This window comes from Oncorhynchus mykiss, chromosome 3 (assembly GCF_013265735.2).
Source record: "Oncorhynchus mykiss isolate Arlee chromosome 3, USDA_OmykA_1.1, whole genome shotgun sequence".
Classification (NCBI taxonomy): domain Eukaryota; kingdom Metazoa; phylum Chordata; class Actinopteri; order Salmoniformes; family Salmonidae; genus Oncorhynchus; species Oncorhynchus mykiss.
This window is the reverse complement of record NC_048567.1, coordinates 60,700,805-60,971,667: the sequence shown is the minus strand read 5'-3', so window position 1 is coordinate 60,971,667 and position 270,863 is coordinate 60,700,805. Positions and strand designations below refer to the sequence as shown.

The 270,863-nt window shown below is 42.2% G+C and overlaps 3 protein-coding genes across 11 annotated transcripts; all 3 read left to right on the top strand.

The window, feature by feature from the left end:
* The first annotated feature begins 13,804 nt into the window (after positions 1-13,804).
* Positions 13,805-18,812, top strand: LOC110520310. Of its 2 annotated transcripts, XM_021597539.2 has the most exons (5): positions 13,806-13,966; positions 14,405-14,626; positions 15,389-15,443; positions 15,616-15,727; positions 16,329-18,812. In XM_021597539.2, the coding sequence occupies exons 1-5, from the start codon at positions 13,961-13,963 to the stop codon at positions 16,534-16,536; spliced, it is 603 nt and encodes a 200-aa protein (XP_021453214.2). In that variant the 5' UTR covers positions 13,806-13,960; the 3' UTR covers positions 16,537-18,812. The 2 variants fall into 2 exon arrangements, with proteins under 2 accessions (XP_021453213.2, XP_021453214.2); XM_021597538.2 differs by having other exon boundaries at positions 13,805-14,626.
* An 11,662-nt stretch (positions 18,813-30,474) lies between these two features.
* On the top strand, positions 30,475-78,859 carry LOC110520309 (coiled-coil domain-containing protein 141). The gene is made up of 26 exons (XM_021597535.2): positions 30,475-30,968; positions 37,682-37,804; positions 42,515-42,709; positions 43,835-43,943; positions 46,271-46,524; positions 47,286-47,405; positions 47,861-48,061; positions 57,334-57,506; positions 57,783-57,924; positions 59,978-60,097; positions 63,317-63,508; positions 63,713-63,889; positions 64,227-64,406; positions 64,614-64,739; positions 65,062-65,250; positions 67,617-67,778; positions 68,011-68,160; positions 71,779-71,919; positions 72,026-72,223; positions 72,448-72,631; positions 72,861-72,973; positions 73,066-73,197; positions 73,369-73,550; positions 73,852-74,197; positions 76,377-77,293; positions 77,979-78,859. Exons 1-26 carry the CDS (start codon positions 30,864-30,866, stop codon positions 78,262-78,264), a joined length of 5,217 nt encoding a protein of 1,738 aa, XP_021453210.2. The 5' UTR covers positions 30,475-30,863; the 3' UTR covers positions 78,265-78,859.
* A 4,546-nt stretch (positions 78,860-83,405) lies between these two features.
* Positions 83,406-261,714, top strand: LOC110520307 (titin). 8 transcript variants are annotated; one of them, XM_021597527.2, is made up of 240 exons: positions 83,406-83,629; positions 86,430-86,533; positions 86,953-87,156; positions 89,757-90,044; positions 90,377-90,474; positions 92,167-92,387; positions 92,666-93,002; positions 93,368-93,556; positions 93,918-94,037; positions 94,854-95,123; positions 95,238-95,354; positions 95,667-95,936; positions 96,284-96,349; positions 96,475-96,733; positions 96,864-96,945; positions 97,194-97,424; positions 97,529-97,671; positions 97,845-98,017; positions 98,266-98,493; positions 98,583-98,827; positions 98,944-99,176; positions 99,264-99,428; positions 99,554-99,722; positions 99,886-101,576; positions 103,746-104,027; positions 104,152-104,418; positions 104,538-104,810; positions 104,906-105,169; positions 105,255-105,515; positions 105,761-106,021; positions 106,144-106,407; positions 106,529-106,789; positions 106,894-107,154; positions 107,240-107,500; positions 107,591-107,732; positions 107,842-108,010; positions 108,101-108,332; positions 108,622-108,906; positions 109,180-109,305; positions 109,670-109,858; positions 110,410-110,799; positions 111,730-111,780; positions 122,741-126,577; positions 127,194-127,472; positions 127,670-128,236; positions 128,460-128,741; positions 128,818-129,099; positions 129,203-129,484; positions 129,595-129,873; positions 129,972-130,259; positions 130,385-130,663; positions 130,769-131,050; positions 131,146-131,424; positions 131,514-131,792; positions 131,894-132,172; positions 132,276-132,563; positions 132,675-132,953; positions 133,045-133,326; positions 133,420-133,698; positions 133,805-134,083; positions 134,194-134,472; positions 134,584-134,871; positions 134,978-135,256; positions 135,640-135,921; positions 136,096-136,374; positions 136,503-136,784; positions 136,916-137,194; positions 137,295-137,582; positions 137,707-137,985; positions 138,096-138,377; positions 138,481-138,759; positions 138,890-139,174; positions 139,330-139,620; positions 139,778-140,068; positions 140,233-140,520; positions 140,639-140,752; positions 140,873-141,158; positions 141,267-141,450; positions 141,628-141,708; positions 141,835-142,102; positions 142,199-142,459; positions 142,925-143,134; positions 143,243-143,320; positions 143,419-143,445; positions 143,576-143,632; positions 143,726-143,782; positions 145,244-145,297; positions 145,709-145,783; positions 146,256-146,321; positions 146,596-146,670; positions 146,924-146,995; positions 147,775-147,912; positions 148,120-148,344; positions 148,585-148,695; positions 149,023-149,115; positions 149,522-149,731; positions 149,937-151,796; positions 152,144-154,210; positions 154,453-154,986; positions 155,301-155,597; positions 155,809-155,880; positions 155,979-156,056; positions 156,712-156,747; positions 156,972-158,471; positions 158,973-159,029; positions 160,441-160,836; positions 161,198-161,467; positions 161,573-161,848; positions 161,947-162,086; positions 162,222-162,348; positions 162,440-162,709; positions 162,859-163,125; positions 163,273-163,536; positions 163,636-163,775; positions 163,967-164,093; positions 164,219-164,485; positions 164,609-164,875; positions 164,988-165,254; positions 165,346-165,485; positions 165,608-165,734; positions 166,454-166,596; positions 168,505-168,628; positions 169,457-169,723; positions 169,856-169,953; positions 170,271-170,439; positions 170,676-170,942; positions 171,131-171,397; positions 171,629-171,907; positions 172,021-172,429; positions 172,588-172,712; positions 172,825-173,091; positions 173,182-173,451; positions 173,570-173,872; positions 173,994-174,296; positions 174,391-174,578; positions 174,787-174,901; positions 174,997-175,281; positions 175,392-175,543; positions 175,731-175,878; positions 177,011-177,188; positions 177,261-177,382; positions 177,490-177,777; positions 177,872-178,168; positions 178,281-178,467; positions 178,602-178,717; positions 180,974-181,273; positions 181,463-181,762; positions 181,869-181,974; positions 182,073-182,269; positions 182,424-182,729; positions 182,819-183,097; positions 183,281-183,580; positions 183,722-184,024; positions 184,129-184,599; positions 184,704-185,006; positions 185,156-185,455; positions 185,647-185,943; positions 186,267-186,551; positions 186,941-187,234; positions 187,326-187,625; positions 187,785-188,093; positions 188,321-188,580; positions 189,123-189,552; positions 189,751-190,056; positions 190,340-190,521; positions 191,882-192,011; positions 192,198-192,497; positions 194,112-194,429; positions 194,607-194,903; positions 195,007-195,306; positions 195,405-195,719; positions 195,960-196,249; positions 196,396-196,546; positions 196,734-197,015; positions 197,234-197,536; positions 197,664-197,969; positions 198,111-198,392; positions 198,540-198,839; positions 199,031-199,336; positions 199,421-199,726; positions 199,826-200,107; positions 200,213-200,512; positions 200,638-200,931; positions 201,158-204,109; positions 204,218-204,745; positions 205,155-205,439; positions 205,625-205,924; positions 206,038-206,340; positions 206,474-206,749; positions 206,847-207,146; positions 207,309-207,611; positions 207,718-208,023; positions 208,201-208,488; positions 208,729-209,031; positions 209,207-209,509; positions 209,603-209,908; positions 210,075-210,362; positions 210,497-210,787; positions 210,871-211,158; positions 211,408-211,995; positions 212,151-212,255; positions 212,397-212,594; positions 212,704-213,000; positions 213,104-213,691; positions 213,785-214,087; positions 214,318-231,429; positions 231,527-231,823; positions 232,230-232,817; positions 232,928-233,230; positions 233,337-233,633; positions 233,737-234,030; positions 234,255-234,554; positions 234,646-234,948; positions 235,124-235,429; positions 235,538-237,304; positions 237,514-237,807; positions 237,941-238,222; positions 238,340-238,639; positions 238,749-240,815; positions 240,913-241,215; positions 241,328-241,639; positions 241,774-242,064; positions 245,721-246,020; positions 246,130-246,435; positions 246,581-246,883; positions 247,075-247,356; positions 247,492-248,085; positions 248,201-248,491; positions 248,577-248,876; positions 249,044-249,346; positions 249,559-249,861; positions 249,977-250,561; positions 250,679-250,984; positions 251,457-251,756; positions 251,879-252,454; positions 252,581-252,886; positions 252,996-253,592; positions 253,771-259,689; positions 259,805-260,212; positions 260,369-261,714. In XM_021597527.2, the coding sequence occupies exons 2-240, from the start codon at positions 86,443-86,445 to the stop codon at positions 260,668-260,670; spliced, it is 99,522 nt and encodes a 33,173-aa protein (XP_021453202.2). In that variant the 5' UTR covers positions 83,406-83,629; positions 86,430-86,442; the 3' UTR covers positions 260,671-261,714. The 8 variants fall into 8 exon arrangements, with proteins under 8 accessions (XP_021453202.2, XP_021453204.2, XP_021453205.2 ...); XM_021597529.2 differs by lacking the exon at positions 110,410-110,799 and having other exon boundaries at positions 260,369-260,674; XM_021597530.2 differs by lacking the exon at positions 156,972-158,471 and having other exon boundaries at positions 260,369-260,674.
* Positions 261,715-270,863: the final 9,149 nt, after the last annotated feature.

Genomic DNA, 270,863 nt, shown 5'->3' with positions numbered 1-270,863 from the left:
CCAAAGTTCGTAATCGCAGAGAACCCACAAGCCACCCTGTCCGCGGGTGCCGCCGACCCAGGGTGACCTGGCATCAAAGGAGAGGGGGCCGCAGGAGGCGTTAGACAGGCCGGGTAACCTACCTGGCCTAACCGCCCTTTTCCGCTTCTCCCTCACGATCGCAGTGTAGAGATGTCAAAGTCTGTTTGAATAAAAGATGGGCTTTTAACTAAAACTGTTACGACTTTGACTTTTTATTACTAGATGGTTTATAAGAGTTTTAGAGTAGAGTTAACAATAGATACATAGATAAAAAGAGCCTAATCTGTTAGGAATAGATACAATTAAAACATTGAATCATTGTATCTGTCCTTAACAAATAAATAAATAGTTAAAACACTATATTTATTTAAAACATTGAAGGCGAGGACTAGATAGTATACAGCTATTTTCGTAGCAGGTTAGGATAATTAACGTAGTAGGTTAGGAGAATTAGGTTAAGGTTAGGACAACGGTTAGGTTTAATGTTAGTTAAAATGCTCAAATTCTCCATTCAGTCATCAACATTCCAGTCAGATTCATTATACCATTATGGTTTAGTTTGCACTCATTTGCCTCATTGGCCTACAATTTCTTGAATCTTGAATCCAACTGTTGGTTTCCAAGTTCTAACCCTTATAGACGGCAAAGCATTAATTCATAAACATTTACTATAGGTATAACATTGTACAACATTGACAGATAACTAATGGAAGAGAATAGACAGGGGAATATACACTCTAGTACCAGGTCGGACCCCCTTTTGCCTCCAGAACAGCCTGAATTCGTTGGGGGATGGAAACGTTGCTCAATTGGTATCAAGGGACCTAACATGTGCCAGGAAAACATTCCCCACACCATTACACCACCGCCACCAGCCTGTACCGTTAACAACAGGCATGATGGGGCCATGGACTCATGCTGTTTACTCCAAATTCTGACTCTGCCATCAGCATGACGCAACACTAACCGGGATTTGTCGGACCAGGGGATGTCTTTCCACTCCTCAAATGTCCAGTGTTGGCGATCGCTTGCCCACCAGATGTTTTTTGGGGGTCAAGTTTAAGGAGCTCCTTTAGCACCTCAGACTCAGTGATTTCCTGCAGGGAGAACATTGTAGCGGGGCAGGGGAAAAAGAGCGAGAAGCATCGGGGATAGTTGCATTAGAAAGGGTTGGAGATGAGGAAATGTTGGACGGGCAAGGAGGCATTAGTCAAATAGGAATCCTGACTTAATGAAGTGGTGATTAAAGAGCTCAGTCATGTGCTTATTGTCAGTAACAACCACATCATCAACATTACAGGACGCGGGAAGTTGAGGAGGAGGTTTTCTTCTCCAGGTCTAACTGTTTTCCAGAACTTCTTGGGTTTAGAGCCACAGAGAGAGAACTGCTCCTTAAAGTAACTAACTTTGGCCTTCCGGATAGCCTGTGCACTTATTTCTCATTTGCCTGAACGAGAGCCTGACTGGAAAGAGGGGGAGAAAAGGTAACCTAATAACGACCAGCAGAGGGAGACAGGGTGAAGGGAAAGGACAGAAACAAGACACAACATGACAATACATGACAGTACCCCCCCACTCACCGAGCGCCTCCTGGCGCACTCGAGGAGGAAACCTGGCGGCAACGGAGGAAATCCTCGATCAGCGCACGGTCCAGCACGTCCCGAGAGGGAACCCAACTCCTCTCCTCAGGACCGTACCCCTCCCAATCTACTAGGTACTGATGACCACGGCCCCGAGGACGCATGTCCAAAATCCTACGGACCCTGTAGATGGGTGCGCCCTCGACAAGGATGGGGGGGGGGGGGGGAAGACGAGCGGGGGCGCGAAGAACGGGCTTGATACAGGAGACATGGAAGACCGGGTGGACGCGACGAAGATATCGCGGAAGAAGAAGTCGAACTGCGACAGGATTAATGATTTGAGAAATACGGAACGGACCAATGAACCGCGGGGTCAACTTGCGAGAAGCGGTCTTAAGGGGAAGGTTCTGAGTGGAGAGCCAAACTCTCTGACCGCGACAATATCTAGGACTCTTAGTTCTACGCTTATTAGCAGCCCTCACAGTCTGCGCCCTATAACGGCAAAGTGCAGACCTGACCCTCTTCCAGGTGCGCTCGCAACGTTGGACAAAAGCCTGAGCGGAGGGGACGCTGGACTCGGCGAACTGAGATGAGAACAGCGGAGGCTGGTACCCGAGGCTACTCTGAAAAGGAGATAGCCCGGTCGCAGACGAAGGAAGCGAGTTGTGGGCGTATTCTGCCCAGGGGAGCTGTTCTGACCAAGACGCAGGGTTGCGAAAAGAAAGACTGCGTAAGATGCGACCAATAGTCTGATTGGCCCGTTCTGCTTGACCGTTAGACTGGGGGTGAAAGCCGGAAGAGAGACTGACGGAAGCCCCAATCAAACGGCAAAACTCCCTCCAAAATTGAGACGTGAATTGCGGACCTCTGTCCGAAACGACGTCTGACGGAAGGCCATGAATTCTGAAAACATTCTCGATGATGATTTGTGCCGTCTCTTTAGCAGAAGGAAGCTTAGCAAGGGGAATAAAATGAGCCGCCTTAGAGAACCTGTCGACAACCGTAAGAATAACAGTCTTCCCCGCTGACGAAGGCAGTCCGGTGACAAAATCTAAGGCGATGTGAGACCACGGTCGAGAGGGAATGGGAAGCGGCCTGAGACGGCCGGCAGGAGGGGAGTTACCGGACTTAGTCTGCGCGCAGACTGAACAAGCAGCCACGAAGCGACGCGTGTCATGCTCCCGGGTGGGCCACCAAAAACGCTGGCGAATGGAAGCAAGCGTACCCCAAACGCCAGGGTGGCCGGCTAACTTGGCAGAGTGAGCCCACTGAAGAACGGCCAGACGAGTAGGAACGGGAACGAAAAGAATGTTCCTGGGACAAGCGCGCGGCGACGGAGTTTGAGTGAGTGCTTGCTTTACCTGCCTCTCAATTCCCCAGACAGTCAACCCGACAACACGCCCCTCAGGGAGAATCCCCTCGGGGTCAGTGGAGGCTACTGAAGAACTGAAGAGACGAGATAAAGCATCAGGCTTGGTGTTCTTAGAGCCCGGACGATAAGAAATCACGAACTCGAAACGAGCGAAAAACAGCGCCCAGCGCGCCTGACGCGCATTAAGTCGTTTGGCAGAACGGATGTACTCAAGGTTCCTATGGTCAGTCCAAACGACAAAAGGAACGGTCGCCCCCTCCAACCACTGTCGCCATTCGCCTAGGGCTAAGCGGATGGCGAGCAGTTCGCGGTTTCCCACATCATAGTTACGTTCCGACGGCGACAGGCGATGAGAAAAATACGCGCAAGGGTGGACCTTGTCGTCAGAGAGGGAGCGCTGAGAAAGAATGGCTCCCACGCCCACCTCTGACGCGTCAACCTCGACCACGAACTGTCTAGAGACGTCAGGTGTAACAAGGATAGGAGCGGATGTAAAACGATTCTTGAGGAGATCAAAAGCTCCCTGGGCGGAAACGGACCACTTAAAGCACGTCTTGACAGAAGTAAGGGCTGTGAGAGGAGCTGCCACCTGACCGAAATTACGGATGAAACGACGATAGAAGTTCGCGAAGCCGAGAAAGCGCTGCAGCTCGACGCGTGACTTAGGGACGGGCCAATCAATGACAGCCTGGACCTTAGCGGGATCCATCTTAATGCCTTCAGCGGAAATAACAGAACCGAGAAATGTGACGGAGGAGGCATGAAAAGTGCACTTCTCAGCCTTCACAAAAAGACAATTCTCTAAAATGCGCTGGAGGACACGTCGAACGTGCTGAACATGAATCTGGAGTGACGGTGAAAAAATCAGGATATTGTCAAGGTAAACGAAAACAAAGATGTTCAGCATGTCTCTCAGGACATCATTGACTAATGCCTGAAAGACAGCTGGAGCGTTAGCGAGGCCGAAAGGAAGAACCCGGTATTCAAAGTGCCCTAACGGAGTGTTAAACGCCGTCTTCCACTCGTCCCCCTCCCTGATGCGCACGAGATGGTAAGCGTTACGAAGGTCCAACTTAGTGAAAAACCTGGCTCCCTGCAGGATCTCGAAGGCTGAAGACATAAGAGGAAGCGGATAACGATTCTTCACTGTTATGTCATTCAGCCCTCGATAATCTATGCAGGGGCGCAGGGACCCGTCCTTCTTCTTAACAAAAAAAAACCCCGCTCCGGCGGGAGAGGAGGAGGGGACTATGGTACCGGCGGCAAGAGCTACAGACAAATAATCTTCGAGAGCCTTACGTTCGGGAGCCGACAGAGAGTATAGTCTACCCCGGGGGGGAGTGGTTCCCGGAAGGAGATCAATACTACAATCATACGACCGGTGTGGAGGAAGAGAGGTGGCCCTGGACCGACTGAACACCGTGCGCAGATCGTGATATTCCTCCGGCACCCCTGTCAAATCACCAGGCTCCTCCTGTGAAGAAGAGACAGAGGAAACAGGAGGGATAGCAGACATTAAACATTTCACATGACAAGAGACGTTCCAGGAGAGGATAGAATTACTAGACCAATTAATAGAAGGATTATGACAAACTAGCCAGGGATGGCCCAAAACAACAGGTGTAAAAGGTGAACGAAAAATTAAAAAAGAAATGGTTTCGCTATGATTACCAGAGACAGTGAGGGTTAAAGGTAGCGTCTCACGCTGAATCCTGGGGAGAGGACTACCATCCAAGGCGAACAAGGCCGTGGGCTCCCTTAACTGTCTGAGAGGAATGTCATGTTCCCGAGCCCAGGTCTCGTCCATAAAACAGCCCTCCGCCCCAGAGTCTATTAAGGCACTGCAGGAAGCTGACGAACCGGTCCAGCGTAGATGGACCGACAAGGTAGTGCAGGATCTTGAAGGAGAGACAGGAGTAGTAGCGCTCACCAGTAGCCCTCCGCTTACTGATGAGCTCTGGCTTTTACTGGACATGAAGTGACAAAATGACCAGCAGAACCGCAATAGAGACAGAGGCGGTTGGTGATTCTCCGTTCCCTCTCCTTAGTCGAGATGCGGATACCTCCCAGCTGCATAGGCTCAGCACCCGAGCCGGCAGAGGAAGATGGTAGTGATGCGGAGAGGGGGGCAACGGAGAACGCGAGCTCCTTTCCACGAGCTCGGTGACGAAGATCAACCCGTCGCTCAATGCGAATAGCGAGTTCAATCAAGGAATCCACGCTGGAAGGAACCTCCCGGGAGAGAATCTCATCCTTTACCTCTGCGCGGAGACCCTCCAGAAAACGAGCGAGCAAAGCCGTCTCGTTCCAGCCACTGGAGGCAGCAAGAGTGCGAAACTCAATAGAGTAGTCTGTTATGGATCGATTACCTTGACATAGGGAAGACAGGACCCTGGAAGCCTCCTCCCCAAAAACAGATTGATCAAAAACCCGTATCATCTCCTCCTTAAAGTCCTGATACTGGTTAGTACACTCAGCCCTTGCCTCCCAGATTGCCGTGCCCCACTCACGAGCCCGTCCAGTAAGGAGAGATATGACGTAGGCGACACGAGCAGTGCTCCTGGAGTAAGTGTTGGGCTGGAGAGAAAACACAATATCACACTGGGTGAGGAACGAGCGGCATTCAGTGGGCTCCCCAGAGTAACACGGCGGGTTATTGATTCTGGGCTCCGGAGATTCGAACGCCCTGGAAGTGGCCGGTGGATCGAGGCGGAGATGGTGAACCTGTTCTGTGAGGTTGGAGACTTGGGTGGCCAGGGTCTCAACGGCATGTCGAGCAGCAGACAATTCCTGCTCGTGTCTGCCTAGCATCGCTCCCTGGATCTCGACGGCTGAGTGGAGAGGATCCGAAGTCGCTGGGTCCATTCTTGGTCGGATTCTACTGTTACGGTGCGTGAATGAGGACCCAAAAGCGAATTAACGTAAACAGAGCTTCTTTAATAACAAAACAAACGTAGGCTCAGATGGACCGGCAGATTCCGACAGGACAGGACAAGGTTGCAGCAAACATGACGATAGTCTGGTTCAGGCATGAATAACACAAACAAGAATCCGACAAAGACAGAAACAAAAACAGAGAGAGATACAGAGGACTAATCAGAGGGAAAAAGGGAACAGGTGGGAAAAGGGGTGACGAGGTAGTTAGGAGGAGACAAGGAACAGCTGGGGGAAAGAGGGGGAGAAAAGGTAACCTAACAACGACCAGCAGAGGGAGACAGGGTGAAGGGAAAGGACAGAAACAAGACACAACATGACAATACATGACAACCTGTCTTTAAAATCGTATTTTCTTTATGTGGGCGTGTTTGTTAACAATACTACTGAAAATATCAAAAAGAAGAGGGGATCAAGCTGATTCTATACCATTTTACAGAGGCCAGTTCATGAAGGGAGGCTTGCTCATTAAAGTTTTTTAGCAAGCGTCTATGACAAATCAGGACAGGTCGTCTCACTGAGCAGCCATCACAAACACATGCTGCAAAACAGTGACCTCTAAAGTCATTACAGAAAACACCAGTCTGATACCTATCAGTATTATTTGTGAGGATAACATCAAGGAGAGTAGTCTTTTCTGGGTGTTTGGAGTCATACCTTGTACGATTGGTGATATTCTGAGAAAGATTTAGTCCCATTGCTTTTGTACTTGGTCAGGTGGTTTAAGCATGTCCCAGTTTAGGTCACCTAGCAGGACAAATTCAGATTTAGTGTAAGGGGCCAGGAGAGAGCTTAGGGCAGGTAGGGTACAGACCGGTGCTGATGGAAGACGATAGCACCCAGCAACAGTCAACAAAGAGCTTTTTGAAAGTGTAATGCCTAAAACCAGCAAATCAAATTGTTTGGGCACTGAAGGTGATCCTTGGTAAAGATTGCCACTCCCCCACCTTTGGAAGATCTGTTTTGCCGAAAAAGGTTATAACTAGAAAGGTTAACATCAGTATTCAAAACACTCTTTCTTAACCACATCTCCGTAATGACCAACACATCTGGATTGGAGCTGTGAACCCACACTTTAAATTGATCAATTTTAGGTAATAAGCTTCTAGTGTTAATGTGCAGAAAACCCAGGCTTTTACGAGAACAGAAATCAGTGAAGCAGATATCAGAGCACAAGTCAGAATTGGGGCTAGCAACAGTAGATGGGCCAGGGTCCAGAGTAACGCCGAGGTCCTTCACAGTTTTATTTGAGACGACTGTACAACCATCAAGATTAATTGTCAGATTCAACAGAAGATCTCTTTGTTTCTTGGGACCTAGAACAAGCATCTCTGTTTTGTTTAAAAGTAGAACGTTTGCAGCCTTCCACTTCCTTATGTCTGAAACACATGCTTCTAGCGAGGGCAATTTTGGGGCTTCACCATGTTTCATTGAAATGTACAGCTGTGTGTCATCCGCATAGCAGTGAAAGTTAACATTATGTTTTCGAATGACATCCCCAAGAGGTCAAATATATAGTGAAAGCAATAGTGGTCCAAAAACGGAACCTTGAGGAACACCGAAATTTACAGTTGATTTTGTCAGAGGACAAACCATTCACAGAAACAAACTGATATCTTTCCGACAGATAAGATCTAAACCAGGCCAGAACTTGTCCGTGTAGACCAATTTGGGTTTCCAATCTCTCCAAAAGAATGTGGTGATCGATAGTATCAAAAGCAGCACTAAGGTCTAGGAGCACGAGGACAGATGCAGAGCCTCGGTCCGATGCCATTAAAATGCCATTTACCACCTTCACAGTGCTATGATGGGGTCTAAAACCAGACTGAAGCATTTCGTATACATTGTTTGTCTTCAGGAATCAAATCAAATCAAATCAAATGTATTTATATAGCCCTTCGTACATCAGCTGATATCTCAAAGTGCTGTACAGAAACCTAGCCTAAAACCCCAAACAGCAAGCATTGCAGGTGTAGAAGCACGGTGGCTAGGAAAAACTCCCTAGAAAGGCCAAAACCTAGGAAGAAACCTAGAGAGGAACCAGGCTATGTGGGGTGGCCAGTCCTCTTCTGGCTGTGCCGGGTGAGATTATAACAGAACATGGCCAAGATGTTCAAATGTTCATAAATGACCAGCATGGTCGAATAATAATAAGGCAGAACAGTTGAAACTGGAGCAGCAGCACGGTCAGGTTGACTGGGGACAGCAAGGAGTCATCATGTCAGGTATTCCTGGGGCATGGTCCTAGGGCTCAGGTCAGTTGAAACTGGAGCAGCAGCACGGCCAGGTGGACTGGGGACAGCAAGGAGTCATCATGTCAGGTAGTCCTGGGGCATGGTCCTAGGGCTCAGGTCCTCTGAGAGAGAGAAAGAAAGAGAGAAGGAGAGAATTAGAGAACGCACACTTAGATTCACACAGGACACCGAATAGGACAGGAGAAGTCCTATTCGGAAGGCAGTGAGTTGCTACGCAACAGCCTTTTCTAAAATTTTTGAGAGGAATGGAAGATTCGATATAGGCCGATAGTTTTTTATATTTTCTGTGTCAAGGTTTGGCTTTTTCAAGAGAGGCTTTATTACTGCCACTTTTAGTGAGTTTGGTACACATCCGGTGGATAGAGAGACGTTTATTATGTTCAACATAGGATAGCCTAGCACAGGAACCAGCTCTTTCAGTAGTTTAGTTGAAATAGGGTCCAGTATGCAGCTTGAAGGTTTAGACCACATGATTATTTTCATCATTGTGTCAAGAGATATAGTACTAAAACACTTGAGCGTCTCTCTTGATCCTAGGTCCTGGCAGAGATGTGCAGACTCAGGACAACTGAGCTTGGAAGGAATACGCAGATTTAAAAAGGAGTCCGTAATTTGCTTTCTAATAATCATGACCTTTTCCTCAAAGAAGTTCATGAATTTATCACTGCTGAAGTCCATCCTCTCTTAGGGAATGCTGCTTTTTAGTTAGCTTTGCGACAGTATCAAAAAGGAATTTCAGATTGTTCTTATTTTCCTCAATTCAGTCGGTACTGCACGGTACTGTCTTTCCAAGCTAGTCGGAAGACTTCCAGTTTGGTGTGGTGCCATTTCCGTTCCAATTTTCTGGAAGCTTCCTTCAGTTCAGCTAGTTTCTTATGAGAAATGTTTTTAGTTTTTAGGGGTGCAAATGCATCTAGGGTATTGCGCAAGGTTAAATTGAGTTCCTCAGTTAGGTGGTTAACTGATTTTTGTCCTCTGGCGTCCTTGGGTAGACAGAGGGAGTCTGTAAGGACATCAAGGAATCTTTGTGTTGTCTGTGAATTTATAGCACGACTTTTGATGTTCCTTGGTTGGGGTCTGTGCAGATTATTTGTTGCAATTGCAATCATAATAAAATGGTGGTCTGATAGTCCAGGATTATGAGGAAAAACATTAAGATCATGGGACATTTATTCCATGGGACAAAACTAGGTCCAGAGTATGACTGTGACAGTGAGTGGGTCCAGAGATATGTTGAACTGGAAGGAAAGGCGGCCAAATGAGGTATACCTGCTGGAACGTGTTCTACGGGTGGGTCATCTGTGTCATCTATCATCTGTGTAGTGCTAGGGCAAAAAACAAAACATACACTCAGGGTGGGCCCCAGGACAGAGTTTGGGAAACCCTGAGCTAGGCGAACTGAACAAGTGCGCTCGCATACTCCCTTTAAAGACCTTCACTTGAAAAACGAAATTTAAAAAACACAATAGTACTGTTTGTCAATTTTGACACAGTAGCCAGAATACACTTCCTCAAAATAGTCTGAAATCGGTCATTGATTTTGATGTTTTTGCAGAGAAGATCTTAGTCATGCAATGTTACATCTAACTAAGATGTTTGAGGCAGTATTTTTTAAATAAAAAATTTGCATGAAAACGAGTCGTCTCTCGTTGAATGACAAAGACTTTATTGAAGTTGACCAATCATGGACGAAGGGGTGTGCCTGAACAGCCGAAAAAAACCTTACCAAAGTCCAAAACTAACAAAAACATCATAAAATGTCGTCATAATATATGCACAAACACTTCTGTGCACATAATTTACAGACAGCTGGGTGGCAAGCAAGTTCACGTCTATATTTAATATTTCAGTACACCTATTGTAATATAAATACGGTATCAAAGCAAGTACTGTGCAATGAGGTGTCATTTTCAGTGTTTAAAAAAAAACTGTGAAAATAATATTTTTTTGTGAACAAATGTTTCACTTTGTTATTATAAAGAGGTTGGTAGCAACATGTGAAAATCGTTGTAAATCCCACAATAAAACGCTATCTCTGGGCTTGCTACTAGCAAACGTAGCTACACACAATAATACCAGAGCCAATATCAGCAGGTGAAGTAGTTAGATAGCTGTAAAATCGGCAAAAAAAACCTGCACTATCAATTTAGGAGTACATCTCACGAGTTCAATTTTCAGTTAGCCTCTGCTCAGAGCTCGTATAGAGTCCTTTCCCACGTTTCCCATAGACACAGGGCGCATTACGAGATGGTACTTAAAGGATAAACTGTTGAATAATTTGGTACACTGTTTAGATTGAGCACATCTAAGCGAAATATACGTTGTCATGATGATATAAACGGATAGATGAGTTCTAGACAAGTATGACCATACCATCTGTTGGCGATCTGGAGTGCAGTTAATTGTTTTAAATGCGTTATGAAATGTGATAGTGTGTTATCCAAAGTGACAGAACCATGTATGATGCGTTCCTTTATGATTTCCTGATTTCACAGACTGATCACTTAGAAGTTAAATCATGGAGATGTTTTTTCCCACTGATAGAACATAGTCTTTCACCATATTGACAGGCGTTTCAGGATTTTTATTTCTGGGGGTGGATTATCCCATTAAGAGTAATGAAACAGGCAGGAAGCCTTCTGGCCAGAAGCCCAGCTAGCCATCTACTATGCCACACAAAAACATGCTCAAGTGGCGGAGTCGATATCCACCCTTATAAACCACGGTCGTTACAATATGAAAAGAGGGCAAAATTACATACCTTAATGACTTATTACTGTAACCATGTGGCCTATGTAAATACATAGACCAAATGGCAGGATAGAATACCCAATGGAATATTGAAGAACACTGGTTTGGAATAAGAAGATGTGTATTTGCAGTGGAGAACCACTCATGATTTATCTCCTTGCTGCTACTACTTTGTCTCACTGTTTAATAATATGTAAAGTTGTGAGAATGTGCAATACTTAGACCGAAATAGCTGCCGTTAATCATTTTGGGTGTAGGTACTGTAGGTGCAGGAGATCCACAATACTTTTAAGATAATATTTTATAAGAGGTGCAGGAACTCGAGCAGTAGCACATTTGACGCGCACATACTCAGCTCCGGTGAGCTCCTGCCCATGTCAAGCCCTCGTTTGGGACGGCAGGGTAGCCTAGTGGTTTGAGTGTTGGACTAGTAACCAAAAGGTTGCAACAGCTGACAAGGTACAAATCTGTCATTCTGCCCCTGAACAGGCAGTTAACCCACTGTTCCTAGGCTGTAATTGAAAATAAGAATTTGTTAAAGGTAAAAATTGTATACACTATATACAGTGAGGCAAAAAAGTTTTTAGTCAGCCACCAATTGTGCAAGTTCTCCCACTTAAGAAGATGAGAGAGGCCTGTAATTTTCATCATAGGTACACTTCAACTATGACAGACAAAATGAGAAAAAAAATCCAGAAAATCACATTATAGGATTTTTAATGAATTTATTTGCAAATTATGGTGGAAAATAAGTATTTGGTCACCTACAAACAAGCAAGATTTCTGGCTCTCACAGGCCTGTAACTTCTTCTTTAAGAGGCTCCTCTGTCCTCCACTCGTTACCTGGATTAATGGCACCTGTTTGAACTTGTTATCAGTATAAAATACACCTGTCCACAACCTCAAACAGTCACACTCCAAACTCCACTATGGCCAAGACCAAAGAGCTGTCAAAGGACACCAGAAACAAAATTGTAGACCAGCACCAGGCTGGGAAGACTGAATCTGCAATAGGTAAGCAGCTTGGTTTGAAGAAATGAACTGTGGGAGCAATTATTAGGAAATGGAAGACATACAAGACCACTGATAATCTCCCTCGATCTGGGGCTCCACGCAAGATCTCACCCCGTGGGGTCAAAATTATCACAAGAACAGTGAGCAAAAATCCCAGAACCACACGGGGGACCTAGTGAATGACCTGCAGAGAGCTGGGACCAAAGTAACATAGCCTACCATCAGTAACACACTACGCCGCCAGGGACTCAAATCCTGCAGTACCAGACGTGTCCCCCTGCTTAAGCCAGTACATGTCCAGGCCCGTCTGAATTTTGCTAGAGAGCATTTGGATGATCCAGAAGAAGATTGGGAGATTGTCATATGGTCAGATGAAACCAAAATATAACTTTTTGGTAAAAACTCAACTCGTCGTGTTTGGAGGACAAAGAATGGTGAGTTGAAGAACACCATACCTACTGTGAAGCATGAGGGTGGAAACATCATGCTTTGGGGCTGTTTTTCTGCAAAGGGACCAGGACGACTGAGCCGTGTAAAGGAAAGAATGAATGGGGCCATGTATCGTGAGATTTTGAGTGAAACCTCCTTCCATTAGCAAGGGCATTGAAGATGAAACATGGCTGGGACTTTCAGCATGACAATGATCCCAAACACACCGCCCGGGCAACGTAGGAGTGGCTTTGTAAGAAGCATTTCAAGGTCCTAGAGTGGCATAGCCAGTCTCCAGATCTCAGCCCCATAGAAAATCTTTGGAGGGAGTTGAAAGTCTGTGTTGCCCAGCAACAGCCCCAAAACATCACTGCTCTAGAGGAGATCTGCCAAGGAATTGGCCAAAATACCAGCAACAGTGTGTGAAAACCTTGTGAAAACTTACAGAAAACGTTTGACCTCTGTCATTGCCAACAAATGGAAGTATTGAGATAAACTTTTGTTACTGACAAAATACTTATTTTCCACCATAATTTGCAAATAAATTCATTAAAAATCCTACAATGTGATTTTCTGGATTTTTTTATCTCATTTTGTCTGTCATAGTTGAAGTGTACCTATTATGAAAATTACAGGCCACTCATCTTTTTAAGTGGGAGAACTTGCACAATTGGTGGCTGACTAAATATTTGTTGCCGCACTGTATATGCAAATACACATTTTTTTAAACTTTTTTTTTTACATTTCACCTTTATTTAACCAGGTAGGCCAGTTGAGAACAAGTTCTCCTTTGCAACTTCGACCTGGCCAAGCAAAGCAGTGCGACACCAACAACACACATGGAATAAACAAACATACAGTCAATAACACAACAGAGAAAAAGTCTATATACAGTGTGTGCAAATGAGGTGACAATTATTTTTGGAAGGGATGTATGTTTCCCCTTTTTTGTGATAAACACGATTTACAGTGTTCTATTTGTGACACTCGTTTGTGTAAGGGTTGATAGTCAATAGGCTCGGTGCTGTATGTTATGTATTAAACTAATAATGTAGTGATTGAAGCAAGACTGGATGTACAAGGATCGAGGATACTGATACTCTGTATGTTATTGTATTGATGACCTTTTCAACACTGTCATTCTGTAGCAGCTTGCAAAGTCACTGTCTTTTGTTGTAACTCCGTACAAACCTCCCAGGCTGATGTTGACGGAACATTGGTGCTGTGAGACTTGAATATTAGGGTCTACTTGGAGAAGGCGAGTTAGACATTATTCTTAGCTTCTGTGTGAGAGGTGTCTCCCTGTTTTGTTCACCTGAAATCCTCTCTTACACCTTAACCACTTGATTAGACCCATCCTACCTGTCGGAACTGTCAAACCGGTTATGCCATAATCATAACCAACCACACAACCAGATAAAGGGAGGTGGGGAGTGGTAGGAGGTGGTGCTAGAGAATTGGGCAAGACATCCTCTTCATTCTTTACACAGATTTTGAGGATTGAGGTGTTTTTTGTGTTCTTTAACAGTGCTTTCAATTTGGATTGCGAAGAATCTTTTGAACTAAAAAAAAGGCTACCCAGGAAGAAGAATACAGGACCAGGAATGACAGTAAGAATCAGATTTACTGTAGAGGAAAGGAAGAGGAACAAAATTATATACAAATAAGTTCATAGATTTGCTTCAGCCTTCATGCTGTAGGCTATGGGAGGACTATGGTAACTAACGAGTCATAGAAACTCACTCATACAACCACACATTATCATTGACTCAGTGAATAAGGTAAACCGTTTAATAGCCACTGTGCTCTCTGCCACACAAAATTAATATTGTAAAGACGTAGGTGATATATAGATATACATACAGTATATACACATAAAAGTCCAGCAGACACACATACATTCACACAGGGACAAATACATAGACTGAAAGAACATAAAGAACCAACACCCACACAAACTCCCAGAGGCAACCATGAGGGTTGTGTTGGTGCTAGGAGGCCTAACTATCCTGGTCTCTATGGGCCTGGCCCTGATCGTCTTTGGCCAGTCCCTGACAGAAGCCAAGCTGACCCTGCAGAACCTGCATCTGGATCAGATGCAGAGGGCGCGCGTCAACCAACTCAAGGAGAGGCAGTGGCTGGAAAACTTGCTGAAGGGGCAGTTAGACTGGAAGAAGAAGAATGTGGAGGAGATGGAGGCAGAGGTGAAGAAACTGACCGAAGAGGAGGGGAAGAAGAAGACTGAGGTTGAGGCCTGCCAGGCAGACAAGGTGAGAGACAGATCATTACTGTTCTATACATACTAAACAGACCTGGGTTAAATACTGAACATATAGACCATTGGTGTACTATAAAGACTAGACCAGGACTGCCCAACCCTCTTCATGGAGATCTACCATCCTGTTCATTTTCAGTCCAACCCTTACCTAACATACCTGATTCAGCTAGATAAGTTATTGGTGAGCAGCTAAAATTAAAATCAGGTGTGCTAAATTAGGTTTGGAGCAAAAATCTGGAGAACAGTAGCTCTCCAGGTACAGGGCTGCCCTTCACTAGACAGACCTGGGTCGAATACTGAACATACAGGTATGTCAAATAATGGAGCTGTTCTTGATTTCGTTTTCCTGGTACAATGGATCCAATGGAATAGTCCCAAAAGTGCTACCCCCAAGCATTGAACAGTGATGACAATGGCTTCGGGCTGTGTGGCTTGGAACAGGGTGCACTAAACCAGAGCAATCAAAAAAGCAATTGAAAGTATTTAACATTTGACCCAGGTTGGTGTATGGTGCTTGTCAACCCACTGGGCATACACTGACTGAATCAACATTTTTTCCACGTAATTTCAATGAAATGACGTTGAACAAATGTGGAATAAACGTTGAATTGACATCTGTGCGCAGTGGAATGTGCTGAGTAGAAGGATTTGAAGGACTCGGATAAGGATTTTTAGTATGTACAGCAAACAGTAGGCGTGAATGTTATTTTTCCCCTTTACCTATATTTGTGTTATCTCTCACTTTGGCACAAAGAAACAAAAGGAGGAAGTACTTGCACCCATACAGAAGGAGCAGAGTGATATTGAAGGTATGTGAGTCTTTTCTAGTAGAGTTGTTATTCTTGTAGCCACTTGTGCCACAAGGTGTGAAATTTGATAACGTAGTGCATATCTCTCTGGGTGCATTTCTGAAGAGGCTTCCCTTTGCTTCTCTTCTCTGCTCTTCTCTTCTGATCTCCTCTCCTTGTCTGTTCTCCTCAGCGACGTTCAATACTGAAAAGGAGGCTTGGACTGGGGAGATCACCACACTCAAACAGCAATTGGAGCAGAGGAGCAAAGTGTGTGGTTTTGTAAAGGACTCAACAGATACAGCGTAAGTAGCAGATTTGTATTACCTTGGGGGGGAATTTTATTTTATTTTTTTATTTAATCTTTTTTCAACCAGGTAGGCCAGTTGAGAACAAGTTCTCATTTACAACTGCGACTTGGCCAAGAAAAAGCAAAGCAGAGCGACACAAACAACAACCCAGAGTTACACATGGAATAAACAAGCGTACAGTCAATAACACAATAGAAAATATATATACAGTGTGTGCAAATGGCGTGAGGAGGTAAGGCAATGAATAGGCCGTAGTAGCGACATAATTACAATTTAGCAAATTAATACTGGAGTGATAGATGTGCAGATGATTATGTGCAAGTAGAAATACTGATGTGCAAAACAGCAGAAAAGTAAATAAAAACAATATGGGGATGAGGTAGGTAGATTGCATGGATTCTTTACAGATGGGCTATGTACAGCTGCAGCAGATCGGTTAGCTGATGTTTAAAGTTAGTGAGGGAAATATAAGTCTCCAGCTTCAGTGATTTTTGCAATTTGTTCCAGTCAAAAATAAAACTGGAAGTCTACTCACAGCACTGGTGAAACATCCAACAAAGTTCATGATGATAATAAAACCTCTTGTTTTCTCCAGGACATTATGTCCACCCAAAGAAGGAGCAGCAAAAGCTGAAACGGCCCCTGTACAAGGTCAACCTGCCTCGACAAAAGCTGAAGCGGCCCATGTACAAGGTGAACCTGCCTCTGCAAAAGCTGAAGCGGCCCCTGTTAAACCTGAAGTGGCCCCTGTTAAACCTGAAGCGGCCCTTGTTAAACCTGAAGTGGCCCCTGCTCCAAAGTAGTAAATGTCTCAAATTTCTCTCAGAATAACATTAATGGTGTGTAGTCATTCATTCATGATGCGCACTCATATTTATGTTTTTTTTTTTGTGGGTAATCTTGTGGGTAATCTTGGCAACCCCATGTAAATTACACCATTTATGTTATGTAGTCTGTACACAAGAGATTAGGCTGTGGGCATTGTCAATGTTTCAGTTTGGCACACTATGTAGCCTAAAGTAATTAGGTGCTGTTCGTTTTTAAAAACTATGGATATCTTATCAGTTTTTAAATAAATGTTTTTTGTTTTTCATTTACATTTTTATAAAGCCTTTTAGTTAGGCACAGAAAACATGGAAAGAGAAACCACTGCCTTTCCCTGTTGATGGTTCGTGTGATGAAGAGGGAGGAACTCCTATCAAACCTGCACAGTTCAATACCAATATAACTTAGACCATTAAAGCTTTAATACAGCTTACCTTATCATCACCATCATTGACTGCCAGGGTAAAACATAATATTGTAACGCTGTTGGGTGTAATCTGCCAGGGTAAAATGGAGCCGGCTAGTGGACGAGTAATATGTAAACGTAGGGTGACAGTGAGCCACCAGCAAAATAACCATAGATGAGATGTTGACAATGGCTAATTAATAGGCATAAATAAATAGTATTTCTATGATTGCAGTCTTCAAAGATTGAATTGCAATGAATCAGATTCAGGCGCAGTGTTTTGTGCTTTGGAATGTTCAGTATTCCTGGGATACCATGCTGTCACCATGTAAATTATATAAAAACATTTATAAAACAGGTTGTTTGGATCCTGGATGCAGACTGGTTGATAGAAGAGAGTTATAGCACAACAATCCCCGCATTCACCGGGTAATGCCTGTTAACAGTTCAATTAGATTTATTAATGCGCATCCACTATCCACTAGCCTGGCTGACGCGACTCACGGTACCACACAGCAATGAAGAGCTGTGACTCACTGGTCTGGAAAGGAGGCTGTTAATTAATGCAATATTCACTCAGAAATTGAGCAGATGGATTGATTGGATGAGACCTCTCATTGTTTGGATTTGAAAATCCAACATTTGTAATGGAAGGGGGCAGCACTCAGGGGCTTTGTGTGGCTGTGCCTGTAGGTGTTTGAGTGAGACAACATCAAAACAGCCTTTCCAGACTCTCAAGTCAGGAGGACTTCGAGTTTGGTATCAGCCAGACTACTGTCCCATAACCCAGCCAGTCAATTTATATTATAGCCTTAACATCATCTCCCCCATTAAAAAGTATCTAAACAATTTTCCCCCATGCTACTAGGTTAGCATTTAGTTTGCAACAGTTAGGGTTTGTCTAAACCTTGCTGTCTGCTTCTCTGACCTGTGGAAGGTTTATTGCGATCTCCTCCGTGCCATGCATATGAACGTGAAGTGACTGACAGTTTCTCTGAGCCAGACAAATTCATTTATCAGGATCATTATAATGGATATATCCAAAGAAATGGCAAAAGAAACAAACAAATGTAAAACCAAGGAAAGTACACATAGTTACTGTCATTTCAGCTGCTTTCTTTAGTTGGCTAGAGCAAAGGAGAAGTACAGTAGCTAGCCTGGAGCTACATGCCAATGATTTGTTTAGCATAGCAATCATTGCAAAAAATAATGGATAGAATGAACGACCAGCCCATTTAGCTAACAACTTAAGACCTCATAATTATTTTAAAAATGTTTGCATTTTATCGCACCTACAGTATAGTTTTTATGATCATAGGACATTTCCCACTAAATCCACCCACACTCCTATTCAAATAGTCATCTCTACTACTCAGCTGTCGTTGTCTTTTTACTTGCTTGAGGAAATGCAGTAGATATTTACTGAAGTGGGAATGAGATATTGGACTTTGATCCATCACTGACAACGATGTGCTTGAAGTATTTCCATCACAGTAATGATGATGCACTGGGTACTCTGATCATGATGTGTAATCAATTAATGTCGCGTTTTTTCAGTTTGCTTTACTTCTTTGTCCATAAGCTTCTGATTGAGGCTTATAGGACTTCAGAAAAATTTATACTTTTTAAAACTTTAAAAAAAACTTTTTGTTATTCTTACTTTTTCAAGAACTGTCCGTTCAAAACGATACTGAAAAATCGTTTTGAGTTTTGGAATGGCATCATATTTCATGGCCATTCTGTAGTACTTATCATGGAGATGGTCAAAAACAAACTACTGTCTCACAGGTTGATGGAATTTCACAATGCCATTACTAACAAAATAAAATCTAAGATGGTAAAAGAGAATTTCCATATTCTATTTCCTTAGAACGATAACCAGGAAGCTTTGTCTCAATCCGGTTTAGTATACCACACACACGGAGGTGTGCTCACACAAACAAAAACACACATTTGTACCATTTTTACCTGGCTCACATTTTTGCGCACCAGTTAAAAGCAAGGAATTGGAAGGATGTACAAAGAGCTATTAGAGTATTGATAGGGAGAGTAAACAGAGTACGTCAGTGGACATGGAAAAGTAATTTACAGTACACAGCAATCAGTATATATCATCTGTTAGTGAGAATCTAAATAATGACCATTATTTTAAGCATGGCATAAGATCACAGCCTTTAAGTGGAATGCTATTCTATGGAGTGTGACGTCACATGGGCCTACAGCTCTTGTTTCAGAGAGCCAGGCTGCCTTCCATTACTACTTAGTTTGTGTGACACAGAGTCACTGTAGAGGAGCCAAACACCTGGTCAACATGCCAGACTGAAGGCCCATTAATGATCAACCTGACACTTCGATTGGTCAATAGGGACCACACATAAATAGAGAGTTATAATTGATGAACAACTGTGTTCAGGTCAAATTCAATTGTGATATGTATTATTCATTTCCTTCATTATCTGTGTCATTGATATTCTTGTAATGGATTAATTTATTGAACAATGTTTGTTAAATATGATAAGATCATAGAAATGTAGTTTCTTGCTGTGAGGCTGATCACCACTCTCAAAGCGACTGTTGTACTCTATTTTTGATGGTCTAACATAGACATAGTATTCAACATAGACATAGTATTCAACATAGACATAGTATTTAACATAGACATTGTATTCAACATAGACATTGTATTCACCATAGGCATTGTGTTCAACATAGACATTGTATTCAACATAGACATTGTATTCACCATAGGCATTGTGTTCAACATAGACATTGTATTCAACATAGACATTGTATTCACCACAGGCATTGTGTTCAACATAGACATATTATTTAAGTATAATAACTAAGAATAGGGCCTTTCTCTTCCATGAAGTATCCATAATCTGGTTCTGGCAAGACCTCAAAGATGTGTGACTCATAAACCACAGTTGGAACTGCCGCTTGACATACTGTAGATGGGGCTAAACAATGCAGGATGAGGTGGTGCAAAGGGTTCACAGGGAAGTGAATACGGCTTGAGACAGACGAGGAAGCCAACAGTGTCCTTATAAACTAGGATTTTCTTTATAAAAGAAACACGTGTGATTGGTTTTGATATAGTGTAGGAGAATTTCAAAGACACTACTTTGGGACATACAGTGGGGAGAACAAGTATTTGATACACTGGTGATTTTCAGGTTTTCCTACTTACAAAGCATGTAGAGGTCTGTCATTTTTATCATAGGTACACTTCAACTGTGAGAGACGGAATCTAAAACAAAAATCCAGAAAATCACATTGTATGATTTTTAAGTAATTAATTTGCATTTTATTGCATGACATAAGTATTTGATCATCTACCAACCAGCAAGAATTCCGGCTCTCACAGACCTGTTCGTTTTTCTTTAAGAAGCCCTCCTGTTCTCCACTCATTACCTGTATTAACTGCACCTGTTTGAACTCGTTACCTGTATGAAAGACACCTGTCCACACACTCAATCAAACAGACTCCAACCTCTCCACAATGGTCAAGACCAGGGAGCTGTGTAAGGACATCAGGGATACAATTGTAGACCTGCACAAGACTGGGATGGGCTACAGGACAATAGGCAAGCAGCTTCGTGAGAAGGCAACAACTGTTGGCGCAATTATTAGAAAATGGAAGAAGTTCAGATGATGGTCAATCACCCTCGGTCTGGGGCTCCATGCGAGATCTCACCTTGTGGGGCATCAATGATCATGAGGAAGGTGAGGAATCAGCCCAGAACTACACTGCAGGACCTGGTCAATGACCTGAAGAGAGCTGGGACCACAGTCTCAAAGAAAACCATTAGTAACACACTACGCCGTCATGGATTAAAATCCTGCAGCGCACGTAAGGTCCCCCTGCTCAAGCCAGCGCATGTCCAGGCCCGTCTGAAGTTTGCCAATGACCATCTGGATGATCCAGAGGCGGAATGGGAGAAGGTCATGTGGTCTGATGAGACAAAAATTGAGCTTTTTGGTCTAAACTCCACTCGCCGTGTTTGGAGGAAGAAGAAGGATGAGTACAACCCCAAGAACACCATCCCAACCGTGAAGCATGGAGGTGGAAACATCATTCTTTGGGGATGCTTTTCTGCAAAGGGGACAGGACGACTGCACTGTATTGAGCGGCGGATGGATGGGGCCATGTATCACGAGATCTTGGCCAACAACCTCCTTCCCCCAGTAAGAGCATTGAAGATGGGTCGTGGCTGGGTCTTCCAGCATGACAACGACCTGAAACACACAGCCAGGGCAACTAAGGAGTGGCTCCGTAAGAAGCATTTCAAGGTCCTGGAGTGGCCTAGCCAGTCTCCAGACCTGAACCCAATAGAAAATCTTTGGAGGGAGCTGAAAGTCCGTATTTCCCAGCGACAGCCCCGGAACCTGAAGGATCTGGAGAAGGTCTGTATGGAGGAGTGGGCCAAAATCCCTGCTGCAGTGTGTGCAAACCTGGTCAAGAACTACAGGAAACGTATGATCTCTGTAATTGCAAACAAATGTTTCTGTACCAAATATTAAGTTCTGCTTTTCTGACAAATCAAATACTTATGTCATGCAATAAAATGCAAATGAATTACTTAGAAATCATACAATGTGATTTTCTGGATTTTTGTTATAGATTCCGTCTCTCACAGTTGAAGTGTACCTATGATAAAAATGACAGACCTCTACATGCTTTGTAAGTAGGAAAACCTGCAAAATCGGCAGTGTATCAAATACTTGTTCTCCCCACTGTACATATTCTTTGTATTAGATTAGAATAACATTGTTGTGGTGAATTTCTTTCCTTAAAGTGTTCACACAGTGAGAACAAGGGACAACCTGGTCTCAGAGCATCTGTACGCAAACCTGAGACACGCCACACCACACCTCGCATGGTATGTATTAATTTGTGGATGTCCATCACCTATTTCATATGATATGTTACAAATTACAATTTGTATTATATGTTATGGATTTGCAAAATGTCCAATATGTTACGAATTTGCAAAACGTCCAATATGTTATGAATTCTAGCTAGGTGGCTAACGTTAGCTAGGCTAGGCGTTAGGGTTAAGGTTAGGGTGAAGTTTAGGAGTTAGGTTAAGAGTTAAGGTTAGGGTTAGTTAAAACGGTTAACTCTTTCTGTATAGTGCATTTGTTTATCTTGGCTAGTTTAATGTTGCGCCAGGTAGCCTAGCGGTTAGGAATGTTGGGCCTGTAACTGAAAGGTTGCTGGTTTAAATCCCCAAGCTGACTACGTGAAACATCTGTTGATGCTCTTGAGCAAGGCACTTAACCCTAATTGCTTCAGGGTTGCTGTCAATAATCTCTGACCCCACTCTCTGAGCACGTGCCAGGGGGTGGGATGTGCAAAAAACACATTGTCAATTCACACATGCACTTGTACATTTTTCTAAATAGTGAGAACGCTTGGGAGCTGGCGATGTTGAAAAAGTTATCTTTAGACGTTGTACTTTTCTTAAATGTAGTTTTGTAATTGACTTAAATAGAACGTTAAGGCCCTCTCCGCCTTGGGGGAAACAAACCATGGTCACCTTGGTTACCCCATTGGCTCACAGCAAAACTTGTTCTTCTGATTGTTAACACAGACTGAGTCTATAGTAAGGAGGTCAATGAACTCGACCCAAACAATGGAAATGCCATGGAATCGCATGGGAGGGAAAGATGCCATGAGGGAAAGATCCACCTGTGGAAAGATCCCGAATCTCCTCATTGCACCCCAGCAAAATGTGCCTACATATACGCTATTGTTTATGTGTATTTCACACTATGTTGAGGTAAAGATCAGATGTATTGCAGTTAAAAAATACTTTGACTACCATCACCGATTTCCTTATGCTAGCTATACTACCAGCTAATACGAACAGGAGTTCGCATTTAGCAGTCACTTCTTCTAAACCTGAAAAGGAACAACTTCTAAATGTTATGCAGTGAAAACAGACAAATATATAAAATTGTACTCTAGTAACCACATTGTGGGACTGTTACAATACATCAATCATGACAGATTTGATAAATATCCACTTTATTAGATCAGATTTGTTGAATGTGAGCCAATACTGCTCTCCCCACGGTTTGCATTGACCTACTTCTTCTTCTTCTTTACAATGACGGGTAGGCCGTTAGCCGTCATTGTAAATAAGAATTTGTTCTTAACTGACTTGGCTAGTTAAATAAAGGTTAAATAAAAGTAAATAAATACAAATTCTTGTTTGTTTGGGTTTAACAGCAGTTGGCATCCAATATTGATGGTGCACTACCACCCCAACTGGACTGGAGTATAAATCCATTAGACTTTGTGAAACAAAAAGGGAAAAGGAAAAAAAAAATCCCTGCCAACTCATTAAGAACCCACCATCCCATTCCCCTATTTTGACTCTATCTGATTCTACACCAGGGAGACGACCTGGGAGCCCGGGACACTACCATTCAACACACCCTTGTAACTCTTCTGCAATAAAATCTGGTAAACCCAAGTACTTCTCTGCAGCTGCCACCACAACACCTATTTTCTATGATGGCAGGGAACACTAAAAAGCCAACCTTACTGAAGCACATTGCATTCGGCAGGTAGCCTAGTGGTTAGAGCATTTGGCCAGTAACCAATAGGTTGCTGGATTGAATCCCCAAGCTGTCAAGATAAAAATCTGTCGCTCTGCCCTTGAGCAAGGTAGTTAACCCACTGTTTCCTGGGCACCGAAGACATGGATGTTGATTAAGGCAGCCCCCCATACCTCTCTGATTCAGAGAGATTCAGGGTTAAATCCCCCTTTCCCAATTCACTCTGTACTTGTGAAAAGTCTACTACTCACCGGGAGCCTCTTAGGATCCCTCACCCATCTTCCTCTACTTTCTTCACTGCCTCGGCATACGACACCTTCTGTACAACTCTGACCCTGGCAACCTCAACTTGCTTCTCTCGCATTGGATACTTCTGATCCCCAGCAACATGGGCACCCCTTATTTTCAGTTGATCCACCTCCACCCACTCCTTTCCTTTCTCCACCCTGTTTCTGAAAGCAAAACAAGTAAGAGCTCCCTCTGGGCGGAAGAAACACAAAAAATCATCACAAGTCCACTTCTGGTTACCTTTACCGATTCAAAAATGTCACTGCTACTGGACCACATTTGTCTTTATCATGACCATTGGTGCGAGGCTAGAGCCTGCCACCTCAGGTAATTCATCCTCACTCTCTTCCAATTCACCTCCAGAGCTACTGGAGTGCAGCTCATTCTGTTTGTACTGGACGACAATCTTCCTTTCTAACTTTTAAATGATACGTTTCGAGAAGCATAGCCTGTTCAGTGTTGTATTTAACATCCTAAATCATGCAATTATATATATAAAATGTTTTTTTTTAAATATAAAAATAGGTTGCTCGTTTCAAAGCATAGATGGTATACACTGTAGTTTCTAAGTAACGTTACCACGTGACTTCATCACGCCAAAGATTGTCTATTGCATGTCTGGTTTATCTCTGAATATTAGGAAATGTGAATTAGGAAATGTGAATTATTTGCATTGTGAACCATTGACCGCAGGTAGCCTAGTGGTTGAGAGTGTTGAGCAGATAACTGAAAGGTTGCTGTTTCAAATCCCCAAGCCGACTAGGTGAACACTCTGTCGATGTGCCCTTGAGCAAACCTGAATTGCTCTGGATAAGAGTGTCTGCTAAATTATATGAGTCAATATGTAATATCCCTGTAAAGGATGTGATCACATATCTTGGTATCAGAAAGAAAGGGACCATTTACAATTCTCTCCTATTGTTGAGACATTTGGAAAGAGCTTTACACTACCTTCAGAATGTATTTACGCCCCTTTGGACTTTTTCCACATGTTGTTGTGTTACAGCCTGAATTTAAAATGAATTACATTTAGATTTTGTGTCACTGGCCTGCAAACAAGACCCCGTAATGTCAAAGTTTAATTTTGTTTTTATAAATGTTTACAAATTCATTTAAAAATTATAAGCTGAAAGGTCTTGAGTCAATAAGTATTCAACCTCTTTCTTATGGCTAGCCTAAATAAGTTCAGGAGTAAATATGTTCTTAACTAGTCACATAATAAGTTGCATGGACTCACTCTGTGTTTAACACGATTTTTGAATGACTACCTCATCTCTGTATCCCAGACATACAATTATAAGGTCCCTCGGTCAACCACAAAGACCAGGGAGGTTTTCCAACGCAAAGAAGGGCACCTATTGGTAGATGGGTTAAAAAGGAAAAAAAAAAAAGTTGAATATCCTTTTGAGCATGGTGAAGTTATTACTTATGCTTTGGATGATGTATCAATACACCCAGACACTACAAAGATACAGGCGTCCTTCCTAACTCAGTTGCCGAAGAGGAAGGATACCATTCAGGGATTTCACCATGAGGCCAATGGTGACCTTAATGTCTTAATGTCTTTGATAAGAGAAAACTGATGTATCAACAACATTGTATTTACTCCACAATTCAAACCTAAATAAGTGAAAAGAAGGAAGCCTATACAGAATACAATTATTCCAGGAAGTGTATCCTATTTGCAATAAGGCACTAAAGTAAAACTGCAAAAAATACAAAGCGTTATGTTTTAGGCAAATCCAATACAACATCACTGAATTACACTATTCATATAAAACGCATTGAGAAGGAAAGAAATTCCACAAATTAACTTTTAACAAGGCACACCTGTTAATTGAAATTCCAGGTGACTACCTCGTGAAGCTGGTTGAGAGAATGCCAAGAGCATGCAAAGCTGTCATCAAGGCAAAGGGTGGCTACTTTAAAGAATCTCAAATGTAAAATATATTTTGATTTGTTTAATACTTTTTTGGTTACTACATGATTCCATTTGTGTTATTTAACAGTTTTGATGTCTTCACTATTATTCTACAATGCAGAACTTAGTTAAAAATAAAGAAAAACCCTTGAATTAGTAGGTGTGTCCAAACTTTTGACTAGTACTGTATATAGATATGAGAAAGCTCTGTCAATGTCAATAGAATATACTGGAATGCAGTCCTGGGACAAGTGAACTGGAACAAAGTTTCATTGTTGTCTAGCAAATATTGTATATCTAACAAGGTGAAAGAAGCATCATGTGAACTCGTTCACAGAGTCTACCCCGTAAAGACATTTAATGTACACAGATACAACATTGCTATAGATGACAAATGTGTTTTGTGTTTGTGACCCAGAAACTCTTGACTATTGATTTTGGGACTGCTCTCATCAGAAGATTTAGGATTGAGTTAGAATACTTTATTTTAAGGTAAACTACTGTTAATGTTAATTTGGAAGACTCTGATATTACGTTTTATTCTGACCCAACTGATATGGACCCCGGTTAAATTTGTATTGTTAATTTGATTATTTTACTTGGAAGATTCTTTATTGATAAGATGAGGTGGCGGAGAACAAACCCCTCTTTCAATTATTTAACATAGAACTGAAACATTATTTCTGTTTTTGTATGTTGTGTTATTGTTTGTGGTTCCGGTGCCTTCTTCCAAGTTGCTTTCAAACACTGACCTCTACTGGACACCTTATTTACCAATTTATGAAAGTTAAAATGTTTCCAGTGTATTGCAATCAAGCAGTAGCTCAGCAGGTATCTGAGACTGGCATAGGCACAAGATCTGGCTATGTTTGGAAATGTATTTTGTGTGAAACCACACTATCTTTCCATTGTTGTTCAAATTATTTGTTTTTATTAAGTGTAGCCTATGATCATCTTTTGTCTTCAGCATCCTAAATAATACCACATATGCTCAATAAAATAAATAGTGAACCTCACATTCTAAGTAGGCTACATTTACTTTACCTAAGTTCGCACCTATTGATTGCGCCACAAAGTATGGGTGGAGTGACAGGGGGAAAAAAGTATATATTAACATGAAACATACTGATATTTATTCTTGACCAGCAGATGTCACTAATGTGCATTGCGTTAGAAGTTCTGAGTAATAAACCATTTTTTGGCACAATTTGGGAAAGCCCCATAGGGTTCAGAGAGCCCAGGTTTCCCATCACTAATTTCAGTATTTACTGAACAAATCTCAATTATTTTTGGAAGCGATACACAACATCCAAGATTAGTATTAAGCCAGTCTAGCATGGTGGTGAAAATGTGTATTTCATAAGGAAAGTATGCATATTTTCCCTGTTGTTTTCTGCCTTCACACCATTAAATAAAGTTAAGGAGGAAATCGAAGCCTATGCAGCCTGAATGGAGAATGTTTTTGGAACGAACCGGTCCACGAGCAACACACAAATGTTGCATTCAATGCGGTTGGACGGTAAAATGAAATGACTCATTATTGCCATCTGCTGGCCTTTGGGCTAGGGTCATGGCTAGAAAGATTACAGCTTGTGTAAAATGTATGTTTTTTGGGGCATTTTACCTAACCCTTACAATTTTCCTGACCTTAACCTAATTTCCCTAACCTGCTACGTTTGTTCTCCTAACCTGCTGTGTAAATTCTCCTAACCTGCTACGAAAAGTCAATTCTGGTGAATTCTGACATAAACTGTATACCATCTAGTCAAAACCATCTGTAGGGTGTTGTGGTGGCTTCTGGGTTTACTAGGTCTTCTCTTGTTAATGGTTATTTTTATTTGGTTGGGAGGTAATAGTAACTATAAACAAATAGACCAACATATTTATATTCACACATCAAACAACACAACACAAACAAATATTATATCCACATGGGGGGAAAATTCCAAAGCAAATGCTGTTTGTGGCCCAGTTTATTGAAAACGAGGGAACGTCTGCTCGGACACTTTTATCACCAAATATCACCAAACTTGATATTTTAATATAGCTTAAAGGTGATACTTTACAATGTTTGTATATATCTGACCCAGTAGCTTTTAATAGGCCTAAATCTTGAAGGTGATACTGTAGCTGTTGTTGATGCTTAATGACATGAGGCTGATGGTGATGCTATATTTAACGTTCTCTGAATTCTCTCAGCCAGGCCGGGGCCACTCAGAGGGTGCATTCTAAATGATCCCCTATTCTCTTTAGGGTACACAAGTTTTAACCAAAGCCCCAAGGGCCCTTGTCAAAAGTAGTGAACACTGCACTATATAGAGAATATGGTGCCATTTGGGATGTCGCTCAGAGAGGGACGCTAAGCAGGGATAGCTTTATCAGGGGACACCCACAGGTGGCTCTTTGGAGTGAGGGGGCCTTCCAGGTCCTCCCAAGCTATCCTGGGCTGTGTGTGTGTGAGCCCCCGACTCGTCTGATCTTTCAACACAGTCTTACTTTCTCAGCTGTTTCTCTGACTTCTCCAACAGCTGTCTCCAGCCTGCCTGCAGCACTAGTCCATGGCAGACCTTGGTAGCCTAGTGGTTAAAGTGTTTGACTAGGAACCGGAAGGTTGTAAGTTCAAACCCCTGAGCTGACAAGGTACAAATCTGTCATTTTACCCCTGAACAGGCCTCTGAACAGTCTTACTTTCTCAGCTGTTTCTCTGACTTCTCCAACAGCTGTCTCCAGCCTGCCTGCAGCACTAGTCCATGGCAGACCTTGGTAGCCTAGTGGTTAAAGTGTTTGACTAGGAACCGGAAGGTTGTAAGTTCAAACCCCTGAGCTGACAAGGTACAAATCTGTCATTTTACCCCTGAACAGGCCTCTGTTCCTAGGCCGTCATTGAAAATAAGAATTTGTTCTTAACTGACTTGCCTAGTTAAATAAAAATACTATTTCAAATATTTTAGCTGTGGTTGATTGAGCTTGCATGTTACATTGGAACCAACAGTAAACTCCAAAAAGTGAAAACCAGACCATCTGGCACTCCGGATTTCAAGTAGTATTTCAACCCAGGTCTGAGTGGCTGTAGTGTTATTGGGGAAGCATGACATGCAGAGTCAAGTTGTCCTGTTAGCGATCATAATATTTCTTTTGACAGTCAGGCTCCCTGGCATGCCTGTGAGTAGGCTACATGCCACACAAATGTCTTTCCTCAAGCATCTAAACTGTTGCTTCAACATTCATGATTGTTCATATTATTGTTTGGCAAGTCAGTAGCACACACAGTGAAGTCCCACAGCGTAAACCCCGAACAGTGGTACTATTCTCGAGATGGAGCATTTCTACTCAGTGTGAAGCCCAGTTTGATTATTCACATTCACCTCCTCCACAGTGCTACCCATTACAGACAGTCAGTTCTCTGTCTTTTAACCTTGGCATGCCCTCTAACTAAGCCCACTACAATTACGCCTCCTCTTATAAAACAATACAATTATTAGGCTATACTGCACTATCTATCTATCTATCTATCTATCTATCTATCTATCTATCTATCTATCTAGATATCTGTCTGTCTGTCTGTCTAAACTATGATCCCTTATTGATGTCACCTGTTAATTCCACTTCAATCAGTGTAGATGAAGGGGAGGAGCTAGATTAAAGAAGGACCCCCCCCCCCCCCCCCCCCCCCCCCTGAGACAACTGAGACATGGATTGTGTATGTGTGTCATTCAGAGGGTCAATGGGCAAGACAAAATATTTAAGTGCCTTTGAACGGTGTATTGTATTAAGTTCCAGGCACACCAGTCAAGAACTGCAATGCTGCTGGGTTTTTTACGCTCAACAGTTTCCTGTGCCTATCAAGAATGGTCCACCAGTGCCTATCAAGAATGGTCCACCACCCAAAGGACAACTTGACACAACTATGGGAAGCATTGGCGTCAACATGGGTCAGCATGTGGAACTCTTTCAACACCTTATAGAGTCCATGCACCAATGAATTGAGCCTGTTCTGAGGGCAAAAGGAGGAGGGTGCATGCAACTCAATATTAGGAAGGTGTTCCTAATGTTTGTACATACTGTATATCATTATCTTAGGAGAGTCAACGGCATACTTCGCTCTATTGGATCAAGTGTCAAAGACACTCAAAAATTGGGCCTGCAGGATGCTGGGGTCTGTTTGTGTTTCCCTGCTGTATCAGCATTTTCTCTCTGACTCTCTCTCTCTAACTGCCTTGCTCAAGAGCAGAATGGCAGATTTTTCCACCTTGAGGGCTCTGAACCAGTGACTGTTCGGTTATTGGCACAATGTGCTTAACCGGTAGGCTACCTGCTTAAAGGGGTATCTAGTCAGCCAGCCATGAGGGTGTGGACTTTTCTCTCTCTTAGAAGATACTTAAACACTCGTGCAGCATACCAGTGTTAAGTGTTCTTGGCTTTTGGCTGTAGAAAAACGTATTCACAGACCCAGAGGAGCAAGATAATAATCTGTCCGTGTTGACTCACAGGGTATTTTCCCTTCTATTGGAAGATACAGTAGATAGGCCAATTGATATGATATTCCATGGATGGACTGGTGCTTTTGTGGGGTTTGTCTGTGTGGGATGGGAGGCAGGAAAATATAAAGAGGGGCTGGGAGAGAGACAGGCAGGGAGAGGGGGCGGTTGTGAAAATAGACCAGAGTAGAGCGGAGCCAACGAACTAGGGGTGTGTCAAAATGGCTCCCAACGCAGCACAGTGTGATATTTCTATTTTTAACACAGTTGCCTGCCGTGTTCTGCCCTGTCAACTTCTCTCTGCTCTGTGTCTCCTGCCTGTTGAGTGTCAGTCAGTCCATTGACGCTAGTGGCTCTGCTGTGGGACTGGAGTGAGTGGAACTGGGCCAGAACACCACTGATGAAACATACACCTTTCAACGGAACTGGATTTTATAACACCTGTTGGACAAGGGGACCGAGGGGACTCTCTACTGTGGTTACTCTCTCCTCTCTACCTTCAAAGGAAATATTGAAGGACTGTTGCTGTTGAGTTTTGAAGTCCCCAGAGACTGAAGTGAGAGAATAGGATTTTCAGGATCCAGGAAGAAGAGAGGGGACAGTAGAGGCTGTAAAATTTCTTACGTTTGAACGGGGGAGACAATGTCTAACAAAGGTGACACTGGAGGTCAACCTGCTGCCACAACAACAATCAGCACTATTGCCGTGCAGGCTGGCGACACTCAGATTATTGTCACTGTGCTCAAGGTACCGACCTTCTAAAATATTATTTAGTTGTGTCTTTGGGTTGTCTTTAGCTGTCTTTAATTGCCTTTTTAAGAGTATTTTGGGTCCTTGAAAGCACTATATTAAACTAATTTATTCTCACGTTTGTAGATATCTCAGGTGAACAGAACTTGTTCTAAGAAATGTTTGGCTGTATGCCTCTCAGAACTCTACTTTGGTCAGAAATGGTTGATCAGGCCATCTAAAAAATATGAAAAAAATGATGGAGAAGATCAGTATTTACATGCAGTTTTAACAGAAAAGTTGTCCAACATTACCACAGTGTTATGGCGATATAACAACAACAACTGGCTGTAATTCAGTGTCAGGCTAGATTATTGATCTGTCTGAATCTGACAGACACTGACCTCACAGTGTTCAGCGATCTGAATCCATCGATCTTCTTTCCAAAGTGCTGCTACTAATAGAGGGTGTGTCCCAAAAGGCACCCTATTCCCTTTATGGTGCCTCGGTCTGGTCTGGTCAAAAGTAGTACACTAACCTATATAGGGAATAGGGTGCCATTTGGGACGCAACCAGAGAAAGGCATTTAATGTTGTCAGTGATGTCACAAGCTCACCTAGTCCTCATTGTTCAGCTGGTGTCCTGAGGTGTCAATAGCTCTCTCTGTTTGTCCATTAGGCTTATAGGAAATATTTCCTAGCCAAAACAGAAGGCTTATATCAATGCCTCACATACTAACGCCATGTACAGGGCTTTCCCACAGTAGTAATAAAACAACGGACATTAGATCTTAAGCATTTAAAAAAAAAGTTTACCTTTCAACGTTTTTATTTCCCCACATACCTGTGTGAAATACATTCTAAATGTGTTGGAAAGATATTAGATATGGTCAAACAGAAACAGAGGAGATGGTTTTCAAATATGACTAATTTTTTTTTGCCTGTTTTGTTTGAAAAGAGAGATGTTTGATGTCCTCTGTTGTATCCTCTGCTATCAATTTTGTTGACCACTTTTGGTTGTGAAGGTGATGGCGTTCCTCTGCGTTCCGAGGCCCCTTTAAACTGACTGCCACAGCCACAGCTGCAATCTAAGGCATGCAATGATTAAAGAGCAAAACATGCCTAGTAAGAAATAATCTCTACAGCCAGCACAGACATAGTTACATGCTCCCTTTGTGGCTGTAACCACATAACCACTGTGGTTATTGACAAATCAATTGTTGTGTAAGTGAAATTATTCCTTACATTTGAGACAACATAGGCTACTGTAATGCTTGAGACACCCATACAGTGAGGGAAAAAAGTATTTGATCCCCTGCTGATTTTGTATGTTTGCCCACTGACAAAGAAATGATCAGTCTATAATTTTAATGGTAGGTTTATTTGAACAGTGAGATACAGAATAACAACAACAAAAATCCAGAAAAACGCATGTCAAAAATGTTATGAATTGATTTGCATTTTAATGAGGGAAATAAGTATTTGACCCCTCTGCAAAACATGACTTAGTACTTGGTGGCAAAACCCTTGTTGGCAATCACAGAGGTCAGACGTTTCTTGTAGTTGGCCACCAGGTTTGCACACATCTCAGGAGGGATTTTGTCCCACTCCTCTTTGCAGATCTTCGAGGCTGACGTTTGGCAACTCGAACCTTCAGCTTCCTCCACAGATTTTCTATGGGATTAAGGTCTGGAGACTGGCTAGGCCACTCCAGGACCTTAATGTGCTTCTTCTTGAGCCACTCCTTTGTTGCCTTGGCCGTGTGTTTTGGGTCATTGTCATGCTGGAATACCCATCCATGACCCATTTTCAATGCCCTGGCTGAGGGAAGGAGGTTCTCACTCAAGATTTGACGGTGCATGGCCCCGTCCATCGTCCCTTTGATGCGGTGAAGTTGTCCTGTCCCCTTAGCAGAAAAACACCCCAAAAGCATAATGTTTCCACCTCCATGTTTGACGGTGGGGATAGTGTTTCTTGGGGTCATAGGCAGCATTCCTCCTCCTCCAAACACGGCGAGTTGAGTTGATGCCAAAGAGCTCCATTTTGGTCTCATCTGACCACAACACTTTCACCCAGTTGTCCTCTGAATCATTCAGATGTTCATTGGCAAAGTTCAGATGGGCATGTACAGTGCCTTGCGAAAGTATTCGGCCCCCTTGAACTTTGCGACCTTTTGCCACATTTCAGGCTTCAAACATAAAGATATAAAACTGTATTTTTTTGTGAAGAATCAACAACAAGTGGGACACAATCATGAAGTGGAACGACATTTATTGGATATTTCAAACTTTTTTAACAAATCAAAAACTGAAAAATTGGGCGTGCAAAATTATTCAGCCCCCTTAAGTTAATACTTTGTAGCGCCACCTTTTGCTGCGATTACAGCTGTAAGTCGCTTGGGGTATGTCTCTATAAGTTTTGCACATCGAGAGACTGAAATTTTTTCCCATTCCTCCTTGCAAAACAGCTCGAGCTCAGTGAGGTTGGATGGAGAGCATTTGTGAACAGCAGTTTTCAGTTCTTTCCACAGATTCTCGATTGGATTCAGGTCTGGACTTTGACTTGGCCATTCTAACACCTGGATATGTTTATTTTTGAACCATTCCATTGTAGATTTTGCTTTATGTTTTGGATCATTGTCTTGTTGGAAGACAAATCTCCGTCCCAGTCTCAGGTCTTTTGCAGACTCCATCAGGTTTTCTTCCAGAATGGTCCTGTATTTGGCTCCATCCATCTTCCCATCAGGCCGAATACTTTCGCAAGGCACTGTAACCCACCCACATTTTCACAGCACAGCCCCACACCATTAGAGGGATATCTTCAACCACCAACTTACCATCCTGAGACAAGGCTAAGTATAGCCCACAAAGATCTCCGCCACGGCACAACCCAAGGGGGGGCGCCAACCCGGACAGGAAGATCACATCAGTGACTCAACCCACTCAAGTGACGCACCCCTCCTAGGGACGGCATGGAAGAGCACCAGTAAGCCAGTGACTCAGGCCCTGTAATAGGGTTAGAGGCAGAGAATCCCAGTGGAGAGTGGGGAACCGGCCAGGCAGAGACAGCAAGGGCAGTTCGTTGCTCCAGTGCCTTTCCGTTCACCTTCATACTTCTGGGCCAGAATACACAAAATCATAGGACCTACTGAAGAGATGAGTATTCAATAAAGACTTAAAGGTTGAGACCGAGTCTGGGTCTCTCACATGGGTAGGCAGACCATTCCATAAAAATTGAGCTCTATAGGAGAAAGCCCTGCCTCCAGCTGTTTGCTTAGAAATTCTAGGGACAGTAAGGAAGCCTGCGTCTTGTGACCATAGCGTACGTGTAGGTATGTACGGCAGAATCAAATTGGAAAGATAGGTAGGAGCAATGTAATGCTTTGTAGGTTAGCAGTAAAACCTTGAAATCAGCCCTTAACAGGAAGCCAGTGTAGAGAGGCTAGCACTGGAGTAATATGATAAAAATTTTGGGTTCTAGTTCAAGATTAATTGTCAGATCCAACAGAAGATCTCTTTGTATCTTGGGACCTAGAACAAGCATCTCTGTTTTGTCCGAGTTTAAAAGTAGAACATCTGCAGCCGTCCACTTCCTTATGTCTGAAACACAGGCTTCCAGGGAGGGCAATTTTGGGGCTTCACCATGTTACATCAAAATGTACAGCTGTGTGTCATCCACATAGCACTGAAAGTTAACATTATGTTTCCGAATGACATCACCAAGAGGTGAAATATATAGTGAGAACAATAGTGGTCCTAAAAAGGAGCCTTGAGGTACACCGAAATGTACAGTTGATTTGTCAGAGGACAAACCATCCACAGAGACAAACTGATATATTTCCGACAGATAAGATCTAAACCAGGCCAGAACTTGTCCATGTAGACCAATTTGGGTTTCCAATCTCTCCAAAAGAATGTGGTGATCGATGAATTCAAAAGCAGCACTAAGGTCTAGGAGCACGAGGACAGATGCAGAGCCTCGGTCTGACGCCCTTTTAAGGTAATTTACCACCTTCACAAGTGCAGTCTCAGTGCTATGATGGGGTCTAAAACCAGACTGAAGCATTTCATATACATTGTTTGTCTTCAGGAAGGCAGTGAGTTGCCGTGCAACAGCTTTTTCTAAAGAACTTTGAGAGGAATGGAAGATTCGATATAGGCCGATAGTTTTTTATATTTTCTGGGTCAAGGTTTGGCTTTTTCAAGAGAGGCTTTATTACTGCCACTTTTAGTGAGTTTGGTACACATCCAGTGGATAGAGAGCCGTTTATTATGTTCAACATAGGAGGGCCAAGCACAGGAACCAGGTCTTTCAGTAGTTTAGATGGAATAGGGTCAAGTATGCAGTCCATGATTATTTTCATGAATGTGTCAAGAGATAGAATACTAAAAAACTTGAGTGTCTCCCTTGATCCTAGGTCCTGGCAGAATTGTGTAGACTCAGGACAACTGAGCTTTGGAGGAATACGCAGATTTAAAGAGGAGTCCATCATTTGCTTTCTAATGATCATGATCTTTTCCTCAAAGAAGTTCATGAATTTATCACTGCTGAAGTAAAAGCCATCCTCTCTTAGGGAATGCTGCTTTTTAGTTAGCTTTGCGACAGTATCAAACATTTATTTTGGATTGTTCTTATTTTCCTCAATTAAATTGGAAAAATAGGATGATTGAGCAGCAGTGAGGGCTCTTCGATACTGCACGGTACTGTCTTTCCAAGCTAGTCGGAAGACTTCCAGTTTGGTGTAGCGCCATTTCCATTCCAATTTTCTGGATGCTTGCTTCAGAGCTCGAGTATTTTCTGTATACCAGGGAGCTAGTTTCTTATGACAAACGTTTTTTGTTTATAGGGGTGCAACTGCATCTAGGGTATTGCGCAAGGTTAAACTGAGTTCCTCAGTTAGGTGGTAAACTGATTTTTGTACTCTGATGTCCTTGGGTAGGTGGAGGGAGTCTGGAAGGGAATCTAGGAATCTTTGGGTTGTCCGAGAATTTATAGCACGACTTTTGATGATCCTTGGTTGGGGTCTGAGCAGATTTTTTGTTGCGATTGCAAACATAATAAAATGGTGGTCCGATAGTCCAGGATTATGAGGAACACCATTAAGATCCACAACATTTATTCCACGGGACAAAACTAGGTCCAGAGTATGACTGTGGCAGTGAGCAGGTCCAGAGATATTTTGGACAAAACCCACTGAGTCGACGATGGCTCCGAAAGCATTTTGGAGTGGGTCTGTGGACTTTTCCATGTGAATTTTAAAGTCACCAAAAATTAGAATATTATCTGCCATGACTACAAGGTCCGATAGGAATTCAGGGAACTCAGTGAGGAACGCTGTATATGGCCCAGGAGGCCTGTAAACAGTAGCTATAAAAAGTGATTGAGTAGGCTGCATAGATTCATGACTAGAAGCTAAAAAGACGAAGACGTAGTTAAAAAAAAACAAGTTAGCAACACCTTCGCCTTTGCGCGATGCGCGGGGGACATGGTCACTATTGTAACCAGAAGGTGAGGCCTCATTTAACACAGTAAATTAATCAGGCTTAAGCCATTTTTCAGTCAGGCCAATTACATCAAGATTATGATCAGTGATTAGTTCATTGACTATAACTGCCTTGGAAGTGAGGGATTTAACATTAAGTAGCCCTATTTTGAGATGTGAGGTATCACAATCTCTTTCAATAATGTCAGGAATGGAGGAGGTCTTTATTCCAGTTTAGTTTTGCCCAACCTAGGTCGAGGCACAGACACGGTCTCAATGGGGATAGCTGAGCTGGCTACACTGACTGTGCTAGTGGCAGACTCCACTAAGCTGGTAGGCTGGCTAACAGCCTGCTACCTGGCCTGTTCCCTGTCTCATTGTGGAGAAAGGGGAGTTAGAGCCCTGTCTATGTTCGTAGATAAGATGAGAGCACCCCTCCAGCTAGGATGGAGTGCGTCACTTCTCAACAGGCCAGGCTTGGTCCGGTTTGTCCCAGAAGTCCCAGAAGAGGGCCAATTATCTACAAATTCTATCTTTTGGGAGGGGCAGAAAACAGTTTTCAACCAGCGATTGAGTTGTGAGACTCTGCTGTAGAGCTCATCACTCCCCCTAACTGGGAGGGGGCCAGAGACAATTACTCAATGCCGACACATCTTTCTAGCTGATTTACACGCTGAAGCTATGTTGCGCTTGGAGACCTCTGACTGTTTCATCCTAACATTGTTGGTGCCGATGTGGATAACAATATCCCTATACTCTCTACACTCACCATAGGGCTTTTGGTCAAAAGTAGTACACTATGTAGGGAATAGGGTGTCATTTGGGACGCAGACTCTGAAGGTGTTCCCGGGACACGACAGTATAGTGGAAAAGGAGCGCCAGGTTGCGGAAGACAGACCTATTTCCAAGCGGTGTTTACACACTGTGAAATTCACAGGGAGACCATGTGGATGTTCACAGGTATAATGTTACACCAACCTGCCCTGCTTACAGTCAGAACATAAACAACATGTAACATGGCCTTGGCAGGGCAACACAAACAGACCTTTCCATCCTGCTGGTTTAACTTGGACGAGTCTCTTTGATACACAGTAGTACATTCATTGATCCAATGGACGCAGACAGGCTATTTATTCCTAAACTATGAGTAGAAATATGTACTGAAAACATAAGGGAGAAAACAAACAACTCCTTCCGTAAAGTTGAGTGTGTGTTTTGTTGTGTGTGTGTGTCTGTGTTTTGTACTGTAGTGTGGGGAACTTGTAAAGCTGCAGTTGACTGAAGCCAATCCCAACCTGCTGGAGATCGGCAGCAACCAGGACGAAACAAAGAAACTGCTGGATGAACACCAGCAGCTCCTGATCAAACTCAAGGTAATAATCTCATTAGGAATACAGTAGAGCGACATACAACTAATGTGTCAGTTTAGGTGACATAAGTACACTATTCTGTTATTGATACTGTGTGTCACTATTTGGACATATTCGAATGAGACCATGCTGGGCCACGAGGATGAGCTGCCCATTGGGCATATTACACTGACCGAAAATATAAATGCAACATGCAACAATTGCAAAGATTTTACTGAGTTCATATAAGGAAATCAGTCAATTGAAATAAATAAATTATACCCTAATCTATGGATTTCACATAATTGGGAATACAGATATGCATCTGTTGGTCACAAAAGGTAGGGGCTTTGATTATAACACCAATCAGTATCTGGTATGACCACCATTTGCCTCATGCACCGCAACACAGGTCCTTCGCATAGAGTTGATCAGGCTGTTGATTGTGGCCTGCGGAATGTTGTTCCTCTCCTCTTCAATGGCTGTGCGAAGTTGCTGGATATTGACGTGAACTGGAACACGCTGTCGTACACGTCGATCCAGAGCATCCCAAACATGCTCAATGGGTGACATGTCTGGTGAGTATGCAGGAATTGTGTACAGGTCCATACGACATGGGTGATGGCGGCGGCTGAATGGCACGGCAATGCGCCTCTTGATCTCGTCACGGTATCTCTGTGCACTCAAATTGCCATCGATAAAATGCAATTGTGTTCGTTGTCTGTAGCTTATGCCTGCCCATACCATAACCCCACTGCCACCAGGGAGCACTCTGTTCACAATTTTGACGTCAGCAAACCGCTCGCCCACACAACGTCATACCACCATGTCTGCCATCTGCCCTGGACAGTTGAAACCGGGATTCATCTGTGAACAGCACACATCTCCAGCATGCCAGTGGCCATCAAAGGTGAGCATTTGCCCATTGAAGTCAGGTCAAGACCCTGGTGAGAACCACAAGCACGCAGATGAGGTTTCTGATAGTTTGTGCAAAAATGATTTAGCTGTCCAAACTCATAGTGTCATCAGCTGTCCAGGTGGCTGGTCTCAGACAATCTGCTGGATGTGGAGGTCCTGGGCTGGCGTGGTCACAAGTGGTCTGCGGTTGTGAGGCCAGTTGGACGTACTGCCAGATTCTCTAAAACTACATTGGAGGTGGCTTATGGTATAGAAATTAACATTAAATTATCTGGCAACAGCTTTGGGGGACATTCCTGCAGTCAGTATACCAATTGCATGCTCCCTCAACACGTTAAACATCTGTGGCATTGTGATGTGTGACAAATCGGCACATTTTAGAGTGGCCTTTCATTGTCCCCAGCACAAGGGATACCTGTGTAATGATCATGCTGTTTAATCAGCTTCTTGATATGCCACACCTGTCAGGTGGATGCATTATCTTGGCAAAGGAGAAATTATCACTAACAGGCATGTAGACAAATGTGAGCACAAGTAGAGAAATAAGCTTTGAGAGAAATAAGCTTTTTGTGCGCATGGAACATTTCTGGGATCTTTTATTTTGGCTCATGAAACATGGGACCAACACTTTAAATGTTGCGTTTATATTTTTGATGAGTATAGTTACAGTTGAAGTCAGAAGTTTACATACACTTAGGTTGGAGTCATTAAAACTTGTTTTTCAAACACTCCACAAATTTCTTGTTAACAAACTATACATTTGGCAAGTCAGTTAGGACATCTACTTTGTGCATGACATAAGTAATTTTTCCAACAATTGTTTACAGACAGATTATTTCACTTATAATTCACTGTATCAATTCCAGTGGGTCAGAAGTTTACATACACCAAGTTGACTGTGCCTTTAAACAGCTTGGGCAATTCCAGAAAATTATGTCATGGCTTTAGAAGCTTCTGATAGGCTACTTGACATCATTTGAGTCAATTGGGGGTGTACCTGTGGATGTATTTCAAGGCCTACCTTTAAACTCAATGCCTCTTTGCTTGACATCATGGGAAAATCAAAATAAATCAGCCAAGACCCCAGAAAGCAAATTGGAGACCTCCACAAGTCTGGTTCATTCTTGGGAGTAATTTCCAAATGCCTGAAGGTACCACATTCATCTGTACAAACAATAGTACGCAAGTATAAACACCATGGGACCACGCAGTCGTCATACCGCTCAGGAAGGAGACGTGTTCTGTCTCCTGGAGATGAACGTACTTTGGTGCAAAAAGTGCAAATCAATCACAGAACAAAGAGCAAAGGACCTTGTGAAGATGCTGGAGGAAACAGGTACAAAAGTATCCATATCCACAGTAAAACAAGTCCTATATCGACATAACCTGAAAGGCCGCTCAGCAAGGAAGAAGCCACTGCTCCAAAACCGCCATATGAAAAGCCAGACTACAGTTTGCAACTGTACATGGGGACAAAGATCATACTTTTTGGCCATGACGACCATCGTTATGTTTGGAGGAAAAAGGGGGAGGCTTGCAAGCTGAGGAACACCATCCCAACTGTGAATCCCGGGGGTGGCAGCATCATCTTGTGGGGGTGCTTTGCTGCAGGAGGGACTGGTGCACTTCACAAAATAGATGGCATCACAAAGCAGGAAAATTATGTGGATAATTTGAAGCAATAACTCAAGAAATAAGTCAGGAAGTTAAAGCTTGGTTGCAAATGGGTCTTCCAAATGAACAATGACTCCAAGCATACTTCCAAAGTTGTGGCAAAATGGCTTAAGGACAACAAAGTCAAGGTATTGGGAGTGGCCATCACAAAGCCCTGACCTCAATCCTATAGAAAATTTGTGGGCAGAACTGAAAAAGTATGTGCGAGCAAGGAGGCCTTCAAACCTGACTCAGTTACACCAGTTCTGTCAGCAGGAATGTGCCAAAATTCACCCAATTTATTTTGGGAAGCTTGTGGAAGGCTACCCGAAACGTATGACCCAAGTTAAACAATTTAAAGGCAATGCTACCAAATACTAATTGAGTGTAACTTCTAACCCACTGGGAATGTGATGAAATAAATAAAAGCTGAAATAAATAATTCTCTCAACTATTATTCTGACATTTCACATTCTTAAAATAAAGTGGTGATCCTAACTGACTCAAGACGAGGAATTTTTACTAGGATTTACCATCAGGAATTGTGAAAAACAGAGTTTAAATGCATTTGGCTAAGGTGTATGTAAACTTCCAAATGTATATGTCACTTGTGGTGACATTTAGGCTGTGATTAAAGCTTCTTCAGTCCCGGCCTTGTTTGACTATAGCTCATTGAGACAACATGAATGCTTTTCTTCTCTCGGAGATACCTCAGAGAACTATTTCAGTCACTTTCATTTCCCCAGCCTGGGTGGAAGTTTAAATGTTCACAGCAGCCCTCTCAGTGTTGATTTATATTATTTCCAGTCAAAGCTTTTTTTCCCCCTGGCCTTGTTATAGACTCCTGCACAATGGTTATTTTGATCCAGGCCATTCTTTCCTTGTGCCAAGCACTCATTCACTTTTTCCACCTACTGTCAGGTGTTTGAGTTATGCCTGATGGCTGAGCATGTTCAATCTTATTTTATACAAGTATGACAATATTGGCATAAGCATGTGAACAATTGATCTTATACATTTAAATCTTATGGTCAGATGGTTCCTGACATATTTTGCTGTTGCTGCCCTTAGATATGCATTTGCAAAAAATAACTGCTATTCGGTGCCAGCTCTCACAAAAAGAGGGACTAGTTGTTCACATGGGAATATTATTAATTCACAATCAGATGTATGATTTTAGCCCTCATATTGTCCCAATGCCACAGAGAGACTTCGTTCAGTAATAAGAAGGAGATTCAGCTCCTTATTGTGATTATGCACAAGTGAAAATGTCATAGTGATTTGAATGTACAGTTGCATGACTCAATGTCCTTGACCATAAGGATTCCAAAATAGAAGGTTAGGAATTAGTTTAATTATCACCTATGTGTTCCATTGTGGAGGCAGAATATCTCTAGTCATCTTCAGTAAGACATCAGAGTTACTACAGATTTAGACCTATGAACAACCCCTCTAATTAAAGGGGTTTTACCAGAAAACAATCCAAAACAGATTTACATTTGGGATGGAATATGTTGTTGGTTCATCCACTGCTTTTAATTCAGCAAGGCTTTGAACTTCTACAAATATAATTTCAAATGTGTAGTTTACAATAGTGCAATTGAACAAAGTGTAAATGAATCTGTCACGACTCCTACCGAAGGTGGCTCCTCTTCCTGTTCGGGTGGCGCTCGGCGGTCGTCGTCACCAGCCTACTAGCTGCCACTGATTCCTTTTCCCTTTTCTGTTGTTTTTGTCTGATTAGTAACACCTGTTTCTTGTTTGGGTTTTAGTTGGGCTATTTAAGCCGGTAGGCCCGCCTGCTCTTTGTGCGGGCTTATTTGATTTTCCACTGTGTTATTGTGTGGTAGTGCGTGTTGTTTTTGGGTTTTCCCTCCGGACTGGTTAGGTCCTGGTTTTGGGCATTTGTGTATGTGCGCCCAGTATCTTGGCAAGTATTATTTGTCCTGGGCGTAATAAAGCACTGTACCTCCTGCCTCCTGCGCCTGACTCCGCCTAGTGCGTTACAGAATCGCTCCATTAACAGTGTTGATTTAAATGCAAGTAGAAAAATTTTAATTTTATGTTTTTTTTTATTAATGCAGAGAAGATACTTCAATGAACCAGGTATATCTATCTTATTGTCTTCTGTCTTTTTTTGTATTATCCTTTCTCTCTTGCCAGAAACATGAGGCAGGCGTGTGGGCTCTGCTGGAAGAGGCAGACAGGATGGCAAAGGAGAAGAAGGAGAATGAAGGGGAGGTGTACGAGGCCATGGCTAACTCGCTGAGCGATGCCTGGAGGACCCTGATCTTAATGCTAGAGAAGCGCAGGTCGCTGTTACACCTGGCCTCAGAGTTCTTCGACAGGGCCCTGGAGGTAGGAGGGCTAACAGAAAGGAGATGTTATAGCTACATAGAGAATGCATAGAGCTACATAGACCATACATATACCCAGATCTCACTTCTAGAGAAGTGCTGGTTTCTGCTACACCTGGCCTCAGAGTTCTTTGACAGAGCACTTGAGTTAGGAGCCAGGCAAACAGAAACAGAGCCATTATAGGTACATTATAGCTACATAGAACACACATAGAGCTGACATAGACCATAACCCTAACAGATCAGAGCTGATTTTGAGTTAATGTACATGTATGCCTCAGGTGTTTTCACTGCACTAATAAGCATGTAACAAAGTGACCTTTCAACCAGTTCTGTGGTTCTGAAATGGAAAGTTCATTTTTTATGTTGTTTGTTGGAGGAAATGTAACATTTCATGATATCAACACAGCATCCAGTGTTGTGTTCTTGTTATTACTGCTGTTCTAGAGTTAGTACATCTGTTTCCTCCTCTCCAGTTTGCTTAAAAAAAACATAAAAGAAAATGGCACATTGTTTTATCAGTTTTGTTAGCATTACGTTATTGAAAAATATTTTCCTAAATAGCAGTGTAAATGACGAGGAGCTGTAATGTAATCCTGTTTTTACTGCAATATAAACACACAGGTCATAGACACTGTATCACGGAGCCCTGTAAAATATGGCACAATGGGGCAGTTTCATTGTTATTAGTCCAATGACAGTGGCTCCAACCAAGAGGATTGAGTTGTGTGATACTGTACAGCCACTGTAACTTACCCAGGCACTAAATGATGGCCACCCTAAATGCTGCCACACAAAACAGACACATTATTGTGATGATTATGAAACATGATGAGTGGTTGTGTGACAGATACAGGAATCAGGTGGTTCTGTAGATGTGACTGAAAAGTGGTTGTTTTTTAATAGCAGAACTGTTTGTACTGTCTGCCCTTTACATGTTTCATCCCTGACCAAACAGTGCTTCTTGTTTCCTTTGTTTACTTCTCTATCAAATCTACTGTGAGTGAATTAAGCCTTTCGAGATCTCCATGAATAAATGTGTAAAGACAGAGCCCATGCTAGTATAAATTACTCTGTTGTCTAACTATACAGATAGATTTACTATATCTTCCTCCACCTCTTGCAGTTTGCTATCAGAATAGATGAGGGAGAAGAGTTCCAGAGCAGAGAACAGGAGCTGGCAGATGCTGAGTGTCTGAAAGAACTGCTCCTGAAACACAGTGTTATGAAGAGAGGTGAGTATATGCTGATACACCTACAGTAATGCCCCCCATTAGAGAAATGATGTGTTTCTTCCCATTGAGTAATGACATCCTGGTCACTGCTCCAGATGTCTGATACATGATACACAACCTCAATCTGGTCCTGACAGTCATTCAGTCACCTCTGCCCTCCCTTGAGAGAATCATTCTCCTCTTAAAGTTCCTGAAATGTGATGGATTTTACCCTGCCTTTCAGTCTCCAAGGCACTGAGAGCTAATGGAGAGATAGATATATGCTAGATGTGAGAATGAGTGGCGTTCATGTCATATCAACAGCACGGGGCTAGGACTGAGACATGTCAGTAAACTAAAAGCTAGTTGTCGATCACATGAGCTGGTTGAGGCTGCTGAGGGCCACAGGGGCCATTATGTCATTATGTCATGCCATCGTAACGGTCTTAGAAACAACAGGCACTCTTTCTCATGACAGTATTTGATGAGAGATTACACTTTAGTGTGAGGTGCGTTATTTACTTTACAAATGGATCTATAACAGATGTATTTACGCGACCCAAAGCTGGATGAAACTTTTAATTTAGCTTTATACTACAGCATTTTGGATTTTAGATAACATGTGAGGCGGCAGTACAGAATGTCTCCTTTTATTTGAGGGTATTTTCATACATATCTGTTTTACCGTTGAGAAATGAAAGCACTTTATGTATCTAATCCACCCCATTTGAAGGTGTCTAAGTATTTGGACAAATTCATTAAATTTGGTAAAGAGTTTTGTATTTGGTCCCATATTCTTAGCACACAATGACTACATCAAGCTTGTGACTCGACAAACTTGTTGGATGCATTTGCAGTTTGTTTTGGTTGTGTTTCATATTATGTTGTGCCCAATAGAAATGAATGGTAAATAATGTATTGTGTCATTTTGGAGTCACTTTTATTGTAAATAAGAATAGAATAAAATATGTTTCTGAAACTTCTGCATTAGTGTGGATGCTACCATGATTACAGGTAATCCTGAATGAATCGTGAATGATGAGTGAGAAAGATACAGAGGCATAAACATTATGCCCACCAAAAAGTATAACCTCCCCTGTTATTGGTAATGGTGAGAGGTTAGCATGTTTTGTGGGCATGATCTTTGTGCATCTGTATATTTCTCACTCATCATTATTCAAGATTCATTCAGGTGTTTAGAAACATATTTTATTCTTATTTACAATAAAAGTGACTCCAAAATGACACAATACATTATTTACCATTCATTTCTATTGCGCACAACATAATCTGAAACGCAACCAAAACAAACTGCAAATGCATCCAACAAGTTTGTAGTCACAAGCATGATGTAGTCATTGTGTCCTAGGAATATGGGACCAAATCCAAACATTTTGACTGAATTGAATGAATTAGTCCAAATACTTATGACACTTTCAAATTGTTGGATACATAAAGTGAATTAATTTCTAAACGGTAAAACAGATATGTACAAACATCACCTATCTGAGCAGCTAACCGATTGCTGCAGCCCATCTGTAAATAACCCATCCAATCTACCTACCTCATCCCCATATTGTTTTTGTTTACTTTTCTGCTCTTTTGCACACCAGTATCTCTACTTGCACATCATCATCTGCACATCTATCACTCCAGTGTTCATTTGCTAAATTGTAATTATTTCGCTACTATGGCCTATTTATTGCCTCACCTCCTCATGCCATTTGCACACACTGTAAATAGACTTTCTTTTTTTCTATTGTGTTATTGACTGTACACTTGTTTATTCCATGTGTAACTTTGTGTTGTTTGTGTCGCACTGCTTTGCTTTATCTTGGCCAGGTCGCAGTTGTAAATGAGAACTTGTTCTCAACTAGCCTACCTGGTTAAATAAAGATGAAATATTTTTTTTAATGAAAATACCCTAAAATAAAAGGTGACATTCTGTACTGTCGCCTCATATAAAATGTTTGATCTCAAATCCAAAATGCTGGAGTATAGAGACAAATTAAACTTTTTAGCTTCACTATCCAAATAAATACGTGGAGGTGTATACATATTGTTACACATGACCAGCGTCTGCTCAAAGATGTTGTATGTGCAAATGAAATCATATTTCCCTATTCTGACCCATATCTGTCCCTCGGGTCTACTGGAGAAGTCAATGCTGGTTATAAACAAGAGTGTCTTTCTAATGAGAAAATTGTAAATGTTACAGTATGAAGTAATTCAGCTCTTTGCAGCTATTGGTACTATGAAATGCTTTCAAGTAATAGTAAATAAACCATTCTTTCCTCTCTCTCTCTCTCCTCTCTCTTTCCCTCCCTCTGTCCCTCCCTCCCCCCCAGGTCTCCTGGAGAAGTCCATGCTGGTTCTGAATAAGAGCCGTGATCTTCTAGACTTCCTGAGAGAGTTCCAGACAGAGGAGGCTCTACAGAGGAGCGAGGCTTTGCAGGGGGCTCACAGCAGCTGTGGCCGGGTGGAGAGTCTTATGGAGATACTGCAGGACAGGAGGAGACAGGTAGACCAGCACATGAAGCAGCAGCTCCTTGACCTGGAAGTCATCCTCAGCATCTACCAATGGGATCGGCAGGAACAGGAAGTGAGTCACAAAATGTCAATATCCAAGATCAATCCATGTTAGAAATTGACTTTTTAATTAAAACCTTTACCTACCTTATATGCAAGTAGACATACATGTTCTGTGGCATGACCTTTGGATAATAAGTATGGTATTAGAAAGTGTATCTGATATTGAACTGAGAATACTTACCTAGGAAAATATGATACCATCAGTCTTGTTGAGCCATAAGGGGTCGTGTTAAGATGATGAAAGCACAGATGTCTCTGGCTGTGCTTCATAAAGGCTTGCTACTCTATCACGTGTGATTCAGTTGGTAGAGCATTTTATTTTATTTATTTAACTAGGAAAGTCCGTTAAGAACAAATTCTTATTTACAATGATGGCCTACCCTGGCCAAACCCTAACACAGATGACGCTGGTTCAACTGTGCTCAGCCCTATGGGACTCCCAATCAAGGCCGGTTGTAATACAGCCTGGATTCAAACCAGGGTCTGTAGTGGCGCCTTTAGCACAGAGATGCTGTGCCTTGGAACGCTGCGCCACTCAGGAGCATGCACCGCCAGGGTTGTGGTTTCAATCCCTGTATGCACTCACTATTGGCAGTAGCTCTGGCTAAGAACGTCTGTAAACATGCATCCACTGCTTAGTGTCAGGGAGAGCAGTCATGAAGCATATAACTCTTCATTTGTAGTAACATGTTACCTGATCTATTGAACCTTTATCCAAGTATGAGTTCATGAATAACTGATTGTAGTGATAATACATTGTATTCTTTTCAGGTAACCCACTGGTTCAAGAGCAATGCTGACTTGTACTTTCAAAGAGATCATTTGGGCTCAACTCTCACTGAAAATGAAGAGCTCCTTCGGGAATACAAGAAGTTTGAAGAGAAAGCCAAGGTATGATACTTTAAATATGAGTATATTATGGGGTACAAATTCTCTAAGGGTTTGACTGTTATTTTCATTTGATTCGTTGTATCACACAACTGACATAAAAAATGTGTAGAATTGCAAGAAATGTCCGTTAAAACGGCTAAATGTTCCTATCGCTCCATGGCACAATGTGTAGAATTGCAGGAAATGTGCTTTAAAACTGCAATTTATTTGATCTCAAGAGGGGTGTAAACAGTTTGAACAGTTTGGGGTTGCATGGGTTGAGAGGTGAGGGTTTGTTACTATGCCGATAAATGACAATATCCATACGGCGTTTTGCCACCTAGGGAATTTGTGTGACTGGACCTTCTCAAAAAGTATGTTAGTTCTTCTGATATCAGTCATACTGTGCTCTTATAATAATGCATGTTGTGTCTGTGTGTTTGTGTGTTTGCGTGTGCCTGCATCCTGTCCTGCAGGACTGGAGTGAGTTGGTGGAGAAGTTGCTGGCCAAGGCCTCAGAGCTGCTAGCGGGGGAAGCAGAGGGCCGGGCTGAGACGGGACATGTCTCTGAGAGGAGTCTGGCTCTCAGAGCCCTGCACGAGCACTTCTGGAACCTGATGATGGGCCGCCTCGCACACTTACAGGAGAGCAATGCGTTCTTTAGCAGCGCCAACAAGGTACGGTAACTGAGAACGAAAAGGAAAAATGATAACCTAAAATGAACCCACTTGCGTGGGTTTGAAAGTTAAACTTAGTTGAACTTATAAATTAATGATATGTACCCATTGATTCTTTTTTTTTGTAACAATATTTTTTATTTTCACCCATATTAAGAGATACAACAACAGAGACAAAGCACACCAAAAAAAACACAAAAGAAAACAGCACTCACTTACACAGACCTACGCATATATATATAAACATATATATATACACATACACACATGCATATACACATATATATGCATACACACATACATAGACACACATACATACATACATATCACACACACCCATACATACGTACACCATTTTCCTCTTCCCGCTCGGTGCTTCTCTCACCCCATCCCCATCATTGCGTCTCTCAATACATACATTTCAAACAAACTTACAAACATAAATTAAACAAAAAAGCTCCGTTTAAACCAAGAAGTTAGGTTCCACACATGGAACGTACAGTGTAGTTCTGAAATACATAGATCCCCGCCATTCTAAGAGAATCCTTGCAGCATAATAGCTGATACCTCAGGTTCTAGGTAATTTAGATAAGGTTCCCATACTTTGTAGAACTGGTCTGTTTTAGAATGCAATGTACATGTCAGATATTTCAGAGGCACCCATTCAAATAGTATCTTATGCCAATCTTTAATAGAAGGAACCTTATCACTAATCCACTGTAAAAGGATGTTTTTCCTCGCTGCGAAGGTAAGGATGTTGTAAAGCCTCCTTCTACCCACCGAAGTAACCTGCCTACTAGGGAGACCTAACAGTAAAGAAACTGGGTCCAATTCTAGATCAACCCCTAGGATCCTTTAAATTTCTTGCAGAACACCAGACCAGTATCTTTGTATTTTGGTACATGACCATAAACAATGTGTTAGAGTGCCTGTAGCAGTTTTGCATTTAAGACACTGAGGGGAAGAGGAAGTAGGGCTAAAAGCATGTCTGCGATTTGGGGATATATGCAATCTGTGTATTATTCTTAATTGGATTGCTCTAGTACGATTACATATAGATATTGTTTTTGCATATCTCCAAATGTCCTCCCACATCTCTTCGTCAATAGTAACAGACAATTCTTTCTCCCACACTTGTTTCACCCTCTGTGTGTTGACAGCAGAAAAGGACCTTAAAGTATCATAAAACAGACTTACAGACATTTTCCTTTGTGGGAAAAAAAGCATTCTTTCAATGACAGACACATCAGGGTTACCAATTAAGGTGGTGCTCTTCAGAATATAATGTCTTACTTGTAGGAAGCGGAAAAAGTCCTGCTTTGGGAGTTGATATTTCTCGACCATCTGCTCAAATGACAATAAAATCTTATCAGCAAATAAGTCATTTAGTCTGCATATGCCCTTATTAAGCCAAAAGTTAAAGCCAGCATCCAGCAATCCTGGACTGAAATCTGGGTTGTTAAGAATTGGGGTAAGAGCAGAGGTTAGTTTGGACCTTCCCAGGAAGCGTTGAACTGACCTCCTTACATTGAGTGTGTTAAGTGTAACGGGATTATTGCAGTGATCTTCTACAGACTTGAAACTTCTGAAAAATAAAAGATCCTGTAAGGGGTATTTTGAAAGAGAAGTCTCAATGTCTAACCAAATAGAGGAGTCATCATTTGTGATCCAGTCAGAAATATAACAAATGTGGATGTAAATGATGTAAATGATGAGAAAAACACTTGACCAAACCCCCCTTGTTGTAATTTCAGGTGCTCCTTATCATCCAAATGAGTTTCTTGCAACAGGGCAAAATCAATATTTTATTTTTTCAAAAAAGACAGTACCTTCTTCCTTTTAATGGGGTTATGGCTCCCTCTAATGTTCCATGTACATACACGCAGTCTGTTACCTGCCATTGTGCCTTGACCATTCAATATCCAGACTGGATCCTACTGTAAAAGTGGGGTGGTACCTTTTTCCATATGTTGAACTCTCCTCTATCTCACCGAGTATAAACAAACGATATGAACCCTGAACTCGAACTATACTAAACCCAAAAATTAAACATGTAAAGATCCAAAAGGGGGTTTTCCCACTAGCTAACATGCAGGGGATTTCAACTTTCCAATGTAGACTCTTAAGTCCGCATTGCCGCTCAATAGCCTCATCCTTTATATGTATGGAAATGAAAATCAATAGAAGAAGATTGAGGCTCTTCCACCTAAAACCAAGCCTGGGCACCAATATGGATTCACACATATCTCAGCCTGAGCTATAGTGGCTATTACTTTAGCAAGAAAAATAATAAAGATACGAATATTACTGAGCCGGAGTACGTGAGAACTCACACCACTGTTTCATGATCAGATTCAACCAAAAATAAACAAAGTTATCCAATGCTGCGGAGGTGCAGCTTCAAGTTATTTACCCAAGAGAGTCAAACGCAGCAGCCTCTTCAGGTGTGTAGAGTTTTTTTAGGCGATCCGTTGACCATAATCTTCAATGTGGCTGGGTACAACAGTGCGTAGTCCAGCTTCACACAACCAGCCTTAGTGTCCATTTGTAGGTAGCCAGGGATCCATTCCTCAAAGAATTTTACTGAACGTGTCCCTTCAGAATTTTCCGGGAGTCCCACAACACGAATATTGCATCTGCATCCTCGATTATCCAAGTCGTCAATGTGCTCCGCCATTTCGCGCACCTGTTTCTCAAGTGCTTTTATCTTCAGTCATCTTTTGAATCACCAGGTCCATTGTGCCTGGATCCGCAATGGTGTTAGCTTCGCTAATGTTAGCTAGCTCCTCATGCACATCTACAGGGGTGGTGGTTTTGGTCGAGTTCGTAGTAGTTCTGTTGGGCATGTTGTCGGAGACTTTTGAGAAATAGCCGTCAAGACTCATTGTAGACTTATTTAGCCAATTCTACCACTTTTTCAAGCTAGGAGATTAATGTAAAAATATAAATTTACGAATGCCACGGGAGCTCGCTCAAACAGTGTTCTCTCTACGGCGCCATTTTGTCCCCCCCACCCATTGATTCTTAAAGAATATAACTTATAAATACCTCATTAGTTCAATTCAACTGTCGTACCCCATCAGAACTCAACATATACGCTTGTTATACTTCAATGTTTGTAAACAAAGTAAATGTAAACAAACACTATTTAGCCCCAGAACACGGTTAAAACCATAATTTGACTATCAGGGATGGTCAATCTGGACAGTCCTTGCATCCATAGCCTCATCCCTCAGCTTTTTACTGAAACAGTAGTGGGGAGTACACTTTGATATTGTTTCAACTGCTGATTGCCCTTTTAATGTATGAGCTCAGACATGATTCAAATACACCAATGCTTATGTACACTGAGGCATGCATGAGAGCATCAGCTGTTCCGGACGACTGTGTGATCACGCTCTCTGTAGCCGACTTGAGTAAGACCTTTAAACAGGTCAACATACACAAGGCTGCGGGGCCAGACGGATTACCAGGACGTGTGCTCCGGGCATGTGCTGACCAACAGGCAGGTGTCTTCACCGACATTTTCAACATGTCCCTGATTGAGTCTGTAATACCAACAGGCTTCAAGCAGACCACCATAGTCCCTGTGCCAAAGAACACAAAGGCAACCTGCCTAAATGACTACAGACCCGTAGCATTCACGTCTGTAGCCATGAAGTGCTTTGAAAGGCTGGTAATGGCTCACATCAACACCATTATGCCAGAAACCCTAGACCCACTTCAATTTGCATAGCACCCAAACAGATCCACAGATGATGCAATCTCTATTGCACTCCACACTGCCCTTTCCCACCTGGACAAAAGGAACACATCCCTCTGCAACTGGATCCTGGACTTCTTGACAGGCCGCCCCCAGGTGGTGAGGGTAGGTAGCAACACATCTGCCATTCTGATCCTCAACACTGGAGCTCCCCAGGGGTGCGTGCTCAGTCCCCTCCTGTACTCCCTGTTCACCCACGACTGCATGGCCAGGCACGACTCCAACACCATCATGAAGTTTACTGACGACACAACAGTGGTAGGCCTGATAACCGACAACGACGAGACAGCCAATAGGTAGGAGGTCAGAGACCTGGCCGTGTGGTGCCAGAATAACAACCTATCCTTCAACGTAACCAAGACTAAGGAGATGATTGTGGACTACAGGAAAAGGAGCACCGAGCACGTCCCCATTCTCATCGACGGGGCTGTAGTGGAGCAGGTTGAGAGCTTCAAATTGCTTGGTGTCCACATCAACAACAAACTAGATTGGTCCAAACCCACCAAGACAGTCGTGAAGAGGGCACGACAAAGCCTATTCCCTCTCAGAAACTAAAAAGATTTGGCTTGGGTCCTGAGATCCTCAAAAGTTTCTACAGCTGCAACATCGAGAGCATCCTGACCGGTTGCAGCACTGCCTGGTACGGCATTTGCTCGGCCTATGACCGCAAGGCACTTCAGAGGGTAGTGCGTACAGCCCAGTACTTCACTGGGGCAAAGCTGCCTGCAATCCAGGACCTATACACCAGGTGGTGTCAGAGGAAGGCCCTAAAAATTGTCAAAGACCCCAGCCACCCCAGTCATAGACTGTTCTCTCTACTACCGCATGGCAAGCGGTACCAGAGCGCCAAGTCTAGGACAAAAGGCTTCTCAACAGTTTTTTACCCCCAATCCATAAGACTCCTGAACAGGTAACCAAATGGTTACCCGGACTATTTCCATTGTGTGCCCCCCCAACCCCTCTTTTACGCTGCTGCTACTCTCTGTTTATCTTATATGCATAGTCACTTTAACTATACATTCATGTACATACTACCTAAATTTGCCCCTCCCGCACATTGGCTAACCGGTCTGCTGCATTGTGTCCCACCACCCACCAACCACCTTTTTTTCCCCTCACCATTGGTTAGAGCCTGTAAATAAGCATTTCACTCTAAGGTTTACACCTGTTGTATTCGGCGCACGTGACAAATAAACTTTGATTTGATTTCACATAACCCCTTTAGGAGAGTGTGGCACAGTAGTAGTAGAAGGTAGCTGGTGTAGCTATACATATCACCTACAGGAGAGCAACACCTTCTTTAAAAGTGTCAACAAGGTACAGTAACTTCTGTCTTGTGGCGACAAATAAGCAGGGTCAAGATAGTAGTTACTAATTTGTGAACATAGAGAGAGAACGGTTCTATATCTATACTAGTGTACATGTAACCTTCAGGAAATACATGCCTTCCGTACCAACAAGGTAGCTACTGAAACTGTACATATGACCTTCAGGAGAGCAATGCATTCTTTATTAGTGCCAACAAGATAGTAACTGTAGATACAGTATAATGTGCCACATATACTGTGCCAATAAGGTACTGTAGCATTAACAAAAAAATTAACAAAAAAAATTATGTGAGGACACTCTTGCCAGATAGCTATTAAAAATTATTTATTTAGTTGGAATGTCTATGTATTATCTTTCCTGCAGTCAAATGAACAAATTGCTCTCTCGTGGTGGAATGTTATTAATATTTTTCACAATTTCATAATTAGTCAACCTTACTTTAAAAAACCCGCTGAAAATCCAGTGTTTCTATGTCAAATGGTTTTGTTATATTTCAGTCTTCTGTGATTTACATAAAGTGGAATATTGGGATGCAAACTCAAAATGTAATACATTTCAAAGTACAGGTGTCTTCTTAAGCCCATAATCATGTACAGTACCAGTCAAAAGTTTTTATTTTACATTGTAAAAAAAAAGAAGATTATTCTACATTGTAGAAAAATAGTGAAGACATCAAAACTATGAAATAACACATACAGCGGGGCAAAAAAGTATTTAGTCAGCCACCAATTGTGCAAGTTCTCCCACTTAAAAAGATGAGAGGCCTATCATTTTTATCATAGGTACACTTCAACTATGACAGACAAAATTAGATTTTTCTTCTCCAGAAAATCACATTGTAAGATTTTTAATGAATTTATTTGCAAATGATGTTGGAAAATAAGTATTTGGTCAATAACAAAAGTTTATCTCAATACTTTGTTATACACCCTTTGTTGGCAATGACAGAGATCAAACGTTTTCTGTAAGTCTTCACAAGGTTTTCACACACTTTTGCTGGTATTTTGGCCCATTCCTCCATGCAGATCTCCTCTAAAGCAGTGATGTTTTGGGGCTGTTGCTGGGCAACACGGACTTTCAACTCCCTCCAAAGATTTTCTATGGGGTTGAGATCTGGAGACTGGCTAGGCCACTCCAGGACCTTGAAATGCTTCTTACGAAGCCACTCCTTCGTTGCCCGGGCGGTGTGTTTGGGATCATTGTCATGCTGAAAGACCCAGCCACATTTCACCGTCAATGCCCTTGCTGATGGAAGGAGGGTTTCACTCAAAATCTCACGATACATGGCCCCATTCATTCTTTCCTTTACACGGACTTTACTCAGTCGTCCTGGTCCCTTTGCAGAAAAACAGCCCCAAAGGATGATGTTTCCACCCCCATGCTTCACAGGAGGTATGGTGTTCTTTGGATGCAACTCAGCATTCTTTGTCCTCCAAACACGACGAGTTGAGTTTTTACCAAAAAGTTATATTTTGGTTTCATCTGACTATATGACATTCTCCCAATCTTCTTCTGGATCATCCAAATGCTCTCTAGCAAACTTCAGACGGGCCTGGACATGTACTGGCTTAAGCAGGTGGACACGTCTGGCACTGTAGGATTTGAGTCCCTGGCGGCGTAGTGTGTTACTGATGGTAGGCTTTGTTACTTTGGTCCCAGCTCTCTGCAGGTCATTCACTAGGTCCCCCCGTGTGGTTCTGGGATTTTTGCTCACCGTTCTTGTGATCATTTTGACCCCACGGGGTGAGATCTTGCGTGGAGCCCCAGATCGAGGGAGATTATCAGTGGTTTTGTATGTCTTCCATTTCCTAATAATTGCTCCCACAGTTGAGTTCTTCAAACCAAGCTGCTTACCTATTGCAGATCCAGTCTTCCCAGCTGGTGCAGGTCTACAATTTTGTTTCTGGTGTCCTTTGACAGCTCTTTGATCTTGGCCATAGTGGAGTTTGGAGTGTGACTGTTTGAGGTTGTGGACAGGTGTCTTTTATACTGATAACAAGTTCAAACAGGTGCCATTAATACGGGTAACAAGTGAAGGACAGAGGAGCCTCTGAAAGAAGAAGTTACAGGTCTGTGAGAGCCAGAAATCTTGCTTGTTTGTAGGTGACCAAATACCTATTTTCCACCATAATTAGCAAATAAATTCATTAAAAATCCTACAATGTGATTTTCTGGATTTTTTTTCTAATTTTGTCTGTCATAATTGAAGTGTACCTATGATAAAAATTACAGGCCTCTCTCATCTTTTTAAGTGGGAGAACTTGCACAATTGGTGGCTGACTAAATACTTTTTTGCCCCACTGTATGGAATCATGTAGTAACACCCTTGGCATTCCCTTGGCATTCTCTCGACCAGCTTCACCTGGAATGCTTTTCCAACCATCTTGAAGGAGTTCCCACATATGCTGAGCAATTGTTGGCAGGTGATTGTGGAGGCCTGGCCATCTGATGCAGCACTCCATCACTCTCCTTGATCAAATAGCTCTTACACATCCTGGAGGTGTGTTTTGGGTCATTGTCCTGTTGAAAAACAAATTATAGTCCCACTAAGCTCAAATCAGATGGAAAAGTTTATCGCTGCAGAATGATGTTGTAGCCATGATGGTTAAGTATGCCTTGAATTTTAAATAAATCACTGAGAGTGTCACCAGCAAAGCACCCCCAGACCATCGCACCTCCTCCTCCATGCTTCACGGTGTGAACCACACATGGGGAGATCATACGCTTACCTACTCTGCATCTCACAAAGACACGGCGGTTGGAACCAAAAATCTCAAATTTAGACTCATCAGCCCAAAGAACAGATTTCCACTGGTCTAATGTCCATTGCTCGTGTTTCATGGCCCAAGCAAGTTGTTTCTTCTTATTGGTGTCCTTTAGTAGTTTCTTTGCAGCAATTCGACCACGAAGGCCTTGATTCACACAGTCTCCTCTGTACAGTTGATGTTGAGACGTGTCTGTTACTTGAACTCTGTGAAGCATTTATTTGAGCTGAGAATTTCTGAGGCTGGTAACTCTAATGTACTTATCCTCTGCAGCAGAGGTAACTCTGGGTCTTCCTTTCCTGTGGCGGTCCTCATGAGGCAGTTTCAGCATGGCGCTTGATGGTTTTTGCGAATGCACTTGAAGGAACTTTCAAATTTCTTAAAATGTTTTAAAGTAATGATGGACTGATGTTTCTCTTTGCTTATTTGAGCAGTTCTTGCCATAATATGGATTTGGTCTTTTACCAAATAGGGCTATCTTCTGTATATCACTCCTACCTTGTCACAACACAGCTGATTGGCTCAAATGCATTAAAGAAGGAAAGAAATTCCACAAATTTACTTTTAACTTAGCACACCTGTTAATTGAAATGCATTCCAGGTGACTACCTCATGAAGCTGTTTGAGAGAATGCCAAGACCGTGCAAAGCTGTCATCATGGCAAAGGGTGGCTACTTTGAAGAATATTTAATATACAATATATTTGGATTTGTTTAACACATTTTTGGTTACTACATGATTCCATATGTGTTATTTCATAGTTTTGATGTCTTCACTCTTATTCTACAATGTAGAAAATAGTAAAAACAAAGAAAATCTTGAATGAGTAGGTGTGTCCAAACTTTTGCCTGGTACTGAATGTGAGGTGTATACTTTTGTTTCATGGTAGATTTGTTTAAGAACACCAAGAAACACTATTGATTTAACCCACCGCAGGAAAACGTTAAAACAAGGAAAACAGACCAGCTACTGCCAATGCGTTACGCTCTCACACAACCTGCTATACATATCATCATCATCATATCATATCACCTTCTATAGCAGTACCAATGAGGTAGCTATGTAACCGTAGATATCACATTCAGGAAAGCAACGAGTTCTTTAGCAGTGCCAACAAGGTATGTACTGTACCAATCATGTGCCCTACAAATATGTGAAGAGTAATTATTATTGAAGCACTAAGTCTTTGAGGTCCTTACACAGCATAGTGAACTAGTGACTTGACTTGTATTTGAATATGCTGCCCTCAAGTGGACATTAAGGGCACATTTGTGCCATCTACTACACCATAAATTGTTATTTTTATTATAATGAGAAACATTACATTTACGCAGGACTTCCGGTTAAATGAACTATCATGTTTACATGATTACTTTTATGTACAATGCCCTATCCTCTCATTTCTGTTTTTTCAGGCTTTTGGGGTCCTGGGAATTGTTGAGAGTAAACTAAAGGGGTTGAAGAGCCAGACACTACGGTTGCCTAAGTTGGCCAAAAAGCACGAGGAGCTGCTGCGAAGCATTAAAGAGTCAGCCACCGACCCTCTTCAGAGAGGACAGCTCATACTGCAGAAGGTTGACCCACAGAGGTAAAGTGCACGGCATCCATATTAGGACATCCTCAGTCCTCAGACTCAAAACTTTACTGCCACCCTAGTCAAGTTTAAAACCTGCGGTGGTCAAGTATCACCACAGCCTGCTTATTGCTGGTGAAGCAAAACAAAGATTTTAAATATGCTTGTTAAACTGTATGTGAGGCAAAATAGGCCTTTATTTTGATAGACGGATGATTGATCAAAATTGCAGATATTATTATTACTACATGGAGCATTTGACAGCATACATGGCTCTTACTGTATTTCTAGCACCCAAGTGGAAGGGGTGAAAAGGATGCTGGGATATGTGAGAGACCGGGTTGATACTCTGAGCCGGGAATGCCACGCCCACCGAGCACTGGCAGCCAAGAGACAGCAGCTGGTGTCCACATGTGAAGACCTCATAGACAAGGTACACACAAGTCTTAGGTTGTATCCCAAATGGTACAGCCTATTCCCTCTATAGTACACTACCTTTGACCAGGACCCATAGGGCTCTGGTCAAATGTAGTGCACAATACAGGGAATAGGGTGTCATTTGGGGATAAACTTTAGCTATCTTTTTTATCGTATTCCTATTGATGTGTAAGCCCACTGCTAGTCTCATTGGGCCTGATTCAGAGTTGAAATAAGCATGTGCAACTTAGACGATTGCATATAATTTACCGTCATTAGGAAAGGTACACAAAAGTTTTGAGTTAAGAAGATCTAAAGTCAGATTGGTCATTTTCAGCCGTATTGTGAGGCTAGTTGACAGCCTACAGTCAACTGCCAATGCTTTTATATGTGTGTACATTTCCATCTATTTCAGTTGACTGCATTTGACTGAATTGTTTTTGAATCCCACCGTACCTTCTCCGCTATGCAATCTGGTTTCCGAGTCGGTCATGGGTGCACCCCAACCACGCTCAAGGTCCTAAACAACATCATAACCGCCATCAATAAAAGACAATACTGTTCAGCCGTATTCATCGACTTGGCCAGGGCTTTTGACTCTGTCAATCACAGCATTCTTATTGGCAGACTCAACAGCCTTGGTTTCTCAAATGACTGCCTCGCCTGGTTCACCAACTACTTCTCACACAGAGTTCGGTGTGTCAAATCGGAGGGCCTGTTGTCCGGACCTCTGGCAGTCTCTATGGGGGTGCCACAGGGTTCAATTCTCGGGCTGACTCTTTTCTCTGTATACTTCAATGATGTCGCTCTTGCTGCTGGTGATTCTCTGATCCACCCCTACGCAGACGACACCATTTTGTATACTTCTAGACCTTCTTTGGACACTGTGTAAACTAACCTCCAGCTTCAATGCCATACAACACTCCATACAACACTCCGTGGCCTCCAACTGCTCTTAAATGCAAGTAAAACCAAATGCATACTCTTCAACCGATCGCTGCCAGCACCTGCCCGCCCGTCTAGCATCACTACTTTGGACGGTTCTGACTTAGAATATGTGGACAACTACAAATACCTAGGTGTCTGGTTAAACTGTAAACTCTCCTTCCAGACTCACAATAAGCATCTCCAATCCAAAATTAAATCTAGAATCGGCTTCCTATTTCACAACAAAGCATCCTTCACTCATGCTGCCAAACATACCCTCGTAAAACTGACTATCCTACCGATCCTTGACTTCGGCGATGTTGGATGCAGTCTATCACAGTGCCATCCGTTTTGTTACCAAAGCCCCATATACTACCCACCACTGCGACCTGTATGCTCTCGTTGGCTGGCCCTCGCTTCATATTTTATTTGCCAAAACCGCTGGCTCCAGGTCATCTAAGTCTTTTCTAGGTAAAGCCTTGCCTTATCTCAGCTCACTGGTCACCATAGCAGCACCCACCTGTAGCACGCGATCCAGCAGGTATATTTCACTGGTCAGCCCCAAAGCCAATTCCTACTTTGGTCGGTCTTTTGTTCCAGTTCTCTTCTGCCAATGACTGGAACGAACTACAAAAATCACTAAAGCTGGAGACTCATATCTCCCTCACTAACTTTAAGCATCAGCTGTCATAGCAGCTTACAAATCATTGCACCTATACATAGCCCATCTGTAAAACTACCTCATCCCCATATTGTTATTTATTTTTATGCTCCTTTGCACCCCAGTATCTCTACTTGCACATTCATCTTCTGCACATCTCTCACTCCAGTGTTTAATTGCTAAATTGTAATTTATGTCGCCACTACGGCCTATTTGTTGCCTTACCTCCCTAATCTTACTTAATTTGCACACACTGTAAATTAACTTCTATTGTGTTATTGACTGTACCTTTGTTTATTCCATGTGTAACTCTGTGTTGTTGTTTGTTGCACTGCTTTGCTTTATCTTGGCCAGGTCGCAGTTGTAAATGAGAACTTGTTCTCAACTGGCCTACCTGGTTAAAAAAAGGTGGAATAAAAAAATATATATATATTTTTTAGAACTAATAAAGTTAAGTAAAAGTAATGTTTTTCTGTCCCAGATCTCGGTGTGGCTAAAGAGCAGCAACTGTTTCTTCTCCAGCAACACTGAGCCAGGCTTCCTGCTCTCCCAGTCTGAAGACATGCTCAACAAACACCTGGAACTCTCCTCACAAACACAGGTAGTCAGGGATAACACCTGTGCATATACTCAACCTAATTTAAATGTATGTCCCCTTTGTTCATTTACATATATTGTACCAAGTTTGGGGTCAATTCCATTTAAATTCAGGAACTTCAGTTAACTTTCTGAATTGAACGAATTCAAATGGACCTAACTCTGTCTTGTACTGTACTGAAGTACAGTACCAGTACAACTTTTGGACACACCTACTCATTCAAGGGTTTTTCTTTATTTTTTTACTATTTTCTACATTGTAGAATAATAGTGAAGACATCAAAACTGTGAAACAACACATATGGAATAATGTAGTAACCAAAAAAGTGTTAAACAAATCGAAATATATTTTATATTAAAGATTCTTCAAAGTAGCCACCCTTTGCCTTGATGACAGCTTTGCACAATCTTGGCATTCTCTCAACCAGCTTCATGAGGTAGTCACCTGGAATGCATTTCCATTAACAGGTGTGCCTTGTTAAAAGTTAATTTGGGGAATTTCTGTCCTTCTTAAAACCTCTTTCGGCTGAGATCCCGCTAACGGGATCGATATGACAACAGCCAGTGAAAGTGCAGGGCGCCAAATTCAAAACAACAGAAATCCCATAATTAACATTCCTCAAACATACAAGTATTTTACACCATTTTAAAGATACGCTTCTTGATAATCCCACCACAGTCTCCGATTTCAAAAAGGCTTTCCGACGAAAGCAAACCAAACGATTATGTTAGGTCAGAGCCAAGTCACAGAGAAACACGGCCATTTTTCCAGCCAAAGAGAGGAGTCACAAAAAGCAGAAATAGAGATAAATTAATCACTAACCTTTGATCTTCATCAGATGACACTCATAGCACTTCATTGTTACACAATACATGTATGTTTTGTTCGATAAAGTTCATATTTATATAAAAAAAATCTCAGTATACATTGTAGCGTTACGTTCAGTAGTTCTAAAACATCGGTGATTTTGCAGAGAGCCACATCAATTTACAGAAATACTCATAATAAACATTGATGAAAGATACAACTATTATGCACGGAATTATAGATACACTTCTCCTTAATGAAATGCTGTGTCAGATTTCAAAAAAGCTTTACCGAAAAAGCATACCATGCTATAATCTGAGTACAGCGCTCAGAGACCAAAACAACCCAAACAGATATCCGCCATGTTGTGTAGTCAACAGAAGTCAGAAATAGCATTATAAATATTCACTTACCTTTGATGATCCTCATCAGAATGCACTCCCAGGAATCCCAGTTCCACAATAAATGTTTGTTTTGTTCGATGATGTCCATCATTTATGTCCAAACACCTCCTTTTGTTTGCACGTTTATCCCAGTAATCCAAATTCATGACGCGCGATCACTAGGAGCAGACGAAAAGTCCAAAAGTTCCGTTACAGTCCGTAGAAACATGTCAAACGCTGTATAGAATCAATCTTTACGGTTGTTTTTAACATAAATCTTCAATAATGTTCCAACCGGAGAATTCCTTTGTCTGTAGAATTGCAATGGAACTCAAGCTAACTATCACATGAACGTGCGTGGCCAGCTCGTGGCTCTCTGCCAGACCTCTGACTCAATCCCCTCTCATTCGCCCCCACTTCACAGTAGAAGCATCAAACAAGGTTCTAAACACTGTTGACATCTAGTGGAAGCCGTAGGACCCCATAGACACTGTGCATTCGATCGGGAATGAGTTGAAAAACTACAAACCTCAGATTTCCCACTTCCTGGTTGGATTTTTTTCTCAGGTTTTTGCCTGCCATATGAGGTCTGTTATACTCACAGACATAATTCAAACAGTTTTAGAAACTCCAGAGTGTTTTCTATCCAAATCTACTAATACTATGCATATTAGCAACTGGGTCTGAGTAGCAGACAGTTTACTCTGGGAACCTTATTCATCCAAGCTACTCAATACTGCCCCCTGCCATAAAAAGTTAATGAGTTTGAGCCAATCAGCTGTGTTGTGACAAGGTAGGGGTGATATACAGAAGATAGCCCATAAGTCCATATTATGGCAAGAACAGCTCAAATAAGCAAAGAGAAATGACAGTCCATCATTACTTTGAGACATGAAGGTCAGTCAATGAGGAACATTTCAAGACCTTTGAAAATGTCTTAAGGTGCAGTCACAAAAACCATCAAGTGCTATGATGAACCTGGCTGTCATGACGACCGCCACAGGAAAGGTCCCAGAGTTACCTCTGCTGCAGAGGACAAGTTCATTAGAGTTACCAGCCTTAGAAAATGCAGCCCAAATAAATGCTTCAGAGTTCAAGTAACAGACACATCTCAACATCAACTGTTCAGAGGAGACTGTGTGAATCAGGCCTTCATGGTTGAATTGCTGCAAAGAAACCACTACTAAAGGACACCAATAAGAAGAAGAGACTTCCTTGGGCCATGAAACACGAGCAATGGACATTAGACCAGTGGAAATCTGTCCTTTGGTCTGATGAGTCTAAATTTGAGATTTTTGGTTCCAACCACCGTGTCTTTGTGAGACGCAGAGTAGGTGAACAGATCTCCGCATGTGTGGTTCCCACCGTGAAGCATGGAGAAGGAGGTGTGATGGTGTGGAGTTGCTTTGCTGGTGACACTGTCAGTGATTTATTTAGAATTCAAGGCACACTTAACCATCATGTCTACCACAGCATTCTGCAGCGATACACCATCCTGTCTGGTTTGCGCTTAGTGGGACTATTATCTGTTTTTCAACAGGACAATGACCCAACACACCTCCAGGCTGTGTAAGGGCTATTTGACCGAGAAGGAGAGTGATGAAGTGCTGCATCTGATGATCTGGCCTCCACAATCACCCGACCTCAACCCAATTGATATGGTTTGGGATGAGTTTGACCGCAGAGTGAAGGAAAAGCAGCCAGCAAGTGCTCAGCATATGTGGGAACTCCTTCAAGATGGTTGGAAAAGCATTCCAGGTGAAGCTGGTTGAGAGAATGCCAAGAGTGTGCGAAGCAGTCATCAAGGAAAAGGGTTGCTGCTTTGAAGAATCTTAAATATAAAATATATTTAGATTTGTTTAACACTTTTTTGATAACTACATGATGTCTATATGTGTTATTTTATTCTACAATGTAGAAAATAGTACAAATAAAGAAAAACATTGAATGAGTAGGTGTGTCCAAACTTTTGACTGGTACTGTATATGTGTGATACTATAGAGCTTCTCAATCCTGGTCATTTGGTTCTCAGGAAACAGGCATTGAGGCAGATGCCATGGCAGAACAGATAACGGAACTGAAAACACTGGAGTGTCCTGAAGCCACTGAGTTCTCCAACAAAGCATCACTGTTAGAGGAGGAGCTGAAGACAGTCACCAGAAACATCACATCCCGCATTGACAATATCCGACCATACGTGGGCTTCTTGCGAATTGCTGAGGAGGTTATTTTGTCTTACATTATATTTTGTTGAAATGTAATTATGTTTTTTTGTTATGTGTATGTTAGTGTTTTACAGTGGTAGGTGACACAGTGGTATCTTGACTGACTGAACAACCTTGTTCTGTATGTATTTGAACTGAAATGTGAATAACAGAATAACAGTTACATTGTACTGAATAGAGTTGTAACTCCTATGCTGTTTCAGGTGGATGAGCAGATGCAGAGTCTACATGAGAGCTATAACTGGAAGCCAGAGGAGGAGGAGAACAAGGAGAGTGGCGTCACGTCGAAGGAGATCGCTGATGCTAAGTGGCAGTCCATGTTGGAACGCTTCCTTGCCATGCAGGACCTGGGAAACAACTACATCAATTCATCTAACATGGTTAGACATTATTACATGGTTAGAGAAATTGTTAGGACTTCTTCAAATGCTATTATTCATGCAACAGTTTTGGCAGCCTGACATTTGCCAGTTTTAGATGTATTGATTATACGTATCTAGTAGAAGTTGCTGTGTAATTATCTTTGGAATAAATTGTACTTGACAGGCCACTGTCTGCACGCATATAGAGAAACCTTAGAACCATTTATTACTGTAATTCAAACAAGAGGGAGAATGGTTAGACCAACATCCAGTGGTGCTTCGTATGTGAGGGCTGTAGGATACAGACAAGACCCAGTACCTGATAGCAATGGATTCTTTATGCTGGCATCATCAGGTGAGTGAGGACCTGAACCTGAATGTGAGGGCAGCCATCAGTGTGGTGGAAAAGACCATGGAGGAGCTGAACAAGAAGAAGATGGACCTGTCAGACCTCTGGACCTCCTGGCAGCTCCACGTCAATCAGGTGAAGTCCATCAAGAAACAGTGGAAGAAATACAAAGAACAATTGAAAAAGGTACAGTAAAAAGAAGTAGATAATGTATATCATTACAAACTCCTGAATCTCAACCAATCTATTCTTAATGTATCATCAAGTGCAATATCATGAATTACAGTAAGATTAGTAGTAAGACCCCCCCCCTGAATACAATGTCAGAACAGATGTTTCTTTTTAATTCAGTTTTTTTTCTTATTCCGTTTTTTCTAAATGTGTTTTTTACAGACTGTTCATGACCTGAAGAGTGTGGAGGAGGTTCTTGTCCCGACTTCTAAAGTAGATCTGGGAAGTGACCTTCAGACTGTGTCAAAGCTACTGGAGAACTTTAGCCTAGATAAACCCCAGTTCCTGGTAAGAACTATAGCCCATTGACCTGTCATATAGGTAGAATAAATCACAACATTATTATGTATATATTTTTTTACAGAACACAATGGTTTTATGAGTACCAATAGAATGATATCGTCTGTTTAGTGTTGGTCAGAACACATTTAGTCTGTATACACTGCTTGATAGTACAGTATCTATACGGTGGCTCTAAGTAGCTTGACACCATGCCTGAATCTTTTTACATTTGTGTCATCTCTCTTCATTCTTTGATCTGGCCCATCATGTGATGTCCTATAAGTAAATATGCATAATTATTCTCTATGTAATGTATGTCCCCCTGTAGCAACTGAATGCGGAGGTAGAATACATGGTGAAGACATCAGAACTGTTGGCACTGAAAGGAATTCCTATCAAAGAGAAGAGTGAGAAGGTCATAGAGATGCTTCACCTTCATCAGAGAGTGAAAGATAACATCAAAGAGTATGAGTCTGTCCTCAAGATGGCTGTGAAGTTCCACCAGCTTTATGAAGAGGTAACAACACATAGTCTAAGCGGGATGCGTCATGTTATCTTTGCTGTTGTCTCTTCAGAGCCATTGTGTCTGGGTCTGGCAGGGAAACTATCTTTGCTGTGTGTTTGAGAGAACACATGGGATCAGTTTAGATTAAAGTTCTCTGCCCTTCATAGGCATTTTCAGCTTTAAATGTCACATAAATACTGTAACTATCAGAGTTAGTTACCCATCTAGCTTTGCTGTATAAACCGAAGAACACAGGATATTAATTTAGAGATGTGCTGGAGATATAGTACCTCGCAGACCTTTTCAGCCTGAAATGTACCATAAGAGATTGATACTTTGCATGCTTCATCCACATTACACTACGCCGTTGAGTCAAATACTAGCGATAGCTTTATGGTTGGTACATTGATTCATATGAATGTGAAGATGTTGTTCTCAAAGCATATGCAGACCAGCTTTCAAGTGTCTTCACGGAAATCTTCAATCTCTTCTTGTCCCAGTCTGTAATCCCAACATGTTTCAATTTGACCACTATTGTCCCTGTTCCTCCCTAAATGACTATCGCCATGTGGCATTCACATCTGTAAATATTCAAAGGCTGTTCATGACCCACATCAACACTATCATCCCAGACACCCTGGACCCACTCCAATCTGCACACCACCCAAAAGATCCACAGATGACCTCTCCCACCTGGACAAGAGGGGAAATAACTATGTGAGAGTGCGGTTCATAGACCACTCCTCAGCATTTAACACCATAGTCCCTTCCATGCTCATTACCAAGCTGGGGACCCTGGGAGTGAACATCTCCCTCTGTAACTGGATCCTAGACTTCCTGACAGAACGGCCCCAGGTGGTGAGGGTAGGAAGCAACACGTCCACTATGCTGACCCTCAACATGGGGGATGCTCAAGGGTGTGTGCTTAGTCCCCTCTTGTACTCCCTGTTCACCCACAACTGTGTCCACCCACGACTCCAGTACCATTATCAGGTTTGCTAACGACACAACGGTGGTAGGCCTGATCACCGATGGCAATGTCACAGCCTACAGGGAGGAGGTCAGAGACTTGGCAGTGTGGTGCCATGACAATAACTTCTCCCCCAACATCTGTAAGACCAAAGAGCTGATCGTGGACTACAGGAGAAAGAGGTTATGAGTACGCCCCCATCACATCGACAGGGCTGTAGTAGAGCAGGTCAGCACAACAGCGCCTCTTCATGAGCTTTCGGATCCTCAAAGTTCTGAAGTCCACCATCGAGAGCATCTTGACTGGCTGCATCCCCACTTGCTATGCAAATGCACCACGCTCGACAGAAAAGTGCTACAGAGGGTGGTGCGGACAGCCCAGTACATCACTGGGGCCGATCCAGGACCTCTATATCAGGTGGTGTCAGAGGAATGCCCCAAAAATTGCCAAAGACTCCAGCCACCCAAAACTATTCACTCGGCTACCTTCCGGCAGTAACGGGACATCGGCTCTCAGACCAACACGCTCCGAGACAGCTTCTACCCCCAAGCCATAAGTAGTTAATTAATGTTTACCCAGACTATCTGCACTGACTAACTGTCTTGCACTGACTTTATGCACATTCACAAGACTATATACTGTATACACACTATATACACACTCACACACACACTACACTGACACTGACACTCTCACACAAAACCCATACGCATTCACATACACTACATAAGCACATTTGCACACACATGCATACCGACAACACAAACACAAATACACACACACACACGCATACAGACACAACACACTCATATGCTGTTGCTACTCTGTTCTTTATTTTACTCATATTGTTATCTACCGTGATGCCTAGTCACTTTACCTTTCATGTACATATCTACCTCAAATACCTTGTACCTTGGCACATTGACTAGGTACTCTATCTCCCTGAATATAGCTCCATTCTTGTGTATTCTATTCCTCTTGTGTTACTATTTTTGGGAAGAGCTAATAAGCAAGCATTCACTTCACGGTTAAGTCTACACCCGTTGTAGACTATTTCTATTTGATAAAATCTATTTCATTTGAGAAATTAAGTTAAATAAACACCTATTTAATGAATAACGGCATCATTACACAAGATGAGTCAAGATAGAATTCAAGAGAATAAATCAGCCTTCTATGAGCTCAGGGGGTTTCCTAGATAAGATATCCCAGAACACACTAATAGAACACTAATTGAATATAAGGCTGCATTACTTGGTTATTCGAAATTGAATCTTGACCACCTGGTGATATGCAAACATCATCAAACATTCACATAGATACTGATCATAGCAACAAATAAACAGCCACCTAATTGGAAAACCGTTCAATAAACAGCCTCCTAATTGGTTAATTGTGGTGTCCCCAGTTGGATAAGCTGTTAACGTCGGAGCCTGTGACAGGGTTCAGTGAGACGAGCCAGGCTAAGATCCAGCTGATCCAACACCAGGACAGACAGAGCCACATCAGACACCTGTACAAGCTGGCTATCTCTCTGGGAGGAGACATCAGCAACACTGTCCAGCAGTCGGTGAGACTGGAAGGCAACACCTCATCATTCCTCACTGTTTGTTTGTTCGTCTTGACCCTGAGTTTTTTTTTCATTGTGTTTGCACTCCCCTTGCTCCATGTGCTCTATTACTTTACTTATTTAAAAAAAACTTTGCATGCACACTAACAAATATTAGTATGCTTTTGAAAATCTAGTTACATTACATGGCCATTATCTTATGATACAGAACTTCACTCTCCTTCCGTCCCAGCATGCCTCAGGGTTTACAGTGCGGCGTCTGCAGGAGCGTCTGGAGAGACTGGAGAGAGGTTGTGTGAACTGGAGCACTGAGGCCAACAGGTGTGAAGAGAGCCTCACCAGCAACCTGCGCTACTGTGTCTTCAAGGAGGAGATCACTGAGGTGAATGAAACCCTCTCTCTAGCACGCGCGTACACACACACACACACACACACACACACACACACACACACACACACACACTGCTTCAAGGAGGAGATCATTGAGGTCAGACGGTGAAACAACATTTTGGCTTTATCTCAATAAGACTGTTACTCTTGGTTATTCATCCCAATGTATATAACCCAGGCCCCAGATCAAGAGCTCAAGTATTAATTTGTGTTAGGACTTTAGGCTTTTGTAGTTCCTGGGGCTTTTTATTGTCTGGCCTAGCAGCATAGCATAGCACAGCTGTCCCGTGTCTAAATTTAGCTCCGGGACTGTGATCTTTGTCTCTAGAGGGCCTCTATTCAAAGTTACATTTTCCCCCTCCCTCCCTCCCTCTCTGCCATTTGTCTCATGTCACTCCAGTCAGGAGGGCAGATTCCTCTCGTATCAGCTGTGGAAGGGTAACCCAAATAAAAGAGTCCTCAATACCAGGGCCCTCAGTCAGACAAGGGATCAGGAGGTCTCCCTTATTAATTAGAGATTAACTGGACATAATTATTATCTGCGTGCCATATGCAGGCCTAGAGGTATGCTTGGTACTAGTCTTAAGTTCACACACAAATCTAGATTTATTAGTGTTCTGTTCCAAATCTATTCATGCTACTCTATTTTTACTCAAACACACCCTTTATGCCCGAGACATGATTTGTTGGGCCTTTATGGCAATTTGAAACTTTCATAAAACATGCTTTTATCAATATATAACTGTACTTAAGATGGTTCGGAAATGAAACTTGTTTCTATTTGTGTTTTCTGTAGGGTTTCTATCTTTCACTGCTGGGTTGTACATACCATAAATATCTCTACTCTTAATACACATACTTGAGATACCAATACTTGCGAAGTTAGGTCTTTGGGGGGAATCCCACCTCTCAGCTCCTGAGTGGCGCAGCTGTCTCCTGAGTGGCGCAGCATCTCAGTGCAAGAGGCGTCACTACAGTTCCTGGTGCGAATCCATGCAATTGGCCCAATTTTGTCTGGGTTTGGTCGGGGTAGGCCGTTAAAGTTAAATAAATAAAATGTAAACTGGGGTGCATTTATTAGTTGGATTCCGTTGCAAAATGTTTCCATTTGAAACAGGAACTGTTTACTCTTGCTACCAAATGTAAGCAAACCAAGCAAACAGAATGAAACTTGTTTTCATTGCAAAACGCTTTCTATTTAGAGTAAACGGTTTCCGTTGCAGAACGTTTTGCAACAGAATCCGACTAATGAATACACCTCTGATGTCAATTATAATGTGTAGATTCCATTAAGATGTGATTATATCTGGCCAGCAGAGCACTGTTGCCTTCTGAGAGATGAGAGCTCCCCTAAAAATGTCTTGAATATACAGTATCACCTGGCTTGGACCATTACTTGGATTGCATCTGACAGTATTTCATACACTGACAACTAGCTGATACAGGTTGACATACTTCTTTTTAGCAAGGGACACCATACAGTTGGCTGAGCATACCTACAGTAGACATATCTAGACATTCACCAAACAGTGATGCACGTGTACACTCTTATTTCAGGGGTGGTGTCAATTCCATTTCAATTTAGTCAATTCAGGAAGTACAGTAAACTGAAATTTCAATTTCAATTGTCCTAGCATTGGAATTTTCAGTTTACTTAATGAATTGACTGAATTGAAATGGAATTATGCCCAATCCTGTTTTATGTCATTTTAGACCAATAAACAATAATTTATATCTGCATGAATAAACAACGAGAAGATAAATTCTGAAAAAAGATGACTTTCAATTGAATTACATTTTAAGTAGATTATATAATCAATATAATCTTAATAGTAACGACTCGCTAAGCATTTAATATTAATAATGACTTAAGTAAATATTAAGCCATTATGTGTTAAGTATTAAGTAGTAATATTTGTGATAAAAAATTGAGAGAAGGACTTTTTTCTCTCTTTGCTGTGTCATAGTGTCACAATGAAAAAAGACAGACCATGTGGCTGATGGTGTCAGTGACCGGCAGCGATGGTTATCTAGCCAACACCCTTTCATAAGTATGTATGAGTAAACATGATGGCATCTTAGCAGCAGGGGCAGTTGCTGCTGCTCATCAGCTGGGATGAGACCATTTAAATCAGACCGTGCTCTCAGATCCTTCTTCTACAGTAGCTAGCCCAAGCCTACTGCCATCAAGACTCAGACCATTCTGCTTCTCTGAACTACAGCAATCTCTTCTATTTTCAAATACTTGAAACAATACTTTGAAAGTAATCACCGCTGCTACTCTCTGTTGTTATCATCTATGCATAATCACTTTAATAACTCTACCTACATGTGCATATTTCCTGTGCATGTGCATATTTCGGTGCATGTGACTATTAAAATGTGATTTGATTTGAATGATTGACTATTTTGAATGAGAAGAAAGTTTTTTTATTTTATGTTTTGAACTCTGATAATTGTAGTACTCTCAAAATAACACAATGGTGTGGTCTTAATGTCTTTTTAGCAAACCAATAAAATGATTCTTCTGTATCTATTTTTATAGTTCCCTAAAGGTTATTTACTTTGGTTCTTTTAAGTTATCACTGAGTCAGAAGTCAGTCATGTAGTTCTCAGCAGCAGCTGGCTCAGTAGCTACACAGTAATTGCTTTGGCAAGCCCAACTCCAGCTACTTGGGGCTCCCGAGTGGCGCAGTGGTCTAAGGGACTGCATCTCAGAGCTAGAGGCATCACTACAGAGCCTGGTTTGATTCCAGGCTGTATCGCAACCGGCCGTGATTGGCCCAGCGTTGTCAGTTAGGGTTTGGCCAGGGTAGGCCGTCATTGGAAATAAGAATATGTTCTTAACTGACTTGCCTAGTTAAATAAAGGTTACATAAAGGTGAGATAGTACAGTCCTGTTTGACAACAAACAGCCTTTCCTTAAGATTTCCTTGAAACTCATGCTGTATTTTTGGCTTTTTGCTTCCCCCTGCTGTGATTTGACTCCCCAAACCCTCTCTCTATTTCTCTCTATTTCTCTCTGTCTCTCCGTCTCTACCTTCCTCCACTACCCCCTCTCTCTCTCTGGGCAGTAAAACTCCCCATGTACCCAAACCCATTCCAGGTCGGGAAAAAGCCAGGAAGATAGTTAGAGTTATATGCGGCTCCCAAAATGGGATGTGGAGGGCAGGGGGAGGTTGGTGAGGCTGCAGCTGTCCTGGTCTGACACATGAGCTGGCCATTCTACCATTGCGGATGCCTGTCGACCAGAACAGAAATGGCCCTGTAGAATAAATCACGTCCCCAGACTTAGCCATTAAGCTCACCAAAATAATCCCCCCAGTGACTGAATCTGAATCCAACCCTGCTCTGATGCACTGTTCTGTTTTCCTGGGATAGGATACCCAGCCCCCCTCCTCTCAACCATCTCTCTGGTGGTGCTGTTAGATGGTACACGTTCAATGTTCTGTAACCGTATCAAGGGGAGTGAATTACAATTGATTTAGCTGCCAACACAGATAAGAAACACGGGATGATGATATTGGATTTTAGGTCTTAACTGATTTAAATGTTTTGTATTCTGATTGAAAGCCTTTGTTATTAATATATATATATTTTTAAATTTCAGCTGAGAGAGTCATTCAAGGATCTCAAGAAGAAATTCAACAATGTGAAGTTCAATTATATGAAGAGAAACGACAAGTCAAGGAACCTCAAAGCAGTTAAAAACCAAATCCAGCAGATAGAGATTTATAATGAAAAGTTACAGGTGAGACACATTTCCTTCTTTCCCTGCTGTTCAATGGTTTACATGCATATTTATTTAGCCTCTTTCTCTGTTCATTCTTAATTAATTTATTTCTCTCTTCAACCAGGTATTGAAGAAGAGAATGCAGGCTTTCACAGTGAAAGTGACATCCAGCACAGAGAAGCATCTGAAAGGCAGTAGCCCCAGAGAGATAGAGGATGCTGTCAATGAGCTACAGAGACAGCTGGGGGACTTTGACAAGACTGTGGAGGAGTACAGAGGGAACCTGGACATGAGCGTGAAGCTGCAGCAAGCTATGGAGGAGGTGCATGGTTGGACAACACTTAAGAAGATACATCATTGACCCTATACTTGTCAATTATGGAAATTAACATCTTGTCAAAAATCCTCACAAATTTAAGGGAATTGGATGTAGTATATTTTGTGTTATGATTGTTATGATTTTTCTGAATGAAGTGGCTCAACACGCATTTTCTCCCCTTATCTCTGGTGCAAATGTCTCACAATTCTTCTGCTTTTGAATTTCAGTATCAGTTCTGGTGTGATGAAGCAAGTGCTACAATTGTGAGAGTAGGGAAGTACTCTTCCCAGTGTAAGACCAGGGAAGCAGTGTCTATTCTTTACAAGCAGTTTGAGAAGTTTGTTTGGCCCACTGTGCCCCAGCAAGAGGAGAGGATCAGCCAAATCACAGAATTGGCTGTCCGTCTGCATGGTAAGGGGCCAGATCACACACAACAAACCACCATCTTGATTTTAGAAATAATTTTTCGGGTCTGGGTCATCTTTTTTGGGAGGGGTAAGGAAATGGATGCTTACGTAGCTTACTGTACATATAGCTGAACAAAAATAATGTTTCAAGATGTAGGGGGGTTATGTCCTTAGTGGAAGTTACGCCCATGACACTGGCATTGAGGACTGTATGAATTGTCTTTAATGTACAGGTGCTGAGGAGGGAAAGAAGTATATGGAGAAAACTCTCACCAAACACAATGAGATAGTGGAATCGATAAAGGAACTTTGTAATGGATTAATGGATTTGGAGGCTAAACTACAGGTACGATGAATTTGTTGGGGGGGCCTAGTAATTTTCTTCAGTAATTTTAATAGGAAAGGACCTAAAAATATGTGACTTTCCTCTTATTTCAGAATGAGGCTTTGAAGGAGGAGCCTGAAATAAAAAAAATGCATAATGTCATACAAGAGGAAAACAAACAAGAACAAAAATCAAACCAAGAAACAGAGAAAGCTGAGATGTACCCCCAGGAGTCTCTTGATGTTGTAAGTTTATTGAGATGGAAACAGGACACTACTTTGTCTGCTTCAGTGGGTTTGAATCCCACTTCTGACGCCACCTGTAAACTGTAAAAAACAAACAAACAATAGTTTCAGTATCACAATTGCTTACTCATAGTATGTTAAATGAAATGTGGGTTCCCTGCATTTATTCAGTCTGAGCTGAAAGAAACTGGACACACTCCTGAACTAACCATGGGAGGGAACGGGAAAGAGGTACCCATCAAAACATTAGAAAATACAAGAAGCAAGAAACCTCGTGTCCGCAAAACAAGGAGCCAGGACCTTCCAGACAAACACCACCCAGAACATCACAACAAAGTGTTATCAGAGAGCAGGTACCTGCAACCATGCATCTCCGACACTATCCACACGTAGTTTAGTTTAGTTTATTTGCACAAATATAAAGACAGTTTGTAACAGTAACAAAACAAGAGTATGAGCAGAAAAAAGCCGAAAAGGGCTGGTCGAGTAACTTTGCGATCACACATACAACACACACATTCCTCTCCCCTTACTCCCCTTTTTCTGTTTTGTTGATATTTCATTATATATATATTTTTTTGCTATTGTAAAGAGACTTTGGTTTGATGAAAATGGCTATATACAACCCATGCATTATTATAATTATTATTATAGGTATCACACACAGAAGGCGTACTCAGAGATGAGCAGAGTGGAGACGATCACCAGCAGGTCAACACAGGAGAGTAAAGAGCAGCTGAGCACCTCTTTCTGCTGCACACACACCTTCAACCTGTCCTGTTCACCACTGGAGAGGGACAGGAAAGTCCATGTGCTCCAACAGGCAGGGATCAAGTCTCTGGTCACCTCTCCTACTCTTCCTCCTCCCCCAGCCTTCGCTTCAGCTCCCAGCTTCTCTGATATACAGAGAGAGTTCCAGAAGAAGGAGAGGCAGGGCCCTGCTCAGAGGAACTTCCCTGGGTTTCATACTTCTAATACTGATCAGATTGGTCCTCTTACAGTAAGTCCTCAGTAAGACTATTGGCTTTCCAATTATCATAGCCTATTATCATACTTTTTTTCTGGCCCAAAATCCCATGAATAAGGGATGTGCATGTCCAATTTCAATCAATCATATGTATTAAAAAGCCCTTTTTCATCAGCCGATGTCACAAAGTGCTATACAGAAACCCAGCCTAAAACCCCAAACAGCAAGCAATGCAGGTGTAGAAGCAGGGTGGCTCGGTAAAACTCCCTAGAAAGGCAGGAACCAAGGAAGAAACCTAGAGAGGAACCAGGCTCTGATGGGTGGCCAGTCCTCTTCTGGCTGTGCCGGATGGAGATTATAACAGAACATGGCCAAGATGTTCAAACGTTCATAGATGACCAGCAGGGTCAAATAATAATAATCACAGTAGTTGTAGAGGGTGCAACAGGTCAGCACCTCAGGAGTAAATGTCAGTTACCTTTTCATAGCCGATCATTCAGAGTTAAATACAGCAGGTGCTGTAGCGAGAGAGAAAGAGAGTTGAAAACAGCAGGTCTGGGACAAGGTAGCACATCAGATTTGTGAACAGGTCAGGGTTCCATAGCCACAGGCAGAACAGTTGAAACTGGAGCAGCAGCATGACCAGGTGGACTGGGGACAGCAAGGAGTCATCAGGCCAGGTAGTCCTGAGGCATGGTCCTAGGGCTCAGGTCCTCTGAGAGAAGAAAAAGAGAGAGAGAGAGAATTAGAGGGAGCATACTTAAATTCACACAGGACATTGGATAAGGCAGGATAAATACTCCAGATATCACAGACTGACCCTATTCCCCCGACACACAAACTATTGCAGCATAATTACTGGATGCTGAGACAGGAGGAGTCGGGAGACACTGTGGCCCCGTCCGACAATACCCCCGGACAGGGCCAACCATGCAGGATACAACCCCACCCACGTTGCCGAAGCACAGCCCCCACACCACTAGAGCGATATCTTCAACCACCAACTTACTACCCTGAGACAAGGCCAAGTATAGCCCACGAAGATCTCCCCCATGGCACGAACCTGAGGGGGGCGCCAACCCGGACAGGAAGATCATGTCAGTGACTCAACCCACTCAAGTGACGCACCCCTCCTAGGGATGGCATTGAAGAGCACCAGTAAGACAGTGGCTCAGCCCCCGTAATAGAGTTAGAAGCAGAGAATCCCAGTGGAGAGAGGGGAACCGGCCAGGCAGAGACAGCAAAGGTGGTTCGTCGCTCCAGTGCCTTTCCGTTCACCTTCGCACCCCTGGGCCAGACTACACTCAATCATAGGACTTACTGAAGAGATGAGTCTTCAATAAAGACTTAAAGGTTGAGACCGAGTCTGGGTCTCTCACATGGAGAGGTAGACCATTCCATAAAAATGTAGCTCTATAAGAGAAAGCCCTGCCTCCAGCTGTTTGCTTAGAAATTCTAGGGACGGTAAGGAGGCCTGCGTCTTGTGACAGTAGTGTACATATAGGTATGTACGACAGGACCAAATCGGAAAGATAGATAGGAGCAAGCCCATGTAATGCTTTGTAGGTTAGCAGTAAAACCTTGAAAGCCCTAGCCGTAACAGGAAGCCAATATATAGAGGCTAGAATTGGAGTAATATGATAAAAAAGGTTGGTTCTAGTCAAGATTGTAGCAGCTGTGTTTAGCACTAGCTGAAGTTTATTTAGTGCTTTATCCGGGTAGCCGGAATGTAGAGCATTGCAGTAGACTAATCTAGAAGTGATAAAAGCATGGATACATTTTTCTGCATCATTTTTGTACAGAAAGACTCTGATTTTTGCAATGTTACGTAGATGGAAAAAAGCTGTCTTGATAGGTTTGTCAAAAGAGAGATCAGGGTCCAGAGTAACGCCAAGGTCCTTTACAGTTTTATCTGAGACGACTGTACAACCATCAAGATTCATTGTCAGATCTTGGGACCTAGAACTAGCATCTCTGTTTTTCCCGAGTTTAAAAGTAAAACATTTGCCGCCATCCATTTCCTTATGTTTGAAACACAGGGAGGGCAATTTTGGGGCTTCACCATGTTTCATCGAAATGTACAGCTGTGTATCGTTCGCATATCAGTGAAAGTTAACATTGTTTCCGAATGACATCACCCAGAGGTAAAACATATAGTTAAGACAATACATGCTATTATTGTGTATTTGTTTATTTTTTCCAATCCTTGCAGGGCGAGCCTTTCTCCCAAGATGTATCACCCCTGCTGCCTCCCGCAGGTGGTCTGACAGAGGGGAACCTTCAGCGGCATAACCTCATGACAGAAGAGTCCCTGTCCAATGACGAATATGAGTGCACTTCCCCCGACGACATCTCTCTGCCCCCACTCTCCGAGACCCCAGAGTCCAACATCGTCCTATCTGAGAATGACCTGGACCTGGATGGTTTCTGTCTCAGCTCCCAGTCCCACACCATTCACATCAACCAGTACAGCCACCAGTTACGCTCCACACGTAATAATGAAAACAACAGCCAGAGCCAACAGAGGATCAGAGAGCAGACTGAAAGCTGCCACTCTCCTACATTCGGCCTCAACACCAAGTTCAGAGAGAAGTCCTCTTCTTTCGTCCAGAGCACCCTGACTGTCCCAGCACCGATCCTGGTCTCAAACACACTCTCCAGTATTCTGAAAAGCAAGGGTATCCCCAACCTCCCTAATCTCCCACCAGTCGGCCCCCTAGGCCTAAACGAGTGCCACCAGACCGTGTATTCCGTGCATGAGAGCTCTGTCACAGAGACGCAGGAGTGTGTGCATGACCCAAGCAGCGTGATGGTCCGAGGAGCTGCCGTGCCCTCTGCATTCCCCGCTGCTGCCACCACTCGTTCTCTTAACACGCATGCTACCCCCTCCCCATTAACCACCACAGCAGTCACACCCACAGACCCGGGCCAAGACCCAGACCTGTGCAATCCAACAGCCATCAAAGAAGAGATCAGGCTGCCTGGTACCAGCCAGTCCGTGGGGAGCACCCTAGCAGGCCAGGGCCCTCCTCACTTCTCCAAACTACTGTCTAGTCCCACAGTTATGGAGGGATCGCCTGTGACCCTGGAAGTGGAGGTCACTGGATTTCCAGAGCCTACTTTAACATGGTGGGTAGCTCATAGGCATTAGTTGTAGTAATAGACCAATATTTATCTAATAGTAACATAGTGGCTGCGTTTGAAATGGTATTCTATTCACTATAAAGTGCATTTACTATAAAGTAGTGGACTATTTATGGAATAGGGTGCCATTTTGGAGACAGAGTATTTGGTGCAAGTGATAAATAGTAGAATTTCATAATTTTTATCAAATATTTATATTCTTTTTATTCTTCATTAACATGACAAGTTATTAGCATAAACGGTCACTGCTTATTCTACAAGCAAACTGTACACCAATGTGTTTGGAGTATTCTATAAATCAATTCCAAAAGGATCGTTCAGGTGGAGAGGAGAAGACACATTGAGAAATGATAAGATCGATTTATATACTGCATGAATAGAGTTACATCTGAAACTCAAGTCATTTTTGGTGGAAAACATTTATTCCATTTCATTTTACTCAAATAATTTGTGTTTTTTTACTAATCTTACGTTTGTTTTTTTCTTACTTTTTAATAACATAACTTTTATATAACACAAGTTCAATCATTAGTCACTTTAATAGAACATCGAATTATCTAATTGCTTGGATTGATTGTGTTTCAGCTCACCCTCTGATAAATAGGAATGTGATTTGTGTCTTTCTTGTGTTGTGATTGTGTTTTGTGTTATAATTCACTTCTTGCTTCAGGTTCAAGAATGGAGAGAAACTGACCAATGATGAGCACATAGAGCTGTCACAAAAAAAAGGCAAACATGCATTGTTCGTACAGAAGGTCACTGAGACCGACGCAGGCCTCTATGCGTGCCGGGCCGTCAACCCAAGCGGCACCCTGTCCTCTAGTGCCGCTCTTCAGGTGAAAGCACGTAACAACAGCTGTCCCGAACCCGACTACGCTCTTCTCAAGCTGGACTGGCACACTTGTTTTGGTACTCTGTGTCTTCTCCTGTACCTCCTGTACTCATTGCTGTTATGAAGTAATACAAAATATTATATCAAGCTTTTCACTGCCAGACCCTTTTCCACTCTCACTGTAATGGAAAGTAGTGTTGATGTTGCACAGTAGTACACTGGATAACCCTCATTTTAACTGTGAAATCTGTAAGGCTGCCTGAGGTGTCACTTCTGAACCTGATCCCAATAACCACTTACATACTACACCCAAAACACCAACTGTGTGTATGAATGTGAGCTTAATTTATTTGTAGTTTAGACAATTGTTTAATTTGTGCATAAAACCAAATTATATCTCAACTTCAGTCAAAATATCCTTAATATTATACTTATATTTTATCTGCTTTTTATCTAAGTTAGCGCATTTGATTCTGTGCCTCTATGACCAAATGTCCTACAATTAATGAGAGAATACGGTATATTTATTAATAAATGCTAAAAACAGTAATTTAGCAATTTCTTCAGTTTCAATACTGTATTACAGTGCATTCGCAAACTATTAAGACCCCTTGACTTTATTTCACATTTAGTTTTTTTCATCATCATTGTACACACAATACCCCATAATGACAAAGCAAAAACAGGTTTTTAGACATTTTTGCACCCCCCAAAAAATTAAAAAACTGAATTATCACATTTACATAAGTATTCAGACCCTTTGTTCAGTACTTTGTTGAAGAACCTTTGGCAGCGATCACAGCCTGGAGTCTTCTTGGGTATGATGCTACAAGCTTGGCACATCTGTATTTGGGGAGTTTCTCCAATTCTTCTCTGCAGATCCTCTCATGCTCTGTCAGGTTGGATAGGGAGCGTCGCTGCACAGCTATTTTCAGGTCTCTCCAGAGATGTTTGATCGGGTTCAAGTCTGGGCTATGGCTGGGCCACTTAAGGACATTCAGCCACTTGTTCTGAAGCCACTCTTGCGTTGTCTTGTCTGTGTGCTTAGGGTCGTTGTTCTGTTGGATGGTGGACCTTCGCCCCAGTCCTTGCAGCTGAAAAACACCCCTACAGAACAATGCTGCCATGACCATTCTTCAACTTAGGGATGGTGCCAGGTTTCCTCCAGACGTGACGCTTGGCATTCAGGCCAAAGAGTTCAATCTTGGTTTCATCAGACCCAGAGAATCTTATTTCTCATGGTCTGACAGTCCTTTAGGTGCCTTTTGGCAAACTCCAAGCGGGCTGTCATGTGCCTTTTAATGAAGACTGGCTTCTGTCCGTCCACTCTACCATAAAGGCCTGATTGGTGCAGTGCTGCACCAAACTTCTTCCATTTAAGAATGATTGAGGCCACTGTGTTCAATGCTGCAGAAATGTTTTGGTACTCTTCCCCAAATCTGTGCCTCAAGCTAAACCTGTCTCAGAGCTCTACGGACAATTCCTTCAACCTCATAGCTTGGTTTTTGCTCTGACATTCACTGTCAACTGTGGGACCTTATGTAGTCAGGTGTGAGCCTTTCCAGATTATGTCCAATCAATTTAATTTTCCACAGGTGGACTCCAATCAAGTTGGAGAAACATCTCAAGGATGATCAATGGAAACTGGATGCACCAGAGCTCAATTTCGAGTCTCATAGCAAAGGGTTTGAATACTTATGTAAATAAGGTATTTCTGTTTTTAAATTGTATAAATGTGCAAAAATGTCTAAAAACCTGTTTTCGCTTTGTCATTATGGGGTATTGTGTGTAGATTGACGAGGGAAAACATGTTTAATCTATTTCAGAATAAGGCTGTAACGTAACAAATGTGGGAAATGGGAAAGGGTCTGAATACTTTCTGAAAGCACTGTATGCCCTTCCTATAAAAGTCTCAATCTTTGAGATATGATGGTAAATTGTGTTAGCCAAGTCCCCTTAAATATCAATGTCTTTCAAATAAAGTAATGCTTCTGATATCTAAAAGTTGTATGTATTGTTTGTGCTTTCTCTGCCACTACATTGTCATAGCTGTTTTATGGTTCTAGCTACAATTTAATGCACATTTATCAAACATTTCAGATTGAAAGATCTGTAGGAAGAGAACTGAGGTGTTCAGTTCTTGCATTTTACTAGTCTGCATTATGATTGGGAAACTGTCTACCTAACACTTCATCATTTTTATTTAACTAGGAAAGTCAGTTAAAAACAAATTCTTATTTACAATGACAGCCTACCCCGGCTAAAATGGACAAAGCTGAGTTAATTGTGCGCCGCCCTATGGGACTTCCAATCACATACAGCCTGGATTCGAACCAGGGACTGTAGTGACACCTCTTGCACTGAGATGCAGTGCCTTAGGCCACTGCACCACTCGGGAGCCCACACTAAAATCCTATAACCACATGCAACTACTCTCACCTATAACACAATTAAATAAGCAACGAAAATGATCACATGGCATTTTGACATACAAATAGCACTTGGTTTCAAAGATACAGTATATCTGTAGTGTTGAAGGAATACCTCGCATGACATTACTTGATTTGTAGCTTTAGTTCACGATTTGTTTTACAAAACAAAAATAAATGAAATGTTTTAGTTATTAGGTAAGACAGTTGAAAAAAATATACTAATAACTGGAAATCTCAGACTGTGCCTTTAAGGTTGTCTGTTTTGCTGTTGTACTGTATGTTGTGGGGTAACAAAATCTCTCAGGTCGAGCTGTGGTTCCCTTTTCTCAGGTTACACCTCTTCACTTCCATGTACCTCTCTCTCCATCTCCCCACTCTACTAACTACTACTTCACTCCGGAGATGATAAGGCTGGCTCCAGTCCTGTGGTAGAGGTAGCTTGAGGTTGGCCTGCCTGAACATTTATTTGCAGCAGATAGAGGAGTCAATGTGGCTATTCTTGATAAAATCACTAGTATTTGACATGCAAACACCCCATTTAATTCCTGCAGTTACTCAGCAGACATTGACGGTAATTAGACAATTTATTCGGAGACTTTATTTTGGTAAACATTTGTGTCTACTGATTGACTTACCTTCACCTTGAACAAAGCACAAGCTCATCTAATTTGAAGAATATATCCTGCTGGACCTACTTGACCTAATCAAACAATGTCATACATACAGTAAATAGTTAAACCTGGTCTCCACAGTCTAACAATGTCATACATACAGTACATAGTGTAACCTGGTCTCCCCAGCCTAACAATGTCATACATACAGTAAATAGTTAAACCTGGTCTCCACAGTCTAACAATGTCATACATACAGTACATAGTGTAACCTGGTCTCCCCAGCCTAACAATGTCATACATACAGTAAATAGTGTAACCTGGTCTCCCCAGTCTAACAATGTCATACATACAGTAAATAGTGTAACCTGGTCTCCCCAGTCTAACAATGTCATACATACAGTAAATAGTTAAGCCTGGTCTCCCCAGTCTAACAATGTCATACATACAGTAAATAGTGTAAGCTGGTATTCCTAGCCTGTGGATCTACTCATCAGTTCCTGTCAAAGCCAGAACATAAGGGTATCCTGGTGGGAAGAGATCTCTTCCTGGAGTGTGTCATCTCGGAAAGCCTGCTCCCCGTGTCATGTGGTTAGAAGATAGTGTGGTTGTAGCTTGTGGCGAAGGCGGGCAGGTGAACAATTAAACTTGAAAACATTATACACAAACGTACAACATACAGTACATACATCAGACAATTTAAAAACAGAAGAACAGGCTTGTAAAATTACATTATTGAACTTTACATGACAGTTTTAAAGAACGTTATGTGAATACCAATTTTCCACACAAAAAAAGGTCAGGACATACAGGCATGTTTCAAAACAGAAGTCGACATTACACATAAAAGTCATTGCTCATATTCCTGTTGGACCTGATAATATTTGAGTTGTAAAACACATAAGCACACAAGTCCAGGTGTCTGGGAAACTGTCCCTACATGTTTGCGGGGTGTATTTAGCCTACTTACAGCTAATCCAAAGAGGGTTTTCCTTGAACAGATGAAAATAACTTTATTACCCTACAATGTCCGATTTAAAGGCAAAGTAACACTCACGTTCTGCTAAAAAGGAGTGTTGTTGTGCCAGATTCTGGGAAATATGTGTGTGTTGCTAAGAATGAAAGGTGAAGTCTGGTGTTCTACAAACGTGGTAGTCAGTGGTAGTTGCAGGTAAACCCTTACATTTTTAAAACATCCTCTACGTGTTGGAAATAAGAAAAGTTTTTTATTTAACCTGAGTACATAACTGTCCACAAATGTGAATTTGGGACGTGTGATTTTAATATTTCAAGAAATGTGACTTCTCAACTTCTGTTGTCTGTGTTCCCCTGGCAAAGTGTTTCAAAGCCCTGTCAGTCGTCATGATCAACACACTGAAAATCCAGATAGGAAAACACTTCATTCATCCTCAACAAGTTTAATAAGATAAAAATGTAAGATGGTCAGGAGGGGAAATAGGGAGTCTGGGGACTTAAATAAAGACAATGTATTAATTGGAGTTTGAAAGACTGGCATGAAACACTTTTTTATTAATACTGTTCTAATGTATTTTCCAATACATTTCTGAATGTGTTATTGGAGTGCTGTCTATTTCAGTCTTTATGTTTTGAAGAATAATCTGTGAGTGAGCATGTTTTTTGTGTCAGAGAATATATGACAATGAGAAATCATTAGATACAGACTGGGAAATATTTTATAGGTACAGACTATGATGCAGACTTTGTATATGAAGACAGGAAAACTTACACGTACTAACATAGCAGCCACAAGTATTTAGCAGCCATATGTAAACACTTCCCCTGTCCCTCTGATGGCATCATTTGTTCCAGTCAAGCTACTGATGTGATGGGGGTAGCCCAGGACTTGAGTGACAGGCACAGCCTCACTTTCCATTTGGTCAATAAATTAATTTCAGTAAGTACTTTTACATTTTAGAACAGAAATTGACATAGTGGTAGCATTTGGGGATATGAAAGATTGATGTTATTCAAAAGGAAAGTCATTCAAAGCTACATTTTGTGTTAAAAATAAGTCCGATGAACGCAAACATTGACAACAGAGACTGGACAATGTTAAGTAAAGTGAGTGACAGGTTTGGGCTTGCATAAAATGGATTCCAATCTCCCATCATCCCCTCTGGGTGGCAGACCAATGAGGAGAGCAGATGCACTGATGATGGGGATTTGCCCAGGGGTATAAAAAGTTACACAACCATATTGTCACTTCTGAGCAGTTGGAGCATTCCCAGCCTTGCCTCGGGTGTAGGGATTGCATAGGAAAAAGAGCAAAACTACACAGCTACACTGTGTGGTTTTGTTTTTTTGGGGTTTCTTTGAGGCTAAACTGTTCTCACATTGGATTTTCTGACATTTCTGGAGATTGTTTCTGAAGAAATACAACTTCTGGGCTTCGCCCAATCAAATCTAGGCACTCTTGTGGATACAAGTAAGTAACTTTAGTTAATTCAACTTTGACCTGTTCCAATGCAGTGTTTGTCAATTAATATTGTGTTATTATCTATATATAATAATTCCCAAAGAATAACAGGTAACAACTGGTGATGTCCACCTAATTGGGGACAAGTGTCTCAAACTATATTGTGGGAATCATTTCACATTAAGAACATTTCATTTTAAATATTTAAATAATTGAGAACTAATGCTTATCATTTTCAAGGTTATTTATATATGGTACAATGATTAGAGAAGCTCCCAGAATAGCCCCTGATAGCATTAGAGTGGTGTCGCAGCTGGGTCGCAATGTCTTTTTAAGGAAATCGGCAGCAGGGCTATCAGTTGCACCTCCAGTTATGTGCCACATGGTGACTGTCAGTCAAGCCTGGTACAGAGTATTTTTAGAGTCTGACATTTCTGTTACATGTCTCATCTGATGTTAACAGTTTTGGATAGTTTTCATACAATATGAAAACTATCGATGTGATGAAGGCTATAATTGATTGATATGGCAATGTCTTAGTTAATTGTTGAGCCAATGTATACTTTCTGAACAGTATATACTGTGGCCATTGTTTAATGATTTGTCCTGCCATTGAGATCACAAAAAAGACTATGGAGATTTCTAGAGGTCAAGTATTTCAAAGTTGTACTTTCTGGAGTGATATATATTCAGATGCTTAAGAATAATTGTTATCTGCTAGCTTCATATATGTTCCATTCAATGGAAGGTGTGATTTTGTGTTTCATTAAGGCCTAAGGAATCTACACTGAGTGTACAAAACATTAGGAACACCTGCTCTTTCCATAACAAAGACTGACCAAGTGAACGCTATGAGCCCTTATTGATGTCACTTGTTAAATCCACTTCAATCAGTGTATCTGAAGGAGTTAAAGAAGGATTTTTAAGCCTTGAGACAATTGAGACATGGATTGTTTATGGGTGCCATTCAGAAGGTGAATGGGCAAGACAAAATATTTAAGGGCCTTTGAACGAGGTATGGTAGTTGGTGCCAGGCGCACCGGTTTGAGTGTTTCACGCTCAACAGTTTCCCATGTTTATCAAGAATGGTCCACCCCCCAAAGGACATCCAACTTGACACAACTGTGAGAAGCATTGGAGTCTACATGGGCCATTGGAGTCTACATGAAGTCTACATGGACCTTTCGACACCTTGTAGAGTCCATGCCCCTTTGAATTGAGACTGTTCTGAGGGCAAAAGAGGTGCATCTCAATATTAGGAAGGTGTTCCTAATGTAATGTACAGTCAGTGTATATTCAATGTGCGTATGTATCTAAGGATTTAAGGTAATGTGATACAATAGTGCTTAATGGCTCATATGTTTGGTTGAATAATGTATGTCAGTATAATTCTGGATTCTAGGCCTGTACTGGATTGAAAGTACAGGCCTACTGAGTTTAAGCTGTTCTATCTATAGGCCTAAACAAGTTCTACAAATGTAAAGCTTTAACCTTGCAGTGTTTTGAACAATGGAAATAGTTGGATAAGACACATCACCTTTATAAATTCATGACTGGTTTATTAATACTTGATTACAAAACCTCAAGTTGATAGCTTATCCAGCTATTGTTTAAAGATGAATTAATGGATTGTGTTGTATCTGTAACTGTAATGGCAACGGCAGACATTTTAGGACTTTAACATAGGCCCAGTCAAGGGGTATGTTTTGTTTAGCAGCCCTAGTGTAACTGTAGGCCTAATGGCTGACATTTTAGGACTTTAACATCAAGGGACGTCAATGGATATGTCCTGGTCAGTTGGAGTTATAAAGCATCTATTACACATCAAATCAAATCAAATGTATTTATATAGCCCTTCGTACATAAGCTGATATCTCAAAGTGCTGTACAGAAACCCAACCTAAATCCCCAAACAGCAAGCAATGCAGGTGTAGAGGCACTAATACACATGTATTAGTTACCTTTGGTAACATTTACCTTACCCTAAGTACAGTGTACTAACAGTGTAACATTGAGTAATTACAGTACTTGTTACACTGTACTTACAGGAAACCTTATTTTTAAATTTGTAATTTTATTGAACCTTTATTTAACTAGGCAAGCCAGTTAAGAACAAATTCTTATTTACAATGATGGCCTACCCCAGTTGTTACTGTCTTGTCTGTGAGCTGTCACAGGGAGCTGTGGCCCTGGTGTTTGGCTTAACACCCAGACCCCATGGAGCCTCTGATAGCTCAAGTGACAGGACGCAGTAAGCCAGGTGCTGGATATGACACGTCATTAGACTCTCACTGGCAAAAAATAGGCTCTGGGTTCATTTGATGTATGTATTTTTTCTGCAGATGTAAAATATGTAAAATAAAAAAAATCATCTTCATTGGTTAGGTGATGTGACACAAGTGACATAAGACTCTCAAAGGATAAAACTAGAGTTCAAATGTAGAATATGATTTCTTTGTAGATTGTGCCATAAAACTATTGTAAAAGATGTAAAAGAAAGGTAGATTATTTTTCATTGGTTTGGTGATGTGACACAAGCAGTGTGAGTTTCCCAGCCATCAATTGAGCCTGGTCCTAGAATAAAAGGCCCATTCAATGGAGAATCTCCATTGGCAATGCTTTTTAGTTCTGGAATAGGCGTAGTCAGTGTCTGGGAAACCTGCCCTCGGTGGCTAAAATAAACTCAGAGTTTAAATGTGTGGGTATGCTTTGTTTAGGGATTTTACCATACAACTACTGTAAAAGATCAAATCAAAGATTGATGGTGTATGAGAGGTTTGGTGATGTTCTGCTCTGTTGTGTCTCTTAGGGTGCCGTCCACAATGTCTACACAGGCGCCAACATTTACACAGCCGCTGCAAAGCGTTGTGGCACTAGAGGGTAGTGCTGCAACGTTTGAAGCACAAGTTAGTGGTAAGGAGATATTTTATGTTCCTTTAAAACTGTACCTCATAGATAGAGCTGACTGTCCAAACATAGATATAAATATGTTGAATCATTGATGTAAAACCCCAGATATAAAGCCTTTGCACAGCAACATTTTATGAAGTGATTACACAAGTAATAAGTACCCAATTATGGGTTGGTTTCCCAGACACAGATTAAGCCTAGTCCTGGAGTAAAAAGCTTTTGTAATGGAGAATCTCCATTTAAATTGCTTTTTAGTTCTGGATCTTCTGTGTCTGGGAAGCCTGCCCTATGTGATACTGCTGGCCTTTTCTCAACTTTGCTCTGAATTGTAACTGCTTGCTATGGGTTTAAAATCATCACCAAATTCATCACCATCATCATCAGCTCTGCTGTGCTGACTAGAACGTTGACTTGATCTAAAGGTTCTCCAGTTCCTGAGGTGAGCTGGTTCCGTGATGGCCAGGTTCTTTCCGCTGCCGCTCTGCCCGGCGCACAGATCTCGTTCAGCAATGGCCGCGCTGTTCTGATGATCCCTGCTGTGACAGCCGCACACAGTGGAAGATTTTCTGTCAGAGCCACCAATGGTGCTGGACAAGCCACTAGCACCGCTGAACTTCTTGTTACAGGTGAGAGAGCCAGAGTTGATAAAACAGTGGTGTTTGCATTGTTTGAGGTTGTTCTAGCTAGCCAATGCTTTGGCTTGCAGTTTTAGACAGTGTCCTGCATCATACTAAAGAGTCATCATGGCTGCAAGCATAAAGGGCAGCCAAAGTTAACATAGTTCTAGAAGCAGCCTCAATTGAAGTGACTGACCACAAGTACTGTAGGCCGCATGCCCCTTCATTAATAGCTACTGCTCTCTTTACTGACTTGCTCAATTAAAAGCACTTAATTTCAGTGATGAGAGTGATAGCTGCAGTGGTGTTTACATTTTACACATCCAATAATAAGAATATTGAATTAGGAAACTGCTTGTACCTAAGATGGACAGGTTTTGGAGCTATGCTTCTAAATGGAGCTATGCTTGTTTGTGTGTGATTTTTTTCAGTTTACGGATTACATATAAAGTTGGATAAAGTTGTTCTTCAGATTTACCTGCTAGTGAGCGCAATCATGATCAATGTACTGTAACTATTCCTAGTGACTAAACTACACCCTCAAGTTAACTTCTTGAGTTGTGCAATCAAAGTGGCACCCAATTTAAATAGATTTCTCCTCATCTTGCCCTCCAGAACCAACCTGGACTCAGGGGTAGATGTAACATAGTAAATGTGAATCTGAGACACTCAAATTAGTATGATATGTTACGTATGGTATGTATTAATTTGTGGATGTCCATCATCTATTTCGTATATGTTACGAATTACAATTTGTATGATATGTTACAAATTCCTATTTATTCTGACTAACGTTAACTAGGCTAGGGGTTAAGGTTAGGGTTAAGCTTAGGGGTTAACCTGTAGTGATGCCCAGCCCGGGAACGGGACCGTTATCATCATCTGACACTAATTAGCATAACGCAAAGGACATAAATCTTCCTAGAAAATATTCATATTCATAAAAATCACAAGTGAAATATATTGGAACACAGCTTAGCCTTTTGTTAATCACCCTGTCATCTCAGATTTTCTAAATATGCTTTACAGCCAACGCTAGACAAGCATTTGTGTAAGTTTATCATAGCCTAGCATAGCATTATGCCTTGCTAGCAGCAGGCAAACTTCACGGAAATCAGAAATGCAATCAAATTAAATTGTTTACCTTTGATGAACTTCGGATGTTTTCACTCACGAGACCGCAAGGTAGACAGCCAAAGTAAAATTTTCCCAAAATATTATTTTTGTAGGCGAAATAGCTCCGTTTGTTCTTCACGTTTGGCTGAGAAATCACCACAACGCCAAAAAATATTCCAAATTAGCTCCATAATATCGACAGAAACATGGCAAACGTTGTTTAGAATCCATCCTCAAGGTGTTTTTCTAATATCTATTCGATAATATATCAGTCGGGACAATTCGTTTTTCACTCTGACTGATTGGAGTAATGGCTACCTCTGTATTTTACGCGAGAATCTCTCTCGGAGCCACCATGTGACCACTTACGCAATGTGGTCTATGCCTAGCCTATGGCTATTCTTCAACAGAAATGCGTAAAACTACATCACAATGCTGTAGACACCTTGGGGAATACGTAGAAAGTGTAAGCTCGTTGATGGTACATTCACAGCTGAATAGGGAGTCATTGGAACGCAGCGCTTTCAAAACCTGGGGCACTTCCGGATTGGATTTTTCTCAGGCTTTCGCCTGCAATATCAGTTCTGTTTTACTCACAGACAATATCTTTACAGTTTTGGAAACAGAGTGTTTTCTATCCAAAGCTATCAATTATATGCATATTCTAGCATCTTTTCCTGACAAAATATCCCGTTTAAAACGGGAACGTTTTTTTTCCAAAAATGAAAATACTGCCCCCTAACACCAAGAGGTTTTAAGGGTTAGAGGAAGGGTTACCTAACATGCTAAATGTTGCTAAGTAGCTAAACATTTGTATGTATAGTTTCAAAGTTGCTAAAATTCTAAAGTTGTCCTTGATGTGATTTGGACACGCAACCTCTGGGTTGCTTGACGTCCACGTTATACGCCCATCCGTTGTTCAGTTTTGGGTTTAAATAACTTCTGTCTTTTGAAACTATACCAAATGTAACAAATTGTACTAATATGAGAGTCACAGAACTACTTTTACTATGTTACGTCTAGTCTTTGAGACCAGGCTGCCAGAACTGGCATTCTTAGGATGCTAAACATGGATTGCGTTATAAACAATTAGCTTATTAGACACATAATATTTGACACAAAGCAAATGTATTTGTACACACGTTTAAAGTAAAAATGTCTAGTGCTTCAATTGACCCCGGGCATAGGGACAAATGTAACCGTCAGACCATTTGGATTCAAATCTATATAACGATCCAAAGATCTTCTGTAAAGACCTATTCATGGTATATGAATAGATAGATGTAAGTTTAGATAGATGTAAGTAGATAGATTAAGTTTCATATTTAAAAAGGTCTCTGGGTAGACCGAATGAAAAAATACTTACGTTTGCCCCCGATCTCCCCTAGCCAATGGATCTCAGTGCTGTTCAAGTTGAGTTTACTTCCACCGATTTTCCTTTGATTTATTTTTTGCCATCAAATTTATTTTTCCATTTCCATGTATTATTACAGTGGAGACTGCGCCACCCAACTTTATTCAGAGACTTCAGAGTTTGACCGTGAGACAAAGAAGCCAAGTGAGACTGGATGTTCGTGTGACAGGAATCCCTACACCTGTGGTAAAGTTCTACAGAGAGGGAGCCGAGATACAGAGCTCCGCTGACTTTCAGATTGTTCAAGAAGGAGACCTTTACAGTTTGTTGATTGCCGAAGCCTTCCCAGAGGATTCTGGAACTTACTCTGTAAATGCCTCAAACAGCAGCGGACGGGCTACCTCCACTGCTGAACTGCTGGTTCAAGGTGAGAAAGTTGATTTGTGATTAGGACTGTCATTAAAATTGTGTTTTGGGCGTAAAAGTGAAGTTACAAGAATTCCTGTTTCAATTATTTATCGAGCATTTCCTTCATGTTTTGAGGACAGAAAATAGCATTTATCTAGCCTAGAGGTGACCTAGCCTTCAATGAGCCAGTCTGTCAATGCATTAAAACTGGATGGAAACTGTTATAGGCCCAGTGAATTCTATATTGACATGTTGCCTGAACTGAATTTGAACAACAGTTTTGAATTCACAACTTGTCATCATGTTCAATAATTTGGTGGAAAATGCATCTTTATATTTGTTTCTGTCCAGGTGAAGAAGCTGTACCTGCCAAGAAGACTAAAACCGTAATTTCATCTTCCTCTCAGAGGTCCTCCTCTCAGAGTCGCCAGACCAGAGTTGAGACAAGGGTAAATATACATTAAATGTGATCTAAAATGACTTGTGATAACCTAACCCTATAGGGTCACTAAGTAGACTCGACTACAACACCTTCTGTTTAATAAAGGGAAGGACCACAACCTTAAAGCCTGGCCTAGAATGTTCCCTGCACAGCTCAACAGATCACTAGATAAGGCAGTCTCAGAAAAAGCAAAAAGGCAATTTTATCACAGCATTTAAATAGTTTCACAAGGGTTAGGAAATGTATGACTTTGTTTAATATGCAAGATACTCAATCCTAACTAGCCGACCAGCTGACAGTCTCTGCACTGCATCCCCGGGGAGCTGGAGTCCGCTCCCAACACGTCGTCCCCGCCGCACCACGGGCAACTGCAGGGAAGATGGGGGTGTGGAAAAGAGGAGGAAGCATGCAAATTCCCCCCAAAAAACACTACAAACCAAGAGTATTTAAACATTTGAATGCGCACAAAATCATATCACTACAAAAACACCTAGTGAAGAATTGACTCACCGAAATGGAAGCAGTGCACGGAGAGCTGGAACGTCACCCCAGCTTTCCCTCCCAAGACACAGTGCGTGCCGGACACTCCAAGAGATTAGTGCAGAGGAGCGAGAGCTCCGATAGACAAAATCTAACAGTACTTTGTTGATGCTCTAGTAGCCAACATTCTGGGCAGCACCGTTAATTTGAGCATAGAACATATATACAATTCAATCATACATCTAACAATGTTTCTCTATGTGAATACTCTAAAGGAAAGGGTGGTTGGTAGGCGTTTTGCAAGCGCTGTACATGCGCCTGTACTGGTTCCCTTTCCACCGTCCCTCTTATTGGACTTCAGTTATGAGACAAGTTAAGGCCTGGTCCCAGATCTGACGATTCCCTGGCATACCCTTAACTGTAGAGCTCCACACACAACACAGCAACGTGTTACATCTCCAACCAAAGCAGAAATGCATTATCATCTATCTATCTATCTATCTATCTATCTATCTATCTATCTATCTATCTATCTATCTATCTATCTATCTATCTATCTATCTATCTATCTATCTATCTATCTATCTATCTATCTATGGGTAACTGCTAAAATAATGGAATCACTGGACTAAATTAGGGATACAAAGTATATTGAAAGCAGGTGCTTCCACACAGCTGTGGTTCCTGAGTTAATTAGGAAATTAACATCCCGTCAGGGTCATGTGTAAAAATGCTGGGCAGGCCATGATTTTAGCTACCATGGCTATGCCCCCTATAGGATGACAATGCCCCCATCCACAGGGTATGAGTGGTCACTGAATGGTTTGATAAGCATGAAAGCTTTGTAAAACATTTGCCATGACCGTCTCAGTGACCAGATCTCAACCCAACTGAACACTTATGGGAGATTTTGGAGCTCCACTTGAGACAGCGTTTTCTACCACCATCAACAAAGGACCAAATGATGGAATTTCACGTGGAAGAATGGAGTTGCGTCCCTCCAAAAGAGTTCCAGACACTTCTAGAATCTATGCCAAGGTGCATTGAAGCTGTTCTGGCTCGTCATGGCCCAGCGCCCTATTAAAACACTTTCTGTTGGTGTTTCCTTTATTTTGGCAATTGGCAGTTGTATCTGTCTGTCTATTGAAGCTATCAGTCAGATAAATACACTTTTATTTCAGTAAAACACTAACCTTTAATGTTGTTGTTTTATTTTCAGAGTATGGAGGCTCATTTTGAATCCTCATCCATGCAAATGCATGTTGAAGGTGGTGGAGTGAGCCACCTAGCACACAAGACCCCACCACGTGTGCCCCCTAAGCCAACCTCAACCTCCAAGTCCCCAACACCATCATCTCTTGCAGCCAGAGTTGCAGGGGGACGTCATCAGTCACCATCACCTGTGAGGCATGTCAAGGCGCCCACTCCGGCCCCTGTTAGGTAATTTTTTTTAATTTCAATCTTACATTAACAAGGAAGTGTAGAGAGTTCAACAATATTCCACACAATCTCCATAGGGAATAAGACCATGTTATTTTATAATACAGAAATGACCAGGTATTTAGGCTCCCTAGAAGTGACCTGGTAAAACAGTAATTACATGATAAACATATTAATTACTTGTCTATTTACACTACAAAACACCATTTGGTACCAGGTAATATACGAATAATGAACATTTTTTACATTGATATTTTCTCTCTCTTTGTTTAACGCAGGTCCGTATCCCCCACTTCTAGACTGTCTGTGTCCCCAATCAGACCAGTCAAATCTCCACTGACCACACGCAAACAGGTAGCCCATGGTCCTGATGTCCTCCCACCATGGAAGCAGGGAGACTTTGTTGAAGGGTCCAGCAGCTATTCCAGCAGCATGACTTCCAGTGCCACCCATGCTCAGGCCTCCATGTCTGCCACCCATGCCCAGGCCTCCATGTCTGCCACCCATGCCCAGGCCTCCATGTCTGCCACCCAGGTTCACATGGAGCAGCGCTGGGAGGGCTCTTATGGATTGCAAACGGCTGGGTCCGCTGTATCTGGTGTCGCTGTGAGAGAGGTAAGGAAATTCTTATTTCTTAGGGGCCACTCTCTTAGCTCTTTCTGTGGCAGAGCCATCTTGTGGCTGATTACTGAATGTCCATGAGGTGGTAAGGGTTTTAAGATTGTGAACTTATTTGATTAGCTGATTCGCTCTCTTTTTGAGGCCTAAATGAGTTTGAATATTCTGTCCAATGAACGTTTGACTACCTGGATGTATTTTGGGATCTAACATGGCTCATTAGGATAGGTTGCCTGAATTTAGAAAGGCATGAAAGCTATTTAAGATTGCATCTCTTATCAATAATATGATAATGACGTTTGAAGCTATTATCAATAAAACTTCTGATTGGATCCTAAGTTAACACTACTAATGTATGCTAGGAGGTGCAGCATGAGGTGGACGATAAAAGCATTGCTGTAGCTACTGTGGTAGCAGCTGTGGACCAGGCTCGCAGCCGCAAGTCAGCTGGTTTTACACCAGAGCCAGTGCCGGTGGTGACAGCCAGTACAGAGACACAGAGCACCTCTAGCACCTCTACTGCTGTGTTAATGTCCACAACAAGGGAACAGGTAGTTCATTATTTAATGAAGTACAAACCCTGTCGTCCTTCCCTTCCCTTCACTTCCATTATTTATTTATTTCCCTTTTTTCTGTCATCACACCCCCACTCTAGTAGACCCCCCTCACGCTTAACAATATTATCCCTGATAAAAATAGACCATTTTCCATTTTAAATTGTTGTCATTTCAGCGTACCCACATATTCGACCTCACAACCATCTGTGATTTTGTCACATTCCCTATGGGTTTTTTTCACATTCCCACGGATGTTGTTGAGCCCCCCCATAGTGCCGATATGTGTTATTCATATTCCCATTATTTATTTACAGAATATATTACTCTCCTTCCCATGGCTATGTTTATCATATAGATCACGCAAGAGTCTATAGCTGTTGAACCAGCTATAGAGACACACACTGATGACACTGTGGTACAGAACAGAGAGATTGGAATCTCTACTGTTACATGTATGATGACAACCGAGGAGCAGGTAGCTTAAAGATGGCGCTTAATGTTTTGTTTACTACTCTGAGCACTTTCCCAAATCACTCACCTCACCTATACTGTATGTAAGCACTATTTTGAAGTTGAAATCACTACACAGGTCCCATTTTCTATATGATATTATCACTATATTTAGGTGCCGATACGATATGTATTGCGATTCTCACTATTCTAAATGTATGTGATTCGACACTTTGATTTCATTGCGATTTGATATTCCAAACATATTGCTCTCTATATGTCTGCTGCAGAGACGAGAAGCATGAGAAAATGAGTTTTGATCGTTAATTGAAGTAAAAGTGCTGATAAACATGTTGGCTCACTATTTAGAAAAGAACATGGAGAAAAAGCTATAGGATGCCGCTAGCCGACTATGCTACCTAGCAAAAAATATATATAATAATAAAATGATACATATATATATATATATATTTTTTTTTTACAAATCAAAAAATAATATTGTAACTGCATTGACTTTTTTCTCCATCACTATGATTTAAGAGGAAAATGAGTTCCCAAGTCGATTGAGCAAATATTCTTGGTATTTCAATTAGTCAACTGCATGTTCATTTTCACTATTGCACAACCAATTCAACTAAACTAACATGATTCCATGCATTAATGATGACATGTTATTACCAGGTCATGCACACAAAACTTGTTTTGTATCCACGGGTGTGATGTTTTTCCTGTTTGTCATCGTTATGTGAATCTGATTGCTGTCATAGTGACTGCTGCCATGGATGCTATGTATGATATCTATGTGCTGTATGTATGACATTGATTGCTTGTTGTCTCAAAGGTTGAGGGTGGGAAAAAAGCAGAGGCAAAGGCTACAGTGGTTGCTGCTGTCGACCTAGCACGTGTTCGGAAGCCTTTGCATGCTGAGGGGGGTCATGCTGAAGAGGAAACCATACAATCTGATTTAAAACAGCAGATGATGATGGCTACCACTGAGCAACAAGTCACAGTGAAAACTGAGGCTGCAACTGTGCCAATGGTGCAAATACCAATAATACCACCACCATCAATTCAAACAACATCTGATGAGCAGAGTATTCATGTTACCCAGGTTTGCTGTCTTTTTAAATATAAAAAGATGCTGCATTTTCTCTGATAGGTTTCTCAGAAGTTCTGCATTGAGTTGACCTTTCCTTACTCTATCACACTTTGTTGGTTACTTTAGATACAAAGAAGTAGAGAAACTACTACCGCCCACATGGAAACTGCCCTCGCACCATCCCCAATTCCACATTTCACAGTTTCAAAAGTTACTGTTCCTAAACCTGACCATAGCTATGAGGTAAGCATAGGACATTTCAGGCAAGCAGTGGTACACACGTTTTAATGCCTCAGTTAAATTGATAAAGTAATAATCAATAATCAATCACATTGCTGGCCTCTCTGGACATACCATAAAAAATCACTCTTAGAAATCAACTATTTAGCTTAGCAAGTATTTCCTAAAAACTAATGCTCACTTAATCCGTATACATCGTCATCCATTCCATTATATTTTTGAGTCACAGCCTTAATATTTCTAAACAAAGCAGACAATATCATAATAGGTTGTTCTGATTCGTGATGATAATGCTATTCTCCTTGGGTTGGTCAGGTTTCGATAGCAGGTTCTGCTATTGCCACACTGCAGAAAGAGTTATCCTCTACCTCTGCACATGCTGCTCAAAAGATCATCAAGCCAGTCAAGCCTCCATCTCCTAGTCTCCACCGTAAGGTTGTGGACGTGATGCCAGCGCCAACCAAGTCTCCGTTTAAGGATCTCTCCGAGAGATATAAGACTCATTTCGACACTCAGTTACAGACTCAGATAGGCGCTACGTTTACAGGGGAAACGGAGCAAATGTATAAGGATTTGGAAACAAAGGTTTGTAGTCCAGAGTGTTGTGCCCTCTAAAATAACATTGTGTGGAGTCTCACCTCACTGAGTGGTATTAGCACACCTTCTCTTCACCATAACGCCGAAGCCTCGCCACGTTATCTTTGTTTCAGCACCCATCTGCATCACAAAGAAAGCCCACCTTGCTATCCTCTTCCTCTTTTCTTCTTCCCTTCTTCATATATCTGTTCCCAGCCTGTGTCACAACCCGTCTTTGTCTTTTCAGGATTCACTCTTATCTTGCTTCCATTTTATTCATCTTTCACTACTCCCAAAGTCAAGTTCAGAAACTGTACTGTATGTCACTTTTTGTGACCTATATGCATTTTCCATAGATCGTTGAGACTGCAGCAGTCCCAGCCCCTGCAGAAGAGCCAGTTGTGCCACCTACTCTTGTAGCTGTAAGTATTTCTCTTGTGGATGTATGTCAGGTCATATAAGTTATTGTTGTCTATTCAGGCGTCCTTTCCATCCATCTTTTTCTAAATGTCAACATGTCAGTAAAACTATTGTATTTTGTTTTCAGGGCTTAAAGAACCTGACTGTGACTGAGGGTGAGTCTGTGACTCTGGAATGCCAGATCTCTGGTCACCCTGCCCCTGGCATCATGTGGTTCAGGGAGGACTACAGAATTGAAAGCTCCATTGACTTCCAGATCACTTATGAGAGTAAATACGCCCGTCTGGTCATCCGCGAGGCCTTCGCAGAAGACAGCGGTCGCTTCACTTGCACTGCTACTAGCAATGCTGGAACTATCAGCACATCCTGTTACCTGCTTGTCAAAGGTAAACAGACAGTTTAGTTTTGAACATTTCTTTCTACAAAACTACGTACTGTTGAGGTATAATGCTGTACTGCCGAATTATTTATTGGTTTATGAATGTGCTAATACTTGTATACATTTCTTCCTTCTAGTAACCGAGGAGATTGAGACCCGGGAAGAGATGACACAACAAGGCACTGTCACTGTATTTGACCTTACTACTCAAGAGAAACTGTGAGTGCTAAATATTTTATACCACTACATTTGGAATCTCTTGACATGTACAGTTATGAGTCATGCCATTTATTGACAAGGGGAAACGGAATGATTCTATGACACTTATCAGACATTATGAAACCATTCGCCAGCAAGTCATGCTGAATCTTCCCTGATTTAGTTTTGCCAATGTGGATGAAAACATTGGACTTGTTTGATATTACATTTACCCTAATTTATGAATATTTCTAATGCCCTTCAAACAGTTTTACTACTGAAGCAAAGGAGGAGACCATGTCGGAGGTGAGCTCTGCCATTGCCACCGCAGGTTCACCAGTGGATACTGCAGATGCCGTCGCTCCCTTCTTTGTCAAGAGGCCAACTGTACAGAAGTTGGTGGAGGGCGGACGTGTTGTCTTTGAGTGCCAGATCGGAGGCAGCCCCAAGCCACACATGTTCTGGAAGAAGAGTGGAGTGCCCCTTACTACAGGATACAGGTAGCCTACTTGTGACACATTTTCAATTCATCTCTATTTTGCATTTGTAAGACTGTGTTGATCATTCATTGTAATGTTTAAAATGTAACTTATTCACCCATTAGATATAAAGTCCACTACGATAAGGAAAGTGGAGTGTGTAAATTGGAGATCTCCATGACATTTGCTGATGATGCTGGAGAGTACTCCGTCTTTGCCAGGAACCCGCTTGGAGAAGCCTCTGCCTCAGCTGGACTGCTGGAGGAAGGTCAGTTGCTTTAATCAAAATGTTTGTCCAGAGCCCTATGGCCTTTGGTTGAAAGTAGTGCACTATGTAGGGAGTAGGGTGACATTTGGGACAATCCTTGGCTTTATTTGGGACCGTGAAATCAGACCATAATGTCTTAACTTTTGTTTACACATTGTATATTTTGTTTACAGGGGAATATGAAGAATACATGAAGAAACATGAAATGACATATAAGAGTGAAGTAATTACAACGGTGCAGATGGATGTACCCCCTGTTGTTGTGAGCGAATATGACGATGACCAGATGTATAGGCAGAGGAGAATGACACAGCAAGCACAAACGCAAAGCTTTGTTTCAACACAGGTATGTGGATGAAAGAAACACGTTACTTATACAATGCAGAACTTGTTTTGCTGATACCTGTTTTATTGAGGAACGTTTTATTGGCTGTGATATGTGGTTGTTTAATTCGCTCTGGATAAGAACATCTACTAAATGACTCAAATGTAAATGTAGTTATTGTGATGTTATGACATTTGATTTGTTCTCAGCCACCTGTTATGAAACAAGACAACAGCATGCTTTATTCCAATGTGTTTTTTTTTTTACAGGAACTCCAGATTTCTTCCTTTGAGGAGAGGATTATCCACGAGATTGAGATCCGCATCCTGCAAATTACCTACCAACAGATTGTGACTGAGGATCGGGAAGAGATGGTGACTTGTGCAGATCGTGAGGCTTTACAGTCAGCCTTTGCAACTCGAGTTAAAAACTACAGGATCATAGAAGGAATGGGTGTTACTTTCCACTGCAAAATGGCAGGCACTCCACTGCCCAAGGTAATAAAGAAACCATGCATTTGTATGTTGCATTGAGTTTAATGTAACATGTAGTATATATTCATCAAACGTTTCTTGTATTTCAAAAGATTGCGTGGTACAAAGATGGAAAGCGTATCCATCATGGTGGCCGTTACCAGATGGAGAGTCTTCAGGATGGTAGAGCCAGCCTGCGTCTTCCTGTGGTGCTGCCAGAGGATGAGGGGGTTTACACAGCATTAGCTAGCAACGTGAAGGGCAACTCTGTGAGCTCAGGGAAACTGTATGTGGAGCCCACTGCCATTGCAGGAGCTCAGCGTTACACGCCTGAACCTCAGGCAATGCAGAGAATTAGGTGAGATTTTTATTACCAAATGTAACAGGGTTATTACCAGATTTGAATGTATATTTGTTTAACATAGCCATCATGAAAACTTCCCAAGTATCTGAATTTGGTATTTATTTGCTCAGGTCCCAGTCCCCAAGATCTCTGAGTCGCTCTCCCGGACGCTCTACTAGTCGCTCTCCTGCCCGCTCTCCTGGTCGCAGGCTTGATGACACTGATGAGAGTCAGCTGGAGAGACTGTACAAGCCTGTGTTTGTCTTGAAGCCACAGTCATTCAAGTGCGCTGAAGGGCAGACTGCCAGATTTGACTTGAAAGTAGTTGGTAGACCCATGCCTGACACTTTCTGGTTCCACAATGGTAAGTGATGTGAAAACATGTTCTCTTCTCTCAACTAGTTTTATGAAAATCACACATGTATTCCTCTATTTGTGTTCTTCTTTTCAGGGCAACAAGTTGTCAATGATTACACCCACAAGATAGTGGTGAAGGAAGATGGAACTCAGTCACTGATTGTGGTTCCAGCCATGCCCCATGACTCTGGAGAATGGACGGTCGTTGCTCAAAACAGAGCTGGAAAAAGCTCTGTGTCCATGACACTTACAGTTGATGGTAAAATCTTTGTCTTCTATATCATTCCTCATTTGAAGCTCAAATGAATTGTCACTTTGTATCGATACGTCATATGCCATTGTTGACTGATAGCATTGTCCTTGTATATGTTTCTCCATTTACAGCCAAAGAAAATTTGATCAGACCCCAGTTTATTGAGAAGCTGAGGAATGTCAGTGTCAAGAAAGGCACTCTGGTTGAGTTGGCGGTCAAAGCCATCGGAAACCCCCTGCCTGACATTGTATGGCTGAAAAACAGCGACATCATCTCCCCACAGAAGCACCCAAATATCAAGTATGTGTTTTGCCCCACCTTCTATCTCAATGTGCACATGCCTATGATATACATCAAGTGCACCAAATACTCCTGCAGTCCTTAAGATATGTATATTTGTTACTATCTTTATTTCACATGGTTGTACTTAATGCTGATTTACTAACGACAATGTCTGTTGTAGGATCGAGGGCATCAAGGGAGAAGCCAAATTCCACATCCCACAGTCAGTGAGCTCTGATAGTGCCTGGTACACAGCCACAGCCATTAACAAAGCTGGAAGAGATACCACTCGCTGCAGGGTCAACATTGAGGTAGATGCTGCTGAACCTGCGCCAGAGAGGAGACTCATTATCACCAAAGGAACCTACAAGGCCAAGGACATAGCAGCTCCAGAGTTGGAACCCTTGCATCTCCGTTATGGTCAAGAGCAGTGGGAGGAGGATGACCTATATGACAAGGACAAGCAGCAGAAACCACAGTTCAAGAAGAAACTGACTTCTGTCAGGTTGAAGCGTTTTGGCCCAGTCCATTTTGAATGCAGACTGACCCCAATTGGTGATCCCACTATGGTGGTTGAGTGGTTGCATGATGGCAAACCCCTGGCAGCTGCTAACAGATTGCGCATGGTTAATGAATTTGGCTACTGTAGTCTTGACTTTGAAGTTGCCTATGCCAGAGATAGTGGTGTCATCACCTGCAGAGCCACTAACAAGTTTGGAGTTGATCAGACCTCAGCTACACTGATTGTAAAGGATGAGAAGAGCCTTGTTGAGGAGACACAGTTACCTGAGGGCAGGAGGGAAATACACAGAATTGATGAGATGGAGCGCATGGCTCACGAGGGAGGTCCTTCTGGAGTCACTGGGGATGAGTATTCAGAGAAGTCAAAGCCTGAAATTGTCCTTCTTCCTGAACCAGCAAGAGTACTGGAAGGTGACATTGCAAGATTCCGTTGCAGAGTTATTGGCTATCCTACGCCTAAGGTTAACTGGTACCTCAATGGACAGCTCATTCGCAAAAGCAAGAGAATGAGGCTTCGCTATGATGGCATTTACTATCTTGAGATTATAGATATCAAGTCATACGATGCAGGAGATGTGAAAGTGGTAGCAGAGAACCCAGAGGGCACAGCTGAGCATCTGGTGAAGCTCGAGATCACACAGAGAGAGGACTTCAGATCCATCCTCCGTCGCGTCCCTGAACCAAAGGCACATGACACTACTGAACATGGGAGAGTTAGCTTTGAAGTTGTGAAGGTTGACAGACCAGCTGATGCCCAGCCAAAGGAAGTTGTCAAACTGAGGAAGACTGAAAGAGTCATCCATGAGAAGTCCACAGAGGAGACAGATGAGTTGAAGAGTAAATTTAAGCGCAGGACAGAGGAAGGTTATTATGAAGCCATCACTGCTGTGGAGCTCAAGTCCAGAAGAAAGGACGAGTCCTATGAGGACATGCTTAGGAAGAGGAAGGAAGAACTGCTTCATCACATGAAAGAGTTGACTGAGGCTGAGAAGAAGAAAGAGATGGAGGAGGGTCAACTCACCATACCCACAATCAAACCAGAGAGAATACAGCTCTCTCCCAGCATGGAAGCTCCAAAGATCTTGGAACGCATTGCTAGCCAGACCGTGTCTCAGACCGAGGAAGTTCGCTTCAGAGTCAGAGTTGTCGGCAAACCAGAACCTGAGTGCCAGTGGTTCAAGAATGGAATTCTGCTGGAGAAGACCGATCGAATTTACTGGTATTGGCCTGAAGACCACGTGTGTGAATTAGTGGTCAGAGATGTCACAGCAGAAGACTCTGCTAGCATCATGGTCAAAGCCATGAACATTGCTGGAGAGACATCAAGCCATGCATTCCTGCTGGTACAAGGTAAATTATCTATTTATTATCTATTTCAATGCTTGTATTCTACAAATAGTTAAAGGTCTAATGCAGCCATTTTTATCTCAGTATCAAATCATTTTTGGTTGACAATTAAGTACCTTACTGTGCTTTGTTTTCAATTTCAACAAGAACTTTGCTAGGACAGTCTTGGAGTGTCTGAGTAGGGAGGGGAAAAATGAAAACAAGTTGTTACTTGCAGAGGTTTTGAACTCTTCTTGGTCTATTATCTAATTTATCGCCTGGTGATGTCACCAGGTGCCATCCCACCAAAACAGGCTGAAATTTCAGGCAGTCTTTTCAAACAGCTCTTAAACTGAAAGGGCATTATCATTTTCACAATTTCACAGTATTATTCCAATCTCATATTGTGGAAATACAGTGCATTTGGGAAAGTATTCAGACCCTTGACTTTTTCCACATTTTGTTACATTACAGCCTTAGTCTAAAATTGATTAAATTCTTTGTTTTCCTCACCAATCTACAAACAATACCCCATAATGACAAAGCAAAAACAGGTTTTTAGACATTTTTGCAAATGTATTAAAACCAAAAAATGGAAATATTACATGTACATAACTATTCAGACCCTTTACTCAGTACTTTGTTGAAGCACCTTTGGCAGCGATTACAGCCTCAAGTCTTCTTGGGTATGACGCTACAAGCTTGGCACCCCTGTATTTGGGGAGTTTCTCCCATTCTTCTCTGCAGATTCTCTCAAGTTCTGTCAGGTTGGATGGGGAGTGTCGCTGCACAGCTATTTTCAGGTCTTTCCAGAGATGTTTGATCGGGTTCAAGTCCGGGCTATGGCTGGGCCACTCAAGGACATTCAAAGACTTGTCCCAAAGCCATTTCTGCGTTGTCTTAGCCGTGTGCTTACGGTCATTGCCCTGTTAGAAGGTGAACCTTCGCCCCAGTCTGAGGTCCTGAGAGATCTGGAGCAGGTTTTCATCAAGGAGCTCTTTGTACTTTGCTCCATTCACCTTTCCCTTGATCCTGGCTAGTCTCCCAGTCCCTGCCGCTGAAAAACAACCCCACAGCATGATGCTACCACCACCATGCTTCACCATAGGGATGGTGCCAGGTTTCCTCCAGACGTGTCACTTGGCATTCAGGCCAAAGAGTTCAATCTTGGTTTTCTCAGACCCAGAGAATCTAGTTTCCAAGCGGTCTGTCATGTGCCTTTTTACTGCAGAGTGGCTTCCGTCGCTCCACTCTACCATAAAGACCTGATTGGTGGAGTGCTGCAGAGATGGTTGTCCTTCTGGAAGGTTCTACCATCTCCACAGAGGAACTCTGACAGAGCTCCAGAGGTCCTCTGTGGAGATGGTAGAATCTTCCAGAAGGACAACAATCTCTGCAGCACTCCACCAATCAGGCCTTTATTTATGGTAGAGTGGACAGACGGAAACCAAGGCCCTTCTCCCCCGATTGCTCAGTTAGGCCGGGTGGCCAGCTCTAGAAAGAGTCTTGGTGGTTCCAAACTTATTCCATTTAGGAATGATGGAGGCCACTGTGTTCTTGGGGACCTTCAATGCTGTAAGAAATGTTTGGTATCCTTCCCCAGATCTGTGCCTCGACACAATCCTGTCTTGGAGCTCTACAGACAATTCATTCGACCTCATGGCTTGGTTTTTGCTCTGACATTCATTGTCAACTGTGGGACCTTATATCGACAGGTGTCATGTCCAAATCATGTCCAATCAATTGAATTTACCACAGGTAAATCAAGTTGTAGAAACATCTCAAGGATGATCAATGGAAACAGGATGCACTTGAGCTCAATTTCGAGTCTCATATCAAAGAGTCTGAATACTTATGTATATAAGGTATTTGTGTTTTTTATTTTTAATATATTTGCAAACATTTCTAAAAACCTTTTTTCGCTTTGTCATTATGGAGTACTTTGTTTAGATTGATGAGGATTTAAAAAATAAATATATATTTTAGAATAAAGCTGTAACGTAACAAAATATCGAAAAAGTCAAGGGGTCAGAATATCTTCTGAGTGCACTGCATATATAAAACAGGTGAAAATCAAGTTTTTGGCAGCACTGGGCCTCGTATGCAATTTTACATAGAGAACTGTAGAGAACTGTTGTATGTCCACATTGAAAAACCATAATAAATATGTGTATTTCCTTTGTTTTACTTTAGCCATTACAGTTAATAGCTTTACTCAACAACTAGAGGATGTGGAAGCGAAAGAGAAGGACACCATGGCGACCTTTGAGTGTGAAACAAATGAGCCTTTCGTTAAAGTCAAATGGCTAAAGAACAATTCTGAGATTTTCTCTGGAGACAAATACAGGATGCACTCAGACAGAAAGGTTCATTTCCTTTCTGTACTGATCATCAACATGAAGGATGATGCAGACTACAGTTGTGTTGTTGTTGAAGATGACCACATCAGGACCACTGCCAGACTCAATGTGGAAGGTTGGCAGTTTTTCTTACTATTTTACTATATCACTGACAATTATTTTCAACTGTGAAAATAGTGAATTTGGAATACAAACAGTAACTCTGAAACAGTTATACTTAGCAATGTCTCATTGTGCAGGTGCTTCACTGTCAATTGTGAAGAGGCTGGAGAACATTGAAGTGCCTGAGACCTACTCTGGGGAGTTTGAGGTTGAATTATCTCGAGAGGATGCTGAAGGTACATGGTATTTCAATGACAAGGAAATCACTCCCAGCAGCAAATATGTTACCTCCTCCCGTCGTGGACGCCATACCTTGTCTGTCAAAGACATCAAGAAAGAAGATCAGGGAAAATATACATTCAAAATTGCTGATATGCAGACCAGTGCCTCGCTGAAGATGAAACGTGAGTTGTGACTGGTATTGGTGTTGTTAGCTTGTTTTCTTCCAATCCATTTCAAGACAACTATTACTGTTTGAAAAGTGGGATGTACTGCGCAATAATATTAATGTATTTTCCTTCAGTGCGCCCTGTGACACTGATGCAACCCCTCACTGACCTGACAATCTGCGAGGGTGACATCGCTCAATTAGAAGTGCGATTCTCTCAGGAAAACGTTGAGGGAACGTGGATGAAGAATGGCCAAGCAATCTCCGCCACAGATCGCATCCACATCGTTATCGACAAACAGGTCCACAAGCTGCTTGTTGAAAACGTGAGCAGAGACGACGCTGCAACATACTCCTTCGTTGTCCCAGCTCAGGATATCTCCACCTCTGGGAAGTTGAACATTCAAAGTAAGTCACTTTTTTCAGTCTGACTATATTCATATTGGTATAGTTCTATTGTGAATCATCAGGTGTTTAAAAAAAAATGTCTCTGTGTTTTACAGCGATTGATATTTTGAGCCCACTCACTGATATTACCGCAGTTGAGGGCACCAAGGCTGTTATGGAGGCTAAAATCTCTGCTGCTGATGTTACCTCTGTGAAATGGTACCACAATGACAAACTTGTGATGCCCAGTGAGAGAATCCAGATGCTTGCAAAGGGATCCAAACAGCGCCTGGTATTCCACAGGACCTTTGCCTCTGATGAAGGAACCTACAAGCTATGTGTTGGCAAAGCTGACTCTAGCTGTAAACTGACTATTGAAAGTAAGTTGTTTTTAACGATTGTGTTAGATGTTGATTCAAACTACATTGATACAGACCCTATTCAACATATTTTGTTATTTTACAGAAATTCACATCACCAAGCATATGGAGGATCAAGTTTGCACAGAGACCCAGAATATAACATTTAAAGTTGAGGTTTCCCACCCTGGCATTGCCGCTGTGTGGACCTTCAAGAAACAACCACTCAAAGCTAGTCCAAAGCATAAGATTGAGGCCAAGGGCAAAAATTACAGCCTGAGTGTCATTAATACCATGAAGGATGAAGAGGGAGAATACGCATTCGCTGCTGGTGAACAGACATCCAGCGCAAAGCTTACTGTGTCAGGTATGTTTAACATCTTCATGATTTCTGACATAAACTCCTTCAGAAAAAAATGTAGATTTCATGAATTGATAGACATTTTCACTAACCTGACTCGAAGGTGTTTGCTGAGTAAAATCGGATTGGTTTCTTATTGGTTCCTTATTTTCCTCATATACCACATTAAAGCTGTGTCTCCACCATCCACTGCCCTTTCACTACCCTTTTTTACCAGTAATCTAAAGTAAAACATGTCTCCATGTTCCCAGGTGGTGCCATAAACAGACCACTCCAGGACGTGACTGTGGCTGAGTCTCAGACAGCTGAGCTGGAGTGTGAGGTGGCCAACCCAACTGCTGAGGGCAAGTGGCTCAAGGATGGACAACCCGTGAACTTCAGTGACAATGTCAACCATATGAATAATGGAGCTGTCAGACGTCTTGTTATTACCATAACCAGACCCAATGACATCGGTGAATACACTTACCAGGTCGCAAACTCCAAGACAACAGCCAACCTGAAAGTTGAGGGTGGGTGTTAAATCCTGAGTGGAAATTGTTGTTTATTTTAAACTGGTGTTAGCATTAATAAATGCCTATTATGTGATTGTTATATGACTGCTGAAATGTTATGTTTATGTTTGATTTCATAGCTGTGAAAGTCAAGAAGACACTGAAGAACCAAACTGTTACTGAGACACAGGAGGCAGAGTTCAGTCTGGAGCTCACCCACAAGAATGTGAAGGGCTCACAATGGATTAAGAATGGTGTAGAGATCAACCCAAGTGAGAAATATGAAATCACAACTGATGGCATGGTCCACACCTTGAAGATCAAGAACTGCGACACACGCGATGAATCAGTTTATGGATTCAAACTTGGGAAACTATCTGCTAATGCTAGATTGAATGTTGAGAGTAAGTGCATATTTTAACTGTCACAAATCGATGTATGCGATCAAGTATACAAGTGTATGTATACTTGAAATGTTTCTACTTACCCTTTGAGATTTTTGATTCTCATCAATCTCTTTTTCAGCAATCAAGATTGTGAAGAAGCCTAAAGATGTGACATCACTATTGGATGCCACTGCCTCTTTTGAGCTGAGTCTGTCCCATGATGACATCCCTATCAAATGGATGTTCAATAACAAGGAGCTTAAACCAAGTGAAAACGTCAAAATACTGTCTGAGAGAAAAGCTCACAAGCTGACCATCCAGAATGTGAAGACTGACAACCATGGAGAGTACACAGCTGTAGTTGGAAACCTGCAATGCAGCGCATCTTTATATGTTGAAGGTCGGTATGGAGTTTGACGAATAGACTAGAGTACTGGATACATGATTGCTGAATACTTAGTTGATACCTTTTACTTAAATTAAGATTTTATGTGATTCTTCCAGCTCTGCGTGTCACAAAACCCATCAAGAACATTGAAGTCCCAGAGACCCATGTGGCCACTTTTGAATGTGAAGTTTCACACTTCAATGTCCCGTCCACTTGGCTGAAAAATGGAGTGGAGATAGAAATGAGTGAAAAGTTCAGGATTGTGGTGCAGGGCAAGCTTCACCAGCTCAAGATCATGAACACTAGCAGAGAAGATTCTGCAGAATACACATTTGTCTGTGGAAATGACAGAGTCTCTGCCACTTTGACCGTCAATGGTAGGTTTACTCTTCATTATCAATGAAGTAATCCCTAGTCATATTATTGTCAGAATGTATCGTAACATTTTCCTTTTTACCTTAGCCATTTTGATCACCTCCATGCTGAAAGACCTCAATGCACAGGAGAAAGACACCATCACATTTGAAGTGAATGTCAACTATGAGGGCATCACCTACAAGTGGCTCAAGAATGGTGTTGAGATTCCCTCCACAGACAGATGCCAGAGCCGCACCAAACAGCTAACTCACTCGCTCACCATCCGAAATGTTCATTTTGGTGATAGTGCGGAGTACAAGTTTGTGGCTGGTTCTGCTGCGTCAGCAGCAAAGCTTTATGTTGATGGTATGTTCTTATTTTTCTTCCATTTTCCAAAAAAAGGTTTTCCTGTATATTTCACAATCTAAGGTCTTATTTCTGTGCTTTGTGTTTTAGCTCGCGTTATTGAATTCACCAAGCATATCAAAGATATCAAGATTACAGAGAAGAAGAGGGCCACTTTTGAATGTGAGATCTCTGAGCCTAATGTTCAGGTGATGTGGATGAAAGATGGACAAGAGCTGGACATTTCCGAAAGGTACAAGGCCAGTAATATTAGACCTGGTGAAGAATACTAATGGGTATCATAATAAACGAATCTTACCTATTCATCTGTATCTAACTGTTATTTCTAAATGCCTTGACAGATACACCGTATCCACCGAGAAATTCCTGCACCGTCTAATGATCCAGTCAGTCCGCATGTCTGATGCCGGAGAATATTCTGTCGTCGCTGGTGCAAGCGTGTCAAAGGCTTATCTCACCGTGGAGGGCAAAGATGTCCGCATTACAGAGCCTGCTGAGAAGAAAATGACAGTGAATATGAATTTGATACATTTTTATTTACAGAAAAAAACACTTTTAATTATCATTTTAAAGATGATTAATATCATGATTCATTTCTAGGTTGTTGAGAAACAAAGAACGACGTTTGAGTTTGAAGTCAATGAGGATGACATTGAAGGTCGCTGGCTGAGGAACGGTGTTGAGCTCCAGTTTTCCGTTGAGCAGAGGTTTAGTTATGTTTGCATTAGAAAGCTCCATCGTCTGACCATCACTGAGACCTACAGAAGTGATGCAGGAGAATACACTTTCATCGCTGGCAGGAACAGGACCGTTGTGACACTTCATGTCAACAGTAAGTCAAACTTCATGGTATTGGTTTTATAGGAAAATATATTTAATTGCCCTACAGTATATCTGTGTAATAGTTACAGTAATAACTGCAGTTACATGTCCTTGCCTGTAGAGGGCATTACATTGCCCTCCTACGAGAGTAGCAGCATAGTAGGTATGGACTATGCTGATAAGAGGATACAGTATGTCATTTTTTAATAGCTGGATTCAAAGTGATGCCGACAATGGTTGTTCCTCAGTGTTGCATCTTTCTTCATCACATTTCTTATTTCATATTTCTTTTCATTTAGTCCCTGAGCCACCTCAGATCATTAACCACATGCAGCCCCTGTCTGTGGAGGCCGGCAAACCTGCTCGCTTCTCTGTGGAAGTGACTGGCGTCCCCCAGCCCCAGGTGTTCTGGTACAAGAACTCCCAGGCTCTCTCCCCAGGCTTCAAGTGCAAGTTTCTGCGTGATGGGAATGAGCACTGTCTGCTACTCATTGAAGTGTTCCCAGAGGATGCAGCGGTCTACAACTGTGAGGCCAAGAATGAAGGTGGTGTTGCCACCAGTTCAGCTGCACTGAATGTCGAAGGTAACCATTACATTTTTGTGTGATAATAATGCCAAGTCAACAGAAATTATGACATAACAGAAGTACAATTGTTGTCAAAAACTAGTTGGAAAAGTACACCATTCTTACAAATGTTATGCATTCCGTATATAATTATTTTATTGGACCAAACTTTTTATAGAGTGTTAAGATGACCATGATGTTTTTGTTAAGTCGCCGAAGATATTACCTCACAAATAAAGAACTGAAATGGTTTATTAATATAAGAAAGTTGCTAATTATTTTTCATTTCAGTTTCAGAAGTTGTTTCTCCTGACACTGGAGCTCCTCTGTCCCCACCTACCATCATCTCACCAATCAGCAACACCTCAACCACTGAGGGAGAGTCAGCCAGATTCCAGTGCAAAGTTACTGGAGAAGGTATTTTGCACATTACATTGTTGGGATGAGTTGGAATAAAAACATGTTTTTGTGGGTGTAATGGGTGTAATTGTGGAAGTATACCTTTTGTTATTAGTTGTCCTATTGCATTAGAAGATGAGGCATGTGAACCTCTCCATAATAAAAAATGAATTGTATTATAAATCCTTGTTAAAAACATACTGTGATGTTTCAAGCAGAGATCTTCATCAGACAGAGCTAATTTGTCAGACATTCATTTTTAAGAGTATAATTTCAATTTATTTTGTATGTATGTATATTTGCTGACAATTATTATTAATAAATAAATACAAAATTATTCTAAAACGATATATAGTTTTTAAATCCAATCCTCCATTTGTAGCTCTGAAGATTTCCTGGTACCGTGGTGAGAAGGAAATTAAGCAGTCAGACTTCTTCAGGATTTCTACATTTGATGACACCTGCCAGCTGGAGATCAGCAGAGTGTTCTCTGAGGATGAGGGGGAATACACCTGTGTTGCCAGAAACGCAGGAGGAATGGTCACATGCTCTGCACGTTTGAAACTTGATGGTGAGTTTGCATACCTTTCTGTAACCAGATGGTTACCTATACCCGGAATAGATTCAGACTCTACTCTTGCTTATAGCTACACTTGGGTCGGGTAGGCTTCCTGTTTAGATTAAGACACCGTGGAGCCGGCATGAGATATGGCTCGGAAAACATACCTGAATCCAGGGATGAGAAATGAGTTGTACTCCAAATTGTCCCATTCTCTCAACTGTTAAACCGAGAAGGTTGAACGACTGCTATTTAAACGGCAGTCGTTCAGTCTTCTCAGTCTAACAGTTGAGATAATGGGACAATTCTGAGAAGAACGCATTTCTGGATTGTGGCACGTTTTCCAAGCCATATTTAGAAATATTATCATTTGTAGCCAAAGATAAGTAATTTAGCAGATAAATAACTTCAATATATAATATGATTTTGCAGTATCCTCTTAAATATGTAATTGTTTCTCTATGCACATGACTTTCACTAGAAATATACACACATGGATATGTGTATCTGTGTCCATCCATAAAAATGCTAAAACTGAATTAATTGAACGTACTTCCTTTCAGGGCAAAAACAAACTATGGATATTACATCTGATTCTCAAAGGCATGTCTCATCCAGTCTTTCATCAAGCTTCTCAAGTGTAAAGAAGGAGCAAATTGCCCAAAGGCCCACTTTTATTCACCCAATAGAAAGCTGCGTCGTTCAGCATGGTGAAGTGGCCAGGTTTCATGCTTGTGTGTCCAGCATGCCAATGCCAGAGATTAGCTGGTATCATAACCATCAGCCAATTAAGCCTATCAAAGATATTGTCTTTCATTTCGATGAGATGACAAACACTGCCACATTAATTATAGTCGATGCATACGCTGAGCATGCTGGACAATACACTTGCAAAGCAACCAATAATGCCGGAGAGGCGATGTGCACAGCAACCCTTGCAGTAACCAAAGAAGGTAACTCGTTTTTTACCTTGAATTAGCCTTTGATTTTACAACACCGTGTAATTAATAATCTATTAATTTTCACAAAATTCCTTTCTCCAAACGACACCTCTCATTAAACCAACCAAACGACTTTCTTCTTCTTGGGAAAATACTTTTTGCTTTCCCATGTTCTTTAGTTTACTAACCTCACAATTTAAAATAGAATAGTATAAATATGTTAGTCACTTTTTTAGTTCTAATCCCTAGATGGGTACATGCAGCTTGAGTAGAACACATTCTCTTCTTGTCATTCTTCTCTGTCACTCCTTGCTCTCCTTGCAGCTTGAGTAGGTAGTACATTCTCCTTTTGTCATTCATCTATCACACTCCTTGCTCTCCTTGCAGCTTGAGTAGGTAGTACATTCTCCTTTTGTCATTCATCTATCACACTCCTTGCTGTCCTTGGTTGTGACATCCCTCTCAGCGATAGCTCTGTGGACTGTGCATGTTGTAGCCTATACCCTCTCCCTATTTGGACTTGTGTCTGACTGTCAAACTTTGCTTTGTTTGTTTATACCCCTGTTTGTACCCCTGTTTTGTACCCTTGTTTGTACCATCAAAGTGGAAACGTTCAAATTACTGTAATCAGTTAAAGGGTTTGAGTTAAAATTGTTAGCATAACCTCTGAAAATAATTTTTGTCCAGCAGGATATACCTTCAAGGAAATTACATCTGGGCTAAGCATTTAGTCCAAAATTGTTTCTTGAAATGAGCAATCTCAAAATGATAGACGGGTCAATTCAGTATCTCATTTGATTGGCAACCATTTCTCTGTAAGTTTGTAGAGCAAGGCTCTCACATACAGAGAGGGTGAAATTAAGCCAAAATGGAAAGGAATTGGTACCAATCATCATCAAAGATTATCGTTTAAATCACACCAACTCTTCATTACCTTTACAGTAACCCATATGAAGGAAGAGATTGAAGCAACCATTGAGCAAGAAGCCAAAGGTAAGACTCATTTACACTCTTCATTAGTGAAATGTACTTCATCAACCCCTTAGTTGACATGTACCTGAGCATATGGATAAGTGATTTATGAATGTTCACACTGCACGCAAGCAGAAAATGTTTTGAATGCAAAATGTTCATCTTATGTATTCTTCAATATCAAAATAATGTTATGTCCTTGTATTATGTGATTGGTTTTTGTACAGCAAGCACCGATTAAAACTGCTTGCTTTTAGAAGTTTTAGAAAAATGAGTTCTGGCATCTATCAATATTATCATTTACGCATGAGGGTTCTTCGTGGATTGTAATGGATTCCCAAAAAAGGTGCAGGATGTGTATCTTTTAAAGTTTCCAGACCTCAGGAAATTATCCTTTAAAAGATATGGGAATAGCCACATCTTTTAATTGCTTCTTAAAGTGTATTGCATTTGGAACTCTCCCCCTGCAAATATTTCTTAGACTGGCTTGCAGATAGTGGTATGTGATTAATTGTTTGCTTTTAAAATAACATGATTATACCTGTAAACTATATTAGTTCGAATAAACGCCTTCTCATACAATTCTAGAGCTGCTTTACAAGTTTTACTTATTTGTATCATTGGAAAGTCATGTTTCTCATTAAATATTTTTAAATAATTTACCCTCATTCAAAGGATTAGAAAGGGCGTTTATTCATCTTTCTGCAAGTCAGGTAAGGAATATTTAGCTTAAGAATACACTAAGTAAAGCAAAAGCAAGCTTATTCTTAAAAAAGCAGAGCAGGTTATTTTGGAAATTATTATGCTTTTTAAGAAATTTATGTTTTGAAGAAATGTCCACAGAAGAAGGAACAAAACATCCAGCAATTTTCGTGTCAGAATCTTTAAAAAAGAATCAAGTCTTGCGTTTATTCGAACAAATATGGTGAGTGAAATTGTTTTTTTTATGGCTATGTGACTTGCTGCATGTACTTAATATTTTCATTAATATTCATTTTAAAAATTTGAATTTTATTATCTTCTTTTTTTTTACCCAGATGGAATTTGATTGAAAGTTTTTTTTTTCTTTTTTTCAGAGTTGTTTTATAATAAAAGGACTGAATCCTGGGAGAACAGAGGACAGATGCGCAGAGCCGTTTCAGACACGGAGGACTTGGATCAAACAAACAATTCATTCATCAAATGGAATGGGGCTGATAACATTAAGCCATTTTTTATAAAAAAGCTGAAATTCCAGAATGTTCTTGAAGGAGAACCTGCTGCATTAAGATGCAGATTGGTAGCTTTCCCGATCCCAACCATATTATGGTTTCATAACAATAGACCGATTCAGAAAGAACGTCGTCGTAGAATACGTACAGAGAGCACTATGCACATACACGCTACTAGTTTAATCATTGATAGTATCAAAGACAAAGACTCAGGCAGTTACAAAGTAATGGCTATTAACACAGAGGGGTCTGCAGAGTCCATAGCATCACTTCTGGTGTCAATGAGGGAAGAACAAGATGCCAATTATCTAAGCCATGTTAGACGGTCAACTAGACCTCATGGAAGCTTAGATTCGTTGGTTGATCAAAAAAAAGAGAAAAAGTTCAGGGTTGACCTGAGATGCGTTGGATCTCCATTTGATAAAAAGTCCAAACCGAGGGGCAGATCTAGATCTAAGGATGCGCCAGTTCGCACCTTGTTCTTCAGAAGCTTATCACCAACAAGAGGGAAAAGTAAAGAAAGTAATCTGAATGAAACCGCATCTGAACGAGCCCGCTCTCCACCGTCTATGTTTGGTGGAGAAAGGGTTAGTAGGTCTGAAAGGTTTAACGACAGACACAGTGACATCTACTGTGACAGACACACTGGCAGATTCAGCGACAAATTCAGTGACAGGTGCAGTGACAGATACAGCGATAGATTTAGTGACACAGAAAGCCTACATGGAGAAGTAAAAGTAAAGCTTGGCCTGTTACAAAATGCAGTCAAACAAAAAAAGAGGCTCTCTATGTCCACAATGTCATCATCAGAGTTTGACTTGGAGTCAAACGCAAGTGAATCTAGCTATGCAGATTATGTTGATCGATTAAGGGTCAAGAAGCCTGCCTCCTTACCTGGAGATTTACAGCATGCTCGACCTTTTGAAAGATACAATAGAAATGATAAAGTTTCTGCAGAATTCTATGGTAGATATGACATAATTCCCACACATAGTGCTGCATCGACACAGCCCCATGTGAGGCATTCATTTGAACCTCAGTCTCGGTCTAGGGCCATTCAAATGTTGAAAAGTGAACTACCAGCGGCAGGAAAAGAAAAGGACTTTGAAACACATATGGATGAAAAGGCCCTTATTCCAGGGGAACCTCAACATGAGGTCAGATTCGAACAAAAGATAGGTGAGGACTTAGAAAATCAAGGTGCACACTACATAGGAAATCAAGGTGAGGAATATTTAGGAAATCAAACTCGGTTTTCTGAAGACCTAAAGACAAAGATGGAGGGGAGATCACCACACATTGCTGCACGGAGATCTCCAAACATTGCTGCATTGGATAACTTTTCTAGATCCAGCCCAATCAAACCACTGAAGGAAATACTTTCCAGTGAGACAATTATTACACAAGAGGATACTGTGAAGAGCACAGAACCATTTGAACATCCACCCAGCTCTGCGGAAAACCGCTATGAGAACATTGAAAGTGAATGTGAAGATAAACTTTTAGCCTTGAGGATTAGAAAATGGCAAAAGGGAATGCAGATGGACCAAGAGGAACAGTTTGAGAATGAAACAGACCATTCGACGGCAAGGGATTCGCCATACATGCGATCTGAAATGCATATTTTTGGGGAGGAGGTAGAGACAAAAACAGCAACTCTCAGCGAGGAGAAGCATTGGGAAGAGCATCATATATCCCAGGAAAAGGTCATCTTATCCCAGGAAAATGTTTATGGATTGAAGAGTGGAACTGAACAGAATTTGTCCCTTTCCCAAACCAAAGAGAAGAATGCCAGTGAGAAAACACAAGAAGAGCACCATGTATCCCGGGAAGATGCCCACTTAACAATGGAAGAGCTCCACATACTCCAAGAAAATATGAATTCCCCAAAAGAGAGGCATGCCAATATTTATGGTGAGGAGCAAGGGAGAAAAACTGCAACAGAAACTGAGGCATTCACTTCCCAGGATTTGCCCTGTTCTCCAAAAGAGAGTCATGCAGAGAGTAGTGTGGAAAAAACTTGGGAAGAGCACCATTTATCCCTGGAAAATGTTGTCCCTTTCCAGAATTTGCCCCTTTCCCAAACAAGGAGTGCCAGTGTTAACAAAACCGGAGAAGAGCACCTTTTATCTCAGGATAATATTTATGGATTGAAGAGTGACAGTGAACAGAATTTGTCCAGTTCCCAAACAACAGACAGACGTACCATTGAGAAAACCCGAGAAGAGTACCTTTCATCCCGAGAAGAGCGCCACCACTTATCACGGGAAGAGCTCCGCTTATCCCAGGAAAATATTTCTGGATTGAAGAGTGAAAGTGAACAGAAATTGCCCCGTTCCCCAAGAGAGAGACGTACCAGTGTGAACAAAAAAGGAGAAGAGCACCATTTATCCCAGGAGAATATTTATGGGTTGAAGAGTGACAGTGAACAGAATTTGCCCCATTCCCCAAGAGAGAGGCGTGCCAGTGAAAAGAAAACACGAGAAGAGCACCATGTATCCCAGGAAGGACTTGACTTGTCCTGTGAAGAGCTCCACTTATCCCGGGAAAATATTTATGAATTAAAGAGCGAAAGTGAAAAGTTTGGGAGTGAGGAAGAGGCTCTGGCACATCGAATCATGAAATGGCAGCAAGACGTTTTGACTGAGCAGGAGAAAGCTGTTGACTTGGATTCTGATTGGGTTGGTGCGGATTACTCACACTATGTTGCTAGAAAAAGGTCTGAATCAAAAATGGCTGCTGAGGGCACTGCTCTTGGATCAACCACTCACTCGGAGGCAGATTCAGCGAGAAGAAGAAAGCCTTCCCCGGAAAAGACAGACTATGAAAAATTCTTGACTGAGGATGTCCCTCATGATTTCAGAGATGAGAGAAGGTCCACACAAGAAAAGACAGTAAACAAACATGTCCTTACTGAGAAGGATATTGCTCCTGAATATAGATATGACAGCACCTCACCTCATGAGTACAGAGATGTAAGTATAAAGTCTTCTGCAGAAAATACAACAAAGGAAATGCTTCTCCGTGATGATACAGCCCATGAAGACCCAAAAAGGCCAACTCCAGAAAAGATGACAAAGGAAATGTTCCTGAGTGAGCATGCCCCTCATGACTACAGATATGAAAGAAGATCTTCGCCAGAAAGGACAGCAAAGGAAAAGTCCCAGAGTAAGGATATCCATAATTTCAAAGATGAAAGTTTCCAGTGGCCCCCTCCTCCACAAACTGTTATTGATGAAACAAGGTTGCAGACCGAAAGTGAGTATTTTGTGAGCGAAGAGGAAGCTTTGGCTCAGCGCATCTTAAAATGGCAAGAAGACGTTCTCACCGAACAAGAAGAAGCTGTTGAATTAGAGTCTAACTGGGCTTTGGCTGAACATTCACAACACCCAAAGAAAACCGATGCTAGTGGACCCGATGCAGGTCACTCTATTGAACCTGTGAAAGAACTCTCACCTGTGAGAGAACCCTCCCCTATGAGACAACATCACATTGGTCAGCATGAACGTTCCTTTTTTGAACCAGCCTCTTATCAGAATGAGAAGTCTCATACAATGTCATTTGGGTCCTCACCTGTGAGAGAACGCTTGCCTGTGAAAGAACGCTCTTCAATTAAAGAGCGCTCTCCTGTGAAAGAATCCTCACCTATGAGACAACATCGAATTGGTGAGCTTGTCTCTCAAGAGGATTGGGCTATGGCTGAACTTTCACAACACCATCGTCAGAGAACTTATGCCAGTGGAGATGATGCCAATGACGGTCCTTCTTATGAACCTGTTTCTCATCATATAGAGAAGTTTCATCAAATGTCACTTGGGTTTCACTCACCGGTGAGAGGGTCCTCACCAGTTAGAGGGTCCTCACCAGGGAGAGAACCCTCACCTGGTAGAGAGCCCTCCCCTGGCAGAGAACGCTCACTTGGCAGAGTTCGATCACCTGTGAAAGAAGCCTCACCTGGTAGAGAAGCCTCACCTAGAAGAGGCCGTTCACCTTTGAGAGAACATCACATTGGTCAGCATGGTTCTCAAGCCGAAGTTGGTGCAGAAGGGCCTTCCAATTGGGAATCCGACTTAAGACCTGATGAAAAAGAAAAAGTGTCTATGAGGACCACAGAGAGGAAAGAAGAACACAGAGAAATGCTATCAAAAGATGACCTTCGCCAAATGGACATGCATCAGAGGACAAAGGAATTTGATAAGACTTCACCGAAAACATCACTACCTATCTTTGTGAGAGAAATCTCATCCATGAAAGTAAAGAGGGGAGAGATGACAGACTTTAAATGTCGTTTCCGGGGAGACCCTCAACCAACTGTCACTTGGCTCAAAGATGACCATCCAATCAGTCAAAACCCAGACTTTGATGTTCTCATCAAATTGAATGAAACCACATTAACCATCTACTATCCGACTATATACCATGAGGGGACATTTAGTTGTGTTATCACTAATACATTTGGAAAGGCAACCTCCTCTGCCACACTCGAAGTTACTGAGAGTGAGCAATTAACAAAATCAGCATCGCCGGTAGCCTCGCGTAAAGTGAAAGTGACAACAGATTATGAAATGAGTGAAGAAGATGTTGACCAAATGATGGACGAGGAACTTGAATCATACATAGACGTTGAAACGGATGAGAAATCCTTTCTACAGGTGCCTCGGGCTGTCTTGTACAGACCTCGTGCTTCAGACTCACAATATTCTACTTCTAATGTCGAGATCAGGATCACTGCTCCAACACCAGTCCCATTCGAAATGATTGAAAAAGACACAGATATGTCTGAGGATGATGGCAGTTCCCATCCTATGAAACACAAATTCACATTCTCCTATGATCCGAGTGATGCCGCTAAGGTAGTCAGTCAATCTGAGAACATAAGCTCTTCAGAAGGCCAAACCAGTAAGGTTGAAAGCAGTTCTGATGTGTACTTCCAACCAGCTGTTGCTATTGCTGGATCTTCTGAGGTAGAAGCAGCCATGGCTGGTGAATGGGAACAATATATACTATCTGGAAATTCAGAAGATTTGAGGCAGTCCCCTCTGAGTGATCCTGGTGATATTACTGACCAGGCATTGATGCTGACTTTGGACAGAACTTTAGGTTCTCACAGCCTTAAAAAGACTATTCCAAAAGTAACTAAACCAAAGCAAAGTGTTTCAAAAGAAGCACCTACTGTTACTGGGTGTGGTCGGCAATCATCTGCTGCAGTAGTCGAAACGTCACATATTAAGCAGGCCTTTGAGACACCTGCGTTGTCAGAGGCACCTGCATTGTCAGATACCACTGTTCATGAAGTGAAAAAGTCCACAGAGTCATATTTCCCTGAGGATATCCCAGAAGTATCAATCCATCCTGAACAGGATGATATGTCATTGGTAACTAATGTTGTGGAAGGAACTCCACTGCAGGCCAAACAAGACACTATATTAGTAGAAGGTAGTTATACACACATTTCGAGAGAAAGGTCAATTTCCCCCAAAAGTGGACCAGAGGTTGTCTTACTAGAAGGTAGTAATACACAAATTTCGACCAAAGCGAAGACAGTCTCTCCAAAAAGTGCCCCTGAGCATGGTCAGACCATGTCTACTACTCAGGAGGAAGACAAGGAAATCTGTATGATTTCAGGAGAAACTGTTGAGGAAGCTGGCATAATTGACACCCATGGTGACCTAAAACACTTTGTTCCCCTCTCAAGTGTAGCAGAGGTGCAGGAGTCACCAAAACTGGTCAGACCTGAGGCAGTTAAGGCAGTAAGGACTAGCCCTTCTCCAGAAATTATAGGACCTGGTGTGATAGATGAAAGTATGAAAGAGGACAGTGAAAGTGCATTTGTTAGTACTGGCAGTAGCTTCCTTCCTTGTGAGAAAGTCCCAGTGTCGGAGATCCCAGATGATGTTTCAGCGTCAGTCGGTAATGAGGTTGTAAAGCCAAAAAGATTCTCTGGCTCATTTGCTGCTCCAGAAGTTCAGAGATTGGACACTGAGTCTTCTGATCGCGAGGACATGACTCATATGAATGAAAATATGTCTATCTTTGAACGCTCAAAGGGTAGCGCATTTGTCAGTGTTAGTGGGGCACGTAGTGAAATTGTTAGTGAAAAAACTGCAGAGGAAAACGAGGAACATGCTGATGCTGAGAGTGGTGAGCCTTCAGAGGTTTCAAAATCAGTGAGTATTAAGTTCAAAGAAGATGGTTTTACAGATGATCTTGCTGCACAAGGTTCACAACAGCAAGCAGAGGCTAAACCAGACAGTGCTTATCTAAGTACGGCTGACAGTCAAGGTGCAACAGGTTTGACCTCACTTGAAGAGGAGGCAGTGACCTTCAGTACTGTTTATGACTACTACAACCCACCAACTGAGTGGGGCAGACCCCTATCACCAGAGTCGGAGATGTCCATTGAGTGTGGTAGCACATTTAGTGAGGAATTAACAGAAATCGAGCGGTTCTATACGCCAGCTTCTTCAACTGAAATTTCGCAGCTCCCGAAATCTCCCGAATCTTTCCACACTCCTGAAACTGAAACTCCAGCAGGTTATATGACCCCCAATGAGTATGCCTTCTCTCCTCTTGAACATAAAAGAACATCTACTGACTTCAGTGAGAGGTTATTTTCTCCTGCTAAGTTCTTGAGGTCACCTGATGATGAGGGCATTGAGACAACTCCACCTGCATTTAGCTTAGAGGAAGGAATCTTCCTCTCAGAGCGTGCGCTTGGCCTTGGAGGACTACAGGAAAAAGTCCAGGGAATCCCTCCGGCTTTCCTCAAACCTCTCACCAAAAGGAGAGTTTTTGAACAAGATTCGTTATCGTTTTACGCTGAGGTATTTGGGTTGCCTTCACCTGAAGTGAAGTGGTTTAGAAACAAAACGCAGCTTGTTGCAGAAGAAAGGATTACAATGGATAGAGATGGTGACAATATCACACTTTTTATTCAAAACATTACGAAAGCTGATCAAGGTGAATATATTTGCGAAGCTGTTAACTATGTAGGAGAGGCAAAAAGCGTTGCACTAGTTGTAGTTATATCAAACGAGGCCAGATATATGCCCCCACCACCAGCAGTCACCCACCAGCATGTGATGGAGTTTGATGTTGAGGAAGATGATGACTCATCAAGGTCTTGCTCACCTCAGGAGATTCTATTAGAGGTGGAGCTGGATGAAAATGAGGTTAAAGAGTTTGAGAGACAGGTGAAGATAATTACCGTCCCTGAATACACCGCTGACAATAAAAGTATGATAATATCACTCGATGTTCTCCCGAGTATGTACGAGGAGAGTGGAGTTGACTTTGTAACGCAAGAAAGGGATGATTTGAAAATAGCTTTTGAGGTTACAGAAATGCCACCACGCTTCATCAACCCAATTTGTGATATGGAAACCCCCGAAAATACAACTGTAATGTTTGAGTGTTCTCTGATGGGAATTCCCTCTCCCATAGTATCATGGTTTAAAGGTAACAAAAAGATCCCTCACGATAACAAGAAATACTTGTACTCATCTGATGGAGACAATCATTTCCTAAAGATCAGGAAAGCCAACGCTCATGATAGTGGAATATACACCTGCAGGGCCATCAATGTGGTTGGGGAAACTCTTTGCAGGGCATCTCTTCTTGTGTTGAATCCTAAAAGCTTTATAGGGAAAACAAGAGGAAGAGAATTGACAGCTGTGTCTCTTGGTAGTGCTAAAGTTCAGCCTCAAAAGTTTGACTTGGTTGTTGGGAATGAGTTTGACGGTGAGCAGGCATCAGAAATAGAGCTGGAATTTGAATTTGAGCAGGAAGCTGATGAATCACAAAAGGCTGTTAGACTCGTAGCCATGACAGACAATGAGATGAGCGAGCAGGGAGAGAAATATGTCAGTATAAATTTTGATGTTTTCGCAGAGCCCGCCAAAGATGATAAAATAGAATTCAAAGGAAAGTCATCGGAATTGTGTAGTTTCCAGTTTCAAATGACTGAAACTCCACCAAAATGTATTGTTCCTTTGACAAACGTCACTGCAGCAGTAGGAACTCCAGTGGTCCTCCAGTGTTTAGTTAATGGTAAACCTCATCCCACTGCTGAATGGTACAAAGACGGGGATCCTGTGAAAGAAACTAGGTACATGATCCAAGAGAAAGCATCTGGACATTTTAATTTGATCATAACAAATGTCACTAAAAATGATGCTGGAGAGTACAAGTGTCTCATCCAAAATAAATCTGGATATACTGAAACAACTGCTTTGTTGAAAGTGTTCTAATCTCTTCATGTAATTTGTTTTCATGTGGATGTTGAACTCATTTAAGCAATTGTATGTTCGAAAAGTAGCTTTTGTTCATTATTTTGAGATACACGCAAAAGGTTTTCTGAAATTAGGTGTAGATCTTATTTATTGTGTATAGTGTGTAATTACGTCACACATAAGAGTAATTATAAATGTTATATAATCATGTTGGGTATGTTTGAATGTTGAATGTTTGCTTTTCAAAATAGTAAAACAAAAGTTAATGCCTATAGTTTTATTTAACATGACAACGTGTATGAATACTTACCACCCATGTGTAAGCAAAACATTGTTATCAAGACATTCGTGTTAGGCCCAAAATGTCCAATGTTTTAATATTTCAAATTAATCATATAATTGAATATATAGTCATACATAATATAACAAATACAAAAATACTCTGGGGCTTATCTAATTGATCACTGGGGATTTCTCGGACCCAGATCAAGAGTACTCCTGAACGAAAAAGCATGCTCAATGGAGAACTGGGGATCCAATTCCCAGTGTGTAGTGTTGAAGTTGGAATTTACATTAGGGTAAACAGCATGACTGTCCGCCCCAGCACCTTTGTTATAGTTTTTATTTTGTTGCCGAAATTGAGGTGAGGTGCGTAAAGCAGTGTGGTAAAAATAATAATTACGGTTCATATTCTGCTGTTCTATCGCGCGTGCAATGATGTCAGGAAAAACAGTGGGCGTTGTTTTCAGTAACGTTGTTGTTGTAATATCCCAAACGGATGTGGCAGTTTCACCATTAAGGGTTCCAGCTTTAAGAAGTGCATGTAAAATTATCAATTATCAATGCAACCATGATAGTTCCATCTTAACATGATGCTGTACAATAAGTACAGCATCATCAATAAGTGCAGAATTTAAACATTTTCTTTGTGAATGAGTTTCTGATAATATTTTATTTCTTTTGGTTAATGATTTTAAAAATATATATATTGTACACAAAAAAATGCAATATCTAACACAATTTTAATCTAATATTGAATGTACTACTGTAGAGTTTATTTTTTCATTATGTCTACAGTGGCAAAGTACATCCATTCAAAATAAGGCCTTGGGGTTGGCTGTAAAATTACATTTTTAAAAAGGATATGTTCATTATATACATTATATGTGCTGTAAATATATGTTTCACTGTATGTTTGAGGCAATTGTATTCTTAATGAATACTGTATATTTGGGCTTATAAAAGATTTACCAATTTGACTGATCTCAAAAAAGTATGACAGAGTATTCATTTGGAAATGGGAGTAATTGAAATTCATGATTTGTTTGTACAGAAATCACTTCACTTTGTCTCTAACAGTGTTTATTTATGTATAAATAAAATAGTTATATACTGATGTATTTATTGTATGGTGTTTTTTTTATGTAAACTAATGTTTATGTCAACCTTTAAGCTTTTGCAGCGGACACACAGTTGACCAACATAACCCTGTCTTTAATGGACATTTTATCTCAATCTTACAAATTATTTTTTACACAGAATATTCTAGGTCGACTGTGACGACAGTGGAAGAAGAACAAGAATCCTACACCACTGGCCTTCAGTTACCTCAAACATCCAAAACACTTGAACTCCAGCCAGAGTCTAAATACTATTCTAGTACTTTAGAGGATAAAAAAGAAAAGCCTATATTTTTGACCCAACTCTCACCAGCAGCTGTCAATGTTGGGGAGTCAGCAAGATTTACTATCACAGTATCTGGCCTTCCAAAGCCTACTGTTCAGTGGTTTCATAATGGGAGAGTCATTACTTCTTCATCAATTTACAAATTAGTTCAAGAAAAAGATGAGTATACCTTAATAATATCTGAGGTAAAAACAGAGTATAAAGGCGAGTACACTTGTACAGCTAGCAATAGATTTGGCCAGACAACCTGTACTACTTACCTGGAGGTAAGTAAAAGAGCTTCAACTACAGCTGAGCAATGGGTGGAAAAAATGTTCAAAGCCACTGTCCAACCTCCAAATTTCACTAGCCAAATCAAACCTATAAAATGCCAAGAGGGAGGTGAGGCTTACTTTAAATATAAAGTAACTGGTGATCCAATACCAGATGTACAGTGGTATAAAAGTGCTCGTCAAATTCAGCCTGGTAAGTACTGCATTATAGTGAACAACCCAGATGGCTCTGGCTTCATCAACATGAAGGGCATTCAACAGCAGGACAGTGGTCTCTATACATGTAAGGCTTCCAACCCATCTGGGGAGGCCTCTTGTAGTGCTGACCTAATTGTTTTCAAAGAGCCTATCTCTGTATCTCAGCGTAAGGAACCCATGGTTGTTCAAAAAGGTTATAAAGTATCCATGACTGCTGAACAAGCTACAGAGTCCCGCTTGTACGAGGTCAACCTTCCCGGAGAGACCAGGGCCAGAGATCAAGCAGGACATCAGATGGTGTACACCATTGGCACCGAGGACAGCCAGGTTGTTTCCAGTGAGCAAGTACAAACCCTTAGAGAGTTGGAAATGTCAGCAGCTACAGTCCAAAGAGAAAGGGTCACCCACCAGGCTGCAGTTCTGCAGTCACATGAGGTACAAGAGAGAGTGTCTGTGGGTGTCACTCGTCCACCTGAAGTTTCAGTAGTTTCTACGAAACAACACCGTACGGCTCCCTTTCATACATCTGCTGTTCAGGATAGCCCACAGCTCACAGAGCAGCACTGTGACCGTATCCAAAGCCCAGTAGTCATAGAGCTGCAGTCTTCAAAAGAGAAGCGTTCACAATTAATGTCTGCCACTTCCGAGGAGATAACCACCTTGGCGAGTGTAAGCACAGAGATGTCAGGTGAAAGGAAGACAGATAAAGTAAAGCCAACCTCCGAGCCAAAACATCTTGTCAGTAGTCATCTTGTTGAATCCCAACTGTCAATTTTAAAAGAACGATCGCAAGAAATTCCCAAGCCACAGGAGGAAAAAAGTTACAAAGTCAAAGAAGGCATTAAGATATTGTATTCCGCTATGTCAACTGAAAAACAGATGATTCCTGAGGGTCATACCACAGACGTGCCATCTTCTGACTCTGCTCTACAATCTTCAGTGACAAAAGAATCGCTCAAACCAATACTAGCCTCAGTTTCTGAGACAAAACAAACCTTATCAAAAGAGACTAAATTTACCACGCAGAGGCCAGAGGCAGAAAAGGCTCTCCTTCGTAAAGATTACATTATGAAATCTGCACTGACAGCTGAGGAAAAGCAGATGTTACAAGCTGAACACACAAAACAAGTGAAGAGTTTAGAAAGTGCTACCTCATTATTTTCTCAGGTAGAAGGTGAACAGGTACTGCATTTGCAGATAATTAGAGATCAGGATATCCTACCATCTGAGGAACCATTTACTTGTGAGAAACCAGCTGTAGAACAAGCAGGTGCCAGGAAAAGCCCTACTCTTTTACATACAGTAACCCACGATGAACGGATATCTGTCACTTGCGAAGATACGACTGAGTTTGAGGCCAAGAGAGACACAATGACCATTCAGCCCCAAAAACAAGCTCCTACCCCATTACATCTTCAGTCAGTTCATCCGGGAGGTGCCTTAACCAAAGAGGGAATTATTACCATTGAAAAGCCATCCCAACAGACAGCAACACAGAAGCAGGAGAAAGCCAGAAAACACGCAGCATCCTCAGAGGAAAAAAGGGGGCTTAGCGCAGATTATTCCAAAGATCTTGATGTGTCTGTGACAGGAGTTCAGTCAAAGCTTAGAACAGAACCCAGACCACAGAACATTCTTCAGGTCACATCAAAGCCCATGCAGATATCCAAAGAAACACCATTTACTAGTGATGCCAAACAGCAGCGTGCATTAATCCAAAAAGAAGATCGTTGGAACATCATGCAAGTTACAAGCGTGGCAGATAGTCAAGCGTTAGAGGAGGGACATACTGAGAGTTTGACAGCTGTTGACACATTTACATGCAAATCCGAAATAGAGCCTAAAGTACCTACTGAGCCCATACAAATAGAGGAGAAGGCGATGGCAACTGAGAGTAGTGTACTTCTAAAAGCAACAGAGCAAGATTTTGCCATCCAGATACAGGAAGGACAGTCTGTTAGACAGTCAATAATGATGGATGAAAAGCGTATATTGATTGGGGAAATGTCTCAGCAAATAACCAAATCAGAGTCAACAAAAGTTAGCCTTAAAACTCAGCACAAAATGGCTGTTTTCGTTTCAGAGTCTGGAGAAAGTCGAACTCTTCCAAAGGAGCTCACATTTGTTATTCAGATTCCAAAACCAACAAGTTTGGACATCAGACGTCAGTTGAAAGATGCACTTCAGTCTGCTGTGGCTCTTGATCAGCCACTTATATTAGCAGACGTTGTTGGAAGTTTAGAGGCTACTGAGGTACAGGAAGTGAAGGTACTCAAGGAACCTAGGCGTGCGATGTTCACTTATCTTATCACAACACCAGGTGCCCCTATGGAAATAACACTTGCTTTTGAAGGTCAGTACCCCAAGACTGCAGATCTAAGGACTGAACTCCAGGCAGCTTTCTACTCAATTATCTATCACGAGCAGCATGTTCTTACATCTGAGCAACCTGGCACACTGCAAATCGACAAGCCCCAAAGACTAAAGGTTAGCAGTGCATCCTCCAAAGAAATGTTGTCATCTGTAGTTGAGACAGTAAAAGTAGCAGAAAGTGTAGTTGATTTCACAACACCTAAATCTCAGGCTGCTAAACGAAAGACAGAATCTCGGGCTACACATGAAACAGCAACAGCTGAGGAACGTATTGTGGTGCAAGAGTCCAAAGTAACTCAATCCAATTTGGGCGGTCAAGTAATGGAAGTTACTACAGAATCACATGCTGAGTTTGGACAGACAGTACAGGTGGCCAGACAGGAGGTTAGAACTATGACTGTAAAAGGTTATGAGAGAGATGTAGGTATGGTTGATATCACCACTGATATGCCCATGACATCCATTCCAACTGAACAGTCTTTAGATGTACTCATCCAAAAAGAACACAGGGAGGAATTTATTTCAGAAGAGGTCAAAAAATCTAAACCTCAAGGAAATGTAAACGATTATCCCATTATTGAAACTTTCCTTGAGGACATTACCACAGAGGAGCATTGTAAGGTTACATACACTGTGACAGTAAAGTATGTTACAAAAGGTAATTGGCTTTTCAATGGACAAATAATTAAATCTGGCAAAGAGTTCAAGTGTTCCAAAGAACATGACACATACACACTTACAATCATGAAAATTATCAAGGAGAAGCACGAAGGAGAATATGTCTTTGAGGCTGTGAATGAAGCTGGAAAGAGCACAACATCATCAAGACTCACAGTTGTCTCAAAAGGTTGGATAATGGGGATAGTTTTATTGTTACTCTTCACCATACACATAAACTAACTATCATTCATTACATTTTTGTAATGTAATATAACATTTTAATTTCATATTGGCAGCAAACTCATACTTTATTTCATACATATTTATTTTTAGATCAAATTAATTACTAAAGAAAAAAATGTATTGATAGAATTTTCAGCATGAATTTACTATACTTTCAATCCACTACTAATTCACCTTAGTATTTCTCTATATCATTCCCCACATGCTTATTTCTTCTATATCATTCCCAGGTATTTTCGTCACCCATGAACTATAACATTTCATTCTTGGTCATTCTCCACTGAGCACTGAAATATTTTTGCATGCTTTCAGGGGCAAATGTGTCATGGTTTCATTCTTCATGATGTCACTTTCCTCCTTCCTCTATCATGAATTCACTTTCTTTCTTCCTCCTCTAACCATTCCACCATTTCTTCACAGTCACTCCTGGAATGCATCCCACCATACTGTAGTATTCCACCATCCCTGTTCCAGCTCTGTATACCATTTGTCTACTTGTCATTTTTCGCATCATTATCTACCTGTGTACTAATTTACTTTTCTTTTTGTGCACATTATAGTGCCACCTGTTTTCAGGTACAAAATTGTTCCCCTGGAGATCAATGTTGGAAGTGGAGCCAAGTTTGAATGTGAAATTGAAGAGGCACCAAATGTGAACTTCAAATGGTTCAAGTCTGGCACTTCGATCAAAGAGAGTGCAAATTGTCACATTCTCAGTCGGCAACTGACATCTTCATTGGAGCTTCTGAGCCCAACCAAAGCCGACAGTGGTGAATACACCTGCAAGGCTACAAACCAACATGGCAGTGACACCTGTGCCGCCAAACTGACAGTGACTGGTGAGTCCTCTGTTTCCCTTAACATTATTTATACAAGTGTATGTATATTGCTGTTTAAAAAAAAAAGTTGAATACAATACAACACATTTTAATGTGCAATTGTTGTCTCAACATGTGTACATTGTACCGGTTTGTAAAGTAAATGAAGTATTCATATCCTATTGCTTTTTTCCATCTTTATTTACTTTTTTTTATAGAGATGTACCCGCCAGTATTTAGTACAAAGCCTGATCACATGACTTTATACGTGGGCAAACAAGCAACATTCCAGTGTGTAGTTACTGGCTCTTCACCTATGACTATTGTCTGGCACAAAGACAACATTGCTATCTCTCCGGGGGGAAGCTATCAAATATCATCTGACAAGACCAAATATTCCCTACAAATCAAAAATCTTCAGCTGAACGATCAGGGCACATACCTTTGCAAAGCATCGAACAGTGTTGGTACTGCTACATGCAGTTCAGAGTTGAGGGTTATCAACAAACCCAGTTTCATAAAGACCTTTGAGGTCTCGGTGTCTTCAGCCGTTGGTAACACACTGCGGCTCGAAGGTCAAGTGGATGAAGACACTGGAGTTTCCATCACCTGGATGAAAGATGGCAAAAAGCTTCATCAAACAATGGATTGTAAACAATCCTTTGAAGACAAGGTTGTCGTTCTTGAAATTACAAAGGCAAAACTGAAAGATTCAGGGAAATATGTATGTACAGCTTCAAATGATGCTGGGAGTGCAACTTGTCCTACCACATTGACGGTACAAGGTAAGGTCTTTAAGTAGATTTTCTGTATTAACACAGCGTTTGTGCACTTACAGATCTGCTTACTAGGAACTCATTGTAAAAAAAACAGTCCTCTTTGAAACAGCCACTAACGCTATGCAGCTTCTGTATGTCTTCTTATTTTCTCCTTCTTGAAATCTTCTCTTTTTTATTGATTCTTGTTTGACAACACATTTGCTGTTTTGCAATCCAAAACTTATTTCAGAGCCCCCTACCTTTGTTAAGAAAATGGAACCAAAACTAATGTGGAAGCAGGGCATAGCTGCTCGGATGCAGTGCACAGTCAAAGGATCAGCTGAACTCAAAGCTTCCTGGTTTTTGAATGACAAGGAGCTCAGTGATGGAGATAAATATAAAATCACTTTCAAGGCTGGTCTTTCAACTTTGGAAATAATGGATGTAAACGTGTTAGACAGCGGAAACTACACTTGTGAGGTGTCAAACGAAGCTGGTAGTGAGAGCTGCAGCACGGAGTTATCTGTAAAAGGTTTGTCACCATTCTTTACAATTATTTTAAAAATTGAACAGATAGTTGTATAATTTAATCTGATCTCTACTCTTAGAGCCCCCTTCCCTTCGAAAAGAATTGCAAATGGTTGAGGCAGTGAAGGGAACTCCTGCCGTGCTCGAATGTGAAATTAAAGGAACAGCTCCATTTGAAATCACCTGGTTGAAGAATAAGAAACCAGTCGTCACCACAGATAAAAAGTACAAGATCGTCTCTCAGGAGTCCATTGCTCGTTTGGAGTTCTGCTCATTTGAAAGTGCAGACATTGGGGATTATCAGTGCTGCATAGCTAATGATGTTGGTAAAATCACCACTAAGGCACTGGCCAAACTAAAAGGTTAGTATGGTTGATAAATTAAAATAACTCAAATTGATTTATCTAAATAGCGTATGTTTTCTAAAGAACATGGTTCATTGATTTTATAATATGTTTTGTATAGAACCACCAACATTTGCAAAGAAGATTGAAACCATTACAGCAACATTGGGAGATTCTGTGAAACTGCAGGGCACATTGAAAGGCTCACCCCCCATTTCCGTCAAATGGATAAAGGACACTGAAATGTTGAGAGATGATGATCCAAATATCAAAATGACATTTGAGAACAACATTGCTATTTTGTCAATAACAACTGTTGCCATTAACCATGGTGGCAAGTACACTTGCCAAGCAGAGAATGAGGCTGGACAAAACAAATGTGAAGCCACTCTAACAGTTCAAGGTTAGAGTTGAACATTTAAATTAAACATTTACACATATATATGTATTTTTACATATAAACACATTATACTCTTGTGACACCTCAATCTAATTATTTGTACTTTAATATAGAACCTGCTAGAATCTTAGAGAAAGCAGAATCCATCAATGTGACTTCAGGGGAATCTGCAACCTTGGAATGCAAAATCGCTGGAAGCCCAGAACTTAAACTGAAATGGTTCCAGGATGGAAAGGAGATGAAAGGGAGTCGAAAATATAAAATAACTCTGAAAGATAATATTGCTATCTTAAAGATTCTTGCGTCTGAAAAAGTAGACTCTTCCGAATACACAATGGAAGTGTCCAACCGTGTTGGAAAGGACCAGTGCTCATGCTCTATTACTGTGCTGGGTTAGCTTTTCTTCTTTTCTACTTTTAAAAGTTTGTTTTCATGACATATATTTTAACTTGCAATGTACAGTATGACTTAACTTTTCTTTCCAAAACAGATCGTATCATACCACCCTCTTTTACAAGGTCTCTGAAAAGACTTGATGGAATTATGGGTAACGATATTTCAATGGATTGCAAAGTATCTGGATCCCAGCCTATGACTCTGTCTTGGTTCAAAGACGATAAAGAAATTAAGTTCGGAGATAGATATTTACCTGAAATCAAAGACAACTCAGCTGCACTGAAAATTACTAAATTGGAAAAGGTTGATGCTGGAGTGTACACATGCCGGGCAACAAATTCGGCTGGATCTGAAGAAAGCAGTGGAACCTTATATGTCAAAGGTTTATACAGTTTAAGTAATTCTTTAGCCCTATGTTTTTACTTCTAATTGAAGTAGGCCTATGGCATTTTCTTGGGGTAATATGATGATGAAAAATAAATATTTTGTCCTTTTAATGAATTTTAGAACCTCCAGTCTTCACATTGAAACCTGACAACCAAGATGTCATACCAGGATCTACCGTTGTCTTGAAGTGTGCTTTCACTGGAACAGCTCCTCTTATGATCAAGTGGTTCAGAGACGACAAGGAGATATCAAGTGGAGGCACATTTTTTATCAAGAAGGAGACCTCCTTAAGTTTTTTGGAACTTCACTCAGTAAAACCCAGTGACTCAGCTAACTACACATGCCAAGTGGCCAATGACGCTGGAAAGATGGCGTGCACTGCTGTCTTGTTTGTGAAAGGTGACCTTCTTACATATACCCTGCTCAATGTGCATTTGTTGTTCTTCTGTTCTTGCATCAATGTTTGTTTCCTTGACTGATAATCAATGTCAAACTCTTTTTTAGAACCTCCAATGTTTGTGGTGAAGCTTGAGTCTACGAAACTAGCAGTGGAAGGAAGTGCTGTAAAGCTGGAGTGTAAAGCAACTGGCACCCCTGAGATCAGTTTTAAGTGGTTCAAGAATGAGATTGAGATAACACAAAAGGATAAATACAAAATGGCTGTCACCAATTCAGTTGCCTCATTGGAGTTTTTCAACTGCTCTGTTGATGATAGTGGAAATTACGTTTGTGTGGCATCAAGTGATGCTGGTAGTGACCACAGCGGCAGCACAGTTACAGTTAAAGGTGTGTTGAGTATTCCGCTTACTGAGTTTTTTTTTAGATTAATCAATTTAGATTTTTGTTTATTGTGTTTTGACTTGATTGCCATCTTCTTTTAGAACCTCCAATATTTACAAGGACCTTTGAATCCAAAGAAGTTATCAAAGGATCTGATATTATGCTGGAAGGAAAGCTTGCAGGCTCTGCTCCATTCAACGTATCATTTTACAAAAACACAAAGGCGATCAGAAATGATAAAAGACATAAGATAGTCATAAAGGATGACATAGTTACCCTCCAGATCCTGGCAATTGAAGCCGGAGATGCTGGAAAATATCAGTGTACAGTAGAAAATGAAGTTGGGAAGTCATCTTGTGATTGTGAGATGACACTGAAAGGTTGGTGTGAAAACCTTCATTTTAAATATATGTATCTGTTCATTTCTGTAGACTTTCAGTTGAAAGGTTGTATGCTTTTCCACCTTTAGAACCGCCATCGTTTGTGAAAAAGATAGAGAATGTGAATTCCCTAGTTGGCAGTGAGATTTCTATGCAGTGTACTCTGAAAGGATCACTACCTATGACTGTGTCATGGCTGAAGGATGACCATGAGGTCAAAGATGGTGAGCATGCACAGATGTCCTTTGAAGACAGGACAGCACTGCTGCGTATTTCAAATATTCAAACCAAACATGCTGGGAAATATACTTGTCAGACCAAAAATGAAGCTGGCAATCAGAAATGCTCTGCGTTATTGGTAGTCAAAGGTTGGTTGATGTTTATCAGGACATTTTTCAAATTGCTACTGGTGTTTGGATTTTATATTCTGATGTTAAAAACTCATTGTTGAATGTTATGTTTATCACAGAACCAGCAAATATCACTGAACAGGCTAAATCTGTCAGTGTTACAATGGGGGATCCCGCTACACTTCAGTGCCGGTTCTCAGGAACCAGGGTGCTCAAAGTCAAATGGCTGAAGGATGGAAGAGAGCTGACATCAGGTCATAGATACAAAGTACAGAGCACAGATAAGAGCTCTGTACTAAACATTCTCCGTACAGAAAAAAGCGACAGTGGAGATTACAACTTTGAGGTTTCTAATGACGTTGGAAGCAGTACCTGTGAAGCTACAGTTTCTGTTCTAGGTCAGCTCATTTATACATATTTTTATAATTTTTTTAGCTTTTTTTTTACAGGTATTCCTGTATTGACAGCATTATCTACTTTCTTTTTTTTAATCTATGCTAGATCAAATCATAAAACCATCTTTCACAAGGAAACTGAAGAAAACAGAGAGTATCAAAGGATCATTTGCCCACTTGGAGTGCCTTTTGTCTGGCTCTCTGCCCATATCTGTACTCTGGTACAAAGATGAGAAAGAGATCAAGACGGATGAAAAGCACAAATGCACATTCTTTGAAAACACAGCTTTTCTGGAAATAAGTCGTCTTGACAGTGCAGACAGTGGTAGTTATACCTGCATTGCTACTAATAAGGCAGGCAAGGACCAGTGTTCTGGGGCCTTAATTGTAAAAGGTTTGGATAACCATTTTTTTGTCTTCTATATTTCTGTATCTTTGGCTCTCTTTGGCTTCAGAAATGTTTTGACTTTTAACTTGAAACATGCATTCCCCACTTTCTCAACAGAACCACCATCGGTTTTAGAAAGGCCTGAATCAATGGATGTTTTGCCTGGATCAAAGGTTCAATTTAATGTCCTTTTGTCTGGCACGCCACCCTTGACCATTAAATGGTTTAAAGACAAGAAGGAGATCTTATCTGGCTCTGATTGCTCTGTGACTAAAGACAACACCACTACATCGCTGGAGCTTTTCTTTGCCAAAGCATTAGACTCTGGAGACTATATCTGCGAAATTAATAATGACGTGGGCTCTGATGCTTGCCAAGCAATGCTCTTTGTCAAAGGTTCTTATTGTCTGTTATTCTTTACCTTCTTGACATTTGTTTTTGAATTGGACCTCTGCTATACTTATTATGTTTACTTTATTTTATATAGAGCCTCCAAAGTTCACACGAAAACCTGACGGTGTGTCAGTGGTGAAACCTGGGCAAAGTAAAACATTTGAATGCCAGGTGACTGGAACTCCAGAGATTGATATATACTGGTTCAGAGATGGGAACGAGATAAGTCCTAGTGACAAATACAAGATGTTCTTTGATAACAACATAGTAACCCTAGATATTTGTGGTGCTGATACTAAGGACAGTGGAATATACTATTGTGAGGCCCGTAATGAAGCCGGCAGTGAAAGCTGCAATATGGAATTGAAAGTGAAAGGTTGGTTTAGTCTTTTTTGGAATAATTTTATATTTTCAAACTTTTATATGATTCAGACTTCATTGAGTTTATTGTCTGTTTTCTCTACCTCAGAGCCACCATCCTTTGTTAAACAGTTATCAACTGCGGATATTGTGAAGGGCTCAAATGCCTCTTTAGAGTGCCAAGTCATTGGCACAGGTCCGTTTGAGGTCATGTGGCATAAGGATTTAAAGGAAATTAAATCCAGCACAAAGCACAGTTTCTCACAAGTACAGGACATTCTGAATCTTGAGATACAGAAATGTGATGGTGTAGATGTTGGTGAATACCAGTGTACCGTCTCAAATGAGGTTGGAAGTTGTTCTTGTAGAACTACGCTTCGTATAAAAGGTTAGTTACTTAAAACATATACTATTGTGATAGATTACGTAACTTCCATGATGACAACACATTCTTACTTTAAATAACTAATAATTGTTCCTTGGTTTGATGTTAGATCGACCATCATTTGTGAAGAAAATTGAAAATGTAGCCACTGTTTTGGGCAAATCGGCTGAATTTCAGTGTGTTGTCACTGGGTCACCATCTCTGTCTGTGCAATGGCAAAGAGATGAGAACTGGATCTTGGAAGATCCTAAAATTGAACGGACATTTGAGGATAATGTGGCAACTCTAAGGATTCCGGTCTGTGAGGCCCATCACAGTGGGAAATATACCTGCCAGGTGGCAAATGATGCTGGACAGGACAAGTGCTTTGCAACCCTCATGGTGCAAGGTTTGTCTTTTCATTTAGTATGCTAGCTAGATATTTGTTTTAATTTTAGTCAGGTCTGTCTTTGAAATGTATGGACTTTAACAGAAAATGGATATTTCTATGCATTTTAGAACCACCTCAGATTACAGAGAAACCAGAAGTGATGAAAGTAACTATTGGGGATCCAGTCAGTTTAGAGTGCAAAGTGGCAGGCAGTCCGGAGCTCAAAGTGAAGTGGACCAAAGATGGCAAAGAGCTCAAGTCAAGTCCACAGCACAAACTTAGCTTCGAGAACAACCTTAGTAGCCTTAAAATTCAGACTACACAAAAGGAGGATGCAGGCAACTATCAATTTGAGGTCTCAAACCACATTGATACCTGCAGTTGCAAAGTCAAGTTGATTGTACTAGGTCAGTGCAAAATCTTGTATTGAAACAAATTAGTGTGGTAGTATACTGGTTATTACATGATATGTAATGCATATGGTTTTGACTGTTTTGTTGTTGCTCTTGTGAAAACAGAACAAACTATTCCCCCAAGCTTCACCAAACCAATGAGTGAAATACAGGAAATATTGGGAACATTTGTTCAAATTGGCTGCAAAATATCTGGATCCCTTCCCATTACTGTGGAATGGCAGAAAGATGGAAACAACATTTCCGTTGGTGGAAAATATAAACTTGTTCGTCAAGACAATTCTGTGTCTTTGGAAATCGAACAGTTAGAGAGAGTTGATGCCGGCACTTACTCTTGCAAACTAACAAATACAGCAGGAAGCGTTGAATGTAGTGGGGCACTAAGGGTGAAAGGTCAGAATTTATAACATTTATATCAAATTCATATTTTTCTCTCATGAAAGGGTCAGGCCAGCTGATTAACTTGGTTGCTATTGTTTCTTTTCAAACGCATCTTTAGAGCCGCCAAGCTTTGTGCTGCTGCCTGAGCCCCAGGCAGCCCTTCCTAACTCCAACGTGCGATTTAAGAGCACGTTTAAAGGAACACCTCCTTTCGCAGTGAAATGGTTCAAGGATGACACTGAATTGATCACTGGACCATCATGTTTTACCGGACTGGAAGGATTATCTTGCTTCTTAGATCTTTACTCAGTTGGAGTTTTGCAGAGTGGAGTTTACTCTTGTCAAGTTAGCAATGATGCCGGCACTGAAAGATGTAGTGCCAATTTAACAGTAAAAGGTTGGAACATGCTCTTATTTAAACTCTTGCCTTGGCTTCCATCTTTCCTCGATTGGCTTCCACCGTTCCGTCTGTCCTCGAATGCTTTTATCTGTGCTCAATTGTTTAGCATTTTCACAGCTCCTCCAGCACCTCCTTTTCACAGTTCCTTCAGCAGTTCACAGCACCTTCACCAACACCTCCATTACATCAACAACTGTTTGTCCACCATGTATCATGCTTCCCATTTCCCTTTTCAAATTCATCTGGGCTTTAATCCTTAACAGATCCATCAAGTCATCAAATCACCTCTTTTTGCAGTTCATTCCAAGCCTCATATTATTTCACTTTGTCAAGTTGCATGTGCTTCAATAACCTAATTTTGCTATATTTTGGCTTTGCAGAACCTCCTGAATTTGTGCTGAAATTGCCAGTCACAAAGTTTGTGAAGAAGTGCGAGCCACTCCGTCTTGAATGCAAAGTTACGGGTGCGCCCTCTCTGCAAATGCAATGGTTCAAAAATGACACTAAGGTCACAGAAGGTGACAACTATAGAACTTCATTTGTTGACTCAATGGCAGTCCTTGAGCTGCACACCACAAGATTTGAAGACAATGGAGTCTACACTTGTGAAGCAACCAACGAAGCTGGAAGCATAAGCTGCAGCACAACTCTTACAGTCAAAGGTTAGCCAGTGATCAATGACATTGGGTTTTGATATTTTCCATATTAGATTATATATTCCATAATAATCTAATATTAGTATAGTGTCTGTTGGTGGTATTACGTCAGTATGAATTTGAGGCTTTGCTGCATGTAACAAAGAGAGCTGCTTCTTAACGATTCTCAATGTTTTGTAGACCCACCATCTTTCCTCAAAGTACCTCAGCCAATTGAAGGAATGAAAGGAAAGGATGCTAGCCTACACTGCGAGATAATTGGCACAGCACCCTTTGAGATTACCTGGTCCAAAGATAAAACACCACTAAAAGAAAGTAGGAAATATAAGATGGTGAATGAGGGTACCTCTGCCACTCTTCATATAATTGGATTGGAAGCCTCAGATGTTGGAGAGTATGAGTGCAAGGCATCAAACAGTGTAGGATATGAAACATGCCGTACTACAATTCAACTCAGAGGTTAGTAGAATTGCATCATCTGTGGGTATTTTTTAAATTTTATTTCGATAATTGATGTTCCAGGTTTTAACCATGAACTACTCCCTCATGATGTTTTTTTTCTCCTCACCGTGTTTGTCCTCTCTCAGAACCACCAACGTTTGTGAAGAAATTGTCGAATATGACATGCATATTGGGTGAAGAAGTCACCCTGACGGCCAATGTCAAAGGCTCTCAGCCAATGACCGCGTCTTGGGTACAGGATAAGGATCACATTCTCAGAGATGGTGACAACCGGAAAATTACCTTTGACAACAACCAAGTCACTCTTAAAGTCTTTAAAGCAGATTTACTGGCAATGGGCAAATACACCTGCCAACTCAGAAATGATGCCGGAGTTGTGGAATGTTTTGCTAACTTGACTGTATTAGGTTTGTACATTTAAATTTTCTCTCTTAATTCAATTTTCTTTCTTAATTCGCTTAGTTTCCCCCCCAGTCATTGCTTTTTAAAATGATTCAGTTTCTGTAAGCACACCTCTTTTCATGCTCTTTATTTTCAGAACCAGCTAAAGTTGTAGAGAGACCAGAGTCTTTCAGTGTGACTGCAGGTGATATTGCAGCTTTAGAAGTCAAAGTGTCGGGGACACCAGAGCTGAAACCAAAATGGTTTAAGGATGGAGTCGAACTCTCCTCTGGACAGAAGTACAAAATCTCATTCTCAAAGATGATCTCCAGCTTAAAAGTTTTGTCTGCAGAAAAAGTTGACACAGGAGAATATACATTTGAGGTCAAAAATGAGGTTGGCAGTGATCTCACCAAATTAAACCTCACTGTACTAGGTTGGTGGCCACTTCCTATACACAGTATAGTATGACATTTGCCTAATTGCCTAGTGTTTTTCCTAATGCACTGGTTACTAACCATGTCCTTCTATAACAGATAAAACTATACCTCCAACATTTACAAGGAAATTGAAGGATTATCAACCTATTGTTGGAAAAGCTGGTGAAATTGACTGCAAAGTCTCTGGTTCCGCACCTTTCACCATTACTTGGTACCATGATGGAGAGGAGATCCAAACTGGACCAAACTATGAGATTACATTCAGTGACAACACCTGCATGCTCAAAGTGCCCACTCTTAAGTTGTCAGACTCTGGAGTGTATAAATGCAAAGCTGTAAACAAGGCAGGAACCAATGAGACCAGTGCCTCTTTCATTGTGAAAGGTCAGTAAATAGGAGGTTTGAATCTACAGTACACGTTTGGCCTTCATAATGACTATTGCTTTGTAAAGTGACTGATTTAATGTTAGATGTCGGCAAGATAAAAGTATGTCTTTTTTGTATTTAGAACCTCCTTCTTTCGTGATGCCACCTCAGCCATTGGAAGCAATGCCTGGCACAAATGTTTTGTTCTCAGCAATTGTCAAAGGAAGTGCCCCACTGAAACTGAAGTGGTTCAGAGGCACCAAGGAAATTTTGTCTGGAAAAGGCTATGAAATTGCTCTCCGGGACAGTACAGCTACAATGGAGCTATTCAAAATTGACAAATCCCACGCTGGAGAGTATACATGCCAGATTATTAATGATGCTGGGAAGGAAAGTTGCCCGGTTAATCTGTCAGTGAAAGGTTGGTCAATAATATAATTTTTTAAATGTATTATTACACATTTTATTAACAGAATTAAAACAAAATTAATCAGTATGTGGACTAACAAACTTCTATATGATTTAACTCAGAACCTGCGCGCTTTGTTAAGAAGCTGAAGGACCATTCTGTTGAAAAGGGGAAATCATTGGTACTTGAGTGCACATACTCTGGAACCCCAAAGATATTTGTCACCTGGTATAAGGACGGAAAACAGCTATATTCTTCTTATAAGCACAATGTCACTACCACTGAGACCTCCTGCATCCTGGAGTGTTTAAACACTGATGATAAGGAAGCAAGTGGGGAATACGCTTGCGAAGTTTCCAATGATGCTGGAAAGGATACCTGCAAAGCACAAGTGTCCATCTTAGGTTAGTTTACCTAAGTTGATCTGGTAATGTATTGGGATTGTCCTATACTGTATATATCTGATGTGCATGTTTCTGATTTAACGGTTTATATCTGTCACTTTAGAACCACCTTATTTCATTGAGAATTTGGAGCCAATGGAAGTTACTGCTGGTGATGCAGTTTGTTTGAAATGCCATGTGGGTGGAACCCCTGAAATAAAGGTGGCTTGGTTTAAGGCTGACGGAAAAGTGAGGTCCAGCCCCACTTGCAAAATAGAATATTCCAAAGGAATTGCATGCTTGAAACTGAGCAAAGCAACCAAGGCTGATATTGGTGAATACACATGCAAAGCAGAAAACAACATAGGAACAGCCTCATCCACTTGCCGCCTCTCTGTCCAAGGTGATGCCCGCCATCTTTTATTTAGGAATGTTCTCTTTTTAATCTGGAGATATTCCGTTTTGACTCTGCATCATTGTTTCTGAAATTAACGTTTAGTCTTATATTGTTTGTTGAACTATCCTATTTTCAGAGGCAAAAACGCCACCTACCTTCCCCAAGAAAATAACCAGTCTTCAACAGACTGAAGGAATGGAAGTCAAATTCGAGTGCCGCGTGGCAGGCTCCTCGCCCATTGAGGTCTCTTGGTTTAAAGACGGTGAAACTCTGAAATCCACCGACTATACCATGAGTTATGATGATAACACTGCTGCCCTAAAAATAACCAGAGGTGAAATGAGACACTCTGGGGAATACACTTGTGTTGCTACCAACAGCGTTGGGACTGCATCCTGCAGAGCCAAACTCACTCTTCAAGGTCGGTCGGTTTTTCTTCAAAGAAGTAGTTTTTTGCTTGCTGACTGAGAGACAGTGCACGTTCTGTATTAGTACCATGTCATATTGTACAATGTGAATGCTTTCATTTCAAAGTATGCTGTATGTTCCACCTCTTTCCCATCATTTAACTTTTAGAGCCAAGATATCCCCCTGTCTTTGATAAAAAGCTGTCACCCATGGTGGACATTTCAGTAGGTGATAGTGTGGAATTGGAATGCCACATGACTGGATCTTTGCCAATAAAAGTCACTTGGTCAAAGGATCACAAAGATATTCGATCAGGGGGAAATTACAAGATGTCCTGCGAGGATAACACCCCACACCTTACTATATTGAAAGCAGCTAAAGCAGACTCTGGCCGCTACTTTTGCCATGCCACTAATGACATTGGAAAGGACTCTTGTTCCACTGAAATTACTGTCAAAGGTATTTGGACCACTGGCACCCAATTTTAGTCCTTGAGAGACATTTTAGTTTCTTGAGAGACATTTTTGGTATAGTGCTTTGTTTGCTTACGTGACACCTAACATGACCACTGCAATCTTGTTTCAGAAACCTTTCATTCTTTTGTATTTATTTTCAGAGCGCAAAATCCTACCTACCTTCACCAAAAAGCCCACAGAGACCCTTGAGGATACAGAGGGCAAGATGGTGAAAATTGAGGCACGTTTGTCTGGTTCTCAGCCCATGACCATCAATTGGTACAAAGATGACATTGAGAGGCACAACTCTGATCACTATGACATGTCCTTCAAGAGCAATGTGGCTGTGTTGTGTATCAAGAGCTCCGAAGTCTCAGACTGTGGCAGGTATACCTGCAAAGCCACCAATGAAGCTGGCACTGCCTCTTGCGAAGTGACAGTTACCATAACTGGTAGGTCCATATTAATATTACTATATTAATAAAAATAATATTAATATTATTTTGTTGTGTTTCTCCATAGAAAACGAGATGTACACAACTTTTGTATGCATCTCTACTATGTGTCCCATGTATGTTTTTCCATGTATGTTTTTGACTCTTCCCTATTTTCCCAGAACACAAGAAGCCCCCTACATTTGACCCCACTCTCAAACCTGTCACGCTGACCGAGGGAGAGAACCTGCATCTTAGCTGTCATGTCCATGGATCCCCTCCTATGAAGATTCAGTGGATGAAGGACAGAAAAGACTTGAAAAACACTTCCAGCACTAAAATCATTTTTGCCGATGACGTTGCCTCTTTGGAGGTCATGCGCGTATCAAAGAATGATGCAGGGGACTATCTCTGCAAGGCTACCAATGAAGCTGGTAGTGAATTCTGCAAGGCCAAAGTGACAATCAAAGGTACATCTTCTGGACCATATTTTGATTCAAGTCATATCCAATAACTTGTGGAATCAGCTGTCATGAATGAATGATTATGGTTTTTATAACAGACTTCTTGAATTATGCTTTATTGCAGAGAAATCCAAAGCAGCACCTAAACCCGCTGAAGAGGAATCAACAGCATCACCAGTAAAGAAACTGGACAACTTGTTCTTCATCGAGGAGCCCAAGCCTTGCCATGTAGCCGAGAGTAAGTGTGATGAAAAGAGATTTAGAAGCATATAATTATTATTCAATTGACAACCCACATTGTTTAAACATTGGATAATCTAACATTTCCATAGTAAAGGATGTCTTCAATCATTTACAGAGGGCACTGCAACGTTCATCGCTAAGGTTGGAGGTGATCCCATTCCTAACGTGAAATGGATGAAGGGCAAGTGGAGGCAGATCACTCATGGTGGTCGCATCACTATTGAGCAGAAAGGGCCAGATGCCAAGTTAGAGATCAGAGAAATAACAAAGTCTGACTCCGGACAGTACAGATGTGTTGCAACTAACAAAGCTGGAGAAATAGAATGCAACACCGACATGCATGTTGAGGAAAGGAAAGAGGTTGTCGGAGTTGAGGGAGACTTCAGAGCAAAACTGAAGAAGTAAGTGAATCTCTCTTTGACAATTGTGTCTCTACCTTTCACATTCCACAAGAAACTGTACAAATAATATTTGCCATGCCTTCCTCTTCTATTTTTCTTCCTCCACAGGACTCCATCTAAGCAGAAGAGTCCCCAGGAAGAGAAAGACATTGACATTGTAGAGTTGCTCAGAAATGTGGACCCTAAGGAGTATGAGAAATATGCCCGCATGTATGGAATTACTGACTACCGTGGACTTCTTCAGGCCATTGAGCAGCTGAAAAGGGAGAAAGCAGAAGAAAGTGGAAGACCGGTAAATTCATTTAACATAAAGTTGTATTCAATTGAATTTAATGGCTTAGTCTTTTCTTCAGAACACAACAGTTTAATTTACTTAATATTAGTCATACAATACAGAATGTTGTTGCTTTTTTAAAGAAATAATGGCCACACAATAACTAGTTCTGCTTTGTGTTTTGATGTGATTTAGGAACTGGAGAGAGAGAGAGAATCGGACGAGGATTTGGCTGCTCTTGTGGCTGATTTGCAAAAGAGAATGGAACGTACTGAGGTAGGTTCCTCATTAGCCACCACAATGAAATGTCTGACAATGACAACAGCAGTAAGTATCATGTATTATATGCATATTTATTGACATGAATGTCTAAGCACATATGTCTTCTTTATTTGTTTGCAGCCTGTCACCGTGAATAAGGACATAACAGATCAATCTACAGTCACCAACAAGGTTGCCACCTTTGAGTGTGATATCAAGATCAACTTTCCAGAGATCACCCTGTCCTGGTACAAGGGAACTCAGAAGCTTGACAACAATGAAAAATACGAAATCAACATTGTTGGTGACAGTCACATTCTGAAGATCAAGCAGTGTCAAACCAAAGACCAGGGCAACTACCGTGTTGTATGTGGCCCACATATCTCCAGTGCTAAACTGACTGTTATCGGTGGGTATCTATGGTTCTGCATTTGTTTATACAGTCCTTTATACTGTATCTGTAAATACTGACCGACATGCATATTTGTTCGTTGTGTCTTTACAGAGCCTGAGGTTGAGAAACATCTGGAGGAAGTTGTGTGTAAGGAGGGGCAAACATGTACACTGTCTTGCCAGTTTTCTATCCCTAATGTCAAAACACAGTGGTTTAAGAATGGAAAGCTTTTAGAAATGAAGGGCAAATACTCGCATGAGGTGGTCAACAAGATTCAGAGGCTGACGATTAAAGACCTCCAACCAGAAGACCACGGACGCTATGCCTGCAGATATGACAACCTTGAATCAACTGCAGATCTATGGGTTGAAGGTGTGTATAGATTAAACCACATAATAATTGGTTGCTGTTGCATCTCCCATGTTGTAGAGTGGAGAAGATCACCCCAAACTAACCTCTTTTTTTCTTCATCACTTATTTTGTCACTAATCTTTAAATGTTGTTTTTTTCACTCTTTTTCTCTTTTTTGCACTTTTGATTTGACGTACTCTTTTTCGTCCTGGAACTCTCTGATAACATTTGTTCTACTTTCTTACACTTGTTGGTCTTGGAACTTTGCCCACAAACCAACATTTCTGCCTTTCTTTCTTGTCTTTTGACTTTTTGTCTCTACTTTCATCCTATTGAATCACCCATCATGATCTGTTGAACACTTCTAACTGCATATCTATTCTCCATTGTCTAATTTGACTTGAATTTGCACAATAAGTTTGAATTATGAGAATAACCAGAAATATTAAAATCAAACTAAATTCATCACCACGTTATCTGTTTTAGCTGAACAAATTCACTTCACCAAACGTATCCAGAACATTGTGGTGGGCGAACGCCAAGCAGCCACCTTCGAATGTGAGGTGTCTTTCGACAATGCCATCGTTACATGGTACAAAGACACTTGGGAACTCAGAGAGTGCCCAAAGTATAACTTCAGAAGCGAAGGCAGAAGACACTTTATGATCATCCGCAATGTAACCAATGAAGATGAAGGTGTGTAGAGTTGCGTCAAACAAGCATTTTATGGATTTCTTTATTCTCGTTACCCAGATGAATACATCAGAATGGATTATTAAATCATCTTCATGACTAATCCTTTAGGCGTTTACTCGGTCATTGTGAGGTTGGAGCCCAGAGGGGAAGCTAAAAGCACAGCTGAGCTTTATCTTTCAGACAAAGGTCGGTATAGTTGTTAGCATTTGTTTTTGTTTTCCAGCTGTCTGTATCTCATAGTGGCCTTAATTCAGTTTTTAATATTTCATCTTCCTTTTTCACAGAAATTCAATTAGCAGGGGTACCCCATGGTAAGTATTTGATTTCTAGCTACACAACCTCTCAAATGTATCACAATTCCTAGTCAACGTATCTTAAATATGTAACTTATTTTATATATACTGTATCTTTGATATTTAAACCAATTTCAACATCCGTTAGATGTCCCTGATTCATCAATACGAATCCCTGATATGCCATCTTCAGTTACTCTAAAAGGTAAGAATGGGACATAAGATTGGCATTAATTATATAAATCTAAACTAACCTAATTAATATGAGAACTCAACATCTACATGTTTTTTTTTAAAGAATCTTCTGAATACTATTATGAAGAAGAGATGGAAGTGAGAGAGGTGGAAATGAGAGGTATATGGCCTTGCATTCTTTTATATTAAGAGTCTTTCCATCACCATCAAACCACTAAAATCATCATAAAATAATTCACAAATGTTTGATTATTGTGCAAGATTTACATCATATTAATAGTAACCATCACCATCATCAATTTAACTATCTCCATGTTTTCACAATTATTCACGCTTTTGCATAAACTCAGCAAAAAAAAGAAACGTCCTCTAACTGCCAACTGGGTTTATTTTCAACAAACTTAACATGTGTAAATATTTGTATGAACATAACAAGATTCAACAACTGAGACATAAACTGAACAAGTTCCACAGAGATGTGACTAACAGAAATGGAATAATGTGTCGCTGAACAAAACTGCAACTCGTCAGTGAAGATAACTTTTTGCCAGTTCAGTCTGGTCCAGCGATGGTGGGTTTGTGCCCATAGGCGACGTTGTTGCCGGTGATGTCTGGTGAGAACCTGCCTTACAACAGGCCTACAAGCCCTCAGTCCAGCCTCTCTCAGCCGATTGCGGACAGTCTGAGCACTGATGGAGGGATTGTGCGTTCCTGGTGTAACTCGGGCAGTTGTTGTTGCCATCCTGTACCTGTCCCGCAGGTGTGATGTTCGGCTGTACCGATCCTGTGCAGGGGTTGTTACACGTGGTCTGCCACTGCGAGGACGATCAGCTGTCCGTCCTGTCTCCCTGTAGCGCTGTCAGAGTACAGACATTGCAATTTATTGCCCTGGCCACATCTGCAGTCCTCATGCCTCCTTGCAGCATGCATCTTTCTTTTGGTGTTTTTCAGAGTCAGTAGAAAGGCCTCTTTAGTGTCCTAGATTTTCATAACTGTGACCTTAATTGCCTACCGTGTGTAAGCTGTTAGTGTCTTAACAACCGTTCCACAGGTGCATGTTCATTAATTGTTTATGGTTCATTGAACAAGCATGGGAAACTGTGTTTAAACCAATTACAATGAAGATCTGGGTTATTTGGATTTCTACGAATTATCTTTGAAAGACAGGGTCCTTTCTTTTTTTGCTGAGTTTATTACCCAGGAAATGTAAAACTTGTAGTGTATTTGAGGTTTAAAAAGGCTTCTGAAATTTGTAATTTCCACTTTGTAATTTCAGAATTGATTTTTCCTTACGAAAATGTATCAACCCCAACAAAATTGGCCATGAATTATAATCCACATAATAATTCACATTTCCTGTTGCGGCACAATTATTTTCTGCCTGTAGCAAACTGGCTCAAATTAAGATCCTACATCTGTATGTGTTTGTACAACTTAGTAACATGACCTAACATTTCAGTCAATAATAACCAAGATCAATTTAACCAATTTCATTTGAACATGTTTAGACAAGTTGGTACACCTAAAAAGATTATTCAGTATTGTAACACGACCTAACCAATACTCCATAATTTCCCACTGTTCATCTAAACAATTTTTTTTCATTGTTACTCTTTATTAGAGTATGAAAGCTGGACAGAAGAGACAGTAGTACAGAAAATCTCTACAACCACAGGTATCCCTTAGAATAGATGTTACCATTGCTGTTTATGTCTGCTAGCAGCTAACTCAAGTGACCAAACAGTTCATCTTTAACGTTCCACCTTGAGCCACATTGGTATTAACATGTGTGGTGCTTAAAATCATCCTTGTCTGTCTGTATGTTTGAGCCACTCTTTTAAAAAATCTTGAAACAGAATGTATGGGCTCCTACTCTTTGTATGTGTGATCGTACCATAGTGTGCTAGCGTGTGTTTGTGTGTGCGGAACACGGTCACAAATCCCACGTCTTTCTCTCTCCTTTGTTGTCCCACAGGAGTTATTTCATTTCTGTGTCTATATTTGTGTGTTATAACCGTAAACCTCTATCCTTAGCTTATGTGCCTTGTTGAACAATTATACTAATATATTCTCATTGTCTTATCAGCCCCGAGAGTACCTGTTGAGGAGGAGTCTGTTCAGAGTAAGAAGGTTGGAATGAGGGAGGAAATGCCACAAAAAGGTATTAAAAGAACAACTTTTGTCTGTCTTGGCTTACAGCAATGTTATGGCAAAGTTGGCAAACATGTTCTTAGTCTTGTTCATGTGTCAGTTGGTAAACTCTTTAACAGCTTCTTTTTTTATGTGATGTACATAGTCGGCAATGTTTTGGCAAAAGAAGTTCATGATCTTTGTTCATGTGTCATTTATGAAACTCTGTTTACAGCTTGCTTTTCTTTTAACCGTGTCAAAGGTTTTCCCTGCCATGTCATGATCAGTTTCTTTCCATGTCTTGCTTAGTTTAACTTGGTTTGTACTTTCAGTATTTATGATATTTGATTCTTTGCTCTTAAGTTGATCACGCTTATCTGTTTGTCTGTATTGTCTTCCATAATATATGTGCTTCTTTGGCAAGTACCTTACATGCGAATGCATGGATGTCCACAGTAGATACTGCTTTGCTACATTGGCTAACACAATGAGTGTCTTTAAAGTTTCTGAAGTGCACAAGAAACCCGAGGAGAAGGCTAAACCAGCTGAGGCAGCAGTACCACATAAAGGTATCTAAATATCTGCATTTCTAAATGATCTTTTGTGTTGATCTGGTTGATGTGTGTACATGTTGATATGTCTCTCTTGTATGTCTCTCTTGTTGAAAAAAAACTAAATTTGAAAATAAGGGCTTTTACTATAAATATTCTACTTTTGCATGACTGTTTGTCTGTGTAAAGTAACCAATGTCCACTACTGTAAATTACATTATAAGATGAATTATATTTGTCCCTACACATTAACTCAGTGATAACTTGTACTTACTGTGATGATATTTCCAAGTACCTGAAGCCAAAAAGCCAGTGGAGGAGAAGATAACTGCAGAGGTTGTCCCAGAGAAACGTCCCTCTCCAAAAGGTATAGTCTTAAATCAGAAATGATGTGCTTGTCTAACGATCTTGTCATGTTTGTCATGTATTCTTAATGTTCTTTTAACTAAATCTGTGAATTTGTTTGTTTTAGTTGATTGTTTTTGTGGTTGTTGTACGTGAACCTTGTTTTCTTCAACTTAGTGTCCGTAATTATTTTGTATTTATTTGCATGACTTCTATAACCAATATTGTGCTCTTTTTATTTTGGTGTATGTAATTGCTCACTTGCAATATCTTAGAAGAACATGAAGAAGCAAAGGCACCTTTCCATAAGCCAGCTGAGAAACCTGAACAGGTTCCATTAAAGAAAGGTATATTGCATTTTTCCATGTGCTTCAGAAATGCTCCTACTGCTGCTGTTGTAGATCTTATGATGTTGCGTCTCTGTCCTGAATATTTTCAGTTGTCTGTCTCTTAATACCATATCTTCTTGTTATCACGTTTTAAGGTATGACCCGGGTGCAGACAGTGTTGAAGAAAGTTAATTCTTTAAACAGGGGCAGGCAAACGACAGGTCAAAGCAGGCAGGGGTCATTAATCCAGAGAGGGTGTAAGGCACTGGAACAACAGGCGGGCTCAGGGTCAGGTCAGGCAGTGGTCGGTAATCCAGAGTAGTGGGGCAAAGGTACAGGACAACAGGCAGGGTCAGGCCAGGCAGAACAGGAGCAAGGAACAGGCGGGAGCCGGGAAACAAAACACTGGTAGGTTCTACGAACAAAACGAACTGGCAACAGACAAACTGAGAACGCAGGTATAAATAAGATGGGTGACACCTGTAGAGGGGTGGAGACAAGCACAAAGACAGGTGAAACAGATCAGGGCGTGACACTTGTCAGTCTCTTGTCTGTCTATTTCGCAGTTTCTAAATCATCTATGTAGCACTTTCTAACACTCCCTGTTATTATCCCAAAGGATTCTGTGTGAATAAGCCTGTGTGACTAAGTTTATTCACTTCTGTCACTTTGTGCATTGAGTTTAGTGGAGTTGTCTCAATCATACTCTTGTCCCATGCTTTTATGGCTTTCACTCTTGTACTCGTTTTTTCTTGATAGCCCATAGTTTCTAATGTTGATGTCTGTATTACTTGAAGATGTCCCTCAAGCTGCACCCCATGTTGCGGAGCCAAAAGCTGAGCCAAAACCAGAGCCTAAAGTTTCACCTGTGGCTAAGGTTGAACCTGAACCGAAGGGTGCACCTGTAAAGAAACCAGAGAGTCCACCATCCAAAGGTATTTCCTGTCATGTCTTGTTTTGTGGATTATTTATTCCCCTCTTTAATGTCACCTTTCCTTTGTGTAATTGTATGTATATTATATATTATTATGTTTATATAGCATCTAACATAGAAGTTCATTTTTATTTTGTGTCATATCTGTATGTAGTGTAATTATTACCTTGGTATGTGAACTCTAAATCAAAGTGCATGTTACTTTAAGTTCCTGAGAAAGCTAAGAAACCGGAGGCTTCAAAACCAGAACCAGGAACGCCAGCAGCAGTTAAAAAGCCAGAGACTGCACCTACTCCTTCTCCAAAGAAGCCAGAGCCTACTCCTGCTGCAAAGAAGCCAGAGCCTACTCCTGCTGCAAAGAAGCCAGAGCCTACTCCTGCTGCAAAGGAGCCAGAGCCTACTCCTGCTGCAAAGAAGGTCCCATCACCACAAGGTATCAGCATCTCTCAAAAGAGAGGCAGCTTTCTGAGTCTTTTAACAACTTGTATGCTCTTTATACTCTTCTGTTTGTCAGTCCATCTTTGTCTGTCTGTGGCATTACAAAGTTTAAGACTATGTAATTTCACGTATTTTGAATCCGTATTTGTTGTTTTCTTGGTCAATTTTATGTCTGTTTGTTGTGCTTTCATCACAGCACATTGTATATTACTGATAATGTGCATATTCTTTGAAGTGCCAGAAGCACAAAAAAGACAGGAGGTAACTCCGCAGAGACCAGCTACCATCCCTCAAAAAGTGGCCAGAGAGGACATAGAGCCTCATGTGCAACCTGTGCCAGAACAAGGTATACACAATATAGGTTGTCAATGCTTCTCCCGTTAATGTTTAATAGCTTTCTTCTAACCAACCCCAGCTTTGAACATCTATGTCTTGTCTATGTTCACATTTGGTATCGTCTAGCTTCTACGTCACAGAGTTTGTCTTTTGAAATGTTTATGCACAACTGAAAAGTATTTTCACCAGTTGCTTAATTTTGTCTCGTCATAATCATCGTCATACAGTCTTACCACTCAATAGAGTGTGACTTGTGCAATGTCTGTATTTGAAATGACTTTCTTGAATATCTTCATTGTATATGCATGTTTTTAACAATCTTAAATGGTCTTTTAAGTTCCTGTGGAAGAAAGAAAACCAGAACCTCTTAAGGTTGCCAGAAAGCCTGAATCAGTTATTGTGACGCCAAAGGAAGATACACCGCAAAAAGGTAGGGATTTATGCACTGACTTATGTACTGTACCGTACATACTGTCTACTGTGATGTCTTAAGAGTCTTCTTGAACTATTCTTTGTCTTAAGTTTACCATATTCCGGCTCTCCTTTTCCCTCAGTTTTCCGTCTGTTTGACAATCTAGACACTTTAAAGGGTAACACTTTAACTATCATCATGAAGCTGACTTAATGGTGTTATAATATGACATAATATTAGACGTATAGTTTATCATAAGTTGTTAAGACTGTTTTAGATATGGGTCATGTTATGTTTGTGACCATGTTGACAATATGTTTGAAGCAAAGTGTTCTGCTTGTCAGATTTGTTGTGTTATGCAACAACCCTTTTGTCACTCTTCCGTGTTGCCAATGTCTAATGCGTGTCTTGTATGTGCTTCAAGTAATGGAGCCCAAACAAAAGCCTGTACCTGTTGAGAGGGTACCTGAGATAAAACCTACTGAAAAGGTACCTGTTGAGAGGGTTCCTGAGAAAAAACCTACTGAAAAGGTACCTATTACTAAACCTAAAAAGGAGATGGAAGAAGAAAAGAAAGTTCCAACTTCAGAAATCGAAGTTATGCCACAAAGAAAAGGAACTCCGCCAGACACAGGTATTCTAAATGTGCTCTATGTTAGTGGTGTTCAATTTATTAAAATCTTATTTCACCTCCAAATGTAGATATCAGGTGCATAATGGCATGCCAGTACTACTTTCTTTTATCTGTGTTTTTAAACCCAATGTTTGTCTTTATGTTGTGTTTTGTCGTTAATCTCTTGCGACCTCCATTTGGTGGGAACTCTTAAAAACATCTTTAGAACTTCAAGTGACTTCTAGTCTTCAGACGGCTGAGAAAAAGAGATCTTCGAAAACTCACGAGTTGTGGGAGGTTTCCGACACGATGGAGAGAGCTCCTCCAATAGAAGAAGTCTTTCAGTATGAAGAAGCAGGGCATGAATATGAAGAGGTGTCATATGAGAACAAAGGTGATATATTGGACAATAGCACTACATCGACATTCCAACAGAAGATTTCAGTGACCACAAAAGATATCCTTCCAGAAAAACTATCTGTCCAAAAAGATAAAAAGTCAGATATGAAACATGAACCATCTCTTAGTGAGGTTTCCAAGATGAAAGATAGAGCTACTAAGGTTTTTACTACACCGAAACCAGAGGAAAGAAGTTCTGTTGAAATTAGGTCTAATCTAGAGGCAGATTTACCAGCCAAACAGGATCGATCTCTTCAGAGGGAGTCTCATGAATCGTCCACAGAAGGAGAAGAAACACTTCTCAGGAAAAGTGTTTACACTGCAAGTTTAGTGTCTAGAGAGGAAGAAGGTACAGGCATAAAAACTAAGGGAACTCGCTTTGTTGATGTAGTTGAGTTAAAGAGAGAACAGGCTACAATTGAATATATACCTATCCATCAAGTAGTTCAATCTTCAGAAGAACATTTTGTCCAGAAAGCTGCCAAAGTTACTACAAAAGACAGTGTACCTATAAAGAAGGATACTGTATCTTTGGAAGTATTAAATGATGAAAAAGTGGACACTGAACTACACAAATATGAAGTTTCCATCATGAAGCAAGGGAGTGCTAGTATGAGGGAAGAAATATCTATGAATAAGTCTCCTAATACGCATCAGGTAGTTAAGGGTGAAAGCAAGGCTATAGACACAGATAAAAAAGTGGACGAAAAGAAAACAGACATTGTAAAGAAAAAGGAAATGATCACCAGGGTATCAGACACGAAGGAAAAGTCAGGCGGAAGCCAGGAGATTCATGTTAAAACAGATTATAGTTCTCCAAGAAAATTATCTCCCCAGGAACATGAAGAATATGTTTCAAAACAAGAGGCATCTGTTATGGATGTTTCAGAGAATATAAATGCAGCCACAGATATTATTTCCCCCAAACCAACAGCAAGAAAGGAAACTGACATTCGATCTAACCAAGAAGGTATTGCTCAATCAGTAGAATGCCAAGAACTAGTAGAATCTTCTATCAGAGTAGAATCAGTAATTGAAGAAATATCAAATAAACAAGTTAATACAAGAAAGGACAAAATACATTTGTCAGAAGGTATCTCTCCAATAAAAGCGCTGTTGCCCAAAGAGAAAGGACAGGGATTAGTTGGTACTGAAGAGATACCTTGTACTGTTGAAAACTTCCAATCAAAGAAACAAGTAGTTGAGAAAGGCAACCCTTCCAAAGTAATTCAATCCAAGGAAGAAACCTTTAAGAAGACCCTTACTATGAGAAAGGAACTCAGTGAAGAGATACCCCGTACAAATGAGGATATCCAGGCAAAGAAACAGGTTATAGAAAAGGGCAAACCTTCTAAAGTAATTCAATCCAAGCAGGAAACTTTTAAGAAGACTCTTACTACGGGAGAGGAAACCACTGAAGAGATTAGAATTGAGGTCATCCAACCTAAGAAGCAGGTAGTTGAGAAAGACAAACCTGCCAAAGTAATTGAATCCAAGGAAAGGGCTGACAAGACACTTACTATGAGAGAGGAGCCCATCGAAGAGAGACCTTTTACAGTTGAGGACATCCAAACTAAGAAACGGGTGATTGTAAAAGGCAAACCTGTTAAAGCAATTCCTTCTGAAGAGGAAACACTTGACTCACAAGAGGAGGAAAAGATATCTTCAAAAGCCTCGCCTTCAAGAGGTATACTAAGTAAATCTAACATGTTTCATCTCATCATCTTGTCAGCAAAATCATCCGTCAATTCCATTTCACGCTTAGTTTGAAATCAAACTTTTTTTCCCAGTATTATTCATAAAGTTGCTTCATTCCAGTGTTTGCCATCCCATATCAACACATCCTCTTAGTGGTCAAAATCCACAACTCTTGTGTCATTCTTGCAATTCTCTGTTGTTTGTGTCTATGTTTTGTGTCTTTTTTGGATTGTGTTTTCTATTTGATCACATCTTTTTTGATATTGTATTGGTGCTCCACTGCTTACCCCAATCTGTAGTATCTTGATCTTGACCATAGTATCATTTCATTTCAAGTACCAGCAGAGAAGAAGGAATCACCTCCACAACCTGTTGAACCACTTACAAAGAAAGCATCTCAGCTAGAGAAAACTGTTGTTGCTGAAGGGGTGAAAGAATCTGAGCCATTTGGAAAGAAAGTGGCTAAACCAGAGTCTAAGCCAGAAATCAAGCCAAAGTCCAAGCCAGAGAAGATAGCTATTGCTGAAAAGCCTGCTGAGGCACTTGTAAAGAAAGTGTCTACGCCAAAGTCTAAGTCAGAACCTAAATCAGAACCTAAGCCAGAGCCCAAGCCAGAACCTAAGACAGTGGCTAAGACAGAGCCTAAACCAGAGGATAAACCAGAGCCTAAGCCTAAACCAGAGTCTAAACCAGAGGTTAAGCTAGAGGCTAAACCAGAGAAGAAGGATGTTACTGAAGTAGGGGTGAAAGAATCACTTCCACAGCCTGCTGTGGTGTTGAAGACAGAGCCTAAGCCTAAACTAGAGGACAAGCCAGAGCCTAAGGCTAAGCCAGAGCCTAAACAAGAGGCTGAGCCAGAGGCTAAAGTAGACACTAAGCCTAAATCAGAGCCTAAACTAGAGGCTAAGCCGGAACCTAAACCTAAACCAGAGCCTAAACCAGAGTCTAATTCAGAGGTTAAGCTAGAGGCTAAACCAGCGAAGAAGGCTGTTACTGAAGTAGGGCTGAAAGAATCACCTCCACAGCCCGCTTTGGTGTTGAAGACAGAGCCTAAGCCTAAACTAGAGGCCAAGCCAGAGCCTAAGGTTAAGCCAGAGCCTAAGCAAGAGGCTGAGCCAGAGGCTAAAGTAGACACTAAGCCTAAATCAGAGCCTAAACTAGAGGCTAAAATAGAGTCTAAGCCAGAGCCTAAACCAGAGGTTATGCCAGAGCCTAAGCCTAAACCAGAAGCTAAGCCTAAACCAGAGCCTAAGTCTAAACCAGAGCCTAAGCTAGAGGATAAAATAGAGGCTAAGCCAAAGCCTAAACCAGACGTTAAGCCTAAGCCAGAGGCTAAACCAGAGCCTAAATCTAAACCAGAGTCTAAGCTTGAACCTAAACCAGAGGCTGAGCCAGAGCCTAAACCAGAAGTTATGCCAGAGCCTAAGCCTAAACCAGAAACTAAGCCTAAACCAGAGCCTAAGTCTAAACCAGAGTCTAAGCTTGAACCTAAACCAGAGGCTGAGCCAGAGGCTAAAATAGAGACTATGCCTAAATCAGAGCCTAAGCTAGAGGCTAAAATAGAGGCTAAGTCAAAGCCTAAACCAGATGTTAAGATTAAGCCTAAGCCAGAGGCTAAACCAGAGCCTAAATCTAAACCAGAGTTTAATCTTGAACATAAACCTGAGCCTAAACCAGAGCCTAAGTCTAAACCAGAGTCTAAGCTTGAACCTAAACCAGAGGCTGAGCCAGAGGCTAAAATAGAGACTATGCCTAAATCAGAGCCTAAGCTAGAGGATAAAATAGAGGCTAAGCCAAAGCCTAAACCAGACGTTAAGCCTAAGCCAGAGGCTAAACCAGAGCCTAAATCTAAACCAGAGTCTAAGCTTGAACCTAAACCAGAGGCTGAGCCAGAGCCTAAACCAGAAGTTATGCCAGAGCCTAAGCCTAAACCAGAAACTAAGCCTAAACCAGAGCCTAAGTCTAAACCAGAGTCTAAGCTTGAACCTAAACCAGAGGCTGAGCCAGAGGCTAAAATAGAGACTATGCCTAAATCAGAGCCTAAGCTAGAGGCTAAAATAGAGGCTAAGTCAAAGCCTAAACCAGATGTTAAGATTAAGCCTAAGCCAGAGGCTAAACCAGAGCCTAAATCTAAACCAGAGTTTAATCTTGAACATAAACCTGAGGCTAAACCAGAGAAGACTGTTCTTACTGTAGGGGTGAAAGACTCACCTCCACAGCCCCCTGAGCCACTAATAAAGAAAGTGACTACACCAGAGAAGACTGTAGTTGCTGAGGAGGTGGAAGAATCACCTCCAAAGCCACTTGTAAGGAAAGTGGCCAAACCAGAGTCGAGGCCAGAGAAGAAGGCTATTACTGAAGATGTGTTTCTTTCAAGTGAAGAAGAGGTTGCAACTCGAAAAGGTATAACAAGGGCAATCCTTGAAATACAAATCTTCACTCTTGCGTCACTCTTAAAATCGTGCTTTTTCTGTTGTTTGTTTGTATGTTGTTTGTGTGTACATTTTGTGTAATTGTGTTTGGGATACTTCCTTATTTGTTTATCCTTATGTGTTTGCTGTTTGATCACATATTGCCTTTGTATTTTCTTGATGGTTCACTTCTGTAGTATGTTGTTCTTGACCATAATATAACTTTATTTCAAGTACCAGCAAAGGAGAAGGAATCACCCCTACAACCTGTTCGACCACTTACAAAGAAAGTGCCTAAACCAGAGAAAACAGTTGTTGCTGAGGAGGTGAAAGAATCACCCCCAAAACTGGCTGAGCCACTTGTAAAGCGAGTGTCTTTAGCAGAGTCTAAGCCAGAGAAAACTATTGCTGAAGAGGTGAAAGAATCACCTCTTAAGCCGACTGAGCCACTGGCTAAGAAAGTATCTAAACCAGAGTCTCAGCCAGAGACTAAGCCAGAGAAGGTGGCAAAGAAAACAGCTATTGCTGAGGAGGTGAAGGAATCTCCTAAAAAAGTGCCTAAGCCAGAGACTATGGTTATTGCTGAGGTAGAATCTCGACCAAAGACTACTGAGCCACTTGCAAAGAAGGTGGCTAAGCCAGAGACTAAGCCAGAGACTAAGCCAGAGACTAAACCAGAGACTAAGCCAGAGACTAAGCCAGAGACTAAGCCAGAGACTAAGCCAGAGAAGACAGCTAATGCTGAAGAAGATGTTGTTCCCAAAAAAGGTATAACGAGAAAATCTTGAAATGCAAATCTTTAATCTTCACTCTTAAAATCTTTATATTTTGTGTGTTATGTTTGTGTTTATGTTATGTGTTTTTGATGTTTTTCTCTGTCTTTGTGTGTGCTATGTTTATATTTGATATAGTCTTTCTCTGATACTTTTTCAGTGGTCCAATGCATACCGCAATCTGTAATATCTTGATTTGTCAGGTTGTTATTGTGAAGAGAATGTGTTCTCAATGACTTACCTCGTTAAATAAAGGTACAATTAAATAAAGCAGAATTGACTTTGACCATGGTATCATTTTATTTCAAGTTCCAGCTAAGGAATCACCTCCAAAGCCTGCTGAGCCTCTTGCAAAGAAAGTGCCTGCACCAGAGAAAACAGCTATTTCTGAACAGGTGGAATTACCTCGAAAGACTGCTGAGCCACTTCTTAAGAAAGTGTCTTTGCTAGAGTCTAAGCCTGAGCCTAAGTCTGAACCTAAGCCAGAGAAGAAGGCTGTTGCTGAGCCTCCAAAGCCAGTGGAGCCACTTGTAAAGAAAGTATCTAAGCCAGAGAAGAAAGCTGTTGCTGAAGTGGTGTCAAGTGAAGATGTTGCTGCCCAAAAAGGTATAACAAGGACAATCCTTGAAACACAAATCTTAAATCTTAAAAATCTTGCTACCCTGTCTGTTATGTTTGTGTGTGTTATGTATTTTGGATATTACGTATTATCTGTTATGTGTCTATGTGTGTTGATGACATGTTTCTTCTCAATGGTTTAATGCTTATCCCAACATGCACTGTCTTGATTTTGACCATTGTACAATTTTATTTTAAGTACCAATAAAGGAGAGCCAAACATTTCCAAAGCCCACAGAGCCACTTGCAAAGAAAGTCAGTCCTCTTGAAGGTAAATGTCTGTTTAATGTTGCATCATGTATGTTCTTCAAATACATTCGTGAATGAATGTTTCTTGGGCAAATATAAATCTTAAACATTCTTTTGAAGCTCCTCAAGATAAGAAAAAGACTACACAGGAAACAAAGCCTGCCTTCCAAGTGCAAGAACAAGATGATACGGAGACAGGTATTCAACAACAAAAAAAATCACAAAAATAAAATGACAAACTAATATCTCGAAAACCACACCATCCAAATACTACTAAGCATTCTATCTTAAGCCTCATTATAGTCCTAGAGGGTTGAGGCTAACATATTTTGCTTGTTTTTTTCTTCAAGTCACCTAAACGTGTTTGCATTAATCTCATTCAACAAAGATGGTTGCCTCTTCGATCCACAAAAACATTCCTGTTCTTTGTCCAGTCTCGTTATAATGTTTTATGTGCATGTTATACTATTCACCTTCATAGCAATGCTGTGGTTCTGTATGTAATGTCACATCATGTTAAATGTCTTACTAAGTTCTCGTCCTAAAATTCATTAGTGAATGTGAGCATGTCATAGTTTCCCTGTTATATCTTCACTTGATAGTATTACTTCAGTCGTCTTCATCTTTGATTGGTTATGGGAGGAAATTTCCTTGGAATTCCCGATTGGTTCCCATTCAAAGAGAAAAGTGAATCAATTTCCTTAACTGATTGGGCTGGTTATACAACTCCCCTCAATCACATCTCAATGTCCTGACCGTACTTGATACATTGAGGCTTGTATCCCATATATCTTCAAATGAATGTGAATCTTTGTACTAAACAGTGTTTACTTTTCCTTAATTCCCCTACTAGGTGAAGGCAAGCAGGCACCTGGACCTGCTAAGAAAGGTATGATGAATACTTTACATTTCACTATTCCTTGCATATAAACAAATATCCAGCTCAATATTTTAAACATACAGTCGGATTTCCTACTTTATTGTTTTCTGTGAGTTTTGTTTGTGTGTTGTCTTGTTTGCTGTATAGCTAAATCTCAGTGTTGGATGTGATGTTTTCAATGTTGTTATCTTGTTAAGTGAACTGTTATGTGTAATATGAAACCTTTACTGCAGTTCTCCGACAAAAAGCAAAAATTCATGTTGAGAAAGAAGAAACACTTGTACTGCCAACCTTGAAGAAAACAACCAGGATATCCAAAGATGTGGAGCAAGAACAGGAGATCATATCACTGAAGAAAGTGCCTTCAGTCCCCTTTGAAGATCAGCCAGCGCCACCAAAGAAACCTCCTCCGAAAATTACGAAGCATACAATCCATGACTTTGAAGAGAGAGTGTATGAAGAAGTTGAAGTAACAGTATATGAAAGGTATGAGGCAGAGCAAATCGACAAGACAGATAAAATCAGCCAGATACCTGATGGAGCTAAAATAAAGACACCTAAAGAGGTTGAAACAAAAGACTCAACTGAGGACAAATGGTCTCGGAAGACCATCCCCAGAGATGAAAAAGAAGAGGACAAAATGACTTTAAAGAAAACTCCTAAGGGTGTGAAAGAAGAGGAACCAACAGACCCCAGTTTAGCCCTAAAGAAAGTATCCAGATTGCCATCAGATGAAAAAGGAGAAGAAACTGTGAAGTTAAAACCGTTCCAAAAATCTCCTAAAGCAGGAACTGTTGAGCCAGAGAAGGACAAGTACAAAGATAAGGAATCTGGGGCTTTCAAAAGAGGTGAGAGACCATCAAGAGATGAAGACATCAAAGAACCTGCTGATCGTAAGAAAGCTGATAGAGTTCTTAGTGCTAAAGAAGAGTCACAGGCAGTCAAATTAAAACCAGTGACCAAAGTTCCTGAAGATGAACAAGTCCAGGATTCGGACAAACCACTGACAAAGGTGAAAAGGATTACAACACAGGAGCAAGAGAAGGAAGATGTTAAATTGAAGCCATTTTCAAAGTCACCTAAAGCTGACACTGAAGCTGTGAAGCCTGAAAAGGAACCTGATAAGAAGAAAGAGGCTCAAAAAACTCTTCAACAAAAGCCAAGTCCTCCAAAGACAGCACCCATAAAGAAAATGGAAAAGAGTCCTAAAGAGGAAGAGCCAGTACAGTTAAAAAAGGTTGAGCAGGTGCCAAGAGAACAAGAGGACAAAGAAAAAGATAAACCCTCAAAGCATGAAGAGACACTTAAGAAAATGGTAGAACTGAAAAAGACTCCTTCACCTAAGGTTGAAAGACCAAAGCCAAAAGAAATAGAAAAAATTACTATGGAGAGGAAGCCCAGTGCGGAAAGGACCAAAAAGCTACCCAAAGAAGTTTCACCAAAAGATTCATTTGAAGGTGTTACCCTCAAAAAAGTTCCAAAGAAATCACCACAAGAGGAAACTGATGGAGCACCACTGAAGAAGGTGCCGGCAATGAAAGAGCTTTCCCCTAAAGCTGTACAGTTACGAAAGATCTCGACTCAGCTGGAGGAGGAAGTATTTGAGGAGGAGCCAGATGTTGAGGAGGAATCTGACAGTGAAGGTTGGGGATGGGAACTTGCCCCTCGTGATAGTCCTGGATCCACAGAAGATTTGGGAGAGGAAGGTGATGCACTTGGAATGCCAAGACGAGGTGAGATGAAGGCTGGAGCGAATCACCATTGAAGAAAAAGTCCTTAACCCCAAATAATCTCCACCCATTTTCATCTGAATGTTTTCATTTTCTACATGTTAATGTTTTTCATAAATTCGTATTGTTTCTTCATGTCCATCATCTTCATCAGAAAAAGTATTTCATCCTAAATAATCTTCATCCATTTCCGTCTTAATGTTTTTATGTTCTATGTGCTGTTTGTCATCATGTTGTGTTGTTTATCAATGTCAGTCTCCATGTTTCTATTAATTGTCTGTCAATCCATGTAAAAAGCACATGTTTGGCATGCTGTTTTTCCACATGGTGTTTGACATTGTGTATTATATACCCATCTACCATCATCCATTGTTAATTTGTTTCCATCATCACCTGTCTTTATTTATCTCTCCATATTGTATGTACAATTCTGAGCAAAATATTTATAAGGGATTTGAATGTGATCTGTCTTTACGGTATAGTCATTTTAAATATCTTAAACAGATGGAAAGCCAGCAGAAGAAGCAGGCACAGGCAGAGGTAGAGGTAGAGGCCTCAAAGGTAAGACTGGTTACATCCATGTGAAAATAATAACTTTTTTAGAGTGCAGCGTCAGCACACTCTACTCTCAATGTTCTCACTGTAACTTATTTTGAATAGTTATATAATAACCAACATTTTGCACTGTTCGAACTTTAAAACGGGCAGAATGATTCAACTTAAATTGCTTGTCAACAGCTTTTTAATATAATTTATACTTTTTAAACTATTAACCTTTTTGTCCTCCCCAAAGCCTCCATTCACTTCAATGGGATGTCTTCAACATTATAAACTTCCCATAATTCAGCAATGTCATCCAACATTCTATCCACTGTCAACACTTGCTTTTGATACAAATCAGCTACTATGACCACTTTTCTAACAAGTTAGACAAAACTTAGTCTATAACCAGGTTTCCGTCCAACCTTTTTATGCGAGTGAAGTACATGTCGGATAAAAAATGTCACAACAGGCCTGATGAAAAAGCAAATTTGTCGCTACCTCCCAAATGTTGACAAAACAAAATACGTTAGACAAGGTGGGATCCTTTTGTGTCGGTAAAATGAATTCTGTGAGAAATGGCGGTGGAACTATTTTATCGAACCAGGGTCTGTAATGACACCTCTAGCACTGAGATGCAGTATCTTAGACCGCTGTGCCACTCGGGAGCCCCCCCCAAGTGCAGTGATAATGCAAATGTCTCTGTTAACACGCATTTATCATGTATTATCTTGAATAACAAGCACATATCAACACATACAAACTCCCTGTTTTATAAAGGGTACTATCTCACTACTATTTCTCTGGTAGTCCCTAGCCTGATTCTACTTCACTAGCATACATTTTTCAACACAAGCCAGAAGCATCTAAAAATGTAAACTTCTAAACTTCTTCAACTACCATGAAATGCTGTACCTACGCACTCACATTATCTATTAGGAAAAATATTTTTCTAGTTTAACACTGTAAGTGTTACAAATGTATTAGTTTGAACATTTGAACACTTTTAAAGTTGCGCTATGCAGAAATCGCTCCTCCATTTCTTGGTTGCTAAAACTCTTAATTGTTTGCCTAATGTCAGTTTATGTGACAAAATAAGATAGTATAGTGTAGAGAATCATTGTACCATCTAAACCACCGTGAAATATAGTCTCCATAACCAAAAATAATGTTGTTGTGTCAGCTGTTTCAAGCTGGTGTACAAAACCAAAAGTAAAAGATGCAAAAACAAAACTTAGGAACGGGAAGCATTGAAATAGTGCACATAGAACAGATCTACAGCTTCTTAGACTTGCTTTCAAGTAGAATGATAGATCTATAACTCACATTTCTATGTGAATTTGGTCAGTTCGCCCAAAACATTGCATATCGACATTTTAACTGATGTAAACAGGCTAAACATCTGATTTGTGTAATTGTGTCTGAATTGTAGCAGGCAAAACCCCATCCCCTGGTGAAGGCAGGGGTAGAGGACTGAAACCCGGTGGTGGAGGAGACAAACCACCCGATGCTAATCCTTTCGGATTCCAGCTTAAGGCAGTTCCACTGAAGTTCACGAAACCGCTCAAAGACATAGTGTTACAAGAAGGTGACGCTGTTGGTGCTTCTGCTACGTTTGAGTGTGAGGTTTCACCTTCTACTGCAGTAACCACATGGATGAAAGATGACAGCAACCTAAGAGAGAGTCCAAAACACAAATTCACCTCTGATGGCAAAGATCGCAGACTAGCCATTATTGACGTACAACTTTCTGATACTGGAGAATATACCTGTGTGGCCAAGCTGGGCAACAAGGAAAAGACAACAACCGCTAAACTCATTGTTGAAGGTATTTCAGATAATTATGAATTTATGTATTTATAAGAATCTTATTTTTTTGTAAACCACTGAAAAGTTGATCACAATTCATTTACAGCTAATGTAGCTTAAATAAAAAGGTTTTACTTAATGTTTTGTTTTATATTGTTTTATAAAAATGTCTACCGTATAACTACACAATTTTATGGAAAGTACTCGCTTTTGATAAAGTATTCCTTAATCTATGTAGCTTCTATGTCAGATTTAAGTTGCACTGATTATTACATGTATGTATTATTGATATGGGTTGATGCATTTTACCTTTACATTTTGATGCAAATAACTTGTATGTAAATAACGATCTCATACTAACCCAATACTTACGCATTCAGAACTGCCCGTGAAGTGGGTGAAGGAGCTGGATGAGGAGACGTCAGTCCTAAAGGGGCAGCCTATGTACCTGACCTGTGAGTTGAACAAGGAGAGAGAAGTGACCTGGATGAAGAGTGGTAAGATCCTCAAAGTAATCCCTGGAAAGGTGGCCATCAACGTCATTGGAATGCAGCAAGCCGTTACGATCCAGAACACGGGCGATGACGACGCTGGAATCTACGCATGCGAGTGTGAACTCATCAGGACCAAAACAACTGTCAAAATCATTGGTTTGTAGATAATTCCCTAAATAAACTGTTGACACCTACCAACGATATAAATATAGTCAATCTATTCATCTATGTATGAAAACTGATTACATCTTAATTTTACAGAAATTATCAGAGACTGGTTGGTGAAACCATTGAGAGATCAGCATGTGAAACCCAAGGCCACTGCCACTTTCAAGTGTGAGCTCTTCAAAGAAACCCCCAACTGGAAGTTTTTCAAAGGCAACGATGAGATTACTAATGATCCTACTGACAAGACTGAGGTCAAGAAAGAAGGAAAAGTCCTGACTCTCACAATAAAGAATGCACAGCCCGACGATATTGGAGAATATGCCATGGAAGTTGAAGGCCACAGATACACAGCTAAACTGACTCTTGGAGGTTGGTTGCACAATCACACATATCTTGTATGTTGTTGAATCAAAGAAGGCTACCTACATGAAATGAATGCTTATTATATACTTTTGATATTTTTACAGAACGTGAAGCTCAGATCTTGAAGCCTCTCTCCAGTTGTGAGGTGGTCGAGAAAGAAGATGTTACCTTTGAAACGGAGATATCTGAAGAGGATGTGCCTGGAGAATGGAAACATAGAGGGCAGGTCTTAACAAGATCACCGGTAAGACTTGTCTTATGATTTGACTGAAATATTTCCCCAGACATTAACCGTAACCTAAACTTTCAGAAAAACTGTTTTAAATGTTGAACAGTCTTCGATATCTGTTGAACTTGTTTGTTTTATTTGCATCTTCAGACATGTGAGATCAAAATGGAGGGCAAGAAACGTTTCCTCACTCTGAAAAGTGTTCCACTGGACGCGTCTGGTGAAGTGTCTTATACAGCTCTGAATGCTGTCACTAGTGCTGTGCTCACAGTCAAGGGTAAGCAGTTGTTCCAAGAGCAAATTATGTATGTATGTATCGATGATGTTATGCATGTATTGATAAAGAGATAATTATTTGTATCTCCCAGAACTGGAAATGGACTTCACAGTCCCCTTGAAGGACGTGTCTGTACCTGAAAAGAAACAGGCTATGTTTGAGTGTACTATCACAAAGGATGTGCCTAAAGTCATGTGGTTTAAGGGTTCTGACACCATTGGTACATCAGACAAAAAATATGAAATAATCGATGATGGAAAAAAACACATGTTGGTCATAAACAATTGTGAGTTTGATGATGAGGGAATTTACAGTATTGAAGCCTCGGGCAAAAAGTCAACCGCTACACTCACTGTGGAGGGTAAGTGTGGAACCATTGTTATTAGATTTGACGTCCTTTGAGTGGTTTTCGTTTGCTATCATCAAAAGTTGTTCCCTGTGATTCATTAATTAATTTCCTAGTTGGAATTTCTTTTAACTAAGTCCAATATGCACTCATCTAACATATAGGTATCAGGCTCAAATTTGAATTGCCACTTCAGGACCAAACTGAGAAGGAAGGTAACACTGCTCGGTTTGAGCTTGAGCTCTCTCATGAGAATGTACCTGTGACATGGTACAAAAATGAAACCAAACTCCATGTGAGCCGAACCGTGCTCATCTATAGTCGTGGAAAGAAACATACACTAGAAATCAAGGAGTTGACTCTAGATGATATCTGCCAGATTAAGGCAGAGGCTAAAGGAATTCCCTCAATGGCAAACCTGACGGTGATAGGTAACCCCTGCTTTGTTCCTTTATTTATTGTTTGTTTCTTTGTTGTGATTGAAATCCTTGAACTCATTTAAGGATTTGCACCATGCTACATTACATAAATGCAGAATACAAAACACATATCCTCCTGATGACTTTTCCATGTTCCAGAGGGTGATGCATACTTCGTAGTGAAGTTGCAGGATTATACTGCAGTCGAGAAAGACGAGGTAACTCTGGACTGTGAACTCAGCAAAGATGTCCCCGTCATGTGGTACCATAATGAGACTGAAATTAAGGCCTCTAAAATGGTAACCATAAGTGCTGAAGCGAATCGAAGAGTGTTGTCCATTAAGAAAGTGGATGACAGAGATAAGGGACAATACATATGTGATTGTGGAACGGACAAAACCATGGCAAATATTAACATCGAGGGTAAGCAATTACAAATGTTTGTCATAGAACAAACATTTATTTTGAGAACATTCGTGCGTTTTTTCTTGTAATTGTATTGTTCTCAATCCTGAATTGCAGCTCGAGATATAAAGATAACTCGCCCAATGTATGGCGTTGAGGTCTTTGATGGCGAGACCGCTCGTTTTGAGGTAGAAATCTCTGAAGACGATGTCCATGGCCAGTGGAAACTGAACGGAGAAGTCCTTACTCAATCCCCTGTATGTTAAATAGACCAAATCATTCTCACTGTTTTACCATTCTACCACTCATCAATTACGTGATCATTCATTCACATCCATTACGTTGTCTTGAAATATTATAATGAAACAGTCTATAGCATTCTCCTTCCTCCCTTTCATCTTCATCCAATCTGGACAATTTTCCACATTAATTTTACCACTACTTACAGGACATTGAAATCATAGAGGACGGTGCAAAGCACACGTTGATATTGTACAACCTCAAGGCCCCCTTGTCAGGGGAGATTGGATTTACAGCTGCCAATGCTAAATGTGTTGCTAATCTGAAAGTGAAAGGTGAGATTAAAAAGAAACATTTGGTTGGTGATCTAATCTGATAATGTAAATGTAAATACTTTCAGTGGTGGTATTCTACGCATTACCACGATGCCACATTGTCTCTGTTTCCTTCTGAATTACAGAGAGTCCTATTACATTTGTCACACCTTTGAGTGATGTGCAAGTGTATGAAAAAGATGAGGCCAGATTTGAGTGTGAGGTGTCAAGAGAACCTAAGAGCTTCCGTTGGTTCAAGGGATCTCATGAGTTGACAGCTGATGATAAGTTTGAAATTACCCATGAGGGAAAAAGACACACTCTGGTGGTCAAATCTGCCGCATATGAGGATGAAGCTAAGTACATATTTGAGGCAGAGGACAAGAGAACCACTGGCAAACTAGTTATCCAAGGTAACCTGAAGATATTTTTTGTGCTTCCTGTTTAAATCCTGATTCAATTCATTACAAGTGATTGAAATTGATCTTCTCACGATGATGATGATTTAATTTCTTATGAATTGAATGTCTTATCAGGAATTCGCCTTGAGTTTGTCAAGCCCATTAAGGATGTCACTGTCAAGGAGCGTGAGACGGCAGAGTTCAGTATTGAACTCTCACATGACAACATCCAGGTCACCTGGTACAAGAATGGTGTGCGTTTGCATCCCAGCAAAGTTGTGCACATGTCAGACGATGGCAAGATGCACAAATTGACCTTCAATGAGGTGTCCATTGATGACACATCCATGATCAAAGTAGAAGCCATGGGCAAAAGCTCAGAGGCCATGCTCACAGTCCTCGGTTAGTATACCGTTAAAATCCTTGAAACGTTGTTTGCGAAACAGGTGAGTTACCGTTGACGAAAGTGAAATATCACACACACAACTCATCATGGTTTCTTTTTCATCAACAGAGGGAAAGCCTTACTTCACGACAAAACTGCACGACTACTCAGTCACTGAGAAGGATGAACTGACAATGGTTTGTGAACTGAGCAAGCCCAATGCAGAGGTGAAATGGTTCAAAGGTGGCCAGCAAATCACTCCCTCCAAGAATGTGGCCATCAAAGCCGATGGAAAGAGGCGTATGCTGATCATTAAGAAGACAGAGAAAGCCGACATTGGAGAATACACCTGTGATTGTGATTCGGATAAAACTACGGCCAAGCTCAACATTGAAGGTATCCTTTAGTGATTTTAGCTCAGAATTTGAGGGATGCAGTGTCTTTTCTTTCATTCATACAAACACTTGTCTTTGTGTTTGTTCTACAGAGCGTGACATTAAGTTTGTCAGGCCCCTGTACAGCGTGGAAGTCACAGAAACTGAAATTGCCAAGTTTGAGACTGAGATCTCTGAGGAGGAAGTACATGGTCACTGGAAACTCAAGGGAGAGGCCCTTCATCAGTCTGCTGTAAGAAAATATCCACATTATTATTACTGCATTATTGGACGTTCCTTACTACATTTCATAGTGGCTGAGAAAAAATATCACTTGATGATCACTTAGTGACTGTTTGTGTATTATCTTTCAAGGACTGTGAGATTAAGGAGGAGGGTACAAGGCATGTGCTGATCCTGTACAACGTTCGCATGGATCAGGCCGGAGAAGTTGACTTCCAGGCTGCCAATGCTAAATCCAATGCTCAGCTTAGAGTTAAAGGTGAGAATGATTTAATACACTCACACATTTATCTGACAATTAGATAAACACTGATTTGTTAATGCCACACATTGGAAGATATGCATACCATCAAGTGGGCCACCAACAAAAACATTTAAGTATCCAATAACGTTTGTTTAAATTGCCCTTAGGAGTACATTTAATCAGAAATGTGTTTATGGTGGGTTTGAATGATACATTGTCCCAACTGTTTGTTGAATAAGGAAACCCCAGAGCTTTCAGATGAGGATGTAAGCAGGCATTTACAGCCCCTTTTAAGTAGGTGTCAAAAGTTTGTTTTACAAGGGAGGACTAAGGGAGAATTCCAACAGTTTGATTGACAGGGACAGATTGCCTAGTCGATGGTTTGGCAGGGCGTGGGCTAATGGCCAATCAGGTGTTGTGGCTATTTTAGAAGCCACATGCCTTATCTAGAGTGCGCTGTTAGTGATTGGCAGAGCTAATGTACAACCTGCCTTATTTCAAAGTTTTCTGCTGACCATATAGATCTCAAGGAAACTAGGTATGCAAATGAGAAAGGCCCCCCCAATGACAAGTCTCTCTGCGTTACTCCTAGCAGTTTTCCTGGATGTTTACAGGGCTCCAGAGCAGTGGCCGGCCATCATGGGATCTTCAAAAATGAGGGTTAGCAGTTAAGGATTTACTGGTTTCTCTTGGGATTTTGGAATGACTAATGATGTCTTCTCCTCAATCTAAAGCGCGAGTTATCGGCCTGCTGCGGCCTCTCAAGGATGTTACTGTTACTGCTGGGGAGACCGCCACTTTCGACTGTGAACTGTCATATGAAGGAATTGCTGTGGAATGGTTCCTAGGGGGTGCAAAGTTGGAGCCAAGTGACAGAGTAAGTGTTTATACCATCTTAAACACTGACAACACCTCAAGTAATTGATATGGAAACATGCCAAGACTTTGAACTGTACTTATAAACAACAGTTTTTCCATATGATTGACAAATATGCTGCTGCGTTTTCCTTTCTGTTTTCCATGAGTTTGCCTACAACTCCAGCACCTGCGGAAGTACCTGGATGTGTGCATGTTCTTCAGCTTTTGACAAATAAATGTTGTCACGGAATTTACTACCTGAATTATCACCTATTCTCATACCCCAAATACTTTAAGTGTTTTAACATGATCTCAACTATCTCCTATGTTTACCTTAATTTTTATTCCAAATGTTTGTTTAATTGAAATGGCTCTTTCCTGTTGCATTATTTACTTTTATACATTTTGTTTTACTTTTCGTGCATGTGCAACCTACATGCTTTCTGCATATATGGACCTGTGAGGATCAGGATTCCAGTTGGGGATTTGATCTGTGTTTTGCGATAACGCAGGAGGGCTTTTCTGCCCTGCAAGCGTTCTTCTAGTTATTTTTAACCGCTTCAAGTGTGTGCGTCCAATGGCAGGTGGCTTGAAGAGCTATTACACAGTTATAACTTTAAAATCTGAAATGTGTGATGTTAGGCCTGTACATATCGAATTATTTAATTCCATCCTGTGGGTTTGATGTGTGAAACGCTATATGATAGGTAGATTTACGATGTTGTGTAGCCTGGTTTTCTCTTCAGTTACAATCAGTTATATAAACTCAGCAAAAAAATAAATGTCCCTTTTTCAGGACCCTGTCTTTTAAAGGTAATTCGTAGAAATCCAAATAACACAGATCTTCATTGTAAAGGGTTTAAACACGGTTTCCCATGCTTGTTCAATGAACCATAAACGGACAGCTGATCGTCCTCACAGTGGCAGACCACGTGTAAAAACACCTGCACAGGATCGGTACATCCGGACATTACACCTGCGGGACATGTACAGGATGGCAACAACCAGGAACACACAATCCCTCCATCAGTGCTCAGACTGTCCGCAATAGGCTGAGAGAGGCTGGACTGAGGGCTTGTATGCCTGTTGTACGGCCTGTTGGCAGGTCCTCACCAGACATCACCGGCAACAATGTTGTCTATGGGCACAAGCCCACCGTCGCTGGACCAGACATGACTGACAAAAAGTGTTCTTCACTGATGAGTTGCAGTTTTGTCTCATTAGGGGTGATGGTCGGATTTGCATTTATCGTTGAGGGAATGAGTGTTACACCGAGGCCTGTACTCTGGAGTGGGATTGATTTGGAGGTGGAGGGTCCGTCATTGTCTGGGGCGGTGTGTCACAGCATCCTCGGACTGAGCTTGTTTTCATTGCAGGCAATCTCAATCCCGCGTTACAGGGAAGACATCCTCCTCCCTCATGTGGTACCCTTCCTGCAGGGTTGTTGTTTTAAAGTGTCCGTTTAAAGTTGTTTGAAATCTCTTGTGTGCAAAATAATATACAGTCAACCTTGCAATAGATACAGCTAAATAACTGCTTGATAATTTGCCAAAGGCCTGTGAATGAACAGCTATGATCCTCATGTTTTCACACATGTCATTAGGCATGTCATGACTATTTGTAATAGGGAAAAAAATATAGAACCTATGACTGTAAGCGGTAGTTCTATATTGTTTACATTCAAGAGGAAAGTGATGACTTTATACCTACTACAAAGTACTGGGAAAGTTTTGTCTTAGTTAACCACCTCACCCAAGCTTTGGGAAAGTGGAGGAGTCAGATGGCAACAGAAGTTCAAATTGAGCCTAGGGCCCCTTCAGTCCCTTGTCACCAGCTGCTGATGTTCATTCAGTGGAAGAAGTAAATAGGTTGACCACCCATAGCTGTCACTGTCCACATGATTAATCAAACTGCTTGATTTGCACAGGTGGTCACCCGAGCAGAAGGCAAAACTCACACTCTGACTCTAAGAGATGTCAAGATTTCAGAGGATGGGGAAGTTAAACTGACTGCAAAGGATTTCCAGATTGAGGCCAGCCTACATGTGAATGGTAGGTTGCGGTTTGTGGTATTTATTTGTGGTTGTTATAGAGATTCTTGCCCCAACTGCTCTCTTAACCAACATGGAGACCTGTTTTTTTGTGAATTCGATAAGGTTAAACAACAATATAGTCGCAATATTTACTCTGTAAAGCATACTGGACAGATAAATATGGTGCACTATATGGTGCTATATAGACCAGGTTCATAGTAATGCAATGATTCCACTTTACATGAAATGGCCAGAATTGGGAGTATTTACCTTGCATTTACATAGGTAGGCAGAGTATAAATACTGTGTGAGTACACATTGTGACATAGATTCAGATTTCTTTAGATTATATTTGTTTCCTTGATGCAAAGCACAGACAACAATATAATGTAGGTGGGTCAGGTGTGAATGGTGTGGGAGCATGATCTACCCAACCAGTCTGAATTAAATGAGAGGCCCATCAGTAAGTAATGATGTGTTAAGTATGAAATGAGAGCCTGTGAGACAGTCATGTATGCTTTTATAACAGGGTGAGGAGAGGTGTACCCACAATGTTAAGTTTGAATACAAATTTATTAAAAGTATGAATATGTACAGTAATTGCACAAACAACAAACAAGTTGAAGGAATTACATAACGGAATGTAGCTTACACTGTAACGGTACCTGCCTTTGTAACGACCAAGTCAAAAAAATATATGTTTTATATTTATTCTAAAGAGGGACCATAACAATAATAATAGTTTGTGGTACTAATAGAATTTGGTCAAATGAGTTTGTTGGTTTCCTAAGCTGTTATGATATGTAAAGGACAAGTCATCATGTGTAATTCATGTGTGAACTCACAGAGCCACCAGTTGAGTTCAGCAAACCTCTGGAGGACCAGACAGTTGAGGAAGAGGCTACTGCTACTTTGGAGTGTGAAGTCTCCAGAGAAAATGCTGAGGTCACGTGGTTCCAGGACGGACAGGAGATACGCAAAACTAAGAAATATGACATTGTTGCCGATGGCCGCAAGAGAAGACTAATCATCCATGGCTGCACTCTTGATGATTCAAAAACATATACCTGCGACGCCTCAGAATTCAAAACCTCTTGCTTCCTTAACGTTGAACGTAAGTAAAGTATAGATAATTATATTGTTTGTTTGTTAAAGTATAAATGAAAAACCTTTTGATATTGTTAAGACTAGACTTTTGTGAATTTGGCATACTAGTGTGTTAATACTATGACTTGTGTTCTAACAGCTCCACATGTGGAGTTCTCTACGCCACTCCATGATGTTGAGGTCAAAGAAAAGGACTCTGCCAGATTTGAATGTGAAGTATCTCGTGAAAATGTCAAGGTATTGATTCCTGACCCTTCACCCCCTACCTCCCAACCCCCACACAACACATGCACACACCTCTTGTTTTCAAATGCACATTCAAACACACCTTCTTATTTGTATAACAATATAATATAGTTGCATGTGGAGTTACAAAACATGATATTGAGACTGAGACTTGGTTGTGTTTCCTGTCTTCCACTGTTTTTCAACCTTTTACACTGCTGTTGCATTTTACTCCCTTAATTGTTTCCTTCATAGTCTGGATCAGTACATCTTAACATTATTGTACCGTCATTGTAATGTCCTTGTTTTATGTCTGTTTCTGGAAACAGGTCCGTTGGTTGAAGGACAGCAGTGAAATCAGAAAGGGAAAGAAATATGAAATAATTGCCAAAGGTCGCCAACACATCCTCATCATCCACAAATCAGTATTCGATGATGAAGCAGAATATGAATGTGATGCAAAGGTCTCCAAATCCTCCGGCATGCTTACAGTCATTGGTGAGTCTGGCATACTTTCTCTGCCTCAAAGGCTGAATCCCAAATGGCACCCTATTCCTTATATAGTGCACTTATTTTGACCAGATCCCTACGTGGGCCCTGGTCAAAAGTAGTACACTATATAGAGAATAGGGTGCCATTTGGGACACAGCAAATAAATTCATTTTAATGTTATATACTATAATCGACTTATCATAATGTATTGACTTAATGGTTATATTGTATTTCCTTTGCAGAGGAAGAGGCTAGGTTCACCAGGAACCTGTCTAACGTGGAGGGAACAGAAACAGACAGCGTGAAGATGATTTGTGAAGTGTCAAAGGCCGAAGCTGATGTCATATGGTATAAAGGAGACCAGGAACTTCCAGAGGGAGGAAGATACGATCAAATCGTAGATGGCAGGAAGAGGATACTCATCATTCAGGATCTCAAAACAGATGATGCTGGAGAGTACCATTGCAAATTGTCTAGCTCACAGACAACTGGAAACCTGAAAATAAATGGTAATGAAATCAGACATGAGCTCTGTTTAATTTAGTCAGTTAAAGATCTTTGTCCGGTGGAGAAATTAAATATCCTGGGTAGGGGCTCCACACTGACAGTACTATTATGAAAACCAAATCAAGGGATGCAGATAAAAGTATTTGTGGAAAATGAGAGCATATACACTAATCTGTTTTTGTTCTTCCAGAACTGGCTGCTGAGTTTATCGCCAAGCCTCAGAGTCAGGAGGTGGTTGAGGGAGAAAAGGCTGAGTTTGTTTGCTCAGTCTCTAAAGACACATTCATTGTCAAATGGATGAAGGATAATCAGGAGCTAGAAAAGGGGGACAAGTACGACATTGTCTGTGATGGCAAGAGAAGAATACTTGTTATCAAGAACTCTGAACCCAAGGATGAGGGAGCCTATGTTGCCCTTATTGGTACCACCAGAGCTACAGCTGACCTGCTTGTTCTTGGTATGTCATCAATATGTTTGTTTTCTTTTCTATTTCAACCTCTCCAACATGTATGTGTACAGTATGTGTCTTTCGGAGTGGTTGCGATAAAGTACATTTTCCATTTAACCTCCATGTACAGTACAATTGGACAATAAAGTAATATTCTTCTAAGATTTTCTTAGAGGCAACCTTGGGGAAATTATTAATTCGACCTACTAACTTGTGTTTCTTTCACTTTGATTTCCACAGAAAAACTCAGGATCATTACACCGATCAAAGATACAGAAGCTAAAGAGGGACAAGAGATGGTCTTCAACTGTGAGGTGAACTCTGAGGGAGCAAAAGCTAAGTGGCTGAAGAACGATGAGACCATGTTTGAGAGCAGCAAGTTCGTCATGATCCAGAAAGACAACGTGTTCTCTCTGAGGATCAAGGATGCTGAGAAGTCAGATGAAGGGAACTATACTATTACATTGACAAACCACCGTGGTGAACATGCCAAGAGCTCTGGCAAACTTACTGTAAAAGGTGAACACATTTTTGTTATCAATTTGACCAATGGCTAATTTGATGTAGTAGTATGTCTTATTTTTGTTTGAATTGAGCTACATGACTAACTGATTTCTTTGTTTTGTCAACAGAGGAGAGTCTGAAGATCATTGTACCTCTTGAGGACTGTGACACACAGGAAAAGAAGACTGTTAGCTTCTCTTGCAAGGTCAACAGGCAGAAGGTTACTCTGAAATGGATGAAGGCTGGTCAGGAGATCACACTCAGCAAACGCATCCTCTACAGGGTGGACCAATACAAGCACACACTGACCATCAAGGACTGTACTCTCGCTGATGAGGGTGAATACACCGTCATGGCTGGTGATGACAAATCTACAGCTGAGATGATCATCAGCGAAGCCCCCACTGACTTCTCCGCACAACTCAAAGACCAGACCATCACTGAGTTTGAGGATGCTGAGTTCACCTGCAAACTCACCAAGGAGAAGGCTGAGGTGAAATGGTACAGGAATGGACGTGAGATCAGAGAGGGACCCAGGTAGGAAAACCTTTAGACTGCTATGAGGCACGGTCACTGTCGCTTTATTGACACTGAAACTAAATATTAAAAGCTAATTTGCCCCTAAGGGCCACCCCAGGATTTTCATTAAATACAGAAAAGTGTATTGTAACATTATCCATTTGTTTTTTTGCAAGGTACATCTTTGAAAAAGAGGGCAAGACCTGCAGGCTGCGTATCAAGGAGTGCAGACCAGATGATGAGTGTGAATATTCTTGTGGCGTCGATGAAAGGAGATCACATGCCCAACTCTTTGTTGAAGGCAAGCCTCTTGAATTCATTCTATGATTCTGTTTGTGTGAGTCCATTTTTCTAACCGTTCTGTATGAATTCATGTTTCACAAATTCAATTTCTTGTGTAATCTTTATTCCAGAGACCGCAGTTGAGATTGTCAGACCACCTCAGGATGTGTTTGAGCCTCCAGGCTCTGATATTGTGTTTGAGGTGGAGCTCAACAAAGACAGAGTTGAGGTCAAATGGTTGAGGAACAACATGACCATTGTCCAGGGTGACAAGTACCAGATGATGAGCGAGGGCAAGATCCACAGACTCCAGGTGTGTGAGATCAGGCCTCGTGACCAGGGAGAGTACAGAATCATCGCCAAAGACAAGGATGCCAGAGCCAAGCTGGAACTGGCAGGTATGTCATCATAGGCTTCATATCCTCTCCGATTCCACAATAAATCAATCGTTTTATTATTTGATCTTATAATTGTTTATTCCTCTACAGCTAAGCCAAATATCAAGACTATGGATCAGAGCTTAGTAACAGACGCTGGAAAGCCCATCGTCATGTTCGTGCCCTACAGCGCGTATCCTAAAGCTGAGGCTGAGTGGTTCTATGATAACGTCAGCCTGCCCAAGGACAACATCCACACCGTTGGGGACAGCACAGAGTACAGGCTGAAGGACCCTAAGAAGTCCGATCAGGGACGTTACAAGGTTATCATCAAGAACAAACACGGACAGGGAGAGGCATTCATTAATCTGGATGTCATTGGTAAGTTGCCTTTCAATCCACTCTGGTATTTGAATGGATAACGGGAAAGGACATTTTTCTTGGAATTTGTTGTTGTTCATATGGATTCCTTTTATTCATGTATTTTTGCCTCCCACAGATGTCCCTGGACCCGTGAAGAGTCTTCACGTGGTTGACACCGCCGACGGTGAGGTCAGCCTGGTCTGGGAAGAGCCAGAGAGCGATGGTGGCAGCAAGATCATTACATACGTGGTGGAGAGGCGTGATGTCAAGCGCAAGACATGGACTCTTGCAACTGACCGCTCTGATGCTCCAGAATACACTGTGACCGGACTCCAGAGGGAATCCATGTACTTATTCCGTGTTTGTGCTCGCAACAGAGTGGGTAGTGGACCAAATGTTGAGACAGAGAAACCTGGTGTTTATGCCAAGAACAAGTTTGGTAAGCAAACTATTTGATATTGTAATAATCACCTCGTGCAGTATCATTATTCAAACGTAACTGGTTCCAACAATGAACTGCCGACCAGAAAAGTGAATTACAACCTGGCTTTATATTTCAGATGTGCCTGATGCTCCTCAGGATGTGAGTGTTGGAAACGTGAGTAAGTTTGGTGCCACAGTCTCTTGGGAAAAACCAGTGTCTGATGGAGGGTCTGAGATCACATCCTACATCATTGAGTCCCGTGACAGGACCTCTGTGAAGTGGGCTGTGGCAATGATCAGTAAAGCAACAGATCGCAGCGCAATCATCAATGACGTCATTGAGAACAAGGAATACATCTTTCGTGTCAAGGCTGAAAACAAGGCTGGCATTGGCAAACCAAGTGCTGCTACCAATCCGGTTAAGATCATGGACCCCATTGGTAAGTTATTTCAGTTCTGAAAGTTGCTGAAATGTTATTAATGAAATACATGAACTGTTTTAACATACAAACATGTTTGTTTTTGTTATTCCAGAGAGGCCAAGCCCACCACAGAACCTGGTACCCTCAGAGCAGAACAAGAACTCAGTCCAGCTGACATGGGAGATCCCATTGAAGAATGGAGGCAGCACGATCACTGGCTACATCATTGAGAGATGTGAGGACGAAACAGACCATTGGCTCAGATGCAACGCCAGGCTCTGCCAGGATCTCACCTACAAGGTATTTATCCTATAAGATGAAAAGCTCCTAAATGGTTTCTTGGAGATTTCATATAATATTTGCAGTATAATTATCATACATTTTGTGTTGTATTCTGACTTGAATGCAAGTCTCCCATTGACATCAATTTACTAAATTGTCTAAATGTATGCTTAAATTGCTTACACGTATCTCAACTCAGAATACTGCTCTTCCATATTTTCCTCAGATATCTGGCCTGAAATATGGCAAAAAATACAACTACAGGGTGATGGCTGAGAATGCAGCTGGAGTGTCTGACCCATCCAACACACTGGGACCCATGCTGGCTGATGATACACATGGTACATTTGGTTCTCTTTTCACTAACCTTGAAGACATACATCATTTTAAATGTTGTGCATTTGTCATAACAATGGTCATTATTTTCTATCTTCAGTTGGCCCCACAATGGACCTGAGTGGATTCAAGGATGGCCTGGAGGTCATTGTTCCTTATCCCCTTACTATCCGTGTCCCTATCTCTGGATATCCCACACCAAACGCAAAGTGGAGCTTCGCTGATAAGGAACTCACTGCTGGTGAACGTGTGTCCATGATTACAAAGAGTACCTACGTAGAACTGACCATCACTCCAAGTGTGCGTCCAGACAGAGGTGTATACACTCTTACTCTGGAGAATGATATTACCAGTTGCTCCGGAGAGATTGAAGTCAACGTTATCGGTAAGTGACGTGATGAGCTTTGTGGTGAAACACAACATACTGTATCTTGATATTGTCAACTGCAATTCTTTCTTTTCCCTTCATATCCCTCTTTTTTTCAATTTTTTTAGCATCCCCAAGTGCACCAAAAGACTTCAAGGTTGCTGAGGTGACCAGACAGCATGTGCACCTGATGTGGGAGGCGCCAGAGCATGATGGAGGAAGCCCTCTGACTGGCTACCAGATTGAGAAACGTGACGTATCCCGCAAGACCTGGGTCAAGGTATAGATGAACATAAGTCTTTAAACCACACAGCAATACACATGTGGAATTACTTACTTTTCCAGTTGGGACATAAGGCTGGAACAATCTTTGGTAGTCTATCTTTGGCCACAGCTTATACCTTTTTAAACATGAAATAAGATTATTATAAATGTAATAACACATGCCACTAACTGTCTTTCCCCAGGTGATCACTGGTGTTCAAGACCAGGAGTTCACTGTCACTGATGTCGTTGAGGGTAAAGAGTATCTTTTCAGGGTTACTGCCTGCAACAAGTGTGGCCCAGGAGAGCCTGCCTACATTGACGAGCCAGTCAATGTGTCCTCCCCTGCCAGTAAGTAGTACAATGCCTATGCTGTGCACTCAATCCATTGTTTTGACGTCTCAATAATTGACATAAGAGTCATTTGAATTCAAACTTTTCTCAGTTATTGACATTATTTATCTGTTATTTTACCAGGTAAGTTGACTGAGAACACATTCTCTAATTGCAGCAACAACCTGGGGAATAGTTACAGGGGAGAGGAGGGGGATGAATGAGCCAATTGTAAACTGGGGATTATTAGGTGACCGTGATGGTTTGAGGGCCAGATTGGGAATTTAGCCAGGACACCAGGGTTAACACCCCTACTCTTACAATAAGTGCCATGGGATCTTTAATGACCTCAGAGTCAGGACACCTGTTTTAATGTCCCACCCAAGGCAGTGTCCCCAATCACTGCCATTGGGACATTTTTTTAGACCAGAGGAAATCCTATTGGCCCTCCAACACCACTTCCAGCAGCATCTGGTCTCCCATCCAGGAACTGACCAGGACCAACCCTGCTTAGCTTCAGAAGCAAACCAGCAGTGGTATGCAGGGTGGTATGCTGCTGGCAAATTACATACCTGTAATTTGAGTTCTAGCGGTTCACAATCATTGACAGGCCTGTCATTTGAATTAGACCTGTTCTGAATCATTGACATGTTTGTCATTTGAATTAGAACTAATCTGAATCATTGACATGCCTGTCATTTAAATTAGAACTCTTCTGAATCATTGACAGGCCTGTCATTTGAATTAGAACTAATCTGAATCATTGACATGTTTGTCATTTGAATTAGAACTAATCTGAATCATTGACATGCCTGTCATTTGAATTAGAACTCTTCTGAATCATTGACAAGTCTGTCATTTGAATTAGAACTCTTCTGAATCATTGACAAGTCTGTCATTTGAATTAGAACTGTTCTGAATCATTGACATGCCTGTTATTTGAATTAGAACTCTTCTGAATCATTGACATGCCTGTCTTTTGAATTAGAACTCTTCTGAATCATTGACAAGTCTGTCATTTGAATTAGAACTCTTCTGAATCATTGACATGCCTGTCTTTTGAATTAGAACTCTTCTGAATCATTGACATGCCTGTCTTTTGAATTAGAACTCTTCTGAATCATTGACATGCCTGTCTTTTGAATTCAAGCCGTGCCAGACCCACCTGAGAACCTGAAATGGAGGGACAAGTCAGCTTCTGGCATCTTCCTGACCTGGGAACCACCCAAGTGGGACGGCGGCACTGGAATCAAGGGCTACAACATAGAAAGGTGCCAGCGTGGCACAGACAAGTGGGAGTCCTGCGGAGATCAGGTCCCTGAGTTGAAGTAAGTAGAACCAGAGAAAAAATCTCTAAGACATTTTTGTTTTGTTTTGAAAGGCTAACTTACTTCTCTTAGATTGCAAGTGACTGGTCTCATTGAGGGACAGTGGTACGCCTACCGCGTGAAGGCCTTGAACAGACTGGGTGCCAGCAAACCCTGCAAGGCTACAGATGAGATTTTGGCTGTTGATCCTAAAGGTATGTTTTGCGTAAATGCTCCATGTCTGTATATGTAACATCTTGCATAGTGGCTGAAATTGGTTTCTGTATCATCAGTATAACACATTTTCTGTATAATCTCACAGACCCCCCAGAGATTCTTCTGGATGTCAAATGTCTTGCTGGACTGACCGCCAAAGCTGGCTCTAAGATTGAGCTTCCAGCTGATGTTCTTGGAAAGCCCGTACCTAAAGTGAAATGGACCAAGGGTGACATGGTTCTGAAGGGTGACGATAGAGTTTCTATTGATGACAAGCCTGGTCACTCCGTTGTTACTATCAGCAAGACAACAAGAGAGGACACAGCTACCTACATCATTGAAGCACACAACAGCTGTGGCCGTGCTACTGCAACCGTTGACGTCAACATTCTAGGTATCATATTTTGTCACCTTTATTTGTGAGGAAACATTTGTTTAAAAGTGTGTTCTTTAATGTTCTGACATTGTTTTCTATTTGTCTTGAACAGATAAGCCTGGTCCTCCAGCTGCATTTGATATCTCTGAGATCACCAACAAGTCCTGTTTCCTGGCCTGGAACCCTCCCAGAGATGACGGAGGTGCAAAGGTCACTAACTACATAGTGGAGAGCAGAGCCGCAGAAAGCGAGATCTGGCACAAGCTCTCCTCCACTGTCAAAGAGACCAACTTCAAGGCCCTCAACCTGACAGCTTTCAAGGAATACATCTTCAGAGTGTTTGCTGAGAACCAGTTTGGTATTGGTGTGCCAGCGGAACATATGCCAATCATTGCCAGATATGCCTTTGGTATGTTAAGTTTATGTTTGTATTTAGTCAAAGCAATATCATTGTATTTCCTTTAGAGCATTATTTTGTTTTCTGGCTTGTTGCTAAAATTGTCTGTAACTGTTGTTTTCAGATTCTCCTGGTGCGCCAACTAAGCTGGAGCCTTCTGATATTGTTAAAGATGGCCTGACTCTGAATTGGTATGAGCCTGAAGAGGATGGTGGTAGTCCTATCACTGGGTACTGGGTTGAGAGGTTTGAACCAGACCAGAACAGATGGATCAGATGCAACAAGATCCCAATCAGAGACACAACATTCAAGTAAGACGTTAGAATACATTTAGTTAATAAACATTTTCGTCATTGAAGGCAGTAATGACAGTGTTGATTTAATTTCTGGTTGTAGCTATTCATTTGATGGTGGTGTTGATTTTGTGATTGTTCCTGATTTGCAGAGTCAAAGGACTACCCACAAGGAAGAAGTATAAGTTCAGAGTCTTGGCTGAGAATCTCGCCGGACCTGGAAAACCAAGCAAGGAAACTGACCAGATCTTGGTCAAGGATCCTATTGGTAATACATCCAACATACACTATATTACCAAAAGTATGTGGACACATCTCATTCCAAAATCATGGGCATTAATATGGAGTTGGCCCCACCTTTGCTGCTAAACAGCCTCCATTCTTCTGGGAAGGCTAGATGTTGGAACACTGCTGCGGGAACTTGCTTCCATTCAGCCACAAGAGCATTAGTGAGGTCGGGCACCGATGTTAGGCAATTAGGCCTGGCTCGCAGTCGGCATTCCAATTCATCCCTAAGGTGTTTGATGGGGTTGAGGTCAGGGCTCTGTGCACTCCAGTACTTCCACACCGATCTCAACAAACCATTTCTGTATGGACCTTTCTTTGTGCACAGGGTCATTGTCATGCTGAAACAGGAAAGGTCCTTCCCCAAACTGTTTCCACCAAGCTGGAAGCACAGGATCGTCTAGAATGTCATTGTATGCTGTAGCATTAAGACTTTCCTTCACTGGAACTAAGAGGCCTAGCCCGAACCATGAAAAACAGACCATTATTACTCAGCCACCAAATGTTACAGTTGGCACTATGCATTGGGGTAGGTAGCGTTCTCCTGGCATCCTCCAAACCCAGATTCGTCCGTCGGACTGCCAAATGGTGAGGCATGATTCATTTCTCCAGAGAACGCATTTCCACTGCTCCAGTGTCCAATGGCGGCAAGCTTTACACCACTCCAGCCAAATCTGGGCATTGCGCATGATGATGTTAGGCTTGCGTGCAGCTGCTCGACCATGGAAACCCATTTCATGAAGCTCCCAACGAACAGTTATTGTGCTGATGTTGCTTCCAGAGGCAGTGTGGACCTCGGAAGTGAGTGTTGCAACCAAGGACAGACAATTTTTACGCACTACGTGCTTCAGCATTCGGCGGTCCTGTTCTGTGAGCCTGTCTGACCTACCACTTTGCGGCTGAGCTGCTCCTTGACGCTTCCACTTCACAATAACAACACTTTAGTGCTCAGCGTCCCGCTAGCGGGACAAATTCCGGTGAAACTGGAGGGTGCACAATTCAAATAAATAATCATACAAATTATGGATATTAAACATTTAGGTAGATATAAGTATCTTATATCGGTTGAAAGCTTAAATTCTTGTTAATCTAACTGCACTGTCCAATTTACAGTAGCTATTACAGCGAAAACATGCCATGCGATTGTTTGAGGATGGCGCCCCACATCAAAATATTTTTCCACCGGCACAGGTTTCATAAATTCACAAATAGCGATTAAATATTCACTTACTTTTTGAAAATCTTCCTTTGATTTGTCATCCAAAGGGTCCCAGCTATAACATGTAGTGTTGTTTTGTTAGGTAAAATCCTTCTTTATATCCCAAAAAGTCGGAGCCATCGATTTGAGTAATCCACTCATTCAACATGCAGAGAAAGGAATCCGAAAATCTACCCCTAAACCTTGTTTCAACAAGTCAACATACGTTTTGATTTACTCCTCAGGTACCCTAAAATGTAATCAAACTATAATATTTCTTACGGAAAGAAGTATGTTCAAAAGGAAACCGATTTTAGCAGATGTCCTGTCTTCATAGTGCGAGCAAACACGAATATCCAAGTCTGTGTCCCTCTACTAAAACTGATATTTCTTATTTGTTTTGGAAGTTACAAGCCTGAAACCTTGAACATAGACTGATGACACCCTGTGGAAGCCATAGGAATTGCATCCTGGGAGCTAATTTCCAGTATGCCCTTATACTTGACATTGTAAGACCATGGTTTCTCAAAAAAAGAAAAAATCTGGTTGGTTTTCCTTTGGATTTTCTCCTACCATATCTATTTTGTTATATTCTCCTACATTATGTTAACATTTCTAAAAAAACGTCAAAGTGTTTTCTTTTCAATGGTACTAATTATATGCATATCCTGGCTTCAGGGCCTGAGTAACAGGCAGTTTACTTTGGGCACGTCATTCAGGCGGAAATTGAGAGAAAAAGGGCCTTGCCCTAAGAAGTTTTTAACCGGGGCAGCTCTAGCAGGGCAGCAATTTTACGAACTGACTTGTTGGAAAGGTGGCATCCTATGACGGTGCCACATTGAAAGTCACAGCTCTTCAGTAAGGCCATTCTACTTCTAATGTTTGTCTATGGAGATTGCATGGCTGAAATAGCCAAATCCACTAATTGGAAGGTGTGTCCACATACTTTTATATATATATATTGTATTTAATCAACAGACCATTAATCATTTATGCAATGTAATGTTGTTAACCAAAACAACATGTCTTATTTTCCTACAGATCCTCCATGGGCTCCTGGTAAGCCAACCGTCAAAGACGTGGCCAAGACCTCTGCCTTCCTACAGTGGACCAAGCCTGAGCATGACGGTGGTGCCAAGATCGAGGGCTACATCATTGAGCTCCTGAAGAGTGGAACTGAGCAGTGGGTTCGTGTTTCAGAAGGAATCAATATCCTGGAGCACTTCCTGAGAGGCCTGATGGATAGACAGGAGTACTCCTTCAGGGTCATTGCAGTCAATATCGCTGGGGAGAGTGAGCCCAGCGAGCCTAGCGATCCAGTTCTGTGCAAGGAGAGACTCAGTAAGTAGCTGACTGCGTTCCAAATGGCACCCTATTCCCTTTAACGTTATGGTCACAAGTAGTATACTATATAGGGAATAGGGTGTCATTTGTGACACACAGACTGAGATCATTTCCATCTGAAGCGGTTCAGTGTGTCATGGTTGGTTGACTGAGTAGATGGTTGATGATGACGCATTCATTTTCCAGATCCTCCTACACCCCCACGCTGGTTGGATGTCATCAACATTTCCAGTAACAGTGCTGAGCTGAAGTGGACAGTACCAGAGAAGGATGGTGGTTCACCCATCACCAACTACATTGTTGAGAAGAGGGATGTCAGGCGTAAGGGCTGGCAGGCAGTGGACACTACTGTGAAGGAGCTGAAGTACACGGTCACTCCACTGAATGAGGGCTCCCTCTATGTGTTCCGTGTGGCTGCTGAGAATGCTGTTGGACCCAGTGAATTCTGTGAACTGGAAGACTCCATTATGGCTAAAGATACTTTCAGTAAGATCATAGTTACTGTTTATAGTGTTACTGTATGTAACTGGTGTTCACTTACAACATGCAAAGGTTGCTAAGTCCATTTCTAAGTACTGTTTCCTATTTTCAGCTACCCCTGGACCACCATATAATCTTTCTGTCCATGGAGTGTCAAAGAGACATGTTGACTTGCAGTGGGACGCCCCCAAGAATGATGGTGGCAAACCAGTTCTGAGGTAAACTTTGGTCAACTCTAGTGTTATAGGAGTGTCATAGAGTGTACTTTTGTCATATAAGCATGTTTATAACATTTGGGAATATTTGATTCTATTAGATACTCAATTGAAAAGAAGGAGAAACTGGGTACCCGCTGGGTGAAGTGTGGTAAGACCTCAGGTGCTGACTGCAAGTACAGAGTTACAGATGTCATTGAAGGAACCGAGGTTCAGTTCCTGGTTCGTGCTGAGAATGAAGCCGGTGTTGGACACCCTAGTGAACCAACAGAAATCATTGCTATTGAAGATCCAACAGGTGGGTTTTTTTCTGTTTTTAAAGTAAAAACACTGTGTTTTATGGCTAAATTTGTTTTACTTGCATGAGTGATTTATAATTGATCATCTATTTACCAACGAAGAAACCCACATCTGCAATGTTATAATACTTGGCTTTGTATTGTTTTTTATAGGTGTACCCTCTCCTCCAATTGAGCTTCACATCACTGAAGCCAGCAGAGACCATTTGTGTATTGCTTGGAGACCACCAGAGAGAACTGGTGGCAGCCCTGTAACTGGCTACCATATCGAGCTCTGTGAGGCTGGTACTGAGAAGTGGATGAGAATCAACTCTCGCCCAATCAAGGAGCTCAAATACAAAACAGAGGAGGGCATCATCCCAGAGAAACAATACGTCCTGAGAGTCCGTGCCATAAACTCTGTTGGAGTTAGTGAGCCATCTGATATCTCTGAGAAGGTCTATGCCAAGGACTCTGACTGTAAGTAAACCTTCAATAATGTATATTTCCATTTCCAGAGATATATTATATACTGATATCTGATTATACTATATTTTTCCCTCCTGAAGGCATCCCAATCCTTGAGTTCCAGACTAAGGACATTGTGATTATTGAGGGAGAGAAGTGGCATCTCCCCATCCCATTCAGAGCAGTGCCCAAACCCAAGATCACCTGGCACAAAGACGGAAAGGAGCTGAAGGACGATGAAAGAATGACCTTCAGACAGGAGTACCTCTCCTGCCACCTGGAGATCGAGAGCTGTCTGCATGCAGACGCCGGCCAGTACAAGGTCACACTGGAGAACTCCTTGGGAACTAGCAGCGGAACAATCAATGTTAAAGTTGTTGGTACGTTTGTGTCAAAATAAAATAATATTATTACTTCCATATTCCATGGTGTCCCTAATAGTGTAATCATTACATTTGACATAAATACTCTATTTGGTTGAAAATATTAGAAATATGATTTACTAGCACCAGCATACTACAACTATCAAGATCAAATCTTCATATCCATGTTTGTTTTGACAGGCCTGCCCGGTCCCTGCAAAGACATTGTTGCCAGTGAAATCACCAAGAGCTCTTGCAAGGTTTCCTGGGATCCTCCCAACTATGATGGTGGCAGCCCTGTTCTCCACTATGTGCTACAGCGCAGAGAGGCAGGCCGGAGGACCTATGTCAACATGATGTCTGGAGAGAACAAAGTCAGCTGGCCCGTCAAGGATCTGATCCCCAATGGAGAGTACTACTTCCGGGTCAAAGCTGTCAACAAGATTGGTGGTGGGGAGTACCTTGAGCTCCGCAACCCCGTGATCGCAGAGGATCAGAAGCGTGAGTGAAATATTTATTTTGTGTCCAAGAAACACCTTAAATGAAAACCAATTCGAAGTTGATGATTATATTTTCCAAGAAAGACAACATTTCTAAAGAGTTGTATTGGATTTATTAAGTGTTCCTTGTTCAATATTTCAGAGCGCCCTGACCCTCCATTAGATGTTGAGACCCACAACCCTACTTCTAAGACTATCACCCTCACATGGAAACCACCTATGTATGATGGGGGCTGCAAGATTATGGGCTACGTTCTGGAGATGATGATGAAGGGTGATGAGAACTTCACAAGATGCAACGACTTCCTTGTGCCTGTGCTGTCCTACACAGTGAGGAATCTCAGGGAGGGAAAACAATACCAGTTCCGTGTACGAGCTGAGAATGCTGCCGGAGTCAGCGACCCATCACGCAGCACACCAATGGTGAAGGCTTCTGATTCTGTTGGTAAGGAAGGATACATTTTATTCAAACCGTTACAATTCAAAACAATGATACGATTTTTCAGACAGGTCATTTGTCATTTCTAAATGTGGTTGTTTTCTTTTCAGAAACACCCAAGGTGTTCCTCAGTGGAAGTCTGCAGTCCGGTATGAGCATTAAGAGAGGTGCTGAGATCAGACTGGACGCCAACATCTCTGGATCCCCATACCCTCAAATCACATGGTATAGGAACGACGTGGTCATCAGACCTGAAGCCATGAAGAAGAGACCAGAGAAACCCATAGTTAAGAAGAAGGAGGTGAAGAAGGAGGAAAAGAAGGAAGTGAAGGAAGGAGAAAAGAAGGAAGTCAAGGAGGGAGAGGTTGAGGCTCCAGCTGCAGAGCCTGCCCATGAAGAGCCTGAGGAGGAACTCCCTGACTACCCAACCCTCCAGGAACGTCTCACCATCCATGACAAGAAGAGGGGAGAATCCTCTTGCATTGTCAGGGACACCATCAGGGGTGACCATGGCGTGTACACTATCAAGGTCGAGAACGACCATGGTATTGCCTCTGCAACTTGTGAAGTCAATGTGCTAGGTGAGATATAATATTTTATTAATATTTTTTTTTACATTAATTTATTGGTGTTGTTGACGCATTTTGAAAATGTAATATAAAACCTCTTACTTTACCTTTTACAGATGCACCTGGTCCTGCAATCAACTTCAGGTTTGAGGAGATCAGGAATAACTCTGTCATCTGCAAGTGGGATCCTCCCATGGATGATGGTGGCAGTGAGATCCTGAACTACACCTTGGAAAGGAAGGACAACTCCAAGGTGGAGATCGGATGGATCACAGTAACCTCAACGCTCAGAGGATGTAGATACCCCGTGACCAAACTGATAGAGAAGAAGGAGTACATCTTCCGTGTCACTGCTGAGAACAAGTTTGGTCCTGGACCACCATGTATCTCTAAGCCAATTATTGCCAAGGATCCATTTGGTAAATAATTTATTTTTAAGAGTTTTATCATGTCTATAACATTCAAAATCAGGTTGAAATAATGATGTCAGTTCAACCATTTTTGCACGTCTGGGTTAGTCGTGATTGTACTTTGTTCTTACAACTGTGATGTTCACTTCTTATTCTAGACCCACCAGAGGCTCCAGAGAAGCCTGAGATTGACGGCATCACAGCCAACTCCATGCTGGTTACCTGGGAGGTGCCAAACGACATGGGCAGCCCCATCCTTGGTTACTGGGTGGAGCGTCGTGAGATCAACAGCACCCATTGGACCAGAGTCAACCGGGTCATTTTGGAGGATACAGAAATGAATGTGGAAGGCCTACTGGAGGGACTGACATATATCTTCAGGGTGGCTGCTGAGAACCAAGCTGGGCCTGGGAAGTTCAGCGTCCCGTCTGATCCCATGACATGCCAGGATCCAATCTGTAAGTCAACAATATTATGATACCATACCTTTTATTGTCCATTTGCATGGAAATTAATTTTGTGAATTTAAGCATACAAAATGCACAAAATCAATACAATATAATACAACACAATGATTCATTGTGATTAAGTTTCATTGTCGAACAATGATCAAATACAATATGTTATTGTTGATGTGTTTGTCCCATAGTGCCACCTGGACCACCGTTCCCAAGAATCCTTGACACCACTGAGTCTTCCATTGATGTGGAATGGGATCCTCCTGCCTCCAATGGAGGTGGAGACATCCTGGGCTACCATGTTGACAAGACCCTAGCAGGCACCAATGACTGGTCCCGCTCCACAGAGAGACCCTGGAAGACCCGGGCCTTCACTGTGTATGGAGTCAGAGAAGGAGCCAAGTACCTGGTCCGTGTGATCGCAGTCAATGGAGCTGGTGAAGGAACTCCTGGCTTGACTGAATCAGTCTTTGTCAGAGATCCTAAAGGTACAGTAACCAATGATCAGAAAGCTTATTCAAAACAATGACAACAAACGTATGCTTAATACATTAACAACAGTGGCCTGCATTGGTGTCACATTGAATCGGAGGACAGGCTCATTGTAATCGCTGGAACAAAATGAATGGAATAGTATCAAATACCACTGTCTCTTCCATTCCATTCCAGCCATTACTATTGTCGTTCTCCCTTCATTAACCTCCATGGATATTCAAGTGATTTTGGGTCTTTGAAAGCACTATATACAGGTCCTGTGTATTATTATTATTAAAACATAGCTAATGTCACTGAATGTTGATTGTGTCTACAGAGGCTCCAGTGGTAGAGTTGGATCTCACTGTGAGGAATGGCGTAATGATCAGAGCTGGGGAGCCACTGATTCTGCCTGCCCTTGTCACTGGTAAACCTCCTCCAGAAATCAAATGGACCAAAGATGACGGTCCACCTGACAAAGACCACGTCCAGATAGAAAATGTTGGAAAGGAAAGCACTCTCAGTATCAAGGCCGCCACAAGAAAGGATCCTGGCAAGTACCAGATCAGTGCAAGAAATAGCAGCGGAATCAAGTCTACATGGACAAGGGTTGATGTCATGGGTAAGAGTTTTGATGAATTCTCTATTAGCTATGATATCACAGTATGCCATTTTTGGGCATGTTTCACATTTGGTTGTACTTTGATGATGTAAAGCTAGGATTAGGGTTAATGAATAGTTTGTTTGTTAATAGTTAAAAGAACATCTATAAAAACATATATTGTGGATTATCCAAAGAGTAAGAGTAATAGAGTAATAATGAGTAATAAAGAGTAATAATGTCGCCTTAAATGTTGTTGGCCTGCGAAAGACTAGTACCCTTTCCAGGGGGTGTACTTCACTCTGCAGATAGGCTCCTAACCTATGGGCCAGTCTGGCTCGGACAAGGCTACCTACTTACTTACTCACATATTGTACTTGGATGTAACACTTTGACCTGTCCTCTGTCAGATGTTCCCGGGCCTGTGCTGGACCTGAAACCTGTGGTGGTAACCAGGAAACTGATGATTCTGAACTGGTCCGATCCTGATGACGACGGTGGCAGTGATCTGACCGGCTTCATCATTGAGAGAAGAGATCCCAAGATGCACACGTGGAGACAGCCCATCGAGACACCCTCATCTAAGTGTGAGATTGTGGGTATTGTTGAAGGACAGGAGTACATCTTCCGAGTTGTGGCGAAGAACAAGTTTGGCTGTGGCCCTCCTGTTGATCTGGGTCCTATTGCTGCAGTGGATCCTAAAGGTAATGTCTAGATATTGTTGATTCATGCAAATGTGTTTCTGTGCAGGTCAGATCATTAATAGAGGTTAATCACTCTATATTTTAATTGAAGCTCCACCAACTTCGCCTGAGAGGTTCCACTACACTGAGAGGACAAAGTCTTCCATCAGCCTTGCATGGAGACCTCCCCGCAACGATGGAGGCAGTCCAATCTTGGGCTACTTTGTTGAGAAGAAGAAGCACGATGCCCCAGCATTTGAGCCTTGTAACACAGAGATGTGCAAGGACCTCTTCATGACTGTCGATAACCTTGAGGAGCTGTTTATGTATGAGTTCCGTGTCAAGGCTGTCAATTTGATTGGACCAAGTGAACCTGGAATTCCACTCACCATTGTCATTCAAGATGATGAAGGTTAGTCCTCTGAGTTCTATGGTCTTGGTATTTGTCCTATGTGCTAAAATAGTAAACATGTTGAATTGAATTGGACTTGGTTGATTTTAATTGGACTGAATTGAATTGGACTGAATTGAATTGAATAAACTTGTCACTGAGTTGCTTCTTCTATTTCAGTTCCTCCTACTGTGAGGATGTTAAAGACTTTCAAGGGAGATGCCATCACTGTCAAGAAGGGAGAGCCTATTGAAATCCCTGCTGAGGTGACTGGTCTTCCAATGCCCAAGGTTGAATGGTTGAAGGATGAAGTCATTATTGCAGAGCCCACTGAGACTCTGTTGTTGGAAACCAAGGAGATCAACAGAATCCAGTCCAACACCAAGCTCAGTTTCCCTGCAGCAGCCAGATTGGACAAAGGCATCTTTACAGTGACTGCCTCCAATCGTCTTGGGTCAGCTAGTCACACCATCAAGGTTAATGTGTTAGGTAAGTGGTCTGATATTATGTATGTTGTTTGCTTTTCTTCATTTTCTGGACACTGTATGAATCAGTAAACTCAAAGCCATTAGCTCACTTTCCTTTAAGAAAATATCCATACAAATTAGCAAAAAGAAAATATTTTAGTCTGTCTACTGTAGTCTGACCTTTTTTTCATTGAATTGTTGCATTGTCATTATAAGGGTAATAATATTAATCCTCTCTCATGTTAACAGACCGTCCTCTGCCACCAAGGAATGTGAATATTGGTAACATCAAGGCTGAGTCCTGCAAGCTGACCTGGGACGCCCCAGAGGACGACGGAGGAAGTGAGCTCACTAACTACATCGTTGAGAAGCTGGACATTCTTCCTGAGGTGGAACCTGAAGAAGAATATGAGGATTCTGAGGATGAGGAGCCTAAGCCTAAATCTGAGCCGAGACCCATTCCTGTATGGACGGTGATCACCAACAGCATCATTGAGAAACGACTCGGGGTCAGTATAAAACAGATTGAATATATTATGTTTGGTAACACTTGAGTTAAAACCCGCAGTTATAATGCTTCATAGCAAGGCTATAAGCATGTATGGTAGAGGTCTTCACTGGTCCACCTGTTCCCGAATACCTGAAACCAGCTCTGTTTCTCTTTCACTCGCGCATTAACAGCTCTGGTTGATAACATAGCTAAAACAATTATTTTCTGCTGCTTCCCTCACTTGGATCTGACCGGACGCGACAGGGTCTATACGGGGATTGGTCTGGTTGTCCTTGGGTTAGTTCGGACCAGGTCTATATCTTGAACAAACATATTTATTCAGGTAGGGTATGGTTAGGAATGCCCCGGTCTATTTTTGGTGCTTGTGAAGGACTTTAATGTATGGGCCTTAATAATGAGACATATAATATGCTATGTCTCTCTCTATATCAAAGAAACAACAAAGATTGTAATATGTTGAGACAGTAGCATGAATGCTTATAGTGGACTTAATTGAATCGTTTAATCATTTACTCAATGTTCCCAAATGTCTTCTCTAAGGTTTGGAATCTGGAAACCGGTAGCCAGTACCAGTTCAGAGTGAGAGCAGAGAACAAGTATGGACAGAGTGACGCCTGCGAAACAGAAGCCACCGTCATCAAGGATCTGTACGGACTCCCTGGTCCTCCAGAGAAACCAAAGATCGCAGAGCACACCAGGTCCTCCATGCTTGTGACATGGGACCCTCCACGAGACAACGGTGGATCCACTATCTCTGGCTACTGGCTGGAGAAGAGGGAGAAAGGTTCGTCTTATTGGGCCCGGGTGAATAAAGCCCCAGTGACCAAGCGCGCCCCTAAGGGCTGGGAGTTCCTGGTCGTTCGTATGATTGAGGGGTCCGCATATGAGTTCCGTGTCATGGCTGTCAATATTGCCGGTATTGGACCCCCCAGTGGACCTTCCGATCCTGCAAACGCAGTGGACCCTCTTAGTAAGTATAATTTTCCCTTTTTCTACAGGTTATATATAATATGTATATTTATAGAAATAAAAATAACATTAGTATTCATTTAGCTGCTTTGGAAATTGTATTGAAGAATATGTAAGTATGTGCCCTATTGAGAGACCCAGGAGTACCTTGTAATGACCAGAGTTGGTGACCTTAATGTTTTCCCTCTGTGCCCCACAGTGAAACCTGGCATGCCAGCACCACCAGAGGTCGCAGACAAAACCAAGCACAGTGTCAGCCTCACATGGTCTCCACCTGAAAAAGACGGGGGAAGCCCCATCAAGGGTTACATCGTTGAGATCCAGGATGAAGGCAGCTCTTTCTGGAACAGGATCACAGATCTAGATACTCTGCATGAGACCACAGAGCTCACTGTCCCAAGTCTCAAAGAGCTGAAACACTACAAGTTCAGAGTCACAGCTGTCAATGACATCGGCGAGTCTGACCCAAGTCCAAAGACTGAAGTACTAATTGAGGACGTACATGGTAATTAGACCTACTTATTTATCCATTTTAATTTGAAAAGGTATGTTTTTATGCATGTTAGCAGTCAAGTTTTCAAGATAAAGCACTTTCAGTCGAGCAAAAACCTTCCTTGACGAATCATATGATGCAAAACGCATGCAAACAAAATTGGGAATTGTTTTAACAGTGGATTGATGGAGAAAATACAAAAATATAGTTTTTGAGTGAAGTATTCACAAGTATTCACCAGTAGTCACAAGTTTATTGTTGTTCTTTGTTTTGATGATGCCTTTTTATGTCACAGTGGGGCCGAAGATCCTTATCGATTGCATTGTGGAAGATTTGCTCTGCGTCCGAGCTGGTCATGCCTTCAGAATCCCTGCCACCATCAAAGGGCGTCCCGTTCCTAAGGTGACCTGGGAATACACTGGTTCAGCAAAGACCCACAAGAAGAATCGCCTTCATGTCCTTCCAGTTGATTCAGAGGTAAGGCATTTATATTTGTATTTACTCTTCCTGGGGTCCAGCAAAATTAAGGCAGTTATACAATTTTTTAAACAATTACAATACATTCACAACATATTTTACAACACATTAAGTGTGTGCCCTCAGGCCACTACTCTACTAGCACATATCTACAACACTAAATCCATGTTATCGTGTGTGTGTATGCGCGTGTCTGTGCCTGTGTTTGTGTCTCTTCACAGTCCCCGCTGTTCCAAAAGGTGTATTTTTATCTGTTTTTTTAATCTATTTTTACTGCTTGCATCAGTTACTTGAAGTGAAATAGAGTTCCATGTAGTCATGGCTCTATGTAGTACTGTGAGCCTCCCATAGTCTGTTCTGGACATGGGGATTGTGAAGAGACCTCTGGTGGCATGTCTTGTCGGGTATGCATGGGTGTCCGAGCTGTGTGCCAGTAGTTCAAACAGACAGTTCGGTGCATTCAACATGTCAATACCTCTCACAAATACAAGTAGTGATGAAGTCAATCTCTCCTCCACTTTGAGCCAAGAGATTGACATGCATATTACAGATGTATTTATCTATCTTTATTTAACTAGGCAAGTCAGTTAAGAACATATTCTTATTTACAATGATGGCCTACCAAAAGGCAAAGACCTCCTAGGACAGGGGATGGGATATTGATTAAATTTTTTTTAAATAAATGACATGTAAATATAGGACAAAACACACATCACGACAAGAGAGACAACACAACACTACGTAAATAGATACCTAAGACAACAGCATGGTAGCAACACAACATGACAACAACATGGTAGCAAAACAACATGGTAGCAGCACAAAACATGGTACAAACATTATTGGGCACAGACAACAGCACAAAGGGCAAGAAGGTAGATACAACAATACATTGCGCAAAGCAGCCACAACTGTCAGTAAGTGTGTCCATGATTGAGTCTTTGAATGAAGAGATTGAGATAAAACTGTCCAGATACAGCTACCATGCATCAAGGTGAAAGGACGTAACACATAACCCTTGTTATAAGGCATTGTACAGCTAACATGCATCAAGGTGAAAGGACGTAACACATAACCCTTGTTATAAGGCATTGTACAGCTAACATGCATCAAGGTGAAATGACATAACACATAACCCTTGTTATAAGGCATTGTACAGCCACCATGCATCAAGGTGAAAGGACATAACACATAACCCTTGTTATAAGGCATTGTACAGCTACCATGCATCAAGGTGAAAGGACGTAACACATAACCCTTGTTATAAGTAGTAAAATAATGACATTGTCTGACCAAGATGTATAAATGTCCTGATTTGATTTTTCTCACCAGGACTAATGACTTAATTTCCTTTGTTTAGATTGAATCTACTGATACTACCTCAAACATCACTGTACCTGTGTGCTTGAGGACCCACTCTGGAAGATACACCATCACAGCCAAGAACAAGGCTGGACAGAAACATGTCAACGTCAGAGTCAATGTTCTCGGTAAGTGCAGTATAAAAGCAATTAATGGTGGAAAGGATGGATACGTGCAAAGCCAGGAAAAATACAAAAAGGAGGCTCATATCAAAAAGTGTATTGTTTTTTAGGACATAAAACATTAATGAGAAACCCAACACTTCTCATAGAAGACATATTAACGTCTGTGTTATATTTGACATCTGTTTACAGATGTGCCTGGTGCTCCTAGAGAGCTCAAAGTGACTGACATCACCAGAGCAACCATGAGGCTGATCTGGAAACTGCCTGCTAACGACGGTGGCGAGAGGATCAAGAGTTACTTCATTGAGAAGAAGAATGTGACAGGAAAGGCTTGGACCATAGTAAACCAGTGCTGTTTCAGCCAGGCCTACGTTGTGGAGGGACTGCTGGAGGGACAGGAGTATGTGTTCCGTGTGCGGGCAGAGAACCGTCTGGGAATGGGACCTTTCACTGAGACCACTGAGCCTGCTAGGGCAAGAGACCCCATCTGTAAGTCACAAATGAATTACTAACAAATAAATATGTACTCATAATAGTACTCATGTAAGTCACTTTGGAATTAAAGCATATTTTTTATATTTAACTCGGCAAGTCAGTTAAGAACAAATTCTTGACGGGCTACCAGGGAACAGTGGGTTAACTGCCTTGTTCAGAGGCAGAACGGTAGATTTTTACCTTGTTACCAGCGGCGGTGAGAGTGCCGAATCCTAACCACAGTAGTAATGATAATACCCACATGAATAAATACTACAGTTTGCTATAGAATACTACATTACTTACTATAGAATTCTATAGTAAACTGCAGTAAAATGTATAATGTATAACACTGTAGTATCTCTCTATCATGTGTAGTACTTACGATATAATGTTGTATTATACTGTAGGCTCTAAACAAACAGAATTAAAACTCAAACGGATGACTAGGAAAAGCTGCAAAGACAAAGACATATTTACACAAGCAGATATATTTATACCCTCCAACTAGGAGGAGTCAACTCCTTGCACATCTAGACATCCAATACATCTCTGTTGCTAGAAAGGAACATAATTGGTCCCTCTCACTGATGTAGTCATGGTCCCACCTCCTGCTAGAACCTTCATGGGCGTGGAAATATATGTGTGTGGGATAGGACTTTTCCTTCTTACTTCAATCGACCTGACATCGGGCCGCGACTGTCTTACCTTATCAGTAACTGAAACCATACTGTTGCCCATTTCCTTCCCTCCTTAGGAGCCATTAGATTTAACAATACCACTTTCTGCACGTCCCCTTCCTCACTCAGCAACTATCCATACACCTAGTTCTTATCCACCCTCCATTGACCCCAACATATACATTCATTATACATGTAAACTAATCAATAAGCTATAGCATGGTAACATGAATAAGTATATTTCAAGCTAGAATCCAACAATACTATAGTAAATCCTACAGATTATCCACAAAAAAACACTGTTGTAAACACTACAGTAATGTCTGCAATAACATTACAGTCCGCAAAAACACTACACCCTTTTAACTATAGAAAATACTACAGTATTTAATCTGCCTTTTCTGTAGGTTATAGAAAAGAGCAGAAGAACCCAGTCCTCCCTACCTATAGGTTATGTAAAATTTGCTATTTTAGTATTTTCTTCAGGTTTCCTCAAGGAGAAAGCCTCTACTTCTATGTCAAAGATAATAAAACAAAAACACTATAGTAAATACTACAGAAATGTCTGCAAAAACACTATGGTACACTGAAGTCTGCAAAAACACTACAGTAAATACTACGGTATACTACAGTCCACAAAAACACAACATTAATTACTATAGTATATACTACAGTTTTATTTTACTACAGAATTTATACTATAGTTAACTGTAAATACAGCAGTATACTACAGTAAATACTACAGTATTCACGGTAGTGTATTTGCAGACTTTAGTCTGCAAAACCCCTACAGTGAATACTACACTAAAGTCTACAAAAACACTACAGTGAATACTACAGTCTACTATAGTATTTTTTTATGTGGATATGTACACATAACATTTATGAAATGTAGGTTACAAAGTGTACACCTTACTAATAAGTTCCCATTCTTTATTCCCATTATCAGACATACCTGATCCCCCAACCCATGTCAAGATCAATCTGGTAACCAAGGATACAGTGACACTAACATGGGTGCCACCTAAGAACAACGGTGGTTCTCCTGTGACGCACTACATCATTGAGCGCCTGAGCTGGGACACCAGCGGTCCGGAGAAAGAGACGTGGAAGCAGTGTAACAAGCGTAACGTTGAGGAAACCATCTTCATCATTGAAGATCTTAAAAATGGAGGAGAGTATGAGTTCCGCGTCAAGGCTGTGAACGAGGCCGGCCCAAGCAGACCATCTGCTACCGCTGGACCAATCATTATCAAGGACCAGACATGTGAGTGAAAAGTACAGTTAAGAAAAAGTCTGAAAAAAGTCTAAAATATGCTCAGATTGAATGGGCAAAGTGCATTCTTCAGGGGGACAGCACATGTATGCTATTGTAAATGCTTCTATATGAGAGAAGAAAAAAATCTTTGATTGACTTGTACTGACTCAATCCTCCATTGTTTAGGTGCTCCTACCATTGAACTGAAGGAACAGATGGAAGGTGAAGAGGGACTAGACGTCCATATTGTGGCTAGGATCCATGGCTGTCCATTCCCCTCCCTCGTATGGCAGAAGGCTCCCATTGCCAAGCCTGAAGACAAGGCTGTAGTGCAATATGATCAGCATGTCAACAAGCTGGTAGTTGATAACAAATGTACGCTGCTGATCCAGCAGTCCAAGAGAGACGACAGCTCCCTGTACACTATCACTGCTAGCAACAGTCTGGGCAAAGCATCTAAGGAAATCAAACTCACTGTCCTAGGTGAGGAATTTCTCTCTGAATTTCTTTATTTCTTTCTGTTTGTTTAGTCTGCTTGATTGTGTTGTAATATGACACCATTGGCTCCTTTTCTTCCTCAACTCAGGACGACCTGGCGTACCTGTCGGGCCAATCGAATTCAAAGAGGTGTTTGCCGAGAGGATAACACTTGCATGGAAACCACCTAGAGATGACGGTGGCTCCAAGGTTACAAACTACGTCGTTGAGAAGCGTGAGGAAAACAGAAAGTCATGGGTGCACGTTTCCGCAGACCCCAAAGAAGGCCTGTATACAGTTCAGAGGCTGACTGAGGGCCATGAGTATGAGTTCCGTGTCATGGCTCAGAACAAATATGGAGTTGGACCACCGCTGTACAGCGAACCTGAGAAAGCAAGGAATCTGTTCAGTAAGTTGAATGTACTATTGGATTATCAGCACTTTCTAAGTCAATGTCACTGTGGATATATTTCTTCCAACCAATTTTCTTATTGTTCATCTCAACAGCTGTCCCTGGCCAGGTTGAGAAGCCCATAGTGGAAGACGTGACTCTTGAGTCAATGGTGATCATCTGGGACGAGCCAAAATACGATGGTGGATCTCCAGTTAGTGGTTACTGGCTGGAGCGTAAAGAGACGACGGCTAAGCGCTGGACCAAAGTGAACCGCGCCCCCATCAGGGTCATGCCCCTGGGTCAGGAGTATGAGATCACTGGTCTGCAGGAGGGAGCAATCTACCAGTTCCGTGTGACCGCAATCAACGCAGCTGGCATGGGACTTCCTAGTGTCCCATCGGATCCTGTTCTTTCAAGAGACCCTATTAGTAAGTTAACATATATACGGTGAATCCCAAATGGCACCCTATTTCCGGCCTATTTAGTGCACTATAGGGCCCTGGTCAAAAGTAGTGGACTATATAGGGAATATGGTGACATTTGAGATGCATAAATACAGTTTTTCTTACATGGGGAGGGTTCTTTCTATTTTCTATTTGTTACATAGCTATGTTGTTTCTATTTGTCTGGCCTTCTGACATTGTAAATGTCATCTTGTTTGTGTGTAGCTCTCCCGGGTCCCCCAACGCCCAAAGTAACAGACTGGACCAAGTCAACAGTGGATCTGGAGTGGATCCCACCTTTGATTGATGGTGGATCTAAGGTCACTGGTTACTTTGTTGAATACATAAACGAGGAAAAAGAAGCAGAAATTGAAAAACAGAAGGCAGCGGAAGCAGACAAAGTAGTAGTAAAAGCGAAAAAGGTTAAGAAAATCATATTCGACGAAGATGGAAATGAAATATCAGAATCAGAAGAAGAAGAAAAGGTAGTAGTGATAAAAGACGGATGGGAAAAGGTAATTACATTTACTCAAATCATTTCTCAAAAGTATTCTTTCTCAAACACTTTTGATCTTAATGGGACAACCTGCTAAATTAATTTAAATAACATCAAATTAAGAGTATCTGAATGTTTGTAATACTTTTGTTTTCCCTTCTTCAGGCTAAAGACAAGGAGATTAGAGGCACTAAGTTTGTTGTGTCTGGACTGAAAGAGCTGGGAAGGTACAAGTTTAGAGTGAGGGCAGTGAATGCTGCTGGCGTCGGTGAGCCCGGTCAAGTGGCCGAAGTGATTGAATGCAAGGACAGAACAAGTAAGAGACAAGAGAACTATGATATACAGTATGATTTTCAATTTCTCCATTTGTTACGTCCGTGATAGAGGCTTCGTCCCAAATGGCACCCTATTCCCAATATAGTGCACTACATAGGGAATAGGGTGCCAATTTGGATGCAGTAGAGTGTTTGCTATCGTAAACTAACACACACTTGTTGTTTTAGTTGCCCCTGAAGTGGACTTGGATGCCACATTGAAGGAAAAGATTGTAGTCCATGCCGGTGGTACCATCCGCCTCCTGGCCTACGTGTCAGGCAAGCCTGCACCAGAGATCACATGGAACAGAGATGACCAGCCTCTACCAGCAGAGGCTAAGGTTGAAATCACGTCAATCAGCTCTGCTCTGGTTATCAAAAACTGCAGACGCCATCACCAGGGTATATACACCCTTATTGCAAAGAATGAAGGAGGGGAAAGGAAGAAGGCTGTCATTGTGGAGGTGTTGGGTAAGAAGAAACTGTACTTATTCTTGTCATTGGTGATGTTGAGTATATCTCAGGTGATATCAGGAGCAGTATGTATCAAGCATCTCGGAGTAGGAGTGCTGATCTAGGATGAGTTTGGCCTTTTAGGTCATAATGAATAAGAGGGAGGGGGGGCCTGATCCTAGATCAGGCACAGGAGTTGAATGTTATTGAAAACTTCCTTCACATGTGGTTCTTAGATGTTCCCGGCCCAGTTGGTCAGCCCTTCTCTGGTGTGAACCTCACCACGGACTCCTGCAAGTTAACCTGGTGCTCCCCTGAAGACGATGGTGGCTCTGCCATCACCAACTACCTAATAGAGAAGAGAGAGTCTGACCGCATGGGCTGGACAGCAGTCTCTTACACGGTCACCAGGCATAATGCTGTGGTCCAGGGTCTCATTGACGGAAAAGGATATTTCTTTAGAATCGCAGCTGAGAATATCATCGGAATGGGTCCATTTATTGAATCACAACGACCAGTTCTCATCAAAGATCCTATTTGTGAGTTCCTGCCTATATCAATACCAGAACTACAGCTTTCTTATTGCTGTTACAAAACATAAGCATATCCAGCTATTATTTCTATTATTCCAATGGGCCTAATTTTTGTGTCCTTTTTGCATGCTAGCTGTTCCTGAGCGTCCTGAGGATCTAGAGGTCACAGCAATCACCAAAGACTCCATCAGTTTGATCTGGAGACCACCTAAGTATGATGGGGGTTCTGAGGTTACAAGTTATGTGCTTGAAACTCGTCTGATCGGAAAGGATAGCTTCACTAAGATCGATACTGATGGCACGCTAATGGATAGGAAGTTCACAAAGGGAGGTCTCAAAGAGAATTCCACCTATGAATTCCGTGTCAGTGCTGTCAACGTGATTGGTCAGGGCAAGCACTCTTTCTGCACCAAGCCAATCAAGGTCAAAGAAGAACTTGGTAAGTGATGAATAAGGTAGTCATTCTAAATATCTTGGGGAATGTTGATTTATATATATATATAAATCATATATATATATATATATATATATATATATATATATATTTGAAAACATCACTTCTTTGTTCTTCCATCCTCAGAGCCCCCAACGATCGACTTGGACTTCCGTGACAGACTGGTTGTGCGTGTGGGAGACGTGTGCACCCTCCAGGGCCGCTTTACTGGAAAGCCAGCACCTACAATAACATGGACAAAGAACGAGGAAGAGCTGAAAGCAAATGAGGAGGTCACAATGACCAACACTAGTAAAACACTGTGCTTGGCTATGCCCAAGGCTAAACGCGAACACAGCGGCAGATACCAGGTGGTTGTGGAGAACATTGTCGGCTTACGTAAAGGAATCTGCAGTCTCACTGTTGTTGGTAAGGTGGTGAGGGTGTTCTTTGTTGTTCTTAGTTGACAGACCTAATGTCACTCTTCATTAACCCTTATAATCAAAATATGTTTGATTATTGACTGATCCATTTCTAATAGATTATTCATTATTAAATGCTATTATTTTCCCTCAGATCGCCCCCAGCCTCCAGAGGGCCCAGTGGTCTTCAATGAGGTCTACAGGAACTACATGGTGATTTCCTGGAACCCTCCTCTGGACGATGGTGGATGTGCCATCTCCAACTACACCATTGAGAAGAGAGACACAAACAGAGACCTCTGGATGCCAGTGACAACCGCTTGCACCAGGACAACATGCAAAGTTCCTAAGCTGATTGAGGGCAGAGAGTACATAATCAGAATCTGTGCTGTGAACATCCACGGTGTCAGCAACCCACTGCTGTCTGCCGAGACCAAGGCTAAGGATGTCTTCAGTAAGATACATACTGGAACAATATAAGTTACATCCATAATGCCACCCTATTCCCTATATGGTGCAGCCATAGGGCTCTGGTCCAAAGTAGTGCACTATGTAAGGAATTGGGTGCAATTTAAGATGCAACCATCTTTTGTCATGAATGCATTTTGCTAAAACTGATCAGATCAATTCGTTCTCCCATTACAGAGGTGCCAGATGCACCCAAACAGCCCATTGTGAAGGAGATCTATAAGGATCAAGCCCTCCTCACTTGGGAGCCACCTGCGGATGGTGGCAAGCCCATCACTGGCTACGTTATTGAGAGGAAGGAGACCATGGCTAACAGATGGACTCGCGCATCCGGAAAAGACCGCATCTTCCCCAAAGTAGAGTACTTTGTTCCAGACCTCCTTGAGGGCTGTGAATATGAGTTCCGTGTCATGGCTGAGAACGTTGTGGGTCTGGGTGACCCCAGCCCTCCATCAAAGCCCATCTTCGCCAAAGATCCAATTGGTAAGTGACTTTGTGCAAAGTTAATTAATTCTTTACAAGATTTCACAGCTTTTAAAATTTTTAATCAACTGTTTCTTCCCTCAGTGCCTCCAAGCCCCCCCGTGTTGCCAGAAGCTGTGGATTGGACAAAGGAGTCTGTCTCACTATCTTGGCAGCCACCAAAGGACTGTGGCAGGGGAAAGATCTTTGGCTATCTCGTTGAGTTCAGTAAAGTTGGAAAGGAGTGGCAAAAAGTGAATCAGACTCCTGATTCCTGCCAAGAAACCAAGTTCAAGGTCATTAACCTGGAAGAGGGAGAATATTACAAATTCAGAGTTACTGCTGTAAACTTCGCTGGTGAATCTGAACCCGCATACACCACAGATCCAGTGAAGGCAGAAGACAGATTTGGTAAAATTATATTACATTTGTTTTCATAATTTGGGTAATTCATTATCATTGAAATAAACAAATGAATTATAACACCTATTGTTTTTCTAACCCCAAAAGAACCTCCTGAGTTGGATGTTGAACTGGGTATGCCTCGTGAGTTGAAGGCCATGGCCGGAACCCATATCAATCTGGTTGCTGGAATCAAGGGAATTCCATTCCCCAAAGTCACATGGAAGAAGAACGATAAAGACGTCCCCACAAGAGCCGAAATTGAGGTCAATCCACTAGGATCTAAATTGGAGATGCGCTACTGTGCCCGTTCTGACTGTGGCGACTACACTCTGAACATAGAAAACTCATCTGGATCAAGGACTGCCACATGCACAGTCCTCGTCCTTGGTAAGGAATTTTTCGGTCATAATTTCTGTCAGAAATTAAGGAAGACAGATGTATAGTGCTTAGCATACCGGGTTGCTATAATTATGTTATTCTTTACTCTATTAGACAAACCTGGTCCAATCCAGCACCTGAGGGTTTCAGAGGTGAGAAGCGATTCTGCCTATCTCTCCTGGAAAGACCCTGAGGACAATGGAGGAGCACGTATTACCAACTTTGTTGTGGAGAAGAAAGATGTGGCATCTGCACAGTGGGTGCCAGTCTGCTCTTCGTCTAAGAAACGCAGCATGATGGCCAAGCACTTGATGGAAGGAACATCATATTTGTTCCGCGTTGCTGCTGAGAATCAGTTTGGCAGAAGTGAATACATTGAAACAACCAAAGCTGTCAAAGCCATAAATCCTCTGTGTGAGTATCAATCAACCTGAATACAGTAAGACCTACTGGTGTATTGTAATGTACCTGGTATCTTGATCACTAACTTGACGTATGTAATCTAATCTCATCTAATCTAATGTATGTTCTATTTTCAGTCCCACCTGGTCCACCAAAGGACTTGCACCACGTAGATGTGGACAAGACAGAGGTCTGGCTTGTGTGGAACTGGCCTGACCGCAACGGAGGTAGTGACATCACAGGTTTCCTGGTTGAGTACCAAGAGGAAGGAGAGAGAGAGTGGGATGAATGGAACACAGTCAGCATCCCTGAGAGCCACATCACTGGCCTCGAGGAAGGAAAGACTTACAGATTCCGTGTAAGAGCCGAGAACGCTATCGGACTGAGTAGACCAGACACCACTGTTCCCGTTCTCTGCCAGGAGAAGCTTGGTGAGGTTTACTATATATTTACTTAATGGTTTGGTTTCTCTGTCATAAATTAATCCTGGTCCTAGGCTAAAAAGCAAGTTAAATAAAGATTCTCCATTGAAAGTTATTCTTAGTCCAGGATTAGTCTTAATCTGTGTCCAGGAAACCACCCCTATATCTATTGATTTGAAGACAACATAATTGCCATCATCAAACAAATTATATAAATGAACCTATATTTTCACAGTGGCTCCAATTGTTGAAGTTGATGCCAAGCTGATCGAAGGGATCATCGTGAAATGTGGAAGCACAATCAGACTCCCTGCTATCATGAGAGGCATTCCTGCGCCTACTGCTAAATGGTCCATTGACGGAGCAGAAATTGTTCCCGAAGGCACAGTTAAGATTGAGAGTGACAACTATTCAACAGTTCTCAGCATCAATGATTGTTTGAGAAGTGACAGTGGAACCTATATCCTCACAGTGTCCAACCCTGCAGGAACCAAGACTCTGGCTTTGAATGTGACCGTTCTTGATGTGCCTGCAGCGCCCATTGGACCAGTTAGTATCCTTGAAGTTACTCCTGAGTACATGCTTATTGACTGGCGTCCTCCAAAGGATGATGGTGGAAGCCCTGTAACAGGTTATGTTGTTGAGAAGAGAGAGGCTAAGAAAGAAACCTGGGGAGGTGTGTGCTCTGGTAGCACAGCCACAAAGCTTAAGATCTCTCGTTTGCAGAGTGGAGTTGAATATGTTGTGCGCATTCGCGCAGAGAACAAAATGGGTATCGGCGCTCCTCTTGAAAGTGCACCAACCGTTGCCCAACACACGTTTGAAGCCCCTGGCCATCCAGGCAAACCAAACACATCAGACATTGCAGAAGATGCTCTCACTGTTGGGTGGACCATGCCATTATTTGATGGAGGCAGTCAAATCACTGGATATATCGTTGAGCGTAGACATAAGGGCGGAAAATGGATCCGTGTCAACACGACACCCTGTAAGGATCTCAGAATCAGAGTACTTGGTCTCTTTGAGGGAAATGAGTATGAGTTTAGAGTTTTTGCTGAAAACATTGCCGGTTTCAGTGGACCTTCTCCCATATCAGACCCAGCAAAACCCTGTCGTCATATCACAGCTCCTGGACCTCCAGTTAACCCCAGAATCAAGGACTACAGTAAGGAAAATGCAGACCTAGTCTGGATTAAACCCAACAAAGATGGAGGCAGTCCAATCATGGGCTACATTATTGAAATGCAGAAAGCTGGCGGAGAATGGGTGATCATCAACAAGGATGGTCACATTAAGCAGTGTGCTTACAGAGTTAAAGGCCTTGAAGAACACTCAGAGTACAGGTTCCGCATTAGTGCTGTAAATATGATTGGAGTTGGAGAGCCTAGAGAATGCCCTGAATCGGTGGTTGCCAAAGACATCATGATACCTCCAGAGATCGAGATGGATGCTACAAGCCGTGGGCATTTGACTGTCCGTGTTGGACATAACATCAACATCATCGGTTACGTGAAAGCCAGACCTGACCCAGAGATTATCTGGAAAAAGGGTGATGACGTTTTGGAAACTGCCAAGCGCACAACACTAACTAAAAACTTCCCTGTTGTTCAACTGAGAATCAAAGAGGCAACCAGAGCAGACCATGGAAAGTATGTTTTGAAGGCTAACAACTACAGTGGTGAAGCCAAAGCTACGATAACTGTGAATGTGTTGGATAGACCTGGACACTGTCAGAATCTGAAGGCCTCCTATGTGACCAGAGACTCCTGTATGGTGTCCTGGGAGAACCCTGTGGACAACGGTGGCTCTGAGATTACAAACTACATTGTTGAGTGCCGTGAACCCAGTGTGAGGCTTTGGTCAATGATCTCATCTGACTGCACTAACCGCATGGTTAAAGCCAAACTCATGGAGGGCCACGAGTATCTCTTCCGTGTTTGTGCTGTGAACAAATGTGGCCCTGGGCCCACAGTTGAGACAAAACAACCAACCCTTGCCATCGATCCCATTAACAAGCCTGGTGAGCCAGAGAACTTCCGGGTAACTGATGTCGGTAAGAACTTTGTCTTCTTGAAATGGAGGAGGCCAGACTATGATGGTGGAAGCCCCAACATTGGCTACGCTTTGGAGAGCAAATTGGGAGCGGAAGAATGGGTGCCATTACATGAGGATCTGATTACGAATACATTCTTCATGGCTGACAAGTGTGTGGAAAAACAAACCTATCAGTTCAGAGTGCAGACATGCAACGAAGGTGGAGAAAGTGACTGGGTGAAGACTGGTGATGTTCTTGTCAGAGAGGAGATCCAGAAACCAGTGCTTGATATAAAGTTAACCGGAGCCCTTGTGGTTAAAGCTGGAGAGTCTATCAGAATTGAGGCTGGACTTAGAGGAAAGCCTCAACCAGAGGTGAAGTGGGTGAAGGACAAGGCCACAGGAGATAACCCTAGAGTTAGTGTTGAAACGGGCACAGATTATTCTAAATTTCTTATGACCAAATCTAAACGCACAGACTCCGGAAAATATGTCGTCACCGCCACAAACTCTGCTGGAACCTTCACTGGATACGCAATTGTCAATGTCTTGGATGTTCCAGGGCCTGTGAGAGACGTGAAGGTGTCTGGAATCGGAGTAGACAAATGTAGAGTTGCATGGGATCTCCCAGAAGATGAAGGTGGATGTGAAGTTGATAGCTATATCATTGAGAAATGTGAGACAAGAAGAATGGTCTGGTCCACATACTCTGCTTCACTTGTCACCAACTATTGCAATGTCACCCGACTAGTAGAAGGAAATGAGTACATCTTCCGCATCAGAGCAGAAAACAAGATGGGGACAGGTCCTGCAGTGGAGAGCAAACCCGTCACAGCTAGGACTCAGTTCAACAGACCTGGACCACCAGAATCACCAGAGATCACCAAGATCGGCAAAGAAGAGATGACAGTCGTATGGGCCCCACCAGAGAATGATGGTGGAAAGTCTATCACTGGTTATATCCTGGAAAGGAAAGAAAAGCGCGCTGTCAAATGGGTGCCATGCACAAAGAGTACCATCTCTGAGAGACGCATGAAAGTCAGCAACTTGATTCCCAACCACGAGTATCAGTTCCGTGTCAAGGCTGAAAATGAAGTCGGACTGGGAGAGCCAAGCAAACCATGCAGACCAGTAGCAGCCAAAGATCCAATTGGTACATAATTTATGCATTTTTGTAATATTGTATTATTATTATTATTGGTTATGATTTTTCTCTGTTGTTTGTACTAACATGCAGACATTTTGTTTTCCTTGATTCCAGAGGTTCCTGGTCCTCCAGGCAGTTTCAAGGTGATTGACAGCACCAAGACGTCCATTACTCTTGGGTGGGCCAAGCCTATCTATGATGGAGGTGCTCCTATCATTGGTTACATGGTTGAAATGAGAGACAAACCTGAGCCTAAACCTGAAGTGGTTGATGCTGAAGCTGTTCCTGAAGCTGTGCCGAAAGCTAAACCTGCAGAGGAAGCTAAGCCTGTAGGTGAAGCCAAGCCTGAAGGTGAAACTGAAGCTAAGCCTGAAGCAGCAGTAACAGAAGGTGAGGAACAATATGAAGAGGATGAAGCTGCTGCAGTTGCAGCTAAAGCTAAAGCTGAAGCTAAACGTAAGAAGAAAGAAGAGGGCTGGAAGAAGTGCAACACCGGTGCTGGTGTGCTGGTGCACACAGAATTCACCATTCCAAACTTGAATGAGAAGCAGATGTATGAATTCAGAGTCTCTGCACAGAACCAGGTCGGCTGGGGCCGCCCCGCTACACTCAAAGAGGCCGTCAACCCCAAGGAGGTCCTCGGTAAGTAAATACTTATTTTAATAAAATGGGTGGTTCGAACCCTGAATGCTGATTGGCTCATAGCCGAGGTATATCAGACCGTTTCTCCCTGGTATGACAAAATATTTATTTTTACTGCTCTAATTACGTTGGTAACCCGTTTATAATAGCAATAAGGGGTTTGTGGTACATGGCCAATATACCACGCCTAAGGGATTTATTCAGGCACTCCAAGTTGCGCTGTGCCTAAGAGCAGCCCTTAGCCGTGTTATATTGGCCATATACCACATCCCCTCGGGCCTTATTGCTTAAATATAGGCCTAGACGAGAACACATCCAGTTGATATAGAACTGTAGCTAATAGATAATATTTTATGATGATCTCTCAATGTCTGATGTATGTTCTCCCCGTTATCTTACCAACTTACAGAGGCACCAGAGATCGACTTGGATGCAAGTCTTAGGAAGGGCTTCACTGTTAGAGCAGGCTGCCCCATCAGGCTCTTCGCTACTATCAGAGGAAGACCATCCCCCAAAGTCACCTGGAAGAAGCTTGGTGTTGATAATGTAGTCAGGAGAGGGCACGTGGATCAGATTGATACTATGTCCTTCCTTGTGATCCCTGAGAGCACTCGGGACGACTCCGGCAAATACTCTCTGACACTCTCCAACTCCGCTGGGGAGAAAGCTATATTCGTGCGCGTTAAAGTATTGGGTAAGTCACCGAGGTGTATCTTTTCACTTTTTATGGCAGTCAGTGATATGACAGAGCATTATTCACTGTGAAAGACTTTAAACAAGAAAACATTCTTCACAATGTCAAATGAATGTTGTTACAGTAGTATTGTTTGTACTGTTATATGGACTGTATCCAATATTGATGTTACATTTGTTGAACAGATACTCCTGGACCTGTGGGAGGATTTGAGGTCTGTGATGTGACAAGCACCGGTTGTCAGCTGTCTTGGCTCCCTCCGGATAACGATGGTGGCTGCCAAATCCAGAACTACATTGTTGAGAAACGTGAACTCGACAAGAAGACTTGGTCAAATTGTATCAACGATTTGAAGAAAACAAGCTTCAAAGTCACTGGCCTCACACCTGGCTGTGACTACTACTTTAGAGTTATGGCAGTCAATAAATATGGCATTGGTGTTCCTAAAGACTCTCCAAAAGCTTATCTGACATCTGATCCTATAAGTAAGTGCACTTTTACAGTATACCTAATATTGTAATTAAATAGTGGATAGTGTAAGTGGATTTTATTGTTTTGTATTTTGATTCACATAAATGTCAAACATTTCTTAAAACAGGTGAACCTGATCCACCCAAGAAAATGGAGGTCTTGGAAGTGACAAAGAACAGTGCCACTCTGGGATGGCTGAAACCTTTGAGGGATGGTGGAGCTAAGATCAATGGCTACATGGTTGATTACAAAAAGGACGGTGAACCTGAAGACAAATGGACACCATATTCCGTTGTTAAAGACTTAACCATTGTAGTTGTTGGACTTAAAGAGGGCACAAAGTACAAGTTCAGAGTTGCAGCAAGAAACGTGGCTGGAACCAGTCTGGCAAGAGAAGCTGAGGGAGTATTTGAGGTCAAGGAGCAGCTGAGTAAGTCGCAAAGCTTAAAAAATTCCAAGAATTACCTTGTCTGGATTGAGTTTTGTGTAAAAAAAAAAGTGTTCATGTTACATACCACTATTTAACTCTTCATTTTAAAAACGTGTTTTCCAATCTTTTTTAGTGGCACCGAAGATCATCATGCCTGATATTGTCACAGTAAAAGCAGGAGAGAAAATGAGAGTTGAAGCTATTGTGGCTGGAAAACCTGCACCATTCTGCAAATGGAGGCAAGGCGCCGAGGATCTGTTGACATCTAATCGTCGCATGGTGCAAAAGTCTCCAAATTGCATTACGCTCATCATGAAAGACATCTCAAGAAAGGATAGTGGTTACTACAGTCTTTCTGCTGAGAACAGCACTGGCAAAATCAGCCAGATTCTTAGGGTCGTAGTACAGGGTAAGTTTTATTGAGGAAATGTAAAATAATTGACGAATACACTACCAGAATGCATAGTCTAAATGGATGCTGATGGGTACATGTCTTAATCTCACAGATAAGCCAGGGCCTCCTGACGCTCCCCTGGAGATCGTTGAGGTTGATATTGATGCCTGCACACTTCAGTGGAACCAACCCAGTGAGGACGGTGGAAGCAACATCACCAACTACGTCATTGAGAAGTGTGATGTGAGCAGAGGAGACTGGGTCATAGCTTCTGGCTCATGCACCACGACCAGCTACAAAGTTGGAAAGCTTACCCCTGGAATGGAGTATGGCTTCCGTGTCCGAGCTGAGAACCGATTTGGTATCTCAGAGCCAATCTATTCAGAGAAAATGATTGCTAGATATCCCTTCGGTGAGTTAAGCATGGCAAAGTATAAGCATGGTAAAAATGTAAAATGGCTATTGTACAATGAATTATGATTGTCTAAGTAATATAGTGTTGTGTACATTATGTACAATAAATTTGTTTTAGAAAATTTATGTTCATCTTGCTAACTCCGTATTTTAATTCCAGATGTCCCAGGCGAGCCCAGAAATCTGTGTATCACAAAAGTCAAGAGTGAAGCAGTGTCTCTGTCCTACGAGACCCCATCATCTGACGGTGGTAGTCCTCTTACCGGATACTGCATTGAGCGCAAAGAGAGGAACAGCCTCCTCTGGGTGAAAGCAAATGAGTCCGTTGTCCGTGGACTTGAATACAACTGCACAGGCTTAATGGAAGGTCTGGAATATGCATTCAGGGTGTCTGCCCTCAACAAGGCTGGCCAGGGTAAACCAAGCAAACAGACTGACTGGGTCACAGCAAGAACACCCATCGGTAAGTCATTGGGCATGGGATGTATGGCTTACCGTGTCCCTCACTGGCTTTTAAATCTGTAATCTGTCAATTGAAACTCATGGATGTTGTCATTTCTTAATTCTAGATCCACCTGGTAAACCTGAGGTAATGGATGTGACAAAAAGCACTGTTTCACTTGTTTGGACTCGTCCCCAAAATGATGGAGGTAGCAAGCTCATCGGATACTATGTGGAGTTCATGAAGATTGATCAAGAAGTAGAGAAATGGGTTCGCTGCAATGCCAACTGCCAGAACGTCAAGACAGAAGACTATGTTGTAACTGGCCTGGAGGAGGGAGCCCAGTATCGCTTCAGAGTTTTCGCCAAGTCAGCGATCAACATCAGCTTGCCTTCTGAGATCTCAGACGCCATCCCAGTGTTTGCAGAGAATGGTAGGCCACTGCTTCTTCAGAACATTGACAAAACAAAGTTGTTTTTGTTTTGATTTTAGATTTTAGTGTGTAATGACTAAATGCAATTTTAAAATCACCAAATGATTAAAGATAATTGAGGATTCCATGGCCAACACAAACCTTTTACTTGATGTTATGTGTCTCTTGTTTCTCCAGTTCCCCCCAGGGTCGAGCTGGGAGTGGACATGAAAAACATGATCATAGTGAAGGCTGGAGAAAATGTCTCCTTTGATGCTGTAGTGTTTGGAAAACCACTGCCCAAGGTTACATGGAAGAGAAATGGTGTTCCATTGAAACTGGTTGAGGGGATGAAGATGACACAGAAGAGACACACACACATTCTGGAATTGTTCTCTGTCGCAAGGAAGGAGTCTGGAGAGTACACTATTCTAGCTGAAAATCCCAATGGCGCTAAATACGCCAATATTAAGCTCAAGGTTCTAGGTATGCAAAATTACAATTTGTCTTACTATTGTGCACAAATTCAAAACTGATGTTGTAGCTTCATGATAATTATTTTATTTTTGTATTTTTAAATACTAAAACTCTTTATAACAGCTTGAGATATGTAAGTGTAATTTATATGAATGTGTTTGTGAGGGTCTGCAAGAGAATACAAAATACAATATGAATATATTCCAAATCAATTGTCGATGTGTAAAATAATCTATGTGTTCTCTTTAGACAAACCTGGCCCACCAGCTGGAGTGAAGATCACCAAGGTGTTTGCGGACCGTATTAAGATGAGGTGGGAGCCACCTGTTGCAGACGGAGGCTCTGAAATCACTAACTACATCATTGACAAACGTGAAACCAGCAGAGCGAACTGGGCGCTGGTGACCTCCAATATCCATGGTCAACTGACTGATTGCACAGTAGAGAAACTGATGCAGGACCATGAATACCAGTTCAGGGTCAGTGCTGAGAACCAGTATGGTATTGGGGACCCTATCCTCACCGACCCTGTCATGGTCAAGAATCCATATGGTAATATTTCAAGCTTGTACATCATTTTATATATGTCATATTTTAGCTTGAATATAAATTGCTTACACATGTTCACTTCGCTTGAGTTGGAAACACTGTGGAACTTCTGCTTGCACAATATTTAAGTGATTTCTCCTTCTTTCTCTCTTGACCTCTTTCTCTCTCTCATTTGCAGATGTTCCTGGTCCTAGCGAGCCACCAGTTATTACCAACATTACAGCCAATTCTATGACTGTCAGCTGGAAGGCGCCAGCTGATGATGGTAAAGCTACTATTCTGGGTTACATGGTTGAGAAACGTGAAGCATCAGAGCTCAACTGGGCTAAAGTCAACCGTAAACCAGTGATTGACAGGAGCATCAAAGCTGTCCAGCTCTCAGAGGGATCTGAGTATGAGTTCAGAGTGATTGCCATGAACAAAGCTGGATTTGGCAAACCAAGTGATGCATCCAATGCTGCCCTTGCTGTGGATCCTGTGTGTAAGTATTACAGCCACATTTGCTCACTTAAATCATAAAAGGATTACGTGTTTCCACACTTCTCGGTAACATTGTCTTATATTCTTCCTTCAGATCCACCTGCACCTCCTGCCTTCCCTAAAGTTGTTGACTCAACACACAGCACCATAAGCTTGTCTTGGACCAAGCCTGCTTACGATGGTGGTTGTGAGATCTTCGGCTACCTTGTCGAGTGCAAGAGAGCTGATGCAGAACACTGGACGAAGTGTAATGTGCCCAAGAAGCTGCAAGTAACCAAGTTCCTGGTTACTGGTCTCATTGATAAAACAGAATATGTTTTCCGTGTCTTTGCCGTGAACAAGATCGGATACAGTGAGCCAAGTGAAATTCCTGGGAAACACGAGGCCAAAGATATCCTGAGTATGTCAACATTATCAGAATACACTCAAGTCTGTGCAGAACAATTACTAATCTTAGTAATCCACCAATTTAGAAATAAACATGTAATACAGTACTATCTATTCAACTAAAATACATCCATACCTCTATCTTGTCTGACTCTATAAATTTATATTTTGATTTGCAGTTGCGGCTGATGCTGAGCTGGATGCAGACCTTCGCAAGGTACTGGTCCTGAGAGCTGGAGTCACAATGAGACTCTATGTGCCACTGATAGGACGTCCCCCACCCAAGGTGGTGTGGACCAAGGTCAATGCCAACCTCAAAGAACGAGCAGGAATAATGATCAAAACGTCTGAATGGGATACCCTTATGTACATTGAGGATATCAACAGATATGACGCTGGCAAATACATTTTGTCGATTGAAAACGACAGTGGAAAGAAGTCTTACACTATCGTCGTGAAGGTCCTAGGTAAGCTATGATTCTTGTCTTAAGAGAATCAATTTTTTTTAAACCAAATCTTACCTAATGTGGTTTTATCTACTACAGTTATACAAACCATAATGTCGTAAAGTAATATAACAAATCCTACATTTTTTCTATAGATACTCCTGGTCCACCACTGAATCTGATTGTGAAGGAAACATCTCTGAACCATGCATCCATCGGCTGGGATCCTCCTCTGATTGATGGAGGAAGCCCAGTGAAGAGCTACATTGTTGAGAAGCGTCTTGCAGAGAGAAAGGCATGGTCCTGTGTCATAGCCGAATGCCCCAAATCTACTTTCAGGATTCCTAACTTGGAAGCTGGACAGGCCTACTGTTTCAGAGTCTTGGCTGAAAATAACTATGGTATCGGAGAAGGTTGTGAGACTGCCGGAGTTGTAAGAGCTTCAGGTATGTTTTGTTGGCTGTGATCACATGTTTTTTTATACTATTAGATGTTAAATGTAGTTTATAACCTTGTTACCTGATTTCAGAACTACCTGGAGCAGTTATGGATTTCAAGGCACTGTCGATCACTAAAGATTCCATTCATATTGGCTGGAAGAAACCAATCAGTGATGGTGGAAGTCACATCAGTGCTTATCTTCTGGAGCTTCAGGAAGGTGAAGAGAAGTATAAGGAGCTAGTGAAAGGAAAGGTCATGTCGCATATGATGGTTGAACTTGAAGAAGGAAAGGAGTACTCTTACAGAGTGAAAGCAATCAATGAGTCTGGAGAGGGTCCACCTTCGGAGCTCACTGTGATCGCTAAAGATCAAATTGGTAAGTCCAATAGTCCAGTGTTAATTAGCTAGGCTATCAAACCACTCAGAAAATACACCGGAGACTAAATGCATGGCCATTTTAGATACGTACTTCTATTGGCAATCTTAAAGTTTTCTTGAAATGTTTCTAATTGTCCTAGGATAAATGTGTTCTATTTTAGCATTACATTTACTGAATTTGTCTGCACTTGTATGAATAATATTATCTGTTTCATAGATTCATAAATATTGTGTTCCTACCTTGTAGTTCCACCTGACTGTGACCTGAGTGGCATCCCAGATCTGTGCTATGTTGCCAAGGAGGGAAGCACAGTCCGTATCAAAGTCCCTATTGTTGGCAAACCAGCACCGTCAGCCATCTGGAAGAAGGGACATGTTTCTCTGGGAGACAGTGGAAGAGTGTCAGTTGAATCTACACCAACTTTGACAACTTTGCTCATCCGTGATTGCCAGAGAGGTGATGCAGAAAATTACACAATCCTGCTAAGAAACGCAGCAGGAGTCAAAGAAGCAAAGATGCAGATTAGGGTGGTTGGAAAACCAGGAATCCCAACAGGACCATTCAAGTTTGATGAAATCACTGCCGATGGAATCACTCTGGAGTGGGGTCCACCAAAAGATGATGGTGGGACTGAAATATCCAACTACATTCTGGAGAAGCGGCAATCAACAGCCAACAAGTGGGCTACTGTGGCCTCCGCTATTCAGAAGAATACCATGAGAGTTACCAGGCTCCATGATGGTACTGAATACATCTTTAGAGTGTTTGCAGAAAACAAATATGGAGTTGGAGAATGCCTCAAATCTGACCCAGTGGTGGCTCAGCATCCATTCAGTGAGTTCTTGTCATATTGAAAATATCAAATAAAATGTTTGAAATAATAATTTTTAGGACAGAAATCTGTATTCTGCCAATAGTTTGATGATTGATTGACAGAGGTACTATATGGCAATAATTTCACAAAACTCAAAACATTGTTGCTTCACCAGATGTGCCTGACGCACCTGCACCACCAGAGATCGTGAGCATTCGCCATGAGTCTGCCATTTTGAATTGGACTGATCCTAAAGAAAATGGAGGCTCACCAATCACTGGTAATTATGAAAACACTATTTTTAGTAATCCATGACTATAAGGAAAATGGACATGGAAAATTAACTATTCATGAGATTCCTGTGGAAAGCATTTGCTGAATGGTAAATAATAATGAATTGTTATTATTATTATCTCTGCAGGCTATCATGTTGAATACAAAGAGAGGAACAGCTTGATGTGGAAGAGAGCCACTAAGACCCCTATTAGAGTGAAGGACTGCAGAGTGACTGGACTGATTGAAGGCCTGGAGTATGAATTTAGAGTTATGGCAATGAATGCGGCCGGTTTAGGAAGGCCAAGCAAGGCAACAGAACCAGTCATCGCCCTTGATCCAATTGGTAGGTTTTGTTTCATTCTCTTTCTCTTTCTGTCCTATTGATATCATAAGAATTCTGTCAACATGTACTCTAATCTTGATAACTTACTGGCTTTTTTGTTTCTCCACAGATCCTCCTGGTAAGCCTGATGTCATCAATGTAACCAGAAGCACTGTAACACTTATGTGGACTGCACCCAAGTACGACGGTGGACACAAACTGACTGGTTACCTGGTTGAGAAACTGGAACTGCCAGGAAAGACCTGGATGAAAGCAAATCACATCAATGTCCAAGGCCTTGCATTTACCGTGCCAGACCTTACAGAAGGCAGCAGCATGGAATTCAGAATCAGAGCTAAAAATGCAGCTGGCGCAATCAGTGTTCCTTCAGAGCAAACTGATACCCTTATCTGCAAAGATGAGTATGGTAAGTACAAAAAAAAGTTTTTACTTCAAGACAAAGTCGATAGAATACATACTAAACTAGGACATGGACAGTAGCCTAATTTCTCTTGCTCATTTGTTCACAGAACCACCAAGCATCACTATCGATCCAGACATGAAGGAAGGTGTCTCTGTCAGAGCTGGGGACACCATTGTAGTATCTGCTTCCAAGATCCTTGGCAAACCTCCACCTACAGCTGTGTGGTCCAAGGCAGGAAGAGAATTCAAGACCTCAGATATTGTCCAGATCACAAGCACTCCAACTACTTCAACGTTGTCTATTAAATATGCAAGCAGGAAGAACACTGGAGAGTACACAATTACAGCCAGTAATCCTTTCGGTATCAGAGAAGAACATGTTAAGGTCAAGGTTCTTGATATCCCTGGACCTCCAGGCCCCATTGAAGCCAGCAGTGTGTCAGCTGAGAAGTGCACGTTGACATGGTTGCCACCAGAAGAGGATGGCGGCTGCGCAATCAAATCCTACACACTGGAAAAGAGAGAAACAAGCCGACTTCTCTGGACCAAACTTGCTGAAAATATATTTGATTGCAGATTTGTTGCAAGCAAGCTGATCAAGGGCAATGAGTACATCTTTCGTGTGTCTGCAGTGAACCAGTATGGCACTGGTGATGGGACCCAATCTGGCCCTGTCAAAATGGTTGACAGCTTTGGTAAGTTGCTTGAATATTCAGAATATTATATTTGACAGTACTGTAGTATTTTCCACATCATTGTTAATGTATTTTGCACCTCTTTTTCTCCAGGCCCACCAGGCCCACCTGGAATCCCAGAGATTGACAATGTCAGCAGAAACGCTGTTACCATTTTCTGGAAGAGGCCAGTAAAAGATGGTGGAAGTGATATTAGAGGCTATCAGGTTGAGAGGAAAGAGAGAAGAGGAATGAGATGGGTGAGAGCATCGAAGAAAACGGTCTCTGACCTACGTTACAAAGTACAAGGACTGACGGAAGGTGTTCAGTATGAATTCAGAGTAACAGCAGAAAACAAAGCTGGCTTTGGTGAACCCAGTGAACCATCTGCCCATGTGATGACAAAGGATATTGTGTGTAAGTAAACACAAAGGATATTTTTCAAAACAAATAATTTATTCCCTGCCGTCATTGTAAATAAGAAATTGTTCTTAATTTACCATAATAAATAAAATTCAAATATTTTTATGAAAGTTTTTATGAAGTGTAAACCAGTAGATCTAATAATACCAAATCAAAATTTGATTTGATTTGATTTACCAGGTGATAACAAGTCTTGATATATGTCTTCTCTTTCTTCTTTTTAGATCCACCAGGACCTCCCTCCAACCCAAGAATTACTGACACCACCAAGACAACAGCCACATTCAACTGGGGTAGACCCCACTATGATGGTGGCCTGGATGTAGCAGGATACATTGTTGAGCACAAGAAGGAAGGACATGACGATTGGGTCACAGACGTCACAAGATTGAGAATTACAGAATACGTTGTGTCAGACCTGAAGGCTGGTGGGAACTACTATTTCAGAGTCAGAGCCATGAATACAGAGGGAGTTGGTGAACCAGCAGTGGTTGAAGAAATTGTTGAACTTAAGGACCGTGAGACACTTCCCGACTATGAGCTTGATGCTGAGTATAGAAGAACCCTTGTTGTCAGGGTCCGTGGATCCATTCGTATCTTTGTGCCAATTAAAGGACGTCCAGTTCCTGAAGTAACCTGGATGAAAGATGATGCCATTCTTGGTAAAGGTGGCCGTGAACACATTGATACTACGGAGTCGTATACTCTCCTGGTTATCCCTGACTGCACAAGATATGATGCTGGAAAATACATGCTGTCATTAGAGAATGTTGCTGGTAAGAGAGATGGATTTGTTAACGTCAGAGTACTGGATTCACCAGGACCACCTGTGAACCTGATACCACGTGAAATCACCAAAACAAGTATCACTATGCAGTGGGAAATACCCATTATTGATGGTGGATCAAAGATCATTAACTACGTCATTGAGAAGCGAGAGGCCACAAGAAAGGCTTACACAGTAATCACTACAACCTGGCAGAAATGCTCCTTCAAATTTGACAACTTGGATGAAGGCTCTGAATATTACTTCAGAGTATCTGCTGAAAATGATCTGGGCGTTGGCGAGCCAGCAGAGACACCTGAGACAATCAGAGCATCCCAAGCACCTACTGCCCCTGAAAATCTGTACGTCACTGACGTGTCAGCGGACACCGCAAGCCTTGCATGGACGAAGCCAAAACATGATGGTGGCAGTAGGATTACTGGATACGTTATTGAAGCACAGAAGAAGGACACAGAGACATGGACCCATGTAACAACTGTAAAAGCTCTTGACTACACAGCCACAGATCTCATTGAAAATATGGAGTATGTGTTCCGCATCATGGCAGTCAACAGCTCTGGCAGAAGTGATCCACGTGAAAGCAGACCTGCTATCATTAGAGAGCAAACAACAGCGCCTGCATTTGACCTACGTGGAGTCTACCAGTCTTTGGTCATTGCTAAGGCTGGTGATAATGTGAAGGTTGAAATTCCGGTTCTGGGTCGCCCCAGACCAGCAGTTTCATGGAAGAGAGGTGAGGACACACTTAAACAGACGCAGAGAATCAATACGGATACTACTGCAACCTCAACTACTCTCCACATCAATGAGATCAAAAGGAGCGATGGTGGTCAATTTTCGATGACTGGCAAGAATATACTTGGAACAACGACAGAGACAATTACTGTTGAAGTCCACGATATTCCAGGACCTCCTACTGGACCAATTAAGCTTGAAGAAGTTTCTTGTGACTATATTCTCTTATCATGGGAAGGTCCAGAGAATGATGGCGGTGTACCCATTAACAATTACATTGTTGAGGCTAGAGAAACCACAGGCACATCATGGGTTGAATTAGCAGCAACGGTTATACGTACAACATTCAAGGCTGCTCGTCTCACAACAGGAATCATGTATCAGTTCCGCGTTAAAGCCCAGAACAGGTATGGAATTGGACCCTGTATAGTCTCAGAACAAGTGGTTGCTGCTTATCCATTTGATGTGCCAGGTCAACCAGGCATTCCTGAAATTGTCCACTTCAACAAGGATTCTATGACTATTAGCTGGGATGAACCAGCTTCCGATGGTGGAAGCCCCATTTTGGGATATCACATTGAAAGGAAAGAGAAGAACAGTATCCTGTGGCAGAAGATCAGCAAAGCACTTGTAGTAGGGAACATGTTCAAATCAACAGGCTTGGTGGACGGAATCGCCTATGAGTTCCGCGTTATTGCTGAAAACATGGCTGGTTTGAGCAGGGCAAGCAAGCATTCTGAGACTACCTTTGCTCTGGATCCAGTGGACCCACCTGGCCAACCAATAGCATTGAATGTAACCAGACATGAGGTGACTCTTCAGTGGACAAGACCTGAAGGTGATGGAGGATTCTCAATAACTGGGTACCAAGTAGAAAAAAGAGAACTCCCAGACGGACGCTGGCTCAAGGCCAACTATAGCAACGTCCTTGAGACAACATTCACTGTTAGCGGTCTCACAGAGGATGCTACTTATGAGTTCCATGTTATGGCAAGAAACTCAGCTGGCGGTCTCAGTAAGCCATCTCTACCATCAGAGGAAATCACTTGCAGAGATGATGTTGAGGAGCCCAAACTTGAAGTTGATACAATCTATAATAGTACTGTGGTTGTGAAAGCGGGAGATGTCTTCAAACTTGCTGCCAGCGTAACAGGCAGACCAATACCAACACTGGTATGGACCAAAGACGGGAAGGAACTTGAAGATACAGCCAAGTTGGAAATAAAACTCTATGACTTTTCTACAACCTTAGTCAACAAAGATTCTCTAAGAAGGTGCGGTGGCACATTCACTTTAACTGCCAGCAATCCGGGTGGTTTTGCAAAGCATACCTTCAATGTTAAGATTCTTGATAGACCTGGACCTCCAGATGGTCCACTTGCTGTTACAGACGTCACTGCTGAGAAATGTATCCTCTCATGGCTGCCACCATCACATGATGGAGGTGCAAAGATTCTGCACTACATCATTGAGAAACGTGAAACAAGTAGACTTGCTTGGACAAATGTAGCAACAGACTTACAAGTTAACCGGTTTAAGGTAACCAAGTTGTTGAAGGGTAACGAGTATATCTTCAGAGTTATGGCTGTCAACATGTATGGAACTGGAGAGCCCCTTGAATCCGACCCAATGGTTTCTACAAATCCATATGTGCCAGCTGATGCTCCATCAACACCTGAGGTAACGACCATCACAAAGAACACCATGGTTGTTTGCTGGGAACGCCCTGATCACGACGGTGGAAGCGACATCTTCAACTATGTTGTTGAAAGGAGAGACAAAACCGGTCTTCGCTGGGTAAAATGCAACAAGAGGACTGTAACTGACCTGAGGTTCAAAGTATCGGGGCTCACACCAGGGCATGAATATGAATTCAGAATCATAGCAGAAAACAATGCTGGTTTAGGTACACCAAGTCCTTCCAGTGAATTCTACAAGGCAGTAGACACAATCTTCCAACCTGGACCACCTGGAAATCAAAGAGTCTTAGACACAACCAAATCATCCATTACAGTTGCCTGGAACAAACCTGTATATGATGGTGGTTCTGATATCATTGGATACGTTGTAGAGACCTGTCTACCTGAGGAAGATGAATGGACAATTCGGACCCCTAAGAAGGGATTAGTTGGGACATCATTTACCATCACTAACCTGGTAGAAAACCAAGATTATAAAATCAACATTTGCGCAATTAACTGTGAAGGGGTTGGAGAGCCAGCACAAGTGCCTGGCACACCAATTGCAGAGGACAGGCTGCTTCCTCCTGATATTGACCTTGGTGCAGAGCTTCGTAAGGTTGTCTGCATTAGAGCTTGCGGCACATTGAGACTCTTTGTACCTATTAAAGGAAGACCAACTCCTGATGTCAAGTGGTCCAGAGAAAATGGAGAGCCTATTACGAGAGCAACTATTGACACCACATCATCATTTACTGCTCTTATGGTTGAAAATGTTGACAGATTTGACAGTGGAAAGTACATGTTGACAGTGGAAAATGCCTCAGGAAGCAAAACTGCATATGTGAATGTCAGAGTGCTGGACACACCTGGAGCACCACAAAGCCTCATAATCAGGGAGGTCACCAGAGACTCAGTATCACTCATGTGGGATGCACCCCTTATTGATGGTGGCTCCAGAATTAGAAACTACGTTGTGGAGAAACGTGAATCAACACGAAAAGCTTACTCCACAGTTTGTGCTCAATGCGTTAAATCTAGCTGGAAGATTGGTGGCCTGGAGGAAGGAAACACATATTTCTTCAGAATTCTGGCTGAAAATGAATTTGGCATTGGACTTCCAATAGAGACTCCTGAGGCAGTCAGAGTATCAGAAAAACCACTTCCACCAGGCAAAGTAACCCTTGTTGATGTCACAGGCACCAGTGTCTCTCTGTCTTGGGAAAAACCAGATCACGATGGAGGTAGCAGAATATCAGGATATATTGTTGAGATGCATGGCAAAGACAGTGAAACTTGGACCCAGTGTGCTGTTGCAAAAATCACACAGGCTGTTGTTCTTGGACTGACACAAGGTGAAGAATATATGTTCCGTGTGTCAGCACATAACGAAAAAGGAACCAGTGATCCTCGTCTACTTAGTGTACCTGTGGTAGCCAAAGATCTTGTTATTGCGCCAGTATTCAAGCTGCTGTTCACCACATTCAGTGTATTGGCAGGAGATGATCTCAAGATAGATTTGCCATATGCTGCTCGCCCCAAAGCAGTTGTGACCTGGCTCAAGGATGGTGTCGCACTAAAAGAAACAACCAGAGTCAATGCTGATGCTACTGATACACATTTGCATCTTGTGGTCAAGGAAGCCAGCAGGGAGGATGTGGGAAAGTACACCATCAAACTTGTAAACACAGCTGGTGAATCAACAGTGGACATTGCAGTTGTTGTTCTTGATAAGCCTGGTCCTCCAACTGGCCCAATCACTGTTGATGAAGTCACTTCTGACAGTGTGGTACTGTCCTGGAACCCACCTACATATGTGGGTGGTTGTGCCATTAACAACTATGTAGTAGAAAAGAGGGAAACGTCCACCACAAACTGGCAGATTGTGTCTGCAACAGTTGCAAGAACCACCATTAAAGCAGCTCGGTTGAAGACTGGGTGTGAATATCAGTTCAGGATTGCTGCTGAAAACAGATATGGAAAGAGTCCAGTACTTATATCAGAAAATATTGTTGCTCAATATCCATTTGATCTCCCAAGTGCACCAGGGACCCCAATTGTACAATCATCTACAAAGGACAGTATGGTTATCGTATGGGAGAAGCCTGGTAGTGATGGCGGGAGCAAGATTTTGGGATATCACCTCGAGAGTAAGGAGAGAAACAGCCTCCTCTGGGTTAAACAGAACAAACAACTGATCCCAGACTTGAGGTTCAAGCTCAGTGGTCTTGATGAAGGTATTGAATATGAGTACAGAGTTTATGCTGAAAATATTGTTGGCGTTGGCAAAGCAAGCAAATTGTCAGAAATCCGTGTTGCAAGAGACCCCTGTGACAGTCCAGGCAAGCCTGAAGCTGTCATTGTCACAAGAGGAGCTGTCACTCTCCAATGGACTAAGCCAGAGTTAGATGGAGGTAGCAAAATCACTGGCTACTTTGTGGAGAAGAAAGAGCTGCCTGAAGGGCGCTGGATGAAGGCCAGTTTCGCCAATGTCATTGAGACACAATTTATTGTTACTGGCTTAGTCGAAGACCAGTGCTATGAGTTCCGTGTAATTGCAAGAAATGCAGCAGGTGTTTACAGTCTTCCATCTGAGAGCACTGGGTCTATAACAGCAAAGGATGAAGTTGATCCTCCCAAAATAGAGATGGACTCAAAGTACTCTTCAACAATTGTTCTGATGGCAGGTGAATCGTTCAACCTTTGTGCAGATATTTTCGGCAAACCTGTACCCTCAGTCCATTGGATGAAAAACGATGTCGAAATAAAGGAGGCTGCACGTCTTGAGATAAAGAACACCGCTTTTAAAGCATCATTGAGTGTTAAGGAGGCAATCCGTGTTGATGGAGGCCAATATATCCTACTTTTGAAAAATGTAGGTGGAGAGAAGTCAGTGCACATCAATGTCAAAGTGTTAGACAGACCTGGTCCACCTGGAGGCCCAATTTCTATCTATGGAGTCACAAGTGAAAAGGCTTGTATTGCCTGGAGACCACCAGCACAAGATGGAGGTAGTGATGTTTCTCATTACATCGTTGAGAAGAGAGAGACTAGCAGATTGGTTTGGACTCTGGTTGAACCTAAAGTGCAGACTCTAAATCTTAAGATCATAAAACTTGTTCCTGGAAATGAGTATGTCTTCCGAGTGATTCCTGTGAACAAATACGGAATTGGTGAAGCTCTTGAATCTGAGCCAATGATTTCCAGAAATCAATTTGTAACACCTGATCCACCCACAGATGTGGAAGTCTCTACCATCACAAAAGATTCAATGGTGGTAACCTGGGAAAGACCTGAAAACGATGGTGGAAATGCCATTTCTGGATTTGTTATTGAGAAGCGTGATAAAGAAGGTGTGCGCTGGACCAGATGCAATAAGCGTACAGTGAGTGAGCTGCGCTTCAGAGTAGCAGGTCTTCTTGAAAACCGCAGTTATGAGTTCCGAGTTTCATCTGAGAATGCTGCTGGAGTTGGTAAACCAAGTGAACCAACTATTTACTACAAGGCATTGGATGCTATCTTCACATCAGGTCCACCAAATAATCCCAAAGTGACTGACACAACAAGAACATCCGTGTCCTTGTCATGGGGCAAACCTATCTATGATGGTGGCTGTGAGATTCAAGGATACTTAGTGGAGGCCTGTGAAGGAGCATCTGATGAATGGACAATATGCACTCCCCCTGCCGGAATCACACACACTACATTTACAGTTAGAAAACTACTCGAGAAGCATGAGTATAAATTCAGGGTCTGTGCCATAAACAAGGTTGGTGTTGGTGAGCATGCAGATGTCCCTGGATCAGTTCTTCTAGAGGAGAAATTGGAAGCACCAGATCTTGAGCTTGATGCTGACATGAGGAAGATGATTAATGTCAGAGCTGGAAGCGCTCTTAGGTTGTTCATTCCTGTTAGGGGACGGCCGGCTCCTGAACTGAAATGGGGAAAGGCTGATGGAGAACTCAAGGAGACGGCACAGATTGACAATACAAGCAGTTATGCTTCACTCCTGATTGAAAATGTTGACAGATTTGACACTGGCAAGTACACTGTTACTGCAGAGAATTCCAGTGGAGTTAAATCTGTCTTCATCAGTGTCAGAGTACTTGATTCACCTAGTATGCCTGCAAATTTCGCTATCAAGGAGATAACAAAGAATTCAGTCACCCTTACTTGGGAGCCACCTATTTTGGATGGTGGGTCTAAAATTAAGCAATATCATGTTGAGAAACGAGAAAGCACTAGGAAAGTGTATTCCCCTGTCACAACCTGTCATAAGATGTCATGGAAGATTGAACCACTTGTGGAGGGAAGTATCTATTTCTTCAGAGTTCTTGCTGAAAACGAGTGGGGCATTGGCTTACCTGCAGAGACCCCTGAACCCGTAAAGATTTCAGAGGTACCTCAACCTCCCGGTAAAGTTACAGTTCTAGACGTGACACGGAACAGTGTCTCTCTTAAGTGGGAGAAACCAGATCATGATGGAGGCAGCAGAATAAGCCATTATGAGATTGAAATGCAAGCCAAAGATAGTGACAAATGGACACTATGTGCTCAATGTAAATACCTTGAAACTACTGTCACTAGCTTAGCCCAAGGAGAGGAGTATCAATTCAGAGTAATTGCTGTTAATAGCAAAGGAAAGAGTGACTCTAGACTTCTGGCAAGTCCAGTAGTAGCAAAGGACCTTGTCATTGAACCTGACATAAGACCTAAATTAACACAGTACAGCGTACAGGTTGGCTATGATCTGAAGATTGAAGTTCCCATTGCTGGACATCCTAAACCAGTCATTACATGGACAAAAGATGGTGCTGCCCTGAAACAAACCACAAGAGTTAATGTTGTCGACAGTGCACGCAACACACATCTAACCATCAAAGAAGCAACAAAAGATGATGGTGGATTGTATAGTATTAATATTACCAATACGCTTGGATCCAAAGATGCCACCATTGAAGTAATCACACTAGATAAACCTGGCCCACCAACAGGCCCAATCAAGATGGATGACATAAGTGCTGAAAGTATCACACTTACCTGGGAACCACCCTCATACACTGGTGGCTGCCCAATTTCAAATTACGTTGTCCAGAAAAGAGATACAACCACAACTAACTGGCTTGTAGTCTCTGCCACTGTGGCGAGAAATACCCTGAAAGTGACAAATCTAAAAACAGGTGCAGAATACCAATTTAGGATCTTTGCTGAAAACAGATATGGCAAAAGTTATGCTATTGATTCTGAACCTGTCCTTGCCCAGTATCCCTTCAAGGAGCCAGGACCACCAGGAACACCTTACGTATCTTCATATACTAAGGATTACATGGTTGTGGAATGGCACAAACCCATTTCAGATGGAGGCAGTGCCATTTTCGGCTATCACATTGAGAGAAAGGAAAAGAACAGTATCCTTTGGACAAAGATCAATAAATCCCTCATCCAAGACTGTAGATTTAAATCTACTCCTTTGGAGGAAGGTATAGAATATGAGTTTAGAGTGTCTGCTGAGAATATCGTTGGCATTGGCGCGTGCAGCAAACTCTCTGAGGGATATGTGGCACGTGACCCGTGTGATCCTCCTGGCACCCCAGAGGCTATCATTGTAACCAGGCACTCTGTGAAACTGAAGTGGACAAGACCACAGTATGATGGTGGCAGTTTGATCACAGGCTATGTGGTGGAGAAACGCGATCTCCCAGAGGGAAGATGGATGAAGGCAAGTTTCACAAATGTCATTGAAACTGTATTCACAGTTCTGGGTCTAACTGAGGATTGCAAATATGACTTCAGAGTCATAGCTAGGAATGCCGCTGGATCTATCAGCAAGCCCTCTCAGAGCACCGGATCCATCACAGCAAAGGATGAAGTTGATCCACCAAAATGTGAAGTTGACTCAGTGTACAGCCAGGTTGTTATCATCAATGCTGGGGAAACATTTACACTTGAGGCCGCTGTACAAGGAAAGCCAATTCCAGCAGCTCAATGGTTCAAGAGGGATGCATTAGTGGAGAACTCAGCAAGGGCTGAGATTATGAACTCAGATTTCCAAGCAAAGCTTGTTGTCAAAGATGCTATCAGAGTGGATGGAGGACAATATACGTTGCTTCTAACTAATGTTGCTGGAGATAAAACTGCAACATTCAATGTGAGAGTACTGGACAGACCTGGGCCCTCTCAGGGACCCCTCACTGTTAGCAATGTCACATGTGAGAAATGTTCACTGTCCTGGCTTCCTCCAAGAGCTGACGGTGGAAGCAGTATTTCCCACTACGTCATTCAAAAGAGAGAAACTAGCCGTCTTGCATGGACTGTGGTTGCTAGTGATTGTGGAGCTACAATGTTCAAAGTCACAAAGCTTCTGAAGGGAAATGAGTACATCTTCCGTGTTATGGCTGTCAACAAATTTGGTACTGGTGAACCTCTTGAATCAGCCCCAGTTATAATGAGAAATCAATTTGTTACTCCTGGACCACCTCAAGAATTGGAAATAGCCAATATTGCCAGGGATTCCATGACTGTGTGCTGGACTCGCCCAGAGGTTGATGGTGGAAGTGAGATTGCTGGTTACATTGTTGAGAAGAGAGATAGAGCTGGAATCAGATGGACAAAATGCAACAAACGCAGAGTCACAGACCTTCGCTTCAGAGTGACAGGCCTGACAGAGGATCATGAATATGAATTCAGATTATCTGCTGAGAATGCTGCAGGAATCGGCCAACCAACTGAACCAACTCCTTACACCAAAGCCTGTGATCCAACATTTGAACCTGGCGCTCCCACTAATGCACATGTGGTTGATACTACCAAGAACTCCATTACACTCGCATGGAGTAGGCCCATTTACGACGGTGGTGTCAATATCCAGGGATATGCTGTGGAGATCTGCAAAGCCGATGAGGAGGAATGGACTCTATGCACACCACCAACAGGAGTGAATGCCACTACATTCAAAATCACCAAACTTATCGAGCATCAAGAATATAAGGTGCAGGTATGTGCCATCAATAAATTGGGTGTTGGTGAACCTGCTGAGATTTTAGGAACTGTAAAACCAGTGGATGCAATGTTCGCCCCAGAGATTGAGCTGGATTCAGAGCTAAGGAAAGGAGTCGTTGTGCGTGCTGGAGGTTCCATGAGGATCAATATTCCATTCAAAGGACGTCCTACTCCAGAAATAAGCTGGTCCAAGGATGAGGGTGACTTCACTAACAAAGTTCAAATTGAGAAAGGCGCCGATTTTACTCAACTGTCAGTAGACATCTGTGACAGAAATGATGCTGGAAAGTACACTCTGACCCTGGAAAACAGCAGTGGTTCCAAGTCTGCATTTGTTTCCGTCAAAGTACTTGATACACCAGGAGCACCCGTAAACTTCACAGTGAAAGATATTAAGAAAAACTCTGTCAATCTTGTTTGGGAGCCCCCACTCATTGACGGAGGTGCGAGGGTCAAGCATTACTTTGTTGAGAAGCGTGAATCCACTAGGAAAGCTTATTCCAACATTTCAAACAAGTGTACAAGGAACAGTTTCCATGTGGGAGATCTCATTGAGGGGGTTATTTATTACTTCAGAGTTATGGCTGAGAATGAATATGGTGTAGGCCTGGCAGCAGAAACAGCTGAGCCAGTGAAGACATCAGAAGTCCCTCTGCCTGTAGGAAAGATCACATTGACTGAAGTGACTAAGACAACTGCCTCAATGGCATGGGAAAAACCAGACCATGACGGTGGAAGTAGAATAATGGGATACTACATAGAAATGCTGCCTGCAGGATCAGAGGAATGGATCCTATCCACAACCACAAAAACATGTGAGGGAACTGTAGAAGGCCTAACCGCAGGTCAAGAATACCAATTCAGAGTTTCAGCCTTTAATGACAAAGGAAAGAGTGACACAAGGGTATTAGCTGCCCCTGTCACAGCTAAAGATCTAACTATTGAACCAAGTTTCGTAATGGCATTCAACACCTTTAGTGTCCAACATGGTGAAGATCTGAAGATAGAAATACCAGTGAGAGGACGCCCAGCACCAAAAGTGGTATGGACAAAGGATGGACAGGCAATTAAAGAGACAACCAGGTTGAATGTTTCAAGAACAGCATCATCAACAATCCTTGCTATAAAAGAGGCAACCAGAGCAGATTCTGGCAAGTACAAAATCACAGCTACCAACAGTATAGGAGAAAAAGTTGCAGAAATCGGAGTGATCATCCTTGATAAACCTGGCCCAGTCACAGGACCTATAAAGATTGAGGAAGTGAGTTCCAATTATGTCAACCTCGCATGGGAACCACCTGCGTACACAGGAGGTTGTCAAATAAACAATTACATTGTGGAAAAGCGTGACACAACAACTGTAGCATGGCAGTGTGTGTCTGCAACCATTGCAAGAACAACTATCAAAGTTACCAAGCTGAAAACCGGTACTGAATACCAGTTTAGGGTGTTTGCAGAAAACAGATATGGAAAGAGTCCGTCATTGGACTCAGCAGCTGTTGTTGTGCAATATCCTTTCAGTGAACCTCTTGCACCTGGTACTCCATTTGTGTCATCAGTGACAAAGGATCACATGGTTGTTGAATGGAAAGTACCAACCAGTGATGGAGGTAGTCCAATCCTTGGTTACCACCTCGAACGCAAAGAGAAGAACAGCATTCTCTGGACGAAGTTGAACAAACTGCTCATTCCTGACTGTCGATTCAAAACAAATGAACTTGAAGAGGGCATTGAGTATGAATTCAAGGTCTTTGCTGAGAACATTGCTGGCTTGAGTCCACCTAGTAAGATTTCTGATGTTTGTGTCGCCAGAGACCCATGTGATCCACCTGGTACCCCTGAGGCTATTGATATTACCAGGAACCACGTTACACTGTCATGGAAAAAGCCCCAGTATGATGGTGGTAGCCTGATCACAGGCTATGTTGTTGAAAGGAAGAAGCTTCCTGATGCCCGTTGGATGAAGGCTAGCTTCACAAATGTAATTGAGACTCAATTCACAATCTCAGGTCTGACTGAAGAGTGTGAGTATGAGTTTAGAGTAATTGCAAGGAATGCATCTGGTATTTTCAGTGCTCCCTCTGAAAGCACTGGAGCTATTACTGCTAAAGATGAAATTGAAGCACCAACAGCATCAATGGATCCCAAATTCAAGGACTGTATTGTCATCCATGCTGGTGAAACATTTGCTATTGATGCTGATATTTTGGGGAAACCACTCCCTGAAATCACATGGTTGAAAGATGGAAAAGAAATCGACCAAACTACCCCAAGAATGGAGATCAAAACAACCATTCAACGTACTATTCTAACAGTCAAGGAATGTATCAGAGTAGATGGTGGACACTTTGTCCTGAGTCTTAACAACGTTGGTGGAACAAAATCTATTCCCGTCAACGTGAAAGTCCTTGATAGACCTGGTCCACCCGAAGGTCCAATGAAAATAACTGGCGTGACTTCCGAGAAAGCCTATCTTCACTGGAGTCATCCATTACATGATGGCGGTGCCAGCTGTTCTCATTATATAATTGAAAAGAGGGAAACCAGCAGATTGTCATGGACTGTAGTCGAACCCAGAATCCAAGCTGTCAGCTACAAAGTGACTAAACTCTTGCCTGGCAATGAGTACATCTTCAGAGTTACAGCAGTAAATAAGTTTGGCATTGGCGAACCTCTTGAATCAGACCCAGTTATTGCACGTAATCCTTTTGTGACACCCAGTGCTCCCTCAACACCTGAAGCAAGTGCTATTACAAGGGACTCAATGGTCCTTACATGGGAACGTCCAGCAGATAATGGTGGCTCAGATATTGATGGCTATGTCCTGGAGAAACGAGATAAAGAGGGCATTAGATGGACAAAATGTAACAAGAAAAGACTTAATGACATCAGGTTCAGATGTACCGGACTCACCGAGGGACATTCCTATGAGTTCAGAGTGTCTGCTGAAAATGCTGCTGGTGTGGGAGTGCCAAGTGCACCAACAGAATACATAAAAGCCTGTGATGCCACATATCCACCTGGTCCTCCTAACAACCCTAAGGTGACAGACCACTCAAGCACAACTGTGTCACTCTCATGGACAAGACCCATCTATGATGGTGGAGCAGCCATCAAAGGATATGTTGTTGAGATGAGAGAAGAAGGAGATGAAGAATGGATAACCTGTACACCGCCAACTGGTGTACAAGCAACACACTTTACTGTGAAAAAACTGAGAGAAAATGCTGAATACTATTTCCGCATCTGTGCAATTAACATTGAAGGAGTTGGTGAGCATGTTGATGTTCCAGGGTCTGTAGTTGCATCTGAAAGACTTGAGGCCCCTGAGATTGAACTTGATTCAGACCTTAGGAAAATGGTCCAAGTACGGGCAAGTGCAACACTGCGTTTGTTTGTGACAATCAAAGGAAAACCTGAACCTGAAGTAAAGTGGTCCAAGATGGATGGCCCTCTTACTGAGCGTGCACAAATTGAGGTCACAAGCTCCTACACAATGCTTGTCATCGACAATGTCAATAGATTTGACACTGGCAAGTATGTGTTGACTCTTGAGAACCTTAGTGGTCAAAAATCAGCATTCATTAATGTCAGGGTGTTGGACTCACCAAGTGCCCCTGAGAACTTTGAAGTCAAGGATATTAAGAGAGATTCTGTATCACTATCCTGGGAGCCTCCTATGATTGACGGTGGAGCTAAGGTCACCCATTACATTGTGGAAAAGAGAGATAACACAAGACTGGCATTTACAAGTGTTTCAAATAACTGTGTAAGAAATTCCATGAAGATTGATGACCTTAAGGAGGGCGGAATTTACTATTTCCGCGTCAAAGCTGTCAATGAGCTTGGTGTGGGTTTGCCAGCAGAAACAACAGATCCAATCAAGGTATCCCAAGCCCCCTTGCCTCCTGGCAAAGTTACGGTTGTAGATGTTACTCGCGACAGTGTGAGTCTCGCATGGGAAAAGCCTGATCATGATGGTGGTAGCAAAATCACAAGCTATACAGTAGAAATGAAAACCATGGGCGATGAGAAATGGACTGTATGCACTGAGATTAAAGCATTGGAAGCAACTATTGGTGGACTCACAACTGGTGAGGAATATTCATTTAGGATTACTGCTGTCAATGACAAAGGCAAGAGTGAACCTAAGCCACTGGCAGACCCTGTCGTAGTAAAGGACATTACAATCGAACCTATCATCGATCTGATGTTCAACACATACAGTGTCAAGGCAGGAGATGATCTGAAGATTGATGTTCCATTCAGAGGCAGACCTGAACCTGAGGTGGCATGGAAAAAAGATGGAGCTGTATTGAAGCAGACAACTAGGGTGAATGTTCTTACAGCAAAAAATTCATCGAAAATTACTATCAAAGACGCAACCAGGGAGGACTTTGGGAAGTATGAGATCAATTTAACCAACACAGTTGGCAAGAAATCAGCGACAATAGCTGTTATCATCTTGGATAAACCTGGCCCACCAGGTGCAATCAAGGTAGATGAAGTCAGTGCTGACAATATTTCACTGTCTTGGGATGCCCCACTCTACGATGGAGGATGTCAAATCAACAACTATGTTGTGGAGAAGAGAGATACTACCACTACAACATGGCAGATAGTTTCAGCCACAGTTGCCAGAACATCAATTAAAGTTCCCCGCTTGACACAAGGCACTGAATATCAGTTCCGTATTGCAGCTGAAAATCGTTACGGCAAGAGCCATGCTGTGGACTCCGCTCCAATTGTTGCACAGTACCCCTTCGAGACACCTGGCCTTCCCACATCCCTCCACGTTGCCCATGCTACAAAGTCTGGCATTTTGGTCGCATGGGGTAAACCAGCCAGTGACGGCGGAAGTCCAATCATTGGTTATCACCTGGAAATGAAAGACCATAGCAGTATTCTCTGGACAAAGATCAACAGAGGTATCATTGCTGAAACAGAATACAAAGTGATTGGGATTGAGGAAGGCTTGCTGTATGAGTTCCGTGTTTATGCTCAGAATATTGCTGGAATTGGACCTTGCACCAAAGCCTCTGAGCCTGTAGCTGCAAGAGATCCTTGTGATCCACCTGTTAACCTTGAGGTCATTGACATCACAAGAACTTCAGTTTCCATTACTTGGCAGGCGCCAGAGAATGATGGTGGAGCCAAGGTGACTGGCTACATTGTTGAACGCAGGGAGCTTCCAGATGGCCGTTGGCTGAAGTGCAATTTCGCCAGTCTCCAGGACACATACTTTGACATTACAGGCCTTACAGAGGACGTACAATATGACTTCCATGTTATTGCAAAGAATGCAGCTGGCTTACTCAGTGAGCCATCACTGAGCACAGGTGCCATCACAGTCAAGGATGAGGTGGATTCACCTCGCATTGAGTTGGAAGACAGGTTTAGGCAATTAGTAGTTGTCAAAGCTGGAGATATTTTGAGAATCGATGCAGATATTTCTGGGCGTCCACGTCCAGTCATTGCATGGACAAAGGATGGTAAAGAAATTGATGCCAAGGCAAGAGTGGAGATTACTTCAACACACAGCACCACCACATTAATAGTCAGAGACACTATCAGAAGAGACACTGGCCAGTACATTGTAACTCTACAGAACGTTGCTGGCACAAGGTCCTTGGCTGTAAACTGTAAGGTCCTTGACCGCCCTGGACCATCCTCTGGACCATTGGCGGTCACTGGTCTGACAGCAGAGAAGTGCACTTTGACCTGGGGACCACCTCAAGAAAATGGTGGTGCAGAAATCATGCACTACATTGTTGAGAAACGTGAAACCAGCCGCCTCGCCTGGACTTTAGTATATGGCGATATGAAAGCTACAACATGCAAAGTCACCAAACTGCTTAAAGGAAATGAATACATCTTCAGAGTAAGGGGAGTGAACAAATATGGAGACGGTGAAGCCCTGGAGAGTGAGCCCACCAGAGCCAAGAATGCATACACTGTCCCTGCAGCACCAACAGATGTTCAAATCACGAGTATCACAAGTGATGCAATGACAATCTGCTGGGAAAGACCAGAATCCGATGGAGGAAGCAGCATTTATGGCTATGTTATTGAGAAACGAGAGAAAATTGGATTGCGCTGGGTACGAGTGAACAAAAAGCCTGTGTATGACCTCAGGGTCAAGGCATCCAATCTTCGTGAGGGAGCTGAATATGAGTACAGAGTCTATGCAGAAAATGCTGCAGGCTTGAGCCTCCCAAGTATTCCTACCGAACTAACAAAGGCGGAGGATCCCCAATTCCTGCCATCTCCACCATCTAAACCTAAAGTTATTGACTCCTCCAAGACTACTGTTTCTCTTTCATGGAACAAGCCGTTGTTTGATGGTGGTGCCCCTGTGACAGGATACTGTGTTGAATATAGGAGAACAGATGAATACGATGATGACTGGTGTGTCGGTGTTTCAAACACAAAGAACACTGAATTCACAGTCGTTGGATTAACTTCTGGAGCAGAATATATATTTGTTGTCAAATCAATCAACAAGATTGGTCTCAGTGAGCCAAGCCCCCCTACGGATCCACAGGTGGCAAAGGAGAGAGAAGAGGAACCAGTATTTGATATCAGCAATGAGATGCGAAAGACACTCATTGTAAAGGACGGTAGTTCATTCACTCTAACTGTGCCATTCAGGGGAAAGCCCGTTCCTAATGTTATGTGGACCAAGGCTGGAGTTGACCTCAGAGTGAGGGCCAGTATTGATACCACTGATACCTTCACATCTATCACAGTGGAACAAGCAACAAGAGATGACTCTGGAAAATATACTGTGACTCTCCAAAACATAGCTGGAAAAGTTGCATGTACATTAAATGTAAGGGTTCTGGACTCTCCTGGCCCACCATCTCATGTTGGGTTTAAGGATGTTACAAAGAGCTCTGCAACAGTTACATGGGATACCCCAGATAATGAAGGTGGCGCTGCGGTAAAGAACTACCTTGTTGATATTCGTGAGGCAAGCAAAAAGGGATGGACCAGACTCACAGATACCTGCCATCGTCTGACCTACAAAGTAACAGACCTGGTGGAGGGAGGAGTATACTACTTTAGAGTCATGGGTGAAAATGAATATGGAGTTGGTGTATCAGCTGAGACCAAAGATGGAGCAAAGATTACAGGTATGGTAGAATTGAAAATAGAAAAAACATTTCAGTTTAAGATGTTTCTTTTATTATATGATGTTATAAAAATGTCAATGTTTCTTCTTGATTTCAGAAAAACCCAGCCCACCAGCATCACTTGGAGTCACCGATATCACCAAGGAAAGTGTTTCACTTGCTTGGGGAAAGCCCGAGCAAGACGGAGGTAGCAGAATCACCAGTTACCAAATTGATGCTCTTGAGAAGGGTCAGGATAAATGGGTGAAAGTTGGTGTCACCAAGTTCACCCACATTGTGGTCTATGGTCTGACGCAAAATGCTGAATACTTCTTCAGAGTTCGTGCTGAAAACCACGCTGGGTTCAGTGATGCTAAAGACATGATTCTGCCTGTAACAGTTAAAGACCAGCATGGTGAGTTTTTCCCCACATAACATTAGGAACGGGCTTTCCCCTGAATGGCACAGTTAGAGTGAAAAGTTGCATGTACATTAAATGTAAGGGTTCTGGACTCTCCTGGCCCACCATCTCATGTTGGGTTTAAGGATGTTACAAAGAGCTCTGCAACAGTTACATGGGATACCCCAGATAATGAAGGTGGCGCTGCGGTAAAGAACTACCTTGTTGATATTCATTTTATTTTCACAAACTAGTGAGGGCACAAAATTGCTGAGCATAATCCAATATAGTACTACATTATGTGTGTAAAGCTGGTTAAAAAACATATTCTTACATGTAGAGTGTTTCATTTTGATTTGACATCTTCAAATAGATAATAATTATTACTTTTCCTTAATAATCATACATATTCTTTCAACAGAACCTCCTGAGATCAACATGAAGATGTTCCCCCACAATACAGTCTATGTCAGAGCAGGATCAAACCTGAAATGTGAGATCCCACTTACTGGCAGACCTATGCCAAAGGTTTCTCTTTCAAAGGACAATGTTGCACTGAAGTCAACTATGAGATTCAACTCTGAAGTAACTCCTGAATACCTCATCATTACTCTTCGTGAGAGCATTGCTATTGATTCAGGAAGGTATGACATCTGTGCCTCCAACACAAGTGGAACCACCAAGTCTTTTGTTAACATTGTGGTCCTGGATAGACCAAGCGCCCCAGTTGGTCCTGTGGAAATGACTGACGTGACAGAAGACAGTGTGAGTCTGAAGTGGTGTCCTCCTCGTTATGATGGTGGAAGCACCATTTCAAATTACATCATCCTCAAACGTGAAACAACCAACGCCAACTGGACTGAGGTCTCCTCGGCCGTCGCAAGATGCACCATGAAAATCATGAAGCTTACAACAGGACTGGAGTACCAGTTCAGAATCAGGGCTGAGAATCGCTACGGTGTCAGTGAGCACATTGACTCTCCAACCGTCAGAGTAGATCTGCCCTACAGTGAGTTTTATACCACTCTATTAATTAATGTGTTCTGTTCGTACTGTATATATACATCTGCATATTTAAAAAATACGGAATATACAAAATATTATTTTCTTTCATTTTAGCCGTCCCTGTAGCTCCATCAGCTCCTATGGTTACATCTGTAACCAGAGAGAGCATCACTGTAGCCTGGAAGGAGCCAGCCTCCAATGGAGGAAGCCATGTCTTTGGATACCACCTTGAAATAAAGGATAGAAACAGCATCTGTTGGCAGAAGGTTAACAAGACTGTTATCCGTGCCACACACTACAAAGTGCTAGACATTGCTGCCGGCCTCATCTATGAGTTCAGGGTTACAGCAGAAAACGCAGCTGGATGCAGTCCGCTCAGCAAAATCTCAGACGCAGTACTTGCAATTGACGCTTGCGGTAAGTCGACTTGGTTACTGTCATTTTCGTGATTGAATACTACTGTGTGTCCCCTAAACTTTACAAATCATCTACGGTATCTGAACCGCCACATCTGTTTTTGCAGAGCCTCCAACCAATGTCAGGATCACTGACATCACAAAGACTTCCATCAGCATTGCATGGCAGAAACCCAATTATGATGGCGGTAGCAAGATCACAGGATACCTGATTGAGAAGAAAGAGGGCCAGAAGGACAGATGGACGAAGGCTAACTTGACCAATGTTTCTGACACACATTATACTGTGACAGGACTTACTCAGGATGAGACCTATGAATTCAGAGTCATGGCAAAGAATGCAGTTGGATCAATTAGCAATCCATCCATCATTGCAGGCCCTGCAACTTGCGTGGATACATATGGTGGGTTATGTTCCAAATATGATAAAAGTAGGAATTGAACATTTCATTGAACATTCCATTGAACTATTAGTTAATATAATGCATCTTATATGTTATATCATAGGTGCCCCTGAGATTGAAATTCCTGATGAATATCGCGAGGTTGTGAAACACAAAGCTGGAACCACTGTCGAGCTTAGATTTGGAATCATTGCCAAACCAGCACCGACAATTGAGTGGTACAAGGACAGAAAGGAACTTGAGTCCGGTGCCCAGGCTCAGCTGGTACAGAAGAACGCTGCTGATAGTTCCACTCTTATCATCAGGGATACCACACATCTCAACTCTGGAACATATGAGATGAGGCTCAAAAACTCTTTGGGCTCAGCATATGCCTACGTCAGAGTACAAATTCTTGGTACGTATTGCTCCTTATCATTTTTATTTTGGTACCTATATGGTACCTATATGTCTACACTGTTGGCACAGTATCGAAAATCATATGGAAAGTTACTTATGGAAAGTTACTCAATAGTCAATAGTCAATACTCAATAGTTACTCAATATCTCTAATTAGCAAATAACCAAAACAATTCATGTGCAAAGTGACATAGTATTATTCAAATGTTTTGTCATTATTAGATAAACCAGGACCACCACCTGGCGAGATTCAGCTCAAAAAGGTCACTGCTAACAGTATCACCATAATGTGGGATCCTCCTGAGGACGAGGGTGGCGCTATGGTAACCCACTACATTGTGGAGAAACGTGAGGCCAGTAGAATTCAATGGTCCATTATCTCTGAGAATTGGGCGGAATGTATTGTGAATGTCCCAAGACTGATCAAAGGCAATGAGTACATCTTCAGAGTCCGAGGAGTGAACAAATATGGAGTTGGAGACCCACTGGAATCTGAACCCGTAGAAGCAAAGAATGCATTTGGTAAGGATAAAACAAGCAACATCTGTCCAGCTACCTGAACATATTGTATTTGGGTCCCAACGTGATCTAACATGAATATATTTTTTTGCAGTTCCTCCAAGTCAACCTTCCAAGCCTCAAGTCACCATGATCACACACTCCTCAATGACGGTGGTATGGGAAAGACCTGGAATTGATGGTGGAAGTGACATTGATGGATATTACCTGGAAAAACGAGAGAAGACAAGCTTGCGTTGGTTCAAGGTTATCAAAAACACCATTCGTGATACAAGACAGAAAGTCAGCAACCTGCTCACTGGAAAGGACTATCAATATCGTGTATGTGCTGTCAATAAAGCTGGAGCTGGTCCATACTCCGAAGAGTCTGACCTCTTCAAAGCTGCTGATGCAGTTGGTATGTTATTCTCCTTATTGCCATCCTGGAACATAACATTTACATTTGGGTTATTTGGCAGACACTCTTATCCACAGCAACTTACAGTCAGAACATAGCATGTTTCATGTTTCTTCTACTACTTGTTCATTACATTTCTCTTACATTTGACAATGTATTTTTTTCTTAATTTTAGACCCACCAGGTGAACCAACCAAACTCAGAGTGGTCGACTCCACCAAAACATCCATCACCCTGGGCTGGGTGGCGCCAGTGTATGATGGTGGCAGCAAGATCACCAGCTATATCGTTGAGCAGATGACCTCTGAAGAAAGGGAATGGACTGTCATCAGCCACAACGGAGAAGTGAGGACAACAGAGTATGTTGTGAATCACCTGAAACCAGGAACCTATTACTTCTTCCGTGTATCTGCTGTCAACTGTCTGGGACCCAGTCAACCAATCGAGATGTACCAGCCTGTTCAATCCAAGGATATTCTTGGTTCGTATTCAAATATTCACAACATTCTATTAATATGTTAACATTGTACCTATTGCACTAGTACCAAATCTCTTACCTATTTTTCTTTCTCTCCTATCCGTCTAACAGAGGAGGCCGATCTTGATTTGGATGTGCCCATGACGACTCAATACACCGCCAAGGCAGGAAGGGATATTGAGGTGTTTATTCCACTGAAGGGCAGACCTGCACCAAACTGCACATGGAGAAGACATGACAAGAACATGGCCAGCGATGCAAGATACACTATCACCAGCACAGAACGTACAACAGTTCTTGTCATTCCAAAGGTCACCCGCGACGACTGTGGCAAATACTACCTGGAGATTGAGAACGGTGTTGGCGAGTCCAAGTTCATCACTGTGTCTGTCAAGGTTCTTGACACCCCATCCACTTGCCAAAAACTGATCATCAAGAATGTCACCAGAGGCAAGTTGACCCTGAGCTGGGAAGCTCCTCTGATCGATGGTGGTTCCCCAATCACCAACTACATTGTGGAGAAGAAAGACGCCAACAACAGAGCGTATACAGTCGTGTCATCAGAGTGCCCCAACACATCATACAAGATCGACGGTCTGTCAGATGAAATCGCCTACTTCTTCAGAGTGTCTGCTGAGAATGAGCATGGTACTGGTGATACATGTGAGACTGCAGAGCCAGTCAGGGCCACTGAGACCCCCGGACCAGTCAAAGAGCTGGTCATGACAGACGCTACTAAGACATCAGTGACTCTTCACTGGACCAAGCCTGACCATGATGGAGGTAGCCACATTTCAGACTATGTCATTGAGACGAAAACTAAAGAGGAAGAATCCTGGACTGTTGCTACAACATGCAAGCGTTGCACATGTGAAGTTAAAAACCAGAAGGAAAATTCTGTTGTGAACTTTAGAGTGTTTTCTAAGAATGAGAAGGGCATCAGTGACTTCTCTCAGATTGGGCCCATAACAGTAAAGGAGTTCATTATTCCACCTGAGGCCAACATGATAGATTATCCGAATGGCGAACTCTTTGTTCGTGTCGGTCAAAACATCCATATTGAATTGCCATTTAAGGGTAAACCAAAGCCATCTGTTGGATGGATGAAGGAAAACATTCCTTTGAAAGAAAGTGAACAGATTCGCTTCCGTGAAACAGACAACAAAGTGACTATAACAGTCAGAAGCGCAAAGAAAGAGAATGCAGGCCTATACACATTGGTTCTGAACAACAAGCTTATCAAGAACTTCTTTGACATCAATGTGATCACTCTCGGACCCCCCTCTGTGCCAGTTGGACCGGTCCGATTTGATGAGGTCAAAGCACAGGGCATCATTATATCTTGGGATGAACCACAGGACAATGGAGGTGGAGACATCACTTGCTACAGTGTGGAGAAACGAGAGGCGGCCCAGGCTAACTGGAAGATGGTTTGCTCCAGTGTGGTGAGGACAACGTTCAAGATACCCAACCTGGTCAAGGGCACAGAGTACCAGTTTAGAATACGTGCAGAGAACAAATACGGAGTGAGCGATCCTTTGAATTCACCAGACGTGATCGCCCAACACCAGTACATGCCACCAGGTGCACCAGGAAAACCAGTCACATACAACGTTACCAGTGACGGCATGACTATCCAATGGGAAGCACCCAGCTTTGATGGTGGCTCACCAATCACCGGCTACCATGTTGAGAAGAAGGACAGAAACAGCCTGCTGTGGACTAAAGTAAATTCCAGCATCATCTCTGCCCGTGACTACAGAATCATTCAGTTGATTGAAGGACTGGAGTATTCCTTCAGAGTCTATGCAGAGAATAATGCTGGCCTGAGTCCCGTCAGTGAACAGAGCAAACATGCCCTCGCAATCTCCCCAGTTGGTGAGTATAAAATATTTATGACTGTCTATGACAGATGTTGTAATGTCTTGTGTAGCTGTTATAACGGCTTTATGAATGCATACATAACGGGGACTACAATAAAGTGTTACCTTGTTGTTTTTTTCTCAATGAACAGTCTGCTATCATGAACATACATACTTTATGAACATACACTACTTCAGCAACCTGACCTTTCCTTTCCCCCCTAGATCCACCTGGTACTCCTAACGTCATTGATGTCACAAGAGATACTGTCACTCTCAAATGGGATATACCCAAGAAAGATGGAGGATTTAAGATTGTGGCATACAGTGTGGAAAGACGTCAAGGTAGAGGCAAATGGTTGAGATGCAACTTCACCGACATAAGTGATTTGCAATTCACCATCACCGGACTTTCGGCTGGTGATCGCTATGAATTCAGAGTGATTGCCAGAAATGCTGTCGGTACAGTCAGTCCACCCTCACAGTCATCGGGCTATGTCATGACAAAAGATGAAAGTGGTAATTATACATTATATTAAATAAACATTATACTGTACATTCTACAACCTGTTTATTTTATCTGACTAGCTAAGTTTGTCTCTATGTGATTACATTTATCATTAATGTCATGTTTTTGTGTCTCTCTGTTTAGTTTCTCCCGACATTGAGTTCAGAGCCGACACTGCTCTTGTGTACAAGGCTGGTGAAAACATCAAACTAAACTGTAGTATCACGGGTCGACCAGTGCCTCAGGTCATATGGTACAAGGACGGTAAAGAGATTGACAAGATGATGTTGATTGATATTACCACTAACATCGGCTCCAGCCACCTGTTCATCAGAGATGCTGATCGCAACCATCGCGGAGTGTACATGGTGGAAGCCAAGAACAGCTCTGGAACTAAGACAGAGAGTGTCAACATCAGAGTCTCAGGTTGGTTTATAGATAAAAAGAGTTACATTATTTATTTTCTCTCAAATTGTGATGCAGATGATTTAACAACAAGTGGGTGGATTCATGCTTACCATTAACAATATATGCTTTCTTTAGATACCCCTGGACCACCTGAGGGACCAGTGCGTTTCACTGGTATCACTGCAGAAAAGGCAACTGTCTGGTGGAACCCGCCAGAGAACGATGGATGTGCTGCAATCCTCTGTTATACAGTGGAAAAGAGAGAAACATCTAGGATCTCCTGGGCAATGATGACAAGCAAGTGTGAAGCTTGTTCATTCAACGCCACCAAGCTGATCAAGGGCAACGAGTACCAGTTCCGTATCTCTGCTGTCAATAAGTTCGGAGTTGGACGTCCTCTCGACTCTGATCCATTCATTGCACAGATGCAATTCAGTAAGTTCCATCAAACAATAAGATCTAAAGAGATGACTGACACATAATTATTTGTTATTAACTTAAATTGTTATGTTTAACTAAAACAAACAAATGCTTTCTTTCACAGCCGTTCCAGAAGCCCCAGGAACACCAGACGCCACAAATGTGACTGGAGACACAATCACAATAGGCTGGACAAGACCCAGATCAGATGGTGGAAATGAGATCAAACACTACATCCTGGAGAGACGTGAGAAGAAGAGCTTGCAATGGGTGAAGGTTTCATCCAAGAGACCAATCACTGAGCTCAGACACAGAGTGACACACCTGAACGAAGGTAATGAATATGAATTCCGTGTCATGGCTGAAAACGGTGCCGGAATCGGACCAGCAAGCAGCACATCAAGACTCTTTAAGTGCAGAGAGCCTACAAGCGCACCAAGTGCTCCTTCTCTGGTGAAGATCACCGACTCCACAAAGTCGTCTGTCACCCTGGAATGGATCAAGCCTGTGTTTGACGGTGGTATGGAGATCATTGGCTACGTCATTGAGATGTGCAAGGCAAGCCTTAATGAATGGCACCAAGTCAACAGAGCAACTTGCATCAACACAAGATACACCGCTAAAGGTTTAACGGCTGGTGAGGAATATAGGTTCCGTGTGCGTGCAGTGAATGGGTCTGGAAAAGGAGAAGCATGTGCAGTTCCTAATCCAGTGCAAGCTGTTGATAGATTGACATCACCAGAAATCATCCTTGATGCAGACTTCAAACAGACACACGTTGTGAAGAACGGGGCCACCGTCACTCTTCATATTGCCTTCTGTGGTAAACCAACTCCGCTGGCTACATGGACCAAGGCAGGTGGAGAACTTGGTGTTATGGCAGATGTCAACACAACTGACACATACAGTACCTTGACCATTGAGAGCTGTACCAGATTTGACTCTGGAAAATACACCTTGTTGCTTGAGAACAATGGGGGCCGCAAATCTATCACATTGACCGTGAAGGTGCTTGATACACCTGGACCTCCAGGAGCTATCAGCTTCAAGGATGTGACCAGGGGAGCTCTGACAATGCTGTGGGACGCTCCAGCCAACGACGGTGGAGCCCGCATTCAGCACTACATCGTAGAAAAGCGTGAGGCTAGTCGTCTCAGCTGGAAGTCAGTCAGCGAAAAATCCTCACGCCAAATGATCAGAATGACCAACCTAGAAATAGGTGTACCTTACCTGTTCAGAGTCATTGCTGAAAATACGTATGGCAGGGGAGAACCCTGTGAGATGAGTGAACCGATCACTGCAACTGAGGTCCCTGCTCCACCCAAGAGTCTTGACGTCATTGACACTACTAATTCTACTGCTATCTTGGCCTGGCTGAAACCTGAACACGACGGTGGCAGCCGCATCACAGGTTACATTGCTGAGGCCAAAGCAAAGGGCTCTGATCGCTGGATTGTTGGCGGTCAAACCAAACACCTAAAGTTAGTCATTGACGGCTTGATTGAGAACACAGAATATGACTTCCGCGTCAAGGCTATCAATGAGGCTGGTATCAGTGTCCCAAGAGATGCCTTAGCATCCGTTGTCATCAAGGAGCCCAAGATTGAGCCCACAGCAGATCTCAGTGGCATAAATAACCAGCTCATCACATGCAAGACTCACAATGCATTCACCATTGATATCCCCATCAGTGGCAGACCAGCTCCAAAGGCCACCTGGAAACTGGAGGAGATGAAGCTAAAAGAGACTGATAGAGTGATCATCAAGACTACTACAGAAAGGACCACCCTGGTGGTAAAAGACAGCAAGAGAGGAGACAGTGGAAAATACTACCTCACTCTGGACAATGCCGCCGGACTAAAGACGTTTGCTGTTACTGTCAACGTTGTTGGAAGACCCACTCCACCAGTAGGACCCATTGAAATCTCTGAAGTGTCATCAGAGGGCTGCTCATTGGCTTGGACAGCACCAGAGGATGATGGTGGAACAGATATCGACAACTACATTGTTGAGAAACGTGAATCTGGATCTACATCCTGGCAAGTGGTGAACTCAAGTTGTAAACGCACCACGATCAAAGTAAGCCATCTGACCAAATACATGGAGTACACCTTCCGTGTCTCTGCTGAGAGCAAGTATGGCGTGAGCAAGTCCATTGAGTCTTCAGCTGTTGTCATTGAGCATCCATTTGGTAAGTTCATGTGTAAAATCAATTTAATATTTGCTTTAATGATTTGAAAATGTGAAGACACTAATAATTAATTGTTTTGTCTTATTCTCAATATCAGTTCCACCAAGTCCACCAACTCGCCCAGATGTGGTGTCAGTATCTGCTACGGCTATTGGCATCAAGTGGGATCTGCCATACGCTGATGGCGGCAGTAAGGTGACTGGATACTGGATAGAGAAGAAGGAGAGAAACACCATTCTTTGGGTCAGGGAGAACAAACTTCCATGCCTGGATACCCAATACAAAGTATCTAGTCTCATTGAAGGCCTGGAGTACCAGTTCAGAGTTTATGCTATGAATATTTCTGGTCTCAGCAAAGCCAGTGAGGCCTCAAGACCAGTAGTGGCTTTGAACCCAGTCGGTAAGTGCAACATTCAAAGGACATTTTTCTAAATATTTGGACTCTCTGGAATGTTCCATGTTGACCGTTGACCTTTGCACTGATTGTACATTCTCATTTTGTCTCCATGTAGATCCTCCTGTTAAACCTGAGGTGACTGATGTCACAAGGTCCTCAGTAACTATTGCATGGGGTATACCATTCAATGATGGTGGCAGCAAGATTGTCGGATACATCGTGGAGCGCAAGCCGTGGAGTGATGATGAGTGGGATAACGCCCGTTGGTTGAAATGTAACTACACCACCATCACAGAGACTCACTTCACAGTTGGAGGACTGGGTGAAGCAGAAATCTTTGAATTCCGTGTCATTGCCAAAAATGGAGCTGGAGTTCACAGTGCACCATCTGAAACAACAGGACCGATCACCTGCAAGGACGAATACAGTAAGATACTACTGTTAGATAATGTTACGTTACTGTCAAGTTTATGCATATGTATATATATATATATACACATATTTATATATTAATATATATATGTATTATTTCATAAGTTATATTTTATTTTTGTCTTATAGCTCCTCCCAAGGCTGAACTTGACAGCTCTCTTGTTGGAGAGCATGTCACTATCCGGGCTGGATCAGACCTGGTCCTTGATGGTGTAATTGGTGGTAAACCCGAACCCATAGTATGGTGGGCCAAAGGTGACAAGGTGCTGGAGCTGGGAGAGAAATACTCCCTGACATACACCAGTTCAAGAGCCATGGCCATCATCAAGTCCTGCAACAGAAACGACACAGGAAGATACGTTCTGACTGTGAAGAACGCCAGTGGAACCAAGACAGCGTCTGTCAACGTTAAAGTACTCGGTAAGAACATAAAGTAGATACAAATACATATACACTTGCAATGACATGGAAACAAAATAGTTTTCAATTAAATGTTACTATATTACTATAATACAGTGGTGGTTGGTGCCGTTTAAGATGAGGGAGGACAATGTTTTTTTTTTTAAATGAGCATGGTCTTACTGTATTTCTATTACAGCATGTTGGATGACTCTCATTCATATTCCATTCACCCAGCTCATTTTCCCTATACCGATCATGAGATTGCTACAACGTAGCCTATGAATGGAAGTTTACAACATAGGTACACTGGTTGACAGAAATTTTAGTAATCAAGGTGACAGACAGTGACGCATTCAATACTGCCTTGAACACTCTTCCCTGCATCTAGCTGATCTAGGGTGTAATCATTAGTCCAATAGTTGAAAACAAGAGTTCAGGCATGTTTTCCCCGTTATGTTCTGTTTTCCTCCATTTAAGAATTGGCTGAATGACTACACCCCTGATCACACGCAAACACAGTTAACTTTCATAGCAGCCACATACATGATCACTTTGATAGTTGTAGCTATAATTCCTTCTTGCATCTACGCGCTCTGGCACCGGTTAGTTGAGGTAATATGTACATGTAGGTAGCGTTATTAAAGTGACTATGCATAGATAACAACAGAGAGTAGCAGCAGTGTAAAGTGGGGGGAGGGGGCGATGCAAATAGTCTGGGTAACCATTTGATTAGATACTCAAGAGTCTTTTGACTTGGGGTTGGAAGCTGTTTAGAAGCTTCTCGGACCTAGACTTTGGCGCACCGGTACCGCTTGCCGTGCGGTAGCAGAGAGAACATTCGCTAGCTAAGTAAATTAAAGTGAAAAAATAAATATATATATATATATACAGTGCCTTGCGAAAGTATTCGGCCCCCTTGAACTTTGCGACCTTTTGCCACATTTCAGGCTTCAAACATAAAGATATAAAACTGTATTTTTTTGTGAAGAATCAACAACAAGTGGGACACAATCATGAAGTGGAACGACATTTATTGGATATTTCAAACTTTTTTAACAAATCAAAAACTGAAAAATTGGGCGTGCAAAGTTATTCAGCCCCCTTAAGTTAATACTTTGTAGCGCCACCTTTTGCTGCGATTACAGCTGTAAGTCGCTTGGGGTATGTCTCTATCAGTTTTGCACATCGAGAGACTGACATTTTTTCCCATTCCTCCTTGCAAAACAGCTTGAGCTCAGTGAGGTTGGATGGAGAGCATTTGTGAACAGCAGTTTTCAGTTCTTTCCACAGATTCTCCATTGGATTCAGGTCTGGACTTTGACTTGGCCATTCTAACACCTGGATATGTTTATTTTTGAACCATTCCATTGTAGATTTTGCTTTATGTTTTGGATCATTGTCTTGTTGGAAGACAAATCTCCGTCCCAGTCTCAGGTCTTTTGCAGACTCCATCAGGTTTTCTTCCAGAATGGTCCTGTATTTGGCTCCATCCATCTTCCCATCAATTTTAACCATCTTCCCTGTCCCTGCTGAAGAAAAGCAGGCCCAAACCATGATGCTGCCACCACCATGTTTGACAGTGGGGATGGTGTGTTCAGGGTGATGAGCTGTGTTGCTTTTACGCCAAAGATAACGTTTTGCATTGTTGCCAAGAAGTTCAATTTTGGTTTCATCTGACCAGAGCACCTTCTTCCACATGTTTGGTGTGTCTCCCATGGTGTGTCTCCCAAACTTTAAACTACACTTTTTATGGATATCTTTAAGAAATGGCTTTCTTCTTGCCACTCTTCCATAAAGGCCAGATTTGTGAAATATACGACTGATTGTTGTCCTATGGACAGAGTCTCCCACCTCAGCTGTAGATCTCTGCAGTTCATCCAGAGTGATCATGGGCCTCTTGGCTGCATCTCTGATCAGTCTTCTCCTTGTATGAGCTGAAAGTTTAGAGGGACGGCCAGGTCTTGGTAGATTTGCAGTGGTCTGATACTCCTTCCATTTCAATATTATCGCTTGCACAGTGCTCCTTGGGATGTTTAAAGCTTGGGAAATCTTTTTGTATCCAAATCCGGCTTTAAACTTCTTCACAACAGTATCTCGGACCTGCCTGGTGTGTTCCTTGTTCTTCATGATGCTCTCTGCGCTTTTAACGGACCTCTGAGACTATCACAGTGCAGGTGCATTTATACGGAGACTTGATTACACACAGGTGGATTGTATTTATCATCATTAGTCAGTTAGGTCAACATTGGATCATTCAGAGATCCTCACTGAACTTCTGGAGAGAGTTTGCTGCACTGAAAGTAAAGGGGCTGAATAATTTTGCACGCCCAATTTTTCCGTTTTTGATTTGTTAAAAAAGTTTTAAATATCCAATAAATGTCGTTCCACTTCATGATTGTGTCCCACTTGTTGTTGATTCTTCACAAAAAAATACAGTTTTATATCTTTATGTTTGAAGCCTGAAATGTGGCAAAAGGTTGCAAAGTTCAAGGGGGCCGAATACTTTTGCAAGGCACTGTATATACATAGCTCTCTCTCTTTTTTTGTATTCTTTTTTTTTTACCCCTTTTTCTCCAGAATTTTGTGGTATCTAATTGGTAGTTACAGTCTTGTCTCATCGCTGCAAACCCCGAATGGACTCGGGAGAGGCGAAGGTCGAGAGCCGTGAACAGTCCGTTAATAATTTCTGTATTTTCCAGACACTCCTGGACCACCTGGTTCAGTTAGAGTCAAAGACTACACAAAGGAGTCTGTCGTCATTACATGGGACGTACCAACTATTGACGGTGGAGCCCCTGTGAACAACTACATTATTGAGAAACGTGAAGCTTCAATGAAATCCTACAAAACAGTTACAACAGAATGCAGGAAGACCTTGTTCAGAATTACTGGCCTGGAGGAATCAGTACACCACTTCTTCAGAAACTCAACCCAACCAAGCCGAACTGCTTCTTGACACAATGCCCACTTAACCCGGAAGCCAGCCGCACCAATGTGTCGGAGGAAATACCGTACACCTTGCGACTGTATCAGCGTGCACTGCGCCCGGCCCGCCACAGGAGTCAATAGTACGCGATGGTACAAAGACATCACTGCCGGCCAAACCCTCCCCTAAACAGGACAACGCTGGGCCAATTGTGCGCCACCCCATGAGTCTCCCGGTCGCGGCCGGCTGCGACAAAGCCTGGACTCGAACCCAGAATCTCTAGTGGCACAGCTAACTAGCTCTCTCTCTTGCTTCTCCTTCATTTTTGAAGAAATTGTTGTGTTCAAAACTGTTCAACTATTGTCTTTCTCTTTCCTTGAGTCAACTACTCACCACATTTTATGCACTGCAGTCTACAGAAGGGGGTGAGAACCATGAGCCTCCTAGGTTTTGTATTGAAGTCAATATACCCAGAGGAGGACAGAAACTAGCTGTTCTCCGGCTATACCATGGTGCTATTGAGGCTACTGTAGACCTTCATTGCAAAACAGTGTGTTTTGGTCAATTATTTGGTGACGTGAATATATTTAGTATAGTACAGTTTTATCTTAAAAGGATAACGTTTTTTTTAATGTTTCACAATGACATTTTCACGAAATTCACTGTGGAGGATGGTACACCTCTTACTCCTCTGAAGAGCCTACACTGTTATAATAACACAATTTAATGTTTCACTCTGTAATTCCAGATACACCAGGGCCTCCTGAGGAAAAGGTCACAATCACCAGGGTGACGGAGGAGAAGTGCACTGTGTCTTGGAAGATCCCTCTGGAGGACGGTGGAGATCTTGTCACTCATTACATTGTTGATAGACGTGAGACCAGCAGACTCAACTGGGTGATCATGGAGACCGAGTGCAAGACTCTGTCCTGTGTCAGCTCCAAACTGATCAAGAACAACGAGTACGTCTTCCGTGTCAGAGGAGTAAACAAGTTCGGACCTGGTGTGCCTTTGGAGTCCGAGCCTGTCATCGCCAGAAACGCATACAGTAAGCATGCATTCAGTGGCCATGTCCTTTTAATAGATACAATACAATTGTTGTCTTATTCAAAGCCCAAACCTTTTTAAACATGTTTTATTTTCCTTTATCATTGCAGCTGTCCCATCACAACCTGGAGCACCAGAAGTCACGGCTGTAGGAAAGGAGCACGTCATCATTGAATGGATGAAACCTGAAAGTGATGGTGGAAGTGAGATCAAGAATTACCTGGTGGACAAACGTGAGAAGAGCAGTTCCAGATGGACCAGGGTCAATAAGACCTTTACCATCTATGACATCCGCCTGAAGATCTCTGGTTTGCTGGAAGGCAGTGACTACCAGTTCCGTGTTACAGCTGTGAATACAGCTGGAAACAGCCAGCCCAGTGAAGCCTCTCAGTATGCCTACTGTAGAGAGCCAACATGTACGTGATCAAAAAGTCATAGTCTAGATTTTAGTAACCATATGAGGTCCATCTTTATAATCGTACCATTAACTTATGGTTGACTTCTGAAACACTGAAACACTGCTGCTGCTGAATGACTCATACTGTATTTTGTGTTTTCCAGACACTCCAGCCCCTCCTTCAATTCCACGAGTGGTAGATTCCACCAAGCATAGCATTAGCTTGCAATGGACCAGACCAATGTATGATGGTGGCGCTGATGTTGTTGGCTACGTGGTGGAGGTGCTTGAGGAAGGAACCGAGCAGTGGTACAGGGCCACCCAGAAGACTTTAAAGAACAATTCGTTTGTTGCCACTGGACTTCAAAGCAACAAGAAGTACAGTTTCCGTGTCGCAGGAGTCAATAGCAATGGCACTGGGGAATTCAGCGAACCTAGTGTGGAAATTGAGCCTGTTGAGAAACTCTGTACGTTTGTTCTTATGCTTTTACTGTCAATATTTCACAATGGCAGCATTTTTGTATGTAAAGGGTTAACCTGGTATAACTGCAGTTTAAACCAATGTCTACATTGAATCAAAGACCCTCTTTTTAGACTTATAGTTGGTATATGTGCTGTTATTATGTTGTAAACGTGCTGTAATTTTTTGTCACAACAGCAATCCCTGATCTTGAGCTCCCTGATGATCTGAAGAAGATTGTGTGTCTGAGAGCTGGTAACACTCTTAGGCTGTTCGTCAATGTGTCTGGAAGACCGGCTCCTGTACTGACCTGGAGGAAACCTGGCATTGACCTGCAGAGCCGTGGGTTCATTGATACAACTGATAGTTATACTCAACTAATCGTTGAGAAGGTCCATCGTTACGATGCCGGCAAATACACAATTGAGGCTGAAAATCCATCTGGCAAGAAGTCAGCAACTATTCTCGTCAAGGTTTATGGTATGTTATCGGTTACGTTGACATACTTAAGATGGTTAAATGATTAGGAACTATCTGTGAACCATATAATTACATATAGAATAGTGAATCGTCATGTGCTGTGAACAGTCAGTTAATCCTTTCTGTATTTTCCAGACACTCCTGGACCACCTGGTTCAGTTAGAGTCAAAGACTACACAAAGGAGTCTGTCGTCATTACATGGGACGTACCAACTATTGACGGTGGAGCCCCTGTGAACAACTACATCATTGAGAAACGTGAAGCTTCAATGAAATCCTACAAAACAATTACAACAGAATGCAGGAAGACCTTATTCAGAATTACTGGCCTGGAGGAATCAGTACACTACTTCTTCAGAGTGTTACCAGAGAACATATATGGTGTTGGAGAACCATGTGAAACCCCTGAATCAGTGTTGGTCTGTGAAGTACCCAGCCTTCCTCAAGATCTGCACATTGTGGATATTGGAAAGTCCTCTGCCATACTTAACTGGGAGAAACCTCTTCATGATGGTGGAAGCAGACTGACGGGCTACGTCATTGAAGCTAACATCGTTGGATCAGACAGATGGAGTGCAGTGGCCACCGTTAAACAGTCCATGTCCCAGCATACCGTCACTGGTCTGACAGAGAAGGAGACTTATCTCTTCAGAATCAGAGCTACCAACACCAGAGGAGTTAGCGAGCCTAGGGAGATTACAGGACCTGTGGTCATTCAGGAACAACTACGTATGTTATATTCTGATTCTTATGCTACACACATGGCAGTTAATCTATTTAAAAATGAAAGGTTTGATACACCTTCAGATGGTCTAATTTTCCCCCAAAATATTTCCTTTTACAGTGGCTCCCTATATTGATCTGACCGGCATTCCACAGAAGGTTGTCCATGTGCCAGCCGGCAAACCAATCGACCTCAATATTCCTATAAAGGCCAGACCTGCTCCAGTTTGCACCTGGTCCTTCAATGGTGCTAAAATGAAGGATAGTCTTGACCGGGTTAAGATTGTGTCTAATGGAAAATACACCAAACTGACTGTCCGTGAGACAACCATTGATGACACTGGTAGCTACACTCTTCAAGTAAAGAATTCTGTAGGAACTGCGACAGAGATACTTAAAATTATCATTCTTGGTAAGTGTGTGTGTTTTGGTTTGTGTGTTCTTATGTTTTTGTATTGGAATATTCTAAATACAACCGTCTGCTTATTTCTGTCTAGATAAACCTGGAATACCTATTGGACCGATCACAGTTGATGCCGTTGATGCCACATCTGTAACGGTCAGCTGGGAGCCACCAGAGAAGGATGGCGGCTCCAACGTTAGTGGCTATGTTGTTGAGCAGCGTGACGCTCACCGCCCCGGATGGCTACCAGTGTCCGAATCTGTCACAAGACCCACATTCAAGTTCACCAGATTGTCTGAGGGAACTGAATACGTGTTCCGTGTGGCTGCAACAAACCGCTTTGGCATTGGGGGATTCTTGCAGTCTGAAGTTGTTGAATGCAAGAGTCTCAAGAGTAAGTCATCATATATCCTAAAACACAGTACATTTCACCTTTTGACAAAATGTATTATACACTATAATTAAAACACAAAAACAGTGTACTTCATTTGGAGGAAGTTAAAGAAAAGGGATGATGGTGGCTATAACTGATCTCATTTGAAATCTCTAATCTCTCCACAGCCGTACCCAGTGCACCAAACCGACCTGATGTACTGGATGTGACTCATGAGGGAATGACCATCACATGGCAGCCACCAGAAGAAGATGGAGGCTCCCAAGTGTCTGGATATATAATTGAGCGCAAGGAGGTCAGATCTGAAAGGTGGATGAGCATCGTTAAGAACCCAGTCACCATGACCAGATACAGATCATCAGGTCTGTGCGAAGGCAATGAGTATGAGTTCCGCGTGATCGCCCTCAACTCCAGAGGCTCGAGCAAACCCAGTATGGCATCTAAACCAGCTATCGCCATGGATCCCATCGGTATGCCTCTGTAATCCTGTCCTTAGTTGTTGTGTCCCATATTAGAAACATTTAAATAAGCAGTAAATTATGTAATTACTATGTTTAACTTTTTTGTAATGTGTTATTCAACTCAATGATTTATGGGTCAAAATGTCCTTGCAACTTAGTTTCTACCATTTTCAAACTTGTGTGTATGACCAAAACTATTATATTTGTCTTTATCTAAACAGAGCCTCCTAGTGCACCACAGTTCCCCATGGTCACAGACACAACCAGGACGTCTGTGTCTCTGGCCTGGAGTCCTCCAGAGGAAGAGGGTGGTTCTGTCATCACTGGTTACCTGATTGAGATGCAGAAGGTGGATCAGGTGGAATGGACCATGTGCAACACAACACCCATAAAGATCTGTGAATACACTCTGACGCACATGCCTCAGGGAGCTGAGTACAAGTTCCGTGTGATGGCCTGCAACGCTGGTGGACCCGGAGAGCCAGTCGAGATCCCAGGAATCGTCAAGGTTACAGAAATGCTTGGTAAGGGATAAAAATATGTGTATAGCGTACCAGGAAGAGCTGTATTTTGTATTTTGCTTTTGAAGCTTGTGTCAAATGTGAACTAACTTAACAATGTCTGTATGCTTCATTTCAGACTATCCCGATTATGAACTGGACCTCAAATATGAGGAAGGCTATGTGGTCAGACAGGGAGGAGTCATCAGGCTGTCTGTGCCCATCAAGGGTAAACCAGTCCCTATTTGCAAGTGGACAAAGGAAGGCCGAGATATCTCTCACAGAGCTATGATTGCCACCAATGATGATATCACTGAACTTGTGATCAAAGAAGCCCACAGAGATGACACTGGCACATATGACCTGGTCCTGGAGAACAAATGTGGCAGGAAGGCTGTCTACATCAATGTTAAAGTGATTGGACGTCCAGACGCACCGGAAGGTCCCCTTGAGTTTGATGATATCCAGGCTCGCTCTGTAAGAGTCAGCTGGAGACCTCCCTCTGAAGACGGTGGCTCTGATATCCTGGGTTACATCGTTGAAAGGCGAGAGGTATCAAAGGTAGCATGGTACACTGTGGACTCAAGAGTGGTGGACACAGCTCTGGTGGTCAAGGGGCTGAAAGAGAATGTTGAATACCATTTCAAGATCACTGCTGAAAACCAGTTTGGTGTGAGCAGATCTCTCAAATCAGATGAATGTGTCACTCCAAAGACACCGCTGTGTAAGTATTTTTGAATGTTCATAATTATTGTTCTGCAAATATAAAATGTGTTTTCTTGTGTTATCACTCCTCAGTTCTTCTATTTACAATTATGCAATTCTCATTTCTATACAACAGCTCCACCAGAACCTCCAATCAACCCACCAGAAGTTATGGATGTCACAAAGAGCACTGTTGCTCTATCTTGGGGCAGACCAAAAGATGATGGTGGCGCCCGCATTACAGGATACTACGTTGAGAGGAGAGAGGTGTCCACAGAGAAGTGGGTGCGTCACAACAAGACACACATCACCACTACAATGTACACTCTCACTGGACTCATCCCTGACGCTGAATATCTGTTCCGTGTCGTGGCACAAAACGACATCGGTCAGAGTGAACCTGGACCAGTATCTGAAAATGTTATATGCAAAGATCCATTCGGTATGTATTTAATAGGCTTTTCGATTATATATTTAAAGCTGCAATATGTAACTTTTTGGGTGACCCGACAAAATGAACATAGAAATTATAGTTATATATCTGTCAATCTCATTGAAAGGAAGTATAAGAAGTGGTAGATCTGTTCTATGTGTGCTAATTATATGCTTCCTGTTCTTAAGTTTTGTTTTTGCGTCTTTTACGTTCAGTTTCAAACAGCTGAAATTACAATATATTTGGTTATGGAACAGATATTTCACAGCGGTTTAGATGGTACAATGATTTTCTACACAATGACGTCTTGTTTTGTCAAAAACTGAAATTAGGCGAACTATTAGAATTTTAGCAAACAGGAAATGGCGATTTCTGCATATTGCACCTTTAATAATACATATAAATATTATAAATAATACAATACTTAAATAAGATTATTTTTTGTAAATGCATGGTTACTTCTCTCTCTCTCTTTGAATAGACAAACCCAGTCAACCAGGTGAGATTGATATAATCTCTGTTGCCAAAGACTGCATCACTATTCACTGGCTGCGCCCAGAATGCGATGGTGGCAAAGAGATCCTGGGTTACTGGATTGAGTTCAGACAGGCAGGTGAAAGTGCCTGGAAGAAATGCAACAAGGAGCGTTCCAAGGACAGACAGTTCACCATGGGTGGTCTGATGGAGGCTACAGAGTACGAGTTCAGAATCCTTGCAGAAAATGAAACAGGAATGAGTAGACCTCGCAGGACCGCCATGGGCATCAAGACTAAACTGAGCTGTACGTTGGCATAATATTTTCATAAAATACTCTAAGCGCCTTAGATTACAAAAATCATTGATTAAAAATTATCATTGCTATTCATTAGAAATAATGTTCATGCTCTGTTTATGTTTCAACAGTGGGAGAGGCTCCTAGTCTCAAGGAAGACATGGCAGATGTCATCACAAAACTTGGTGAATCAGGAACTCTGACATGCCAGATTATTGGACGTCCCCTTCCTGACATCAGATGGTACAGATATGGCAAGGAGCTGATCCAGAGCCGCAAGTACAAGATGAGTTCTGATGGTCGCAACCATTCATTGACAGTGGCCACAGATGAACAGGAAGATGAGGGCATATACACTTGCAGAGCCGCCAATGAAGCCGGTGAAACAGAGTCCAGCGGCAAGCTGCGCTTGCAGGCCGCACCTGCTTTCCACCCTGGATTCCCATTGAAGGAGAAATACACTGCAGGGTGTGGAACAAGTCTTCGTCTCCATGTTGTCTACATTGGACGTCCAATTCCACAAATCATGTGGTTCTATGCAAAGAAGCCGCTCAACGCGTCTGAAAATGTGATAATTGAAAACACTGAGAGTTACACTCATCTGGTTATAAGGAATGTACAGCGCAAAACAAATGCTGGAAGATACAAGGTGCAATTGACCAACAAATTTGGAACTGTTGAAACCACACTCAAGGTTGAAATTCAAGGTAACAATTCGTTTTTTTACTATTATTGTAATAATATAATTGCTTATTTTATCAACATAACCAATGTTGTGCATGACCAACAGAGAATTTGTTATCTAAATGTTGATTTTTACTTTTTTTCCCCAGATAAACCTACCAAACCTGAGGGACCTATTGTTGTTGATGCTGTGTTGAAGAGCGCAGTGATCATCAGCTGGAAACCACCAAAGGATGATGGTGGATCAATGATCACCAACTACATTGTGGAAAAACGAGAAGCAAAGGAAGGCGAGGAGTGGCATCTGGTGTCATCATCAGTCTCAGGAAACACTTGCAGGATTCAAAATCTGATTGAAAGTGCTGGATACTACTTTCGTGTTTCTGCTCAGAACCAATATGGAGTCAGTGAGGCACTTGAAGTTCCTGGTGTTCTCATTATCAAAAGTCCATTCGGTAAGTATGCTTGTTGACAATGATAAATATATCACATAGATCATGTTTACTGTAACGGTTAGGAGAATAATGCACTTCTATGACATCGCTCTCATTGTCTGTTCCTCAGAAAAACCTGGAATTCCCGTGCAGCCTGTTGTCACAGAAGTGACCAACGATTCTTGTCTTGTGTTCTGGAAACCACCAAAAGACGATGGAGGTGCAAAGATAAAGAACTATTTCCTTGAAAAACGAGAGAAGAAACAGAACAAATGGATCACTTGTACATCCAATAAAATCCATGAGACACATTTCGCTGTAAAAGGCCTTCTTGAGGGCTTTGAGTATGAGTTCCGTGTGAAATGTGAAAACATGGGTGGTGAAAGTGATTGGAGTGAGGTGTCAGAGGCCATCATTCCCAAATCAGGTCTCACAATGAAACCTCCTGTCTTCAGAGAAGAAATGAGACCAGAAATGATTGTGAAGTTTAGATCCAATGCTACATTTGTCACCAAAATTGTTGGACATCCCATCCCTGCTGTGAAATGGTATAAGAATGGCAAAGAAATTGTTGCAGATGGTACCAAACTCAAATTGCAAGAATTCAAGGGAGGTTATTACCAACTTGTTATTGCTAATGCCGAGGACAGCGACGCAGGTGTCTATCAAGTCAGGGCAACAAACCAAGGAGGATCCATCTCTACAACAGTGAATCTGACTGTTGAAGGTAAACATTTTTGATAGGCTGATAGGCATTTTTGATAGGCTGTCTTTTGATAATAAAACAAGTTTGAATTCCCTTACATGTTATAAAAAATGTAGGTCATTTAGAATTGTATATATATATATATATATATAAGTATTGATATACTCAATTCATTTATATTCTTTCTTTTCTCCTCCAGTTCCTGCCAAGATCCACCTACCTCAAGAACTGCAAGGCATGGGAGCAGTTCATGCTGTAAAGGGTGAAGTGGTTACCATTAAGATTCCAATCAGTGGCAAGCCCGACCCTCAAATACAATGGCAGAAGGGACCAGAGATCATGGGATCATCTGCTCACACTCAAGTGATTGTCACAAGATCATTTACTTCACTCGTCTTCCCCAAAGGAGTTCAGAAGAAGGATACAGGTTACTATGTAATCACTGCCAAGAACAGATTCGGAGTTGACAAACAGACCATTGAAGTTGCCGTGGCAGATGTACCAGATCCTCCTAAGGGCATTAAAGTCAGTGAAATCACTAGAGATTCCATCACTCTAACCTGGAGTCCTCCAGAAAAAGATGGCGGAAGCCCTATCATTAACTACATTATTCAGAAGTGCCCCACATCAGGTGACAGGTGGATCCGCGCAGGCCAAACCAACGAGCCTAAATACACCATGATCGCTCTGTTTGGCAAGACGAAATACCAGTTCCGTGTCATTGCAGAAAACCAGTTTGGTCTGAGCGATCATTCTGAACCAACTGAGCCTGTTACAACAATAGAAGATAAATCCGTTATCAGAAACTACGATGAAGAAGTTGATGAAGCTAGAGAAATCACCAAAGAAGAGGCACCACATTCATCAAAGATCAAGATGGTGGCTGCCCAGTACACAATTTCTGAAGAGCTGGCACGTGCCGGAACATTTGGCGTTGTTCATCGCTGTGTTGAAAACAAGTCCAAGAAGACATTCATGGCCAAGTTTATCAAGATCAAAGGTACTGATCAGGAGCTAGTTACTAGGGAAATTGAGACACTCAATCTCTCTAAACACAAGAACTTCATATACTTACATGAGTCTTTTGACAGTTTGGAAGAAATGGTCTTGATCTATGAGTTCATCTCAGGTGTAGACATCTTTGAACGACTTGGCACAGGCAACTTTGAGCTCTCAGAACTGGAGATTGTTAGATACCTGAGACAGGTGTGCTCAGCTCTGAAGTTCTTGCACAAACTCAACTATGCTCATTTTGAAATCAAACCTGACAACATTGTCTACACCACAAGAAAGAGCACAAATATCAAAATTATTGAAATGGGCCAGGCTAGATTACTGACTCCTGGAGAAAATATCAGAATCAATTTCACTGCACCAGAGTATTGTGCACCTGAAGTCCACCGTCATGGACTTGTCAGCACTGCAACTGACATGTGGTCAGTTGGTGTACTAACATATGTACTCCTTAGTGGACTTAACCCCTTTGCAGCAGAATCAACCACAAAAATGATTGAGAATATCTCAAATGCAGAGTACATCTTCGACAGTGAGGCTTTCAAAGAGACCAGCCTCGAAGGTATGGACTTCTGTGACAGACTTCTTTGTAAAGATCTGAAGAAACGTATGACTGCTCATGAAGCTCTGGAACATCCTTGGCTTAGATTGAAGCTGGAGCACCTCAGCAAAAAAACTATCAAGACATTGAGACACAGAAGATACTACCAGACGTTGGTGAAGAAAGAGAGAGAGACAATTGTCTCATCAGCTCGCGTTGCTTTCGGTGGTGGCTTCAGAAGTTACAGAGGTTATGCAGTTGGCAAAGTCAAGATTGCGCACCCTACAGAAGGTCTGAGAGCCGGTCCAGTCATGCATGGATCTTCAGAGGAGGGTGGACATGTCAGATTTGTTTGCAACATTGAACATTATGATGAAACCACAAAAGCAACTTGGTACTTTGGCACCCGCCAGTTAACAGCAAGTCACAAATATGAAATCAGCTACATCAATGGAGTTGCTAGCATCTATGTCAAGGAAATTGAAACATCTGACGATGGTGTCTACAGATGCAAAGTCATCAGTCAGGACGGTGAAGATAATGCCTATGGAGAACTCTTTGTTGAAACTGTGAGATGCTACCGTGAACACTTCATTGGACGCTCACTCACAAAGAAGAGGAAGCTTGATAAGCAAAGACTTATGCAGAGACCACCAGACTTCACTCTGCCTCTGTACAACCGCGCTGCTTACATCGGTGAAGATGTTCGTTTCGGTGTAACCATAACAGTGCACCCAGAGCCAACAGTAACTTGGCTGAAGGCTGGTCAGAAAATCAAACGAGATGATAAGAAGTACACTTTCATTAGTGACAAGGGTCTTTATCAATTGATGATCCACAATCTTGACCTTGATGACGATGCTGAATATACTGTTATGGCCCACAACAAGTTTGGTGAAGACAGTTGCACAGCACGTCTTACAGTGACACCTCACCCTGTTAGTGAAGACACCATGAGGCCAATGTTCAAACGGCTGTTGGCTAACGTGGAGTGTGTAGAGGGCCATAGTGTCCACTTTGACTTGAGAGTCTCGGGAACACCTGCACCAATCTTGAAGTGGGAGAAGGATGGCAGGCCACTGGAATTCAACCAACAAATCACAGTTGTTCAAGAGGATGTAGACTATCACGTTCTGCATGTCAGAGAAACTCTTGTTGAGGATTCAGGTCTTTACAAAGTTACCGCAACAAACTGTGTTGGATCAGTGAGTTGCCAGGCTACACTGAAGGTGGACCGCATTACATACAAGAGGAGAGAATATAAGAGTGAGGTTGAACAACAGAAATATGTTCAACAACAAATTGACAAGACACTGAAAATGGCGCAACGCCTTTCCACCACTGAAGTTACTGGACTCAACCCAGCGGCTCAAGAGGCTTTGAAACACGCTGCAGACATATACAAGCCGGCAGTGAGCACCAAACACTGTGAGGGTGAATTTGATATCACAGAAGAAAAACCATTTGTACATATCGAGGAAAGGAAACTTCGCATGCCATATGAAATTCCTGAGTCACGTGTCCATGATGCAAGTGCTCTGGATGAAGACCTGTTGATTAAACACTTTGTACCTTTGTCTGACATGAAGTGGTACAAGAAACTTAGAGATCAGTATGAAATGCCTGAGCGGATGGAGAAGATTGTACAGAAGAGACAGAAACGAATTCGTCTCTCCAGGTGGGAGCAATTCTATGTCATGCCCCTTCCTAGAATTACTGACCAGTACAGGCCAAGATGGCGTATCCCGAAGCTCACGCAAGATGACTTGGAAACAGTAAGACCAGCAAGACGGTCACCTTCTCTTGGATCCGAGGCATCCTTCAGGTCAAGAAGATGCTCCCTTTGTGATATGAGTGATGAAGAGCTTCTGCAGCCCATTGATGATTACCTGTCAATGAAGAAAACTGAACAAGAAAGGCTCCAACTTGAGGAGGAGCTTGAACTTGGCTTCTCTGCCTCCCCACAAGGCAGCCCTGTCCGGTTCGAGTTGTCTGCTCTGCGTCATAAAGAAAGTAAACATTTAGCAAGAAGAGAAGTATCACAAGTAACCGAGCACAAGATCAAGAGAACAAAAGTTTCACAGTTCTTGAGGAGGAGAAGATCACTGTCTCCTACATACATTGAGCTGATGCGCCCTGTTTCCGAGCTTATAAGAACTCCTCGCCCACGTCCTCTGGAGCCAGAGGAGATCATCGAAAGGAGATCCCCCACCCCTGAGAGGACGCGTCCACGCTCCCCCAGCCCCCCAGCTTCAGCTGAGAGATCCTCCCGCTCATCCTCAAGATTTGAGAGGTCAGCCAGATTTGACATCATGTCCAGATACGAGTCAAGAAAGGCTGCACTGAAATCTGAGCGCAAGTACCAGACGGTGACCCAAACACCCTTTAGCCTCGACCACGCCCCACGTGTGACTGTGAGAATGCGTTCCCATCGTGTCCCATGTGGTCAGAATACGAAGTTCACTCTGAATGTCCAAGCGAAGCCTGTTGCTGAGATCCAGTGGTTTCATAACGGACAACTGATTCAAGAAAGTGAGAAGTTACGCTTCACAAACATGAGTGGAGTGCTGTCTATCCAGATCCGTGATTGTCAGGCAGAGGACAGTGGCACGTATCGTGCTGTTTGTTCAAACTCAAAGGGAGAAGCGTCCGACTATGGTATCCTTGATGTTTCTGGAGGTGAATTCTCCACATATACATCACGTCGTAAAGATGAGGATGCTCCACAACCATTTGTTCCTGATATCACAAAGACAGACCATTACCACATATCATCCTTCAAGGCAGCTTCCTCCTCAGCAACACATATGGAAGTGAAAGAAAGTAAATCAAAGTTAACTGAATCACGTGAAACATATGACAGATATGATTCATCTGAACAATTTATTTCTGCATCTGAAAAATATGCCGCATCCGCGAAGTATGCATCAACTGAATACTTATCATCTGCAGCATCCTTATCATCAGCATCATCTGATAAGTTTCGATTGACTGAAAGATACGTGTCGGGTGAAAGACATGCATCGTCTGAAAGATCTGAAACATTTTCTTCAACTGAAACAAAAATGAGGGCTATGGAGGCGTCAGAAGTTGAGCAAGTGACTGTTCATAAAGTTAAGTCAACTCTGGCAGCCAGAATACTGACTAAACCACAGTCTGCAACAGTCAATGAAGGAGAGACTGCTCGATTCACTTGCGACATTGATGGCGAACCAGCACCAAGTGTTACATGGTTGCATGAGGGACGAGTAATTGTATCCTCTCATCGTCTTATGGTATCTACCACGCAGTACAAGTCTACGTTTGAAATTTCCTCTGTACAATCATCTGATGAAGGCAGCTACACACTGCTGGTTGAGAATGCTGAGGGCAGACAAGAGACTCAGTTTAGTCTGACCATTTTCCGAGCAATTGTCGAAGAGGAGGTTTTTGTCTCAATAAAGTCACCAGAGCCTGGATTCAAGTCTCCTGAACGAGTAGCTTCACCTACCAGTGTTCCCCAAACCCCAACCCCATTAATCAAGTCTCCTGAACCAATCACCTCACCTCCTAGGGTGAAGTCCCCTCCTCCTGTCAAGTCTCATGAACCAATCACCTCGCCTCCAAGGGTGAAGTCCCCTCCACCAGTCAAGTCTCCTGAACCAATCACCTCGCCTCCAAAGGTGAAGTCCCCTCCTCCTGTTAAGTCTCATGAACCAATCACCTCGCCTTCAAGGGTGAAGTCCCCTCCCCCAGTCAAGTCTCCTGAACCAATCACCTCGCCTCCAAGAGTGAAGTCCCCTCCTCCTGTCAAGTCTCCTGAACCAATCTCCTCCCCTCTAAGGGTGAAGTCGCCTCCTCCAGTCAAGTCTCCTGAGCCAATCATGTTGCCTAAGGGAGTAAAATCACCTCCCAGAGTCAAGTCTCCTGAACCAGTTGTCTCGCCTCCAAGGGTGAAATCCCCTCCCCCAGCCAAGGCTCCTGAACCAATCGCTTCACCAAAGGTAGTGAAACCACCTCCCCAAGTCAAGTCTCCCGAACCAAAGGGTGTGAAGTCACCTCCTCAAGTAAAATCTCCTGAACCAAAAGGAGTGAAGTCACCTCCTCAAGTCAAATCTCCTGAACCAAAAGGAGTGAAGTCACCTCCCCAAGTCAAGTCTCCTGAACCAAAAGGAGTGAAGTCACCTCCCCAAGTCACCTCACCTAAGAGAGTAAAATCTCCACTAACAGTGAAATCCCCAACTCCTAAAGCTCCAAAGATTATCCACCAACTCACAGCCAAAGCCTCAGAAGACACAGTGAGAATGTCCTGTGTATCTGAAAGCAGCGTGAGAGAAGTTGTGTGGTACAGGAATGGAATGAAACTGACACAGAGCAGCCACTATGAGTTCCATATGTCTGTGGATGGACATTGTTCTCTCATTATCCATGACCTCTCTGAGAACGACCAGGGAGAATACTCTTGTGAGCTCATTGCAGAAGGAGGAGTCTCTACTAAATCTTCATTCTCATTTGTTGGCCAAGTGTTCCAATCCATCTACACTAAAGTCACAGCTTATGTGCAGCAGCACATGGCCATGAAAGGTACGTTTTGCTGTAAAAAGCAAACCTCTTGATAAAACAAAATTCTGTACGAATTCTTTACAAGTCTGTATATTCACATTTCTAATGGTTCTTTGTCTTTTTTCTTCTATTTAAGTGAAAACTGAACAGGTATCAATGAGTCAAAAAGAGGCATCTATGGCTTTAGCCTCCCATACAAGTTCAGAACAGGTTGTTAAGAAAGAAATCCATGGAGGAGCTCAGATGATGATGATGGGGGAGAGTGCTGCTCTTAGCAGCATGAAGGAAAGCTTCTCTTCCCAATCAGTCCACATGGCTTCTTCATCTTCTATGCATCAGGAGACATCTTTCAGCAGTTCCAGTATGGCCAGTATGTCTAGCATGGCTGCCATGGCTGCTGAAATGCAGATGGAAACCATGTCTCTATCTAGCATGTCTTCCATGACATCTTCCCATGCCATGAGCTCCAGCAGTATGACTGAAATGATGAGTCACTCCCACCTGGAGGGGTCCTCCATGAGATCTATTGCACAGGGTATGCTAGGTAAGTATCTCATACTGTATATGCTTATGACATACAAGTCTTACAATGCATTATAGCTACATCATAATGCATTAAACCTTCAGGCTTTAAGTAAAATGTTACCCATATTTGTAGTAGTGCAGTTGCTAAGCATTTTTTTTATTTGTGTTCTAACAGGTGCGACAGGGGCACCAAGAATCGAAGCTCTCCCAGAGGACATCACCATTGAACTTGGAAAGGTTCTCACCGTGGCCTGTGCTTTCTCCGGAGAGCCCACCCCTAACATCGAATGGTCCCGCGGTGGAAGAACGCTGCCCGGTGAGGAGCATGGCGGTAGGTTCCACATCGAGACCTCAGAGGACCTCACTACACTCATCATCACCAGTGTGAAAAAAGAGGATGCTGGAGCATACACACTCAAACTGTACAACGACTTTGGATCTGACACTGCAACAGTAACTATAAGCATTCGATCATAAAAAACAGTTAATATAATTTATATCCTCCCCCTCCCTACTTTAATGCCTTTTTATGTATTAATTGAACAAAAAATAATCTTACTTGATAAAGACCTTGATTTCTGTTATTGTAAATATGAACTATTTTTATACCAAACTTGACATTAATTTATGCCAAACTAGACTAAAGTCTAAAGTTGTTATAAAATGTGCCATATTGGATAATTATGACTTAGGATTTTTCATCCATTTTTTCTGTGACATGTACATAATGTATATAGCCGAATTTAACGGTTATGGAAAATGTATGAATTGTTATTTATGACAATATTAACTGAAACAAATGAAACTGAAATGTTTAAAAGGAGAAAGTTTCACATGAAACGAATACCCTGTTAAACCTGAAACTAAACTCTGTGCCTCAACAAAAAGTTGATGTCTTAAGATTGCCTCAACAGGTAGAGAGGCTCCCTGTTGAAGTTGACTAAATCAGAGAGATGAGCTGTTAGACACTGTATGTTATTACCTGCAGTGTTATTATCAAACTCCTATGAATTGTAACATGATCATAAGACCCTGAGTGCTGTTTGCATAAACCCTCATGTAAGCAGGACAACTAGGCCTTGTGTTCTGGACTGACTATGTCATAACCACCATTTAAATGACATGTTCAACGTGCAAGCGGCCTGCACTTGAGCTGAAATATTTTTTTTGTGCTCTGTTTCTGGCAAATGACTGCTTAATTGATTTTCCGAACAACATCAACCTGGCCATAAAAAATTGAAAGTCCACCCTGCACTTTTTTTTCAGAAGCAGAGCCATCTCTTGGAGGTTTGCTTGTGTGCCTTATTTTTGTGTGTTAGCTTTAGAATTTCACCAGTTCAGTTGTCAGGCAAACATCAAGCAAGTGTACCACAGTGACACCACCTGCTGTGTTAAAAGAAAACAAAATGTATTAGCTGTTCTGCCCTGCACTTTTGTTTGATTTAAATTAGAATTATATAATTATATGCAACCTCCCTGAGTTTAGTATTGATTTAATAAAGCATGATATCAGCACTAAAATGTCTCAGGTGTTTTCTGATTGTGTTCTTCATTTGCATGTACTGTATGTATGTAACATATATATATATATATATACAGTACCAGTCAAAAGTTTGGGACACACCTACTGAATTCAAGGGTTCATATTTGTTTGTACTATTTTCTACATTGTAGAATAATAGTGAAGACATCAAAACTATGAAATAACACATATGGAATCATGAAGTAGCCAAAAACTGTTACAAATCCCAAAATATTTTAGATTCTTCAAAGTAGCCCCCCTTTGCGTTGATGACAGCTTTGCACACGCTTGGAATTCTCTCAACCAGCATCATGAGGTAGTCACCTGGAATGCATTTCAATTACCAGGTGTGCCTTTTTAAAAGTTCATTTGTGGAATTTCTTAATTTGTTTGAGCCAATCAGTTGTGTTGTGACAAGGTATTTTGGTATTTGGTATTTTCTTAGGATCCCCATTAGCTGTTGCAAAAGCAGCAGCTACTCTTCCTGGGTTCCACACAAAACATGAAACATAATAGAGAATGACATAATACAGAACATCATTAGACAAGAACAGCTCAAGGACAGAACTACACACATGTTTTTTAAAGGCACACGTAGCATACATATCAATGCATACACACAAACTATCTAGGTCAAATAGGGGAGAGGCGTTGTGCCACGAGGTGTTGCTTTATCTGTTTTTTGAAACCAGGTTTGCTGTTTATTTGAGCAATATGAGATGGAAGGAAGTTCCATGCAATAAGAGCTCTATATAATAATGTATGATTTCTTGAATTTGTTCTGGATTTGGGGACTGTGAAAAGACCCATTGTGGCATGTCTGGTGGGATAATTGTGTGTATCAGAGCTGTGTGTAAATTGACTATGCAAACCATTTGGGATTTTCAACACATAAATGTTTCTTATAAAAAGAAGAAGTGATGCAGTCAGTCTCTCATCAACTCTTAGCCAAGAGAGCCTGGCATGCATAGTATTTATATCAGTCCTCTGATTACAATTAAGAGCAAAACATGCCGCTCTGTTCTGGGCCAGCTGCAGCGTAACTAGGTATTTCCTTACAGCACTGAACCACACGACTGAACAATAATCAAGATTATATAAAACTAGAGCCAGTAGAACTTGCTTTTTGGAGTGTGGTGTCAAAAAAGCAGAGCATATTTTTATTACAGCCAGACCTCTACCCATCTTTACAACCATTGAATCTACAAGTTTACATACACTTAGGTTGGTGTCATTAAAACTAATTTTTCAGCCACTCCACAAATATCTTGTTAATTAACAAACTATAGTTTTGGCAAGTTGGTTAGGACATCTATGTGCATGACACAAGTAATGTTTCAAATTTATTTATAATTCACTGTATCACAATTCCAGTGGGTCAGAAGTTTACATACACTAAGGTGGCTGTGCCTTTAAACAGCGTGGAAAATTCCAGAAAATGATGTCATGGCGTTAGAAGCTTCATTTGAGTCAATTGGAGGTGTACCTGTGGATGTATTTCAAGGCCTACCTTCAAACTCAGTACCTCTTTGTTTGACGTCATGGGAAAATCAAAAGAAAATCAGCCAAGACCTCCACAAGTCTGGTTCATTTTTGGGAGTAATTTCCAAACACCTGAAGGTACCACGTTCATCTGTACAAACAATAGTAGGCAAGTATAAACACCATGGGACCACACAGTTGTCATACCGCTCAGGAAGAAGACACGTTCTGTCTCCTAGAGATTAACGTACTTTGGTGCGAAGAGTGCAAATCAATCCCAGAACAACAGCAAAGGACCTTGTTAAGATGCTGGAGGAAACAGGTACAGAAGTATCTATATCCACAGTAAAACAAGTCCTATATCGACATAACCTGAAAGACTGCTCAGCAAGGAAGAAGCCACTGCTCCAAAACCGCCATAAAAAAGCCAGACTACAGTTTGAAACTGCACATGGGGACAAAGATCGTACTTTTTGGAAAAATGAAACAAAAATCAGTTTGGCCGTAGAGACCATCTTTATGTTCGGAGGAAAAATGGGGGAGGCTTGCAAGCTGAGAAACACCATCCCAATCGTGAAGCAGGGGGGTGGCAGCATCATGTTGTGGGGGTGCTTTGCTGCAGGACGGACTGGTGCACTTCACAAAATAGATGGAATCTTGAGACTGGAAAATTATGTGGATATATTGAAGCAACATCTCAAGACATCAGTCAGGAAGTTAAAGCTTGGTTGCAAATGGGTCTTCCAAAATGGACAATGACTCCAAGCACACTTCCAAATTTGTGGCAAAATGGCTTAAAGACAACAAAGTCAAGGTCTTGGAGTGGCCATCACAAAACTCTGACCTCAATGTTATAGAAAACTTGTGGGTAGAACTGAAAAAGCGTGTGCGAGCAAGGAGGCCTACAAATCTAACTCAGTTACACCAGCTCTGTCAGGAGCAATGGGCCAACATTCACCCAACTTATTGTGGGAAGCTTGTGGAAGGCTACCCGAAATGTTTAACCCAGGTTAAACTATTTAAAGGCAATGCTACCAAATACAAATTGAGTGTATGTAAACTTCTGACCCACTGGGAATGTGATTAAAGAAATAAAATATGAAATAAATCATTCTCTCTACTATTATTCTGACATTTCACATTCTTAAAATAAAGTGGTGATCCTAACTGACCTAAGACTAAATGGATTAAATGTCAGGAATTCTGAAAAACTGCGTTTAAATGTATTTGGCTAAGGTGTATGTAAACTTCCAACTTAAACTGTATATGTTTTGATAATGACAGTTTACAATCTAAGGTGACGTCAAGTAATTTAGTCCCCTCAACTTGTTCAACAGCCACACGATTCATTACCAGATTCAGCTGAGGTCTAGATTTTCAGGAATGATTTGTACAAAATACAATTCTCTTACAGTGGCTTGCAAAAGTATTCACCCCGCTTGGCATTTTTCCTATTTTGTTGGCTTACAAATTGTAATTAAAATGTATTTGGGGGGGGGGGGGGGGTTGTATCATTTGATTTACCCAACATGCCTACCAGTTTGAAGATGCAAAATATGTTTTATTGTGAAACAAACAAGAAATAATACCAAAAAAACGGAAAAGTTGAGCGTGCATAACTCTTCTGTCATGTACTGTCATGTTGTCTTGTCTCTGTCCTTTCCCTTCACCCTGTCTCCCTCTGCTGGTCGTTGTTATGTTACCTTTTCTCCCCCTCTTTTCCCCAGCTGTGCCTTGTCTCCTCCTAATTACCCATTCACCCCGTTCCCCACCTGTTCCCTTTTTCCCTCTGATTAGGTCCCTATATCTCTCTCTGTTTCTGCTCCTGTCCTTGTCGGATTCTTGTTTGTTTGTTTGTGTTTCATGCCTGAACCAGACTATCGTCATGTTTGCTGCAACCTTGTCCTGTCCTGTCGGAATCTGCCTGTCCGTCTGAGCCTACGTTTTGTTTTCGTCATTAAAGTAACTCTGTTTTGTTAATTCGCTTTTGGGTCCTCATTCACGCTCTCTAACAGAAGAATCCGACCAAGAATGGACCCAGCGACTTCGGATCCTCTCCACTCAGTCGTCGAGATCCAGGGAGCGATGCTAGGCAGACACGAGCAGGAATTGTCTGCTGCTCGACATGCCGTTGAGACCCTGGCCACCCAAGTCTCCAACCTCACAGAACAGGTTCACCATCTCCGCCTCGATCCACCGGCCACTTCCAGGGCTTTCGAATCTCCGGAGCCCAGAATCAATAACCCGCCGTGTTACTCTGGGGAGCCCACTGAATGCCGCTCGTTCCTCACCCAGTGTGATATTGTGTTTTCTCTCCAGCCCAACACTTACGCCAGGAGCACTGCTCGTGTCGCCTACGTCATATCTCTCCTTACTGGAACGAGCCGGCTTTGCTCGCTCGTCTTCTGGAGGGTCTCCGCGCAGAGGTAAAGGATGAGATTCTCTCCCGGGAGGTTCCTTCCAGCGTGGATTCCTTGATTGAACTCGCTATTCGCATTGAGCGACGGGTTGATCTTCGTCACCGAGCTCGTGGAAAGGAGCTCGCGTTCTCCGTTGCCCCCCTCTCCGCATCACTACCATCTTCCTCTGCCGGCTCGGGAGCTGAGCCTATGCAGCTGGGAGGTATCCGCATCTCGACTAAGGAGAGGGAACGGAGAATCACCAACCGCCTCTGTCTCTATTGCGGTTCTGCTGGTCATTTTGTCACTTCATGTCCAGTAAAAGCCAGAGCTCATCAGTAAGCGGAGGGCTACTGGTGAGCGCTACTACTCCTGTCTCTCCTTCAAGATCCTGCACTACCTTGTCGGTCCATCTACGCTGGACCGGTTCGTCAGCTTCCTGCAGTGCCTTAATAGACTCTGGGGCGGAGGGCTGTTTTATGGACGAGACCTGGGCTCGGGAACATGACATTCCTCTCAGACAGTTAAGGGAGTCCACGGCCTTGTTCGCCCTGGATGGTAGTCCTCTCCCCAGGATTCAGCGTGAGACGCTACCTTTAACCCTCACTGTTTCTGGTAATCATAGCGAAACCATTTCTTTTTTGATTTTTCGTTCACCTTTTACACCTGTTGTTTTGGGCCATCCCTGGCTAGTTTGTCATAATCCTTCCATTAATTGGTCTAGTAATTCTATCCTCTCCTGGAACGTCTCTTGTCATGTGAAATGTTTAATGTCTGCTATCCCTCCTGTTTCCTCTGTCTCTTCTTCACAGGAGGAGCCTGGTGATTTGACAGGGGTGCCGGAGGAATATCACGATCTGCGCACGGTGTTCAGTCGGTCCAGGGCCACCTCTCTTCCTCCACACCGGTCGTATGATTGTAGTATTGATCTCCTTCCGGGAACCACTCCCCCCCGGGGTAGACTATACTCTCTGTCGGCTCCCGAACGTAAGGCTCTCGAGGATTATTTGTCTGTAGCTCTTGACGCCGGTACCATAGTCCCCTCCTCCTCTCCCGCCGGAGCGGGGTTTTTTTTTTGTCAAGAAGAAGGACGGGTCTCTGCGCCCCTGCATAGATTATCGAGGGCTGAATGACATAACAGTTAAGAATCGTTATCCGCTTCCTCTTATGTCTTCAGCCTTCGAGATCCTGCAGGGAGCCAGGTTTTTCACTAAGTTGGACCTTCGTAACGCTTACCATCTCGTGCGCATCAGGGAGGGGGACGAGTGGAAGACGGCGTTTAACACTCCGTTAGGGCACTTTGAATACCGGGTTCTTCCTTTCGGCCTCGCTAACGCTCCAGCTGTCTTTCAGGCATTAGTCAATGATGTCCTGAGAGACATGCTGAACATCTTTGTTTTCGTTTACCTTGACGATATCCTGATTTTTTCACCGTCACTCCAGATTCATCTTCAGCACGTTCGACGTGTCCTCCAGCGCCTTTTAGAGAATTGTCTTTTTGTGAAGGCTGAGAAGTGCACTTTTCATGCCTCCTCCGTCACATTTCTCGGTTCTGTTATTTCCGCTGAAGGCATTAAGATGGATCCCGCTAAGGTCCAAGCTGTCATTGATTGGCCCGCTCCTAAGTCACGCGTCGAGCTGCAGCGCTTTCTCGGCTTCGCGAACTTCTATCGTCGTTTCATCCGTAATTTCGGTCAGGTGGCAGCTCCTCTCACAGCCCTTACTTCTGTCAAGACGTGCTTTAAGTGGTCCGTTTCCGCCCAGGGAGCTTTTGATCTCCTCAAGAATCGTTTTACATCCGCTCCTATCCTTGTTACACCTGACGTCTCTAGACAGTTCGTTGTCGAGGTTGACGCGTCAGAGGTGGGCGTGGGAGCCATTCTTTCTCAGCGCTCCCTCTCTGACGACAAGGTCCACCCATGCGCGTATTTTTCTCATCGCCTGTCCCCGTCGGAACGTAACTATGATGTGGGAAACCGCGAACTGCTCGCCATCCGGTTAGCCCTAGGCGAATGGCGACAGTGGTTGGAGGGGGCGACCGTTCCTTTTGTCGTTTGGACTGACCATAGGAACCTTGAGTACATCCGTTCTGCCAAACGACTTAATGCGCGTCAGGCGCGTTGGGCGCTGTTTTTCGCTCGTTTCGAGTTCGTGATTTCTTATCGTCCGGGCTCTAAGAACACCAAGCCTGATGCTTTATCTCGTCTCTTCAGTTCTTCAGTAGCCTCCACTGACCCCGAGGGGATTCTCCCTGAGGGGCGTGTTGTCGGGTTGACTGTCTGGGGAATTGAGAGGCAGGTAAAGCAAGCGCTCACTCACACTCCGTCGCCGCGCGCTTGTCCTAGGAACCTTCTTTTCGTTCCCGTTCCTACTCGTCTGGCCGTTCTTCAGTGGGCTCACTCTGCCAAGTTAGCCGGCCACCCTGGCGTTCGGGGTACGCTTGCTTCCATTCGCCAGCGTTTTTGGTGGCCCACCCGGGAGCATGACACGCGTCGTTTCGTGGCTGCTTGTTCGGTCTGCGCGCAGACTAAGTCCGGTAACTCCCCTCCTGCCGGCCGTCTCAGGCCGCTTCCCATTCCCTCTCGACCGTGGTCTCACATCGCCTTAGATTTTGTCACCGGACTGCCTTCGTCAGCGGGGAAGACTGTTATTCTTACGGTTGTCGACAGGTTTTCTAAGGCGGCTCATTTTATTCCCCTTGCTAAGCTTCCTTCTGCTAAAGAGACGGCACAAATCATCATCGAGAATGTTTTCAGAATTCATGGCCTTCCGTCAGACGTCGTTTCGGACAGAGGTCCGCAATTCACGTCTCAATTTTGGAGGGAGTTTTGCCGTTTGATTGGGGCTTCCGTCAGTCTCTCTTCCGGCTTTCACCCCCAGTCTAACGGTCAAGCAGAACGGGCCAATCAGACTATTGGTCGCATCTTACGCAGTCTTTCTTTTCGCAACCCTGCGTCCTGGTCAGAACAGCTCCCCTGGGCAGAATACGCCCACAACTCGCTTCCTTCGTCTGCGACAGGGCTATCTCCTTTTCAGAGTAGCCTCGGGTACCAGCCTCCGCTGTTCTCATCTCAGTTCGCCGAGTCCAGCGTCCCCTCCGCTCAGGCTTTTGTCCAACGTTGCGAGCGCACCTGGAAGAGGGTCAGGTCTGCACTTTGCCGTTATAGGGCGCAGACTGTGAGAGCTGCTAATAAGCGTAGAACTAAGAGTCCTAGATATTGTCGCGGTCAGAGAGTTTGGCTCTCCACTCAGAACCTTCCCCTTAAGACCGCTTCTCGCAAGTTGACCCCGCGGTTCATTGGTCCGTTCCGTATTTCTCAAATCATTAACCCTGTCGCAGTGCGACTTCTTCTGCCGCGATATCTTCGTCGCGTCCACCCGGTCTTCCATGTCTCCTGTGTCAAGCCCGTTCTTCGCGCCCCCGCTCGTCTTCCCCCCCCCCCCCCCCATCCTTGTCGAGGGCGCACCCATCTACAGGGTCCGTAGGATTTTGGACATGCGTCCTCGGGGCCGTGGTCATCAGTACCTAGTAGATTGGGAGGGGTACGGTCCTGAGGAGAGGAGTTGGGTTCCCTCTCGGGACGTGCTGGACCGTGCGCTGATCGATGATTTCCTCCGTTGCCGCCAGGCTTCCTCCTCGAGTGCGCCAGGAGGCGCTCGGTGAGTGGGGGGGTACTGTCATGTACTGTCATGTTGTCTTGTCTCTGTCCTTTCCCTTCACCCTGTCTCCCTCTGCTGGTCGTTGTTATGTTACCTTTTCTCCCCCTCTTTTCCCCAGCTGTGCCTTGTCTCCTCCTAATTACCCATTCACCCCGTTCCCCACCTGTTCCCTTTTTCCCTCTGATTAGGTCCCTATATCTCTCTCTGTTTCTGCTCCTGTCCTTGTCGGATTCTTGTTTGTTTGTTTGTGTTTCATGCCTGAACCAGACTATCGTCATGTTTGCTGCAACCTTGTCCTGTCCTGTCGGAATCTGCCTGTCCGTCTGAGCCTACGTTTTGTTTTCGTCATTAAAGTAACTCTGTTTTGTTAATTCGCTTTTGGGTCCTCATTCACGCTCTCTAACATCTTCCCCCTCCGAAGTCAATACTTTGTAGAGCCACCTTTTGCAGCAATTACAGCTGCAAACCTTTTGGGGTATGTCTCTATAAGCTTCACACATCTAGCCAGTGGGATTTTTGCCCATTCTTCAAGGCAAAACTGCTTCATCTCCTTCAAGTTGGATGGGTTCCGCTGGTGTACAGCAATCTTTAAGTTATACCACAGATTCTCAATTGGATTCAGGTCTGGGCTTTGACTAGGCCATTCCAAGACATTCAAATGTTTCCCCTTAAACCACTCAAGTGTTGCTTTAGCAATATGCTTAGGGTCATTGTCCTGCTGGAAGGTGAACATAAGGCTGCTGTCACGCCCTGGCCATAGAGAGGTTTTTATTCTCTATTTTGGTTAGGCCAGGGTGTGACTTGGGTGGGCATTCTAGTTTCTTTATTTCTATGTTTTCTATTCCTTTGTTTTTGGCCGAGTGTGGTTCCTAATCCGAGGCAGCTGTCTATCATTGTCTCTGATTGGGAATCATACTTATGCAGCCTTTTTCCCACCTGTGTTTTGTGGGTAGTTGTTTTCTGTATAGTTTATTTGCCTTACAGAACTGTCCGTTTTTCTCTTTGATATTTTGTTAGAGTGTTTTTTGAGTAAAAAATAATCATGAACACTTACCATGCTGCTCTTTGGTCCATGCCTTCTGACGAGAGACGTAACAGAACTACCCACCACCAAAGGACCAAGCAAGGTGGCCAGAAGGAGCAGGGATCCTGGGCCCGGGAGAAGAGTGAGTGGAGGACCTCATGGACATGGGAGGAGGTTATGGCAGGGGACAAGACCCTGCCATGGAAACAGGCGAAAACAGCAAGGGAGGAACGGCGGCGATACCAGGAGTCACGGCAATGAGGAAAGCACGAGAGGCATCCCCCCAAAAAATTGAAGGGGGGCACACGGAGAGAGTGGCAGAGTCAGGGTTCAGACCTGAGCCAAGTCCTCGTGCTTACCGTGGGGAGCAAGTGACCGGTCAAGCACCATGTTATCCGGTTCTGCGCACCATGCCTTCAGTGCGCATCCACAGCCTGGTACGCTCTGTGCAAGCTCCCCGCAGTGGCCGTGCGAGAATGAGCATTCAGCCAGGACGGATTGTGCCGGCTCAGCGTTCCTGGTCTCCGGTGCATCTTTTCGGCCCAGGTTATCCTGTGCCAGCTCTACGCACATTGTCCCCGGT

Excerpts from the sequence above, each read along its gene's own strand:
- LOC110520310 (XM_021597538.2), top strand. The coding sequence starts at position 14,330 with ATGAGGGTTGTGTTGGTGCTAGGAGGCCTAACTATCCTGGTCTCTATG. Across the intron at positions 15,444-15,615 it reads GGAGCAGAGTGATATTGAAG|CGACGTTCAATACTGAAAAG; the intron begins GTATGTGAGTCT and ends TGTTCTCCTCAG. Across the intron at positions 15,728-16,328 it reads AAGGACTCAACAGATACAGC|GACATTATGTCCACCCAAAG; the intron begins GTAAGTAGCAGA and ends TGTTTTCTCCAG.
- LOC110520309 (XM_021597535.2), top strand. The coding sequence starts at position 30,864 with ATGTCTAACAAAGGTGACACTGGAGGTCAACCTGCTGCCACAACAACA. Across the intron at positions 47,406-47,860 it reads AGTTTGAAGAGAAAGCCAAG|GACTGGAGTGAGTTGGTGGA; the intron begins GTATGATACTTT and ends CCTGTCCTGCAG. Across the intron at positions 57,925-59,977 it reads GTGAAGACCTCATAGACAAG|ATCTCGGTGTGGCTAAAGAG; the intron begins GTACACACAAGT and ends TTTCTGTCCCAG.
- LOC110520307 (XM_021597527.2), top strand. The coding sequence starts at position 86,443 with ATGTCTACACAGGCGCCAACATTTACACAGCCGCTGCAAAGCGTTGTG. Across the intron at positions 172,430-172,587 it reads GAGATCAGAGAGGGACCCAG|GTACATCTTTGAAAAAGAGG; the intron begins GTAGGAAAACCT and ends TTTTTTTGCAAG. Across the intron at positions 248,877-249,043 it reads TGAATGCAAGAGTCTCAAGA|CCGTACCCAGTGCACCAAAC; the intron begins GTAAGTCATCAT and ends ATCTCTCCACAG.